Here is a 279,870-nt window from a genome sequence, read left to right as displayed (position 1 = left end):
AAGTCAATTTCCTCTGTATACTGATTTATCTGTATTAATCACCAAGGAAACAGGACTGGGATGCACCATGTTTATTAGACTTATTGACCACCTGCTTCTTACTGAAGAGTAAAGATGATTGAAACTGGCTGTGATGTGATAGCTGTACACTGCACTGCCCGCAGAGACGGTCTTAGTTATTTATTACGCCTCATAAAAGATGAATTTGCATCCGGAACGTGTTTATTTACCTTCTAACTTTAATATCTACTTTGGCTCTTCAAGAAAAAATGTGAGACCCCCTAGAAGTGGGTGCTAAGGGAGAATACCGCTTTCTTAGAATATATTATATTTATTATATATGTCTACAGTTATTTATACACCAGCATTGGGGCCTATTTGTCTAATTTCACACAAGATAATGGGCCTGGCTGATTCAGAGATGGGCGCTGTAACGGCTGCATCTGCTGGCGTCGGCCCCTCTGTGTCTTTACGCCAATGCCGTTACAAACCCTCCTCCCCTCGGTATACAGCCGTGCCTCTGAATGTGCAAGGACTGAGGCGCCTGCTATCAGTGTCCGTAGATGCCGAAATACCGATGTTTACACCGTCGAAACTTGCACCTGCTCTATGACAGGTGCAGGATCTACGCCAGACTATGGCCTCCTGTGTGATTGGTTCAGCGTCTGCGCACGCAATCGCTTTCATCGTGTCGCCCTTGACACTCCCAAAACACGCCCGTAAGACGGACCGATTTGCAGCACCGTTCTGTAAAAAGTGATCTGGGAGAAGTGCGTGAAAAAGTGGGGAACCATCCTTGACCCCCCCCAAAAAAGTGACAGCTGAGATAGCAGGGGAATCGGTATGCAATGCCGCCGGATGTGTTCCCGGCGGACGTAATACCGACACCGGAAGCCCGAACAGTGGAGATCCCGATGTTAAGTACCCTAACACCCCCCTTCCCGAACCATAAACCTAACCGTCCCAGGGGGGCCTAACCCTAACCTCCCCCCAGTGATGCCTAACCCACCCTTCCCTTAGCCTGTTGCTTATCCTCTCTATGGACGTTGGTACTATCTGATTGCGGATCCAAAGAATCTTGTGAATATACCAGGCTCCATTTTCACATACAAGGAGACAACAGTTTCTACATCTATACCCACGACCAGCAATACAGTGTTCTGCTCAGCGGACCTAATCCTGAGGGACCTTCCTTATGGACTAAAGATTAAATACCAGTCTTACCAACAACATCATTGATACCAAATCTTGCAGTTATCTGCTAATTGGACTGCTATCCCGAAGGACTTCAAGCTGGTAATTATTTGTGGCTATTTGAACTATAATAACATTGTCTCCTGACTATGGGCCTGATTCAGACCCACTCGCGAGCGGCTGTCCGCTCGCAAGTGGGTCGATGGTCTGCACTGAGCATGCGCACGACTGAGGGAGCTCCGTCGTGCGCATGCGCCAGACACGACGAGCGAAGGACTTTCCTTCGCTCGTTGTGTCCGATCAAAGGGGGCGTGCTGTCAATGTTGATTGACAGCACGCCCCCTTTGGTGGGCGTGCCGGGGGCGTGCCTCCCTGACGGGGGCGTTCCCACGGGAACGCCTCCCGTCAGAAGCCGGCCCACTGACATCACTAGTGATGTCAGTGGGAGTGATTTTGGCTCTGATAGAGCCAAAATCACTCCGGAGCTTGCGGTTGAAAACCTCAACCGCAGGCTCCGGCTCGCAATTTCGATGGTCGCGATGGTCACGACCATCGCGCCCATCAAAATGCACGCTCGTATAGCCTGTGGGTGGTGACCCACAGCTATACGAGCGTCCAGGAGGACGCTCCATGAAAATGGAGCCCGGCCCTCATTCAGAGCGTGCGCTCTGCTCAGAGCGTACGGCTCTGAATGAGGGCCTATATCATCTGGATACTATCTCAAAGATTCATACCCAGGATGTCCATAGATAGTGAATAATCGTTTGACTCACCATCGATGCTCCACAAATAGTGATTTTACATTGATTTATTTTCTCATTTTATATTTCCTTTCATTGAATATGTCATTTATATGTCTAATTGTTATTAAAATGTGTCTAAATATGTTTTATTAGACTTCCGCTTCCTACTTAATTTTTATTACAGTTTTATTATTCAATATTGATAGCGCCAGTCATTTAAATAATTTTTTCCGTATTGGTGTAGAGGCTGACTACCTCTGGTTGGCTGCTATAGTGACAGCGCACCAAAATACTTTGCCATTCCCAGGCGGTGCCTGACCCCAAGTCCCCCCGAGGGTGCCTAAAACGTAACACCCCCCCTCCCCCCCCCCCCCCGCGGCTAACAGCTAACAGTCCCCGTTTACCTTCATTCAGAATGCCAGCTATCGGGATTTCGCCGTCTGGCTAAAGATAGGCATCAGGATTTAGATGCCTATCTTTAGTACCAGGTTGGACTTCCAGCGTCAGGATTCCAACGGCCGGCATTCCGGGCGGCAGTAAGTTAACCGCATCCCATATCGGGACCATATAGAAGGCTGTCAGTGGCCTTAAGGAAAGCACTGGAAGTGTCAAATGGCTGATTTTTTTACTTTTATTAGTGGTTGAAAAATGATAGTGAGCTAGTGTGTTTTATCAAACTAAAGTCTTTTCAGCATTTTGGTTTTTTTTTCAGTGTTTTATACTAGTATGTAAAAAGTTTGAATGAAAACTCTCTACAAGTTCAAAAGAACCCTCTCCAATCAATACAGCACTTCTACATACCTATCCACATACATGTCCCACATCATTTACACCCCCACATACCTGTCCTGCCTACATCATTTACACCTCCACATACCTGTCCCACATCATTTACACCTCCACATACCTGTCCCACATCATTTACACCTTTACATACCTGTCCCACATCATTACACCCCCACATACCTGTCCTGCCTACATCATTTACACCTCCACATACCTGTCCCACATCATTTACACCTCCACGTACCTGTCCCACATCATTTACACCTTTACATACCTGTCCCACATCATTACACCCCCACATACCTGTCCTACCTACATCATTTACACCTCCACGTACCTGTCCACATCATTACACCCCCACATACCTGTCCTACCTACATCATTTAACCTCCACGTACCTGTCCCACATCAATTAATCCCTTTACATACCTGTCCCACATCATTTACACCTTTACATACCTGTCCCACATCATTACACCCCCACATACCTGTCCTGCCTACATCATTTACACCTCCACATACCTGTCCCACATCATTTACACCTCCACGTACCTGTCCCACATCATTTACACCTTTACATACCTGTCCCACATCATTTACACCTTTACATACCTGTCCCACATCATTACACCCCCACATACCTGTCCTACCTACATCATTTACACCTCCACGTACCTGTCCACATCATTACACCCCCACATACCTGTCCTACCTACATCATTTACACCTCCACGTACCTGTCCACATCATTACACCCCCACATACCTGTCCTACCTACATCATTTACACCTCCACGTACCTGTCCACATCATTACACCCCCACATACTTTTATTAGTGGTTGAAAAATGATAGTGAGCTAGTGTGTTTTATCAAACTAAAGTCTTTCCAGCATTTTGTGTTTTTTTTTCAGTGTTTTATACTAGTATGTAAAAAGTTTGAATGAAAACTCTCTACAAGTTCAAAAGAACCCTCTCCAATCAATACAGCACTTCTACATACCTAAACCCACATCATTTACATTTCTACATACCTGTCCCACATCATTTACACCTCCACATACCTGTCCAACAACATTTACACCTCCACATACTTGTCCCACATCATTTACACCTCCACGTCCCTGTCCCACATCATTTACACCTCCACATACCTGTCCTACATCATTAACACCTCCATATACCTGTCCCACATCATTTACACCTCCACATACCTGTCCCACATCATTTACACCTCCACATACCTGTCCTACATCATTAACACCTCCATATACCTGTCCCACATCATTTACACCTCCACGTACCTGTCCCACATCATTTACACCTCCACGTACCTGTCCCACATCATTTACACCTTTACATACCTGTCCCACGTCATTACACCCCCACATACCTGTCCTACCTACATCATTTACACCTCCACGTACCTGTCCACATCATTTACACCTCCTCATACATGTCCCACATCATGTACACCCAGGGCCGGTTCTCCCGTTACGCATGGTACGCAGCTGCGTAAGGCGCCACATAGTGAAGGGCGCCTCAGCTGCGTACCATGCGGGCCGCGGGCAGACTGTGTCTCTCTGACACAGCTGCACCGCGTGTGTAGCGCTGACCGGACGGAGTTCGGTCAGCGCTACACAGCACAAACACACAGCCGCCGGAGCCGGCAGCTGTGTGTTTGCTTTAGCAGCTGATGAGAGTCAGACAGACTCTCATCGGCTGCTGCTCCCACTGCCAGAGCCGGACATCTTCCAGCTCCCGCAGTGGGTAATGGGAGTGACGTCATGACGTGACGTCACTCCCATAATGCAAAGCGGCGGACGGAGGAGCTGGGATCGGCGGCGGGACCAGGAGCAGGAGCGGGTGTCAGGTAAGTGTTTTTTTTTTAATTTTCATTACGTCTCTACTGCGAGGGCACTACAAGGGGGATTACTAGGGGGGGATACTACTTATGACACTACAGGGGGTAATACTGCTGGGGACCGCTACAAGGGGGGATTACTAGGGGGGGGAATACTACTTATGACACTACAGGGGGTAATACTACTGGGGGGCGCTACAAGGAGGGATTACTAGGGGGGGATACTACTGGGGACACTACAGTGGGTAATACTACTGGGGGGCACTACAAAGGGGGATTACTATGGGGGGAATACTACTTATGACACTACAGGGGGTAATACTACTGGGGGCACTTCAAGGGGGGATTACTATGGGGGGAATACTACTGGGAGCTCTACTACAAGGGGTAATACTACTGGGGGCTCTACTACAGGGGGTAATACTACTGGGGGCACTACAGGGGGTGAATACTACTGGGGACACTACAGGGGGGGAATACTACTGGGGGCACTACAAGGGGGGGATTACTACTGGGGGCACTACAAGGGGGGATTACTACTAGGGGCACTACAAGTGGTGGGGGAACCACTACTGGTGGCACTATATAAAGGGCACTGCATAGTGGGTACCACTACTGGGGCACTGCATAGGGGGACTACTACTGGGGGCACTATATAAGGGGAATACTACTGGGGGCACAAGGGGCACTGCACAGGGGGGACCACTACCGGTGGCACTGTAAAAGGGGCACTGCATAGGGGGGGCACCAAAAAATATACTTGCTTACCAAAAAATTTGGGCTAGGGCCGGCCCTGTGTACACCTCCACATACATGTCCCACATCATTTACATCTCCACATACCTGTCCTACCTACATCATTTACACCACCACATACCTGTCCCACATCATTTACACCTCCACATACCTGTCCTACATCATTTGCACCTTTACATACCTGTCCCACATCATTTACACCTCCACATACCTGTCCCACATCATTTACACCTCCACGTACCTGTCCCACATCATTACACCCCCACATACCTGTCCTACCTACATCATTTACACCTCCACGTACCTGTCCCACATCATTTACACCTCCACGTACCTGTCCCACATCATTTACACCTCCATATACCTGTCCCACATCATTTACACCTCCACGTACCTGTCCCACATCATTTACACCTCCACGTACCTGTCCCACATCATTTACACCTCCACGTACCTGTCCCACATCATTTACACCTCCATGTACCTGTCCCACATCATTTGCACCTCCACATACCTGTCCTACATCATTTGTACCTCTACATACAGTACCTGTCCAACATCATTTACACCTCCACATAATTGTCCCACATCATTTACACCTCCACGTACCTGTCCCACATCATTTACACCTCCACATACCTGTCCTACATCATTAACACCTCCATATACCTGTCCCACATCATTTACAACTCCACATACCTGTCCTTCATCATTTACACCTCCATGTACCTGTCCCACATCATTTGCACCTCCACATACCTGTCCTACATCATTTGTACCTCTACATACAGTACCTGTCCCACATAATTTACACCTCCACATACCTGTCCAACATCATTTACGCCTCTACATACCTGTCCCTCATAATTTACACCTCCACATACCTGTCCCACATCATTTACACCTCCACCTACCAGTCCCACATCATGTACGCAGTTGCTTGGATTTATGTAGCCGCAGGTGGGCGTCTCAATGCATATCCTGGTGGCTGCGACATCTCCATATTCTTACACAGCAGCTGCGTACAAAGACGCAGCAGTGATGTCATTAGCGTACATCTCTGAATCAGATCCTATGCTATTTCCCGACATTTTTACCTTAGTATAACGATTTTCCTGACCTTTTCACCTGCTCAGGGGAGATGCAGCGCGCTCTTTCAATGTATCCTCTCTGTGTAAACGTGTTGGGCACTAGGACCCATCGTCTGCAGGGAGGCTCGACCTACAACCTGATGTGCTACTGCACATGTGACTGCAGCTATCTCCTCTGTGTGCTGTGTAGAGTGACATGGGGGGGAGACAGAAATCTCCAAGTTTGTCCCTATGAGAGACCCAGTTAATAATACCTGTATATAAAGCTGTTCCAGATCCCTGCACTGCTGCCCCTTTGCAGCATACACTCACTGGCTGTGTATCATTGATATATGAGATTATAACAACAAGTATTTATCATAAATTAACCGATATGTACCATACATACCGACTTTCTGGCAGTCCCTTCCGGGAGGGGGCTGCCAGGTCGGTCCAGCGGGGAGGATGTGGGCGGCCTTAATGGGCGGAGCGGGGGCGTGTCCGCGCATTCACATCATCGTGGCCTCCGCCCCCGCTTTCTAATGCCGATATTACCGGCATTACAAAGCAGGGTCGGGGTTACGATGACGCGATTTAGCACGAATCGCGTCATCGTCACCCGAACCGCCCACTTTCACATGCGGTGGCGAGAGAGGGGGCGGCGGACAATGCGGGAGACTTGAATCCTCTTGCGGGGTGTCGGGAGCGGTACCCGATTTTCGGGAGGCTCCCGACAGTCCCGGGAGAGTGGGCAAGTATGGTATGTACAGTACAGCGCTGTGTAACTTTATTAATAAGACATAATAACAATAACTAGTCTAATTTTTTTGCAGGTCAGATTGGGGGCATTGGTGGATGAATCAAGGCGTGGCCTCCAGGATTGGGGACTCAGTTGGGGCGGGTTGGGGTGATTGCTGGGTATGGCTTCAGCAGATCTGGGCTGAAACCAATTTCTCCCCAGCTGCGATCGCATTACCATCCGTCTCCGAATCAGGCCCAAAGTACCAACCAATCAGCTCCTGACGTTGTTCAAACAGCAGTCTGTAAAGTGACAGTTAGGAGCTGATTGGTTGGTACTTTATCGCTCACAATGTTATCTCTCTGCAAGCTTTGATAAATACCCAGGTAAGAAAATAATTGCATTACTTTATATACTTGTTATTTACACTAGAAAAAGTACCACGTGCAGCAGAAGATTGATCATTTGATGTAAAATATTAGAGTTTCAGCTGTCATGTGCGCACTGTTCTGCTTATCTAACCACCGCTATTTACAGACCAAAATTACACTTTATTTGTATAATCTGTTTAAAATGAGTTTACTCTCAGCCTACTCTTCCCGATCTGATCCATTATCTTAAACTGCTGCAAACAAAACATATTTTATTCAAAATGTTGAAATTTCTTTCAGAGTTGAGCTACATGTTAAATGCGCTTTTATAAGACAGCTGTCTGTTTCTGTCGCTTATTCCCAGGGAAATTGAGAGCCACTTTCCAAGGATTTACAGCACTGGGCTGATCAGTTTGGGGTTGGTTTTACATTATTTACGGTTTTTAACACAAAAGACTGCACAGATCATACTGATCGGTGCAGTGCTTGGAGTCTTCTGCTGACTGTCAGCGGATTCAGGCTATGATTTGACAGACAGAGTTTAATGTGAACGGGGCAAATCGACTGATCTCGCACACAACAGAAAGCACTGAGGACCTCATTCAGAGCCGGTCGCACAGAGCGTGCGGTCGGTCTGAATGAGGGGAGGACGTCTTGAATTTTCAAGACGTCCTCCTTTGCGGTGGTAAGGCTGTGGGTTAACGCCCACAGCCTTACCACCGCCTAAGGTGATGGTCGCGATGGTCAAGACCATCGCGACCATCGGGGCTTACGACGAGACCCTAGGGTAGGGTCTCCCTTGTCGTAAGCCCCGGAGAGCTTTCGGCTCTGTCTGAGCCGGAAGCTCTCCACTGACATCACTAGTGATGTCAGTGGGGCCGCCCCCAAACGGTAGGCGTTCCCATGGGAACGCCCCCGTTTGGGCTGCCACCCCCCCGGGCCGCATTCCAAACGGGGCGAGCTGTCAATCAACATCGACAGCTCGCCCCCTTTGGATCGAGACCCGATACGACCGGCGCTGTCGGTCGTAGCGGGTATCACGCATGCGCACGACGGCGCCGTCGTGCGCATGCTCTGTGGGGGGTCATCGACCCGGTCCGAGCGCATCGGCGCTAACGACCGGGTCTGAATGACCCCCTGAGGACCTCATTCAGAGGCGGTCGTTAGATGCAAGCGGTCGCACAAAATCAGGGCGGCCGCTTGCATCCTGAACGGCCGCCTCCTTGTCGATCGTTAAGCTGTGGTTTACCACCCACAGCTTAACGACCGACCAGGTTGATGGTCGCGATGGTGATCACCATCACGACCATCGGGGCTTACGACCAGACCCTAGGGTAGGGTCTGGGCACTCGTAAGCCCCAGGGAGCTTTCTGCTCTGATGGAGCAGGAAACTCCCCACTGACATCACTGATGATGTCAGTGCGGCCGCCCACAAAACGGTAGTCGTTCGTAAAGGAACGCCTCCATTTTGGAAACCACCCCCCCCGGCCCGCCTACCAAACGGGGGCAGCTGTCGATCAACATCGTCAGCCGCGCCTCTGGTAACAAGCTCCAGAGCGACAGAGTTTCTCTGTTGCTCCGGGGCTTGCGCACGCATCGAGTCGGTTACGAGCGCATCGGCGCTCACGACCGACTCTGAATGAGGTCCAGAGTATCATCACCATCTAATGTGAATAGTCAGTCAAATAGGGGACACTATTTGACTGACTATTCACACTATAAATACGTTGATTTGTAAATTTATGTTTTTACTTGTAAAACGTTACAGCGATGTCCAGCGATTAGATTTAGAAGTCTAACACGATTCTTAGTAAATGTACCCCTAAAAGTCTAAGCACACACACACATACACACAATTTTGTCAGAATCCAATTAACCTACCACCATGCTTTTGGATTGTGTGAGGAAATTTGAGCACCCAGAGGCAACCCATACAAACACAAGGAGAACATACAAACTCTGCACTGACTGGCAATTGAACTCATGCTGTGAGGCAGTAATGTTAACCACTATGTCGTCTGCGCTCCCTCCATATAGTAAATATTATATGAAACAAATTTCATTCACCCAACTTGTTACAGTTACAGTGTACTGGTGTCTATAGATAAACTCTTTTATTAGCTTATCTACAAACAGGGGCACCGAGAGGAGGGGGGAAGCGGGTACTACTGTACTTACCCGGGCCTGGTGCGGGTGGAGGGACCCGCCTCATCTGCTGAAGGGGGCAGATCCAGGGGAGGGGCACCTGTAAAACTTCCCGGCAGTTCCGTTTGCGAATCGCACTCATCGCCAGGCTGCCTGTTTCTGCCCCTCCTTAGGTGGACCATGGTCGCAGTGGTAGGGAGGCAGGCAGAGACAGAACGGAAGGGGCCTGGGAGAAAGGTGTACCCCCCTGCCGCCAGGCCTGGACACAAAACAGCCTACAATGTAGAATTGCCAGCGGCCGCTGGGGTCTTCCTACATCTGACGGGGTGTCAATGGAAAGCAGGAAATTGAAGGGAAGATCAATTGCAAAATCACCAGGAGAGTGATAAATGTGTAAATGACCTATTGACACAGCGATAACAATAAATAGCAAAGGAAACTAGATAAAGAAAGCAGAATAACTGAACCTTACCAAGGGCTTCATGTTGTCTACTTACTATAATAATGTGCCTCAAATATATTTGTTTTTACTGTTACTGTCATCATCTTCTTGAAAGGAAAGCGCACATCAAATATTAGTTTTCGTTGATTTTATGTTTCAAATAATCCTTCTCCCTCTCCAGTAGTATTACCACATAGTCCCATGTCCAGGACCAGCTCAGGACCTGATACAGCAGAGGACACAGGAGAAGAAAGCACGCAGATTCCTGATGGTGGGGCGACTGCGCATGCGCTGGACCCATACTGCACATGTGCATGACGGGTCTGCGATTTCGCCAGGAGTTCGGCAGCAGACTATCAGCGATGGAGTGTCCTGCTGCCGTTTCGGGGCAGGGAGGGGGGGGGGTGAAGGCCTCCGTTTCCCAAGACGGAGGCGCGTCGCCGCCAATGGGGAGGAGGAGTGAGGAGGCCAGGATCTCCGTCTGTTGATGGAGATTTTCTGGACTCTTTTGTGCATGTGCAGCGGCCGGCCGGTGTAGCCCATAGGCTTACGCAGATAACGTCATCTGAAGATGTTTTTAGCTGCCGGGCCAAGATACGAGAACGCTTCACAAGTTCACATTCTAGAGCTTGGTAAATCTGACCACTTCACTGCCCCCACTGAGACCTATGGGGTGCTGTGTTCTCCATGGTTGAAGCACTTATGCTTTGTTAGATGGGTCTGTCTTGGGGAACACGGGCCCCTGGGTCCAGGGGGGCCCCGCACCACACACCCTGCACCCATAATGTTACTTACCTCTTCGGAGTCCCATGTCAGCGCATGGGTCAGGCGCTGTAAAACGACTGGAAAATGGCTGCGGCGGCCATTTTCCCATCATTTGAGCATGCGCCGTAAAGAAAAAATGGCCGCCTTGGCCATTTTCCCTGTGACCTGTGCAGGGCCGGCCCTAGCCCAAATTTTTTGGTAAGCGAGTATATTTTTTGGCGCCCCCTATGCAGTGCCCCTTTTACAGTGCCATCGGTAGTGGTCCCCCCTGTGCAGTGCCCCTTGTGCCCCCAGTAGTATTCCCCTTATATAGTGCCCCCAGTAGTAGTCCCCCTATGCAGTGCCCCTAGTATTGGTACCCCCTATGCAGTGCCCCTTTTACAGTGCTCCCGGTAGTGGTCCCCCCTGTGCAGTGCCCCTTGTGCCCCCAGTAGTATTCCCCTTATATAGTGCCCCAGTAGTACTCACCCCCCCTATGCAGTGCCCCCAGTAGTGGTACCCCCTATGCAGTGCCCTTTATATAGTGCCCCCAGTAGTAGTCACCCCCCCTTGTTGTGCCCCTAGTAGTAGCCCCCCTCTTGTAGTGCCCCAGTAGTATTCCCCCCCTTGTAGTGCTCCCAGTAGTATTCCCCCCCTGTAGTGCCCCCAGTATTATTCCCCCCCTGTAGTGCCCCCAGTAGTAATCGCCCCTTGTAGTGCCCCCAGTAGTAGCCCCCCCTTGTAGTGCCCCCAGTAGTAATGCCCCCTTGTAGTGCCCCCAGTAGTAGTCCCCCCTTGTAGTGCCCCCAGTAGTAGCCCCCCCTGTAGTGCTCCCAGTAGTAGCCCCCCCTTGTAGTGCCCGCAGTAGTAGTCCCCCCCCCTTGTAGTGCCCCCCTTGTGGTGCCCCCAGTAGTAATCCCCCGTTGTAGTGCCCCCAGTAGTCCACCTTCCCCCGCCCCCCGCAGTAGAGACGTAATAAAAATAATAAAAGAAAACACTTACCTGAAACCCGCTCCTGCTCCTAGTCCCGCTGCCGCTATCAGCTCCTCCGTCCGCCGCTTTGCATTATGGGAGTGACGTCACATCATGACGTCACTCCCATTACCCACTGCGAGAGCCGGAAGATGTCCGGCCCCGGCAGTGGGAGCAGCAGCCAATGAGAGTCTGTCTGACTCTCATCAGCTGCTAAAGCAAACACACAGCTGCCGGCTCCGGCGGCTGTGTGTTTGTGCTGTGTAGCGCTGACCGAACTCCATCCGGTCATCGCTACACACGCGGTGCAGCTGTGTCAGAGAGGCACAGTCTGCCCGCGGCCCACATGGTACGCAGCTGAGGCGCCCTTCACTATGTGGCACCTTACGCAGCTGCGTACCATGCGTAACGGGAGAACCGGCCCTGGACCTGTGCTTAGACTATAGACTCTGGGCACACTCTAGTGCCCAGAGTCTATAACTCCCGCGCTGGCCGCACACAGCTCAGTGCGCTGCCGGCCGCCAGAAGGAGAGGAGGGGGCCCGTGTCGGAGACTGCATATGGGCCCCCTTACTCTCGAAACGCCCCTGATTGAATGGGCAGCAGGCTCCCGGCTCTCAATGTGCATGCATGTATATAATCCTACAGTAATAAATTCAATTATCAAGACTGTACAGTACATCACCATTGTGATCCCTCTTCGCATCCCCGGAACTATTTCCCGTAGGAAGGAGGGGGGATCCGATAACAAGCGCATTCTGAAGATGGCGAGGTTTGCTGAATATCAGGTGATCCATTTGGGACCCCTGATGATGAATGGCCCAGTAACCTAAATATGCGGGAACTGCATGGTTGCCGGGCCATTTATCATTTGATGAATAGGCCCCACTGAGTGATATTTGTCTCTCTATATACTACAGCATGTGCATATCTCACTATCTGTGGCAGAAACTTGTTTCTTCATCTGACTAAGAACAAAGTGCATTTGAGGAATAAAATTGAATTTCAATTCATTCTAATAAGACGATGGCGGTGACTGACATTTGTGTGGGAGAACCGTTTCCTTGAAAATAATGGCTGGCGAGATGAGAGTTACACCTTTACCAAATGCTCACTTTTTATGATGATCAATCCAAAAAAATTGCTGTGTTGTCATGGTAACCAATTACAGATGGGGAAATAGGGAGCATGTGACCAGAATATGAAAGACAGTCCAGACAGTTTAAAGGAAAAAAAAAAAAAGGAAAAATATGTTATTGTAGGATTTACTGCACATTTCAAAACGTTTTATATTGGGGAACTGGCACGGCATGCCGAAGATGAGGGTGGCATGGCCAGCAAATGGGACACATGGGACCACAGCCATTACTTCACAATGACTGGGATATCTTCTGAACTGATCGGAACTGCGCCACCTATAGCGGAACGCAGAGATCATATTGCCGGAACTTTGTGTGTACCAGCATGCACACACACACACGCCCCGCCCCCCCCCCCCGATGCTTTCATTTACAACTCGGCATAAACTGCAACATCGGCTTTTACCAGATTGATTCAATATTGTTCTGGTGCAGAGATGGCTGGGATCTCAACCACTGCCAATTCTGTGCTCATTACTAGCAGCGGAACTTTACATGCCCAGGTTTCAGCTCATGCGTGCGCACTGCCAGGGAGCCGCAGTGCAGAGGGACTAGAGGGCTCTGAACGGATCCCTACTCCCAGCCCGGACCTCCTTTCCATAGGAAGGAGCGGGTCTCCAGGAACCAACTTTCCGTTTTTGGAGTTTGATGAATGAAAGTGCCCAGGGCCAGATTAACAATGGGGCGTCCACATAAAAATAGGCCCCTCGTCATGGCTGCATGAGAATGACCAGCTGCCTGGCCGGCCACACAGTTGGCCATACATCATAAGCAGTGCTTAAAGTGGTCCTAGAGAAATGGTGTAACTCACCCCCCCCCCTCGGTGACAGTCAACAAAGGGACAGCGCTCTGAAAAAAGTGGCGTGGTCCCAAAAGAAAGGGGCGTGGTCACTGTGATGCCGGGCTGAGGTGGGCCGGAGGAGGCAGAACTGGTTCCGTCTCCAAATAGAAGTGACAGAACGCAGTTCCGCCCGTTCCGAACCACTTTAACCCCTAAGCATAAGTATTAAAACCGTTTTCTAGTTTTCTCACAAAATGATACAATTTTTCTATTTTTATGTATTTAGGGAGACAATGGGGCTGATTGTGTGGGGTGTACACGCCCACCTGGCACTGGCCACACCCACACAGTACTGATCACACCCAGATGGAACTGGCCACATCTACACAGCACTGGTCGCAGTCCCTCCCCTAATCAGTTTACATCCTGGAACATTTTCAGCCCCAGGGCATTTTCGGAGGTTTGACTATATTTCCCCTTTGCACCAATCTCCGTAAGGCGAAACTTTCTGGAGCTTGTACTCCATAGACAAGTAGAGTACTGGATGAAATGGGAAGGTCCCGCACAGGAAATATGTTCTCAGAAACAATAAGGATATAGAATAAAGAAAAGTGTTTTTCACCTTTTTATATTGGCTCCTTGCAAAAATCTTCTGCTACTGCCTATGGGTTTCTTACCGCATTATTCCCCGACAGGGATCCAATAGGATATCTGACAGTGTCCCCCGCGCCTCGTGCATGTGCTGGCTGACGGCCATACACGCGCAGAATGACTCCCAAGACATAAACCCTGAAATCCGTACTCCGTAAAAGACAGTTCTAATTAGAATAGCTGTACAGTACATGCATACAGCATCACTTAACACCATTATGTATTCCATAAGCAGGGGCGTCAGAACGATTTTATGTTGGGGGGCATTAAAATGGTTCCGACGTCCGTCCTTCCCTCCCTCCAACTGACTTTACCTGCGCTGGAGCAGCGGCCGCAGACTGTCAGCTGCTATGCATTATAACAATAGGCTGCACAGCCGCTGCCTTGCACGGAGGAGGAGGAAGAGAAGGTATAATGTGCGGTTTTAGGACCTCATTCAGAGCCGCTCACAAGATGCGATCACTCGCTTGCAAAAAGGGGCCAGTTATGCAAATCAAGCGCTCGCTCTTTATGCTGTAAGGACGCCCTCTATGTCTTAGTGAGCGACGGCAGTTAGCGTACGCTGGACTATAAAACCTCCCACCTGTCACTCACAGCACGCGTCATCTCCGGGAAGTGTCTGATTAATCGTGAACATCGAGGGCCATCGGAGCTGCTCGCAGTGCTTGGGGTTGACCTAAACTACCCCAAGCAGTGCGAGCAGTTCTGGCTAAAAAACAACCAAGTCACGAGTGTAATGACGCTACTTTGCTAATTATGCACACCCAGTAAACGCCGATCTGACGGTCAGACACGCCTGCGTTCGCACATCTACACCCCCGTTTTCAAGCACCTTCCCCTTTTACCACCCACAAACGGCGCTATCTGTCACTCAAAATAATGGCCCGACTGCGGGCTACGGGCGAGCACTTTCCCATCACAATGACTGGTTCGCGCACGCGCATTGCTACTCATACGCATGCGCAGATTGTGAAAAATCGCTCAATACGAGCGAGCGCAGCATAGCGTCCGGGTCTGAATCAGGCCCTCAGTCTCATTCCGCACAAAAATCGGTGAAAATTAATCTCAGTGACAACAAACATTTGGAAAAGTTTATTTAGTTCTTCATCTCCCAGCTATAGCTACTGTATATATGTAATAGGCTGAACACGGCAGCAATTAAAGAACAATTATAAATGATTTGAGACTTACTGTTGAGCCGGCTATTGGTAAATATTTCTGTCCGCATAATGGGCCCCTCTACCCTCTCCTTAGCGCTTTTCATTACTGCAAATGTTTTTCCTGCCGGTGGAACGGTTTAGATTGACATTCAGCCGACGTTTAATGTGCAGGCAATACAGAGCGGGCTGGGAAAGAACGTACATCGATCCATCAAAGCAAATATTTTTATTTATTGATGTAAGAAGCCGTGCGCTTGTCGCATGAATGGAAAGGAGCAGTTTATCCTGCTGTTATATTGCTGGGAAAGTTTAGGGATAATTCCCTCCATCTCCATGGCCACCGAGCAGCTTTTCTGCCTAAACAGCTGTATAATTTTGGAAAATTGTTCATAAACTATGTACTATTATGTACTAATGTCTAAATTTGCTGTAAGTACAAATAGGTTTGTCATACGTGAGGTGCCGCATCCCTTAGGGATAATGTAGAGCATACTGTACGTGTCCTACTTTTGAAAAAGCATTTCAGGGAGATTGTGAAAGCAGCACCTAAGAGCACGTCGGTAATGTCGAAGCTGGATAATTGGCTGAGACAAGATTAGTTTAAAATTGGATCGCAGCGACGCCATCTTGCGACTGGCCACAAGACGCCATCTTGGAAATGAGATCGCAAGACGCCATTTTGCGAATGGCCACCTAAGCGTCATTTTAGATAAACTCACACTTTAGTACATGTGGCGATATTACTATTAGCATCATGCGATTGCATCTTACACCATTTCTCATACACACATTAATATGCACAATAGCGCTGTTAACTAGTCGCATATTAGCGAATGCATAAGATTCTGTATGAAAACGCCAAATATTAGCTTCATGCACACGCGTTTGCCCCAAGTTAACTAGCGTCTTTACATCAAACCCCACATACTCACACATTACATATTCACATACAAGGTTCCATAAGCTTTAAGGTATAAGATTCAAGTATGCACATTTATTATAATTGTTAGGAAATAAAGATTATTTCGTAACTAAGGTTTTATACGTGATAAGTAAGCCATGTTTGGTATTGTACTGATGTGTACTCTCTCAACAGTATTCCGGTAATATCAACGGAGAGATCGCAACATGCATTCTCAACTTATGGACCGCAGAGACTTCAAGCAACAAAATGTACATTATATGGACAACTGTTAGGATTTGCATGAGGCGGGAAACCAGAGACCACCAGTTATTAGAGGCTGGACTGTGTCTATTTGAACCAACCTGTTAAATGCCTTGTAACATATGCCCTCTCCTTTAGGACCAATGGTATTAGCAACAAACTTCTCTATTGTGTTGTTTATTTCTGGGGGGTATAAATATGTGTGCTCTGACCCTGGGTTCCTAGTCTTCGTGCTGAATGCTGATTGACGAGGGGTTTCTTGCTGATGCCTACATCTGGACCAGAGAGCGCTGCGTATGTATAACTGTACTTGGGTCTGTATAATTTCTTTGCGCTAAAATTATATGAGGATCATAGCGTATAACTGCTGTACTTTTACTTGAATAATACTTTATGCTTTGGAACCACAGGCTCTAGGTCTGGAGTCTTTATTTACTGTATGACTGCGTACGCAAAATAGCGTCATACTTAGAGGTTTATAGGAAGGATATTAGAAGGTATAGGCAGGGGTATTTATAAGGTTCAAAGACAGTATCGTTAGTAAAGTGGGCGTGTACTGCTACATCTAAGAGGCGTGTCATACATGTGATGGGTGTGTACTGCTACATCTGAGGGGTGTGTCATACTTCTGATTGGCGTGTACTGCTACATCTGAGAGGCGTGTCTTAAACCTGACTTACATCCAAATGTAAATGAGCCCCAAAGCAGTTAGCAAGATCTACATGTATTGTTTTATAAGTGGTTCCATATAAGTAGCCACGAGAAACCTTATATGAAAAGGTTTGTAGCCATAGGGATCATAGGTCAGGACTTTCCCCCAGTTACCAGACTCCTGCTCCGCTCTGGCAGAGCCGAGAGCAGTCCCCAGTGATCAGCTTTGGGGGCTTTACTCTAAATAGACCACAAGCTGATCTCTATGGGCCATATTCAATATGGGAGCGAAAAGTCCGTGCTGGACTTTTCGCTCCACATCGGAGGTGAGAGTGGGGATAATGTATCAGGTGCGTGCCTGCTTATCCCCGTATTCAATTTAAAAGGAGCAAAAACGGGACCCGGCGAAATTGGATCTACGAAAAGAACGGGAATTTTTGGGAAATGTGTCTGGGACTCCCCTAAAGATTTCCAGACATGGGGGATCACTATGGGTACCCCCATTTTTGCCTGCTGAAGGAAGTCGGGGTTTGTAATAGCCGCAGCAGGTGCATATTTGCGGCTATGAAGAAGTGGTGAAGAATGGAACTTAGATTTGTTTATTTTTTTTAATAACTATTCCTATCAAATTTGGGGTACATGAAAATGGGGGTAAGCATATTTTTTAGTCTCTAAAGTGCATTTTGAAAATTCTTCAAAAATGCACCTGCCGCTACCACCCGCATTCTTTTAAATACCCCCCTGAATTCATTTCGTTATTTAAAAACGTGTTCCCCATATTTTTTTTTTTAACCCCAAAATCGAAATCATTTTTTTGGGGTGTCCCTATTTTTTTTTTATGTTTTTTTGACACAGTTCATTTTTAGGGGGTATTCCCAGGGGTGCAGGCTATTATTTTAAGCCTGCACCCCTAAACCCCAATTCTGATCCCCGTTTTTTTTCAAAGACTTTTCGCACCGGCGAAAAGTCTTTGAAATTGAATGCGGGGATAATTCAAAAATGCAAAAATGACATAATCAGCGATAATTATCGCCGATTCCGCCTTTTCGCAGCCAAATTGGATATGGCCCAATATATATATATATATATATATATATATATATATATATATATATATATATATATATATATATAGTTTAAAAAAAAAAAAAATACTTAACTGCCCGGGACCGACGATCGGTGACCTACTTTGACCGGCGAATCAACTAATGACTGCTGTCAGCTGAGATGCAGGTCGGTGACAGCCGGCACTTTCTCCCGCATTTCAGCTGACTGCAGCATCAGCTGATCCGCCAGTCAGAGGAGACCACCGCTCAGCCCCCGGTGTAGGTAAGTGTGATCTTGTTCTTTTTTTTATACCAGGAACTAGGGCAGCAGACACAAGGGTAGGGCAGAAGGAGGGGGGGCAGCGGCAGCAGAGAATGGGCAGCAGTAAGGGGGGTCAGTAGGGACAGTGCAAATGTTTAGCCGGACAGCAGCAGGGGTCCAGGACAGGCTCAGCTGGAGCATGGGGGGGGCAGAGAGCTGGACTGCAGAACCAGCGAGCCGTGAAAGACAGCAAGGCTCCCACCCGGTATTTTTTCCCGATTCCCCTAAGCGGATCGCATTTCCCACTACAAGTATAGGAAATGCGATTCTGCTTGCTAAATAAATGGGAAGTGAAGGGATTGGAGTAGTTTTTTATGAAAACTGCTCCAAGAGCCCTTTAATACATTTCAGTGAAATTAAAATAATGTGAAACAGGTGTGAAAAGCCTCAAAAGAATGATAAATAGAGTCTACTGGGCGCACACATTTCTCACATAGCGGAACTTGCCCACACGTGGTCCAACATGTTCTGCTGTCTCAATTTTTTCATTAACCATTTATTAACCGTTTCTAAACCTCAAGACATTCCAACGACTTTCCTCATTTTTAAAAATAGTTCCCGGCACCAGTTCAGGAACTGAACAGCGACAGATTTCAGCCTCTCTAGGCCAAGGTGATCACCCAGTTCTGTTCAGTATTCATTCATCATTGTGATGTTCAGCCTGACCGTCAAAGGCTGTATCTGTGTTCAACATGGCAGCATATGTCAGGGAGGCCACGAATGACAGATCTAGCTGTTCAGTGATTCCGCCATATAGTGGTGGCTTGAAGACAACTTCAGTCAGGAAAGATCATAATCTGAATTTTGCACATTTTATATGTAACGTAAAAAAAAAAAAAAAGTTTGACAATAAACAATGATCTGCAAGGAGAGAGTGGGCTGATGGGGGATCCAGTCTTGTCTAGGCTGCTAGAGTTTGACAATAATAAAGAACCAGATTTTAGCCTTGACGGAGACGGCCAGCTAGTGACGCACATCCTGTCCTACTGTAGGTAGCTTTGAAGCTCATGGATGTGTGCTCTGGCTCTTGGAGACCACATGTATGTGCTTTCTGGGGGCTCTGTCTCCACATGTAAAGCATCATCATAAAAATGTGATATGAACAACCTGTAAAAGTGTCAGAAAAGTATCTCATTCTCTTCGACACTAACTGCAACTGCAAAAAAATTCCCTCTGTCCCACTGCTCTGTGGTTGTGTTTATAATATCCTGATAACAACAAGACAGCCGGGGCGATCACCAAGGTTCTGCGTCACCAGTGCCGGGGGGGGGGCGGGGGGCAGGGTTGCCTACCCTCCCGATTTGGGCGGGAGCCTCCCGATAATCGGGTGCAGCTCCCGCCCCCCCGGAAAGGCAGGCAAGCCTCCCGGCGGCCGCCGTTCCCCCTGATATCCCCCGCAATGTACTCCTAACCCCCGCAGCGAGGGCAGCCAGTGACGCGATTTGCGTCATTTTGTCCCCGCCCCCTGCCTCACAATGCCTGTATTATCGGCATTGTGTAGCGAGGGCGGGGCCAAAATGACGCGATCACGTGACCCCGTCCCCGTGATGCCTAAAAATGTCATCACCCGTCCGGACACGCCCCCTTTTTCGGCCACGTCCCCCGCTGCCCTGCCGATCTGGCTGCTCCCTCCCGGAAGGAGCGGCCAGAAAGTCGGCAACTATGGCGGGGGGTTTGCTGTGGCATAATGTGAACTCGGAGCTGTGTGTGGCATAGGGGAAGATGTAGTGTATTCTGTGTGTTCAACACACTTGTGGTGCAGGGAGGGCTGTGGTGCCCGTATAGAATATAATTTTGACAATTGAATTGGCAGGGACCCCCACAAGTTAGTTTCCCTGGGGCCCTCACCAAACCTAAGCCTAGGATATGGCTCCAGTCACTCTGCTGGTTGTGGCTGGTACCCTCCTCATCCCTTACACTAGTGATGGGTGACAGGTGGGCACTCCGAGAATTGCAGTGAGCATTGCAAAGAGGGTTATGTTATAAAGATGATGACATTTAATGGGGTTAATGCAATTTAATGTATTTCGGGCAGAGGATGAACCTAGTGGTTAGTGAAGGCGGCGTTATACAGACTGATTGCAAAAATAAAAAGAGAGAGGACTTAAGGCCTCCATACATCAGCGATAGATTTCCGTAAATCCCCGATCCCCAGATGCCAGGGTTGGGGCATTAGTGAAATCCAACATTGATTGGATTCCTCTGATTTGCCAATCTTAACCAAAATATGGTCCAGGATCTGGATATCGGGGATTTTTAACATGGAGAATTTTCCTGACGCATCATTGACCTGCATTTCCAAATGGTGGATTCTTCGGTTCCAGTTGGATCTGTGACTGGCCCCCTGACGTATGGGGTCCTTTAATTGACCTTAGATGACTTCATTAAAAGTTTGGTAGAGAAAATGGCCTAAAACATGCAACCTATGGCAGTTTCTCCTTCTATGTCAGTGTTTCTCAACCTCAACCCTCCAGTTTTCCCAGCTGATCATGTTTTCAGGATTTCTGTCTGTGGGAGCAGGTGGGATAATTACTGACCCAGCAAAATAGATGATCTCACCTGTGCATGATTAAGGAAATCCACAAAGCTTGTCCTGCTGGTGGTACTTGAGGGCTGGAGTTGATAGCCAATATTCTAGGCCAGTGGTTCTCAAACTCGGTCCTCAGGACCCCACACAGGTCACGTTTTCCAGGTCACCCAGCAGGTGCATTCATTACTCACTGACACATTTTAAAAGACCCCCAAAGGTGCTAATTATTTCACTTGTGAATCTGTGAGGAGACCTGGAAAACATGCACTGTTTGGGGTCCTGAAGACCGAGTTTGAGAACCTGTGTTCTCGGCAAACCCCTACAGATGTGTCCTCTTGTATCTTTGCTGCTTGTGCGGCAAACGTCTTGCTGCGCATACATATGCCATGGTACGCCATGCGTGGCTGCATTCGCACCATGCAGTCCTATGGATCGCAGGTGCGGACGCATCACTCGTACTCAGTCACGGGTGCGCGACTCGTGCCATATGTGGCGTAGGCAGGCTTGCTGACTATTTGGCTGCCTCTTCTGGGAGAGGCAGCCTGCTCGGCACAGCTGGGAGGGGCGTGTCACAGTTTCGAGGCTGGGTCAGGGGCGTGGCCTCGCGATCGTGGCCCCGCCCCTGGCAACATAATACCTGTAATCTCAGCATTGTGTTGCCACAATGACGCGATTTAGCTCAAATCGCGTCATCAGTCCCCGCTGCAGGTATCTATTTTTTCTATTATATCCGGTGGGCGTGGGGAAATTACCGGGACAAGTGCCTACTTTTCCGGTAGGTCGGGAGCTGCACCCGATTTTCGGGAGGCTCCCGGCCAAACCTGGAAAGTAGACACGTATGGGCGTAGGACACATCTGCAGATCTAAATGAATAACATACACGCAAGGTCATAAGCCAATGACCACGTAAGACTGATTTATATGTGCACACAGATACAAGTCTTTACTTCTGACTGGGCCCACTTACACGGGCAACTTCTGTGCATAGTAACTAACTCTTTTGGTCTCATCAAAAAAGGAAAATGAATCTACAAGATGGATAATTACTTGGAGGACATGAAAGCAGATGAAAGGCCATAATGGGAATGAATTCCGCGTCTCCTCAGAACTGGCCGCCATTTCGTTTATTTTTTTATTTTTCTTCTTTCATTTCCATTAGAAATAAAAAAAATAAATAAAAAACCATCCTCACTTTTCTCAGCGCCATCAAAGGTCCTTTGTGCAATTTACCTGAATTATTCAATATGCAATGAGGCTCATGCAGAATACGCACAGCGATATACTAGGAGCCTGATAAACTTTAATTACTGGATAAATGGATAGCACCGTCTTAGAAACAAAGCCCCAATCTAATGGTGCCTTTTTGTCTCCCGTAATCGTCTGATCTTATTCAGCACTTGTTGAATTGAACAGGAGGTTCAATGAGTTTTAAGTGAATTAGCTATTAGTGGTTATGTCATGAAAATGGCAAGTAGAAGACGGGAACAGTTTTGATACGAGGGATAATAAAACCTTACATAATAGCTAAAAACCAAAGGGATATATATATATATATATATATACTGTATATTGTGATAGAAGCACTGGAACAGTTTGGAATGGCTTCTATGTCTGTCCCAGATTCCTGTTATATGTGTTTTAAAACCCCCAGGAGATGTCTGTTTGGAAAAACAGACTAGAAATGTCAGCTTTAGTGAAAAGCCGGAATGGGTCCTGAGGGTGTGGATATGAGGAGAGGGAGGGCTCCATCCACAGGCCACTACAGGTGTTTGGCCTTTCAGCCTGGTAGCAGGCTCGTTAGGGCTTGCACCTGAAAGTGGCTCAGATAAGCTGGGTTTTGTTATAGCTGTCTCATACCTGGGAGGGCAGGCCCGCAGGCTAGTTTGCTCTGAGACAATCACCTGTAATATCACCTGTAAGTACTGTGGACATGAACTTATTTAGTCTTCTGTTAGTGAGGGAACCTGCTATCTAGTTAGAGCCCAGACAGGCTAGGATATTGTTTTATTTATGTGTCCAGTACAATAAAGACTGGCTCCGACCAGCTTGCATGAGAACCCCAGAATTGTGTCCTGTTTCTCCGGCTGCTAAAGAGGTTGTCCATCTACCCAGGAGAGGGACCCCTATCCCAACTGTGTCACAATCACAATATATATATATACTGTATATATGCGGTGCACACGGGCCCCTGGGTCCAGAGGGGCCGACACCACACACCCTGCACCCACAGGTAATTATTCTTACCTCTCCACCGATTCCCAAAGTGGTGCTCCACAGCGCAAAGCAGCAAACACTCACTGTGAAAATGACAGCAGACATTTTCCCAGTGATCTGCACATGCGCAGAAAAGATGTCCCTGGGAAAGTAGGCATGGGTGCCATTTTCCCAGAGACCTGCGCATGAAGCCAGAATCTACAGCTCTTAGTGCCGCTGAGCTGCCGACAGAGAGGAGGGGGCCCAAACGGAGGCTGCACATGGGCCCCCTCCTTTCTTAAAACGCCCCTGCTTGGGGGAACTCCATGCGGTATCGCAGGACCCATTCTGCACATGCACAGAATGGGTCCTGGGCAAGCGCAGACCGCTTACCATCGGAGACGATATGTGCGCTAACCATCAGGACCTCTATTCTGTTATTTAGGAAGTGAACATGCTGGTTTACTTTATCATTGCTTACAGGCGAGTGCATCTACACTAGTGCGGTTCATATATTTACAGGATTACACTAGGGGTCATTGGGTGTGGTACAAAAAGTCCTACATTCTGAATGTATATCCTGCCTTCATATTGATGTATTTAGGCTCTGTAACCAATTAAATGCTGATTGGTGACTGTGGTGCCTATTCATCATACGATAAATGGCCCGGTAACCGTGCAGAGACGCTAGTTTCCTCGTAATTTAGTTACCAGGCCATTCATCATCAGGGATCCCAAATGGACCCCCCGGTACTCTGTGAACAAGCTCCATCTTCAGCAGGCGCTTGCTCTCGTAGCCCCTCTCCTTCCTATGGGAAGGAGTTCCGGGGATGCGAAGAAGGATCTGAGCGGATCCGTCCGCCACCTCCTCACTACCTCCCCGGCGGCTTTTCGCATGCATGACCTCGTAGCCATGCCAACAGGGAGGAGGTAAGTAACGCAGCTACTTCTCTAGCTGCGATACTAACCGAGGGGACAGCTGCTTCTCGGAGCAATCAATGATGAATTGCTCCATTGGAAACTGTCCCCCGTTGCGAGTTGGATACTTAATCATCGGAGGCTGTACAGCAACCAATGATGAATAGGCCTCTGACTCACTAATACACATCCGGGTGAATATTCATTATTTTTATGTTATTACTATTGTGATATATTATATCTGGTTTTCCATCTGTATCCTGTTGGAACTTTGAGAACACCATCACTCAATCAGTTACGCACTCGTGACCCTCAACCAGGTGCGCTGAGAGGGGGGGGGCGGGTACTAATTACCCGGGCCCGGGCTTGCTGGAGGGGCCCGGGTCCGGCACCGCTACCCCCCCTCTTACATCACAGCAGCCCAGCACACGCTGCTATGTGCTGGGCTGCACTGGGAGACTGCTCGCAGCACAGCAGTCTCCTATGCCTATGGGGGGGAGCGATCAAGCTGATCGCACCCCCCCATTGGTTATGCGCCCTTCGCCAACGCTGCAAAACTTGTTTTTTTTAACATAAGGGGGCATGGCCATGCCTCCCACATTTAGGCCATGCCCCCTTTTACCCGGGCCTGCCCTCAGCATGATTTTTGAATGACAGCTCAAAGTGTCCTGTACTTGTATGCTGTTATTATTGGTAAATTTGGAGGTATGGTGTTCCTCTGGTCTAGCTGCGGTCACCAATTGGAGAACATGTTATAAAGTATTTTCTTTTTATGAGGTGGTTCAATAAGTAAGGTAACAAGACCTCTCACCAGTGTAATGTTCTGTATTTCATTCTAATTTCCCATCAGGCCAGAGCAGGTAGATCACTGCTTCCCCTCACGGCCATTACACTGCGCCTCATATCAGTCATACTGTCCCAGCATCAGGTGTAAGATGGCGGGGCTGGCGGAAACATGGTCACACATTGAGGTGCGTAGTGTGATCAGATTTCTGTGTCTAAAGGGCACATCACCAGCCAGTCGAGGTGTACGGTGATAACGTCATGTCACAGAAACAGGTCTGGGTTTGGGCCGCTGCCTTTGATAACATCAGGACAGACATTCAAGATGAGCAGCAATGCAGCCGGCCAAGCGCGTCCCCCACAGATGACAATTTGTGACGCATTGAAGGTCCGATTCAGGAGGACTGACGCCTTAGAGTCAGTGATATTGCTGACAGACTGAGCATCTCAGTGGGTCCTGTGCACAACATCGTTCATGAGCATCTGGGGTACAGGAACAAGCGATCACGCTGGGTACTGAAGCATCTCACAGACGTTCACAAAACCAATAAGATGGGATTGTCTCTCGTGCTCTTGACTCGGAACCATGAGGAGGGAGAGCAGGTCCTGCAACGTATTGCTACAGGCGATGATACATGGGTGCATCATGTGACATCAGAGACAAAGCAAGCATCCATGACATGGCAACGCACATCACACAACACGCATCACACAACACGCATCGTCACCACCTACAAAGAATATAAAACAAGTCCATCAGCAAAGAAGGTCATGGCGACCGTGTTTTGAGATCACAAGGGGCGTGCTACTTGTTGATTTCCTCACCAAGGGAGATACTGTGAATGCTGTCTGTCCGCTATTGTGACACTTTGAGCCGGTTGCGGAGGGAAATTAGTCGCAAACTACCTGGGTTGCTATGAACAGGCGTCTTATTGCTGCACGGTAACGCCAGGCTACACTGAGTCAACCGCACATTGGTTACGGCGCTACCATTGGGAGGTCCTTACAGCAAGAAAGAAAATTAACAAGTCATTTCTGGATCAGGCGCTGCTTAGGGTGGTGTTTCTAAAGCTGCTGTGAAAATTGAGGCTAGTCAACCTCAAGAAAACAATTGATATAAAATATATAAAAACAGCGCTAAATTGTTAGTTAAGTAATTACCTGTAATGGAATGGATTTAAATATAGGTTGTTTTAATGGATAATACTCATATCTTAATAGAGAAAAAAATGGACATGATCTACATAATAAAAACATTGGTAATGAATAATACGCATTTGGGATAGTTTGACAGTGATGAATCGGGAAAAACACCTGTTCCTATTACAGGTTGAGTCTCCCATATCCAAATATTCCGAAATACGGAATATTCCGAAATACGGAATAATTTTGGCATGACTGAGATAATAAAACCTTTGTTTTTTGATGGTTCAATGTACACGAACTTTGTCTAAGGCACAAATTATTAAAAATATGGTATAAAATTACCTTCAGGCTGTGTGTATAGGGTGTAAATGAAACATAAATTTATTTCATGTATGTACACAAACATTGCTTGAGCCACAAAATTATTGAAAATATTGTATAAAATGAGCTGCAGGCTATGTGTATAAGGTGTATATAACACATAAATGCATTCTGTGTGTATATTGGGGTCCCATTCCCAAGATATTTCATTATGGTATGCAATTATTACAAAATACGGAATATTCCGTTATCCAAAATACCCCTGGTCCCAAGCATTTTGGATATGGGAGACTCAACCTGTATAACCTTTTTGGGATGCTGGAGTTGGTGGGAAAAAGAAACTTTAGTGTATAATACAGTCTCGTATATTTACCACTGTGGTCCAAGTGGGGGGAACTTTAGCGGAAATCTCCTGCACGCTGATAGTCCCAGATGGAGATGGACCTTCTTGTGGATGAGATGGCTGAGCAAGTGACAAGAAACCCATCGTGTTGGCATCCAGTTGATGTAAGTTGATGTAAGTCAATCCAGGGCTTGGTCCTGGTGTTTTTACAATAAATGTGGTCCCAGTGCAGAGTAAAAACAAGCACAGATGCTTTCTGACGCGTTTCCCTGTGTGTCCTACGGCTTTTTCAAAGGACAATGATCTGTGCTTGTAGTGGGATTATGGACCTCATTCAGAGTCGATCGCTTGCAGCATGAGGGCGGACGCTTACCACCCACAGCTCTTGCGATCGACCAGGGTGATGGTCGCTATGGTCAAGACCATCGCGACCATCGGGGCTTGTGACGAGACCCTAAGGTTGGGTCTCGTCAACCGCAAGCCCCAGGGAGCTTCCTGCTTGATCCCACTGACATCATTGCTGAAGTCAGTGGGGCCGCCCCCAAATGGCAAGCGTTCCGCCTCCGTTTGGCCGGCCATGCCCCCTGCCCACTTCCCAAACGGGGTGAGCTGTCACTCACCATCGACAGCTCGCCCCCTTTGGTGCGAGACCCGTAGCGACGGAGCGCCCATAGCTAGCCGGGTCTCGCGCATGCGCACATCGGAGCCGGCTCCGACGTGCACATGCCCAGTGGGGAAACATCGACCTGGTTGCGAGAGCTCAGCGCTCAAAAAGTGTAAAATGAGATAAACATTTGTAATTTATAAACATATGTTTCTATAGAAGGCAAAACATAACAAACGACAATTGTATTCATAGTAATCTAGGGTCTAAGTTACATATTGTGTCCTGTAGTAATTAGGACCCTGGCTTACTTCCTGGTCACATGTGGTAAATAAACATGACGGGTTATTTACCACGTGCGTATTATTCATTACCAATGTTTTTATTTTGTATATCATGTCCATTTTTTTTCTCTATTAAGATATGAGTATTATCCATTAAAACAACCTATATTTAAATCCATTCCATTACATGTATTTACTTGTTAACTAACAATTTAGCGCTGTTTTTATATATTTTATATCAGTCATCCTCCCTTCAGCCCTGACCTGGCACCGAGTGATTTCCATCTCTTTGGACCATTGAAGAAGCTCCTGGGTGGAAGGTGATTCGCAACTGACGGTGACGTTCAGCAACCGCCATGTCCTGGCTTCAGGCGCTGGACACAGATTTCTTCTATGTCGGGACAGATGCTGTGGTGTTAGAACAAATGTTTAGACAAGTATGGGGAATATTAATCTGTGCCAAGGCCATGCTATTGATTATACATACAGTCAGGTCCATAAATATTGGGACATTGACAGAACTTTCAGATTTTGGCCTCTATTCACCACCACAATGGTTTTGAAATGAAACAAACAAGATGTGCGTTAACTGCAGACTTTCAGATTTAATTTGAGGGTAATTACATCCAAATCAGGTGAACGGTGTAGGAATTACAACAGTTTCAATATGTGCCTCCCACTTTTTAAGGGGCCAAAAGTAATGGGATTATCAACTCAAAAGCTATTTCATGGACAGGTGTGGGCTATTCCCTCGTTATTTCATTATCAATTAAGCAGGTAAAAGGTCTGGAGTTGATTCTAGGTGTGACATTTGCATTTGGAATCAGTTGCTGTCAACTCTCAATATGAGATCCAAAGAGCTGTCACTATCAGTGAAGCAAGCCATCATTAGGCTGAAAAATGAAAACAAACCCATCAGAGAGATAGCAAAAACATTAGGTGTGGCCAAATCAACTGTTTGGAACATTCTTAAAAAGAGAGAACGCATCGGAGAGCTCAACAACACCAAAAGACCCGGAAGACCACGGAAAACAACTGTGGTGGATGACAGAAGAATTATTTCCCTGGTGAAGAAAAACCCCTTCACAACAGTTGGCCAAATCAAGAACACTCTCCAGGAGGTAGATGTATATGTGTCAAAGTCAACAATCAAGAGAAGACTTCACAAGAGTGAATATAGAGGGTTCACCACAAGATGCAAACCATTGGTGAGCCTCAAAAACAGGAAGACCAGATTAGAGTTTGCCAAACAACATCTAAAAAAGCATTTCCAGTTGGCCCCTTAAAAAGTGGGAGGCACATATAGAAACCGTTGTAATTCCTACACCGTTCGCCCGATTTGGATGTAATTACCCTCAAATGAAATCTGAAAGTCTGCAGTTAAATCACATCTTGTTTGTTTCATTTCAAAGCCATTGTGGTGGTGAATAGAGGACAAAATCAAAAAATTCTGTCAATGTCCCAAAATTTATGGACCTGACTGTATATGTCTAGTTGAAAAAATTTACACAGGGCTATTTTTTTGAAAAAAAATAGGTTAAGGAACTGTGGGTGGAGCTATAGAAAAATAATTTTATATATATATATATCCATATATTATATACACACACATATATATATAGTATTTAGAAAAGAAGGCACTCAAAAGGGGCTCTAAAAGGGGATGCAGTCAGGATACCGGCGGGCGCTATCCCCCCCACCAATATCCCGACACTTACAGCCAGACAGGGGACTAAAGATAGGCATCGAAATCCCAACACCTATCATTAGCCCCACTACAAAATACTGACACCCGGCATATCGAACAAATGTAAGCCGGGTGTCTTAGTGTCTAGCCGCACTGGGGGAGGGTTAGGTTTAGGGACCCCCGGGGGGACTTAGGGTTAGGCACCCCCGGGAAGGGTAGGGAAAGGGGGGGCTAGGGTTGGGAAAGGGGGGGTTAGGCATCACTGGGGGGGGGTTAGGGTTAAGCCAGAGCGGGGATTAAGGTAAGTGGAGTTTTTTTACGTGTTTGTCTTTCTGGGGGAGGCTACTACTGGGGGCACTGCTGGGTGGAGGCTACTACTGGGAGCACTGCTGGGGGGAGGCTACTACTGGGGGCACTGCTGGGGGGAGGCTACTACAGGGAGCACTGCTGGGGGGGAGGCTACTCCTGGGGGCACTGCTGGGGGGGAGGCTACTCCTGGGGGCACTGCTGGGGGGGAGGCTACTACTGGGGGCACTGCTGGGTGGAGGCTACTGCTGGGGGGAGGCTACTATTGTGGGAACTGCTGGTGGGGAGGCTACTACTTGGGGCACTGCTGGTGGGGAGGCTACTACTGGGGACACTGCTGGGTGGAGGGTGCTGCTGGGGGGGAGGCTACTACTGGGGGCACTGCTTGGTGGAATCTACTACTGGGGGCACTGCTGGGGGAGGCTACTACTGGGGGCACTATATACGGGGCACTGCACAGGGGGGGACTACTACTGGGGACATTATATAAGGGGCACTGCATAGGGGGGCCACTACCTGGGGAACTATATAAGGGGGACTACTACGGGGGGCATTATATAAGGGGCACTGCACAGCGGGCCACTACTGGGGGCACTGTATAAGGGGCACTGCTGGGGGCACTGCATAGAGGAGACCACTGCTGGGGGCACTATATAAGGGCTTGTTTAGCTAACCAAGGGGGGGGGAGGCGCAAGGCTGAAGAAATGCCTAGGGTGCCAAGAAACCCTGCACTGACCCTGATTGTAGGGGAGGAAAAATGTTTACATGCTTTAATTCCGCCATATAACAGCAGATAATTACGATGAATGAACTATAAGCCAGTTACATTTTTACCTGGGGGAAACTAAATAACAAAAAATAAATAAAAAAAGAGCTTATGAACATATAGAATCTGCCAGCTGTTGTGTATTTCCGAATATAACATCACAGAAATGTCGCTGTTTATCTAAAATATAGACGTTGGAGGATCTGCCTTGTTTCGGCTGCATGCAAAGGACGTTATCTCATCAATACTAATAGCTGGAACAGAGGCCACGGCAATCAGGCTGGAAGCTGCACAATTTATTGCGACTGAAATGTCAAAGCAAAGCCTAAGTGGCGATAAGTGGCAGGAAACAAAGTTAGATAAAGTTAGATAAATCTGAGAGCGGCTGGTAGGAATCGCACAGCTCAGTCTGCACCTTTATTATTGGGATTCCTATCAGAAATTATTTGGCTCAGTGGTGGTTTATAAAGTTCTGTTTTTTTGTTTTTAATTATTAATATTATTTCAATTTCTTTTATCTCTGCTGTGCAAAGGATTTGAAAGAGGGCGGAGTCTGTATTGTAAAAAGGATTTAAACAATGCACCTACAGCAGAAGTCTCAGGACAGCGGGTGCTATCGGAATGGGATTGAAATGCCGGTGGCAGCGACTGCCCGAAGGGAGGAAATCCCGACAGCGGCACGTAAGTAACCTAACCCTCCCTTCTTCCCCCCATAACCCTCCCTTAGGGGTGCCTAACCCTAACCTCCCCCCGCTAGTGCCTAATCCTAACCTCACCCCAGGGGTGCCTAAACATAACCCCCCTCCCCGCACCCTAAACCTAACACTCCCCTCTACCCCCCCCTAACCCTCCTTTAGGGGTGCCTAACCCTAACCTCCCCCCAAGGGGTGCCTAAACATAACGCCCCTGCCCACACCCTAAACCTAACCCTAACCTCCCCCCAGTAGCGCCTAACCCCAACCCCCTTTTCCCTTAGCCTAACCCCAACCCTCTCTGGGGAGTGCCTAACCTTAAATCCCCCCCCCCCCCCGGGGTGCCCTAAACCTAAAACCCCACGGCTAAGAGAACGGGCGCCCCGGACTTACCTCGTTCGGGCACGCGTCGTCCTGGATTCCGGCGTTGGGATTATGTTAGGGGTCGGTATCTTGACGCCTATCCTGAATCCCTAGTTGGCTATCTGCCGTCGGGATTACATACCAGGCTATCTATATCCTGAGTTTGGGAGGCATTGGAATCCCTGGTGTGGGAATTTGAGCTTCCTGAGGGAAGGGAACAGTGGACAAAAGACTTATATTGACCTAGTGAAGAATTTCCCATAAGGCACTTGCAGGGGGCGGCACTCAGATGCTTGTTTCATTACTGTCAGTCAGGAATGTCCCGGTAGATACAAAGTATTTTCACCGCACCATACAGTATATGTACTTATACTTACTAAGCCTTGGAGAGACATAAAGCACTAATCAGTCAGCTGCTAATTGTCATTTTTCAAACTAAGGTGTCTATGTGCTCTGTGTTTGAAAAATGACAGCTAGGAGCTGATTGGTTGGTACTTTATCCCTCTCCACTTTATCTCTCTACAAGGCTTAGTGAAAAGACCCCCAAAGTACCAACCAGTCAGCTCCTAATTGTCTTTTTTCAACCTGAAAAGTGACAGAAGCTGATTGGTTGGCACTTTTATCTCTCTCCACTTTATTTTGTCGTTAATGAGAAATGGATGGACCAATCAGCGTGCACCTGGGCCTTGGGGCTGGCCAATTAGCTGGGGGGTCCCACAGGTGCCTGCTCAGTCATGTGAGGCATCTCTCTGACTGGGGGGAGATGTATCAAACCTTTGAGAACGTTAAACTGGTTGACCATAAAATAAAACTATCAGCGTCTAAGTGTCATTTCAAAGACTGCGCTAGATTAAGTGAGTTAGAAACGGATTGGGCAACGTCTCCATTTTATCTTTGATACAGCTCCCCCTGGCTTGTAGATGCAACTGGATATGTAACCCATCCACACACCCTACTTGTGATGTGGATGGGTTACATACCCAGCAGAGTGGCAATATTTTATAGTTGCTGGGACATTTCTGACTGTCACCAGTTACCAGCTTGTACCCTTAGTTACCGTCAGTGATACTAAAGCCAGCGTTGCTAAATAGTGAAGCTGAATGAATAAGCCGTTATGATTACGAGGAACTTATTGAAGGATTTTCAGCAAGAAGGAAGCACCTATAAGCTGTCCTGCTTAGTAAATATGTATATAATTCAAAATAGAATGAAGTGTCACAGTTCATGGCTCATTTTATTGTTATTATATATGTTATACTGGCAATAACAGAATCTGAACTTATAACTAACAATGAACATAATAAAATGGCGGTGTGAAGGCAGCCATTAAAATTGCACCTAGTAGCGGCGGCCTGACCACTAAATCGAAATCCGTCCTGGTCTTCGACCGGATCTCTTTATAGCCTAAGAATGTTTGAATTACTACTTTACTGTTAGTATTACATCTTCATCTGCTGAGAGCAGGTTCAATCTCTCTCTGCCTCCGAGCTTTTCCAATATGTGATCCTTTGTTCAATAGCCTGACTAATAATGGGGACAGGGCCAAAACTAGGACTTCTGTCACCCGGGGCAAGGCAGCAATTTGCCCCCCCCCCCCTGTTTTACTGATTGTTTTACCCCCCCCCAAACCCCCTCTCTATATTTATAATAACTGTATATCTGCCCTGGCAGTCCGCCCTGCACTCACGTGTGAAGGGGGGCATGGTTAATGCAAGGGGTTGTGCCGCAAGTCACGGGGGCTGGCCTCGCGGCACGCCCCGTCTCTTCCCGGCCCTGCACAGCCGCCGCTGGCCCATACACGCCTCCACCACTTCCGTCTCCGTGATATCATAATGATTCCGGAGATGTTGGGTGGAGGGCGGGGGGCTCTCCCTTCCTCCCTCCTCGAGATGGTCCTTAGGCCATCGTCCCTTCTGGCATATGCCAGAAGTGCCCATTGGCCAGTCAAGCCCTACTTGCCCATTAATAACAGCGCAGAAAAACCCCCTCACCTGACAGCCCCCCCATGCACAGCAGAAAACGAGTCAGACGCACCGCTAATGATAATTTTGGTGCCAGACCGTACATTAGCACAGCCGCCCGAGGCACGTGACCCTCCAGCCGCCCCCCACCCCCCCTCCCCCCAAGTTGCGGATCTGGTGGGGAATACCCCAATCCTGAGTCTCACTGAAACCCATTATGCACTAACATAGTGTAACCATCCCCACCTTTGATTCCTTTACTGTAAGCGAGCCATATTACACACACAGTCTTTCTTGATACGTTTAATGCTACAGACCGGTCACCAGTGTTGTAGTCGTTCGTTGGACCTATTTTATTTTATCCTGATATTGAGGTCACCAGAACTGAGCGCTGTACTCCAAAGCTGGGGACACACTGCACGATGGTGTCATCCGTACACACTACACAATGGTGTACCCAGCCGACGGGGCGACACGGTGTAATGATACATCGCGCCATCCGCACAAACTGCATGATGTGGTGTACGACGGCGCAATGTATTATTCCATGCTGCAACCAGAGGTAGATCCTGGACTGTAACTCAGGGTGTGCGAGCAAGTTGTAGGGGGCAGGAGCCTGCTGCATCCTTGGTACTTCCTAGTCCCGGCCCCCTCTCCGTGACATTATGACATCACATGTGCAGGGGGAATGCAGTCGATGGTCTAAATACCGGCGCTGAAATCCCGACAGGTCGGGATCCTGGCACCAGTATCCCAACCGTCGGCATCCCAAATGTAAGTATCGGGGTGTTAGGGGGAGGTTAGGGTGCAGGGTTAAGGTTAGGCACTTTGGGGAGGGTTGGGGTTAGGCACCAGGGAGGGAGTGTTAGGTTTAGGGTGCGGAGAGGGGGAGGTTAGGTTTAGTCACTGTGGAGGGGGTTTTAGGATTAAGGTGCGGGGAGGTGGAGGTTAGGTTTAGGCACTAGTGGGGGGGTTAGGGTTAGGCACTAGGGGGGGAGGGTTAGGCAATGTGGAGGGGGTGTTCGGATTAGGGTGGGGGTGGGAAGTTAGGCTTTGGCACTAGGGGGTTAGGCATCGGGGAGGGTTAGGGTAGGGGATAGGGTTAGGAAAACATTCACCGTGCGTTCCTATGGGTGTCGGGATTCTGGCTGTCGGTGTTATTACCAGCGGCATCATGACAGCCGGGATTTCATACCCAGCCCATGCAGGAGGTGGGGTGACATTAGAGCCCAGTTGCGGCACTAGGTAGACCTGGCTTGATAATGCACAGAAAAAACTAGAACAAGAATTTAACCAATGGCGCTGCAAAAAGATCTTCAATCAATATACAAAAATATAAATAAAATAATATAATATTAAAATTGTATCTGCGAAAAATATTAATAAAATATATATACACCATATATTTGTATATATATATATATATATATATGTGTGTATATATATATATATATATATATGTATATATGAAGCAGGTGTACCCCGATGCTGCTGTGGTAGCTAGCCTTGAGAAGAAACAAAAAAGAAGAAATAACAGCGCTGTGGGACACCTGCAACTGAATTGATAATAACTAGATACAATAATGATCAGCTATGCCAAATATAAATGTTGTCTTTTATTTTACTAAAATGTATATTCACATATAAACACACATCATTGGCCAATGAGACACTACTAAAAAATACACATATTAATAATCCACAATGAATGATACTGTAACAAATAAGCACAGAGACTAAGAGGGGTATTCAATATGAAACGTTAACTTCACTGTGGAAGTTAACGTTTCATATCGGAGTTTTTTTCTGCGTTAAAGTATCGGGCGCGCTCCCGCTTATCCCCGTATTCAATATAAAATTAACGAAAACGGGAAACTCCGAAGTTGGATTTGTGTAAAGTTACTAATTTTTCCTTAAAATAATTGTAGGACCCCCCTAAAGTTGTAAAAACATGGGGGAACACTATGGGTACCCCCGTTTTAGCCTTTAATTGAAAGTCGGGGATTTAAATAGCCGCAGCAGGTGTTTTTTTCCCGACATTGAAGAAGTGATGCAGAAGAGCACTTAGGTTATTTTTTTCGTTTTTTAAGTGGTCCCATCAAATTTGGGGTACATGAAAATGGGTACTAGCATATTTTGATGTCCCTAAAGTAAGTTTTTAAAAATTCTGCATTTGTGCACCTGCCGCTATAATTCTATTCTAGAAAACACCTGCCGCTATAAATCTATTCTAGAAAACACCTGCCGCTATAAATCTATTCTAGAAAACACCTGCCGCATACATGCAGAATAGCCCTGAACCTATTTCCCTATTGTTTAACAATTTTTTCCCTTTTTTTTTTTTTTTTACCCAAATTTTTTAATTAATTTTTTGGGGTGTCCCTATTTTTTTTAAAACTTTTTTTGACACAGTTTTTTTTTAAATGTCATTCTCAGGGGTGCAGCCTATTTTTTTTAAGCCTGCACACCTAAACCCCAATTCTGCACTATTTTTCGACACCTATTCAATGGTGAAAAGTTATCACCGTTTTTTATCAAAGATTTTTCAAAACTGCGATAAGTCTTTGAAATTGAATACGGTGTAAAACTAAAACCAGTGATATTAACGCAAAAAAGTTAAAAAATGCGATATTAACGCAAAAAACGATGTTATCGCACCCATATTGAATACCCCTATAAATGTCAAATGGCAGCTGATTACTAATAGGAATCTGCTGTGCAAGCCCGTGCTAAATATCTCATAAGGAATCCAAATGGAAAGAATAAAAAATGCTCAGTGAATAAAATGTTCCTCTTTAGATATCAATCTAATAGATCAACACTGTCCAGATCTCTCTGTTATCCACACGGAAGATTCAGTGGCTCCGTATAATAAAAAATGTGAGCTCTTACCACCGACTTCCCAGTGCTGATTACTGTCTGGCAGGGACCTTCCACTCAAACACAGGGCCTGATTCAGAGCCGGACGCAATTAGCGCTCGCTCGTCCTGAAATAGGGGCGGCTATTCAAATGAACCGTTCGCTGTTTGCAGTCTGTTCACGCCTCTAGGTCTGAACGAGCGAACAAAACCTGCGGTCGTTTTTTGGGAAACTACGCCCCCTGGCCGCTCGCATCCTACGTCATGTCCGCTATTTATTAGATTAATCGAGTACATGAACTGCTCGCTATTCTTGTGGTTGGTTTTTGCTACCACAATTTTGCGAGCAGTTCTGGCTATAAAATAACCCAGTGACGTGGTCAATGACGCTGCTGTTTTAATTATGCACACCCATAAAACGCCCGTTTTGACCTTTAAGCACGCCTGCGATCGGATCTCCACTCCCCGTTTTCAAGCACCTTCCCCTGTTACCACCCACATATGCCTCATTCTGTCACTCATATTTTCAGGCATTCGCTATTTAGCGAGCACATGAATTTCGGCCGCACTGACTGGTTCGCGCATGCGTATAACGATCCGTACGCATGCGCAGTTGGGCAAACATCGCTCGGAGCGAACGAGCGGCCGCTTACGAGTGGCTCTGAATCAGGCCCACAGTCCAGACTAGTGGCACCCGGTAATTCACCTCCTTATGTTTAGTGACCTGGGTGGTGCCTGTGTGGTCCCACAGTGGTGAGAAATAAACCCCAACTCCACTGGCTTTGTGTGTGGTGGTCACGCTCCACACTACAGCTCACCCAATACCACTCAGTGGCGCACTGCTTCTCCGCGTGGTGTACGGGGATGTCCATTGGACTCATTGGCCAATGATGTGTGTTTATATGTGAATATACATTTTAGTAAAATAAAAGACAACATTTATATTTGACATAGCTGATCATTATTGTATCTAGTTATTATCAATTCAGTTGCAGGTGTCCCACAGCGCCATGTTATTTCTTCTTTTTTGTTTCTTCTCAAGATCTGGCTTGATGCTTTCATCACGCAATGCGGAGTTTATCTCAAGCTAATTAAACAGAGATGACACAATTACCATGCTCCACAAAGAGCTTTGTTCTGTTTATAATTTTACATTTGTTAAAGAAGACGTAATACGTAAAATTGCGCATACCCATAACAAGTCACTACCCGAGCACCAAAGCCTCGGGGAATAAAGCCGGACATTTGTCTTTATTTATTGAGAACAAAAACACTCAAGTAGGCTTTCCATGAATAAGCTACACATACATTATTTAGTGCTGCTTTACATGGTTTGTTTGCAATGAAAACCACATAACTAATAATTATAATACTTTGTTTCATAATGAAGGTCGTTATTTTTTAAGTATAAATCTGCTTCCAAAATGATTATTAATTCATAGTCCACACACCAGATCTTCTCTCTATACACTCCAGCTAAGGAGACACATTAGATTTAGGTGCAGTACATGGTAATTTACTATATTACACCAACAATCTGCTCATTACCATGAGGCTAATGACCTAACGGCAGATGCAGGAAGGTCAGGAAATGTACATATTTTCTTCGAGTTATTTATGTTGGATGAGACGTAAATGACACAATTAATTTACTCCGATGCTGGTATGTGAGTCCATTAATTACATCTCCACGCTGTATTCTAGTATAACAGGATCACAAGTAGTCGACTTATTACTCTGTATAAGAAAAATAATAGCAGCCTATCGGGATGGAAATAATTGATGAATTAAAGCAAGGAAACATTTCTTATTTGTTTCTATTTTACATTTTATGTCTACCTATTATTATTATTATTATTATTATTATTATTATTATTATTATTATTATTATTATTATTAGCCATCCTAGTGTGAGTAGTATAGGAGGGAGTAGAGTAGGTGTGAGGGTGTACCAGTGTGAGTAATATAGTTGGGAGTAGGGTAGGTGTGAGGGTGTACCAGTGTGAGTAGTATAGGTAGTAGGGTAGGTGTGAGGGTATACCAGTGTGAGTAGTATAGGTAGGAGTAGGGTAGGGGTGAGGAAGTACCAGTGTGAGTAGTATAGGTTGGAGTAGGGTAGGTGTGAGGGTGTACCAGTGTGAGTAGGATAGGTGGGAGTAGGGTAGGTGTGAGGATGTACCAGTGTGAGTAGTATAGGTAGGAGAAGGGTAGGTGTGAGGATGTACCAGTGTGAGTAGTATAGGTGGGAGTAGGGTAGGTGTGAGGGTGTACCAGTGTGAGTAGTATAGGTGGGAGTAGGGTAGGTGTGAGGGTGTACCAGTGTGAGTAGTATAGGTGGGAGTAGGGTAGGTGTGAGGGTGTACCAGTGTGAGTAGTATAGGTAGGAGTAGGGTAGGTGGGAGGGTGTACCAGTGTGAGTAGTATAGGTGGGAGCAGGGTAGGTGTGAGGGTGTACCAGTGTGAGTAATATAGGTGGGAGTAGGGTAAGTGTGAGGATGTACCAGTGTGAGTAGTATAGGTGGGAGTAGAGTAGGTGTGAGGATGTACCAGTGTGAGTAGTATAGGTGGGAGTAGGGTAGGTGTGAGGGTGTACCAGTGTGAGTAGTATAGGTGGGAGTAGGGTAGGTGTGAGGGTGTACCAGTGTGAGTAGTATAGGTGGGAGTAGGGTAGGTGTGAGGGTGTACCATTGTGAGTAGTATAGGTAGGAGAAGGGTAGGTGTGAGGGTGTACCAGTGTGAGTAGTATAGGTAGTAGGGTAGGTGTGAGGGTATACCAGTGTGAGTAATATAGGTGGGAGTAGGGTAGGAGTGAGGATGTACCAGTGTGAGTAGTATAGGTAGGAGTAGGGTAGGTGTGAGGGTGTACCAGTGTGAGTAGTATAGGTAGTAGGGTAGGTGTGAGGGTGTACCAGTGTGAGTAGTATAGGTCATGCTTCGTTTTATTAAAACTTGCAACAAGTATAATAATAATAAATACATAAAATGTAAGTAAATAATTACATAAAATCAAAAACTTAATAAAAAAGGCAAAAAAAATACATAATATTACTTCATATTATACTTTTCCTATACTAATACAAACACTTATCTACCCTATTACCTATATACAATCCACCACCTGCAAGGGAAAACTAAGCAAGGATTTAGAAACCACCTCAAGTAAAAGGAAACTATCTAATCATACATCAAACCCTAAACTATATTACCCATCACCAACACCTACAGGCAGATGTATGCAAACCTTTCCATAAATAAAACAAAATACTTCAAAAAAACCATCTACAAGGGAGTGAAAAAAGAGAAAAGAAAACCCAAAGCTGGAATTCAGAGAGACTGTTTGCCACCCTCTCAAGGGGGTTTCAACTGGCCCCACCGACGAGACCAGCCGACAGCATCCAACCCCTCCCTATCCAGATCCATCATCCTTCTCACCTCTTGAAGAATCAAACCCACCACATTCCTATAGGGGAGGACCTTTTTCCTTATGGACACCTGACACCGTGCGCTCCACGTGTGAAATCTAACTGCTAAACTAACTAAATAAATCGTGACTAAATTAAAACCACCGTATCTTCTGACTACCCCATAAACCCACTCAGGGTAACTAAGCCCCGAAAGGCACGGAATACCAATGGCTTTTGACACCTCCTCATAAACCTTTACATTAAAGGGACACTCAAGCAGAAAGTGGTCCATCGTCTCCACCACCCCTGGACACTCCTCCCGTGGGCAACCATGATCATTGACACTCTTCCACCTGAGATTCTCCCCAACATAAAGTCTTCTGTGAAAAGAGAGCCAAGCAATGTCTCTAAACTTCTGCGGTATCCTCTGTGAATTTAACAGAGCTAACCCGGCCGAAGCGACATCACTCGGACAGTCCCTCAGGGACAGCTGGTCATGGAAGTGAGTCTGCAAAATTCTTCTCTCCAACTCCCTTCTAGAGAAGTTTTTGACTTCACTCACCACCATGCTAAAACGCCTCATCACCTTCAAACTCTGGATGACGTAGATCGGGAGGTAACCACACCGAATCCGAAAGCTTTTCACCTGGCCACCCTCTAGCCACAACCTGAGGAAGGGGAACATCCAGAATCTAAATCCCTCTACCCACCGAGGGGGAGCATCTAAAATCAAACTCCCAAGATTAAATTTTAAAAAGGCTGTTACAAAAAAGACAACGGGGTTTACCATATTTAAACCCCCATCTTTCCTCGGTCTGTAAGTGATGTTTCTCCTGACAATATTGACCCCGTTTCCCCACAAAAGAAGGAAAAACAAGGAATTCAATCTGGACCACATAGATTGAGGCAAAAAACACACATAACTGACATATAAAAAAATCGGAATCAAGTAAGTCTTACACAAGTCAACCCTTTCCCTCAGAGATAACTTCCATCTCTTCCAACTCTCTACCTTCTTGGTAGCATCTTCCAGCTTCTTATCCCAATTTAGGGAGGCATAGTCACCATGGTCAAATGTTATGCCTAGAATTCTAATCTGCTGACTGGCCCGAGGGAAGCTGTCCGGAAGGCAAAATTCATCACCCTCCTCCCCCATCCAGAAAACTTCACACTTTTCATGGTTTACCCTGGAGCACGAGGCTTCAGAGTATTCACAGATAAGATGTTCCACATCACGGGCCTCTATCCGTGAGGAGAGAACCACCATGACATCATCTGCGTAGGCCACCACCTTTAGCGGAAACTCTGGGCTCAGCTGCACCCCACCCACAGTTCCGCTCTCTACCCTTCTGACGAAGGGGTCAATCGCAAAAACATATAGGAGGGGGCTCAGGGGGCATCCCTGACGAACACCAGAGCCTACCCCAAAAGTGGGACCCACCCAACCATTTACAAGTGGGAAGCTCTCGGCCTGACGATAAATAGCCTGCAGCCAATTCACCACCCGCTCTGGAAGACCATACCTTTTCAGTAGGGCCCAAAGGTACTCATGGTTTACCCGATCAAAAGCCTTAGATTGATCCAATGCCAGTAAATACTTTCCACACTTCTCAGCCCTGCACCGCTCAATGACCTCCCGGACACCTAGGACAGCACTAAAGGTGCTACGGCCCTTCACCGTATAGTGCTGAGAGGGGGAAAGCAACAGCTCAGAAAATTCCGATAGCCTATTGAACAGTACCTTTGCCAAAATCTTCCTGTCTGTATTAAGAAGGGCTATGGGGCACCAGTTCTCAATACGGGACGGATCCTTTCCTTTAGACAGTAGTATAAGGGCAGATAACCTCATGGAAGGAGGGAGGACTCCCTCATCCAGGCTCTCATTAAATACTTCCACAAGGCGAGGAATTAAGAGGTCTGAAAAGGTCTTATAGAATTCAGATGTTAAACCATCCGGTCCTGGAGATTTTTTGGAGTTTAACCCCTCTATCGCTATCTTACCTTCCTCTGCCGTTATATCACTCTCCAAAGATTCATAAGAAACAACCTGAGAACCCAAACCTGGTGTCCTCCTCAGAAATTCCTCCATCCTCTCCCTGATGAGTGAATGCTCAGATAAAAGATCTGAATAATAGGACTCAATCACTTCCAGAATGCCCTTCTTATCAATATGAAGAACACCCTGTCCATCCTTCAGTCCCCTGATCTCTTTGGCATCAACTGACCTCCTACAGCTCTGGTAGGGATCTGGCGAGTGGTATGTTCCATAATCCCTCTCCAGAACTAAGGATGCCAGTCGGTTGTACTGAAACTCCTTCATCCGAGCCTTCACCCGGGAGATTTCCCCACTATCTCCCTCCTCAGAGATCAAGAGATCCAATTTCTTTCTCAGGCTATGGTAGATGTTACGTCTTAACAAGTTTTTTTTGGCAATAGACCCACGGAAAAACTTCCGGATTCTCTTTTTAATCACCTCCCACCACTCAGATCTACTCCAACCCGCCTCCAAAAGTGTCTCCTGAGATTGAAAGAAGACCCTAAAGGATTGTCTAACGCTCTCTTCTTCCAGAAGCTCTGAGTTCAATCGCCACAGGCCCCGCCCTTTCTGAGGGGTTTCTGAGGCATTCAAAGTCACTGAGAGAGAAGCGTGATCGGAAAACTCCACTAACCTCACCCCTAAAGATGAGGTCTTTGAAGATTCCTTAACAAAAAACCTATCTATTCTAGATCTATGACTACCACTAAAAAAGGTGAAACCTGTGAGGTCTGGGAAATGCCGAATATGCACATCTACCAGACCCGCCTGTCTAATCATGCTAACTAAAAAATTGGAGTCATAGCCCAGAGTTTTCTTTGAGCCTCCCCTATCTTTTGGCCTAATTATGGTATTAAAATCACCACCAAAGATAACTTGCTGGGCCGTAAAAAGAAAAGGTTTTATCTCCATGAAGAGACATTTCCTATCCCACTGTGACTGAGGACCATAAATATTGATTAACCTAAGGTCCTGTCCCTTCATGTTGATATCCAAAATCATACATCTACCTGCTTGCAACTCTAAAACCTTGTACACAGTTACCATGTCAGTAAAAAGCACTGCCACCCCACCGTACGGCTCGGCCGCAAGAGACCAGTAAGAAGGACCCCTCCTCCACTCACGCTTCGCTTTGTGGAGGAGATCCAACTTACTAATCCTAGTCTCCTGCAAAAACAAAAAATCAACCTCAACCGTGTTGAAAAAATCAAAGGCCATTATACAAGCACGTTCAGAAACTACGGAAGCCACATTAATCGTGGCACATCGTATGGGTTGGGGATCCATGATGTATAGATTATTAAATGCAAGACCTTGCTTACTTTTACCTTGCACAATTCCCAGCACCAAATCCACCACAAAACTACAAGCTAACCCTACTCAGGCCAGCCTTCTCTTCCATAGCGACAACTGTCACTACCCGTTCCTCCCTTACTCCCTGACAATCCACAGGGACCTTCTCCCCCGTACGAGAAGGCCCAGGATCAGGAGGTTTGGGTACAAACTTGATAACCTGATGCTCAGTACCAGGTACCTGTACCTGACTCGGCCCTACACAGGAGCCTTGGGACACACCTTGAGCAACCCTATCCTCCTCCGTACCCTGGGTCTCCTCTATCACCGTCAATTCCTCTACCACACTCCCTAAACTACACATATTTTCCTCTTCCAGCTGAGTTCCAGCAGGGTCACACTCTAATCCCTCCCCATCACCTTCCTCCTGATCTGGTCTCTTTCTCCTCCTTTTATTCCTTTCCTCCCACCCTTCAATTTTATTAACTTTCTTTGTCACTTTCCTTGCTTGCTTCTTATCCTTCCCTGTTACCAAAATCAATTCACCCCCACTCCTCATTACTTCCTCCTCATCAGAGGAAAATACATCAAATTTATTGCTTCGCACAACTTGCACATCTTCACCTTTCCTCTTTTTCTTATTTCCTCTCCTTACCTCCTGAAAAGGTGCCTCCTCTACCTGTTTCCCTTGCACCTGCTTTACATGTTCATCTACACCTAGTGGTTCTTTTTGTCTCACCACCTCCTCCTCCCTTCTTGGTTCTGGCCTAACCTCCTGCCCACTATTATGGCTGGCCCGAGGACATCTGCTATACGGGTGGCCTTCTTCCCCGCATAAATTACATTTGACCACCCCACATTCTCTGGATACATGGCCGATCTTATTACACAATGAACATTTTATCACGTTACATTCGCTGCTCAGATGTCTAAAATCCCCGCACTTAAAGCAGGTTCTTGGTTGACCCTGGTAGAAGCATTGTACTCGATCCCTGCCAATGTATGCAGCGGACGGTATATGGATGAATCCTCTGTCAGAATGACGCAGCTTTACCAGGGCCTCCCAAGCTCCCCCCCATACCCCCATTGTATATCCAGATTTGCTTAGGTCAGACTGTATATCACAATATCTGGACAACCAGTACGCAATATCTTGGACAGGAATGGACTCATTCCTCACTAGAATATGCACCTTCACTTTATCATGCTTTGTAACCAAATTTACTCTGTACATGTCATATGGTTTTGACATTTTACATGCCTGCCATTTTGTCCAGAACACTTGTAGTCCCTGGTAGGATAAAAAACTCAAATCAAATTCTGCAGATTTGACCGGGTGTATGCAAGCATATAAATCTGAGGGTTTAAACCCCAGACCGAAAATCATTTTTAAGAAAGTCTCCTTTGTAGGAACTTCCCCCTCTCCTGCCCATCGGAACTGGATTAAATTTCTCCTTTTTCCAACCTGGCCTGCTGCACCCGGCATTTGTGGACCAGCATTGCTCACATTCATATTGAAAACATTAGATCTTGTCACCATTTTAGCATACGATATACTTCCAGGAACAGTCTGTTTGTCCGATACGTTTGTTACCACACTCCCCCCGCCCTCTCTCCTTCTTACATCACAAATAATTTTAGCTGCCTCTGCAGCCCTGGCTGGTACAAGCATTTTATCTCCATAAACAGTTTCTATTACTTTAATCTGCTCCTCCGGCAGCCCAGTCTTTTCTAATGCAGGCATTCCTTGTGCAAATCGTCTTTCCTTTATGCGCCCTCCTAAACCAGTACCATGCGGCAACCTCCTTGTACCTATAACCTTCTCGCCCTGCACGTCTCCGAGAACAATCCCCAGAGCCTCCCCAATAACAGGTAATTCACCTGCCACTGCAGATTCACCTGAAGATCCCCCCTCAGTGCCACTTTTCTGTAAAGCTTCCGCCATAACAACCTCCATTTGAGCCTGGAACACCGCGCCCTCTGTGTTCCTGGCTCCGCCATCTGCCATCACTACAGGTATAAACAGTCCATGCCGGGCACTGTCAGGCTCAGCCATCACCGGCCACTTCTTACCTGCCCTACCCCCAGCACCCGGCACACTGTTACTCACCTGCAGGACAGCCGGCTCACCGAAAGCGCCCTTTTCTGCAACATCCTCCACTTCAGGCTCGCAAGACATCTCCACTGTGTCCCCTGCCACGGACTTCTCCTGGGAATCAGCAATCACAGCACCAGACACCTCTGACATAACTTTATCCTCCATATTTACTGCATCTTCAGCTGTATTAGACTCAGCTGCTGCCTCCAGCTGCATACAGTCTGCCTGGACATCAGCTGGTAGGTTTGTTTCACTTTCAGTTGCAGAAACAGGCTGTGGGGTGCTGCTGCAATCACCAGGTACACTGATAACACCTGTCTCCATGGGTGTCGGCCCTGATTGGACCTTTGCATGAACTGGTAACCCTTTCACTGCTGCTTGCATCTGCTTTTCCTTTTTTTCCAAGTGCTTTTCTTGCAATTTATTTTTAACCCTTCCCAGAGTCACAGAAAGGGTCTCAATCACTTCTTTTAACACTGGTTTCTCCCATTTACAGCAGGTATTTCTTTTTTTCTTCTTATCATTAATTCTGGTCTGTATACGCTTTGCCTCTCTTTGTAATTCCTCAATAGAGAAGCTATCAAATGATTCCTCCTCCTCCTCATCTTCCTCTTCATCCCCAGTATCACCAGGGGATCCAGGAACATTCTCCAAGGCATCAAGGGGCTTCACCCCCCCACATACTTCACTACCCCCTGGGCAGACAGTAGCTGCTGTCACTCCACCCTGTGTTACATCACACAGGGGAGCACCCAGGGAGAGTTTGTGGGAATCCGACTGTGGCTCCAGTTTCTTCACTGGGCCCACACCGACAGGGTAGGTAGCTTCCAGCACTGCTCGACCCTTTGTTCCATCACATAGGGGAGCACCCTCAGACATAGGGGGAACAAGCTGTGGTTCCAACTGCACAGAAGCCGGGCTGATGATATAGCCTCCACTGTCACTCATGCTGCTTCCTGATGATCCGGACTGGCCTGCAGCACTAGTTATCCGGACACCACGAGTCTTTGCTTTGGCTTTTGCTTTAGAGCCCGAGCCACGGGCTGAACGTCGGGAGCACTCTCCCCCAGGAGGATCCATCCCCCTGGGGAAGCCAGCAGGGAGTCTCCCTGCAGACACGGGACACACCTGCAGCAGCTAGAGCTCTCCTCCACACAACCTCCTCACAGCTCAGACAGCACACACTGCAGAGTCTCCGCCCCCAGGATAGGTGGGAGTAGGGTAGGTGTGAGGATGTACCAGTGCGAGTAGTATAGGTAGGAGTAGGGTAGGTGTGAGGATGTACCAGTGTGAGTAGTATAGGTGGGAGTAGGGTAGGTGTGAGGGTGTACCAGTGTGAGTAGTATAGGTAGGAGTAGGGTAGGTGTGAGGATGTACCAGTGTGAGTAGTATAGGTGGGAGTAGGGTAGGTGTGAGGATGTACCAGTGTGAGTAGTATAGGTAGGAGTAGGGTAGGTGTGAGGGTGTACCAGTGTGAGTAGTATAGGTAGGAGTAGGGTAGGTGTGAGGGTGTACCAGTGTGAGTAGTATAGGTGGGAGTAGGGTAGGGGTGAGCGTGTACCAATGTGAGTAATATAGGTGGGAGTAGGGTTGGTGTGAGGGTGTACCAGTGTGAGTAGTACAGGTGGGAGTAGGGTAGGTGTGAGGGTGTACCAGTGTGAATAGTACAGGTGGGAGTAGGGTAGGTGTGAGGATGTACCAGTGTGAGTAGTATAGGTAGGAGTAGGGTAGGTGTGAGTAGTATAGGTGGGAGTAGGGTAGGTGTGAGGATGTACCAGTGTGAGTAGTATAGGTGGGAGTAGGGTAGGTGTGAGGGTGTACCAGTGTGAGTAGTATAGGTGGGAGTAGGGTAGGGGTGAGCATGTACCAATGTGAGTAATATAGGTGGGAGTAGGGTAGGTGTGAGGGTACCAGTGTGAGTAGTATAGGTGGGAGTAGAGTAGGTGTGATGGTGTACCAGTGTTAGTAGTATTGGTTATGCTTTGTTTTATTAAATCTTGCAACAAGTATCATAATAATAAATACATAAAATCTAAATAAATAATTACATAAAATCAAAAACTTAACACAAAAGTACACAATATTACTTCATATTATACCTTATTCTAACCTAATACACACACTTAACTACTCTACTACCCATATACAATCCTCCACCTGATTAAGCAAGGATTTAGAAACCGCATCAAGTATAAGGAAACTATCTAAATCATACATCAAACCCTAAACTATATTACCCATCACCACAACACCTACAGGTAGATGTATGCAAACCTTTCCATAAAAAAACAAACAAAATACTTCAAAAAAACATCTACAAGAGTGAAAAAATAGGAAAGAAAACACAAAGCTGGATTTGAGAGAGACAGTCTGCCACCCATTCAAGGGGGTTTCAACTGGCCCCACTGATGAGACCAGCTGTCAGCATCCAACCCCTCCCTGTCAAAATTCATCATCCTACTCACCTCTTGAAGAATCAAACCCACCAAATCTCTACAGGGATGGACCTACTTCCTTATGGACACCTGACACCGTGCGCTCCACGTGTGAAATCTAACTACTAAGCTAACTAAATAAATCGTGACTAAATTAAATCCAATGTATCTTCTGACTACCCCATAAACCCACTCAGGGTAACTAAGCCCTGAAAGGCACGGAATACCAATGTCCACTGTGAATTTATCAGAGCTAACCCGGCCAAAGCGACATCACTCAGACAGTCCCTTAGTGTCAGCTGGTCATGGAAGTGAGTCTGCAAATTCTTCTCTCCAACTCCCTTCTAGAGAAGTTTTTGACTTCACCCACCACCACACCAAAACAGCTCATCACCTTCAAACTCTGGATGATGTAGATCGGGAGGTAACCACACCGAATCCAAAAGCTTTTCACCTGGTCACCCTCTAGCCACAACCTGGGGAAGGGGAACATCCAGAATCTAAATCCCTCTACCCACCGAGGGTGAGCATCTGAAATCAAACTCCCAAGATTAAATTTTAAAAAGGCAGTTACAAAAAAGACAACAGGGTTTACCATATCTAAATCCCTGTCTTTCCTTGGTCTGTAGGTGATGTTTCACTTGACAATATTGACCTTGTTTCCCCATAAAAGAAGAAAAACAAGGAGTTCAATCTGGACCACATATATTTAGGCAAAAAGCACATTTAACTAACATACAAAAAAATTGTAATCAAGTAAGTCTTACACAAGTCAACCCTTTCCCTCAGAGATAACTTCCATCTCTTCCAGCTCTCTACCTTCTTGGTACTGTAGCATCTTCTGGCTTCTTATCCCAATTTAGGGAGGCATAGTTACCATGGTCAAATTTTATGCCTAGAATTTTAATCTGCTGACTGGCCTGAGGGAAGCTGTCCGGAAGGCAAAATTCATCACCCTCCTCCCCCATCCAGAAAACTTCTCACGGTTTATCCTGGAGCACGAGGCTTCAGAATATTCACAGATAAGATGTTCCACATCACGGGCCTCTGCCTGTGAGGACAGAACCACCAAGACATCATCTGCGTAGGCCACCACCCTTAGCGAAAACTCCAGGCACAGCTGCATCCCACCCACAGTTCCGCTCTCTACCCTTCTGACGAAGGGGTCAATCGCAAAAACATATACTAGGGGGCTCAGGGGCATCCCTGAGGAACACCAGAGCCTACCCCAAAAGTGTGAACCCCCCAAACATTTATAAGTGGCAAGCTCTCGGCCTGACAATAAATAGCTTGCAACCAATTCACCACCCGATTTGGAAGACCATATCTTTTCAGTTGAGCCCAAAGGTACTTATGGTTTACCCGATCAAAATCTTTAGATTGATCTAAAGAGAGTAAACAAATAAATGTGCTCTATAACCCCTTTTCTGATGGTATGTGCGAAATGAGAGTACAGAATAGTGGAAACAGTGATTATTGGTTGCTGGGCCGGCTCTAGGGGTGTTCGACCAGTGCGGTTCAACAGGGGTGCCACCCCACCCAATTTCAGTAGGACAGTACTATCCAGCTGTTCCACCCGTGGGCCAAAGTGGCCCGTGAGTGGTAAAATCAGGAGGTTGAGAACCCCCACCACCGCAGCTGTGCGGCGGTGCGGTCTGAATGGACGCTGCGCCTGGCATCCATTCAGTGACGGGAGAGAACTGGGGGGAGCCCAGCTAGTGAGGCTTCTCCCAGCTTGATGTTATTTGGAGGTGTGCCATGCGGGCACGCCTCCAAATGACATCACATAGGGGGTGTGGTCTATGGTAATTAGACCACACACACATTTTTGGTCGCACGCATAGGGTGCTCCAAACCCTGGAGCCAGCCCTGATTGGTTGCTCTTAGTGGATGTCGAATAATTTGCAAAAGTGCTAATTCCGGTATCCTTAAATATGTTCTAGTAGGATTTATAGAGGAAACAGTCTTAAAAGTACAAACAATTCTTTACCAGTTAATATCATGCAAGTGAGCATATTCAACACTAAGAAATAACAGTATAATACAATGGTTATGGCCAGGGGTGTACAATTAAAGTTACAAAAATGACTGTAGTAGAAAAAAGTAAAATGAGAAGATTGCTGCAAAAAGATTAAGGACCAGATTCAGACCGTTGCAGACGATGTTCGCTAATGTGCGCATGTGTGTAGTTCGCAGTGCGCATGCGCAAACTAGTACGAGCAATCGGAATGTGCTCGCTCCCCCTGCCAAGACAGCCCAGTGGAATGAGTGACAGGAGAGGCCGTTTGAGGGTGGTAACAAGGGCAGGGCAGTAGTAACAGTGGAGTGGAGTAGCGGACGCAGGCGTGCCTGAGTGTTTCAGTGCTCAGTGACCTCCCAGACACCTAGGAGAGCACTAAAGGTGCTACGGCCCTTCACCGTACAGTGCTGAGAGGGAGAAAGCAACAGCAATGCTTTCCCCGTGACCCTGTGTCAGTCGTCGGTGCTGGGCAACTGACCTCGCAAGGCCGAAAGGTATAACCCGGGAGGGGGCACCCAGCTGCTGCAGAACCTCTTCCGGGGGGTGGGGCTCAACTGCTGCAGAACCTCTTCCCGCACTGTCGGACCCAGGGGTGGGGTCGAGGCGCCACCGGCCCCTGTCCAGTTTGTTTGTTTTAGCAGCCAATGCTCAGGATGTACTAAGCATCGCATCCGTGTACATACCGTGGTTCATTACCGCGGTATGTACCTAGAATATCGCTGAAGGTGGCGTTACCCATCTGGACGAAGCACCGGCACTTAGTGCATTCGGGGAATGTGGTAAAACCCTTGAAAAATGCATTTTCGGTGGTGTTACTGCATTTTCACCTTCAGACAGACTCTTATTGGCTGCTGCCCCCAGGGCCGGTGCTGGGCTGGAGATCACTCATGAGCTCCGCCTTCAGGCTCCCGCGGTGGGTGAAGGGAGAGACGTCATGGCATCTCCCATAGCGCCGAGATGGAGGAGCGGAGGGCAGCGGGCACAGGAGCAGGGCTTCGGGGTAAGTATAGTTTTGTGTGTGTCTATGTTTTTTATGTGTAAGGGGCACTACTATTGGGGGCACTACTATTGGGGGCACTGTATAAGGGGCACTACTATTGGGGGCACTGTATAATGGGCACTACTATTGGGGCACTGTATAAGGGCATTACTGGGGGCTCTGTATAAGGGGAACTACTGGGAGCATTGCATAAGGGGTACTACTACTGGGGGCACTGCATAAGGGGCACTACTACTGGGGTCTCAGTGGTTACAGGGGGTGGCTCGAGGGGGCAGATGTGTCAGGGGCGCATCAGTGTCAGGGACTGCGTCGGAAGACTCTGCGCCTGATTCAGAGCCGGACGCACTGAAAGAGCGCTCGCTCTGAATCAGGTTGTTTTTTTATTTTTTGTGTGTGGCCTCCTGGCCGCTCGCATAGCTGTGGCACCCACAGCTATTGCGAGCGACCAGATGATGGTCGCGATGGTCTCAACCATCGCGATCATCGGGGCTTGCGACGAGACCCTTGTGGTAGGGTCTCGTTCCCGCAAGCCCCAGTGAGCTTTCGGCTCTATTAGAGCCAGAAGCTCACTCACTGACATCACTCGTGATGTCAGTGGGGCCGCCCTCAAACAGCAGGCATTCCTTCGGGAACGCCTCCGTTTGGCCAGCCACCCCCCCGGCCCACCTCCAAAACGGGGCCAGCTGTCAATCAAAATCGACAGCTGCCCCCTTTTGGTGCAAGACCCGGAGCGATGTAGCGCCCGTCGCTAGCCGGATCACGGGCATGCGCACATCGGAACCGGCTCCGGCATGCGCATGCACAGTGGCCAAACATCGACCCACTCACAAGCGCATAGCGCTCGCGGGTGGGTCTGAATCAGGCCCTCAGTTCCTCTGACCCCCTATGGCCAAATTTCGACAAACATTCTGAACAATAATAGAGTTTTTCAGAAGTCTGATGGTACAGCCAATGTCCACGCGATGGTGCGCCTTTCCGCAGGGGATTAGAGCTGCAGCCAGGGGGCGTCTCAATAGACAGCACATGGGCTTTCAAAATTTTGCAGTAGCGGATGCGACAGAAGGTGCTGGTCCTGCCCAAAGACCCTCACCATTCATCAGTCTTTGCTTCATTGTGGTACTTTTGCCTTTTTGACATAAAGCGTTTTGTATTTTTGCTCAGTTCACCTTATTAAGTCGCTTTTCCATATCGTATTAATGTGCATTTTAGGTTTGGCTGTCCTGTGCCCGTAAATGTTTTCTCAGCTTGTTTCATGACAACGTTTGGATAAAGCACTTCGACGAGACCTATTATACAGCCGTTTATGGGGTGGATCCAAATGCAAATGGCATAAACTCTTTCAATGTAATTGTTAGATGGGAGAGCAGCAGGGGAGAGGAAATCTTTGCCATTTGCCAGCTGTTATATTATAGAAACTGAATATCAAGGAGTACCTGCCCATAAATAGCCCCGAGCCATAGTCATCCGGGAAGTGGTGAAACACCCGTACGGTATTGATCTCCTGTTGCAGAGACAATGTCGGGTTGCTTGGCTCGGGCAGTGATAATATAGTCATGAATTAAATATGTTTGGAGCACAGCTGTGCGAGGCTGAAATCTAACACGCTTGATGCTTTGTTAACCAGCTCGGGTGAAATAAGTCTGCGGCACAGATAAATACGGTCTACGTCGGCTCATCCCCCTCTGTGAGTAGATTAGAATTAGAGAGGGGCAACATTTCAGGACTCTTACACAGAATTATCGCCTCAATCTGTGCCTGGCCTTGGAAATCTGCAGACAAAAATTGGTCTTGATTGTTTTGCGCGGTATTCCAGAATCATTTACGCCTGCTTCCATTTGGCACCATGCGTCGGCGAAATGTGAAACACGGATCACGTTATGAAAGGCTCAGTCAATAATGTCACTCATTCAGGGGTCTATTCATCATCGATAAATGGGCCATTAACCATGCGGAAACGCATATCTAGGATACCGGGGTCCCAAATGGAAAGTTTTCGTTGTTGCTTGCTAGAAAGCGTCATCTTCAGATGGCGCTTGTTCTTGGATTCCCACTTCTTCCTGTGGGAAGGAGCTCCGGGGAAGTAAAGAGGGATCCGAGCAGATCACCCCACCGCCTTCTCACTACCTCCCTGGCAGCTTTGCACATGCATAATCGCGCCGACGGTAGCTGCGATATTTACCGAGGGGACAGCTACTCCGGTGCAATGTTTCCCCCGCAGCAAGATCATTACATAATCATTGGGGGGGCCATACGGCCTCCGATGATGAATAGGCCCCCCAATCTTTTTATTTTCCTCGCGGCTCTCCCGCGCTGAGTGCCAGCTGCTAACATGGCGGAGAAGCATCCAGCAACTTACTAGATATAGCTTCCAACTGCCCCCAGGACAGTGACGATTTAAGGGGTCTGTCCTGCTGCCTCAATTTGGGCAGAAGGTTGGGTGGTGTATGAAAAGCACAGCAGCAATGAACGGGTTTGGGTAGTTGGATGGGAGCGGACGAGAATTTGGGGCAGCCTAGTACATGTGCTCCTGGGGAGACTGGCCATGCCTTACCCTGACACAGACAGGCCCCCATTATAACATAGTTCGTGGTGCAGTGGGATATTTTACTAGCTTCAATCTCACAGTTGCCGTGCCCTGTAAGTATCACTGTATTCGTGGAAGCAGCAGTGTTGCTGGAGGAGGACCTGGCAGGACAATTATATAGCCCGATGCCCTATGCACCAGCCAGTGACTGGATATTTTTGAACTTGAAATTTACTTGAAATGTACTGGGCCTTGGCGCTATAGAGGTAGTAAGTACGGGATGCAGTCAGAATAACGACGCCCGGGAAGCCGCCTGACGGAATCCCAGCATCCCGATTTAGGACTAAAGATAGGTGTCTAAATCCCGACGCCTGTCTTTAGCCCGACGACGGAACCCCGACAGATGGCTTCCCGAACGAAGGTAAGTGGGGACAGGGTTAGCGTTAGCCACCCGGGGGAGTGGAGGGTTAGTTTTAGACTTAGGATTAGGCACCACCCTGGGGGATTTAGGGTTAGGCTAGGAGAAGAGGGGGTTAGGGTTAGGCACCCCCTGGGGGGACTTAGGGCTAGGCTAGGGGAATAGGGGGTTAGGGTTAGGCACCACAGAAGAGGGGGTTAGGTTTAGGCAGCCCTGGGGCTACTTAGGGTTAGGCACCACCCTGGGAGTTTTAGTAAAGGAGGGTTAGGGGGGGAGAGGAGTAGGGATAGGGTACTTACCATAAGTACCTTAGCTACCGCGATTCTACGATTCTACTTCTTCGGGCTTCCGGCAGGATTTCATACCCAACCTGTAAGTACCTGTTGGCACTTTCCAGTGTTCATACTCGTCAGCCTGGACTAATTTTTTGCTAGTTTACATTTTAAAGTTTTGGGGATTTATACAGGTTGATAAACAGCATTATATTATTATTATTATTAGTGGCATTTTTATGGTTTTCTTTTTTCAACTATTAAAATTGATGTACTTTTCATTAACGTTGTGAGCACTACTGTCATCCATCGATCTGTCCTCTGTCTCACAACTTTTTCTGTGGATGGGTGGGATCTCAGCCGCAGTCGAAGTTTAAGGCAGCCCACTCCATGGAAGTCAGTAGATCACAAGGAAGAGGCTATGGGGGTCATTCAGACCCGCTCGCGAGCAAAGGACGCTCGCAAGCGGGTCGATGTTGCCCCACTGCGCATGCGCACGACGGAGGGAGCTCCGTCGTGCGCATGCGCGAGACCCGGATAGCGACGGGCTCTCCGTCACTCCGGGTCTCGCACCAAAGGGGGCGTGCTGTCGATGTTGATTGATAGAGCCAAAATCACTCCTGGGCTTGTGGCAGCGAGACCCTACCGCAGGGTCACGTCGCAAGCCCGATGCTCGCGATGGTCATAGACCATCGTGACCATCTTTTTGGCCGCTCGCATATGCTGTGGGTGGTCACCCACAGCAATGCGAGCGGCCAGGAGGCCGCTCCATTTTCAGGTAGGAGGGCACTGATTCAGAGCGAGCGCTCTGGTCAGAGCGTTCAGCTCTGAATCAGGTCCTATATCCCCTGATCATTTTGGTAGCACCTTAAGAGAATGCATCAAACGCCGCAAAATATTTTTTGAAATACAATGATAAAACCATTTCAGTAATGGAAAATGGATGAAAATAAATGATGTTTCTGAAGATTACATGCAACCTTTTATTGAGGCGAAGTTGAAAAAAGCCATCAAAGTGACTTTCTAAATGCATAATCTTATTTATGCCGCTAGTTTAAATTCTGTTTTGAGATTTATGGCTGATCAGACATTAAAGTCTTTAGAACAACTTGCGAGACAAGATAAACAGTTACAGTATATTGATTGTAAAAACCACGGAGACTGGCCTATAAATCACTCGCATAAACTGTTCCGAAATCCAAGCTTAGATCACAGCTGTAAATTAAACCATTGACCTCTGTTTCTCACAGACACAAACAAGATAAAACTCTTTTATATTGGTCTGAACAAGACTTTTTTTTTTACATATTGCAGCCTAGTGTATTATAATCTTTATAGGTGACCGTTTAGTCGTCTATGCAGCTCGAACAAAATTGAGAATATTTCAGGATTATCCTATTTTGAGACATCGGATGCAGTTGCGATGTCGGATTCAGTGCAGCGATTATATTTCTTCTGAGTGTGCGAGTAAGTTGCACTGTGCATGATTCACCCAGATAGCCTGAGCACAAAGTAGCACGATAGTCAGCTGGATCTTCACTTGCGGCAATATTGGTGTAACTGGATGGCAACAGTGCGTTCGCACTAAGTATATGTTTGCCGAAGGCGTGCATGGAATTGCAGCATATTCAGAGGCAAGAGTCTGTAATGATCTGGCGATTTCACACAGATCTCCTGCAGCCAGGATAAAGGCTGGTGCATCTGCACATTGATAGGGGCAGTGCGGCCTCATAGATCTGGCCGACTCGGAATACAGGTGGATATCCGCAGCTATTTTCAAGAATGCAATGAGGCCTCAGATGCGGCCACTATTGCGGGTCACTCTGAAACGGCCCTTTTTTATTTAATAAATATATATATATATATATATATATAGAACACACAGATGATCCGGCACTCTCCTTCAATAATAAATCAATTTACTTGCTCCGGTGCCCTCCTTACCAGGGATGCTATCCCCGCAATATACTGACCACAGAGGCGGCACTATCAACGTTTCGGGACCTCTCGTCCCTTCCTCAGGATGCGATATTATATGTCGCATCCTGAGGAAGGGACGAGAGGTCCCGAAACGTTGATGGAATAAAATTGGACTTTATACTTTTGGTGTTCCAAGTTCTCTGAGTGACGCCTCTGTGGTCAGTATATATATATATATATATATATATATATATATTAGGGGTGAGCGGGTTCGGTTACAGAATCCGACCCCCCCCCCAGCTCCCCCGATCCGAGGCCGATCTGAGTCAGGCTCGACTTTTCCCGCCTGACTCGGATCTGAAATCGAGGCAAAACGTCATCATCCCGCCTTCCGGGTCTCGCGGGTTTTGGATTCCATATAAGGTACTCGCCTCTGCGCCATTTTCTCACTCGGCTGTGGACAATGAAGAGGGAGGGTGGGAGTTAGGGCTGGCTGGGCTGTGTAGTGTAGTGTAGCGCCAAGCGTGCGCCTGTGTCATAAGTAAAGGGCCGGCTGGCTTGACCGTTAAAGGGTGCTGTAACCACCAAAATGCACTCCAAAAAAAAAAAAAAATTCTTCTTTTTTTTCTGTCTTTGTGAAATGTGTGAGCTGTAGCCGCACCTGCATCCTCAAAGCAGCAGCAACAAGCGTGCGTCTGTCTGTTAAAGGGTGGTGTAACCTCCAAAGTGCGCTCCACAAAAAATAAAAAATTCTTCTTTTTTTCTGTCTTTGTGAAATGTGTGGGCTGTAGCCGCACCTGCATCCTCAAAGCAGCAGCGACAAGCGTGTGTCTGTCTGTTAAAGGGTGGTGTAACCCCCAAAGTGCGCTCCAACCAAAAATAAAATAATCTTTTTTTCTGTGTTTGTGTGTGAAATGTATGCACAGTAGCCGCACCTGCATCCTCAAAGCAGCAGCGACAAGCGTGCGTCTGTCTGTTAAAGGGTGGTGTAACCCTCAAAGTGCGCTCCACAAAAAATAAAATATTCTTCTTTTTTTTTCTGTCTTTGTGAGTTGTGTGGGCTGTAGCCGCACCTGCATCCTCAAAGCAGCAGTGACAAGCATGCGTCTGTCTGTTAAAGGATTACATCGGTGACAGTATCCAAGTAGGCATGTCAGACAGTCCGTACCAGTACTGGCAGGAAAAGGAGGTAATTTGGAGGCCTCTGTACAACCTGGCTCCATTTTACCTGAGTTGCCCCCCCTCCAGTGTGTACTCCGAAAGAGTGTTTAGTGCAGCCGGGAACCTTGTCAGCGAAAGGTGTAGGAGGTTGCTTCCACAAAATGTGGAGAAGATGATGTTCATAAAAATGAATTATCAACTCTTCCAGGGAGACCAGCCTCCAGAACGTACAGAGGGACCTGTGGTGGTGGATTCCAGCTGGGACGAATTAATACTCTGTGAGGATGATGTACACAATGCTGAAGAGGGTGAGGAATCGGTGAATGAGGAGGATGAGGACGACATCTTGCCTCCGTAGAGCCAGTTTGTGCAGGGACAGATTAATTGCCAGCTTGTTTTGTGGGGGCCCAAACGAACCAATCATTTCAGCCACAGTTGTGTGGCAGACCCTGGCGCTGAAATGATTGGTTTGTTAAAGTGTGCATGTCCTGTTTATACAAAATAAGGGTGTGTGGGAGGGCCCAAGGACAATTCCATCTTGCACCTCTTTTTTTTCTTTGCATTATGTACTGTTTGGGGCCTAGTTTTTCAAACTGCCATCCTGTCTGCCACTGCAGTGCCACTCCTAGATGGGCCTCGTGTTTGTGCCGCCCACTCGTGTCGCTTAGCATAGTCATCCAGCTACCTCGGTGCAACCTTTTGGACATAAAAACACTATTGTGAGGTGTGAGGTGTTCAGAATAGACTGGAGATTAGTGGAAATTAAGGTTATTGAGGTTAATAATAGAATAGGAGCAGAAAAACCTACACATTCTGTGATTTTAGCTGTTTTTATGCTTTTTTTCAAAAAAATACAGATCCAAAACACAAAACCCAGAACCCAAAACACGGAAGGGTGGTTTTGGCAAAACCAATCCAGATCCAAAACACGAAGAAAGATCCAGATCCAAAACCAAAACACGAAAAGTGTCCGGTGCACACTCCTAATATCTATATATATATTTATTGTGCTGAGAGGGGTTGTCTCTCACCTAAATTGCTTGCATTCCATGTGGAATCAGCTCCTTACAAGGGAGGCTAGAGTGAAGCCTGTGCATTCTGCAGTAGCAGTGGAGGTGTTCACAGTTGCACAAGCCCAGCTGCAGTTCATCACTGAGAGACAAGAAGGGTTTAAAACTCTCATACACCCAGTCCTCTGGGCACTGATGCTGACAAGCGGCCAGTTAGTAGCCCAAAGTTCTAAAGTGCCAGTGACTGATGATTTTGGCAGAGCATGGCAGACTATGGCTGCAGGCCATTACAGCAGACTAACCTTTAAGCACTAGGAGTGCTGGGACATTTACTTTCACCTGTTTATTTATTTTATGTCCCTGTGTCTCCCGGCCTAAGCCTATGTATGATAAAGTGCAGTGTCTACTGCCATTAAAGACATTGCTTTACCTAATAGCTGCCTGACGTGAGTCCTTATTTCTACACCCGTGTTACAAGATATTATATATATAATAAATTAGGGGTGAGCGGGTTCGGATTTCTGAAATCCGAACCCCCCCGAGCCCCCCCGATCCGAGGCAGATCCGAGTCAGGCTCGACTTTTCCCACCTGACTCGGATCTGAAATCGAGGCAAAACGTCATCATCCCGCCTTCCGAGTCTCGCGGGTTTTGGATCCTATATAAGGTACCCGCGTCGGCGCCATTTTCTCACTCGGCTGTGGACAGTGAAGAGGGAGGGTGGGAGTTAGGGCTGGCTGGGCTGTGTAGTGTAGTGCAGAGTAGTGTTGTGCTGTGCTGTGCTGCGCTGTGCTGCTGTTGTCCACTACTTCAAAGTCCATAGGGGCTGGCTGTGTTGTGCTGTGCTGCTGTTGTTAATAGGGGCAGTGTCCACTACTTCAAAGTCCATAGGGGCTGGCTGGACTGTGTTGTGCAGTCAGTTCTCCATAGGGGCTGTGTCCACTCCAAAGTCCTGTGCAGTGTCCCAGTCCTAAAGGGGTGCTGTAGTGTTGTCCAGGGGGTGCTCTGTCCATCAGGGGTGCTCCCCCCAAGTGCTAAAAAAATAATATTTTTTGTGTGTTTGTGTATTGTGTGCGCAGTAGCCGCACGTGCATCAACAAAGTAGTGCCAAGCGTGCGCCTGTGTCATAAGTAAAGGGCCGGCTGGCTTGACCGTTAAAGGGTGCTGTAACCCCCAAAGTACACTCCAGTCCAAACCAAAAAAATATATATTTTCTGTGTTTGTGAATTGTGTGCGCAGTAGCCGCACGTGCATCAACAAAGTAGTGCCAAGCGTGCGCCTGTGTCATAAGTAAAGGGCCGGCTGGCTTGACTGTTAAAGGGTGCTGTAACCCCCGAAAGTACACTCCAGTCCAAACCAAAAAAAAAAATATTTTCTGTGTTTGTGAATTGTGTGCGCAGTAGCCGCACGTGCATCAACAAAGTAGTGCCAAGCATGCGCCTGTGTCATAAGTAAAGGGCCGGCTGGCTTGACCGTTAAAGGGTGCTGTAACCCCCAAAGTACACTCCAGTCCAAACCCCCAAAAAAATATTTTCTGTGTTTGTGAATTGTGTGCGCAGTAGCCGCACGTGCATCAACAAAGTAGTGCCAAGCGTGCGCCTGTGTCATAAGTAAAGGGCTGGCTGGCTTGACCGTTAAAGGGTGCTGTAACCCCCAAAGTACACTCCAAACCAAAAAAATATATATTTTCTGTGTTTGTGAATTGTGTGCGCAGTAGCCGCACGTGCATCAACAAAGGAGCAGCGCCAAGCGTGCACCTGTGTCCCATAAGTAAAGAGCCGGCTGGCTCATTTCTTAAAGGGTGGTGTAACCCACACAGTGCACTACTCTCCAGCAAAAATAAAAAAATATTTTCTGTGTTTAGCCGCACGTATATATTAAATCGATATAACATAAATGGAGGACCAAACTTTCTTCGATAAAAATAAAATAGAGAAAGATCAAGAACCACTTCCTCCTAGTGCTGAAGCTGCTGCCACTAGTCATGACATAGAAGATAACATGCCATCAACGTCGTCTGCCAAGGCCGATGCCCAATGTCATAGCAGAGGGCACATACAATCCCAAATGACAAAGTTCAGGAAAATGACCTTGAAAAAAACATTTAAATCATCTGAAGAGAAACGTAAACTTGCCAATATGCCATTTACGACACGGAGTGGCAAGGAACGGCTAAGGTCGATCCCTAGTATGTTCATGACTAGTGGTTCAGCTTCACATGACGATGGAAGCCCTCCTCCCACTAAAAAAATCAAAAGAGTTAAGCTGGCAAAAGCACAGCGAAGACCTGTGCTTTCTAAGAAGATATCACAAATCCCCAAGGAGAGTCCAAGTGTGGTGGTGGTTGCGATGCCTGACCTTCCCAGCACTGGACGGGAAGAGGTGGCTCTTTCCACCATTTGCATGCCCCCTGCAAGTGCTGAAAGGAGCACCCACAGTCCACTTGCTGATATGCAAATTGAAGATATCACTGTTGAAGTACAACAGGATGAGGATACTGGTGTAGCTGGCGCTGAGGAGGAAGTTGGCGAGGAGGATTCTGATGGTGATGTGGTTTGTTTAAATCAGGCTCCAGGGGAGACAGTTGTTGTCCGTGGGATGAAAAAGCCCATCACGGTCATGCCTGGGCAGAAGACCAAACATTCCACCTCTTTGGTCTGGCAATATTTCTATCCAAATCCGGACAACAACTGTCTTGCCATATGTACCATATGTAAAGGTGGAATAAGTAGGGGTAGGGACGTTAACCACCTAGGAACATCCTCCCTTATACGGCACCTGCAGCGTGTTCATAATAAGTTACTGTCAAGTTCAGAAACTTTGGCTAAGACCGTAAGCAGTCCAGGGACACCTAAATCCCATTGTCCTGTTGTATCCAAGCGCCTGCAAACCACACCGTCAACTCCCTCCTCGTCAATTTCCTCCTTAGTCAGGATCGGAAGTAGTCCTGCAGGCCATGTCACTGGCATGACTGACTCTCCTATCCGGGATTCCTCCGGAGGATCCTGCATTGCTACGCCTCCTGCTGCCGCTGCTGCTGTTGCTGCTGCTGGGAGTCGTTCATCATCCCAGAGAGGAAGTAGGAACACCACTACTTTTACTAAATAATTGACCCTCCAACAGTCCTTAGTGAGGAGGATGAAGTACTACAGCAGTCATCCTGAAGCAAAACGTATAACTGAGGCCTTGACTGCTATGTTGGTGTTAGACGTGCGTCCGGTATCCGCCATTAGTGCAGTGGGATTTAGACAATTGATGGAGGTAGTGTGTCCCCGGTTCCAAATCCCGTCTAGATTCCACTTCACTAGGCAGGCGATACCGAGACTGTACAGAAACGTCAGAAAAAGTGTCCTCAGTGTCCTGAAAAATGCCGTTGTACCCAATGTCCACTTAACCACGGACATGTGGACAAGTGGAACAGGGCAGACTAAGGACTATATGACTGTGACAGCCCACTGGGTAGATGTATCACCTTACGCAGCAACAGCAGCAGCGTCACCAGTAGCAGCATCTCAGAAATGCCAGCTCGTTCCAAGGCAGGCTACGCTGTGTATCACCGGTTTCAGTAAGAGGCACACCGCCGACAACCTCTTAGAGAAACTGAGGGAAATCATCGCCCAGGGGCTTACCCCACTTAGACTCTCCTGGGGATTTGTGATATCTGACAACACCACCAATATTGTGCGGGCATTACATCTGGGCAAATTCCAGCACGTCCCATGTTTTGCTCACACAATAAACTTGGTGGTGCAGAATTTTCTGAAAAGCGACAGGGGCGTGCAGGAGACGCTTTGGGTGGCCCGAAAAATTTCTGGCCACTTTCGCCATTCAGCGACTGCGTGCCGAAGACTGGAGCGCCAGCAAACACTCTTGAACCTGCCCTGCCATCACCTGAAGCAAGAGGTTGTGACGCGGTGGAACTCAACCCTCTATATGCTTCAGAGGATGGAGGAGCAGCAAAAGGCCATACAAGCCTATACATCCACCTATGACATAGGCAAAGGAGGGGGTATGCACCTGACTCAAGCGCAGTGGAGAATGATTTCCGTGTTGTGCAAGGTTCTCCAGCCCTTCGAACTTGCCACACGTGAAGTCAGTTCAGACACTGCCAGCTTGAGTCAGGTCATTCCCCTCATCAGGCTTTTGCAGAAGCAGCTGGAGAAAGTGAAGGAGGAGCTAAGACGGAGCGATTCTGCTCGGCATGTGAGACTTGTGGATGAAGCCCTTCATTCGCTTTGCCAGGATTCCAGGGTGGTCAATCTGTTGAAATCAGACCACTCCATTTTGGCCACCGTGCTCGATCCTAGGTTTAAAGCCTATGTGGTGTCTCTCTTTCCGGCCGACACAAGCCTGCAGAGGTGCAAAGACCTGCTGGTGAACACACTGTCAGCTGAAGCGGAACGTGACACGTCAACAGCTCCTTCTTCATTTTCTCCCGCAACTGGGGCTGCCAGGAAAAAACTTAGCTATCCTAAGCAACGCGCTGGCGGTGATGCAGGGCAGGCAGGACCAAGTTTGGACATCTGGTCCGGACTGAAGGACCTGGCAACAATTTCTGACATGTCTACTGTCACTGCATATGATACTGTCACCATTGACAGAATGGTGGAGGATTACATCGGTGACAGCATCCAAGTAGGCATGTCAGACAGTCCATACCTGTACTGGCAGGAAAAAGAGGCAATTTGGAGGCCCCTGTACAAACTGGCTCTATTTTACCTGAGTTGCCCCCCCTCCAGTGTGTACTCCGAAAGAGTGTTTAGTGCAGCCGGGAACCTTGCCAGCGAAAGGCGTAGGAGGTTGCTTCCACAGAATGTGGAGAAGATGATGTTCATCAAAATGAATTATCAGCTCTTCCAGGGAGACCAGCCTCCAGAACGTACAGAGGGACCTGTGGTGGTGGATTCCAGTGGGGACGAGTTAATACTCTGTGAGGATGAGGATGTACACAACACTGAAGAGGGTGAGGAATCGGTGGATGAGGATGACATCTTACCTCCGTAGAGCCAGTTTGTGCAGGGACAGATTAATTGCCAGCTTGTTTTGTGGGGGCCCAAACGAACCAATCATTTCAGCCACAGTCGTGTGGCAGACCCTGGCGCTGAAATGATTGGTTTGTTAAAGTGTGCATGTCCTGTTTATACAAAATAAGGGTGGGTGGGAGGGCCCAAGGACAATTCCATCTTGCACCTCTTTTTTTTCTTTGCATTATGTACAGTTTGGGGCCTAGTTTTTCAAACTGCCTTCCTGTCTGCCACTGCAGTGTCACTCCTAGATGGGCCACGTGTTTGTGCCGCCCACTCGTGTCGCTTAGCATAGTCATCCAGCTACCTCGGTGCAACCTTTTGGACATAAAAACACTATTGTGAGGTGTGAGGTGTTCAGAATAGACTGGAAATGAGTGGAAATTAAGGTTATTGAGGTTAATAATAGCACAGGAGCAGAAAAACCTACAAATTCTAGTGGTTTTTATGCTTTTTTTCAAAAAAATACAGATCCAAAACACAAAACCCAGAACCCAAAACACGGAAGGGTGGTTTTGGCAAAACCAATCCAGATCCAAAACACGAAGAAAGATTAAGATCCAAAACCAAAACACAAAACACGAAAAGTGGCCGGTGTACACCCCTATAATAATATATATATATATATATATATATATATATATATATATATACATAATTCTTCTAATGAGCATGTTTATATAAGATGGAAAATAAATTGGTTTCATGGCAGGAAAGTTGGTTTATTTTTAGCCAAATCTCGGACTCTCATCCTTGTACGTAAATGTTTCTTAAAGAATGTTATATTAATGATCTATTATTATATTTCCTGCGAGGAGACACTACAAAGTGACAAAACATGATCAGATAGATCCACGCTGTGACCCCTAGGTGTACAAACAAGCAGCGCTCCTCGGCTGAGAGTCAGAAACATCTAGTGATATTCTCACCGTGTTATTTGCAGAAAGCGCGTCTGCAGAGGTCCAGTGTCACGCTCATTATAAAAACGTGTCCCGCAGGTTAAACAGTGAACCTCATGAATCGCATGGCAAAGTCTCTGCCGAGTGCGGTGTCTTAAAAATAACAAATTAAGCACACAAACACGTTTATTATTCAGTTTACAGCCTGGACGTCATCATCTCATACTAATGAATGGGTTGTCGGTGGTAGCTACTAACTTATATAACATATTAGCGTGCACAATGCTTTGGAGACTTCTATGATTTATGATAAATGAACAATAACGAAAGACCTCAGCATTGTGATAGGTCAGGTTTTGCAGATCAGTATTGTTCCAAGGGGTGAAGTTCAAGTTTCAGCGGGGAGTTTACCTTTATAGCAGTACCGTGATAGTTTCCAGGCCTCATTAACCCCGGGTGCCACTAATGAATCCAAGGTGCATCTGGTTGAGATTGCTGAGCACCCTCATAAAATTAGGCTTCACTGGTCCCTTCAGCAAAAGCCTTTCTCTGGTACTCGCTGTGAGTGCAGGGGGGTCCCTGGCCGTAAGACAACACTACACGCCGTCCAAAGTCCGTCCCATTTTTACAAGCTCCCATGCAAACAGAGGCTGATATAGAGCAGGCTTGCCGACTTTATGGCAATCCTCTCAGGGAGTGGGCAGCCAGGTCGGACAAGCAGGGGGGCGTGGCGCGGTAGAGGAGGCGTGGCCGGAGATACTAACCGGCAATTGGGGCGGAGCGGGGGCGCGTGGACACGGAATTGCGTCATTTTGGCCCTGCCCCCACTATACAATGCCGAGATTTTCGGCATTGGGAAGCAAAGGGCAGGGCCATGATGAGATTCAGCGCAAATGGCATCACCAGTCCCCCCCCGTGGGATGGCCATCAGTGGGGTGTCCATCGATGGAACTAAAAAACTATGGTGCATCCCCTCAGTGGTCACCTCTGCTGTGGGCACGGTGGGCAGGACAATCAAAAAAGGGGCTATGGCTTAGACAGCACCAGGGGTTGGCTAAGATCTGTCCCGCCACAAAAACAAACAAACATCAGCTCCCACTCATCTATCGATCGCAGAGAACCATTGTTTCTCTGCCATTGATGGCAAGACTAGTTAATATCGGCCAGCAACCATCGATGTTTTGAAACACAGATGGTCAATGGCCATCCCTAGGTCAAGCACCTGTGAATTCCACACGTCCTGACAGGTGCATATACATCGGTGTTGTGGTCTGCATGACCTGTATTTACCATGTACATGTCCTGTCCATCCCCCGTTTCCAAGTCGTCACAGCAAAATGGGAACTTATCTACATACAGATGGATACGGGATACGTTGTTCTGCGCATGCAAAGTATTAAAAAAAAACGCAATTTGCGCAAATAATAAACTAGATGTATGTCCAACTGTATATCAGCCCCAGGGTGAGCACCGCACCAAACGCACTAAGGGCCTGATTCAGACTCCCTCGCAAGAGCATAGAGCTTGCAAGCAGGTCTATGGTGGTCCAGTGCACACTGCGTGTGCACGAGCCCCGGAGCGAGCGCAACAAGCACTCGCTCCATGGCTCACTACAAAAGGGGCGGCTGTCGATGTTGATCGACAGCTCGCCCCATTTTGTAGGTATGGCCGGGGGGTGGCTTCACAAACAGAGGCGTTCCCAAGCAAACGCCTGCTGTTTGTGGGCGGCCCCACTGACATCATACTCTATTAGAGCCAGAAGCTCTCTGGGGCTTGTGGCCACGAGACCCTACCACAAGGGTCTCGTCGCAAGCCCGATGGTCGCGATGGTCTTGACCATCGCGACCATCATCCTGGCCGCTCGCTATAGCTGTGGGTGGTCACCCACAGCTATGCGAGCGGCCAGAAGGCCTCACAAAAAAAACAAAACACCCAGATTCAGAGCGTCCGTCTCTGAATCAGGGCCTAAAAGTGCAGACGTCTTATTGACATCTGTGTGTAGAAACCCTCAGAGGAAAAGATGGCAGATTACCGTGGTAGATAGATAACAGATTACCATGGTAAATTACCAAAGTCTGTGAAATTCCATGGCAATATCCTTGAATACTATAGTATTTTCTGAGGGGATGTTTTTAAATGGGAAAGGTAATTATAGCTCTCACTCACGACGAGTCACGACGGAACACTGCAGCTGCTATTTAACTGGTTGTCACTAGCAACCAGACTGTCTTGCACATTGAAGATGCATTCATTTAGGACACATACTGTATGGGCTGTGTAGTGTTGTTGGTCCCCAAGTCCCCTAATCTATGCCCCAGTGAATATTTCACTTCCCGTACCAACATTTTCTCAGGCCTCCACAGCTCAGCGTGTGACAGGCAGATGGTTTTGGGGCAGCAAGCAAAGAACAGGAGCCTGTTACATAATTGTGCCCTGTACATACTAAGGCCTTGGTGGTAATACAGTGCATCCGGAAAGTATTCACATCGCTTCACTTTTTTTCACATTTTGTTATGTTACAGCCTTATACCAAAATGGAATAAATTCATTTTTGTCCTCCAAATTCTACACACAATTTGTGCCTCTAGACAATTCTGTCTCGGAGGTCTACAGACAATTCCTTTGATTTTATGCTTGGTTTGTGCTCTGACATGCACTGTCAAGTGTGGGACCTTATATAGACAGGTGTATGCCTTTCAAAATCATGTCCAATCAACTGAATTTACCACAGGTGGACTCCAATAAAGCTGTAGGAACATCTCAAGGATGATCAGTGGAAACAGGATGCACCTGAGCTCAATTTTGAGCTTCATGGCAAAGGCTGTGAATACTTATGTACATGTGTTTTCTTAGTTTTGTTCTTCCGGCTCTGAATCAGGCCCACAGAGCGGCAGCAGACTGTCAGTGAATGACAGGCTGTTGCTGATTGTGGGCGGAAAGGAGGCGTGGATGTCCTCCGCTTTTCCCAAAATGGATGCGTGTCACTGCCGTTAGGGGGGGTGGGAAGAGGCCAGGATCTCTGCTGACGGAGATTTCCTGGCCTCTTTGTTGTATCTGCAGCGGCCGGCATGCGCGACCCCATGGTCACTCAGCTGGCCGATGTGATTGCAGATTTTCCGATGCTACGTCCTTCCTCGGATAAATAATCCAAACATGGCATCTTCAGTCCTGAAGACCGGCGGTGCCACTCCGCGGAGCGCAGGCTGTATCTGGAGAGGTGACAATGAATTTTATTATTAATAAAAAGGTATAAGTTGCGGATCTGATATACAGAAATCGGGTGTATGATGCTCCTGAACCGCAGGCAGGGAAAAGATGTGGCTGGAAACCTCCAACCCTGCCTAGGCCTCAGTGGCAATGACACACCGTCACTCACATACCTCCCAACATGACCCGCTCCAGGAGGGACACACTGCTCTGGTCCTGGACTTCCCTGGTAATTTATGATTGGTGGCGGCTCCAGGGGCGGGGCTACAGTACAGTCCAAAATTCAAATAGGGGAGTCACACCAACTGCCAGTGAGTCCCAGCCAGTGATGTTTGGCATGGTGTGAATTGAAATGACAGTTGGTGTGACTCCCCTATTTGAATTTTGAACTGCGCTGCAGCCCCGCCTATTACCAGGGAAGTCCAGGACCAGAGTATTGTGTCCCTTCTGGAGCGGGTCATGTTGGGAGGTATGCACTCTACTTTCCTTATGTGAAAACACCTCCTGACAGGGCAGGTACGCAGTCACAAGTGTAGATGTAGTGGAAATACTGTAGGTACAGCTCTGCGTCACCTGTACTTGTGTGAGCTCACTTTTTGTGCATGCACAGTGAAAACAACAAGCAGCCTAATCTCTGCCAGCTGCCATTGCATCCACCTCAGTACGTTTAGCCCAGTTGTAGTCTGTATTAATAAATTGTAAATATAATACCGATACTGAGAATATACACCATAGACATGTACAGGCTCAAGGCAAAGGGGTCATGTACAGCTCCTTGCTGTAATCCTTCCATGCCCCCAGAACATAGGCTAGCCCCCCTCCCACCTATACCTACATCTATTCATATACAGCAATTTCACATTGGCCATCTTGGATTCAGAAAGAGGCTGCCTCTGGCCTAGGAGCCGGTTGAGCAGCAGGCTTCAAGGAGACATACAAGGTTCAATAGTGGCTGGAATAATCACCATCTACACTGATAACTGTTTGACCAGAGGAACTCATCATGTTACGTAAATATATACTACTTTACCGGCAAGGATTATTTGAATTATATGAATATATTATATGAATATTACATATTGACATTTCCATAACTTGATTTTTCGCCGCAGCACAGGTAACAAATCCATCGGATCTGTTACACATGCTGTCTGAGATTGAAAATGTTCAATATATTTGAATTATCTTATTTTAAAATATATATATTTTTTTTTTTATCATAAACATTTCTGCAATTTATGAACGTAACCACTCTCAGACTATAAACTGTTCTGTAATCAGAGACCACCCAGTCTCTATCCGTCAGAAGCTTTATTTTTGTAGTAATGAAATATTCTTATTCAACTAGCACCTAAAGTGTTTTTCTTTCTCTCGGTGATCATGATTATGTAAATTTCCATAACTAATTTGCGTAAAACTCTAAACACCTTTGTCTAAAACCATAATTTATAGCTCACAATATTTGTGCCAACATAACTTACCTGTGGCTACAGTATAGAGAGTGGGCTTATCTGACTTATCTGGCTCAGTGCAGCATCAGTTATTCCTTAGGATGCCCAATGGGACACAAGGTCCCCAGTGCAAAGCACTCAATGCAAACTTGGCTCCCTACATTTCTAAGGATTGAGAGGCTTTTCAAGGGATAGGAGAAGGGCTTTACACACATCAGACAGTTCCACCAGTCTCACAGAGTCAGCAAGTAAAATACACAAATATTGACAATGGTTTGGAGACCTTTGGCAGAAGTAAATCAGGATTGCACACATGTAGCTGTGTGTCAGAACTACACAGATAGCAGACTGTCATGAAGTCTGTATAGCACACTGGTAGCAGAAGGTAATAAACTCATTATTGTACGCAGGGCATGATTCAGTACTGTAAGCAATAGCGATTACGCATGCAGTTCAACTGCAATAGTATGCTAATCCATTGCAGCATAACATAAGGATGCCCACTCACCACACATCCGTAATGTTTAGCAAGACTGCAAAACCATCGGTACAATCGAGCACCATCGCAGCCTCACGCACAGTTACACAAGCCCTGACCTTATTTAGAAATTGCTAACTTCCATGCACGCTATCAGGTTTCAGGCTGCATAGGCCATCACAGTGAATCATTTATGCATGCCCCTGCAACAGTGTTGAAACGCCCTGGCACGCTTGCATTCACCCAATCCCCCCCCCCCGTTACCACCTACAAATGGCATTTCCTGGGTAGCAGAATTGCAGAAACTAAGGATTGCACAGACATAGCAGAGGCTCAGGAACTCAGGATTGCACACCGTTAAGAGAGGTACAAGTGCTCAGGTTTACTGGATTAGGCTACCAGGAATTCAGGAAATCAGGAACAGGATCATGGTCAGTTTTAATCATTATTTCATCAATGATCTGGTTATAGCTGTAAGGAGAACCAGTGATTTACAGACCTATACAGCGAAAGGGTGGGACCACAATGATGTGACGGAATGCAAATCAAGTTCACGAGTCTCCGGAACATTCAGGATGAGTAGGTAGGTACAGTACAAGAAATAGATTTTTTCATAAGGTACAAATATATATATATATATATATATATATATATATATAAAAGGGTTTTTTTATGTACACTTCTAAAACCAAAAACATAATCACAGTTTTTACTGAGCGAAATTAAGGAATTACCACCTACATGGCCTGTCCATATAGAATCGGTATCCCGACACCGGAAGACCGGCACTAGAAGATCCTGACAGGGTAAGTATTTGTACTATCGCTAACCCTCTCCCCCCCTAACCCTCCTTTAGGGGTGCATAACCCTAACCTCCCCCCTAGTGCCTAACCCTAGCCTCCCCCAGGGGTGCCTACACCTAACCCCCCTACCGAGGGGGCGCCTAATTCTAACCGCCCCTTCCCCTAGCTTGACCTTAACCCTCCTGGGGGGTGTGCCTAACCCTAAGTCCCCCCCCCAGGAGCTCTTAACCTAAAACCCCATGGCTGTCCGCACCCGCCGCCTGGCTTACCTTCATTCGGTAAGCCGGGCTTCGAGATCCCGACATAGGGATAATGTTAGGCGACGGGATTTCGACGCCTATCAGTAGTCCCTTGTCGGGATTAGACAGCCGGGAAGCCGGCGGTCAGCATTTCGCCCGGCGGCTTCCTAACTACATACCGTCCATATATATATATTGCATAGGGTGTTATCACTGTGGGGTCATTGGTATCTTCCACCACACACTATAAGTGACCCTCGTGACAACAAACAGGTTTGTTATGCATGTCAGTATAATTGTAGAATGGCTTTCAGAAATAATTGCATTTTTGTATTTAGAAATTCAGTGTTTAATTTTTCTGCTCTTATGAATATGCACGAGAACACTTGATTGATATATATTATTTTTTTTAAATGAATGTTTAATTTACAGGTAGTAGGAAGCGGGCATCTGTAATTATCTTACCATTTACTGTTTTGCTCATTTCTACTTGATATTAATTATACAGAACAATTACCGGTCCTCAGAATGGGGAATTATTCTCTTTGTGTTTGGGCTGCAAAAATGCTTCTAGCAAGAAAACAAAACACACAAACTGGAAATGTGCATTTGAAATTTATATTGCTGGCTACAATGGAAATATATGTGAAAACAATACAATCTAGCACATATATATACAGTCAGGTGCATAAATATTGGGACATTGACAGAATTTTCATATTTTGGCCTCTATTCACCACAATGGCTTTGAAATGAAACATACAAGATGTGCTTTACCTGCAGACTTTCAGATTTAATTTGAGGGTAATTACATCCAAATCTGGTGAACGGTGTAGGAATTACAACGGTTTCTATATGTGCCTCCCACTTTTTAAGGGGCCAAAAGTAATAGGACTATCAACTCAAAAGCTATTTCATGGACAGGTGTGGGCTATTCCCTCGTTATTTCATTATCAATTAAGCAGGTAAAAGGTCTGGAGTTGATTCTAGGTGTGACATTTGCATTTGGAATCAGTTGCTGTCAACTCTCAATATGAGATCCAAAGAGCTGCCATCATTAGGCTGAAAAATCAAAACAAACCCATCAGAGAGATAGCAAAAACATTAGGTGTGGCCAAATCAACTGTTTGGAACATTCTTAAAAAGAAAGAACGCACCGGAGAGCTCAGCAACACCAAAAGACCCGGAAGACCACGGAAAACAACTGTGGTGGATGACAAAAGAATTATTTCCCTGGTGAAGAAAAACCCCTTCACAACAGTTGGCCAAATCAAGAACACTCTCCAGGAGGTAGGTGTATATGTGTCAAAGTCAACAATCAAGAGAAGACTTCACAAGAGTGAATATAGAGGGTTCACCACAAGATGCAAAACATTGGTGAGCCACAAAAACAGGAAGACCAGATTATAGTTTGCAAAACAACATCTAAAAAAGCCATTACAGTTCTGGAACAACATCCTATTGACAGATGAGACAAAGATCAACTTGTACCAGAGTGATGGGAAGAGAAGAGAAGGAAAGGAACTGCTCATGATCCAAAACATACCACCTCATCAGCGAAGCATGATGGTGGTAGTGTCGTGGCGTGGGCATGTATGGCTGCCAATGGAACTGGTTCCCTTGTATTTATTGATGATGTGACTGCTGACAAAAGCAGCAGAATGAATTCTGAAGTGTTTTGGGCAATATTATATGCTCATATTCAGTCAAATGCTTCAGAACTCATTGGACAGCGCTTCACAGTGCAGATGGACAATGACCCGAAGCATACTGCAAAAGCAACCAAAGAGTCTTTTAAGGCTAAAAAGTGGAATGTTATGCAATGGCCAAGTCAATCCCCTGACCTGAATCCGATTGAGCATGCATTTCACTTGATGAAGACAAAACTGAAGGGAAAATGCCCCAAGAACAAGCAGGAACTGAAGACATTTGCAGTAGAGGCCTGGCAGAGCATCACCAGGAATGAAACCCAGCGTCTGGTGATGTCTATGTGTTCCAGACTTCAGGCTGTAATTGCCTGCAAAGGATTTGCAACAAAGTATTAAAAAGTGAAAGTTAGATTTAGGATTGTTTAGTTTGTCCCATTACTTTTGGCCCCTTAAAAAGTGGGATGCACATATAGAAACCGTTGTAATTCCTACACCGTTCACCTGATTTGGATGTAATTACCCTCAAATTAAATCTGAAAGTCTGCAGTTAAATCACATCTTGTTTGTTTCATTTCAAAGCCATTGTGGTGGTGAATAGAGGCCAAAATATGAAAATTCTGTCAATGTCCCAATATTTATGGACCTGACTGTATATATACTGTATGGCAATATTTGATTTCTGATAGATCATGGAGGGAAGGTTATGATGAGAGGTGTGGGGGGCGTGGTTAATGACATCATTGCAACCCTGCCTCCCCCCCCACTGCCTAATGCTTCAGCTGTGCCACTGAGTAGCAGGGGGTGGGGCCACTATTGCGCAATTCACTGCAAACTGGGAGGAATGCAAAAGGCTGTTATACTTTCCTGAGTGTCTGTAGGGGCTCTAACCAAATTCAGTTCAAGGACTTCTACACGCTCAATGCTGCCCGTCACCGCTCCCAAATGCCAACAGCATGTCAATCATGCTGTAACTTTTGGGGCACCGCGAGCGACATCGCAGAAACAAAGCTACACAGGCGCATTGAGGTTCCTGCACAGATTTGCAAACATCCCGACGGTTAGGGTTAGGCACTTACCCCTGACGGAATGGGTTAGGCACCAGGAGGGAGGGTTAGACAAAAGAAGGAACGGTTAGGGTCAGGCACCTACCCCGATGGTTAGGGTTCGGCACCAAGGGGAGAATTAGGGTGAAGATTAGGGTTAGAAAAAAAAAATGTGTCGACCAATTTTGACACTGGCGACCATTTGCCCATGTCGACCTTCTTACATGTCGACCTTTAGTGTGTCAACATTTTGTCCCTGTCGACCTATTGACTGTCTTAACGTCTCGGGCTAAATTAACTAAAATGCGGGTTTTTCAGAAGTGGAGATGTTGCCCATAGCAACCGAACAGATTCTAGCTATTATCTTCTAGATGGTTCTAGTAAAATGTTAAGTAGAATCTGATTGGTTGCTATGGGCAACATCTCCACTTCTAAAAACTCTCACTTTAGTAAATTTACCCCCTTGGTGTCTATCTTGACATTGTCGGACTTTTACTGTCTGTCTTTCAATTCACACCCTTATAATTCACAGCTTCAGTCAGATACCAGCTTTGGCCAATAGACTTGTGCACAGATAATACCTGTTCGGTTGCTATACGTTACAGCACGCTGGCGCTACCTGTACTTGGAATTTCAGATAAATCTCTATGTGTGTCAGTAGATTAAATGCAGTTTTTGTCTCACTATGAACTGGATTATTGTTAAAACTTTAAGCGGTTAATGAGAATAACATCTATATATTTATAGCATAATAAACCATGTTAGACCCTGGTCCCTGGCACAGGCGACACTCTCAGGGCCATTGACAAGAAGAGAAAAGTGATTTGTGAACGTACAAGAGCAACAAACCTGGAACATTCTCTCCGTGAAGCTGCATCTTAATCAGGAATTTAATCAATAGAATGACTACTTCTGAAACAATATTACTAGTTAGTTACTGCCGTATTTAACACAGGTTAAAGCTGAACACAGAGGATTTGAAAAGGAAATGAGGCGTCTTATCTCATCTGCTGAAGAGAGAACAGGATTAAGGGCCTGATTCAGAGCCGGACGCTCTGACCAGAGCGCTCGCTCTGAATCAGGGCCCTCCTCCATTAAAATGGAGCATCCTCCTGGACGCTCGTATAGCTGTGGGTGACCACCAACAGCATATACGAGCTTCCAAAAAGATGGTCGCGATGGTCTTGACCATCGCGACCATCGGACTTGGGACGGAGACCCTGCGGTAGGGTCTCGCTGCCACAAGCCCTGGAGTGATTTTGGCTCTATCAGAGCCAAAATCACTCTCACTGACATCACTAGTGATGTCAGTGGGGCCGGCTTCAGACGGTAGGCGTTCCCATGGGAACGCCTCCGTCTGGCAGGCACGCCCCCGGCACGCCCACCAAAGGGGGCGTGCTGTCAGTCACCATCGACAGCACGCCCCCTTTGGTGCGAGACCCGGAGTGACAGCTTGGCTGTCGCAGCCCGGGTCTCACGCATGCGCACGACGGAGCTCCCTCCGTCGTGCGCATGCGCAGTGGGGAACATCGACCCACTTGCGAGCGTACTGCCGTTTGCGAGTGGGTCTGAATGACCCCCTAAGATCAACCGACCTAAAAAAACGATGCAATATATGATATATATGGTTTATTGCTGAGCAGATGGGGGTGGGGTCTATGGGACTAAGGGCCTGATTCAGACCCGGTCGCTAGCAAGCGTTCGCTCGTTGCTGGCGATGTTTGCTAATCTGCGCATGGGTATGCACCGCAATATGCAAACTAGTCCGAGCGATCGGGAAGCGCTCGCTCGCCCAGCAAAGACAGCCCAGTGGAATGAGTGACAGGAGAGGCCGTTTGTGGGTGGTAACAGGGGCAGGGCAGTAGTAACGGGGGAGTGGAGGTATGAACGCAGGCATGTCTGAGCGTCATAAGCTGGGTACACACTGAACAGTTATATCTGCAGATGATCCACACTGACCGACCATCATCTGTCTCTGTACGCAGGTCCCGCTGGCCGGTGGGGCGTGTCCCGCCCCCCCCTCACCGCGGCCTCTACTGCAAGTGCCGCCCCTAAACACAGAACGATGGACAGATATATCTGCCAGCGGCTGAGCAGCAGAGCTGATACGATACAGTATGTCTGCGAACAACGTCGTTCACAGACATATCGCTGGTACACACTACCTGACGGGCACCAGATATATTAGCTGATCAATTGATCGGCCGATATATCTGCCAGTACGTACCCAGCATTAGGTCACAGTCCTTAAAGACCTGAAATGGGCCTAATGGATGGAGCACGCCCTCAGGAGCCCATAACCAGCTTTTACCAAAGCCCAAAAGCTCTCAGCAAGCCATTTACACAACAACTAACATTTTCTAGAGATGTGCGCTGGCCCCCGTGTTTTTGTTTTGAATCCGGATTCATCTACGTGTTTTGGTTTTGCAAAACCACCTTCAAATGTTTGGGGTTTGGATCTGAATTTTTTTTATTTTATTTTTTTTAAATGAAAACATTTAAAAAAAAAAAAAACAGCTAAAATCATGTAATATATGCAATCCAAACCCCGTAATTCAGATTTAAAATCCGAATTCCGAACTACTTGGAGATCAGAACCGCGACGTGGATATATCCGGATCTACTCAGGAAGTTACAACCGGGAATCAAATTTTTCCAAATTTTCCAAGGGTTTTAATGCAGGTCAGAAACCTGGGACAAATATTCCTGCCCTCAAACACTATTCCAGTGTTCTTGTCACAGTACGAGTATACAGTATATAGCAAAACACTATATATATATATATAATAATTTTATGTGCTCATCCCAGCAGCCAGCTGATTTATTATCACTCCAATAACAGAAAGTGACTTTATGGGTCTTTGTATAGATAAAACCAGACATGCTGTACTATAGGTCTCCATAAATCGCAGCATATAATAGAGTCGGGATAAAACAGCTTAATTAAAATTGTAATAGTTTCACCATAGAGCTGTTTTTGCGGATAACAATATAGTAGAAGCTATGTTTTCATTTGGACAGGGGAAGGACAGTGGGCCTGATTCAGACCCGGTCGCAAGCGCCGAGCGCTCGCAATTGGGTCGATGGTGGCCCAGAGCGCATGCGCACGACGGAGCCGGCTCCGTCGTGCGCATGCGCGAGACCCGGATAGCGACGTCGCTCCGGGTCTCGAACCAAAGGGGGCGTGCTGTCGATGTTGAGTGGGCGGACCGGGGGGGGGGTGGCTGCCCAAACGGAGGCGTTCCCGTGAGAACGTCTACCGTTTGGGGCCGGCCCCACTGATATCACAAGTGATGTCAGTGGAGAGATTCCGGCTCTGTTAGAGCCGAAATCTCTCTGGGGCTTGCGGCAACGAGGCCAGGAGGCCATTCTAAAAAAAAAAAAAGACCGGCCCTGATTCAGAGCGAGCGCTCTGTCAGAGCGTCCGGCTCTGAATCAGGGCCAGTAAACAGAGCTCCCCAGGAATTGTAGTTCTTCTGTATCCTTTGATACATTATTTTATTATATCTTATTATACTGTATCAGTGTTCTATCAGCTACAGATTAATGGACTTTCATCTGCAATTACTTTATCTACTGGTCTCCAACATAATGGCCACTAAGATGCAGACATTGCAGGTGAGGAATTAGTCCTGGTTTGGTTTTGTGCCCAGGACACACCTCACCATTTACTTACAGCCCTGCTTAAACCCATGAGTACTCGTATTTCGGGAAAGTTGTACTTTTGGATGCTACCTGCAACACTTTACGGTCCTGATTCAGAATACCGCGGAATACTGATTTTCGCGGAGGTGAGCGAATGTTTTGCTACTGCACCAGCCCCAAAAATCCCTAAAAACTCATACGACGCATGCGATACACAGTGTGACCGCACAAAGGCCTCAGCCCTTGCACAGTCGGACGCACAGATGTACACCAGGAAAGGGCTGTTGCCACGCCATTTGCATAATGTCGCATATGGGCGAGCGCCAATAGACGCAGGCGCGACCTCGTCCTCCTTTGAATATATGTGTTCAACGCGTAAGGTGTCATCCATTGACCTCCCCGATGGCAAGTACCGGATAACCACGAAATGTGTGACATGCGCACATTCCACGCAGTCAGCGTCACTGGTTCTTGGATTTAAGGTGTTCAAAACATCGCACACCATTCGCCTTCTGCCCTCCGGCACCCTCCGGAACTGTTCTCTATGTCTGTTTTAACAATCCAAATTTGGTTACTGTAGTGCGTTAGCCAAGGGGACCTGATTCAAGGCATTGTTAAAATCATGGAGCTGCCATATGTCAGTACATTTACTGACTTCTATAGCAATCAGCACAAACTACAGGCTGGTGACATAAAACCTTACGGCGGAGTATTACCGGAGAGCCCAGCTTATCTGCCTGTTGCAGAGTCTGTTTTGCTTTAGTTCATTATCTGTACAAGTCATTAGTACATGCCCCAGGCTCTTATCACGCTCCCTCTATGCAAATGTGCTTCTTTATGTGACAGCTTCATAGGTTTTCGATATGATAATTATACACCTGGAGACGAGAATCAATGTACATTTTTTAAACAAATTTATGTGTTTTTCTGCAAACATTTGGCAAAACAAAGACTCCTATTTTATTCTCTATGGGCCTGGTTCAAAGGTGGACAGTGGGCCTGATTCAGAGCCGGACGCTATTTGCGCTCGCTCGTTCAGAAAAAGGGGCCGGCTATTTAAATTGAGCGCTCGCTCTTTGCGGTCTGTTGACGCCTCTATGTCTGAGCGAGCGAATGAAACATGCGCTCACTATTTTGTAAAGACGCTCCCTGGCCGCTCGCATCCTACATCATCTCCGCTATTTATTTGATTAATCGAGTACATCGAAAGGCGTCTGAACTGCTCGCAGTGCTTGTGGTTAGATTTTCCTACCGCAATCATGCGAACAGTTCAGGCTAAGAAACAACCAAGTGACGTGGTCGATGACGCTGCTTTGTTAATTATGCACACCCTTAAAACGCCCGTTTTGACCTTTTGGCACGCCTGCGTTCGGATCTCCACTCCCCGTTTTCAAGCACCTTTCCCTGTTACCACCCACAAACGCCTCATCCTGTCACTCAAATTAGCAGGCGCTCGCAATTTTGCGAGCACACGTTTTCCGACCGCACTGACTGGTTGGCGCATGCGCATTACGACCCATACGCATGCGCAGATGTGCGAACATTGCTGGGAGCGAACGAGCGGCCGCTTACGAGCGGCTCTGAATCAGGCCCAGAGTGTCAAGTTCGCTTTCAAGTGGCCAATGTTTTCAGTCTGCGTTTGCGTCAGAGTTAGACTGCGCATGTGCCGCGGTGGACTTGTAACGGAACTTGTACTGAAGATTGGGAGGCAGAGTGATTGAAGGACAATGACCGTTCGCAGGAGGTAACGGGGGTGTGGCGACTCAAACGTGTCATGACTGTTTGGGGGCGCGTCGAAAACAGTGACTGCATCTTCTTATGCAGAATTTCCGTCCCTGGTGTCTTACTTGTAACGGCCATTCTGAGGTCCAATGGTGCGACTGATGTGGTCCCATGCTGTGTCCCTGCCTGTCAATCTTGTTGCAAATAAAATCTCACTGCATGCTTGCCGATATCCTGGCTGCCCCTGCCGGGAGGGAGCAGCCAGGTCGGCTTAGCAGGGGGGCGGGGCCTGCAAAAGGGGGCGTGACCGGGACATTATGTGCCGTTTAGGGGCGGGAGTAGGGGTGGAGCCTCGTATTCGTGACATTTTGGCCCCGCCCCCGCTAAACAATTCCGATATTTACGGCATTGTGGAGCAGGAGGTGGGGTCATGATGGCGCGATTCAGCGAGAATCACGTCATCAACCCCTCCGCTGCGGGGGTTTGGGTAGGTATTGCGGGGGGGGGACTGGAGGGCCCGGGGGGCATGCCTACTTTTCCGGGTGGCTGGGAGCAGCACACGATTTTCGGGAGGCTCCCGACCAAATCGGGACAGTAGGCATGTATGGCTCACTGCAGGTTATCGCTAATAGCTCAAACTGCATAACCATCGGCTTGCGCCCACAATGCTCCTGCCGTATAACGCCAACAAAGAACAAGTGTTGTTATAGCAAGATGGTGTCAGGGGCGTAACACTCACTCACCAAGCCCCATAGTAAAATAATGGGGGGGGCACAGGAACGAATAGACCAGCAACGCTGGGCCCCCACAAAGACGGGTCCTATAGCAGCCTCTTGAGGTGCTCCGGTGGGTGTTGTAGTTATAAGGAGGGCAACATATTTATGGGGTCTATTTACTAAACAGTGTTATGAGACATAGTGAAAAGTGATAAGGTACCAGCCAATCAGCTCCCAACTGTCATTTTTCAAACACAGCAGTTAGGAGCTGATTGGCTGGTACCTTATCACTTTTCATTATGTTTCCTAACACTGCTTAGTGAATAGACCCCTATGTAACTAATACATTTATTCTGCATACAAAATATATGCAGGTAATCAAAGGTGACTCTATAAGGATGAGCATTACAGCCAAACATCTGCCAGACAAGAGATTGCGCTCGCTCTATACGTCGAAACAATAATTCATTTTAAAATATCAATAGAAACATATTATAGTCAGAAAACAATGATCTGTAAAGCGTCCTATAATTGTATTGTGCTATATAAATACACTTATAATACATAACATATACATAATGTACTTTAACACTAAATTGAGGGCACTGGCTGCGCTCCTTTCGCCTGCCGGTGACGCTCCGCCAGGCCGGTGACAGGTTTGGTGACAAGCTGTGAGAGGTGCATTAACTATCTTGTGTCTGGTTCTCATCCCCGTCAATCAGTGCTTTGCTGATGAGTTGAGGCTACTGTTCGGGGGTCGCTTGTCTTCATGGTAGTTGGGGTTCAGCTGTAAGTCCTGTGCAGCCTGCTCATGGCACCTCAGGAAGATAGCGTTGTGCCTGGAGTTAGGGACGGCAGCCTGGAAAATACACAGCAATTCATTAATTGGTCTCAATGGGCAGCGACACTATATACAGGCGAACTGCAAATTACGGCTCTGCACCATATAATACAGCGCGCTGATTACTGTTATTACGTGGCTGCACAGGAATGGTGTCTAGGTGCCGGACTGCTATTATTTTATTTCTTGCTAACAATTTCCGCTGTGCTGTACAATGAGAGAATATTATTCAGGCACATGAGTTCCGGCCCCAGTGGAGCTTACAATCTAAATTCAATACCACAGATACATTGTGGAGGCCAATTAACCCAGCAGTGGTGCCACACACTGAGGGGGGCCCCTGCAGACAGACTCCATCCCAGGGCCACGTATACGGCAAATTTACTAATCACGGCAGATTCGTCTTTATTTATGAGATGTAGCGTACGCTTTTTAGAGTCCTCTGATGTGTGTCCTACAATACTGCATTGATCAGGATGCATCTGAATAAATCTGTGCCGCGTCTTTTCTTAACTAATTTTACAATCTGACTGAATGCCCAGAGCTGCTGCATGCTGTGGGGAACACAGTGGCACAATGGTTAGCACTGCAGTCTCACATTGCTGGGGCGCTAATGGTGTTTAGTTTGTATGTTCTCCCTGCTTCAGAAGGGGTTTCACCCCAGGATCTCCATTTGGAATTGGTATGTAATACCGACAGTCTGGATGCCTCCTGTCAAAATACCGAAAGCGGCATCCCGGGGTCGGGTAAGTATACTAACCCTCCCCCCTACTCCCCCTAAACCGCCTTTCTTGTAGCCTAACCCTAACCTGCCCCACCCTGCACCCTAACCCCTCCCCATTAGTGCCTAAACCTAAGTCTCCGCCATTCGTGCCTAAACCTAACCCTCTCCCCCTTAGTGCCTAACACCCCCCCCCAGTGGTGCATAACCCTAACCCTCCCCCCTAGGGGTGCCAAAACCTAACACTCACCCCCCCCCCCCCCCTTCGACTAACAGCTAAGACGCACCAGACATACCTTGGCGTCCTTCTGGATTCCGGCGTCGGGAATAAGATAGGCATCGGTATTTCGACGCCTATCTTAAGTCCTGTGTCGGGCTTCCCCCCGTCGGGATTTAGGCCCTGATTCAGAGCCGCTCGCTGCTGGCGAGCGCTCGCTCTGAATCAGGGCGTGTTTTTTTTTTTCTCCAGCCCTCTCACTAAGCTGTGGGTGACCACTCACAACTTGTCGCGACCATCGGGCTTGCGACGAGACCCTGTGGTAGGGTCTTGGCTCCCGCAAGCCCGAGTGGACTTCCTGCTCTAATAGAGCGGGAAGTCCACTACTGACATCACGAGTGATGTCAGTAGGGCCGCCCACAAACGCCAGGCGTTCCTAAGGGAATGCCTGCGTTTGGGCAGCCACCCCCCCCTCCCCGTCTACATAACGGGGCGATCTGTCACTCCCCATCGACAGCCGCCCCGTCTTGTAGCGAGACCAGTAGCGACGGGGCTGCCGTCGCTGAACGGGTCTCGCGCATGCGCACGCCGGAGGTGGCGCCGGAGTGGGGGACTGAATCAGGCCCTTAGACCGGCATCCCAATCGGCTAACTACATCCCCTCCATTTTCCTCCCACAGTACACAGAGACACACTGGTAGATTAATTGGCGGTAGGGAATGTAGACTGTAAGCTCTTACTGTACATATGACAGCAACTGAGCGTGTCCAAGATGGCTGCTTCACCCTCTGCCATAATGTGTATGGTGCAATGAGTCATACTGGGAGAAAACAATATATAAAGAATTATTATTATTACTATTATCTATTCATCACCTCATGGAGGCCCAGAGTCACTTCTGTAGTGGACAAAACATTGAATCTCCCGAGACCAAGATTTGAAGACACTTTCCTGCGCTCTCCCCTAAGAGCAGCTGATCCCGGCCTCAGCGCAGATGGACCAGCTGCTGTCACCGCTGGGTAATTCTTCACGTCCAGAGGGGGCTCTCTTTGGCGCTGGTATATGGCACACACTTAAACATGGCTGCTGAGATAGCTAAATGGCTTTCTAAACTGAATACCAGAGGCCGCGGGGCACAGGTGCCAGCTGTCACCGTACCAAGCTATAACTGCCAGAGTGTTATGGAGCTGGTGCCACAGAAATGACCCCAGATGCGGGCGCTGGAAACCTCCTAATGGCAGAACTAGACACATCACAACTAGCCATAATAACAGATAAACCTGAATGATATCACAGCACAACACAATGTACGCTAACCCGATGACTTTACAAGTGAGCACACACCCCTACCCCATCCCACCACCACCACTGCCACCTCTCCCCACTGTGGAAACGCCCCAGGCTTCCAGTCATTATACTCGGGCCCTGGTTATTATATTCTAATCCAGTGGTCAGGGAACAGGGGTAAATTACCCCACATGGGGTAAAAATGAAATTCCTGGGGGTAATGGACGGACAGCCGGGCATGCATATGAATCATATAGTATAATATAGAATGATTCATATGCATGCCCGGCTGTGCCACCAGGAGGCTCTAAGCCGGACGCCCGCTGAGATGTTATTACCAGATGGCGCCCGGCTCCTTCCCTGCAGCGCCGCGTTAGCCAGAGGCTGGATTTCTCTTCTGAAATCCAGCTTCCGGCTCTCTCCATGCACACTATGACATCTCTCCCATAGTTCCGAGGAGCAGCCGGGCGGAGAGGACGGCGACGGATGCAGGAGCGGGGATTAAGGTAAGTGGTTTGTTTGGGTTTTTTTTTTGTACAAGCGGCACTACAGGGGCATTATATGGGGGCACTACTACAGGGGCACTATATGGGGGGACTACTACAGGGGCATTATATGGGGGCACTACTACAGGGGCACTACTACAGGGGCATTATATGGGGGCGCTACTACAAGGGCACTATATGGGGGTACTACTACAGGGGCATTATATGGGGGCACTACAACAGGGGCACTACATGGGGGTACTACTACAGGGGCATTATATGGGGGCACTACAACAGTGGCACTATATGGGGGCACTACTACAGGGGCATTATATGGGGGCACTACTACAGGGTTATTATATGGGGGCACTACTACAGGGGCATTATATGGGGGCACTACTACAGGGGCACTATATGGGGGGACTACTACAGGGGCATTATATGGGGACACTACTACAGGGGCACTACTACAGGGGCATTATATGGGGGCACTACTACAGGGGCACTATATGGGGGTACTACTACAGGGGCATTATATGGGGGCACTACTACAGGGGCACTACATGGGGTACTACTACAGGGGCATTATATGGGGGCACTACTACAGGGGCACTATATGGGGGCACTACTACAGGGGCATTATATGGGGGCACTACTACAGGGTTATTATATGGGGGCACTACTACAGGGGCACTATATGGGGGGACTACTACAGGGGCATTATATGGGGGCACTACTACAGGGGCATTATATGGGGGCACTACTACAGGGGCACTATATGGGGGTACTACTACAGGGGCATTATATGGGGGCACTACATGGGGGTACTACTACAGGTGCATTATATGTGGGCACTACTACAGGGGCACTATATGGGGGCACTACTACAGGGGCATTATATGGGGGCACTACTACAGGGTTATTATATGGAGGCACTACTACAGGGGCATTATATGGGGGCACTACTACAGGGGCACTATATGGGGGGACTACTACAGGGGCATTATATGGGGGCACTACTACAGGGGCACTACTACAGGGGCATTATATGGGGGCACTACAGGGGCACTATATGGGGGTACTACTACAGGGACATTATATGGGGGCACTACTACAGGGGCACTACATGGGGGTACTACTACAGGGGCATTATATGGGGGCACTACTACAGGGGCACTATATGGGGGCACTACTACAGGGGCATTATATGGGGGCACTACTACAGGGTTATTATATGGGGGCACTACTACAGGGGCATTATATGGGGGCACTACTACAGGGGCACTACATGTGGGTACTACTACAGGGGCATTATATGGGGGCACTACTACAGGGGCACTACATGGGGGTACTACTACAGGGGCATTGTATGGGGGCACTACTACAGGGGTATTATATGGGGGCACTACTACAGGGGCATTATATGGGGGCACTACTACAGGGGCACTATATGGGGGCACTACTACAGGGGCATTATATGGGGGCACTACTACAGGGGCATTATATGGGGGCACTACTATGGGGGCATTATATGGGGGCACTACTACAGGGGCATTATATGAGGGCACTACTACAGAGGCATTATATGGTGGCACTACTACAGGGGCATTATATGGGGGCACTACTACAGAGGCATTATATGGTGGCACTACTACAGGGGCATTATATGGGGGCACTACTACAGAGGCATTATATGGTGGCACTACTACAGGGGCATTATATGGGGGCACTACTACGGGGGCATTATATGGGCGCACTACTATGGGGGCATTATATGGGGGCACTACTACAGGGGCATTATATGAGGGCACTACTACAGAGGCATTATATGGGGCACTACTATATGATATCCTTCCTTTTAAATCAAAGGGGGAACGTCGGCGTATCTAAATATATTTTGGGGTAAAAGGTAAAAAAGTTCCCTGACCCCTGTTCTAATCCATTACACAGAATGCACAGTACCACTTACACTACAGATGGCTACGCAGCATCCAAGACTTTTTCTCTTATTAATAAAGAAAAAAAAATATTTGTGTTTGACCAAATTTATAACCATGAAATGTGAATAACTATTTCTGATTTCTAAAGGCTTCTCCGTATGTATTGGAAAAAAGGAAATCATCCCCTGACTCTTATCCTAAATCTTAATGTGACTGAATCTAGAAGACTGTTCTTTAATAAAAAAAATAAAAAACACTGAATTTATCATATTGTTTATATACATCAGTATTAAAGCACAAATCTATATGAAAGTGAGAATATGTAACAATGAGTCACCGGCCCGTTACATAATCATTACCCATGACTGAGGCCCGGAGTAAATACACACAGCGCAGGTGTTATCATTATGTAAGATAATAAGTGAAACAAATGATGTCATTAAAGACGCTGGAATTATGCACGATGTCTGCGTATCACAGGCTCCTGCTGCTGATACTATTTCATTCTTATCCTTCCAAATTGGCACCAGGCCATAGGGCCTCACTGTTTGGAAACCTCTGACTATCGACAGTTTAATTTGACTGTTAAAAAAAAAATGCACATTTTAATGATACTTTCTCCCTAACCTCCTCAGTGCTACAGAAGTACAACATAAAATCCAAACCTACACATAATGTATTACTGAGAGGAAGGGCCCTGTGCTGGAGGATTAGAGGGACGCTGATGGAGCCATGAAATGTATCAGGTTGCCCATCACGGGTGTAAGAGTGGTCACATGACTACAGAAAACAGGTAATACGGCACTAGTTAGGCCACAGAGTCTTACAATCTGACAACGGTAAAGCTGGGTACACAGCAGGGCCGTAACTAGCTATGGGTGACCGGTGCCACCACACAGGACGCAGCGCTCTGTGGGCGGCACCTCCGACCATCCACGGTCCCTGCAGCCAGAACTGCGGATGCAGTGCCTCTTGGAAGGTGCTCTGGAGGCTCCAAATGGCAGACTGCAGCCATACCAGCCCCCAGGATGCTCTGATGGAGTTTTCGGGTTTAGAGAGTCTGGAAGCCGGCGGTCAGCATTTAGACTGTCGGCTTCCACACTACATCCCATCATTACCACCCTCCTCCCTCTAGTGTGCCCCAGTAAGTACATAATGTGAATGTTCCAATTGATATCCCCACAGAATCCTCTGCCTCCAAACTCCTCACCCTTACATCTTCACTTGGTCTCTCCCAATGGACCTCCTCACCCTCCCATGTGAGTGGCCATATGTTTGATCTGGTCTTCACTCACCGTTGCGATATTTCTGATCACTCCAATTCCCCTTTCCCACTTTCTGACCATCACCTTCTCTCTTTTAACCTGTCCCTCTCTCCTTCCCCTCCTCTACCACCAAAAGCCACCATTGCTAAACGTAACATTGACGCTATCGACACCGTTTCCTTTTCTTCCCTGCTTGACTCGCTTCTCTCCCCTATCCTCTCTCTTTGTTGCCCTGAACAAGCCACTTCCCTATACAATGCCTCCCTTACTTCTGCTCTGGACTCTGTTGCTCCGGCGATCACTACTCACACTCACAGATCTACTCCTCAACCGTGGCATTCCACATGCACCAGATAACTGCAAAAGTGTTCACGAACCGCCGAGCGACAGTGGAGGAGATCACGCTCAACGGCAAATTTTCTCCACTTCAAATTTATGCTCTCATTCTACAGTGCTTCCCTTTCCCTCTCTAAACAGTCCTACTTCAAGAACCTCATCTCCTCCCAGTCCTCAAATCCCCAGTGTCTCTTCACCACTTTTAACTCCCTCCTTCGCCCACCCCCTCCTCGCTCTCTGGCCTTGACTTTACTTCCTACTTTACATCTAAAATTGATTCCATACGTCAGGACATCATATCAAACCAGTCCCCAAGCTCTCCACCTCCTCCTTTCCCAGATAACCCCTCCCCATCAGCTTTACCAACTCTAAAATCCTTCTCCCCCTGAAGCCCTCATCCGGTCCTCCCCCCCTTCCACCTCCCCCCTTGATCCTATCCCCTCCCACTTCCTCTCTACTTCTGCCTGCTCCCATCTTGCCCACCTCATTAACCTCTCCCTCTCATCAGGCACTGTCCCTTCTGCATTCAAACATGCCATTGTCTCCCCCATTCTTAAAAAACCTACCCTTGATCCTAACCTTCTTTCTAACTACCGACTCATCTCTCTCCTCTCTTTTGCCTCCAAACTCCTTGATTGTCTACAAACGCCTTACTGCTTTTCTTTCCTCCCACTCCCTCCTTGACCCTTTTCAGTCCGGCTTCCGTTCTCTCCACTCCACTGAAACTGAAAGTCAGCAACGACCTCCTTGCTGCCAAATCAAAGGGCCACTACTCTCTTCTCATTCTCCTTGATCTCTCTGCTGCTTTCGACACTGTGGACCACCCTTTCCTGCTGCAAATCCTCACTCCCTTGGTCTACGTAACACTACCCTCTCCTGGCTGCAGTGGCGTCACAAGGGGGGTGCGGTGGGTGCGGGCCGCACCGGGTGTCACCCTCCAAGGGGGTGACACCAAAATCCGACTCATCCCCACCCCCCGCTCAGCAGGTCCTGCACTGCAGGGAGACGCCAGGCTGGGGAGGCACTCTCCCTGCAGCAGCTGCTGAGACAGTTTTTGCTTCTGCCGGCTGCCGCTGCGCCTGTCACACTGAGACAGCCAGCGGCAGCCTACTATACAGTAAGTGCGGCTGAGCTCCTCATGCAGTCCCCTCCATGTGGGGCGGGGGTGCGAGTGCTAGAGGCAGGGGGCTGATTACTGATCAGCCTGGCTGAAGCCGCTGGGGTGGATGGATGGCAGCTGAGCTTCTGCTCCTCACTGCTGTCCGGTAGATCGTCACGCTGGGAACAAGCAGGGACAGTCTACAAAACATTTTTCCAGTGTTCAAGTGTATTCAGACACTGTTGATTACACTTGAATACTGACAAGTAGTTTGTACACGGTCCCTGCTTCTTCCCAGCGTGACCCTCTGACCTCCCAGTCAGCGAGGATGAGAAGGAGCTGGGAGACAGCAGCAGCCAGCACAGTGACTATGGTCTAATGTATACAGTATGTGTAATGGGAAGTAACTAATTCAATGAGGGAGGAGGGGGGGGGAGGGGGGGCATTACCCGTCATTGTGTGTGTGTGTTTGTTATGTTAGACCTGTGCCTGCAGGGGCTGTGTTGTTCCTGTCCTTTATTTCCTACTCCATACCCCTAACCATAACCCCTAACCCTCCCTCCCCAATGCCTAAACCTAACCTGCCCCTCCCCGCACCCTAAACCTCCCCCCTAGTGCCTATCCCAAACCCCCCCAGTGCCTAACCCTCCCCCTCTCCATACCCCTAACCCTCCCTCCCCAGTGCCTAAACCTAACCTCCTCCTCCCTGCACCCTAACCCTCCCCTCCTTGTGCCTAACCCTAACCTGCCCCTCCCCACACCCCCTAACACTCTCTCCTAGCGCCTAACCCTAACCCTCTCACCTCTAGTGCATAACCCTAACCCTCCCCTCCTAGTGTCTAACCCTAACCTCCCCCTCCCCACACCTTAATACTCTCCCCCTAGTGCCTATCCCTAATCCTCTCCCCTAGTGGCTAACCCTAACCCTATCGTCTAGTGCCTAACCCTTTCACCTCTAGTGCATAACCCTATCCCTCCCCACCTAGTGCCTAACCCTCCCCCTGGTGCCTAAACCTAACCTCCCCTCCCTAAACCTAATGCCAGGTACACACTAGAAGATATGTACATATCGGGTATATCGGCCAGTGTGTACCCGCTATGTCACTGACGAGGGTTGCTCCCACGTTTCGTCAGCGACATTGCCCATCAGACCTAGGGGGATGATATACTTATTCAATGGGGGAGGGTGTATTTGTTTTTAACTTGGGGAGGTAATACTGTCTATGCTGGGGATGGTGATTAATGTATGTGCATGGGTATAATTATTGTGTTTCTGTGTGTATAAGGGGTGTATTCATATTATGTGTTATATGTGGGTCAATGATGGTCTCTGCATTATCTGGCATTCACTGTGACTCTCTACATTATCTGGCGGTTACTACGACGCTCTCTGTATTATCTGGCGGTCACTGCAATCTACGGGGCACCACTATTGGTGGCATTGTCTAAGTGTGATTGCTGGACTGGTATTTGGGGAGAGTTCGTGGAGCTGCATATCAATTTTTTTTTTTTTGGAGGGGGGGTGTCACCATGAGTTATAGCACCGGGTGACACCAGCCCTAGTGACGCCTCTGCCTGGCTGTCCTCCTATCTCTCTGACCAATCTTTCTCGGTTTCCTCTCATGACTCCTCTTCCCCCCCACAGCCTCTTACAGTAGGTGTTCCCCAAGATTCTGTTCTTGGACCTCTCCTATTCTCCCTCTATACTTCCTCTCTAGGTGAACTCATCAGCTCTTTTGACCTCCATTATCATCTCTATGCTGATGATACTCAGATCTACCTTTCCTTCCCTGATCTCTACCCCTCTCTTCTGACTCGTATCTCCAACTGTCTCTCTGCCATCTCTTCCTGGATGTCCCACTGATTTCTTAAACTTAATATGGCTAAGACAGCGCTGATCGTCTTCCCACCCTCCCCAATAACCTCAACTCCCACTATTTCTTTATCAATTGATGGAATAACTATCTCATGTAGTCAAAAGGTGCGCTGTCTTGGAGCTATCCTTGACTCATCCCTCTCCTTCAAACCACATATCCAGAACCTCTCACAGTCCTGTCATTTCCATCTCAAAAATATTTCTAAGATCAGACCCTATCTCACCCAGGATCCTACTAAAACCCTCATACACTCACTGGTGATCTGCAGATTTGACTACTGTAACCTCCTCCTATCTGGCCTCCCCAAGTCCCATCTCTCTCCTCTCCAGTCTATCCTTAATGCTGCTGCACAGCTTATCTTCCTCTCCAAATGCTCTACATCTGCCTCCCCTCTCCTACAAGCCCTCCACTGGCTCCCCTTCCCTTTTAGAACCCAATTGAAGGTTCTCAAGCTAGCTTGCAAAGCCCTCACCCAGTCTACCCCCATATACATCTCTGATCTCATTTCCCTTCACGCTCCTCTCCGCTCCGCTACTTCCTCCTACTCCCGCCTCCAAGATTTTGCCCGCACTGCTCCCGACCTCTGGAACTCTTTCCCACTCCCCATCAGACTCTCCACCTCTTTGCAATAATTCAAACAGGCTCTCAAGACCCACTACTTCATCAAAGCCTTCCAGCTATCATTCTAACTCCCTGCTACATGCTCCTTCCTCCCCATCTACCCCATCTGTGTCACCCCTGTTTGTCTTCTCCTCCCTTTTAGAATGTAAGCTCTTACGAGCAGGGCTCTCTACCCTCTTGTGCTTCTCCCTACTTTAGTTTCATCTACTTCTTACTCCCCACTAGGGCACCTAACACTTGGTTGCTTATGTTCTGTTGCTTATCTGGGTGTTATGGTCACTAATGTAGCAATATATATTATCCATGTCCTGGTCCTGTATTGTATTGTTCTGTAAGTCGTTTGTCTACAACTTGTTTATGTACTTTGTAAGGCGCTGCAGAACATTTGTGGCACCATATAAATAAATAATAATAATAATAATGTTAGGTAATATTGTTTTACAATTACATGACAGGTGCACTTTAAGACCGCAAAGTCAAACATTCTCACCGGGTTAGACCTGGGCTCCTGCCCAGTAACCTCGTCCGGGGTGATCTGGGAAGATCTGTCGGCTTCCGTGCGATTCCTGAAATAGAAAGGAACAGTTGCTAAGCGCTGTAGGAATCACTCCTGTACCCCGTGCTCGCTCCCCCTGTTTTCGCTATTAATAGTCTGATTTTATTGCCAATGATAATACTTTAATAGATACATTCTTTCAGAGTAGCAGCTGTATTTTAGAACATTTGTATAATATTTGCAAAAATTTCTAAAATAACAAAAAAATCAGAATTTTCACAAATCACTCATAATAAAATTGACAAATCTATAAAAAAATAAAAAAGTGTAGTAATTAAAGGGAGACTAAAACACATGGTAATCTCATATCAGGATAGATCTTCTAACCTCAAGTCTTTGATTGTGACTTTTTGGCTTTACGTAGCTTTTCTTACCGAAAGGCCATGGCTCCTGGGAAGTCCAAGAACGCTTCGACCTGCAGTACATGGAGATATAATAAAGAAAACTGCGGGAGCCATTAACGCGTTTCACCGCTACATTTTATTTCTTTCCTGGGAGGTTTATTACCTGTCTTGTTTGTAAAGAGAAGTATAACAAATAATAACATGCTATTAACCTTTCACTCGCCATTTCAACTGCTTGACTCCTCGGTTTAAAATACTATATAGCGGTGTTATAACGAGTGATCTTGGGCAATATCTGTTTAGCTTTTGTTTCAAGCAATCAAAGCACATTTCTGCTCTAGTATTCATATTAGTACACTTAACCCTTCATTGTACAAGCTGACACCATGTCATTCCATTTTCCAACAAGAAAAAAATAATGCCACTATCTTTAAAAGCTTAGTTCTAAATGGAAATTCCTGCTCAGTCGCCCGAATTGATGACATTACAGCACGCTGATGTCCTGCAGGTGTTAGATATTCTTTCAGATACGAAGATGCAATCTGTATTATTATCAGCGCAGTATATTTACTGTTTAACCAAGGTATAGCCTCGCTATGCTTCTATAAAACACTGCCACCTAGTGTATTATTATGTGAATTACAAATGCTCTCTTCTCATTAACAAGGGACAACTTACTTAACTGCAAGATGTTAAAGAACCTTAAGTAGCTTCAAGTGTCTCTCACTAATCACTTCAATAACATCTGTTAAGGTGATAAGTAAGGTAATAAGGCTCGGGTATTATATAACAACGGGAGGGAGACTGATGAAAGGGGACATAATAACATGGGAGATGAAGGGGTTAAACAAAGGTATGTGGCTGATAAGAGAGATATAAGGATGAGAGAGGAGGGGAAGGGCAAAAATGCCGTATTATTGAGCTATGCGTTAGAACATTAGTATGGAGCAGAGCATCTCTGAGTGCACAGAACATTGCACCATGTACTAGGTAGAATACAGCACCATGTCTTAGCGAGCGGTCAGTGTACGCCCAATCGCACATGCAGAGCCGCCCACCAGCACACGTCATCTCCAGGAAGTGTATTAAAACACTGGTACATCGAGGACAATCGGAAGCGCTTGTGGTTGCCTTACCCTACCACAAGCACTGCGAGGACTTCAGTGTAAAAAACAGGCATGTGATGTGTACTATGACGCTGCATGTTAATTATGCACGCCTCTAAAATGGAGTTGAAACACTCAGGCATGCCTGCGTTCGCATCTCCAACCCTGTTATTAGTGTCCTGCCCCTGTTACCACCTACAAACGGCCTCACCTGTCTCTCATTTCACTGCTCTGTCTTTGCTGGGCGAGCACAGAACGAAGCATGCGCATGTACGTACGTAAACCATTGGCCCGCTAGCGAGCGCACAGCGCTAGCGAGTGACTCTGAATGAGGTCCATAGAGTGTAAGCTCCACTGGGGCAGGGACAGATGTGACTGATATACTCTCTGTGATGCACTGTGCATTATGTGTGCGCTATATAAACAGCTGATAAGATATATAATAAATAATCACAGATATTAATTGGAAAGCCATTGCCTGGTCTGATGAATGACGATTTCTGGTGCGGGCTGGAGACGGTAGGATCGGAATTTGTATTAAAAAAACAAGAATACATAGGACCATGCCGACCACCGGCTTCCCGACTGTCTAATAGCGGCAAGGGTTAAATGACAGGCATCGAAATCTTGACGCCTCTCATTTTACCTACGCTGTCAGCCTGGCTTACCGGTCGAAGGGGAGGGTTAGGGAATACTTGCCGACAATCAGCTCCAGCCTTCAAGGAGGGAGCTGATTGTCGGCTAATAGCAGGGGGTGGGGCCGGCCATTGGGGCGGAGCCGGGGGTGGGTCGGCAATTTGGTGGCACACTGGGGGCGGGGCCGCACGATCGCATCATCGTGACTCCGCCCCCTCTTCACAATGCTGTTATTTTCAGCATTGTGAAGCAGGGGGCGGGGCCACGATGACGCGATTCTGCGCGAATCGTGTCACCGGGCCCCCCGCTGCGGGGGTTTCCGTTTTTTTCAGGGGGGGGGTCGGGAGGGTCTCAAGCTTCCGGGAGGCTTGCCTGCCTTTCCGGGGGGCCGGGAGCGGCACCCGAAAATCGGGAGGCTCCCGGCCAAATCGGGAGGGTAGGCAAGCCTGGCAGGGTTAGGGGGTAGAATAGGGTTAGGAAATACTTACCTTGGACGATCGGGATTTTCACCCCTGCCGAGCAGCCGCTGTCGGGATTTGTAAAATCATACCGAACCCATCCTGAATTGTGTCAATGATTTAATAAACTGTGGCCAGTGGGGGTGTAATGGTCACCATTTTGTAATATCTACTTCCAGCAGGATAACGCGCCATGTCACGCAGCACACGTCATCTCACACCGGTCCCACGTACATGAATATGGGCCTGATTCATTACCGATCGCAACTGCGATTATGCACGCAATCGGCCGATTGTTACGTTGTGGGTTGGTGAAGGGGGTATGGTCGGTGAAATGCAGGCGTGCCAGTGCGTTTGAACGCTGTTACAGGAGCGTGCATAAATTAGCCACTGCGATGCCATACGCTTCAGTGCGTGCGATGAGGTTAGCAATTCCTGAGTAAGGTCAGAGCTTGTGCCAGTGTGCGTGAGGCTGCGATGGTACTCCTCCATGTTACCGATGGTTTCGCAGACTTGCAAAGTATTACGGATGTGTGTAAGGGGACGTGGGCGTCCTTATGTTTGGCTGCGACGGCATAGCGATCGCAATCATTAGCATATTTTCACAGTGAGACCGTGCGTGATCGCAGTTGCGATCGCAATAGCGATCCGTAACGAAACAGGCCCAATGATATCAGTGTAATGTACATTAATCTCAATATAATGCACATACAGCTGACAAATCTGCAGCCGGTGTGCGATGCTATAATGTCACCGTGGAGCAGAATCTCTAAGGAATCTTTCCAGCCCCTTGTGGAATCCATGAAGAATTCTGAGTGTCCTGGAACATTAGTCCCGATATACTGGCTGCCCCCTCCGGAAAGGGGGCAGCCAGGTCAGCCTGACGGGGGTGGGAGGGGCGAGTCACAGCATTGTTGGCTGGTCCGGTAAGCGCGGTGATGTGATTGCATCACCGTGCCCCTACTTCCCAATGCCGGTAATCGCAGCGTTGTGTAGCGGGGTGGGGCCAAGAGGCGGAAGACTTTACTACTCATCCAGGTAGCCGGGAGCTCCACCAGATTTTGGCAAACCTCCCAAACGAACTCGCTGTAGAGTAAGCAAGTATGTTCTAGAACAGGGGTGGGCAATAAGCAGCCCTCCAGCCGTTGTTGTACTACAAATCCCAGCATGCATTGCAACATTTTTAGCATGGCCAAAGAGCAAAACATGCTGGTATGTCCAGAGATGGATGTGCACCCACACGGTCCATGCACAGTATGCGGAAAAAACACTGCGGCCACGTACAAAGTTGCATTTGTCTCAGAATAAGGCCCTTTATCTATCTACATATACATACAGTATAATATATTAGAGAAACAGGTTCACCAAAGGATGCGGTAGTATGATCTGGCCGTGTTACTAACGAGCCTCAGGGTTAGGCGCCTGTGACCTTGCGTTGAGCACAGCGGAGTCTCGAGAACAGCGACTAATGTGTTAGCACTTATATATTATCATCTCATCTGTGCCTCTCCAATGGCCGTGTCTCTCCAGTTCCAGGCAACGCGCCGAAACGCTACATAACAGGGCGCTCGGGGGCCATTACTTATCTTAGAGCATAACCTCTTCATGTTGAGGAGGCTTTAAAGGTATTAACGACCTATTAGGGGCTCCTTAGAACTAGCAATAGTTTGGCGGCATCTGAACATGATTTCTGAGCCAATTACCCCTCAGACATGGATGTACGGTACCATAGTTTTACTCACATCTGCAATATCTACGTTATGGTGACCAAAATAAGACAAAATAATTAGTATTATGTCTCAAATCCTATGCGAATAACACACAGTAATAATGTAATGAGATGCAGCGTGACTGCAAATCCATAAAGTAGTTTTGATGACATTTATGGTAATATAGCTCAGTAGATATAATCTGTAACGTACTTTTCCTTTAGCTTTAACCCATTCTGCGTCCTCCCCATCATCCCCGGGACGCATCCGTGGCCGCAGCTCCTTCGGTTTTTCCTCTTTCTTCCGTCTGCTCTTAGTTCTCTTCTTAAAGGAGGCGCTAAATTGCAATCAGACACCAGGTTACAGCGAGAGGCGAAAGGTTATACACAGATCAGCGGCTGTATACCGCTGGGCAAGGCGCGGGAGCACATCTCGCCGTAGGGCTGGTTTAGAATATATAATTACGGTGTTGTAAGAAATAATCTAATATTGAACCCAAGGTGAAAAAAAGAATTTCCGCGTAGCAGGATCCGCACGACTGTAGCACGCGCTGATTTGCATTCACGCGTTGTATTGCTCGATGACAATAATTCATGTTTTCCAAATGACTTTAATTATGTTTTGTGTTTTAAAGTCATTTTACTAGTGCAGAGATAAACGACTATTACAGTGACAGAACAACAGGACGAGATGGAGGAGCTGATGGCTCGGGGTATTATAATGAAAGTGAGACATTTACAAGGAGAGGATTAATGAGGCAGCTGTGGCGGGCCAGTCTTATCTCTCCCCTAACAGACTGTAGCTTTTGTAGTTAAACTGTCGGTGGTGTATACAGGCCTGGCCAAGTCTGAGACATCCGCCCATATACGCCCTCGCCTGCCGAATGCTCTGAGGACACGTGGATTGTGCCTGGCAGCCCCCGGCCTGTACAATGGGGAGCAGCCCCAGCCTAGCGTTGGGGGGTCCTGTTTCTTGGCGGCCCTGTGCATTTGTACCGGAAGACCAGCACCAGTGAAGATCCCGACAGCTGTAAAGGTAAGTATTAACTAACCTAACCCCCCCTAACCCTAACCCTCCTTTAGGGGTGCCTAACCCTAACCTCCCTCCCTAGTGCCTAACCCTAACCCCCCTCTAAGTGCCTAAACCTAACTTCCCCTTCCCTGCAGCCTAACCCTAAGTCTCCCAGGAGGGTGCCTAACCCTAACCTCCCCCGGGGCTGCCTAACCCTAACCCCACCTTCCCCTAGCCTAAACCTAACCCTCCCGGGGGCTAATTTAGGTAAGTACCTCTAACCCTACCCCCTACCCTAACCCTCCTTTAGGGGTGCCTAACTCTAACCTCCCCCCAAGTGCCTAACCCTAACCCCCCTCTAAGTGCCTAAACCTAAACCCCCCCCCTCCCCGCAGCCTAAATCTGTCTCCCGGGGGGGTGCCTAACCCTAAAACACCTTCCCTTAGCCTAAACCTAACCCTCTTGGGGGTGTGCCTAACCCTGAGTCCCCCCTGGGAGCCCTAAAACCTAACCCTCCCCCCGCGGCTGTCCGCGCCCGGCTTACCTTCGTTCTGTACGCCGGGCGTCGGGCTCCCAGCGTAGGTCTAATGACAAGCGTGAGGATTTTGACGCCTGTCATTAGTACCTTGCCGGGAAGCTGGCGGTCGGCATTTCGACCGTCGGCTCCCTGCCTGCATCCCGCATGTACAAACTGGTTTCACGCAATTCCAACTGCTGTAGTGCTATGTGCTATATGCATACATCAAGGTTACCATTACATTTCTGTTTGTCTCCGCCCACTCCTGGGATGGCGACGACTTACCTATGTCAGTGACACTGTATGAGGGAGACAGACTCAGCAGTCATTAAAGTGATTTAAAAAGAAAGATTTCCGATGGTAATGTGGGGGAAGTCAGACAATCCCTGCGCTTTGGGGCCTGATTCTGGGTCGATGTTGGTTCGTCCGAGTTGCACCGCGCCTACGTCCCGATTTTGTACGTGCAGAGTCGCTGTACAGATTTAGACGCACGTTAGCAGAAATGTGAGGGGCGTTCCTGGGAGTGGGTGGACGGGGGTGACTATATAGACGCACGGAGATGTTGCGGCTTATGGGAATGATGCAGGCGATTCGTTGAAAGACAAAGGGTCTGATTCAGCTTGGGTCGCAGGTGCTGATACGCAATCGGCCGATGGGTCATGCAGAGTCTACAGGCTCCGCGAGTGGGCGTCTCAGTCCTTGCACATTTGGACGCACCAATCTACACCAGGGGAGGGCTTGGTAGCGGCATTAGCATCAAGTCACAAGGACGGTCGCTACTGCGCCCAACCCAGATTACGGCCCCTCCTGTTTATACCAGTCAGATGTATTATTATGTGGGGAGAATAAGGGGTCCTCGGAAAGAACATGCTGCATCTGGAGACGGTAGGCTGGGCTGATCCATGACGGTAACGGGGAATATAGCGCTGCAGTTACAGACATACAGCAGACTTACCTGTGACCGGGAGATGTCTCAGGACCACTGTTATCCTCACTGTCACCCAGGTGTAGATCCACTTTCACCTGTCTCAGGAGCTTTGAGCAGTCGTCCTTCTCCTGGGGAGGAGTAATCAAAAATACCTCTATATATATATATATATATAAACGCCATGGGGATACTGACAGCTAAGTCACACAGGTGAGTGACCTAAGTATTACTAACAGCGATAGTCCCCAACAGTCTGTGATTTACAGGGATAGTCCCCAACAGTCGCTGATTTACAGGGATAGTCCCCAACAGTCGCTGATTTACAGAGATAGTCCTCAACAGTCTCTGATTTACAGGGATAGTCCTCAACAGTCTCTGATTTACAGGGATAGTCCCCAACAGTCTCTGATTTACAGGGATAGTCCCCAACAGTCTCTGATTTACAGGGATAGTCCCTAACAGTCGCTGATTTACAGGGATAGTCCCCAACAGTCGCTGATTTACAGGGATAGTCCCCAAAAGTCTCTGATTTACAGGGATAGTCCCCAACAGTCTCTGATTTACAGGGATAGTCCCCAACAGTCTCTGATTTACAGAGATAGTCCCCAACAGTCTCTGATTTACAGGGATAGTCCCCAACAGTCTCTGATTTACAGGGATAGTCCCCAACAGTTGCTGATTTACAGGGATAGTCCCAGCACCTAAAGCCTTGTTACTGGAAGCCATTATTTCAATGTTCCAATGTTTTTCTTGCTCTGTATAGTGGATGCAATTCTCAGTATTCTTTTTCTCCATTTAGCATCAACTGTACAGTACTACATCCCTTGTTCTGTATAGTGGATGCAATGCTCAGTATTCCTTTTCTCCACGTAGCATTGACTGCGCAGTACTACTTCCTTATCCTGTATAGTGGATGCAATGCTCAGTATTCCTTTTCTCCACGTAGCATTGACTGCGCAGTACTACTTCCTTATCCTGTATAGTGGATGCAATACTCAGTACCTATTTTTCTGCATGTAGCATCAACTGCTCAGTACTACTTCCCTTGTTCTGTATAGGGTGATTCTCTCTATGACAATATTTACATACATTCAAGTACGTGAACTGTTTCTATACCCCCATTTTTATTGTTCTGGTGTCCAAGGGGCTCATTTATTAATGATCACTGGCCCTGATATTACCGCCCATGACCGCGTTGCAAGATGCGATCATAGCTCTGGAATGTATCATCCGGCACCCGCAGGGACAGGGGCTCAGAAAGGATCCCATCCGGGCAATGTGCCTGGAGCACGCTCTGTACCGCTGACTGCACAGGCTCCGCCCCCATTGCCAGGGAGGGTTCCGGGAAACTCTCTGCCGGCTAATTATGCCATGTGTAGCCCACAGGCTACAAGATAACGCCATCTTAAGGTGCGGGGGGCAATCTCAGGAATGCATGGCATTCCCGAAGTTGGTAAATTTGGCAGAGTCGCATCTCCCATAGAAACCTATGAGGGCTGAGGCTGCCAGCGGGAATTGAGAGATCGCAGCAGGGTATCGGTATTATACATGCTGCTGTCCCTCCTTCATACATGGGGGTGATACTAGATGATCGCGGATACCTCCAGAAAACGTGTGCTTTCGGGGAATAAGCCCAAATAATTAATGGTAGATGGCCCCCCAACTCTTAAATACCTTGGGCCGTATTCAATTAGCCACGATAATTTCGGCGCCGTCGGCAGAATCTGCTTTTCGCCGACTTCGCGCGTTTTGGAGGTGGGAACTTTCGTGCGCTGCCCCGCTTTTCGCCCTATTCAATTCCAAAGGACGCAAAAACGGATCCCGGAGAAACGCAAACAGGCGAAAAGTGCTGTCAGATTTGGGGAAATCAGCCTGACACCCCCCAAAAGATGCAATAATGTTGGGGATCATGGTAGATGAATAGCCCTACTGAAGGTATTTGGGGTACTTAAATGCTCTCAATAGCTGCTAATTAGCGTCTTTGCACAAGTGGTGAAGAATAGCATTTTGCAGATTCTTTGGAGAAAATAACTAGTCCCAGCAAATTTGGGGTACATGAATATGGGTGCAAGCATGGTTAAAAATCGCAAAAGTGAAGTTCTAAAAAATAAAAAAACGCACCTTCAGCAAGCACCTGCAATCAAAAAAACACCTCCCCCATACTTGCAGACCCCTCCCCCAAAGCTTATTTCACTAGTTTTTAAGTTTGTACCCCGACTTTGTTTTTTTTTACGCCCCCTTTTTCAAAGTCATTTTTTGGGGTGTTCTTCATTTTGATTTTTTTTTACTTAGTTATGCTTTGGGTGGCTGTCCCAAGGGTGCTGAGTGGTTTCCCGACATTTGCACCCCAAAACCGCAATTCTGCACTTTTTTTCACCACCTATTCATAGGCGAAAAAGCTTCGCATTGCATTTTCGCGTAAAAGTATTTGGAATTGAATACGACGATACATTTCCGCCTGGCAAAATTATGTCATCGCCAAAACTTTTTCGCATCTAACTGAATACGGCCCTTCTCTACGGGGCTCAGAGATCCGTACAATATATCATTCTGATCCGCAGTGGAACGATATAATGTATAGTGTGTACCCAGTTTAACAGTGCATGTTTTCCAGCTCTCCTCACAGAATCACAAGTGAAGTATTTGCCCCACCTGTGAATCTTTATCAGTCAGCAATGACTACACCTGCGCTGAAGTGTATGGGGTATGGAAAACATGCACTGTAAGGGGTTCCCTGTGAACTGGAATGAGAAGCACTGGCCCGATGTTCTCTTTGTCCAGATTAACGCTTAGGGGTAAATTTACTAGAGTGAGTTTTTTTAGACGTGGAGATGTTGCCCATAGCAACCAATCCGATTCTACATCACATTTAAAAAACACCTTCTAGAAGATAATAGCTAGAATCTCATTGGTTGCTATGGGCAACATCTCCACAACTAAAAACTCTCACTTTAGTAAATATACCCCTTAATGTCAGCCGTCTAATCACTAGCGTAAAATAATTAAAAAAATAGGTGTCAGTGTGCTGAAATTCTAAGTTCTCCAGACGATTTCAGCGGTAGAACTGATCAGTAGGCAGGTGCCATTGACAATCTGGGATATGGTCTAGGACTCAGGGGTCTAGTTACTAAGCAGTGTTAGGAGACAGAGGCCCTGATTCAGACCCGCTCGCGAGCGCCGAGTGCTCGCAAGTGGGTCGATGGTGCCCAAGTGCGCATGCACACGACGGAGGCGGCTCCGTCGTGCGCATGCGCGAGACCCGAATAATGACGGCTCCGGGTCTCTCACCAAAGGGGGCGTGCTGTCGATGGTGGTTGACAGCACGCCCCCTTTGGTGGGCGTACCGTGGGCGTGGCTGCCCAGACGTAGGCGTTCCCATGGGAACGCCTACCGTCTGGGTCCGGCCCCACTGACATCACTAGTGATGTCAGTGGGAGTGCTTTTGGCTCTGATAGAGCCAAAAGCACTCCTGGGCTTGCGGCAACGAGACCCTACCGCAAGGGTCTCGTCGCAAGCCAGATGGTCGCGATGGTCTTGACCATCGCGACCATCATTTTGGCTGCTCACTATAGCTGTGGGTGGTCACCCACAGCTATGCGAGCGGCCAGGAGGCCGCTCCAAAAAGGAGCAGGGACGGCCCTGATTCAGAGTGAGCGCTCTGTCAGAGTGTCCGGCTCTGAATCAGGGCCTGAGTGAACAGTGATAAGAAAGTGATAAGGTGCCAGCCAATCAGCTCCCAACTGTAATTTTTCAAACACAGCCTGTGAGATGACAGTTGGGAGCTGATTGGCTGACACCTTATCACTTTTCACTCACACTACTTAGTAACTAGACCCACGGTTACCTAGTACTGCGAGCAGTCTGGGCGGTTTACTCTATACTTTAGGATTAGAGGAGAGTTCTTTAAGCAGTTTTTGCTCTTGAAATATAAAAATATTTCTTGCTGGTGACGTTTCGCTTTTCTCTCCATCAGCGGTTAAATTATAACGCACGGAACCCATGCACAGTAGTACAATTAATCTGCATTGTTCTTGAGATACTAAGTCACATTATGAGGCTTACTCACCTCTGACGACGTATGCGCTGGGCCCGACACGTTGATTTTCCTATCTCCGAGCCCTGAATCAAAGATGAAGAAATTAACTGCAGGGGAGGAGATAATTACAGATGAGGCCAAAGGCAGGAAAAGGCACATTCACATAAATGAATCATATCCTGCTGGAAAGATTACATAGTAAACTGGCTGGCGAGATCGGGCAGAAATACGCGGCGAGAGGCTTTGAAGTCACGACCTAACTGCTACGTTAATGATCTTCCATTGTAGCCCTGAATTAGGGATCTCATTTTACCCGTAATTGTATATGTGAGTTACGCAGATGCTCTTCTCTTTACAAGACAAAAAGTTGTACATTCTGTTCCTAGTCCCGGGGTAACTTGTACAGAACAGCAGTTACATTATCTTCCGTACAAGGATATCTGATAATCTGATCTCAATGGAGTCTCTCAGTAGAGCTCGCTGTCTATGGCGTCAGTTTGCTGAATCGACATACGTTCTGAATAAAGGGCATATGTATTAAAAATAGCAAAAGTGACACTATTTTTCTCAGCTGGGATTATACATTTTGACATAATTATCCCCACTATGTACTAACTGCGCTATGTACTAACAACCGTAGTGATAACTGCTGTCCCTCTAAGTTACAGCCTCAGACAGGGACGTCTTAAGAGAAGAGGGGGCCCATATGCAGCCTCTGGGCCTGATTCAGACCCGCTCGCGAGCGCTGAGCGCTCGCAAGCGGGTCGATCTTGGCCCAGTGCACATGCGCACGATGGAGGCGGCTCCGTCATGCACATGCGCGAGACCCGGATAGCAACGAGCAAGCCGTCGCTCCGGGCCTCGCTACAAAGAGGGCGTGCTGTCGATGTTGAGTGGCTGCACGTCCCCTTTGGTGGGCGTGCCGGGGGTGTGGCTGCTGAGACGGAGGCGTTCCCATGGGAACGCCTACCGTCTGGGGCCGGCCCCACTGACATCACAAGTGATGTCAGTGGGAGTGCTCTTGGCTCTGATAGAGCCAAAAGCACTCCTGGGCTTGCGGCAACGAGACCCTACCACAAGGGTCTCGTCGCAAGCCCGGTGGTCGTGATGGTCTTGACCATCACGACCATCTTCCTAGCCGCTCACTATAGCTGTGGGTGGTCAACCACAGCTATACGAGCGGCCAGGAGGCCGCTCTAATAATGAAGAAGGTCGGCCCTGATTCAGAGCGAGCGCTCTGTCAGAGCGTCCGGCTCTGAATCAGGGCCTCTGTCCGGGGCCCCCCTCCTCGGAAGTGAACATTAGGAGCACTAGTATACTCTAGCGCTGTACCAGAGTCTACTGCGCATGTGCAGGCGATTTTCCTACTGCGCATGCGCAAAATGTTGGAAAAAGGCAGCCAATCCATTTTCGCAGTAATTTGTGTAGTGCTGCTTCTGCCGACGTGGGACTCCAGGGAGGTCGGTATTGAAGAGATGGGTGCAGGGTGTGGAGTGTGGGCCCCCCTGGACCCAGGAGCCTGTGTGCACCGCACTGTCCCCGGGGTGTCGGAGGAGTCTTTAACATCTTAATGTCTATTATTAATTCTTAATATATTTATTGCATACTTTTATCCTGGCCGCTCGCGTAGCTGTGGGTGACCACCCACAGCTACAGCGAGCGGCCATGATGATGGTCGCGGTGGTCAAGACCATCGCGACCATTGGGCTTGCGACGAGACCCTTGTGGTAGGGTCTCGTTGCCGCAAGCCCCAGAGAGATTTTGGCTCTAACACAAGTGATGTCAGTGGGGCCACCCCCAAATGGAGGCGTTCTCATGGGCACGCCTCCGTTTGGGCAGCCACCCCCCCGGCCCGCCCACCAAAGGGGGTGTGCTGTCACTCAACATCGACAGCACGCCCCCTTTGGTGAGAGACCCGGAGCGACGGATTGCCCGTCGCTATCCGGGTCTCGCGCATGCGCACGACGGAGCCGGCTTCGCCGTGCGCATGCGCTGTGGGTCACCATCGACCCAGTTGCGAGCGCTCAGCGCTTGTGACCGGGTCTGAATCAGGCCCAGAGTCACAAGACAAATAATTAGCTTCACCTGTGGATCTTTTAAACTGTGTCAGTGAATAATGAGTACACCTGTGCATCTGCTGGGTGACCTGGAAAACATGACCTGTGTGGGGTCCTGAGGGCCGAGTCTGAGAAACACTGGTACAGGGTCTGCTTCAGAGGTGTACGCTATTTGCCACAGGGGGCTTCTGAAGGAAAAAGACACTTCCTGCCGGCATCTCTGATCCTAAACCTGCGTCCGACGATGCAGGATCGGATCAACATTGTGAACATGCCTAAGCTTACTCAGATTGGCCACCTCCTGCCCGCTTGTGAGGTGAGGAAATCTGCGTCGGAGCACACAGACACTGGCCTCGGCACCCCCAGAAGATGGGACCGACTCTCCCCCCAGTTTTCTGGAAACGCAGGCAGCGCCACCCCATTCCTGCGCCCAAATGGCAGTAGCATGTCAATTATGCTGCGGCTAGAGGCATTGTGGGTGATGATGCGGTCCTCCCGCCATCGGGTTTCCGCTCATCTCTGAATTAGGCCCACGTACGTACACACAAATGCTTGGTTTTTTTTCTTCAATGCTTTTTATTTCTATCAGCAAATCATGAACAGTTCAAAGTGAATTGAGAGGCTACGTTGGGATAAATAATGTGCCACACTGGGGGGGCATTTTAAGGGCAGTTTCCCCCTATACCTGTCCCGTCTGCACCATCTTTCTTAATCTATACTCGGAAAGACGGCCAATGTGCGAAGAGTCTGGAACTGATTCTTTGCAGCTCCTGTGTGGAGCAATCTCTTCCAACATATAACTAGAGGAGTATAGGTAGGCACAGTCAGCAACAGCATAGGCGAAACTAAGGGGTGGGCCAGGGGTGCATCGGGCCACCCATTAGCCAGACTGCCAGAAATTTAAACCAAGGACCTTCCACGCCCGCCGCTGCGGCCCATCCGGTAAGGACTGGGAGGACTAACACTACTTGTTAGAACCTCCCGAGCTCCGCCTCCCCTGCTGCCTCTAATCTATTCAATGGCCCTTTCACGGTGCACTCGCACAACGTGACAAGATGACTCTCTGCGTTCCTGCATGTGAGGAAGTGCAGAGCAGAGGACTGGGAGTGGCACAGCAGGAGGAGAAGCCGAGCAGCAAACAGCAGGAGGTACAGGTAAGTGTATGCTGCGCTGCGCTGCGTTGGGCTGGGCTGATCGCAGGGGAGACACAGGATGAGAAACACAGGGGGAGGCTGGCTGATTGACACAGAAGGAGATTGGCTGATTGACACAGGGGTTGGCTGGCTCATTGACACATGGGGGAGGCTGGCTGATTGACACACGGGGAGGCTGGCTGATTGACACACTGGAAGGCTGGTTGGTTGACACATGGGGGGGGAGTCTGGCTGGTTGGCACGGTGGAGGCTGGCTGATTGCCACACAGGGGGAGGCTGACTGATTGACACACAGTGGGGTGCTGGCTGATTGACACACAGGGGGAGGATGCCTGATTGACACACGGGAGGAGGCTGGCTGAGTGACACACGGGAGGAGGCTGGCTGATTGACACATGGGGAGGCTGGCTGATTGACACAAAAGAAGAGTCTGATTGAAACAGAGGGGAAAGGTGAGGAACACAAACTGAGGGGGAGGCTGAGGGACACAGGGGAGGGATTGAGGTTGAGAGACACAGGAGGCTGGAGTGACGGCGTAGGGGGCAGAAAGCTGGAGAGATGGGACAGGAGGCTGAGAGACACAGGGGGCAGGAGGCTGGAAAGGCAGGAGGCTGGAGTGATGGACAGGGGGCAGGAAGCTGGAGAAATGGGGCAGAAAACGAAGGGATACAGGGGGCAGTAGGTGACACGGGGCACGACTCTGGTTGAACCTCTGTCATATGATGGTGACATTGGTTATATTCCTACACAAACAGGACCATGTCATCTCCTGACTAGTAAATACCAACTGAAGACACCTGCACAAGGGGGGATCAGTTTCGTCAGAGGTTCCACGTTGCAGAGAAACCACCGGAATGGTTATGAAATACCGTCGGCCGACAAGAGCAGAGTTAGAAGCAGCGGAAGCCCGACAGCGCTGGAAATCCCGATCGTGGATAGGTAAGTATCTACTAACCTAACCCCCTAACCCTAACCCTCCTTAGGGGTGCCTAACCCTAACTTCCCCCCCAAGTGCCTAACCCTAACCCCCCCTCTAAGTGCCTAACCCTAACCACCCCCTTCCCCGCTGCCTAAACCTAAGTCCCCCGGGGGGGGTGCCTAACCCTAAGTCCAACCTGGGGGTGCTTAACCCTAACCCTCCCTCCCCCTAGCCTAACCCTCCCGGGGGGTGCCTAACCCTAAGTCCCCCCCGGAGCCCTAAACCTAACCCTCCCCCCCGCGGCTGTCCACTCGCGGCGCCCGGCATCTCTACGATCGGCGTCGGGGAAATGCGGGCGTCTACATCTAGACGCCCGGCATTTCACCCTTGCCGGGATATGACAGTCGGGAAGCCGGCTGCCGGTATTTAGGCAGTCGGCTTCCCGATTGCTTCCCAGATCACCATATAGGTAAGGTGCATTTGGAACGGAATGTAAAGGATGCTGCCATAGTAATAAGAAATGGGTGGAGTGTCATGATGACACTCCCCCATTTTGAATGACCACGCCCCTCATGACACAAGACAACGCCTATTTTTTTTAAGTGCATACTGTAACCGCTCACAAATTTTTTCTACTTGCACCATTGAAGGTAACATAAGTTCTGGCGAAGGGTTACAACTGGGAACACCCATTACTAAATGTCTTGGTTCGCCTATGAGTAACAGCTACGCCCATGATAGATAACGCCACAGCCGCAGTGATGTCGCTGGTTCCCATTCAGCTATGTAGCCAGGATTTGGGTGCGAGCAGCCTGCACAGAAGTGACCGTTACAGAGGAGGTAACAGAATGAATTATGGGGTGTGCAAAAGGCAGGTCCAAGGCTATAAAAAAGTTGTCTATTATCCAGAGCCAATCAGCGCAGTGACTTCTGAATTAAATCTCAAAGCCGTCACGTGGTTTCGATAAATAAGCATTTTGGGGAATAACCCATTTAATGAAACCATTCATACCCCTTTTACACCAGAGCTAAAACCCAGGTTATTGCAGGGTTAACCCGGGTAGCTCCTTGGTGTAAAACGGAACAGGTTTGGATTCATTGGTTGAGTGACCCAGCAATCCAACCCAGGTAACTTGCAGGGTTTAACAGGGGAATAACCCGTGAAACCCTGCAGTGCCAGCCGAATTGGCCGGCTTCAGTGGCGCTTGGAGATGACATCATCTCCAAGCGCCCACTTCCACGCTGGAAGACCCGGCTCCGGTGTGAACGGCGACAACTCGGGTATAGCCTGGGTCGGCGCCGGCTAAATTCCGATGCGGTTTGGAACCCTGTTCCAATTTCCAGGTCAGACCCGGAATTTAGATATAAAAGCAGTATGATTTAAAAAAAAAAAGCAGATGTATCATTTAATAAGTTCTGATTGGCAAAGAAATGACAGTAGAGAAATTGTGCACAGCCCTTTTCCTGCGTCCCGGTGCTTCCCTCATGCTGAAATTAGACAGCGTTACTTCCTATAACTATTGACACAGGAATAATTTGGCTGTAACACCCAGGCGGGGAGCAGCGTCACCTGGATCTCCCAGAGACAAAAACTGTTAATTATGTTTCTCAGAAAACACTGGCAGGTCACATAGACCAATAATAGATCTTAAGCCGCAGCAAATCTCCCCGCTGAGGAAGACTCGAAGACAGGGATTTGGAGCGCAAGCATAAAATATCATGTTGTTTCCTAATTATTTTTTGTTCACAAAAAAAAATACATTCCAACAATTTATTTAATTATTGTTTTCCAATTAACCCGGCTCCTTATAGCGGGATAAGTCAAAGCTGCCGTGTGGAGACAATTATTTAAGGAGAAGATCATTTAAGTCTTGTTCCTAATGGCTTGCGTTTAAACGCCCTATCGGTATATGTAGGATCTAAGACAAACCAGTGTAACTCCTTATAAAAGAGAGGCAGAGCCCTGCTCAACGTTTCACTAAGAAGGACCCAAACTCCACCCCCTACCATGACACCATAATCACCCATAGGCTGACATTACCAGGCAAAATTAACCGTCCACATACTTCCACTGGCCAATAAACTATCCTCTAAATCCCTAGGAGTTTATAAACTGTCTTGCACATAAAGGACCTCATTCAGAGTCTCTCGCTAGATGCGATCGCTCGCCCCCAGCGCATGCAAATTTGTCAAAGTGACGCCACAGGAAGCGATTGCTCGCCTAGGCATAAGAACGCCAACCATGTGTTAGCAAGTGGCCAGCGTATGCCCAATCGCAGAGGCAGAGCCGCCCACCCGCACACGTCATCTCCAGGACGTGTATTAAAACATTGGTACATCGAGGACAATCGGAAGCGATTGCAGCGCTTGTGGTTGCCTTACCCTGCCGCAAGCACTGCGAGGACTTCAGTGTAAAAAACAGGCATGTGACGTGTACTATGACGCTGCGTGTTCATTATGCACGTCTCTAAAACGGCGTGGAAACACTCAGGCACGCCTGCGTTCGCACCTCCACTCCCCCGTTATTAGTATCCTGCCCCTGTTACCACCCACAAACGGCCTCTCCTGTCACTCATTTCACTGGGCTGTCTTTGCTGGGCGAGCGAGTGGCCTGCGGTCGCAGAGTAGTTCGGGCACGTGCAGAACGAAGCGTGCGCATGCACGTACGCAAACCATCGGGCAGCTTGCGAGCACATAGCGCTAGCGAGAGACTCTGAATGAAGTCCAAAGTGCACTCTCACCTCAAATCAGCTATGTCAGGGCGGTGCTAGAAAAGAGGGTTTTAACTAGGAAAAGAAAAACGATAAAGTATTTTCGGGGGCGATGCCGAAACATCAAAGTCGTCCTAGTTTGACAACAATTGAACTTTGGAGCAAGGATGAAACTCAGCACAGAGCTGCGCTGCGAGGCAGCAACGCTAACAGCTACACCAAATGTGCAGTGGCACGGTCCCTATTTGAGGGATCTGTCTCGCCCATAATGGGGATTGAATTGTCCCAATTGCCAGGCGTTCGGGGCTATCCCCGTCCACTGTTGCATATCAGCACACAGCTGCCACTTTTCAGCGTTAGGTGACAGGTAAGTTTTCAACTTGAAAGACCGTGCTATTTTCGGAATTGGTATGAAATACCGTCGGTTCGATTCCCGTCAGCGGCAGCCCGACAGAAGCAGAGTGTGATGCAGCGGAAGCCCGACAGCGCTGGAAATCCTGATCGTGGATAGGTAAGTATCCACTAACCTAACCTAAACCCCCTAATAACCCTAACCCTCCTTGGGGTGCCTAACCCTAACTTCCCCCCCAAGTGCCTAACCCTAATCCCCCCTCTAAGTGCCTAACCCTAACCACCCCCTTCCCCGCTGCCTAAACCTAAGTCCCCCGGGGGGGTGCCTAACCCTAAGTCCCCCCCGGGAGTGCCTAACCCTAACCCTCCCTCCCCTTAGCCTAACCCTAACCCTCCCGGGGGGGTGCCTAACCCTAAGTCCCCCCGGAGCCCTAAACCTAACCCTCCCCCCCCGCGGCTGTCCGCTCGCGACACGCGGCATCACTACGATCGTGATGCCGGGCGCCGGTCTCCCGGCGTCGGGGAAATGCGGGCGTCTACATCTAGACGCCCGGCATTTCACCCATACCGGGATAAGACAGTCGGGAAGCCGGCTGCCGGTATTTAGGCAGTCGGCTTCCCGATTGCCTCCCGTTATTTTCGAACTCTCCTCAACAGTGTAAATATGCACAAACACCTTTAATTGTATAACTATCACTGTACACAATAAAGCTAATTGCTGATTGGCTATATTGTTAATGTGCAGCTTCCCACTAGCGGAATAGGGTGCAATAAAACCTCTGTTATGCATAGACGAATTTAGATCCTATGTACAAATTGTAATATTTAATAATACCCCAGTTAGATTAAGGCCCGCTTCATACGTGCAGTGTCTGTTCAATTGTGTTTCGCAACGAGTCCTCTGATTCTGTGTGATTAATTCCACTCCCACCTGAGAGCGGCCATGATAAACGGCTGCGATCTATCCCGCTCGCTCTTGTCTGGCAGCAGCGCACACATAGATTATTTTGTTTTCATTTTTTTCCCTCTAATCGCCTGTTGACACTAAAACATTCTTCATTTTGGACTGTTCCAGGTCTATACAAAGCTGTGCTCGCAAGATCAATGTCGCCGACCCTGCATTGGTATTCCAGTCATGTGTGTACTGACATTTGTTAATGAGAGGAAAAGAGTGAATGTAGTAAATGTATAAAATATGTCCCTACATTCAGAGCAGGAATAGGTAACCCTTGCTACTCCTGTCATGAAGTGTAGAGGATTGTGGGAGGGGCTGTTTTAAGTCCACCCATAAATTGTGCCTATTAGAGGTGGCCATTTTGTGGGTTGAGCCAACATTTATCATAATGAGGCCTAACAATGCACTAGGATAAGAATTAGTGATATCACTGAGGCGAGAGGCATTTCATTTGGAATCAAGGGGGAGATTTATCAAAGTGGAGTGGAGATATAGTAGCCAGGACCACTCTACACAATGCCTAGTCCACCCATTTTAGGAATTGTTACATCCCTACCGACCACTAAAAATCAGGACTGACCTTATAAAATTCAGTAATATTTGCAGGTCTGTTCCCAGTGAACATATATCCTCAGACTGTATTCCATGTGCATTACACTTCTGAAGAAACCATTAGATATGGTGAAACGCGTTAAGGTTTTGCTACTCTGCTTCGGTGATCCTGACATATATACTGCATATCTCTGCCTTATATTACTGTATCCCTGCACCGCTACCCTCATACATGACCGGCTGGTCCTCTGTATGCTCCGCTCAATGTCTGCACCATCCAATACTACTGCGTGTATATAATAGTGAGTACCGCTGTACAAGAAAACTGCTACACAACAAAAAAAAAAACTTCTGGTTAAGTACTGTGCTCTCTGCTGTATATGGTTTCCACTGGTGTCTACTATTTATAGCCTGTGTTCCACTACAAAATAGTATACACATATCAACAGGCTAAAGGCCCAGGCACCTGAACGCCCTGGACACACCAGACACCAAAGAAATGACTTGTGTCAGAAATGTTAATCAGTGAGCACAGCATGTACACAGGAGCTGCATCCATGATGGTTTTTTATTAAACTTAAAGGTTCAGAGAATTGTACCACATGGAAATTTGCAATGGAAATGCAACTTAAGTGTGAGGGGATGTGGAAAGTTACAATTAACCTAGGTGAGAGTCTAAACCCAGATGATATAGAAAAAGCCATGTCAACAATATGCTTAAATGTTGAACAGGACCTTTATTCATACATGGAAAAGTGTCAGCTAAAGACACGCGGATAGCCCTGCAGTTGGCATGTGAGGATAAGGATCTGATGAGAAGGATTAATCAGAGGCATGTACTGTATAATACCAAGATGAGTGAATGCATAGGTATGAGTTACTACATTGATAATATGATGTCCATATCCCAGAAAAAAACATCTATACAGGTCCAAGTCAATGAGGAGGAGATTGCCATGGCGCTGCTATATAACTTGACACCTGCGATTGATTTCCTAGTAGTAGTGCTGGAAGCTAATACAGCCAAGCTATCTTCTAAGATTGTCAGGATAAAACTGCTGCAGTTTCCAGAATACATGCCAGTTAAGTACTGATAATACTGCATTACATACTAATAGTGAAAAGCTCAGAAAACTCAAGTGCAAGTGTTATGCATGTCATAAGTCAGTACAGAAAATGTCTGAATGCAAACTGTAAAATGTGAATGCTACACAAAGAAAAAAGTGTAACAGCAAAGAAGAGTCAGCTTTAAGTGTCACAGACAGTCACAAAAAAGATTGCTGGTATATTGACTCAGGTGCCACAAGACAATTTAGTTGTAATCAAGAGTGGTTCACTACACTGAGCATGTATGATCCTATAACAATCAGAGCAAGATGAGATGAAGTACTTACAGCTACAGAAGTTGGGACAGTCACTACCCTCTTAAGAATAGGTGCTAAAACCAAAGTCATATAAATCCTAGATATACTATATGTACCAGATATGGGGACAAACCTCAAAGTCGTAAGTATCCTGGAGCAAAGAGCTTAGAAAGCCCAGTTCACAAAAAGCAAGTGCGTTGTGTGTAACAGGAGAAGGACTGTAATATCAACATATTATTTTTGTTTACTCTTTGTATATACTCATCATTGCTATATAGAGCGCCACATAATTCTTTCTAGCTTATTCTATTTGGGGCACTGCACAGCCCTTACTGTTGGAAGCAGGTTTGAGTATAATTATATTTTTTGACAATAGCGCCCATTTATATTTCAATAAAGGTAGCATATGCGCCAGTTTTCTGCAAGGGGAGATCAACAGTATATGTATTTACGCCAGGAGATGTACAGTGCCAGTGTTAGTGTCAGAGTCGGATTAACACCCCATGGGCCCTAGGAGAGATACTAGATCCTGGCACGAACTCAAAATAAAAGTACTAATTACAGTAGGTTCAATGAACTTCAAGCGCCTGTTGTCTTCCCCACTAAGAAAAAAAAAAACAAGTAAATCTGCTTTCCTGCAGCGGTCTGAATGCAAAAATTTCATAATTACTGCAAAAAGATTGTTATAATAATAATAATAATAATAATAATAATATTATTATTATTGTCAGTGGGAGGGATCAAGATGCGTTCAACCAATCAGAAGCGTTTGCTGATTGTATTTAGTAAGAAATAAACAATAAAAAAAAAACTGCTGAAAGGAGAAATAAATTACCTGACACAAACTTTGCCCAGATCTTACTGCACTGTATAATGTCAGCCTGGTCACTGTTGCCCGGGCACAGGTAGGCACCAGCACAGCTGGTTATCATAAGAGGCGTAATATCTACAATTGCTAGAATAAAAGCAGGATCGAGTTTTCAGGGACGATCGTTTTCTTTTTGTCTCCGAGCAGCGGTCTTGTGTCTGAGTACTTGTCACACAGCTATCAGCATGTGATGTGATATCAGCGGCTATGACAGATGCAGTGATCAAAGCCGGGGCCGGCTAACAAAGGCATCGTATATTAATAAAACCTCTGTCATCCATCACAAAAGGAACAGCGTGATTTATGCTACGTGTTTTTGTGCGCTTACACAGCGGCGATTGAGGACCAGAGACCGCAGAACTTTTATCAGAGAGAATGGATGTCTCCCGACTGTTCATGTTCAGCTGGTTGAGAATCTAAATCCACTTTATCTCGAGAGCTTTTCTGAATTGTAGACTGATCTGAACCCCTGTAGCTACCTGTCCTTAGCACAGTGACTGGTGAAGTTTAGTTCGGAGTAAAGAGCACGGCTGAGTCTAGTTGCAAAACTGAGACGCCAGAGACATTTTTTATCACTTACGGGATCGCAGATGCAGGCTATGGCACACCGCGAAAACATTTGCAACGTGCCTGCATTTTTTTTGCCACCACTCACACTGTACCCTCCCCCAAATACTCCCTGACAGTCAATCACCCTGCTAGTAAAAAGTTGCTGCAAGCGACTATGGTAGTGTACTGTGACAAATGCGCAGTGCACCTTAGATGTATGCGCAGTTTACCATTATTAGCTCAGTTATGTAAATATCAGAATTGTGTACGTCTCTGAATCAGAAAAAAATGGTTTTCTGTGTGGCATAATGTGAATTGAGGCACTGTGGCGTATGAACTGTGGCACTGTGTGGCATAATGTGGACTGGGGCACTGTGTGGCATAATGTGAACTGGGGCACTGTGTAGCATAATGTGGACTGGGGCACTGTGTGGTATAATGTGAACTGGGGCACTGTGTGGTATAATGTGAATTGAGGCACTGTGTGTTATAAAGTGAACTGGGGCACTGTGTGGTATAATGTGAACTGGGGAACTGTGTGGTATAATGTGAACTGAGGCACTGTGTGGTATAATGTGAACTGGGGCACTGTGTGGTATAATGTGAATTGAGGCACTGTGTGGTATAATGTGAACTGAGGCACTGTGTGGTATAATGTGAACTGGGGAACTGTGTGGTATAATGTTCATTGAGGCACTGTGTGGTATAATGTGAACTGGGGCACTGTGTGGTATAATGTGAATTGAGGCACTGTGTGGTATAATGTGAACTGAGGCACTGTGTGGTATAATGTGAACTGGGGAACTGTGTGGTATAATGTTAATTGAGGCACTGTGTGGTATAATGTGAATTGAGGCACTGTGTGGTATAATGTGAACTGAGGCACTGTGTGGTATAATGTGAACTGGGGAACTGTGTGGTATAATGTTAATTGAGGCACTGTGTGGTATAATGTGAATTGAGGCACTGTGTGGTATAATGTGAACTGAGGCACTGTGTGGTATAATGTGAACTGGGGAACTGTGTGGTATAATGTTAATTGAGGCACTGTGTGGTATAATGTGAACTGGGCACTGTGTGGTATAATGTGAATTGAGGCACTGTGGTGTATGAACTGTGGCACTGTGTGGTATAATGTGCACTGGGGCACTGTGTGGCATAATGTGAACTGGGGCACTGTGTGACATAATGTGAACTGGGGCACTGTGTGGTATAATGTGAACTGGGGCACTGTGTGGCATAATGTGAACTGGGACACTGTGTGGCATAATGTGAACTGGGGCACTGTGTGGCATAATGTGAACTGGGGCACTGTGTAGTATGAACTGGGGCACTGTGTAGTATGAACTGGGGCACTGTGTGGCATAATGTGAACTGGGGCACTGTGTGGCATAATATGAACTGGGGATTCTGTGTGGCATAATGTGACTTAGGGGCACTGTGTGGTATAATGTGAACTGGGGCACTGTGTGGCATAATGTGAGCTGGGACATTGTGTGGTATAATGTGAACTGGGGAAACTATGATGTGGTATAATGTGAACTGGGGGCACTGTGTAGCATAATCGTACCTAGGGCACTATTATAGGGCATGAAATTAACTAGGGCACTAATATGAGGCATAATAATAACTAGGACTCTACTATGGAACATAAAATGAACAACCACTGCGGAGAAATGTGTCCCTTCAAAATGTTGCTATAGGGTCTGCAAAGTTCTACTCACACCCCTGAAGTCAAGCACTGAAACAATGGAATTGAGCGGGATATTACATGTACCATTAAGTCAAAGTAAAAAAAAAGTAAAACAGACTTGTCAAAACTTCAGACACCAACGACTCTCGCCGCATATGGAGGAGTCAGACGGACATTTTTGGTATATAGGCATGCTGCAAAATCTGGTCAGTTGATGAAGATGGCGATCTGCGTGCTCGCACTGTCGTCAGGTGATCTTTATGACTCCTAGTAGTGATAGACGCTACATCATGGAATTATATGAATAACATATGTAACATAAGACCATAATATAAAGCTAACAAAGAGCATTTCAGACCATTTGTGACTAAATGAACCATTAGACGTATTCAATGAACTTTACTTCTGCACTCGCTGCACAGCAAGAAAGATACAGAAATGTGTTTTATTACCTGAGGAATCGGCATCTTCGGTGACCATTTTCACGAAGCAGATCTTGGCTGGAATCCGGAATTTTGGGGATTTGGTGTCGAACACTTTCATGTGAGCGACGTGTTCAAAGTGGCCGGCACGGTGCCTCTGAAATCACAGCAACATGTGAGCCAGATCATTCATGTGGTCTCACTTATCCATGTATTATCCATGTATTCAACACTCGCCAGCACAGGCTAAAAACACACGGGAACTGCGTCCGATTGTTCAGATGAATCCAGCAGCCCCTCGCAGAGACAGAAACCTTTATAGGAGTTTGCACAGTTAGAATATTTACAAAACATTTGCATAAACTGACCAACTTGTGCCTCTATAGTCAATGTGGGACTACAAATCCCAGCATGTCCCCGAGAGTTGGAGGGAGTATTTTTATTACTAATTCTGCCTTTAGTACATATCCACGCCCCTTATTGTCTTCAAGAGCATACATATCAAAAAATATTTTCAGAATGTCCCCCATTTTTGCAGCTACCTGTAAATAGTCAGCATCGCCTGGATGTATGTACGAGGACAGGAGCCGATATCGGCCATGCTGTATCTGCTGCGATCCCCCATTTTTGGAAGCAAAAGCAGCCCCATAGGTTTTTATGGTGGTTTCTAAAAATGTAAAATGTATTAAGTTCCGGCCTCGGTAGCTAAACCCATCTTGGCATGATGTTAGCCGCTGTAGGAACCCTCCCCGGTAATCCCTGCTCGCACCTGCGCGGTCTAATGACAATAGATACATGGTAGCATGCCGGGTCCTGAATGCAGAAGTGATTGTATTAGTGATCATTTAACTTCTCACATATATCAGAGCCCCTAATGCTGGATGTTATTTTTGTTACATCCTAGCAATACTTAATTTGTTAATAATTAACGGGACTAAGGGCCTGATTCAGAGCCGGACGCAATTAGCGCTCGCTCGTCCAGAAAATAGGACTGGCTATTCAAATCAACCGTTCGCTCTTTGCGGTCTGTTCACGCCTCTAGGTCTGAACGAGCGAACAAAACTTGCGGTCGTTTTTTGGAAAAATACGCCCCCTGGCCACTCGCATCCTACGTCATGTCCGCTATTTATTAGATTAATCGAGTACATCGACCAGGGTATGAACTGCTCGCTATTCTTGTGGTTGGTTTTTGCTACCACAATCTTGCGAGCAGTTCTGGCTATAAAATAACCCAGTGACGTGGTCAATGACGCTGCTGTATTAATTATGCACACCCATAAAACGTCCGTTTTGACCTTTAAGCACGCCTGCGTTCGGATCTCCACTCCCCGTTTTCAAGCACCTTCTCCTGTTACCACCCACATACGCCTCTTTCTGTCACTCAAATTATCAGGCATTCGCCATTTTGCGAGCACATGAATTTCGACCGCACTAACTGGTTCGCGCATGCGTATAACGATCCGTACGCATGCGCAGTTGGGCAAACATCGCTCGGAGCGAACGAGCGGCCGCTAACGAGCGGCTCTGAATCAGGCCCAAATTCCCGATAATTAATAAATATGCCTCTTCGAAATGTTGCATGTGACCATGTAGAGCAGGGGTAGGGAACCTTTTTTCTGCTGAGGATCAATTTGATATATATAACATTATTTGCGGGCCTGGTGCAGGCCACGCCCCCAATGTGTGATGTCACATGGGCGGGGTCACAATCGCCGGTGATTACAGCAATCCCTTGTGCATACTGAGAATGCTCCTGGGAGCTGTAATGGCAGCGGTGTGATCAGGGCCGGCTCCAGGGCTAATAGCCCCCTGTGCCTGACCAAAATTGGGGACGTGGCCTAATTACCATAGGCCATGCCTCCTTATATGGCGTTATCTAAGGGGCGTGCCCACATGGCAGGTCGAATGCCCCTAGAGCCGGCCCTGGGTGTGATCGTCTGAAGCGTCCTAAGGATCCTCCAGGCGGCACCTCTGCATAGATTCTGGCTGCAGGGTGCCCTGCTAGCCAGATGAGGCTAGCAGAAAAAGAGCTCACAGGGCCAGACCAGATGATTCTGCGCTCCTTATATGGCCCCCAGGCCTGAGTTTCCCCATCCCTGATGTAGAGGATATTAAATGAAATTGATTAAAGTTTTCTGAAGTTGCAAATTTTTTTTTTAGAATTGCCAAAACTATAGAGACCTGTCCTAGGAGTTTTTAGGTCACTGAAAATATGCCCACAGTGCAGCAAATTCCAGCCTTGTTTGCCACCTCTTCATCAGGTCTTCAAATAAAAGGTCTAATTCTCCATAATTCAGGCTGTCTGTGCGGCACAAATAGTTATCGCAGCACAAAGTAGGTGAGCTGTAAGATTGCTTTTATCACTTACTGGTTAATTAAAGTTTCAGGACTGAGATAAATAGTCCCTGACGCCTCACCTGCAGAACTAATGGCTAGTTTCATTGGTAGCCGTTGCCAATGGGCAATTCTGGTCACAATGAAATGCATCTCACCCAAGGTTCGTGCAAGACACGGAAATAGACCAGAACACTGTGTTCCCAGAGACACGTTAAGATGAAGCGTGCTTTCCAGAAGCTTAATGCGTGTGAGAATAGGAGGACATAATGAGTTTACTCACTGTGCCCTAACCTTGTCTATACCAATCCCGCTGACAACTATTTTTGTACACTTTCTCCGAAATCTACCGCCCACCTCTCCTCTCATCCGACCTACTTCTCATTTCTTCATATCATCTGTCCTTAGAGAATAAAAATGATCCTAAATGGAGCAGCTGAGGCTTTGTGCAAAGACCGTAACATCACCTGCGTTTTAAGGAGCATTTAGATAATTGCGGTCACGAGCGTTGCAGGCACAGTGGAAGCGTAATGGCTCTGGGGCCATTATCCTGGAATACTGCTGATTATATAGGGGTGGTATTGCTGTTTTGATAAACACATCCCAGTTGCAGAGCGTTTCCCACTGTTTAAATGAGAAATACTTAATTTAGAGTCTGTCGCATCACTCCAAACCTATCAAGTTTGTATTTATTTGTACTTCAACCTGCGAATGTCACTGTTTCCACTGCTGTCAGCGGAGAGATCTAGCCGAAGTATGCCAACCTATATAGATGGACATATGCATATTTTTTACGTATTTCTGTACCACGCTTGCGCATAAAAGTGCTCCACTTACATTCATATGCTCTTACAACTCATTACTCTTTCTGAGGTAGAACCAGGGCCTCCTGGAGGCCAGGAGCAGGTACTGGGGTGGGGGGATGGAATTTGATCCTATGGGGGTGTGGCTTCTGCATCATTGGGGTGTGTTTTTGACTTCCCTGCATTCCTGGGCACCTAGACAGACCCGCACCTGTTTATTTTGTACCGCCCCCTCTCAGCACACCTGGGTGAAACACGGGAGGGAAGGGTGTACAGGCAGAGGACCTGATTCAGACCGTTCGCAAGTGCTATGCGCTCGCAAGCGGGTCGATGGTTGGGCATTGCGCGCACAAGCCCCGTAGCGAGTGAGAAATTCACTCGCTCCAGGGCTCGCTACAAACGGAGCGGCTGTCGATGTTGATCAACAGCTCGCCCCGTTTTGTTGGCTGGACAAACTGAGGCGTTTCTGAAGGAATGTCTGCCGTTTGTGGGCGGCCCTACTGTGATGTCAGTAGTGAGCTTCCGGCTCTATTAGAGCAGGAAGTTCACTGGGGCTTGCCACAAGGGTCTCGTCGCAAGCCCGATGGTCGCGACCATCACCTGGCAGCTCGCAAAAGCTGTGGGTGGTCACCCACAGCTTAGAGAGCGGCCAGGAGGCTGTTTTTTTTCTAAAAAAAAGCGGCCGCCCTGATTCAGAGCGAGCGCTCGCTTTATGCGAGCGGCTCTGAATCAGGGCCAGAATGCAGTAATGGGACGTTGTCGTGTGATGCGACTGAGCCTGTCAGGACGTGTATCTATGGCGGATGCTGGAGCATCGATATAAAATACGCACTAATCATCAAAATCAGCAGAAACATTAGTTAACAGCTTGTCACCGACTGGCTCCTTATTGCTGATTGCCTCTCCAGCTGATGGTACTTCCATTCATTTGCATTGTGGCTATTTGATATTTGTGTGCTCGGATACTTTTAAACATAGCCAGCCCTAGGCAAACTAAGCAAATGCCTAGGGCATTTGGAATATCTAGGGGCATCTGAGCCCGCCTAGGGCTGGCAGAGATTTGGGGCAGGCATGGCTGGGGCACCTGCAGCCGGGTGGGCAGAGCCTCTGGCCGCTGTAACTGCCGCTGTGCAGTCCATGATCGGAGCTCAGCTGACAGCTCTGATCGGGCCCGGCAGCAGCAAACAATGAGAGGGCAGCGGCGGTTCTTCGGGGGCGGGACTTCTGGACGGCAGCTAGTGGTAAACGCCGGGGGTGGCATGCACCGGAATGCGGCCTGCTAGCCGCTGCGCACAAGTAAATTAAGTCTGGAACTGGGAGAGGGCCGGGAGCTGTGGTCCTCACTGCTGGGAGAGGGGTGCTCTGCTGGGATAGGGGTGCTGGGTGAGTGTGGGTGCTGACACCATGCTGTGCTGGGAGAGGGGGGTGCTGTGTTGGGTGAGGGGAGTTGTCATGCTGGGTGAAGGGGGTGCTGTGCAACTGCTGGTATAGGGGTACTGGGTCAGGTGAGTGGTGCTGACACCATGCTGTGCTGGGAGAGGGGGGAGCTGTGCTGGGTGAGGGCCGGTGTGTTGGGTGCTGTGCTGGGAGAGGGGGGAGCTGTGCTGGGCGAGGGCCGGTGTGTTGGGTGCTGTGCTGGGAGAGGGGGGAGCTGTGCTGGGTGAGGGCCGGTGTGTTGGGTGCTGTGCTGGGAGAGGGGGGAGCTGTGCTGGGCGAGGGCCGGTGTGTTGTGTGCTGTGATGGGAGAGGGGGGAGCTGTGCTGGGTGAGGGTGGGTGTGTTGGGTGCTGTGGTGGGAGAGGGGGAAGCTGTGCTGTGTGAGGGTTGGTGTGTTGGGTGCTGTGCTAGGAGAGGGGGGAGCTGTGCTGGGTGAGGGCCGGTGTGTTGGGTGCTGTGATGGGAGAGGGGGAAGCTGTGCTGGGTGAGGGCCGGTGTGCTGGGTGCTGTGATGGGAGAGGGGGGAGCTGTGCTGGGTGAGGGCCGGTGTGTTGGGTGCTGTGCTGGGAGAGGGGGGGAGCTGTGCTGGGCGAGGGCCGGTGTGTTGGGTGCTGTGCTGGGAGAGGGGAAGCTGTGCTGGGTGAGGGTGGGTGTGTTGGGTGCTGTGCTGGGAGAGGGGGGAGCTGTGCTGGGTGAGGGCCGGTGTGTTGGGTGCTGTGCTGGGCGAGGGGGGAGCTGTGCTGGGTCATTGACGGTGTGTTGGGTGCTGTGCTGGGAGAGGGGGGAGCTGTGCTGGGTGAGGGCCGCTGTGTTGGGTGCTGTGCTGGGAGAGGGGGGAGCTGTGCTGGGTGAGGGTCGGTGTGTTGGGTGCTGTGCTGGGAGAGGGGGGAGCTGCGCTGGGTGACGGCCAGTGTATTGGGTGCTGTGCTGGGAGAGGGGGGAGCTGTGCTGGGTGACGGCCAGTGTATTGGGTGCTGTGCTGGGAGAGGGGGGAGCTGTGCTGGGTGACAGTCGGTGTGTTGGGAGCTGTGCTGGGAATGGGGGGAGCTGTGCTGGGTGAGAGCCGGTGTGTTGGGTGCTGTGCTGGGAGAGGGGGGAGCTGTGCTGGGTTAAGGTCGGTGTGTTGTGAGCTGTCCTGGGAGAGGGGGGAGCTGTGCTGGGTGAGAGCCGGTGTGTTGGGTGCTGTGCTGGGAGAGGGGGGAGCTGTGATGGGTGAGGGTGGGTGTGTTGGGTGCTGTGCTGGGAGAGGGGGGAGCTGTGCTGGGTGACAGCCGGTGTGTTGGGTGCTGTGCTGGGAGAGGGGGGAGCTGTGCTGGATGAAGATCGGTGTGTTGGATGCTGTGCTGGGAGAGGGGGGAGCTGTGCTGGGATGAGGTCGGTGTGTTGGATGCTGTGCTGGGAGAGGGGGAGCTGTGCTGGGTGACAGCCGGTGTGTTGGGTGCTGTGCTGGGAGAGGGGGGAGCTGTGCTGGGTGAGGGCCGGTGTGTTGGGTGCTGTGCTGGGAGAGGAGGGACTTCTGCCGGGTGAGGGCCGGTGTGTTGGGTGTTGTGCTGGGAGAGGGGGGAGCTGTGCTGGGTGAGGGCCGGTGTGTTGGGTGCTGTGTTGGGTGAGGGCCGTGGTGTTGGGTGCTGTGCCGGGAGAGGGGGAAGCTGTGCTGTGTGAGGGTCGGTGTGTTGGGTGCTGTGCTGGGAGAGGGGGTACCTGTGCTGGGTGAGGAGCGGTGTGTTATGTGCTGTGCTGGGAGAGGGGGGAACTGTGCTGTGTGATGGTCAGTGTGTTGGGTGCTGTGCTGGGTGAGGGGGAGCTGTGCTGGGTGACAGCCGGTGTGTTGGGTGCTGTGCTGGGAGAGGGGGGAGCTGTGCTGGGTGAGGGCCGGTGTGTTGGGTGCTGTGCTGGGAGAGGGGGGAGCTGTGCAGGGTGAGGGTGGGTGTGTTGGGTGCTGTGCAGGGAGAGGGGGGAGCTGTGCTGGGTGACAGCCGGTGTGTTGGGTGCTGTGCTGGGAGAGGGGGGAGTATGCTGGGATGAGGTCGGTGTGTTGGATGCTGTGCTGGGAGAGGGGGAGCAGTGCTGGGTGACAGCCGGTGTGTTGGGTGCTGTGCTGGGAGAGGGGGGAGCTGTGCTGGGTGAGGGTGGGTGTGTTGGGTGCTGTGCTGGGAGAGGGGGGAGCTGTGCTGGGTGATGGTCGGTGATTCGGGTGCTGTGCTGGGAGAGGGGGGAGCTGTGCTGGGTGAGGGCCGGTGTGTTGGGTGCTGTGCTGGGAGAGGGGGAGCTGTGCTGGGTGACAGCCGGTGTGTTGGGTGCTGTGCTGGGAGAGGGGAGCTGTGCTGGGTGAGGGGCGGTGTTGGGTGCTGTGCTGGGAGATGGGGGAGCTGTGCTGGGTGAGGGTGGGTGTGTTGGGTGCTGTGCTGGGAGAGGGGGGGAGCTGTGCTGGGTGAGGGCCGGTGTGTTGGGTGCTGTGCTGGGAGAGGGGGGAGCTGTGCTGGGTGAGGGCCGGTTTGTTGGGTGCGGTGTTGGGTGAGGGCCGTTGTGTTGGGTGCTGTGCCGGGAGAGGGGGGAGCTGTGCTGGGTGAGGGCCGGTGTGTTGGTGCTGTGCAGGGCGAGGGGGGAGCTGTGCTGGGTCATTGACGGTGTGTTGGGTGCTGTGCTGGGAGAGGGGGGAGCTGTGCTGGGTGAGGGCCGCTGTGTTGGGTGCTGTGCTGGGAGAGGGGGGAGCTGTGCTGGGTGAGGGTCGGTGTGTTGGGTGCTGTGCTGGGAGAGAGAGGAGCTGTGCTGGGTGAGGGTTGGTGTATTGGGTGCTGTGCTGGGAGAGGGGGGAGCTGCGCTGGGTGACGGACAGTGTATTAGGTGCTGTGCTGGGAGAGGGGGGAGCTGTGCTGGGTGACAGTCGGTGTGTTGGGAGCTGTGCTGGGAATGGGGGAGAGCTGTGCTGGGTGAGGGTCGGTGTGTTGGGAGCTGTGCTGGGAATGGGGGAGGGCTGTGCTGGGTGAGGGTCGGTGTGTTGGGTGCTGTGCTGGGAGAGGGGGGTGCTGTGCTGGGTTAAGGTCGGTGTGTTGTGAGCTGTCCTGGGAGAGGGGGGAGCTGTGCTGGGTGAGGGCCGGTGTGTTGGGTGCTGTGCTGGGAGAGGGGGGAGCTGTGCTGGGATGAGGTCGGTGTGTTGGATGCTGTGCTGGGAGAGGGGGAGCTGTGCTGGGTGACAGCCGGTGTGTTGGGTGCTGTGCTGGGAGAGGGGGGAGCTGTGCTGGGTGAGGGCTGGTGTGTTGGGTGCTGTGCTGGGAGAGGGGGGAGCTGTGCTGGGTGACAGTCGGTGTGTTGGGAGCTGTGCTGGGAATGGGGGGAGCTGTGCTGGGTGAGAGCCGGTGTGTTGGGTGCTGTGCTGGGAGAGGGGGGAGCTGTGCTGGGTTAAGGTCGGTGTGTTGTGAGCTGTCCTGGGAGAGGGGGGAGCTGTGCTGGGTGAGAGCCGGTGTGTTGGGTGCTGTGCTGGGAGAGGGGGGAGCTGTGATGGGTGAGGGTGGGTGTGTTGGGTGCTGTGCTGGGAGAGGGGGGAGCTGTGATGGGTGACAGCCGGTGTGTTGGGTGCTGTGCTGGGAGAGGGGGGAGCTGTGCTGGATGAAGATCGGTGTGTTGGATGCTGTGCTGGGAGAGGGGGGAGCTGTGCTGGGATGAGGTCGGTGTGTTGGATGCTGTGCTGGGAGAGGGGGAGCTGTGCTGGGTGACAGCCGGTGTGTTGGGTGCTGTGCTGGGAGAGGGGGGAGCTGTGCTGGGTGAGGGCCGGTGTGTTGGGTGCTGTGCTGGGAGAGGAGGGACTTCTGCCGGGTGAGGGCCGGTGTGTTGGGTGTTGTGCTGGGAGAGGGGGGAGCTGTGCTGGGTGAGGGCCGGTGTGTTGGGTGCTGTGTTGGGTGAGGGCCGTTGTGTTGGGTGCTGTGCCGGGAGAGGGGGAAGCTGTGATGTGTGAGGGTCGGTGTGTTGGGTGCTGTGCTGGGAGAGGGGGTACCTGTGCTGGGTGAGGAGCGGTGTGTTATGTGCTGTGCTGGGAGAGGGGGGAACTGTGCTGTGTGATGGTCAGTGTGTTGGGTGCTGTGCTGGGTGAGGGGGAGCTGTGCTGGGTGACAGCCGGTGTGTTGGGTGCTGTGCTGGGAGAGGGGGGAGCTGTGCTGGGTGAGGGCCGGTGTGTTGGGTGCTGTGCTGGGAGAGGGGGGAGCTGTGCAGGGTGAGGGTGGGTGTGTTGGGTGCTGTGCAGGGAGAGGGGGGAGCTGTGCTGGGTGACAGCCGGTGTGTTGGGTGCTGTGCTGGGAGAGGGGGGAGTATGCTGGGATGAGGTCGGTGTGTTGGATGCTGTGCTGGGAGAGGGGGAGCAGTGCTGGGTGACAGCCGGTGTGTTGGGTGCTGTGCTGAGAGAGGGGGGAGCTGTGCTGGGTGAGGGTGGGTGTGTTGGGTGCTGTGCTGGGAGAGGGGGGAGCTGTGCTGGGTGATGGTCGGTGATTCGGGTGCTGTGCTGGGAGAGGGGGGAGCTGTGCTGGGTGAGGGCCGGTGTGTTGGGTGCTGTGCTGGGAGAGGGGGAGCTGTGCTGGGTGACAGCCGGTGTGTTGGGTGCTGTGCTGGGAGAGGGGAGCTGTGCTGGGTGAGGGGCGGTGTTGGGTGCTGTGCTGGGAGATGGGGGAGCTGTGCTGGGTGAGGGTGGGTGTGTTGGGTGCTGTGCTGGGAGAGGGGGGGAGCTGTGCTGGGTTAGGGCCGGTGTGTTGGGTGCTGTGCTGGGAGAGGGGGGAGCTGTGCTGGGTGAGGGCCGGTTTGTTGGGTGCGGTGTTGGGTGAGGGCCGTTGTGTTGGGTGCTGTGCCGGGAGAGGGGGGAGCTGTGCTGGGTGAGGGCCGGTGTGTTGGTGCTGTGCAGGGCGAGGGGGGAGCTGTGCTGGGTCATTGACGGTGTGTTGGGTGCTGTGCTGGGAGAGGGGGGAGCTGTGCTGGGTGAGGGCCGCTGTGTTGGGTGCTGTGCTGGGAGAGGGGGTAGCTGTGCTGGGTGAGGGTTGGTGTATTGGGTGCTGTGCTGGGAGAGGGGGGAGCTGCGCTGGGTGACGGACAGTGTATTAGGTGCTGTGCTGGGAGAGGGGGGAGCTGTGCTGGGTGACAGTCGGTGTGTTGGGAGCTGTGCTGGGAATGGGGGAGAGCTGTGCTGGGTGAGGGTCGGTGTGTTGGGAGCTGTGCTGGGAATGGGGGAGGGCTGTGCTGGGTGAGGGTCGGTGTGTTGGGTGCTGTGCTGGGAGAGGGGGGTGCTGTGCTGGGTTAAGGTCGGTGTGTTGTGAGCTGTCCTGGGAGAGGGGGGAGCTGTGCTGGGTGAGGGCCAGTGTGTTGGGTGCTGTGCTGGGAGAGGGGGGAGCTGTGATGGGTGAGGGTGGGTGTGTTGGGTGCTGTGTTGGGAGAGGGGGGAGCTGTGCTGGGTGACAGCCGTTGTGTTGGGTGCTGTGCTGGGAGAGGGGGGAGCTGTGCTGGATGAAGGTCGGTGTGTTGGATGCTGTGCTGGGAGAGGGGGGAGCTGTGCTGGGATGAGGTCGGTGTGTTGGATGCTGTGCTGGGAGAGGGGGAGCTGTGCTGGGTGACAGCCGGTGTGTTGGGTGCTGTGCTGGGAGAGGGGGGAGCTGTGCTGGGTGAGGGCTGGTGTGTTGGGTGCTGTGCTGGGAGAGGGGGGAGCTGTGCTGGGTGAGGGCCGGTGTGTTGGGTGCTGTGCTGGGAGAGGGGGGAGCTGTGCTGGGTGAGGGTGGGACTGTTTGGTGCTGTGCTGGGAGAGGGGGGGAGCTGTGCTGGGTGAGGGCCGGTGTGTTGGGTGTTGTGCTGGGAGAGGGGGGAGCTGTGCTGGGTGAGGGCCGGTGTGTTGGGTGCTGTGTTGGGTGAGGGCCGTTGTGTTGGGTGCTGTGCCGGGAGAGGGGGAAGCTGTGCTGTGTGAGGGTCGGTGTGTTGGGTGCTGTGCTGGGAGAGGGGGTACCTGTGCTGGGTGAGGGCCGGTGTGTTATGTGCTGTGCTGGGAGAGGGGGGAACTGTGCTGTGTGATGGTCGGTGTGTTGAGTGCTGTGCTGGGAGAGGGGGGAGCTGTGCTGGGTGAGGGTCGGTGTATTGTGTGCTGTGCAGGGAGAGGGGGAGCTCTGCTGGGTGAGGGTAGGTGTGTTGGGTGCTGTGCTGGGAGAGGGGGAGCTGTGCTGGGTGACAGCCGGTGTGTTGGGTGCTGTGCTGGGAGAGGGGGGAGCTGTGCTGGGTGAGGGCCGGTGTGTTGGGTGCTGTGCTGGGAGAGGGGGGAGCTGTGCAGGGTGAGGGTGGGTGTGTCGGGTGCTGTGCTGGGAGAGGGGGGAGCTGTGCTGCGTGACAGCCGGTGTGTTGGGTGCTGTGCTGGGAGAGGGGGGAGCTGTGCTGGGATGAGGTCGGTGTGTTGGGAGCTGTGCTGGGAATGGGGGAGAGCTGTGCTGGGTGAGGGTCGGTGTGTTGGGAGCTGTGCTGGGAATGGGGGAGGGCTGTGCTGGGTGAGGGTCGGTGTGTTGGGTGCTGTGCTGGGAGAGGGGGGTGCTGTGCTGGATTAAGGTCGGTGTGTTGTGAGCTGTCCTGGGAGAGGGGGGAGCTGTGCTGGGTGAGGGCCGGTGTGTTGGGTGCTGTGCTGGGAGAGGGGGGAGCTGTGATGGGTGAGGGTGGGTGTGTTGGGTGCTGTGTTGGGAGAGGGGGGAGCTGTGCTGGGTGACAGCCGGTGTGTTGGGTGCTGTGCTGGGAGAGGGGGGAGCTGTGCAGGGTGAGGGTGGGTGTGTCGGGTGCTGTGCTGGGAGAGGGGGGAGCTGTGCTGCGTGACAGCCGGTGTGTTGGGTGCTGTGCTGGGAGAGGGGGGAGCTGTGCTGGGATGAGGTCGGTGTGTTGGAAGCTGTGCTGGGAGAGGGGGAGCAGTGCTGGCTGACAGCCGGTGTGTTGGGTGCTGTGTAGGGAGAGGGGGGAGCTGTGCTGGGTGAGGGTGGGTGTGTTGGGTGCTGTGCTGGGAGAGGGGGAGCTGTGCTGGGTGACAGCCGGTGTGTTGGGTGCTGTGCTGGGAGAGGGGAGCTGTGCTGGGTGAGGGCCGGTGTTGGGTGCTGTGCTGGGAGATGGGGGAGCTGTGCTGGGTGAGGGTGGGTGTGTTGGGTGCTGTGCTGGGAGAGGGGGGGAGATGTGCTGGGTGAGGGCCGGTGTGTTGGGTGCTGTGCTGGGAGAGGGGGGAGCTGTGCTGGGTGAGGGCCGGTTTGTTGGGTGCTGTGTTGGGTGAGGGCCTTTGTGTTGGGTGCTGTGCTGGGAGCGGGGGGAGCTGTGCTGTGTGAGGGTCGGTATGTTGGGTGCTGTGCTGGGAGAGGGGGGACCTGTGCTGGATGAGGGCCGGTGTGGTATGTGCTGTGCTGGGAGAGGGGGAGCTGTGCTGGGTGACAGCCGGTGTGTTGGGAGCTGTGCTGTGAGAGGGGGGAGCTGTGCTGGGTGAGGGTGGGTGTGTTGGGTGCTGTGCTGGGAGAGGGGGGAGCTGTGCTGGGTGATGGTCGGTGTTTCAGGTGCTGTGCAGGGAGAGGGGGGAGCTGTGCTGGGTGAGGGCCGGTGTGTTGGGTGCTGTGCTGGGAGAGGGGGAGCTGTGCTGGGTGACAGCCGGTGTGTTGGGTGCTGTGCTGGGAGAGGGGAGCTGTGCTGGGTGAGGGCCGGTGTTGGGTGCTGTGCTGGGAGGTGGGGGAGCTGTGCTGGGTGAGGGTGGGTGTGTTGGGTGCTCTGCTGGGAGAGGGGGGGAGCTGTGCTGGGTGAGGGCCGGTGTGTTGGGTGCTGTGCTGGGAGAGGGGGGAGCTGTGCTGGGTGAGGGCCGGTGTGTTGGGTGCGGTGTTGGGTGAGGGCCGTTGTGTTGGGTGCTGTGCCGGGAGAGGGCGGAGCTGTGCTGTGTGAGGGTCGGTGTGTTGGGTACTGTGCTGGGAGAGGGGGGACCTGTGCTGGGTGAGGGCCGGTGTGGTATGTGCTGTGCAGGGAGAGGGGGGAGCTGTGCTGGGTGAGGGTCGGTGTGTTGGGTGCTGTGCTGGGACAGGGGGGAGCTGTGCTGTGTGAGGGTTGGTGTATTGGGTGCTGTGCTGGGTGAGGGTGGGTGTGTTGGGTGCTCTGCTGGGAGAGGGGGGACCTGTGCTGGATGAGGGCCGGTGTGGTATGTGCTGTGCTGGGAGAGGGGGAGCTGTGCTGGGTGACAGCCGGTGTGTTGGGAGCTGTGCTGTGAGAGGGGGGAGCTGTGCTGGGTGAGGGTGGGTGTGTTGGGTGCTGTGCTGGGAGAGGGGGGAGCTGTGCTGGGTGATGGTCGGTGTTTCAGGTGCTGTGCAGGGAGAGGGGGGAGCTGTGCTGGGTGAGGGCCGGTGTGTTGGGTGCTGTGCTGGGAGAGGGGGAGCTGTGCTGGGTGACAGCCGGTGTGTTGGGTGCTGTGCTGGGAGAGGGGAGCTGTGCTGGGTGAGGGCCGGTGTTGGGTGCTGTGCTGGGAGGTGGGGGAGCTGTGCTGGGTGAGGGTGGGTGTGTTGGGTGCTCTGCTGGGAGAGGGGGGGAGCTGTGCTGGGTGAGGGCCGGTGTGTTGGGTGCTGTGCTGGGAGAGGGGGGAGCTGTGCTGGGTGAGGGCCGGTGTGTTGGGTGCGGTGTTGGGTGAGGGCCGTTGTGTTGGGTGCTGTGCCGGGAGAGGGCGGAGCTGTGCTGTGTGAGGGTCGGTGTGTTGGGTACTGTGCTGGGAGAGGGGGGACCTGTGCTGGGTGAGGGCCGGTGTGGTATGTGCTGTGCAGGGAGAGGGGGGAGCTGTGCTGGGTGAGGGTCGGTGTGTTGGGTGCTGTGCTGGGACAGGGGGGAGCTGTGCTGTGTGAGGGTTGGTGTATTGGGTGCTGTGCTGGGTGAGGGTGGGTGTGTTGGGTGCTCTGCTGGGAGAGGGGGGAGCTGTGCTGTGTGATGGTCGGTGTTTCGGGTGCTGTGCTGGGAAAGGTGGGAGCTGTGCTGGGTGAGGGTTGGTGTATTGTGTGCTGTGCTGGGAGAGGGGGAGCTGTGCTGGGTGACAGCAGGTGTGTTGGGTGCTGTGCTGGGAGAGGGGAGCTGTGCTGGGTGAGGGCCGGTGTGTTGGATGCTGTGCTGGGAGAGGGGGGAGCTGTGCTGGGTGACAGCCGGTGTGTTGGGTGCTGTGCTGTTAGAGGGGGGAGCTGTGCTGGGTGAGGGTGGGTGTGTTGGGTGCTGTGCTGGGAGAGGGGGGGAGCTGTGCTGGGTGAGGGCCGGTGTGTTGGGTGCTGTGCTGGGAGAGGGGGGAGCTGTGCTGGGTGAGGGCCGGTGTGTTGGGTGCTGTGCTGGGTGAGGGCCGGTGTGTTGGGTGCTGTGCTGGGAGAGGGGGGGCCTGTGCTGGGTGAGGGTCGGTGTGTTATGTGCTGTGCTGGGAGAGGGGGGAGCTGTGCTGGGTGAGGGTCGGTGTGTTGGGTGCTGTGCTGGGAGAGGGGGGAGCTGTGCTGGGCGAGGGCCGGTGTATTGGGTGCTGTGCTGGGAGCACGGGAGCTGTGCTGTCTGAGGGTTGGTGTGTTGGGTACTGTGCTGGGAGAGGGGGAGCTGTACTGGGTGAGGGCCGGTGTGTTGGGTGCTGTGCTGGGAGAGGGGGGAGCTGTGCTGGGTGAGGGCCGGTGTGTTGTGTGCTGTGCTGGGAGAGGGGGGAGCTGTGCTGGGTGACAACCGGTGTTTTGGGTGCTGTGCAGGGAGAGGGGGGAGCTGTGCTGGGTGAGGGTCGGTGAGTTGGGTGCTGTGCTGGCAGAGGGGGAGCTGTGCTGGGTGAGGGTTGGTGTGTTGGGTGCTGTGCTGGGAGAGGGGGGAGCTGTGCAGGGTGAGGGGATCGGTGTATTGTGTGCTGTGCTGGGAGAGGGGGAGCTGTGCTGGGTGACAGCCGGTGTGTTGGGTGCTGTGCTGGGAGAGGGGGGGAGCTGTGCTGGGTGAGGGCCGGTGTGTTGGGTGCTGTGCTGGGAGAGGGGGGAGCTGTGCTGGGTGAGGGCCGGTGTGTTGGGTGCGGTGTTGGGTGAGGGCCGTTGTGTTGGGTGCTGTGCCGGGAGAGGGGGGAGCTGTGCTGTATGAGGGTCGGTGTGTTGGGTGCTGTGCTGGGAGAGGGGGGACCTGTGCTGGGTGAGGGCCGGTGTGGTATGTGCTGTGCTGGGAGAGGGGGGAGCTGTGCTGGGTGAGGGTCGGTGTGTTGGGTGCTGTGCTGGGACAGGGGGGAGCTGTGCTGTGTGTGGGTTGGTGTATTGGGTGCTGTGCTGGGTGAGGGTGGGTGTGTTGGGTGCTCTGCTGGGAGAGGGGGAGCTGTGCTGGGTGATGGTCGGTGTTTCGGGTGCTGTGCTGGGAGAGGTGGGAGCTGTGCTGGGTGAGGGTCGGTGTATTGTGTGCTGTGCTGGGAGAGGGGGAGCTGTGCTGGGTGACAGCAGGTGTGTTGGATGCTGTGCTGGGAGAGGGGAGCTGTGCTGGGTGAGGGCCGGTGTGTTGGATGCTGTGCTGGGAGAGGGGGAGCTGTGCTGGGTGACATCCGGTGTGTTGGGAGCTGTGCTGGGAGAGGGGGGAGCTGTGCTGGGTGAGGGTGGGTGTGTTAGGTGCTGTGCTGGGAGAGGGGGGGAGCTGTGCTGGGTGAGGGCCGGTGTGTTGGGTGCTGTGCTGGGAGAGGGGGGAGCTGTGCTGGGTGAGGGCCGGTGTGTTGGGTGCTGTGCTGGGTGAGGGCCGGTGTGTTGGGTGCTGTGCTGGGAGAGGGGGGGCCTGTGCTGGGTGAGGGCCGGTGTGTTATGTGCTGTGCTGGGAGAGGGGGTAGCTGTGCTGGGTGAGGGTCGGTGTGTTGGGTGCTGTGCAGGGAGAGGGGGGAGCTGTGCTGGGTGACAGCCGGTGTGTTGGGTGCTGTGCTGGGAGAGGGGGGAGTATGCTGGGATGAGGTCGGTGTGTTGGATGCTGTGCTGGGAGAGGGGGAGCAGTGCTGGGTGACAGCCGGTGTGTTGGGTGCTGTGCTGGGAGAGGGGGGAGCTGTGCTGGGTGAGGGTGGGTGTGTTGGGTGCTGTGCTGGGAGAGGGGGGAGCTGTGCTGGGTGATGGTCGGTGTTTCGGGTGCTGTGCTGGGAGAGGGGGGAGCTGTGCTGGGTGAGGGCCGGTGTGTTGGGTGCTGTGCTGGGAGAGGGGGAGCTGTGCTGGGTGACAGCCGGTGTGTTGGGTGCTGTGCTGGGTGAGGGGTGGTGTTGGGTGCTGTGCTGGGAGATGGGGGAGCTGTGCTGGGTGAGGGTGGGTGTCTTGGGTGCTGTGCTGGGAGAGGGGGGGAGCTGTGCTGGGTGAGGGCCGGTGTGTTAGGTGCTGTGCTGGGAGAGGGGGGAGCTGTGCTGGGTGAGGGCCGGTTTGTTGGGTGCTGTGTTGGGTGAGGGCCGTTGTGTTGGGTGCTGTGCTGGGAGAGGGGGGAGCTGTGCTGTGTGAGGGTCGGTGTGTTGGGTGCTGTGCTGGGAGAGGGGGGACCTGTGCTGGGTGAGCGCCGGTGTGGTATGTGCTGTGCTGGGAGAGGGGGAGCTGTGCTGGGTGACAGCCGGTGTGTTGGGAGCTGTGCTGCGAGAGGGGGGAGCTGTGCTGGGTGAGGGTGGGTGTGTTGGGTGCTGTGCTGGGAGAGGGGGGAGCTGTGCTGGGTGATGGTCGGTGTTTCAGGTGCTGTGCTGGGAGAGGGGGGAGCTGTGCTGGGTGAGGGCCGGTGTGTTGGGTGCTGTGCTGGGAGAGGGGGAGCTGTGCTGGGTGACAGCCGGTGTGTTGGGTGCTGTGCTGGGAGAGGGGAGCTGTGCTGGGTGAGGGGTGGTGTTGGGTGCTGTGCTGGGAGATGGGGGAGCTGTGCTGGGTGAGGGTGGGTGTCTTGGGTGCTGTGCTGGGAGAGGGGGGGAGCTGTGCTGGGTGAGGGCCGGTGTGTTAGGTGCTGTGCTGGGAGAGGGGGGAGCTGTGCTGGGTGAGGGCCGGTTTGTTGGGTGCTGTGTTGGGTGAGGGCCGTTGTGTTGGGTGCTGTGCTGGGAGAGGGGGGAGCTGTGCTGTGTGAGGGTCGGTGTGTTGGGTGCTGTGCTGGGAGAGGGGGGACCTGTGCTGGGTGAGGGCCGGTGTGGTATGTGCTGTGCTGGGAGAGGGGGAGCTGTGCTGGGTGACAGCCGGTGTGTTGGGAGCTGTGCTGCGAGAGGGGGGAGCTGTGCTGGGTGAGGGTGGGTGTGTTGGGTGCTGTGCTGGGAGAGGGGGGAGCTGTGCTGGGTGATGGTCGGTGTTTCAGGTGCTGTGCTGGGAGATGGGGGAGCTGTGCTGGGTGAGGGCCGGTGTGTTGGGTGCTGTGCTGGGAGAGGGGGAGCTGTGCTGGGTGACAGCCGGTGTGTTGGGTGCTGTGCTGGGAGAGGGGAGCTGTGCTGGGTGAGGGCCGGTGTTGGGTGCTGTGCTGGGAGATGGGGGAGCTGTGCTGGGTGAGGGTGGGTGTGTTGGGTGCTCTGCTGGGAGAGGGGGGGAGCTGTGCTGGGTGAGGGCCGGTGTGTTGTGTGCTGTGCTGGGAGAGGGGGGAGCTGTGCTGGGTGAGGGCCGGTGTGTTGGGTGCGGTGTTGGGAGAGGGCCGTTGTGTTGGGTGCTGTGCCGGGAGAGGGCGGAGCTGTGCTGTGTGAGGGTCGGTGTGTTGGGTACTGTGCTGGGAGAGGGGGGACCTGTGCTGGGTGAGGGCCGGTGTGGTATGTGCTGTGCAGGGAGAGGGGGGAGCTGTGCTGGGTGAGGGTCGGTGTATTGGGTGCTGTGCTGGGACAGGGGGGAGCTGTGCTGTGTGAGGGTTGGTGTATTGAGTGCTGTGCTGGGTGAGGGTGGGTGTGTTGGGTGCTCTGCTGGGAGAGGAGGGAGCTGTGCTGGGTGATGGTCGGTGTTTCGGGTGCTGTGCTGGGAGAGGTGGGAGCTGTGCTGGGTGAGGGTCGGTGTATTGTGTGCTGTGCTGGGAGAGGGGGAGCTGTGCTGGGTGACAGCAGGTGTGTTGGGTACTGTGCTGGGAGAGGGGAGCTGTGCTGGGTGAGGGCCGGTGTGTTGGATGCTGTGCTGGGAGAGGGGGGAGCTGTGCTGGGTGACAGCCGGTGTGTTGGGTGCTGTGCTGGGAGAGGGGGGAGCTGTGCTGGGTGAGGGTGGGTGTGTTGGGTGCTGTGCTGGGAGAGGGGGGAGCTGTGCTGGGTGAGGGCCGGTGTGTTGGGTGCTCTGCTGGGTGAGGGCCGGTGTGTTGGGTGCTGTGCTGGGAGAGGGGGGGCCTGTGCTGGGTGAGGGCCGGTGTGTTATGTGCTGTGCTGGGAGAGGGGGGAGCTGTGCTGGGTGAGGGTCGGTGTGTTGGGTGCTGTGCTGGGTGAGGGCCGGTGTATTGGGTGCTGTGCTGGGAGCACGGGAGCTGTGCTGTCTGAGGGTTGGTGTGTTGGGTGCTGTGCTGGGAGAGGGGGAGCTGTACTGGGTGAGGACCGGTGTGTTGGTTGCTGTGCTGGGAGAGGGGGGAGCTGTGCTGGGTGAGGGCCGGTGTGTTGTGTGCTGTGCTGGGAGAGGGGGGAGCTGTGCTGGGTGACAACCGGTGTTTTGGGTGCTGTGCAGGGAGAGGGGGGAGCTGTGCTGGGTGAGGGTCGGTGAGTTGGGTGCTGTGCTGGCAGAGGGGGAGCTGTGCTGGGTGAGGGTCGGTGTGTTGGGTGCTGTGCTGGGAGAGGGGGGAGCTGTGCAGGGTGAGGGGATCGGTGTATTGTGTGCTGTGCTGGGAGAGGGGGAGCTGTGCTGGGTGACAGCCGGTGTGTTGGGTGCTGTGCTGGGAGAGGGGGGGAGCTGTGCTGGGTGAGGGCCGGTGTGTTGGGTGCTGTGCTGGGAGAGGGGGGAGCTGTGCTGGGTGAGGGCCGGTGTGTTGGGTGAGGTGTTGGGTGAGGGCCGTTGTGTTGGGTGCTCTGCAGGGAGAGGGGGGAGCTGTGCTGTGTGAGGGTCGGTGTGTTGGGTGCTGTGCTGGGAGAGGGGGGACCTGTGCTGGGTGAGGGCCGGTGTGGTATGTGCTGTGCTGGGAGAGGGGGGAGCTGTGCTGGGTGAGGGTCGGTGTGTTGGGTACTGTGCTGGGATAGGGGGGAGCTGTGCTGTGTGTGGGTTGGTGTATTGGGTGCTGTGCTGGGTGAGGGTGGGTGTGTTGGGTGCTCTGCTGGGAGAGGGGGGAGCTGTGCTGGGTGATGGTCGGTGTTTCGGGTGCTGTGCTGGGAGAGGTGGGAGCTGTGCTGGGTGAGGGTCGGTGTATTGTGTGCTGTGCTGGGAGAGGGAGAGCTGTGCTGGGTGACAGCAGGTGTGTTGGATGCTGTGCTGGGAGAGGGGAGCTGTGCTGGGTGAGGGCAGGTGTGTTGGATGCTGTGCTGGGAGAGGGGGGAGCTGTGCTGGGTGACAGCCGGTGTGTTGGGTGCTGTGCTGGGAGAGGGGGGACCTGTGCTGGGTGAGGGCCGGTGTGTTATGTGCTGTGCTGGGAGAGGGGGGAGCTGTGCTGGGTGAGGGTCGGTGTGTTGGGTGCTGTGCTGGGAGAGGGGGGAGCTGTGCTGTGTGAGGGTTGGTGTATTGGGTGCTGTGCTGGGAGAGGGGGGAGTTGTGCTGGGTGAGGGTGGGTGTGTTGGGTGCTCTGCTGGGAGAGGGGGGAGCTGTGCTGGGTGATGGTCGGTGTTTCGGGTGCTGTGCTGAGAGAGGTGGGAGCTGTGCAGGGTGAGGTTCGGTGTATTGTGTGCTGTGCTGCGAGAGGGGGAGCTGTGCTGGGTGACAGCCGGTGTGTTGGGTGCTGTGCTGGGAGAGGGGGGGAGCTGTGCTGGGTGAGGGCCGCTGTGTTGGGTGCTGTGCTGGGAGAGGGGGGAGCTGTGCTGGGTGAGGGTCGGTGTATTGGGTGCTGTGCTGGGAGAGGGGGGAGCCGCGCTGGGTGATGGCCGGTGTATTGGGTGCTGTGCTGGGAGAGGGGGGAGCTGTGCTGGGTGACAGTCGGTGTGTTGGGAGCTGTGCTGGGAATGGGGGGAGCTGTGCTGGGTGAGGGTCGGTGTGTTGGGTACTGTGCTGGGAGAGGGGGGAGCTGTGCTGGGTTAAGGTCGGTGTGTTGTGTGCTGTCCTGGGAGAGGGGGGAGCTGTGCTGGGTGAGGGCCGGTGTGTTGGGTGCTGTGCTGGGAGAGGGGGGAGCTGTGGTGGATGACAGCCTGTGTGTTGGGTGCTGTGCTGGGAGAGGGGGGAGCTGTGCTGGGTGAGGGTCGGTGTGTTGGGTGCTGTGCTGGAAGAGGGTGGAGCTGTGCTGGGTGACAGCCGGTGTGTTGTGTGCTGTGCTGGGAGAGGGGGGAGCTGTGCTGGGTGAGGGCGGTGTGTTGGGTGCTGTGCTGGGAGCGGGGGGAGCTGTGCTGGGTGACAGCCGGTGTGTTGGGTGCTGTGCTGGGAGAGGGGGGGACCTGTGCTGGGTGAGGGCCGGTGTGTTATGTGCTGTGCTGGGAGAGGGGGGAGCTGTGCTGGGTGAGGGTCGGTGTGTTGAGTGCTGTGCTGTGTGAGGGTTGGTGTATTGGGTGCTGTGCTGGGAGATGGGGGAGTTGTGCTGGGTGAGGGTGGGTGTGTTGGGTGCTCTGCTGGGAGAGGGGGGAGCTGTGCTGGGTGATGGTCGGTGTTTCGGGTGCTGTGCTGGGAGAGGTGGGAGCTGTGCTGGGTGAGGGCCGGTGTGTTGTGTGCTGTGCTGGGAGAGGGGGGAGCTGTGCTGGGTGACAACCGGTGTTTTGGGTGCTGTGCTGGGAGAGGGGGGAGCTGTGCTGGGTGAGGGTCGGTGAGTTGGGTGCTGTGCTGGGAGAGGGGGAGCTGTGCTGGGTGATGGTCGGTGTGTTGGGTGCTGTGCTGGGAGAGGGGGAAGCTGTGCAGGGTGAGGGTCGGTGTATTATGTGCTGTGCTGGGAGAGGGGGAGCTGTGCTGGGTGACAGCTGGTGTGTTGGGTGCTGTGCTGGGAGAGGGGAGCTGTGCTGGGTGAGGGCCAGTGTGTTGGATACTGTGCTGGGAGAGGGGGGAGCTGTGCTGGGTGACAGCCGGTGTGTTGGGTGCTGTGCTGGGAGAGGGGGGAGCTGTGCTGGGTGAGGGTGGGTGTGTTGGTTGCTGTGCTGGGAGAGGGGGGGAGCTGTGCTGGGTGAGGGCCGGTGTATTGGGTGCTGTGCTGGGGGAGGGGGGAGCTGTGCTGGGTGAGGGCCGGTGTGTTGAGTGCTGTGCTGGGTGAGGGCAGGTGTGTTGGGTGCTGAGTTGGGAGAAGGGGGACCTGTGCTGTGTGAGGGCCGGTGTGTTATGTGCTGTGCTGGGAGAGGGGGGAGCTGTGCTGGGTGAGGGTCGGTGTGTTGGGTGCTGTGCTGGTAGAGGGGGGAGCTGTGCTTTGTGAGGGTTGGTGTATTGGGTGCTGTTCTGGCAGCAGGGGAGCTGTGCTGTCTGAGGGTTGGTGTGTTGGGTGCTGTGCTGGGAGAGGGGGGAGTTGTGCTGGGTGAGGGCCTGTGTGTTGGGTGCTGTGCTGGTAGAGGGGGGAGCTGTGCTGGGTGAGGGTCGGTGTGTTGGGTGCTGTGCTGGGGGAGGGGGGAGCTGTGCTGGGTGAGGGCCGGTGTGTTGGGTGCTGTGCTGGGTGAGGGCTGGTGTGTTGGGTGCTGAGCTGGGGGAAAGGGGGACCTGTGCTGAGTGAGGGCCGGTGTGTTATGTGCTGTGCTGGGAGAGGGGGGAGCTGTGCTGGGTGAGGGTCGGTGTGTTGGATGCTGTGCTGGGAGAGGGGGAAGCTGTGCTGGGTGAGAGCGGGTGTGTTGGGTGCTGTGCTGGGCGAGGGGGAGCTGTGCTGGGTGAGGGCCGGTGTGTTGGGTGTTGTGCTGGGAGAGGGGGGAGCTGTGCTGGGTGAGGGCCGGTGTGTTGTGTGCTGTGCTGGGAGAGGGGGGAGCTGTGCTGGGTGACAACCGGTGTTTTGGGTGCTGTGCTGGGAGAGGGGGGAGCTGTGCTGGGTGAGGGTCGGTGAGTTGGGTGCTGTGCTGGGAGAGGGGGAGCTGTGCTGGGTGAGGGTCGGTGTGGTGGGTGCTGTGCTGGGAGAGGGGGGAGCTGTGCTGGGTGCTGTGCTGGGAAAAGGGGGAGCTGTGCTGGGTGAGGGCAGGTGTGTTGGGTGCTGTGCTGGGAGAGGGGGGAGCAGTGCTCGGTGAGGGTCAGTGTGTTGGGTGCTGTGCTGGGAGAGGGGGGAGCTGTGCTGAGTGAGGGTCAGTGTATTGGGTGCTGTGCTGGGAGAGGGGGGAGCTGCGCTGGGTGACGGCCGGTGTATTGGGTGCTGTGCTGGGAGAGGGGGAAGATGTGCTGGGTGAGAGCCGGTGTGTTGGGTGCTGTGCTGGGAAAGGGGGAAGCTGTGCTGGGTGAGGTTCGGTGTGTTGGGTGCTGTGCTGGGAGAGGGGGGAGCTGTGCTGGCTTAAGGTCGGTGTGTTGTGTGCTGTGCTGGGAGAGGAGGGAGCTGTGCTGGGTGAGGGTCGGTGTGTTGGGTGCTGTGCTGGGAGAGGGAGGAGCTGTGCTGGGTGAGGGCCGGTGTGTTGAGTGCTGTGCTGGGAGAGGGGGTAGCTGTGCTGGGTGAGGGTCGGTGAGTTGGGTGCTGTGCTGGGAGAGGGGGGAGCTGTGCCGGGTGAGGGCTGGTGCGTTGCGTGCTGTGCTGGGAGAGGGGGGGAGCTGTGCTGGGTGAGGGCCGCTGTGTTCGGTGCTGTGCTAGGAGAGGGAGGAGCTGTGCTGGGTGAGGGTCGGTGTGTTGGGTGCTGTGCTGGGAGAGGGGGGAGCTGTGCTGGGTGAGGGTCGGTGTATTGTGTGCTGTGCTGGGAGAGGGGGAGCTGTGCTGGGTGACAGCCGGTGTGTTGGGTGCTGTGCTGGGAAAGGGGAGCTGTGCTGGGTGAGGGCCAGTGTGTTGGATGCTGTGCTGGGAGAGGGGGGAGCTGTGCTGGGTGACAGCCGGTGTGTTGGGTGCTGTGCTGGGAGAGGGGGGAGCTGTGCTGGGTGAGGGTGGGTGTGTTGGGTGCTGTGCTGGGAGAGGGGGGGAGCTGTGCTGGGTGAGGGCCGGTGTATTGGGTGCTGTGCTGGGGGAGGGGGGAGCTGTGCTGGGTGAGGGCCGGTGTGTTGGGTGCTGTGCTGGGTGAGGGCCGGTGTGTTGGGTGCTGAGCTGGGAGAAGGGGGACCGTGCTGTGTGAGGTCCGGTGTGTTATGTGCTGTGCTGGGAGAGGGGGGAGCTGTGCTGGGAGAGGGTCGGTGTGTTGGGTGCTGTGCTGGTAGAGGGGGGAGCTGTGCTGTGTGAGGGTTGGTGTATTGGGTGCTGTTCTTGCAGCAGGGGAGCTGTGGTGTCTGAGGGTTGGTGTGTTGGGTGCTGTGCTGGGAGAGGGGGGAGTTGTGCTGGGTGAGGGCCTGTGTGTTGGATGCTGTGCTGGGAGAGGGGGGAGCTGTGCTGGGTGACAGCGGGTGTGTTGGTTGCTGTGTTGGGTGAGGGGGAGCTGTGCTGGGTGAGGGCCGGTGTGTTGGGTGCTGTACTGGGAGAGGAGGGACCTGTGCTGGGTGAGGGCCGGTGTGTTATGTGCTGTGCTGGGAGAGGGGGGAGCTGTGCTGGGTGAGGGTCGGTGTGTTGAGTGCTGTGCTGTGTGAGGGTTGGTGTATTGGGTGCTGTGCTGGGAGAGGGGGGAGTTGTGCTGGGTGAGGGTGGGTGTGTTGGGTGCTCTGCTGGGAGAGGGGGGAGCTGTGCTGGGTGATGGTCGGTGTTTCGGGTGCTGTGCTGGGAGAGGTGGGAGCTGTGCTGGGTGAGGGCCGGTGTGTTGTGTGCTGTGCTGGGAGAGGGGGGAGCTGTGCTGGGTGACAACCGGTGTTTTGGGTGCTGTGCTGGGAGAGGGGGGAGCTGTGCTGGGTGAGGGTCGGTGAGTTGGGTGCTGTGCTGGGAGAGGGGGAGCTGTGCTGGGTGATGGTCGGTGTGTTGGGTGCTGTGCTGGGAGAGGGGGAAGCTGTGCAGGGTGAGGGTCGGTGTATTGTGTGCTGTGCTGGGAGAGGGGGAGCTGTGCTGGGTGACAGCTGGTGTGTTGGGTGCTGTGCTGGGAGAGGGGAGCTGTGCTGGGTGAGGGCCAGTGTGTTGGATACTGTGCTGGGAGAGGGGGGAGCTGTGCTGGGTGACAGCCGGTGTGTTGGGTGCTGTGCTGGGAGAGGGGGGAGCTGTGCTGGGTGAGGGTGGGTGTGTTGGGTGCTGTGCTGGGAGAGGGGGGAGCTGTGCTGGGTGAGGGCCGGTGTGTTGGGTGCTCTGCTGGGTGAGGGCCGGTGTGTTGGGTGCTGTGCTGGGAGAGGGGGGGCCTGTGCTGGGTGAGGGCCGGTGTGTTATGTGCTGTGCTGGGAGAGGGGGGAGCTGTGCTGGGTGAGGGTCGGTGTGTTGGGTGCTGTGCTGGGTGAGGGCCGGTGTATTGGGTGCTGTGCTGGGAGCACGGGAGCTGTGCTGTCTGAGGGTTGGTGTGTTGGGTGCTGTGCTGGGAGAGGGGGAGCTGTACTGGGTGAGGACCGGTGTGTTGGTTGCTGTGCTGGGAGAGGGGGGAGCTGTGCTGGGTGAGGGCCGGTGTGTTGTGTGCTGTGCTGGGAGAGGGGGGAGCTGTGCTGGGTGACAACCGGTGTTTTGGGTGCTGTGCAGGGAGAGGGGGGAGCTGTGCTGGGTGAGGGTCGGTGAGTTGGGTGCTGTGCTGGCAGAGGGGGAGCTGTGCTGGGTGAGGGTCGGTGTGTTGGGTGCTGTGCTGGGAGAGGGGGGAGCTGTGCAGGGTGAGGGGATCGGTGTATTGTGTGCTGTGCTGGGAGAGGGGGAGCTGTGCTGGGTGACAGCCGGTGTGTTGGGTGCTGTGCTGGGAGAGGGGGGGAGCTGTGCTGGGTGAGGGCCGGTGTGTTGGGTGCTGTGCTGGGAGAGGGGGGAGCTGTGCTGGGTGAGGGCCGGTGTGTTGGGTGAGGTGTTGGGTGAGGGCCGTTGTGTTGGGTGCTCTGCAGGGAGAGGGGGGAGCTGTGCTGTGTGAGGGTCGGTGTGTTGGGTGCTGTGCTGGGAGAGGGGGGACCTGTGCTGGGTGAGGGCCGGTGTGGTATGTGCTGTGCTGGGAGAGGGGGGAGCTGTGCTGGGTGAGGGTCGGTGTGTTGGGTACTGTGCTGGGATAGGGGGGAGCTGTGCTGTGTGTGGGTTGGTGTATTGGGTGCTGTGCTGGGTGAGGGTGGGTGTGTTGGGTGCTCTGCTGGGAGAGGGGGGAGCTGTGCTGGGTGATGGTCGGTGTTTCGGGTGCTGTGCTGGGAGAGGTGGGAGCTGTGCTGGGTGAGGGTCGGTGTATTGTGTGCTGTGCTGGGAGAGGGAGAGCTGTGCTGGGTGACAGCAGGTGTGTTGGATGCTGTGCTGGGAGAGGGGAGCTGTGCTGGGTGAGGGCAGGTGTGTTGGATGCTGTGCTGGGAGAGGGGGGAGCTGTGCTGGGTGACAGCCGGTGTGTTGGGTGCTGTGCTGGGAGAGGGGGGACCTGTGCTGGGTGAGGGCCGGTGTGTTATGTGCTGTGCTGGGAGAGGGGGGAGCTGTGCTGGGTGAGGGTCGGTGTGTTGGGTGCTGTGCTGGGAGAGGGGGGAGCTGTGCTGTGTGAGGGTTGGTGTATTGGGTGCTGTGCTGGGAGAGGGGGGAGTTGTGCTGGGTGAGGGTGGGTGTGTTGGGTGCTCTGCTGGGAGAGGGGGGAGCTGTGCTGGGTGATGGTCGGTGTTTCGGGTGCTGTGCTGAGAGAGGTGGGAGCTGTGCAGGGTGAGGTTCGGTGTATTGTGTGCTGTGCTGCGAGAGGGGGAGCTGTGCTGGGTGACAGCCGGTGTGTTGGGTGCTGTGCTGGGAGAGGGGGGGAGCTGTGCTGGGTGAGGGCCGCTGTGTTGGGTGCTGTGCTGGGAGAGGGGGGAGCTGTGCTGGGTGAGGGTCGGTGTATTGGGTGCTGTGCTGGGAGAGGGGGGAGCCGCGCTGGGTGATGGCCGGTGTATTGGGTGCTGTGCTGGGAGAGGGGGGAGCTGTGCTGGGTGACAGTCGGTGTGTTGGGAGCTGTGCTGGGAATGGGGGGAGCTGTGCTGGGTGAGGGTCGGTGTGTTGGGTACTGTGCTGGGAGAGGGGGGAGCTGTGCTGGGTTAAGGTCGGTGTGTTGTGTGCTGTCCTGGGAGAGGGGGGAGCTGTGCTGGGTGAGGGCCGGTGTGTTGGGTGCTGTGCTGGGAGAGGGGGGAGCTGTGGTGGATGACAGCCTGTGTGTTGGGTGCTGTGCTGGGAGAGGGGGGAGCTGTGCTGGGTGAGGGTCGGTGTGTTGGGTGCTGTGCTGGAAGAGGGTGGAGCTGTGCTGGGTGACAGCCGGTGTGTTGTGTGCTGTGCTGGGAGAGGGGGGAGCTGTGCTGGGTGAGGGCGGTGTGTTGGGTGCTGTGCTGGGAGCGGGGGGAGCTGTGCTGGGTGACAGCCGGTGTGTTGGGTGCTGTGCTGGGAGAGGGGGGGACCTGTGCTGGGTGAGGGCCGGTGTGTTATGTGCTGTGCTGGGAGAGGGGGGAGCTGTGCTGGGTGAGGGTCGGTGTGTTGAGTGCTGTGCTGTGTGAGGGTTGGTGTATTGGGTGCTGTGCTGGGAGATGGGGGAGTTGTGCTGGGTGAGGGTGGGTGTGTTGGGTGCTCTGCTGGGAGAGGGGGGAGCTGTGCTGGGTGATGGTCGGTGTTTCGGGTGCTGTGCTGGGAGAGGTGGGAGCTGTGCTGGGTGAGGGCCGGTGTGTTGTGTGCTGTGCTGGGAGAGGGGGGAGCTGTGCTGGGTGACAACCGGTGTTTTGGGTGCTGTGCTGGGAGAGGGGGGAGCTGTGCTGGGTGAGGGTCGGTGAGTTGGGTGCTGTGCTGGGAGAGGGGGAGCTGTGCTGGGTGATGGTCGGTGTGTTGGGTGCTGTGCTGGGAGAGGGGGAAGCTGTGCAGGGTGAGGGTCGGTGTATTATGTGCTGTGCTGGGAGAGGGGGAGCTGTGCTGGGTGACAGCTGGTGTGTTGGGTGCTGTGCTGGGAGAGGGGAGCTGTGCTGGGTGAGGGCCAGTGTGTTGGATACTGTGCTGGGAGAGGGGGGAGCTGTGCTGGGTGACAGCCGGTGTGTTGGGTGCTGTGCTGGGAGAGGGGGGAGCTGTGCTGGGTGAGGGTGGGTGTGTTGGTTGCTGTGCTGGGAGAGGGGGGGAGCTGTGCTGGGTGAGGGCCGGTGTATTGGGTGCTGTGCTGGGGGAGGGGGGAGCTGTGCTGGGTGAGGGCCGGTGTGTTGAGTGCTGTGCTGGGTGAGGGCAGGTGTGTTGGGTGCTGAGTTGGGAGAAGGGGGACCTGTGCTGTGTGAGGGCCGGTGTGTTATGTGCTGTGCTGGGAGAGGGGGGAGCTGTGCTGGGTGAGGGTCGGTGTGTTGGGTGCTGTGCTGGTAGAGGGGGGAGCTGTGCTTTGTGAGGGTTGGTGTATTGGGTGCTGTTCTGGCAGCAGGGGAGCTGTGCTGTCTGAGGGTTGGTGTGTTGGGTGCTGTGCTGGGAGAGGGGGGAGTTGTGCTGGGTGAGGGCCTGTGTGTTGGGTGCTGTGCTGGTAGAGGGGGGAGCTGTGCTGGGTGAGGGTCGGTGTGTTGGGTGCTGTGCTGGGGGAGGGGGGAGCTGTGCTGGGTGAGGGCCGGTGTGTTGGGTGCTGTGCTGGGTGAGGGCTGGTGTGTTGGGTGCTGAGCTGGGGGAAAGGGGGACCTGTGCTGAGTGAGGGCCGGTGTGTTATGTGCTGTGCTGGGAGAGGGGGGAGCTGTGCTGGGTGAGGGTCGGTGTGTTGGATGCTGTGCTGGGAGAGGGGGAAGCTGTGCTGGGTGAGAGCGGGTGTGTTGGGTGCTGTGCTGGGCGAGGGGGAGCTGTGCTGGGTGAGGGCCGGTGTGTTGGGTGTTGTGCTGGGAGAGGGGGGAGCTGTGCTGGGTGAGGGCCGGTGTGTTGTGTGCTGTGCTGGGAGAGGGGGGAGCTGTGCTGGGTGACAACCGGTGTTTTGGGTGCTGTGCTGGGAGAGGGGGGAGCTGTGCTGGGTGAGGGTCGGTGAGTTGGGTGCTGTGCTGGGAGAGGGGGAGCTGTGCTGGGTGAGGGTCGGTGTGGTGGGTGCTGTGCTGGGAGAGGGGGGAGCTGTGCTGGGTGCTGTGCTGGGAAAAGGGGGAGCTGTGCTGGGTGAGGGCAGGTGTGTTGGGTGCTGTGCTGGGAGAGGGGGGAGCAGTGCTCGGTGAGGGTCAGTGTGTTGGGTGCTGTGCTGGGAGAGGGGGGAGCTGTGCTGAGTGAGGGTCAGTGTATTGGGTGCTGTGCTGGGAGAGGGGGGAGCTGCGCTGGGTGACGGCCGGTGTATTGGGTGCTGTGCTGGGAGAGGGGGAAGATGTGCTGGGTGAGAGCCGGTGTGTTGGGTGCTGTGCTGGGAAAGGGGGAAGCTGTGCTGGGTGAGGTTCGGTGTGTTGGGTGCTGTGCTGGGAGAGGGGGGAGCTGTGCTGGCTTAAGGTCGGTGTGTTGTGTGCTGTGCTGGGAGAGGAGGGAGCTGTGCTGGGTGAGGGTCGGTGTGTTGGGTGCTGTGCTGGGAGAGGGAGGAGCTGTGCTGGGTGAGGGCCGGTGTGTTGAGTGCTGTGCTGGGAGAGGGGGTAGCTGTGCTGGGTGAGGGTCGGTGAGTTGGGTGCTGTGCTGGGAGAGGGGGGAGCTGTGCCGGGTGAGGGCTGGTGCGTTGCGTGCTGTGCTGGGAGAGGGGGGGAGCTGTGCTGGGTGAGGGCCGCTGTGTTCGGTGCTGTGCTAGGAGAGGGAGGAGCTGTGCTGGGTGAGGGTCGGTGTGTTGGGTGCTGTGCTGGGAGAGGGGGGAGCTGTGCTGGGTGAGGGTCGGTGTATTGTGTGCTGTGCTGGGAGAGGGGGAGCTGTGCTGGGTGACAGCCGGTGTGTTGGGTGCTGTGCTGGGAAAGGGGAGCTGTGCTGGGTGAGGGCCAGTGTGTTGGATGCTGTGCTGGGAGAGGGGGGAGCTGTGCTGGGTGACAGCCGGTGTGTTGGGTGCTGTGCTGGGAGAGGGGGGAGCTGTGCTGGGTGAGGGTGGGTGTGTTGGGTGCTGTGCTGGGAGAGGGGGGGAGCTGTGCTGGGTGAGGGCCGGTGTATTGGGTGCTGTGCTGGGGGAGGGGGGAGCTGTGCTGGGTGAGGGCCGGTGTGTTGGGTGCTGTGCTGGGTGAGGGCCGGTGTGTTGGGTGCTGAGCTGGGAGAAGGGGGACCGTGCTGTGTGAGGTCCGGTGTGTTATGTGCTGTGCTGGGAGAGGGGGGAGCTGTGCTGGGAGAGGGTCGGTGTGTTGGGTGCTGTGCTGGTAGAGGGGGGAGCTGTGCTGTGTGAGGGTTGGTGTATTGGGTGCTGTTCTTGCAGCAGGGGAGCTGTGGTGTCTGAGGGTTGGTGTGTTGGGTGCTGTGCTGGGAGAGGGGGGAGTTGTGCTGGGTGAGGGCCTGTGTGTTGGATGCTGTGCTGGGAGAGGGGGGAGCTGTGCTGGGTGACAGCGGGTGTGTTGGTTGCTGTGTTGGGTGAGGGGGAGCTGTGCTGGGTGAGGGCCGGTGTGTTGGGTGCTGTACTGGGAGAGGAGGGACCTGTGCTGGGTGAGGGCCGGTGTGTTATGTGCTGTGCTGGGAGAGGGGGGAGCTGTGCTGGGTGAGGGTCGGTGTGTTGAGTGCTGTGCTGTGTGAGGGTTGGTGTATTGGGTGCTGTGCTGGGAGAGGGGGGAGTTGTGCTGGGTGAGGGTGGGTGTGTTGGGTGCTCTGCTGGGAGAGGGGGGAGCTGTGCTGGGTGATGGTCGGTGTTTCGGGTGCTGTGCTGGGAGAGGTGGGAGCTGTGCTGGGTGAGGGCCGGTGTGTTGTGTGCTGTGCTGGGAGAGGGGGGAGCTGTGCTGGGTGACAACCGGTGTTTTGGGTGCTGTGCTGGGAGAGGGGGGAGCTGTGCTGGGTGAGGGTCGGTGAGTTGGGTGCTGTGCTGGGAGAGGGGGAGCTGTGCTGGGTGATGGTCGGTGTGTTGGGTGCTGTGCTGGGAGAGGGGGAAGCTGTGCAGGGTGAGGGTCGGTGTATTGTGTGCTGTGCTGGGAGAGGGGGAGCTGTGCTGGGTGACAGCTGGTGTGTTGGGTGCTGTGCTGGGAGAGGGGAGCTGTGCTGGGTGAGGGCCAGTGTGTTGGATACTGTGCTGGGAGAGGGGGGAGCTGTGCTGGGTGACAGCCGGTGTGTTGGGTGCTGTGCTGGGAGAGGGGGGAGCTGTGCTGGGTGAGGGTGGGTGTGTTGGGTGCTGTGCTGGGAGAGGGGGGGAGCTGTGCTGGGTGAGGGCCGGTGTATTGGGTGCTGTGCTGGGGGAGGGGGGAGCTGTGCTGGGTGAGGGCCGGTGTGTTGGGTGCTGTGCTGGGTGAGGGCAGGTGTGTTGGGTGCTGAGCTGGGAGAAGGGGAACCTGTGCTGTGTGAGGGCCGGTGTGTTATGTGCTGTGCTGGGAGAGGGGGAAGCTCTGCTGGGTGAGGGTCGGTGTGTTGGGTGCTGTGCTGGAAGAGGGGGGAGCTGTGCTTTGTGAGGGTTGGTGTATTGGGTGCTGTTCTGGCAGCAGGGGAGCTGTGCTGTCTGAGAGTTGGTGTGTTGGGTGCTGTGCTGGGAGAGGGGGGAGTTGTGCTGGGTGAGGGCCTGTGTGTTGGGTGCTGTGCTGGTAGAGGGGGGAGCTGTGCTGGGTGAGGGTCGGTGTGTTGGGTGCTGTGCTGGGGGAGGGGGGAGATGTGCTGGGTGAGGGCCGGTGTGTTGGGTGCTGTGCTGGGTGAGGGCTGGTGTGTTGGGTGCTGAGCTGGGAGAAGGGGGACCTGTGCTGTGTGAGGGTCGGTGTGTTGGATGCTGTGCTGGGAGAGGGGGAAGCTGTGCTGGGTGAGAGCGGGTGTGTTGGGTGCTGTGCTGGGCGAGGGGGAGCTGTGCTGGGTGAGGGCCGGTGTGTTGGGTGTTGTGCTGGGAGAGGGGGAGCTGTTCTGGGTGAGGGCCGGTGTGTTGTGTGCTGTGCTGGGAGAGGGGGGAGCTGTGCTGGGTGACAACCGGTGTTTTGGGTGCTGTGCTGGGAGAGGGGGGAGCTGTGCTGGGTGAGGGTCGGTGAGTTGGGTGCTGTGCTGGGAGAGGGGGAGCTGTGCTGGGTGAGGGTCGGTGTGGTGGGTGCTGTGCTGGGAGAGGGGGGAGCTGTGCTGGGTGCTGTGCTGGGAAAAGGGGGAGCTGTGCTGGGTGAGGGCAGGTGTGTTGGGTGCTGTGCTGGGAGAGGGGGGAGCAGTGCTCGGTGAGGGTCAGTGTGTTGGGTGCTGTGCTGGGAGAGTGGGGAGTTGTGCTGAGTGAGGGTCGGTGTATTGGGTGCTGTGCTGGGAGAGGGGGGAGCTGCGCTGGGTGACGGCCGGTGTATTGGGTGCTGTGCTGGGAGAGGGGGAAGATGTGCTGGGTGAGAGCCGGTGTGTTGGGTGCTGTGCTGGGAAAGGGGGAAGCTGTGCTGGGTGAGGTTCGGTGTGTTGGGTGCTGTGCTGGGAGAGGGGGGAGCTGTGCTGGCTTAAGGTCGGTGTGTTGTGTGCTGTGCTGGGAGAGGAGGGAGCTGTGCTGGGTGAGGGTCGGTGTGTTGGGTGCTGTGCTGGGAGAGGGAGGAGCTGTGCTGGGTGAGGGCCGGTGTGTTGGGTGCTGTGCTGGGAGAGGGGGTAGCTGTGCTGGGTGAGGGTCGGTGAGTTGGGTGCTGTGCTGGGAGAGGGGGGAGCTGTGCCGGGTGAGGGATGGTGCGTTGCGTGCTGTGCTGGGAGAGGGGGGGAGCTGTGCTGGGTGAGGGCCGCTGTTGGGTGCTGTGCTAGGAGAGGGGTGAGCTGTGCTGGGTGAGGGTCGGTGTATTGTGTGCTGTGCTGGGAGAGGGGGGAGCTGCGCTGGGTGATGGCCGGTGTATTGGGTGCTGTGCTGGGAGAGGCGAGAGCTGTGCTGGGTGACAGTCGGTGTGTTGGGTGCTGTGCTGGGAATGGGGGGAGCTGTGCTGGGTGAGGGTCGGTGTGTTGGGTGCTGTGCTGGGAGAGGGAGGAGCTGTGCTGGGTTAAGGTCGGTGTGTTGGGTGCTGTGCCGGGAGAGGGGGGAGCTGTGCTGTGTGAGGGTCGGTGTGTTGGGTGCTGTGCTGGGAGAGGGGGTACCTGTGCTGGGTGAGGGCCGGTGTGTTATGTGCTGTGCTGGTAGAGTGGGGAACTGTGCTGTGTGATGGTCGGTGTGTTGAGTGCTGTGCTGGGAGAGGGGGGAGCTGTGCTGGGTGATGGTCGGTGTATTGTGTGCTGTGCTGGGAGAGGGGGAGCTGTGCTGGGTGACAGCCTGTGTGTTGGGTGCTGTGCTGGGAGAGGGGGGAGCTGTGCTGGGTGAGGGTCGGTGAGTTGGGTGCTGTGCTGGGAGAGGGGGAGCTGTGCTGGGTGATGGTCGGTGTGTTGGGTGCTGTGCTGGGAGAGGGGGAAGCTGTGCAGGGTGAGGGTCGGTGTATTGTGTGCTGTGCTTGGAGAGGGGGAGCTGTGCTGGGTGACAGCCGGTGTGTTGGGTGCTGTGCTGGGAAAGGGGAGCTGTGCTGGGTGAGGGCCAGTGTGTTGGATGCTGTGCTGGGAGAGGGGGGAGCTGTGCTGGGTGACAGCCGGTGTGTTGGGTGCTGGTCTGGGAGAGGGGGGAGCTGTGCTGGGTGAGGGTGGGTGTGTTGGGTGCTGTGCTGGGAGAGGGGGGGAGCTGTGCTGGGTGAGGGCCGGTGTATTGGGTGCTGTGCTGGGGGAGGGGGGAGCTGTGCTGGGTGAGGGCCGGTGTGTTGGGTGCTGTGCTGGGTGAGGGCCGGTGTGTTGGGTGCTGAGCTGGGAGAAGGGGGACCGTGCTGTGTGAGGGCCGGTGTGTTATGTGCTGTGCTGGGAGAGGGGGGAGCTGTGCTGGGTGAGGGTCGGTGTGTTGGGTGCTGTGCTGGTAGAGGGGGGAGCTGTGCTGTGTGAGGGTTGGTGTATTGGGTGCTGTTCTGGCAGCAGGGGAGCTGTGCTGTCTGAGGGTTGGTGTGTTGGGTGCTGTGCTGGGAGAGGGGGGAGTTGTGCTGGGTGAGGGCCTGTGTGCTGGATGCTGTGCTGGGAGAGGGGGGAGCTGTGCTGGGTGACAGCGGGTGTGTTGGTTGCTGTGTTGGGCGAGGGGGAAGATGTGCTGGGTGAGAGCCGGTGTGTTGGGTGCTGTGCTGGGAAAGGGGGAAGCTGTGCTGGGTGAGGTTCGGTGTGTTGGGTGCTGTGCTGGGAGAGGGGGGAGCTGTGCTGGCTTAAGGTCGGTGTGTTGTGTGCTGTGCTGGGAGAGGAGGGAGCTGTGCTGGGTGAGGGTCGGTGTGTTGGGTGCTGTGCTGGGAGAGGGAGGAGCTGTGCTGGGTGAGGGCCGGTGTGTTGGGTGCTGTGCTGGGAGAGGGGGTAGCTGTGCTGGGTGAGGGTCGGTGAGTTGGGTGCTGTGCTGGGAGAGGGGGGAGCTGTGCCGGGTGAGGGCTGGTGCGTTGCGTGCTGTGCTGGGAGAGGGGGGGAGCTGTGCTGGGTGAGGGCCGCTGTGTTGGGTGCTGTGCTAGGAAAGGGGGGAGCTGTGCTGGGTGAGGGTCGGTGTGTTGGGTGCTGTGCTGGGAGAGGGGGGAGCTGTGCTGGGTGAGGGTCGGTGTATTGTGTGCTGTGCTGGGAGAGGGGGGAGCTGCGCTGGGTGATGGCCGGTGTATTGGGTGCTGTGCTGGAAGAGGCGAGAGCTGTGCTGGGTGACAGTCGGTGTGTTGGGTGCTGTGCTGGGAATGGGGGGAGCTGTGCTGGGTGAGGGTCGGTGTGTTGGGTGCTGTGCTGGGAGAGGGAGGAGCTGTGCTGGGTTAAGGTCGGTGTGTTGGGTGCTGTGCCGGGAGAGGGGGGAGCTGTGCTGTGTGAGGGTCGGTGTGTTGGGTGCTGTGCTGGGAGAGGGGGTACCTGTGCTGGGTGAGGGCCAGTGTGTTATGTGCTGTGCTGGTAGAGTGGGGAACTGTGCTGTGTGATGGTCGGTGTGTTGAGTGCTGTGCTGGGAGAGGGGGGAGCTGTGCTGGGTGATGGTCGGTGTATTGTGTGCTGTGCTGGGAGAGGGGGAGCTGTGCTGGGTGACAGCCTGTGTGTTGGGTGCTGTGCTGGGAGAGGGGGGAGCTGTGCTGGGTGAGGGCCGGTGTGTTGTGTGCTATGCTGGGAGAGGGGGGAGCTGTGCTGGGTGACAACCGGTGTTTTGGGTGCTGTGCTGGGAGAGGGGGGAGCTGTGCTGGGTGAGGGTCGGTGAGTTGGGTGCTGTGCTGGGAGAGGGGGAGCTGTGCTGGGTGATGGGCGGTGTGTTGGGTGCTGTGCTGGGAGAGGGGGAAGCTGTGCAGGGTGAGGGTCGGTGTATTGTGTGCTGTGCTGGGAGAGGGGGAGCTGTGCTGGGTGACAGCCGGTGTGTTGGGTGCTGTGCTGGGAGAGGGGGGAGCTGTGCTGGGTGAGGGTCGGTGTGTTGGGTGCTGTGCTGGTAGAGGGGGGAGCTGTGCTGTGTGAGGGTTGGTGTATTGGGTGCTGTTCTTGCAGCAGGGGAGCTGTGCTGTCTGAGGGTTGGTGTGTTGGGTGCTGTGCTGGGAGAGGGGGGAGTTGTGCTGGGTGAGGGCCTGTGTGTTGGATGCTGTGCTGGGAGAGGGGGGAGCTTTGCTGGGTGACAGCGGGTGTGTTGGTTGCTGTGTTGGGTGAGGGGGAGCTGTGCTGGGTGAGGGCCGGTGTGTTGGGTGCTGTGCTGGGAGAGGGGGGAGCTGTGCTGGGTGAGGGCCAGTGTGTTGGGTGCTGTGCTGGGAGAGGGGGGAGCTGTGCTGGGTGAGGGTGGGTGTGTTGGGTGCTGTGCTGGGAGAGGGGGGAGCTGTGCTGGGTGAGGGCCGGTGTGTTGTGTGCTGTGCTGGGAGAGGGGGGAGCTGTGCTGGGTGACAACCGGTGTTTTGGGTGCTGTGCTGGGAGAGGGGGGAGCTGTGCTGGGTGAGGGTCGGTGAGTTGGGTGCTGTGCTGGGAGAGGGGGAGCTGTGCTGGGTGACAGCCGGTGTGTTGGGTGCTGTGCTGGGAAAGGGGAGCTGTGCTGGGTGAGGGCCAGTGTGTTGGATGCTGTGCTGGGAGAGGGGGGAGCTGTGCTGGGTGACAGCCGGTGTGTTGGGTGCTGTGCTGGGAGAGGGGGGAGCTGTGCTGGGTGAGGGTGGGTGTGTTGGGTGCTGTACTGGGAGAGGGGGGAGCTGTGCTGGGTGAGGGCCGGTGTGTTGGGTGCTGTGCTGGGTGAGGGCCGGTGTGTTGGGTGCTGAGCTGGGAGAAGGGGGACCGTGCTGTGTGAGGGCCGGTGTGTTATGTGCTGTGCTGGGAGAGGGGGGAGCTGTGCTGGGTGAGGGTCGGTGTGTTGGGTGCTGTGCTGGTAGAGGGGGGAGCTGTGCTGTGTGAGGGTTGGTGTATTGGGTGCTGTTCTGGCAGCAGGGGAGCTGTGCTGTCTGAGGGTTGGTGTGTTGGGTGCTGTGCTGGGAGAGGGGGGAGTTGTGCTGGGTGAGGGCCTGTGTGTTGGATGCTGTGCTGGGAGAGGGGGGAGCTGTGCTGGGTGACAGTGGGTGTGTTGGTTGCTGTGTTGGGCGAGGGGGAGCTGTGCTGGGTGAGGGCCGGTGTGTTGGGTGCTGTGCTGGGAGAGGGGGGAGCTGTGCTGGGTGAGGGCCGGTGTGTTGTGTGCTGTGCTGGGAGAGGGGGGAGCTGTGCTGGGTGACAACCGGTGTTTTGGGTGCTGTGCTGGGAGAGGGGGGAGCTGTGCTGGGTGAGGGTCGGTGAGTTGGGTGCTGTGCTGGGAGAGGGGGAGCTGTGCTGGGTGAGGGTCGGTGTGGTGGGTGCTGTGCTGGGAGAGGGGGGAGCTGTCTGGGTGCTGTGCTGGGAAAAGGGGGAGCTGTGCTGCGTGAGGGCCGGTGTGTTGGGTGCTGTGCTGGGAGAGGGGGGAGCAGTGCTGGGTGAGGGTCAGTGTGTTGGGTGCTGTGCTGGGAGAGGGGGGAGCTGTGCTGGGTGAGGGTCGGTGTATTGGGTGCTGTGCTGGGAGAGGGGGGAGCTGCGCTAGGTGACGGCCGGTGTATTGGGTGCTGTGCTGGGAGAGGGGGAAGATGTGCTGGGTGAGAGCCGGTGTGTTGGGTGCTGTGCTGGGAAAGGGGGAAGCTGTGCTGGGTGAGGGTCGGTGTGTTGGGTGCTGTGCTGGGAGAGGGGGGAGCTGTGCTGGCTTAAGGTCGGTGTGTTGTGTGCTGTGCTGGGAGAGGGGGGAGCTGTGCTGGGTGAGGGTCGGTGTGTTGGGTGCTGTGCTGGGAGAGGGAGGAGCTGTGCTGGGTGAGGGCCGGTGTGTTGGGTGCTGTGCTGGGAGAGGGGGTAGCTGTGCTGGGTGAGGGTGGGTGTGTTGGGTGCTGTGCTGGGAGAGGGGGGAGCTGTGCTGGGTGATGGTCGGTGTTTCGGGTGCTGTGCTGGGAGAGGGGGGAGCTGTGCTGGGTGAGGGTCGGTGTGTTGGGTGCTGTGCTGGGAGTTGGAGGAGCTGTGCTGGGTGAGGGCAGGTGTGTTGGGTGCTGTGCTGGGAGAGGGGGTAGCTGTGCTGGGTGAGGGTCGGTGAGTTGGGTGCTGTGCTGGGAGAGGGGGGAGCTGTGCTGGGTGAGGGTCGGTGTACTGGTTGCTGTGCTGGGAGAGGGGGGAGCTGCGCTGGGTGACGGCCGGTGTATTGGGTGCTGTGCTGGGAGAGGGGGAAGCTGTGCTGGGTGACAGCTGGTGTGTTGGGTGCTGTGCTGGGAATGGGGGAAGCTGTGCTGGGTGAGGGTCGGTGTGTTAGGTGCTGTGCTGGGAGAGGGCGGAGCTGTGCTGGGTTAGGGTCGGTGTGTTGTGTGCTGTGCTGGGAGAGGGGGGAGCTGTGCTGGGTGAGGGTCGGTGTGTTGGGTGCTGTGCTGGGAGAGGGAGGAGCAGTGCTGTGCTGGGAGAGGGGGGAGCTGTGCTGTGTGAGGAATGGTGTATTGGGTGCTGTGCTGGCAGCAGGGGAGCTGTGCTGTCTGAGGGTTGGTGCTGTTGGGTGCTGTGCTGGGCGAGGGGGAGCTGTACTGGGTGACAACTGGTGTTATGGGTGCTGTGCTGGGAGAAGGGGGAGGTGTGCTGGGTGACAACCGGTGTTTTGGGTGCTGTGCTGGTAGAGGGGGGAGCTGTGCTGGGTGACAATCGGTGTTTTGGGTGCTGTGCTGGGAGAGGGGGAGCTGTGCTGGGTGAGGGTCGGTGAGTTGGGTGCTGTGCTGGGAGAGGGAGAGCTGTGCTGGGTGAGGGTAGGTGTGTTGGGTGCTGTGCTGGGAGAGGGGGGAGCTGTGCTGGGTGAGGGTAGTTGTGTTGGGTGCTGTGCTGGGAAAAGGGGGAGCTGTGCTGGGTGACAACCGGTGTTTTCGGTGCTATACTGGGAGAGGGGGGAGCTGTGCTGGGTGAGGGTCGGTGTGTTGGGTGCTCTGCTGGGAGAGGGGGGAGCTGTCCTGTGTGAGGGTTGGTGTATTGGGTGCTGTGCTGGGAGCAGGCGAGCTGTGCTGTCTGAGGGTTGGTGTGTTAGGTGCTGTGCTGGGAGAGGGGGGAGTTGTGCTGGGTGAGGGCCGGTGTGCTGGATGCTGTGCTGGGAGAGGGCGGAGCTGTGCTGGGTGAGAGCGGGTGTGTTGGGTGCTGTGCTGGGCGAGGGGGAGCTGTGCTGGGTGAGGGCCGGTGTGTTGGGTGCTGTGCTGGGAAAGGGGGGAGCTGTACTGGGTGAGGGCCGGTGTGTTGTGTGCTGTGCTGGGAGAGGGGGGAGCTGTGCTGGGTGACAACCAGTGTTTTGGGTGCTGTGCTGGGAGAGGGGGGAGCTGTGCTGGGTGAGGGTCGGTGTGTTGGGTGCTCTGCTGGGAGAGGGGGGAGCTGTCCTGTGTGAGGGTTGGTGTATTGGGTGCTGTGCTGGGAGCAGGCGAGCTGTGCTGTCTGAGGGTTGGTGTATTGGGTGCTGTGCTGGGAGCAGGCGAGCTGTGCTGTCTGAGGGTTGGTGTGTTAGGTGCTGTGCTGGGAGAGGGGGGAGTTGTGCTGGGTGAGGGCCGGTGTGCTGGATGCTGTGCTGGGAGAGGGGGAGCTGTGCTGGGTGAGGGTCGGTGTGCTGGATGCTGTGCTGGGAGAGGGGGGAGCTGTGCTGGATGAGGGTAGGTGTGTTGGGTGCTGTGCTGGGAGAGGGGGGAGCTGCGCTGGGTGACGGACAGTGTATTAGGTGCTGTGCTGGGAGAGGGGGGAGCTGTGCTGGGTGACAGTCGGTGTGTTGGGAGCTGTGCTGGGAATGGGGGAGAGCTGTGCTGGGTGAGGGTCGGTGTTTTGGGAGCTGTGCTGGGAATGGGGGAGGGCTGTGCTGGGTGAGGGTCGGTGTGTTGGGTGCTGTGCTGGGAGAGGGGGGTGCTGTGCTGGGTTAAGGACGGTGTGTTGTGAGCTGTCCTGGGAGAGGGGGGGAGCTGTGCTGGGTGAGGGCCAGTGTGTTGGGTGCTGTGCTGGGAGAGGGGGAGCTGTGATGGGTGAGGGTGGGTGTGTTGGGTGCTGTGTTGGGAGAGGGGGGAGCTGTGCTGGGTGACAGCCGGTGTGTTGGGTGCTGTGCTGGGAGAGGGGGGAGCTGTGCTGGATGAAGGTCGGTGTGTTGGATGCTGTGCTGGGAGAGGGGGGAGCTGTGCTGGGATGAGGTCGGTGTGTTGGATGCTGTGCTGGGAGAGGGGGAGCTGTGCTGGGTGACAGCCGGTGTGTTGGGTGCTGTGCTGGGAGAGGGGGGAGCTGTGCTGGGTGAGGGCTGGTGTGTTGGGTGCTGTGCTGGGAGAGGGGGGGAGCTGTGCTGGGTGAGGGCCGGTGTGTTGGGTGCTGTGCTGGGAGAGGGGGGAGCTGTGCTGGGTGAGGGTGGGACTGTTTGGTGCTGTGCTGGGAGAGGGGGGGAGCTGTGCTGGGTGAGGGCCGGTGTGTTGGGTGTTGTGCTGGGAGAGGGGGGAGCTGTGCTGGGTGAGGGCCGGTGTGTTGGGTGCTGTGTTGGGTGAGGGCCGTTGTGTTGGGTGCTGTGCCGGGAGAGGGGGAAGCTGTGCTGTGTGAGGGTCGGTGTGTTGGGTGCTGTGCTGGGAGAGGGGGTACCTGTGCTGGGGTGAGGGCCGGTGTGTTATGTGCTGTGCTGGGAGAGGGGGGAACTGTGCTGTGTGATGGTCGGTGTGTTGAGTGCTGTGCTGGGAGAGGGGGGAGCTGTGCTGGGTGAGGGTCGGTGTATTGTGTGCTGTGCAGGGAGAGGGGGAGCTCTGCTGGGTGAGGGTAGGTGTGTTGGGTGCTGTGCTGGGAGAGGGGGAGCTGTGCTGGGTGACAGCCGGTGTGTTGGGTGCTGTGCTGGGAGAGGGGGGAGCTGTGCTGGGTGAGGGCCGGTGTGTTGGGTGCTGTGCTGGGAGAGGGGGGAGCTGTGCAGGGTGAGGGTGGGTGTGTCGGGTGCTGTGCTGGGAGAGGGGGGAGCTGTGCTGCGTGACAGCCGGTGTGTTGGGTGCTGTGCTGGGAGAGGGGGGAGCTGTGCTGGGATGAGGTCGGTGTGTTGGGAGCTGTGCTGGGAATGGGGGAGAGCTGTGCTGGGTGAGGGTCGGTGTGTTGGGAGCTGTGCTGGGAATGGGGGAGGGCTGTGCTGGGTGAGGGTCGGTGTGTTGGGTGCTGTGCTGGGAGAGGGGGGTGCTGTGCTGGGTTAAGGTCGGTGTGTTGTGAGCTGTCCTGGGAGAGGGGGGAGCTGTGCTGGGTGAGGGCCGGTGTGTTGGGTGCTGTGCTGGGAGAGGGGGGAGCTGTGATGGGTGAGGGTGGGTGTGTTGGGTGCTGTGTTGGGAGAGGGGGGAGCTGTGCTGGGTGACAGCCGGTGTGTTGGGTGCTGTGCTGGGAGAGGGGGGAGCTGTGCTGGATGAAGGTCGGTGTGTTGGATGCTGTGCTGGGAGAGGGGGGAGCTGTGCTGGGATGAGGTCGGTGTGTTGGATGCTGTGCTGGGAGAGGGGGAGCTGTGCTGGGTGACAGCCGGTGTGTTGGGTGCTGTGCTGGGAGAGGGGGGAGCTGTGCTGGGTGAGGGCTGGTGTGTTGGGTGCTGTGCTGGGAGAGGGGGGAGCTGTGCTGGGTGAGGGCCGGTGTGTTGGGTGCTGTGCTGGGAGAGGGGGGAGCTGTGCTGGGTGAGGGTGGGACTGTTTGGTGCTGTGCTGGGAGAGGGGGGGAGCTGTGCTGGGTGAGGGCCGTGTGTTGGGTGTTGTGCTGGGAGAGGGGGGAGCTGTGCTGGGTGAGGGCCGGTGTGTTGGGTGCTGTGTTGGGTGAGGGCCGTTGTGTTGGGTGCTGTGCCGGGAGAGGGGGAAGCTGTGCTGTGTGAGGGTCGGTGTGTTGGGTGCTGTGCTGGGAGAGGGGGTACCTGTGCTGGGTGAGGGCCGGTGTGTTATGTGCTGTGCTGGGAGAGGGGGGAACTGTGCTGTGTGATGGTCGGTGTGTTGAGTGCTGTGCTGGGAGAGGGGGGAGCTGTGCTGGGTGAGGGTCGGTGTATTGTGTGCTGTGCAGGGAGAGGGGGAGCTCTGCTGGGTGAGGGTAGGTGTGTTGGGTGCTGTGCTGGGAGAGGGGGAGCTGTGCTGGGTGACAGCCGGTGTGTTGGGTGCTGTGCTGGGAGAGGGGGGAGCTGTGCTGGGTGAGGGCCGGTGTGTTGGGTGCTGTGCTGGGAGAGGGGGGGAGCTGTGCAGGGTGAGGGTGGGTGTGTCGGGTGCTGTGCTGGGAGAGGGGGGAGCTGTGCTGCGTGACAGCCGGTGTGTTGGGTGCTGTGCTGGAGAGGGGGGGAGCTGTGCTGGGATGAGGTCGGTGTGTTGGAAGCTGTGCTGGGAGAGGGGGAGCAGTGCTGGCTGACAGCCGGTGTGTTGGGTGCTGTGCAGGGAGAGGGGGGAGCTGTGCTGGGTGAGGGTGGGTGTGTTGGGTGCTGTGCTGGGAGAGGGGGAGCTGTGCTGGGTGACAGCCGGTGTGTTGGGTGCTGTGCTGGGAGAGGGGAGCTGTGCTGGGTGAGGGCCGGTGTTGGGTGCTGTGCTGGGAGATGGGGGAGCTGTGCTGGGTGAGGGTGGGTGTGTTGGGTGCTGTGCTGGGAGAGGGGGGGAGATGTGCTGGGTGAGGGCCGGTGTGTTGGGTGCTGTGCTGGGAGAGGGGGGAGCTGTGCTGGGTGAGGGCCGGTTTGTTGGGTGCTGTGTTGGGTGAGGGCCTTTGTGTTGGGTGCTGTGCTGGGAGCGGGGGGAGCTGTGCTGTGTGAGGGTCGGTATGTTGGGTGCTGTGCTGGGAGAGGGGGGACCTGTGCTGGATGAGGGCCGGTGTGGTATGTGCTGTGCTGGGAGAGGGGGAGCTGTGCTGGGTGACAGCCGGTGTGTTGGGAGCTGTGCTGTGAGAGGGGGGAGCTGTGCTGGGTGAGGGTGGGTGTGTTGGGTGCTGTGCTGGGAGAGGGGGGAGCTGTGCTGGGTGATGGTCGGTGTTTCAGGTGCTGTGCAGGGAGAGGGGGGAGCTGTGCTGGGTGAGGGCCGGTGTGTTGGGTGCTGTGCTGGGAGAGGGGGAGCTGTGCTGGGTGACAGCCGGTGTGTTGGGTGCTGTGCTGGGAGAGGGGAGCTGTGCTGGGTGAGGGCCGGTGTTGGGTGCTGTGCTGGGAGGTGGGGGAGCTGTGCTGGGTGAGGGTGGGTGTGTTGGGTGCTCTGCTGGGAGAGGGGGGGAGCTGTGCTGGGTGAGGGCCGGTGTGTTGGGTGCTGTGCTGGGAGAGGGGGGAGCTGTGCTGGGTGAGGGCCGGTGTGTTGGGTGCGGTGTTGGGTGAGGGCCGTTGTGTTGGGTGCTGTGCCGGGAGAGGGCGGAGCTGTGCTGTGTGAGGGTCGGTGTGTTGGGTACTGTGCTGGGAGAGGGGGGACCTGTGCTGGGTGAGGGCCGGTGTGGTATGTGCTGTGCAGGGAGAGGGGGGAGCTGTGCTGGGTGAGGGTCGGTGTGTTGGGTGCTGTGCTGGGACAGGGGGGAGCTGTGCTGTGTGAGGGTTGGTGTATTGGGTGCTGTGCTGGGTGAGGGTGGGTGTGTTGGGTGCTCTGCTGGGAGAGGGGGGAGCTGTGCTGTGTGATGGTCGGTGTTTCGGGTGCTGTGCTGGGAAAGGTGGGAGCTGTGCTGGGTGAGGGTTGGTGTATTGTGTGCTGTGCTGGGAGAGGGGGAGCTGTGCTGGGTGACAGCAGGTGTGTTGGGTGCTGTGCTGGGAGAGGGGAGCTGTGCTGGGTGAGGGCCGGTGTGTTGGATGCTGTGCTGGGAGAGGGGGGAGCTGTGCTGGGTGACAGCCGGTGTGTTGGGTGCTGTGCTGTTAGAGGGGGGAGCTGTGCTGGGTGAGGGTGGGTGTGTTGGGTGCTGTGCTGGGAGAGGGGGGGAGCTGTGCTGGGTGAGGGCCGGTGTGTTGGGTGCTGTGCTGGGAGAGGGGGGAGCTGTGCTGGGTGAGGGCCGGTGTGTTGGGTGCTGTGCTGGGTGAGGGCCGGTGTGTTGGGTGCTGTGCTGGGAGAGGGGGGGCCTGTGCTGGGTGAGGGTCGGTGTGTTATGTGCTGTGCTGGGAGAGGGGGGAGCTGTGCTGGGTGAGGGTCGGTGTGTTGGGTGCTGTGCTGGGAGAGGGGGGAGCTGTGCTGGGCGAGGGCCGGTGTATTGGGTGCTGTGCTGGGAGCACGGGAGCTGTGCTGTCTGAGGGTTGGTGTGTTGGGTGCTGTGCTGGGAGAGGGGGAGCTGTACTGAGTGAGGGCCGGTGTGTTGGGTGCTGTGCTGGGAGAGGGGGGAGCTGTGCTGGGTGAGGGCCGGTGTGTTGTGTGCTGTGATGGGAGAGGGGGGAGCTGTGCTGGGTGACAACCGGTGTTTTGGGTGCTGTGCAGGGAGAGGGGGGAGCTGTGCTGGGTGAGGGTCGGTGAGTTGGGTGCTGTGCTGGCAGAGGGGGAGCTGTGCTGGGTGAGGGTCGGTGTGTTGGGTGCTGTGCTGGGAGAGGGGGGAGCTGTGCAGGGTGAGGAGATTGGTGTATTGTGTGCTGTGCTGGGAGAGGGGGAGCTGTGCTGGGTGACAGCCGGTGTGTTGGGTGCTGTGCTGGGAGAGGGGGGGAGCTGTGCTGGGTGAGGGCCGGTGTGTTGGGTGCTGTGCTGGGAGAGGGGGGAGCTGTGCTGGGTGAGGGCCGGTGTGTTGGGTGCGGTGTTGGGTGAGGGCCGTTGTGTTGGGTGCTGTGCCGGGAGAGGGGGGAGCTGTGCTGTATGAGGGTCGGTGTGTTGGGTGCTGTGCTGGGAGAGGGGGGACCTGTGCTGGGTGAGGGCCGGTGTGGTATGTGCTGTGCTGGGAGAGGGGGGAGCTGTGCTGGGTGAGGGTCGGTGTGTTGGGTGCTGTGCTGGGACAGGGGGGAGCTGTGCTGTGTGTGGGTTGGTGTATTGGGTGCTGTGCTGGGTGAGGGTGGGTGTGTTGGGTGCTCTGCTGGGAGAGGGGGAGCTGTGCTGGGTGATGGTCGGTGTTTCGGGTGCTGTGCTGGGAGAGGTGGGAGCTGTGCTGGGTGAGGGTCGGTGTATTGTGTGCTGTGCTGGGAGAGGGGGAGCTGTGCTGGGTGACAGCAGGTGTGTTGGATGCTGTGCTGGGAGAGGGGAGCTGTGCTGGGTGAGGGCCGGTGTGTTGGATGCTGTGCTGGGAGAGGGGGAGCTGTGCTGGGTGACAGCCGGTGTGTTGGGAGCTGTGCTGGGAGAGGGGGGAGCTGTGCTGGGTGAGGGTGGGTGTGTTGGGTGCTGTGCTGGGAGAGGGGGGGAGCTGTGCTGGGTGAGGGCCGGTGTGTTGGGTGCTGTGCTGGGAGAGGGGGGAGCTGTGCTGGGTGAGGGCCGGTGTGTTGGGTGCTGTGCTGGGTGAGGGCCGGTGTGTTGGGTGCTGTGCTGGGAGAGGGGGGGCCTGTGCTGGGTGAGGGCCGGTGTGTTATGTGCTGTGCTGGGAGAGGGGGTAGCTGTGCTGGGTGAGGGTCGGTGTGTTGGGTGCTGTGCAGGGAGAGGGGGGAGCTGTGCTGGGTGACAGCCGGTGTGTTGGGTGCTGTGCTGGGAGAGGGGGGAGTATGCTGGGATGAGGTCGGTGTGTTGGATGCTGTGCTGGGAGAGGGGGAGCAGTGCTGGGTGACAGCCGGTGTGTTGGGTGCTGTGCTGGGAGAGGGGGGAGCTGTGCTGGGTGAGGGTGGGTGTGTTGGGTGCTGTGCTGGGAGAGGGGGGAGCTGTGCTGGGTGATGGTCGGTGTTTCGGGCGCTGTGCTGGGAGAGGGGGGAGCTGTGCTGGGTGAGGGCCGGTGTGTTGGGTGCTGTGCTGGGAGAGGGGGAGCTGTGCTGGGTGACAGCCGGTGTGTTGGGTGCTGTGCTGGGTGAGGGGTGGTGTTGGGTGCTGTGCTGGGAGATGGGGGAGCTGTGCTGGGTGAGGGTGGGTGTCTTGGGTGCTGTGCTGGGAGAGGGGGGGAGCTGTGCTGGGTGAGGGCCGGTGTGTTAGGTGCTGTGCTGGGAGAGGGGGGAGCTGTGCTGGGTGAGGGCCGGTTTGTTGGGTGCTGTGTTGGGTGAGGGCCGTTGTGTTGGGTGCTGTGCTGGGAGAGGGGGGAGCTGTGCTGTGTGAGGGTCGGTGTGTTGGGTGCTGTGCTGGGAGAGGGGGGGACCTGTGCTGGGTGAGCGCCGGTGTGGTATGTGCTGTGCTGGGAGAGGGGGAGCTGTGCTGGGTGACAGCCGGTGTGTTGGGAGCTGTGCTGCGAGAGGGGGGAGCTGTGCTGGGTGAGGGTGGGTGTGTTGGGTGCTGTGCTGGGAGAGGGGGGAGCTGTGCTGGGTGATGGTCGGTGTTTCAGGTGCTGTGCTGGGAGAGGGGGGAGCTGTGCTGGGTGAGGGCCGGTGTGTTGGGTGCTGTGCTGGGAGAGGGGGAGCTGTGCTGGGTGACAGCCGGTGTGTTGGGTGCTGTGCTGGGAGAGGGGAGCTGTGCTGGGTGAGGGGTGGTGTTGGGTGCTGTGCTGGGAGATGGGGGAGCTGTGCTGGGTGAGGGTGGGTGTCTTGGGTGCTGTGCTGGGAGAGGGGGGGAGCTGTGCTGGGTGAGGGCCGGTGTGTTAGGTGCTGTGCTGGGAGAGGGGGGAGCTGTGCTGGGTGAGGGCCGGTTTGTTGGGTGCTGTGTTGGGTGAGGGCCGTTGTGTTGGGTGCTGTGCTGGGAGAGGGGGGAGCTGTGCTGTGTGAGGGTCGGTGTGTTGGGTGCTGTGCTGGGAGAGGGGGGACCTGTGCTGGGTGAGGGCCGGTGTGGTATGTGCTGTGCTGGGAGAGGGGGAGCTGTGCTGGGTGACAGCCGGTGTGTTGGGAGCTGTGCTGCGAGAGGGGGGAGCTGTGCTGGGTGAGGGTGGGTGTGTTGGGTGCTGTGCTGGGAGAGGGGGGAGCTGTGCTGGGTGATGGTCGGTGTTTCAGGTGCTGTGCTGGGAGAGGGGGGAGCTGTGCTGGGTGAGGGCCGGTGTGTTGGGTGCTGTGCTGGGAGAGGGGGAGCTGTGCTGGGTGACAGCCGGTGTGTTGGGTGCTGTGCTGGGAGAGGGGAGCTGTGCTGGGTGAGGGCCGGTGTTGGGTGCTGTGCTGGGAGATGGGGGAGCTGTGCTGGGTGAGGGTGGGTGTGTTGGGTGCTCTGCTGGGAGAGGGGGGGAGCTGTGCTGGGTGAGGGCCGGTGTGTTGTGTGCTGTGCTGGGAGAGGGGGGAGCTGTGCTGGGTGAGGGCCGGTGTGTTGGGTGCGGTGTTGGGAGAGGGCCGTTGTGTTGGGTGCTGTGCTGGGAGAGGGGGGAGCTGTGCTGGGTGACAGCCGGTGTGTTGGGTGCTGTGCTGGGAGAGGGGGGAGCTGTGCTGGGTGAGGGTGGGTGTGTTGGGTGCTGTACTGGGAGAGGGGGGAGCTGTGCTGGGTGAGGGCCGGTGTGTTGGGTGCTGTGCTGGGTGAGGGCCGGTGTGTTGGGTGCTGAGCTGGGAGAAGGGGGACCGTGCTGTGTGAGGGCCGGTGTGTTATGTGCTGTGCTGGGAGAGGGGGGAGCTGTGCTGGGTGAGGGTCGGTGTGTTGGGTGCTGTGCTGGTAGAGGGGGGAGCTGTGCTGTGTGAGGGTTGGTGTATTGGGTGCTGTTCTGGCAGCAGGGGAGCTGTGCTGTCTGAGGGTTGGTGTGTTGGGTGCTGTGCTGGGAGAGGGGGGAGTTGTGCTGGGTGAGGGCCTGTGTGTTGGATGCTGTGCTGGGAGAGGGGGGAGCTGTGCTGGGTGACAGTGGGTGTGTTGGTTGCTGTGTTGGGCGAGGGGGAGCTGTGCTGGGTGAGGGCCGGTGTGTTGGGTGCTGTGCTGGGAGAGGGGGGAGCTGTGCTGGGTGAGGGCCGGTGTGTTGTGTGCTGTGCTGGGAGAGGGGGGAGCTGTGCTGGGTGACAACCGGTGTTTTGGGTGCTGTGCTGGGAGAGGGGGGAGCTGTGCTGGGTGAGGGTCGGTGAGTTGGGTGCTGTGCTGGGAGAGGGGGAGCTGTGCTGGGTGAGGGTCGGTGTGGTGGGTGCTGTGCTGGGAGAGGGGGGAGCTGTCTGGGTGCTGTGCTGGGAAAAGGGGGAGCTGTGCTGCGTGAGGGCCGGTGTGTTGGGTGCTGTGCTGGGAGAGGGGGGAGCAGTGCTGGGTGAGGGTCAGTGTGTTGGGTGCTGTGCTGGGAGAGGGGGGAGCTGTGCTGGGTGAGGGTCGGTGTATTGGGTGCTGTGCTGGGAGAGGGGGGAGCTGCGCTGGGTGACGGCCGGTGTATTGGGTGCTGTGCTGGGAGAGGGGGAAGATGTGCTGGGTGAGAGCCGGTGTGTTGGGTGCTGTGCTGGGAAAGGGGGAAGCTGTGCTGGGTGAGGGTCGGTGTGTTGGGTGCTGTGCTGGGAGAGGGGGGAGCTGTGCTGGCTTAAGGTCGGTGTGTTGTGTGCTGTGCTGGGAGAGGGGGGAGCTGTGCTGGGTGAGGGTCGGTGTGTTGGGTGCTGTGCTGGGAGAGGGAGGAGCTGTGCTGGGTGAGGGCCGGTGTGTTGGGTGCTGTGCTGGGAGAGGGGGTAGCTGTGCTGGGTGAGGGTGGGTGTGTTGGGTGCTGTGCTGGGAGAGGGGGGAGCTGTGCTGGGTGATGGTCGGTGTTTCGGGTGCTGTGCTGGGAGAGGGGGGAGCTGTGCTGGGTGAGGGTCGGTGTGTTGGGTGCTGTGCTGGGAGTTGGAGGAGCTGTGCTGGGTGAGGGCAGGTGTGTTGGGTGCTGTGCTGGGAGAGGGGGTAGCTGTGCTGGGTGAGGGTCGGTGAGTTGGGTGCTGTGCTGGGAGAGGGGGGAGCTGTGCTGGGTGAGGGTCGGTGTACTGGTTGCTGTGCTGGGAGAGGGGGGAGCTGCGCTGGGTGACGGCCGGTGTATTGGGTGCTGTGCTGGGAGAGGGGGAAGCTGTGCTGGGTGACAGCTGGTGTGTTGGGTGCTGTGCTGGGAATGGGGGAAGCTGTGCTGGGTGAGGGTCGGTGTGTTAGGTGCTGTGCTGGGAGAGGGCGGAGCTGTGCTGGGTTAGGGTCGGTGTGTTGTGTGCTGTGCTGGGAGAGGGGGGAGCTGTGCTGGGTGAGGGTCGGTGTGTTGGGTGCTGTGCTGGGAGAGGGAGGAGCAGTGCTGTGCTGGGAGAGGGGGGAGCTGTGCTGTGTGAGGAATGGTGTATTGGGTGCTGTGCTGGCAGCAGGGGAGCTGTGCTGTCTGAGGGTTGGTGTGTTGGGTGCTGTGCTGGGCGAGGGGGAGCTGTACTGGGTGACAACTGGTGTTATGGGTGCTGTGCTGGGAGAAGGGGGAGGTGTGCTGGGTGACAACCGGTGTTTTGGGTGCTGTGCTGGTAGAGGGGGGAGCTGTGCTGGGTGACAATCGGTGTTTTGGGTGCTGTGCTGGGAGAGGGGGGAGCTGTGCTGGGTGAGGGTCGGTGAGTTGGGTGCTGTGCTGGGAGAGGGAGAGCTGTGCTGGGTGAGGGTAGGTGTGTTGGGTGCTGTGCTGGGAGAGGGGGGAGCTGTGCTGGGTGAGGGTAGTTGTGTTGGGTGCTGTGCTGGGAAAAGGGGGAGCTGTGCTGGGTGACAACCGGTGTTTTCGGTGCTATACTGGGAGAGGGGGGAGCTGTGCTGGGTGAGGGTCGGTGTGTTGGGTGCTCTGCTGGGAGAGGGGGGAGCTGTCCTGTGTGAGGGTTGGTGTATTGGGTGCTGTGCTGGGAGCAGGCGAGCTGTGCTGTCTGAGGGTTGGTGTGTTAGGTGCTGTGCTGGGAGAGGGGGGAGTTGTGCTGGGTGAGGGCCGGTGTGCTGGATGCTGTGCTGGGAGAGGGCGGAGCTGTGCTGGGTGAGAGCGGGTGTGTTGGGTGCTGTGCTGGGCGAGGGGGAGCTGTGCTGGGTGAGGGCCGGTGTGTTGGGTGCTGTGCTGGGAAAGGGGGGAGCTGTACTGGGTGAGGGCCGGTGTGTTGTGTGCTGTGCTGGGAGAGGGGGGAGCTGTGCTGGGTGACAACCAGTGTTTTGGGTGCTGTGCTGGGAGAGGGGGGAGCTGTGCTGGGTGAGGGTCGGTGTGTTGGGTGCTCTGCTGGGAGAGGGGGGAGCTGTCCTGTGTGAGGGTTGGTGTATTGGGTGCTGTGCTGGGAGCAGGCGAGCTGTGCTGTCTGAGGGTTGGTGTATTGGGTGCTGTGCTGGGAGCAGGCGAGCTGTGCTGTCTGAGGGTTGGTGTGTTAGGTGCTGTGCTGGGAGAGGGGGGAGTTGTGCTGGGTGAGGGCCGGTGTGCTGGATGCTGTGCTGGGAGAGGGGGAGCTGTGCTGGGTGAGGGTCGGTGTGTTGGGTGCTGTGCTGGGAGAGGGGGGAGCTGTGCTGGATGAGGGTAGGTGTGTTGGGTGCTGTGCTGGGAAAAGGGGGAGCTGTGCTGGGTGAGGGCCGGTGTGTTGGGTGCTGTGCAGGGAGAGGGGGGAGCAGTGCTGGGTGAGGGTCAGTGTGTTGGGTGCTGTGCTGGGAGAGGGGGGAGCTGTGCTTGGTGAGGGCCGGTGTATTGAGTGCTGTGCTGGGAGAGGGGGGAGCTGCGCTGGGTGACGGCCGGTGTATTGGGTGCTGTGCTGGGAGAGGGGGGAGCTGTGCTGGGTGACAGCCGGTGTGTTGGGTGCTGTGCTGGGAATGGGGGGAGCTGTGCTGGGTGAGGGTCGGTGTGTTGGGTGCTGTGCTGGGAGAGGGGGGAGCTGTGCTGTGTGAGGGTTGGTGTATTGGGTGCTGTGCTGGGAGCAGGGGAGCTGTGCTGTCTGAGGGTTGGTGTGTTGGGTGCTGTGCTGGGAGAGGGGGGAGTTGTGCTGGGTGAGGGCCGGTGTGTTGGATGCTGTGCTGGGAGAGGGGGGAGCTGTGCTGGGTGAGGGTAGGTGTGTTGGGTGCTGTGCTGGGAAAAGGGGGAGCTGTGCTGGGTGAAGGCCGGTGTGTTGGGTGCTGTGCAGGGAGAGGGGGGAGCAGTGCTGGGTGAGGGTCTGTGTGTTGGGTGCTGTGCTGGGAGAGGGGGGAGCTGTGCTTGGTGAGGGTCGGTGTATTGGGTGCTGTGCTGGGAGAGGGGGGAGCTGCGCTGGGTGACGGCCGGTGTATTGGGTGCTGTGCTGGGAGAGGTGGGAGCTGTGCTGGGTGACAGCCGGTGTGTTGTGTGCTGTGCTGGGAGAGGGGGGAGCTGTGCTGGGTGAGGGCAGTGTGTTGGGTGCTGTGCTGGGAGAGGGCGGAGCTGTGCTGGGAGAGGGTCGGTGTGTTGGGTGCTGTGCTGGGAGAGGGGGGAGCTGTGCTGGGTGACAGCCGGTGTGTTGTGTGCTGTGCTGGGAGAGGGGGGAGCTGTGCTGGGTGAGGGCAGTGTGTTGGGTGCTGTGCTGGGAGCGGGAGGAGCTGTGCTGGGTGACAGCCGGTGTGTTGGGTGCTGTGCTGGGAGAGGGGGGACCTGTGCTGGGTGAGGGCCGGTGTGTTATGTGCTGTGCTGGGAGAGGGGGGAGCTGTGCTGGGTGAGGGTCGGTGTGTTGGGTGCTGTGCTGGGAGAGGGGGGAGCTGTGCTGTGTGAGGGTTGGTGTATTGGGTGCTGTGCTGGGAGAGGGGGGAGTTGTGCTGGGTGAGGGTGGGTGTGTTGGGTGCTCTGCTGGGAGAGGGGGGAGCTGTGCTGGGTGATGGTCGGTGTTTCGGGTGCTGTGCTGGGAGAGGTGGGAGCTGTGCTGGGTGAGGTTCGGTGTATTGTGTGCTGTGCTGCGAGAGGGGGAGCTGTGCTGGGTGACAGCCGGTGTGGTGGGTGCTGTGCTGGGAGAGGGGGGGAGCTGTGCTGGGTGAGGGCCGCTGTGTTGGGTGCTGTGCTGGGAGAGGGGGGAGCTATGCTGGGTGAGGGTCGGTGTATTGGGTGCTGTGCTGGGAGAGGGGGGAGCTGCGCTGGGTGACGGCCGGTGTATTGGGTGCTGTGCTGGGAGAGGGGGGAGCTGTGCTGGGAGACAGTCGGTGTGTAGGGAGCTGTGCTGGGAATGGGGGGAGCTGTGCTGGGTGAGGGTCGGTGTGTTGGGTACTGTGCTGGGAGAGGGGGGAGCTGTGCTGGGTTAAGGTCGGTGTGTTGTGTGCTGTCCTGGGAGAGGGGGGAGCTGTGCTGGGTGAGGGCCGTGTGTTGGGTGCTGTGCTGGGAGAGGGGGGAGCTGTGCTGGGTGACAGCCTGTGTGTTGGGTGCTGTGCTGGGAGAGGGGGGAGCTGTGCTGGGTGAGGGTCGGTGTGTTGGGTGCTGTGCTGGAAGAGGGGGGAGCTGTGCTGGGTGACAGCCGGTGTGTTGTGTGCTGTGCTGGGAGAGGGGGGAGCTGTGCTGGGTGAGGGCGGTGTGTTGGGTGCTGTGCTGGGAGCGGGGGGAGCTGTGCTGGGTGAGAGCCGGTGTATTGGGTGCTGTGCTGGGGGAGGGGGGAGCTGTGCTGGGTGAGGGCCGGTGTGTTGGGTGCTGTGCTGGGTGAGGGCCGGTGTGTTGGGTGCTGAGCTGGGAGAAGGGGGACCGTGCTGTGTGAGGGCCGGTGTGTTATGTGCTGTGCTGGGAGAGGGGGGAGCTGTGCTGGGTGAGGGTCGGTGTGTTGGGTGCTGTGCTGGTAGAGGGGGGAGCTGTGCTGTGTGAGGGTTGGTGTATTGGGTGCTGTTCTGGCAGCAGGGGAGCTGTGCTGTCTGAGGGTTGGTGTGTTGGGTGCTGTGCTGGGAGAGGGGGGAGTTGTGCTGGGTGAGGGCCTGTGTGTTGGATGCTGTGCTGGGAGAGGGGGGAGCTGTGCTGGGTGACAGTGGGTGTGTTGGTTGCTGTGTTGGGCGAGGGGGAGCTGTGCTGGGTGAGGGACGGTGTGTTGGGTGCTGTTCTGGGAGAGGGGGGAGCTGTGCTGGGTGAGGGCCGGTGTGTTGTGTGCTGTGCTGGGAGAGGGGGGAGCTGTGCTGGGTGACAACCGGTGTTTTGGGTGCTGTGCTGGGAGAGGGGGGAGCTGTGCTGGGTGAGGGTCGGTGAGTTGGGTGCTGTGCTGGGAGAGGGGGAGCTGTGCTGGGTGAGGGTCGGTGTGGTGGGTGCTGTGCTGGGAGAGGGGGGAGCTGTCTGGGTGCTGTGCTGGGAAAAGGGGGAGCTGTGCTGCGTGAGGGCCGGTGTGTTGGGTGCTGTGCTGGAAGAGGGGGGAGCAGTGCTGGGTGAGGGTCGGTGTGTTGGGTGCTGTGCTGGGAGAGGGGGGAGCTGTGCTGGCTTAAGGTCGGTGTGTTGTGTGCTGTGCTGGGAGAGGGGGGAGCTGTGCTGGGTGAGGGTCGGTGTGTTGGGTGCTGTGCTGGGAGAGGGAGGAGCTGTGCTGGGTGAGGGCCGGTGTGTTGGGTGCTGTGCTGGGAGAGGGGGTAGCTGTGCTGGGTGAGGGTGGGTGTGTTGGGTGCTGTGCTGGGAGAGGGGGGAGCTGTGCTGGGTGATGGTCGGTGTTTCGGGTGCTGTGCTGGGAGAGGGGGGAGCTGTGCTGGGTTAAGGTCGGTGTGTTGTGTGCTGTGCTGGGAGAGGGGGGAGCTGTGCTGGGTGAGGGTCGGTGTGTTGGGTGCTGTGCTGGGAGTTGGAGGAGCTGTGCTGGGTGAGGGCAGGTGTGTTGGGTGCTGTGCTGGGAGAGGGGGTAGCTGTGCTGGGTGAGGGTCGGTGAGTTGGGTGCTGTGCTGGGAGAGGGGGGAGCTGTGCTGGGTGAGGGTCGGTGTACTGGTTGCTGTGCTGGGAGAGGGGGGAGCTGCGCTGGGTGACGGCCGGTGTATTGGGTGCTGTGCTGGGAGAGGGGGAAGCTGTGCTGGGTGACAGCTGGTGTGTTGGGTGCTGTGCTGGGAATGGTGGAAGCTGTGCTGGGTGAGGGTCGGTGTGTTAGGTGCTGTGCTGGGTGAGGGGGGAGCTGTGCTGGGTTAGGGTCGGTGTGTTGTGTGCTGTGCTGGGAGAGGGGGGAGCTGTGCTGGGTGAGGGTCGGTGTGTTGGGTGCTGTGCTGGGAGAGGGAGGAGCTGTGCTGTGCTGGGAGAAGGGGGAGCTGTGCTGGGTGACAACCGGTGTTTTGGCTGCTGTGCTGGGAGAGGGGTGAGCTGTGCTGGGTGACAACCGGGGTGTTGGGTGCTGTGCTGGGAGAGGGGGGAGCTGTGCTGGGTTAGGGTCAGTGTGTTGGGTGCTGTGCCGGGAGAGGGGGGAGCTGTGCTGTGTGAGGAATGGTGTATTGGGTGCTGTGCTGGCAGCCAGGGAGCTGTGCTGTCTGAGGGTTGGTGTGTTGGGTGCTGTGCTGGGCGAGGGGGAGCTGCGCTGGGTGACAACTGGTGTTATGGGTGCTGTGCTGGGAGAAGGGTGAGGTGTGCTGGGTGACAACCGGTGTTTTGGGTGCTGTGCTGGTAGAGGGGGGAGCTGTGCTGGGTGACAATCGGTGTTTTGGGTGCTGTGCTGGGAGAGGGGGGAGCTGTGCTGGGTGAGGGTCGGTGAGTTGGGTGCTGTGCTGGGAGAGGGAGAGCTGTGCTGGGTGAGGGTAGGTGTGTTGGGTGCTGTGCTGGGAGAGGGGGGAGCTGTGCTGGGTGAGGGTAGTTGTGTTGGGTGCTGTGCTGGGAAAAGGGGGAGCTGTGCTGGGTGACAACCGGTGTTTTCGGTGCTATACTGGGAGAGGGGGGAGCTGTGCTGGGTGAGGGTCGGTGTGTTGGGTGCTCTGCTGGGAGAGGGGGGAGCTGTCCTGTGTGAGGGTTGGTGTATTGGGTGCTGTGCTGGGAGCAGGCGAGCTGTGCTGTCTGAGGGTTGGTGTGTTAGGTGTTGTGCTGGGAGAGGGGGGAGTTGTGCTGGGTGAGGGCCGGTGTGCTGGATGCTGTGCTGGGAGAGGGCGGAGCTGTGCTGGGTGAGAGCCGGTGTGTTGGGTGCTGTGCTGGGCGAGGGGGAGCTGTGCTGGGTGAGGGCCGGTGTGTTGGGTGCTGTGCTGGGAAAGGGGGGAGCTGTACTGGGTGAGGGCCGGTGTGTTGTGTGCTGTGCTGGGAGAGGGGGGAGCTGTGCTGGGTGACAACCAGTGTTTTGGGTGCTGTGCTGGGAGAGAGGGGAGCTGTGCTGGGTGAGGGTCGGTGAGTTGGGTGCTGTGCTGGGAGAGGGGGAGCTGTGCTGGGTGAGGGTCGGTGTGTTGGGTGCTGTGCTGGGAGAGGGGGGAGCTGTGCTGGATGAGGGTAGGTGTGTTGGGTGCTGTGCTGGGAAAAGGGGGAGCTGTGCTGGGTGAGGGCCGGTGTGTTGGGTGCTGTGCAGGGAGAGGGGGGAGCAGTGCTGGGTGAGGGTCAGTGTGTTGGGTGCTGTGCTGGGAGAGGGGGGAGCTGTGCTTGGTGAGGGCCGGTGTATTGGGTGCTGTGCTGGGAGAGGGGGGAGCTGCGCTGGGTGACGGCCGGTGTATTGGGTGCTGTGCTGGGAGAGGGGGGAGCTGTGCTGGGTGACAGCCGGTGTGTTGGGTGCTGTGCTGGGAATGGGGGGAACTGTGCTGGGTGAGGGTCGGTGTGTTGGGTGCTGTGCTGGGAGAGGGGGGAGCTGTGCTGTGTGAGGGTTGGTGTATTGGGTGCTGTGCTAGGAGCAGGGGAGCTGTGCTGTCTGAGGGTTGGTGTGTTGGGTGCTGTGCTGGGAGAGGGGGGAGTTGTGCTGGGTGAGGGCCGGTGTGTTGGATGCTGTGCTGGGAGAGGGGGGAGCTGTGCTGGGTGAGGGTCGGTGAGTTGGGTGCTGTGCTGGGAGAGGGGGAGCTGTGCTGGGTGAGGGTCGGTGTGTTGGGTGCTGTGCTGGGAGAGGGGGGAACTGTGCTGGGTGAGGGTAGGTGTGTTGGGTGCTGTGCTGGGAAAAGGGGGAGCTGTGCTGGGTGAAGGCCGGTGTGTTGGGTGCTGTGCAGGGAGAGGGGGGAGCAGTGCTGGGTGAGGGTCTGTGTGTTGGGTGCTGTGCTGGGAGAGGGGGGAGCTGTGCTTGGTGAGGGTCGGTGTATTGGGTGCTGTGCTGGGAGAGGGGGGAGCTGCGCTGGGTGACGGCCGTTGTATTGGGTGCTGTGCTGGGAGAGGTGGGAGCTGTGCTCGGTGACAGCCGGTGTGTTGGGTGCTGTGCTGGGAATGGGGGGAGCTGTGCTGGGTGAGGGTCGGTGTGTTGGGTGCTGTGCTGGGAGAGGGGGGAGCTGTGCTGGGTTAAGGCCGGTGTGTTGTGTGCTGTGCTGGGAGAGGGGGGAGCTGTGCTGGGTGAGGGTCGGTGTGTTGGGTGCTGTGCTGGGAGAGGTAGGAGCTGAGCTGGGTGAGGGCCGGTGTGTTGGGTGCTGTGCTGGGAGAGGGGGTGAGCTGTGCTGGGTGAGGGTCGGTGTGTTGGGTGCTGTGCTGGGAGAGGGGGGAGCTGTGCCGGGTGAGAGCTGGTGTTTTGCGTGCTGTGCTGGGAGAGGGGGGGAGCTGTGCTGGGTGAGGGCCGGTGTGTTGGGTGCTGTGCTGGGAGAGGGGGGGAGCTGTGCTGGGTGAGGGTCGGTGTGTTGGGTGCTGTGCTGGGAGAGGGGGGAGCTGTGCTGGGTGAGGGTCGGTGTATTGGGTGCTGTGCTGGGAGAGGGGGGAGCTGCGCTGGGTTACGGCCGGTGTATTGGGTGCTGTGCTGGGAGAGGGGGGAGCTGTGCTGGGTGACAGTCGGTGTGTTGGGAGCTGTGCTGGGAATGGGGGGAGCTGTGCTGGGTGAGGGTCGGTGTGTTGGGTGCTGTGCTGGGAGAGGGGGGAGCTGTGCTGGGTTAAGGTCGGTGTGTTGTGTGCTGTCCTGGGAGAGGGGGGAGCTGTGCTGGGTGAGGACCGGTGTGTTGGGTGCTGTGCTGGGATAGGGCGGAGCTGTGCTGGGAGAGGGTCGGTGTGTTGGGTGCTGTGCTGGGAGATGGGGGAAGCTGTGCTGGGTGACAGCCGGTGTGTTGTGTGCTGTGCTGGGAGAGGGGGGAGCTGTGCTGGGTGAGGGCAGTGTGTTGGGTGCTGTGCTGGGAGCGGGAGGAGCTGTGCTGGGTGACAGCCGGTGTGTTGGGTGCTGTGCTGGGAGAGGGGGGACCTGTGCTGGGTGAGGGCCGGTGTGTTATGTGCTGTGCTGGGAGAGGGGGGAGCTGTGCTGGGTGAGAGTCGGTGTGTTGGGTGCTGTGCTGGGAGAGGGGGGAGCTGTGCTGTGTGAGGGTTGGTGTATTGGGTGCTGTGCTGGGAGAGGGGGGAGTTGTGCTGGGTGAGGGTGGGTGTGTTGGGTGCTCTGCTGGGAGAGGGGGGAGCTGTGCTGGGTGATGGTCGGTGTTTCGGGTGCTGTGCTGGGAGAGGTGGGAGCTGTGCTGGGTGAGGTTCGGTGTATTGTGTGCTGTGCTGCGAGAGGGGGAGCTGTGCTGGGTGACAGCCGGTGTGGTGGGTGCTGTGCTGGGAGAGGGGGGGAGCTGTGCTGGGTGAGGGCCGCTGTGTTGGGTGCTGTGCTGGGAGAGGGGGGAGCTATGCTGGGTGAGGGTCGGTGTATTGGGTGCTGTGCTGGGAGAGGGGGGAGCTGCGCTGGGTGACGTCCGGTGTATTGGGTGCTGTGCTGGGAGAGGGGGGAGCTGTGCTGGGAGACAGTCGGTGTGTAGGGAGCTGTGCTGGGAAAGGGGGGAGCTGTGCTGGGTGAGGGTCGGTGTGTTGGGTGCTGTGCTGGGAGAGGGGGGAGCTGTGCCGGGTGAGAGCTGGTGTTTTGCGTGCTGTGCTGGGAGAGGGGGGGAGCTGTGCTGGGTGAGGGCCGGTGTGTTGGGTGCTGTGCTGGGAGAGGGGGGGAGCTGTGCTGGGTGAGGGTCGGTGTGTTGGGTGCTGTGCTGGGAGAGGGGGGAGCTGTGCTGGGTGAGGGTCGGTGTATTGGGTGCTGTGCTGGGAGAGGGGGGAGCTGCGCTGGGTTACGGCCGGTGTATTGGTGCTGTGCTGGGAGAGGGGGGAGCTGTGCTGGGTGACAGTCGGTGTGTTGGGAGCTGTGCTGGGAATGGGGGGAGCTGTGCTGGGTGAGGGTCGGTGTGTTGGGTGCTGTGCTGGGAGAGGGGGGAGCTGTGCTGGTTAAGGTCGGTGTGTTGTGTGCTGTCCTGGGAGAGGGGGGAGCTGTGCTGGGTGAGGACCGGTGTGTTGGGTGCTGTGCTGGGATAGGGCGGAGCTGTGCTGGGAGAGGGTCGGTGTGTTGGGTGCTGTGCTGGGAGATGGGGGAAGCTGTGCTGGGTGACAGCCGGTGTGTTGTGTGCTGTGCTGGAGAGGGGGGAGCTGTGCTGGGTGAGGGCAGTGTGTTGGGTGCTGTGCTGGGAGCGGGAGGAGCTGTGCTGGGTGACAGCCGGTGTGTTGGGTGCTGTGCTGGGAGAGGGGGGACCTGTGCTGGGTGAGGGCCGGTGTGTTATGTGCTGTGCTGGGAGAGGGGGGAGCTGTGCTGGGTGAGAGTCGGTGTGTTGGGTGCTGTGCTGGGAGAGGGGGGAGCTGTGCTGTGTGAGGGTTGGTGTATTGGGTGCTGTGCTGGAGAGGGGGGAGTTGTGCTGGGTGAGGGTGGGTGTGTTGGGTGCTCTGCTGGGAGAGGGGGGAGCTGTGCTGGGTGATGGTCGGTGTTTCGGGTGCTGTGCTGGGAGAGGTGGAGCTGTGCTGGGTGAGGTTCGGTGTATTGTGTGCTGTGCTGCGAGAGGGGGAGCTGTGCTGGGTGACAGCCGGTGTGGTGGGTGCTGTGCTGGGAGAGGGGGGGAGCTGTGCTGGGTGAGGGCCGCTGTGTTGGGTGCTGTGCTGGGAGAGGGGGGAGCTATGCTGGGTGAGGGTCGGTGTATTGGGTGCTGTGCTGGGAGAGGGGGGAGCTGCGCTGGGTGACGTCCGGTGTATTGGGTGCTGTGCTGGGAGAGGGGGGAGCTGTGCTGGGAGACAGTCGGTGTGTAGGGAGCTGTGCTGGGAAAGGGGGGAGCTGTGCTGGGTGAGGGTCGGTGTGTTGGGTACTGTGCTGGGAGAGGGGGGAGCTGTGCTGGGTTAAGGTCGGTGTGTTGTGTGCTGTCCTGGGAGAGGGGGGAGCTGTGCTGGGTGAGGGCCGTGTGTTGGGTGCTGTGCTGGGAGAGGGGGGAGCTGTGCTGGGTGACAGCCTGTGTGTTGGGTGCTGTGCTGGGAGAGGGGGGAGCTGTGCTGGGTGAGGGTCGGTGTGTTGGGTGCTGTGCTGGAAGAGGGGGGAGCTGTGCTGGGTGACAGCCGGTGTGTTGTGTGCTGTGCTGGGAGAGGGGGGAGCTGTGCTGGGTGAGGGCGGTGTGTTGGGTGCTGTGCTGGGAGCGGGGGGAGCTGTGCTGGGTGACAGCCGGTGTGTTGGGTGCTGTGCTGGGAGAGGGGGGACCTGTGCTGGGTGAGGGCCGGTGTGTTATGTGCTGTGCTGGGAGAGGGGGGAGCTGTGCTGGGTGAGGGTCGGTGTGTTGGGTGCTGTGCTGGGAGAGGGGGGGAGCTGTGCTGGGTGAGGGTCGGTGTGTTGGGTGCTGTGCTGGGAGAGGGGGGAGCTGTGCTGGGTGAGGGTCGGTGTATTGGGTGCTGTGCTGGGAGAGGGGGGAGCTGCGCTGGGTTACGGCCGGTGTATTGGGTGCTGTGCTGGGAGAGGGGGGAGCTGTGCTGGGTGACAGTCGGTGTGTTGGGAGCTGTGCTGGGAATGGGGGGAGCTGTGCTGGGTGAGGGTCGGTGTGTTGGGTGCTGTGCTGGGAGAGGGGGGAGCTGTGCTGGGTTAAGGTCGGTGTGTGTCGGTGTGTTGTGTGCTGTCCTGGGAGAGGGGGGAGCTGTGCTGGGTGAGGGACCGGTGTGTTGGGTGCTGTGCTCGGAGAGGGCGGAGCTGTGCTGGGAGAGGGTCGGTGTGTTGGGTGCTGTGCTGGGAGAGGGGGGAGCTGTGCTGGGTGACAGCCGGTGTGTTGTGTGCTGTGCTGGGAGAGGGGGGAGCTGTGCTGGGTGAGGGCAGTGTGTTGGGTGCTGTGCTGGGAGCGGGAGGAGCTGTGCTGGGTGACAGCCGGTGTGTTGGGTGCTGTGCTGGGAAAGGGGACCTGTGCTGGGTGAGGGCCGGTGTGTTATGTGCTGTGCTGGGAGAGGGGGGAGCTGTGCTGGGTGAGGTTCGGTGTGTTGGGTGCTGTGCTGGGAGAGGGGGGAGCTGTGCTGTGTGAGGGTTGGTGTATTGGGTGCTGTGCTGGGAGAGGGGGGGAGTTGTGCTGGGTGAGGGTGGGTCTGTTGGGTGCTCTGCTGGGAGAGGGGGGAGCTGTGCTGGGTGATGGTCGGTGTTTCGGGTGCTGTGCTGGGAGAGGTGGGAGCTGTGCTGGGTGAGGTTTGGTGTATTGTGTGCTGTGCTGCGAGAGGGGGAGCTGTGCTGGGTGACAGCCGGTGTGGTGGGTGCTGTGCTGGGAGAGGGGGGGAGCTGTGCTGGGTGAGGGCCGCTGTGTTGGGTGCTGTGCTGGGAGAGGGGGGAGCTGTGCTGGGTGAGGGTCGGTGTATTGGGTGCTGTGCTGGGAGAGGGGGGAGCTGCGCTGGGTGACGGCTGGTGTATTGGGTGCTGTGCTGGGAGAGGGGGGGAGCTGTGCTGGGTGACAGTCGGTGTGTAGGGAGCTGTGCTGGGAATGGGGGGAGCTGTGCTGGGTGAGGGTCGGTGTGTTGGGTACTGTGCTGGGAGAGGGGGGAGCTGTGCTGGGTTAAGGTCGGTGTGTTGTGTGCTGTCCTGGGAGAGGGGGGAGCTGTGCTGGGTGAGGGCCGTGTGTTGGGTGCTGTGCTGGGAGAGGGGGGAGCTGTGCTGGGTGACAGCCTGTGTGTTGGGTGCTGTGCTGGGAGAGGGGGGAGCTGTGCTGGGTGAGGGTCGGTGTGTTGGGTGCTGTGCTGGAAGAGGGGGGAGCTGTGCTAGGTGACAGCCGGTGTGTTGTGTGCTGTGCTGGGAGAGGGGGGAGCTGTGCTGGGTGAGGGCGGTGTGTTGGGTGCTGTGCTGGGAGCGGGGGGAGCTGTGCTGGGTGACAGCCGGTGTGTTGGGTGCTGTGCTGGGAGAGGGGGGACCTGTGCTGGGTGAGGGCCGGTGTGTTATGTGCTGTGCTGGGAGAGGGGGGAGCTGTGCTGGGTGAGGGTCGGTGTGTTGGGTGCTGTGCTGTGTGAGGGTTGGTGTATTGGGTGCTGTGCTGGGAGAGGGGGGAGTTGTGCTGGGTGAGGGTGGGTGTGTTGGGTGCTCTGCTGGGAGAGGGGAGAGCTGTGCTGGGTGATGGTCGGTGTTTCGGGTGCTGTGCTGGGAGAGGTGGGAGCTGTGCTGGGTGAGGGCCGGTGTGTTGTGTGCTGTGCTGGGAGAGGGGGGAGCTGTGCTGGGTGACAACCGGTGTTTTGGGTGCTATGCTGGGAGAGGGGGGAGCTGTGCTGGGTGAGGCTCGGTGAGTTTGGTGCTGTGCTGGGAGAGGGGGAGCTGTGCTGGGTGATGGTCGCTGTGTTGGGTGCTGTGCTGGGAGAGGGGGAAGCTGTGCAGGGTGAGGGTCGGTGTATTGTGTGCTGTGCTGGGAGAGGGGGAGCTGTGCTGGGTGACAGCCGGTGTGTTGGGTGCTGTGCTGGGAGAGGGGAGCTGTGCTGGGTGAGGGCCAGTGTGTTGGGTGCTTTGCTGGGAGAGGGGGGATCTGTGCTGGGTGACAGCCGGTGTGTTGGGTGCTGTGCTGGGAGAGGGGGGAGCTGTGCTGGGTGAGGGAGGGTGTGTTGGGTGCTGTGCTGGGAGAGGGGGGGAGCTGTGCTGGGTGAGGGCCGGTGTATGGGGTGCTGTGCTGGGGGAGGGGGGAGCTGTGCTGGGTGAGGGCCGGTGTGTTGGGTGCTGAGCTGGGAGAAGGGGGACCTGTGCTGTGTGAGGGCCGGTGTGTTATGTGCTGTGCTGGGAGAGGGGGGAGCGGTGCTGTGTGAGGGTTGGTGTATTGGGTGCTGTTCTGGCAGCAGGGGAGCTGTGCTGTCTGAGGGTTGGTGTGTTGGGTGCTGTGCTGGGAGAGGGGGGAGTTGTGCTGGGTGAGGGCCTGTGTGTTGGATGCTGTGCTGGGAGAGGGGGGAGCTGTGCTGGGTGAGAGCGGGTGTGTTGGGTGCTGTGCTGGGCGAGGGGGAGCTGTGCTGGGTGAGGGCCGGTGTGTTGGGTGCTCTGCTGGGAGAGGGGGGAGCTGTGCTGGGTGAGGGCCGGTGTGTTGTGTGCTGTGCTGGGAGAGGGGGGAGCTGTGCTGGGTGACAACCGGTGTTTTGGGTGCTGTGCTGGGAGAGGGGGGAGCTGTGCTGGGTGAGGGTCGGTGAGTTGGGTGCTGTGCTGGGAATGGGGGAGCTGTGCTGTGTGAGGGTCGGTGTGGTGGGTGCTGTGCTGGGAGAGGGGGGAGCTGTGCTGGGTGCTGTGCTGGGAAAAGAGGGAGCTGTGCTGGGTGAGGGCCGGTGTGTTGGGTGCTGTGCTAAGAGAGGGGGGAGCAGTGCTGGGTGAGGGTCAGTGTGTTGGGTGCTGTGCTGGGAGAGGGGGGAGCTGTGCTGGGTGAGGGTCGGTGTGTTGGGTGCTGTGCTGTGTGAGGGTTGGTGTATTGGGTGCTGTGCTGGGAGAGGGGGGAGTTGTGCTGGGTGAGGGTGGGTGTGTTGGGTGCTCTGCTGGGAGAGGGGAGAGCTGTGCTGGGTGATGGTCGGTGTTTCGGGTGCTGTGCTGGGAGAGGTGGGAGCTGTGCCGGGTGAGGGCCGGTGTGTTGTGTGCTGTGCTGGGAGAGGGGGGAGCTGTGCTGGGTGACAACCGGTGTTTTGGGTGCTGTGCTGGGAGAGGGGGGAGCTGTGCTGGGTGAGGGTCGGTGAGTTTGGTGCTGTGCTGGGAGACGGGAAGCTGTGCTGGGTGATGGTCGCTCTGTTGGGTGCTGTGCTGGGAGAGGGGGAAGCTGTGCAGGGTGAGGGTCGGTGTATTGTGTGCTGTGCTGGGAGAGGGGGAGCTGTGCTGGGTGACAGCCGGTGTGTTGGTTGCTGTGCTGGGAGAGGGGAGCTGTGCTGGGTGAGGGCCAGTGTGTTGGATGCTGTGCTGGGAGAGGGGGGAGCTGTGCTGGGTGACAGCCGGTGTGTTGGGTGCTGTGCTGGGAGAGGGGGGAGCTGTGCTGGGTGAGGGAAGGTGTGTTGGGTGCTGTGCTGGGAGAGGGGGGGAGCTGTGCTGGGTGAGTGCCGGTGTATTGGGTGCTGTGCTGGGGGAGGGGGGAGCTGTGCTGGGTGAGGGCCGGTGTGTTGGGTGCTGTGCTGGGTGAGGGCCGGTGTGTTGGGTGCTGAGCTGGGAGAAGGGGGACCTGTGCTGTGTGAGGGCCGGTGTGTTATGTGCTGTGCTGGGAGAGGGGGGAGCTGTGCTGGGTGAGGGTCGGTGTGTTGGGTGCTGTGCTGGTAGAGGGGGGAGCTGTGCTGGGTGACAGCCGGTGTGTTGGGTGCTGTGCTGGGAGAGGGGGGACCTGTGCTGGGTGAGGGCCGGTGTGTTTTGTGCTGTGCTGGGAGAGGGGGGAGCTGTGCTGGGTGAGGGTCGGTGTGTTGGGTGCTGTGCTGTGTGAGGGTTGGTGTATTGGGTGCTGTGCTGGGAGAGGGGGGAGTTGTGCTGGGTGAGGGTGGGTGTGTTGGGTGCTCTGCTGGGAGAGCTGTGCTGGGTGATGGTCGGTGTTTCGGGTGCTGTGCTGGGAGAGGTGGGAGCTGTGCTGGGTGAGGGCCAGTGTGTTGTGTGCTGTGCTGGGAGAGGGGGGAGCTGTGCTGGGTGACAACCGGTGTTTTGGGTGCTGTGCTGGGAGAGGGGGGAGCTGTGCTGTGTGAGGGTCGGTGAGTTGGGTGCTGTGCTGGGAGAGGGGGAGCTGTGCTGGGTGATGGTCGCTGTGTTGGGTGCTGTGCTGGGAGAGGGGGGAGCTGTGCTGGGTGACAACCGGTGTTTTGGGTGCTGTGCTGGGAGAGGGGGGAGCTGTGCTGGGTGAGGGTCGGTGAGTTGGGTGCTGTGCTGGGAGAGGGGGAGCTGTGCTGGGTGATGGTCGCTGTGTTGGGTGCTGTGCTGGGAGAGGGGGAAGCTGTGCAGGGTGAGGGTCGGTGTATTGTGTGCTGTGCTGGGAGAGGGGGAGCTGTGCTGGATGACAGCCGGTGTGTTGGGTGCTGTGCTGGGAGAGGGGAGCTGTGCTGGGTGAGGGCCAGTGTGTTGGATGCTGTGCTGGGAGAGGGGGGAGCTGTGCTGGGTGACAGCCGGTGTGTTGGGTGCTGTGCTGGGAGAGGGGGGAGCTGTGCTGGGTGAGGGAGGGTGTGTTGGGTGCTGTGCTGGGAGAGGGGGGGAGCTGTGCTGGGTCAGGGCCGGTGTATTGGGTGCTGTGCTGGGGGAGGGGGGAGCTGTGCTGGGTGAGGGCCGGTGTGTTGGGTGCTGTGCTGGGTGAGGGCCGGTGTGTTGGGTGCTGAGCTGGGAGAAGGGGGACCTGTGCTGTGTGAGGGCCGGTGTGTTATGTGCTGTGCTGGGAGAGAGGGGAGCTGTGCTGGGTGAGGGTCGGTGTGTTGGGGGCTGTGCTGGTAGAGGGGGGAGCTGTGCTGTGTGAGGGTTGGTGTATTGGGTGCTGTTCTGGCAGCAGGGGAGCTGTGCTGTCTGAGGGTTGGTGTGTTGGGTGCTGTGCTGGGAGAGGGGGGAGTTGTGCTGGGTGAGGGCCTGTGTGTTGGATGCTGTGCTGGGAGAGGGGGGAGCTGTGCTGGGTGAGAGCGGGTGTGTTGGGTGCTGTGCTGGGCGAGGGGGAGCTGTGCTGGGTGAGGGCCGGTGTGTTGGGTGCTCTGCTGGGAGAGGGGGGAGCTGTGCTGGGTGAGGGCCGGTGTGTTGTGTGCTGTGCTGGGAGAGGGGGGAGCTGTGCTGGGTGACAACCGGTGTTTTGGGTGCTGTGCTGGGAGAGGGGGGAGCTGTGCTGGGTGAGGGTCGTTGAGTTGGGTGCTGTGCTGGGAATGGGGGAGCTGTGCTGTGTGAGGGTCGGTGTGGTGGGTGCTGTGCTGGGAGAGGGGGGAGCTGTGCTGGGTGCTGTGCTGGGAAAAGGGGGAGCTGTGCTGGGTGAGGGCCGGTGTGTTGGGTGCTGTGCTGGGAGAGGGGGGAGCAGTGCTGGGTGAGGGTCAGTGTGTTGGGTGCTGTGCTGGGAGAGGGGGGAGCAGTGCTGGGTGAGGGTCAGTGTGTTGGGTGCTGTGCTGGGAGAGGGGTGAGCTGTGCTGTGTGAGGGTCGGTGTGGTGGGTGCTGTGCTGGGAGAGGGGGGAGCTGTGCTGGGTGCTGTGCTGGGAAAAGAGGGAGCTGTGCTGGGTGAGGGCCGGTGTGTTGGGTGCTGTGCTGGGAGAGGGGGGAGCAGTGCTGGGTGAGGGTCAGTGTGTTGGGTGCTGTGCTGGGAGAGGGGGGAGCTGTGCTGGGTGAGGGTCGGTGTGTTGGGTGCTGTGCTGTGTGAGGGTTGGTGTATTGGGTGCTGTGCTGGGAGAGGGGGGAGTTGTGCTGGGTGAGGGTGGGTGTGTTGGGTGCTCTGCTGGGAGAGGGGAGAGCTGTGCTGGGTGATGGTCGGTGTTTCGGGTGCTGTGCTGGGAGAGGTGGGAGCTGTGCTGGGTGAGGGCCGGTGTGTTGTGTGCTGTGCTGGGAGAGGGGGGAGCTGTGCTGGGTGACAACCGGTGTTTTGGGTGCTGTGCTGGGAGAGGGGGGAGCTGTGCTGGGTGAGGGTCGGTGAGTTTGGTGCTGTGCTGGGAGACGGGGAGCTGTGCTGGGTGATGGTCGCTCTGTTGGGTGCTGTGCTGGGAGAGGGGGAAGCTGTGCAGGGTGAGGGTCGGTGTATTGTGTGCTGTGCTGGGAGAGGGGGAGCTGTGCTGGGTGACAGCCGGTGTGTTGGTTGCTGTGCTGGGAGAGGGGAGCTGTGCTGGGTGAGGGCCAGTGTGTTGGATGCTGTGCTGGGAGAGGGGGGAGCTGTGCTGGGTGACAGCCGGTGTGTTGGGTGCTGTGCTGGGAGAGGGGGGAGCTGTGCTGGGTGAGGGAGGGTGTGTTGGGTGCTGTGCTGGGAGAGGGGGGGAGCTGTGCTGGGTGAGTGCCGGTGTATTGGGTGCTGTGCTGGGGGAGGGGGGAGCTGTGCTGGGTGAGGGCCGGTGTGTTGGGTGCTGTGCTGGGTGAGGGCCGGTGTGTTGGGTGCTGAGCTGGGAGAAGGGGGACCTGTGCTGTGTGAGGGCCGGTGTGTTATGTGCTGTGCTGGGAGAGGGGGGAGCTGTGCTGGGTGAGGGTCGGTGTGTTGGGTGCTGTGCTGGTAGAGGGGGGAGCTGTGTTGGGTGACAGCCGGTGTGTTGGGTGCTGTGCTGGGAGAGGGGGGACCTGTGCTGGGTGAGGGCCGGTGTGTTTTGTGCTGTGCTGGGAGAGGGGGGAGCTGTGCTGGGTGAGGGTCGGTGTGTTGGGTGCTGTGCTGTGTGAGGGTTGGTGTATTGGGTGCTGTGCTGGGAGAGGGGGGAGTTGTGCTGGGTGAGGGTGGGTGTGTTGGGTGCTCTGCTGGGAGAGCTGTGCTGGGTGATGGTCGGTGTTTCGGGTGCTGTGCTGGGAGAGGTGGGAGCTGTGCTGGGTGAGGGCCGGTGTGTTGTGTGCTGTGCTGGGAGAGGGGGGAGCTGTGCTGGGTGACAACCGGTGTTTTGGGTGCTGTGCTGGGAGAGGGGGGAGCTGTGCTGGGTGAGGGTCGGTGAGTTGGGTGCTGTGCTGGGAGAGGGGGAGCTGTGCTGGGTGATGGTCGCTGTGTTGGGTGCTGTGCTGGGAGAGGGGGGAGCTGTGCTGGGTGACAACCGGTGTTTTGGGTGCTGTGCTGGGAGAGGGGGGAGCTGTGCTGGGTGAGGGTCGGTGAGTTGGGTGCTGTGCTGGGAGAGGGGGAGCTGTGCTGGGTGATGGTCGCTGTGTTGGGTGCTGTGCTGGGAGAGGGGGAAGCTGTGCAGGGTGAGGGTCGGTGTATTGTGTGCTGTGCTGGGAGAGGGGGAGCTGTGCTGGATGACAGCCGGTGTGTTGGGTGCTGTGCTGGGAGAGGGGAGCTGTGCTGGGTGAGGGCCAGTGTGTTGGATGCTGTGCTGGGAGAGGGGGGAGCTGTGCTGGGTGACAGCCGGTGTGTTGGGTGCTGTGCTGGGAGAGGGGGGAGCTGTGCTGGGTGAGGGAGGGTGTGTTGGGTGCTGTGCTGGGAGAGGGGGGGAGCTGTGCTGGGTCAGGGCCGGTGTATTGGGTGCTGTGCTGGGGGAGGGGGGAGCTGTGCTGGGTGAGGGCCGGTGTGTTGGGTGCTGTGCTGGGTGAGGGCCGGTGTGTTGGGTGCTGAGCTGGGAGAAGGGGGACCTGTGCTGTGTGAGGGCCGGTGTGTTATGTGCTGTGCTGGGAGAGAGGGGAGCTGTGCTGGGTGAGGGTCGGTGTGTTGGGGGCTGTGCTGGTAGAGGGGGGAGCTGTGCTGTGTGAGGGTTGGTGTATTGGGTGCTGTTCTGGCAGCAGGGGAGCTGTGCTGTCTGAGGGTTGGTGTGTTGGGTGCTGTGCTGGGAGAGGGGGGAGTTGTGCTGGGTGAGGGCCTGTGTGTTGGATGCTGTGCTGGGAGAGGGGGGAGCTGTGCTGGGTGAGAGCGGGTGTGTTGGGTGCTGTGCTGGGCGAGGGGGAGCTGTGCTGGGTGAGGGCCGGTGTGTTGGGTGCTCTGCTGGGAGAGGGGGGAGCTGTGCTGGGTGAGGGCCGGTGTGTTGTGTGCTGTGCTGGGAGAGGGGGGAGCTGTGCTGGGTGACAACCGGTGTTTTGGGTGCTGTGCTGGGAGAGGGGGGAGCTGTGCTGGGTGAGGGTCGTTGAGTTGGGTGCTGTGCTGGGAATGGGGGAGCTGTGCTGTGTGAGGGTCGGTGTGGTGGGTGCTGTGCTGGGAGAGGGGGGAGCTGTGCTGGGTGCTGTGCTGGGAAAAGGGGGAGCTGTGCTGGGTGAGGGCCGGTGTGTTGGGTGCTGTGCTCGGAGAGGGGGGAGCAGTGCTGGGTGAGGGTCAGTGTGTTGGGTGCTGTGCTGGGAGAGGGGGGAGCAGTGCTGGGTGAGGGTCAGTGTGTTGGGTGCTGTGCTGGGAGAGGGGTGAGCTGTGCTGGGTGAGGGTCGGTGTATTGGGTGCTGTGCTGGGAGAGGGGGGAGCTGCGCTGGGTGACAGCGGGTGTATTGGGTGCTGTGCTGGGAGAGGGGGAAGATGTGCTTGGTGAGAGCCGGTGTGTTGGGTGCTGTGCTGGGAAAGGGGGAAGCTGTGCTGGGTGAGGGTCGGTGTGTTGGGTGCTGTGCTGGGAGAGGGGGGAGCTGTGCTGGGTTAAGATCGGTGTGTTGTGTGCTGTGCTGGGAGAGGGGGGAGCTGTGCTGGGTGAGGGTCGGTGTGTTGGGTGTTGTGCTGGGAGAGGGAGGAGCTGTGCTGGGTGAGGGCCGGTGTGTTGGGTGCTGTGCTGGGAGAGGGGGTAGCTGTGCTGGGTGAGAGTCGGTGAGTTGGGTGCTGTGCTGGGAGAGGGGGGAGCTGTGCCGGGTGAGGGCTGGTGCGTTGCGTGCTGTGCTGGGAGAGGGGGGGAGCTGTGCTGGGTGAGGGCCGCTGTGTTGGGTGCTGTGCTAGGAGAGGGGGGAGCTGTGCTGGGTGAGGGTCGGTGTGTTGGGTGCTGTGCTGGGAGAGGGGGGAGCTGTGCTGGGTGAGGGTCGGTGTATTGTGTGCTGTGCTGGGAGAGGGGGGAGCTGCACTGGGTGATGGCCGGTGTATTGGGTGCTGTGCTGGGAGAGGGTAGAGCTGTGCTGGGTGACAGTCGGTGTGTTGGGTGCTGTGCTGGGAATGGGGGGAGCTGTGCTGGGTGAGGGTTGGTGTGTTGGGTGCTGTGCTGGGAGAGGGAGGAGCTGTGCTGGTTTAAGGTCGGTGTGTTGTGTGCTGTGCTGGGAGAGGGGTGAGCTGTGCTGGGTGAGGGTCGGTGTGTTGGGTGCTGTGCTGGGCGAGGGGGGAGCTGTGCTGGGTTAAGGTCGGTGTGTTATGTGATGTGCTGGGAGAGGGGGGAGCTGTGCTGGGTGAGGGTCGGTGAGTTGGGTGCTGTGCTGGGAGAGGGGGGAGCTGTGCCGGGTGAGGGATGGTGCGTTGCGTGCTGTGCTGGGAGAGGGGGGAGCTGTGCTGGGTGAGGGTCGGTGTGTTGGGTGCTGTGCTGGGCGAGCTGTGCTGGGTTAAGGTCGGTGTGTTGTGTGCTGTGCTGGGAGAGGGGGGAGCTGTGCTGGGTGAGGGTCGGTGAGTTGGGTGCTGTGCTGGGAGAGGGGGGAGCTGTGCCGGGTGAGGGCTGTTGCTTTGCCTGCTGTGCTGGGAGAGGGGGGGAGCTGTGCTGGGTGAGGGCCGCTGTGCTGGGTGCTGTGCTAGGAGAGGGGGGAGCTGTGCTGGGTGAGGGTCGATGTGTTGGGTGCTGTGCTGGGAGAGGGGAGAGCTGCGCTGGGTGATGGCCGGTGTATTGGGTGCTGTGCTGGGAGAGGGGAGAGCTGTGCTGGGTGACAGTCGGTGTGTTGGGTGCTGTGCTGGGAATGGGGGGAGCTGTGCTGGGTGAGGGTAGGTGTGTTGGGTGCTGTGCTGGGAGAGGGAGGAGCTGTGCTGGGTTAAGGTGGGTGTGTTGTGTGCTGTGCTGGGAGAGGGCCGGTGTGTTGGGTGCTGTGCTGGGAGAGGGGGGAGCTGTGCTGGGTGAGGGCCGGTGTGTTGGGTGCTGTGCTGGGAGAGGGGGGAGCTATGCTGGGTGAGGGTGGGTGTGTTGGGTGCTGTGCTGGGAGAGGGGGGGAGCTGTGCTGGGTGAGGGTCGGTGTTGGGTGCTGTGCCGGGAGAGGGGGGAGCTGTGCTGTGTGAGGGTCGGTGTGTTGGGTGCTGTGCTGGGAGAGGGGGTACCTGTGCTTGGTGAGGGCCGGTGTGTTATGTGCTGTGCTGGGAGAGTGGGGAACTGTGCTGTGTGATGGTCGGTGTGTTGAGTGCTGTGCTGGGAGAGGGGGGAGCTGTGCTGGGTGAGGGTCGGTGTATTGTGTGCTGTGCTGGGAGAGGGGGAGCTGTGCTGGGTGACAGCCGGTGTGTTGGGTGCTGTGCTGGGAGGGGGGGGAGCTGTGCAGGGTGAGGGCCGGTGTGTTGGGTGCTGTGCTGGGAGAGGGGGGAGCTGTGCTGGGTGAGGGTGGGTATGTTGGGTGCTGTGCTGTGAGAGGGGGGAGCTTTGCTGGGTGACAGCCGGTGTGTTGGGTGCTGTGCTGGGAGAGGGGGGAGCTGTGCTGGGATGAGGTCGGTGTGTTGGATGCTGTGCTGGGAGAGGTGGAGCTGTGCTGGGTGACAGCCGGTGTGTTGGGTGCTGTGCTGGGAGAGGGGGGAGCTGTGCAGGTGGAGGGCCGGTGTGTTGGGTGCTGTGCTGGAAGAGGGGGGAGCTGTGCTGCGTGAGGGTGGGTGTGTTGGGTGCTGTGCTGGGAGGGGGGAGCTGTGCTGGGTGATGGTCGGTGTTTCGGGAGCTGTGCTGGGAGAGGGGGGAGCTGTGCTGGGTTAAGGTCGGTGTGTTGTGTGCTGTGCTGGGAGAGGGGGAGCTGTGCTGGGTGAGGGTCGGTGTGTTGGGTGCTGTGCTGGGAGTTGGAGGAGCTGTGCTGGGTGAGGGTCGGTGTGTTGGTTGCTCTACTGGGAGAGGGGGGAGCTGTGCCGGGTGAGGGCCGGTGTGTTGCGTGCTGTGCTGGGAGAGGGGGGGAGCTGTGCTGGGTGAGGGCCAGTGTGTTGGGTGCTGTGCTGGGAGAGGGGGGGAGCTGTGCTGGGTGAGGGTCGGTGTTGGGTGCTGTGCTGGGAGAGGGGGGAGCTGTGCTGGGTGAGGGTCGGTGTATTGGGTGCTGTGCTGGGAGAGGGGGGAGCTGCGCTGGGTGACGGCCGGTGTATTGGGTGCTGTGCTGGGAGAGGGGGGAGCTGTGCTGGGTGACAGTCGGTGTGTTGGGAGCTGTGCTGGGAATGGGGGGAGCTGTGCTGGGTGAGGGTCGGTGTGTTGGTTGCTGTGCTGGGAGAGGGGGGAGCTGTGCTGGGTTAAGGTCGGTGTGTTGTGTGCTGTGCTGGGAGAGGGGGAGCTGTGCTGGGTGACAGCCGGTGTGTTGGGTGCTGTGCTGGGAGAGGGGGGAGCTGTGCTGGGTGAGGGTCGGTGTTTCGGGTGCTGTGCTGGGAGAGGTGGGAGCTGTGCTGGGTGAGGGCCGGTGTGTTGTGTGCTGTGCTGGGAGAGGGGGGAGCTGTGCTGGGTGACAACCAGTGTTTTGGGTGCTGTACTGGGAGAGGGGGGAGCTGTGCTGTGTGAGGGTCGGTGAGTTGGGTGCTGTGCTGGGAGAGGGGGAGCTGTGCTGGGTGATGATCGGTGTGTTGGGTGCTGTGCTGGGAGATGAGGAAGCTGTGCAGGGTGAGGGTCGGTGTATTGTGTGCTGTGCTGGGAGAAGGGGAGCTGTGCTGGGTGACAGCCGGTGTGTTGGGTGCTGTGCTGGGAGAGGGGAGCTGTGCTGGGAGAGGGCCAGTGTGTTGGATGCTGTGCTGGGAGAGGGGGGAGCTGTGCTGGGTGACAGCCGGTGTGTTGGGTGCTGTGCTGGGAGAGGGGGGAGCTGTGCTGGGTGAGGGAGGGTGTGTTGGGTGCTGTGCTGGGAGAGGGGGGGAGCTGTGCTGGGTGAGGGCCGGTGTATTGGGTGCTGTGCTGGGGGAGGGGGGAGCTGTGCTGGGTGAGGGCCGGTGTGTTGGGTGCTGTGCTGGGTGAGGGCCGGTGTGTTGGGTGCTGAGCTGGGAGAAGGGGGACCTGTGCTGTGTGAGGGCCGGTGTGTTATGTGCTGTGCTGGGAGAGGGGGGAGCTGTGCTGGGTGAGGGTCGGTGTGTTGGGTGCTGTGCTGGTAGAGGGGGGAGCTGTGCTGTGTGAGGGTTGGTGTATTGGGTGCTGTTCTGGCAGCAGGGGAGCTGTGCTGTCTGAGGGTTGGTGTGTTGGGTGCTGTGCTGGGAGAGGGGGGAGTTGTGCTGGGTGAGGGCCTGTGTGTTGGATGCTGTGCTGGGAGAGGGGGGAGCTGTGCTGGGTGAGAGCTGGTGTGTTGGGTGCTGTGCTGGGCGAGGGGGAGCTGTGCTGGGTGAGGGCCGGTGTATTGGGTGCTGTGCTGGGAGAGGGGGATGATGTGCTGGGTGAGAGCCGGTGTGTTGGGTGCTGTGCTGGGAGAGGGGGGAGCTGTGCTGGGTGAGGGCCGGTGTGTTGTGTGCTGTGCTGGGAGAGGGGGGAGCTGTGCTGGGTGACAACCGGTGTTTTGGGTGCTGTTCTGGGAGAGGGGGGAGCTGTGCTGGGTGAGGGTCGGTGAGTTGGGTGCTGTGCTGGGAGAGGGGGAGCTGTGCTGGGTGAGGGTCGGTGTGTTGGGTGCTGTGCTGGGAGAGGGGGGAGCTGTGCTGGGTGCTGTGCTGGGAAAAGGGGGAGCTGTGCTGGGTGAGGGCCGGTGTGTTGGGTGCTGTGCTGGGAGAGGGGGGAGCAGTGCTTGGGGAGGGTCGGTGTATTGGGTGCTGTGCTGGGAGAGGGGGGAGCTGCGCTGGGTGACGGCCGGTGTATTGGGTGCTGTGCTGGGAGAGGGGGATGATGTGCTGGGTGAGAGCCGGTGTGTTGTGTGCTGTGCTGGGAGAGGGGGGAGCTGTGCTGGGTTAAGGTCGGTGTGTTGTGTGCTGTGCTGGGAGAGGGGGGAGCTGTGCTGGGTGAGGGTCGGTGTTTTGTGTGCTGTGCTGGGAGAGGGGGAGCTGTGCTGGGTGACAGCCGGTGTTTTGGGTGCTGTGCTGGGAGAGGGGGGAGCTGTGCTGGGTGAGGGTCGGTGTATTGGGAGCTGTGCTGGGAGAGGGGGGAGCTGCGCTGGGTGACGGCCGGTGTATTGGGTGCTGTGCTGGGAGAGGGGGAAGATGTGCTGGGTGAGAGCCGGTGTGTTGGGTGCTGTGCTGGGAAAGGGGGAAGCTGTGCTGGGTGAGGGTCGGTGTGTTGGGTGCTGTGCTGGGAGAGGGGGGAGCTGTGCTGGGTGAGGGTCGGTGTATTGTGTGTTGTGCTGGGAGAAGGGGGAGCTGTGCTGGGTGACAACCGGTGTTTTGGCTGCTGTGCTGGGAGAGGGGTGAGCTGTGCTGGGTGACAACCGGTGTGTTGGGTGCTGTGCTGGGAGAGGGGGGAGCTGTGCTGGGTTAGGGTCAGTGTGTTGAGTGCTGTGCTGGGAGAGGGGGGAGCTGTGCTGTGTGAGGAATGGTGTATTGGGTGCTGTGCTGGCAGCAGGGGAGCTGTGCTGTCTGAGGGTTGGTGTGTTGGGTGCTGTGCTGGGCGAGGGGGAGCTGTGCTGGGTGACAACCGGTGTTATGGGTGCTGTGCTGGGAGAAGGTGGAGCTGTGCTGGGTGACAACCGGTGTTTTGGGTGCTGTGCTGGTAGAGGGGGGAGCTGTGCAGGGTGACAACCGGTGTTTTGTGTGCTGTGCTGGGAGAGGGGGGAGCTGTGCTGGATAACAACTGTTGTTTTGGGTGCTGTTCTGGGGGAGGGGGGAGCTGTGCTTGGTGACAACCGGTGTTTTGGGCGCTGTGCTGGGAGAGGGGGGAGCTGTGCTGGGTGACAACCGGTGTTTTGGGTGCTGTGCTGGGAGAGGGGGGAGCTGTGCTGGGTGAGGGTCGGTGAGTTGGGTGCTGTGCTGGGAGAGGGGGAGCTGTGCTGGGTGAGGGTAGGTGTGTTGGGTGCTGTGCTGGGAGAGGGGGGAGCTGTGCTGGGTGAGGGTAGTTGTGTTGGGTGCTGTGCTGGGAAAAGGGGGAGCTGTGCTGGGTGACAACCGGTGTTTTCGGTGCTATGCTGGGAGAGGGGGGAGCTGTGCTGAGTGAGGGTCGGTGTGTTGGGTGCTGTGCTGGGAGAGGGGGGAGCTGTCCTGTGTGAGGGTTGGTGTATTGGGTGCTGTGCTAGGAGCAGGCAAGCTGTGCTGTCTGAGGGTTGGTGTGTTAGGTGCTGTGCTGGGAGAGGGGGGAGTTGTGCTGGGTGAGGGCCGGTGTGTTGGATGCTGTGCTGGGAGAGGGCGGAGCTGTGCTGGGTGAGAGCGGGTGTGTTGGGTGCTGTGCTGGGCGAGGGGGAGCTGTGCTGGGTGAGGGCCGGTGTGTTATGTGCTGTGCTGGGAGAGGGGGGAGCTGTGCTGGGTGACAACCAGTGTTTTGGGTGCTGTGCTGGGAGAGGGGGGAGCTGTGCTGGGTGAGGGTCGGTGAGTTGGGTGCTGTGCTGGGAGAGGGGGAGCTGTGCTGGGTGAGGGTCGGTGTGTTGGGTGCTGTACTGGGAGAGGGGGGAGCTGTGCTGGGTGAGGGTAGGTGTGTTGGGTGCTGTGCTGGGAAAAGGGGGAGCTGTGCTGGGTGAGGGCCGGTGTGTTGGGTGCTGTGCAGGGAGAGGGGGGAGCAGTGCTGGGTGAGGGTCAGTGTGTTGGGTGCTGTGCTGGGAGAGGGGGGAGCTGTGCTTGGTGAGGGTCGGTGTATTGGGTGCTGTGCTGGGAGAGGGGGGAGCTGCGCTGGGTGACAGCCGGTGTGTTGGGTGCTGTGCTGGGAGAGGGGGGAGCTGTGGTGGGTGAGGGTGGGTATGTTGGGTGCTGTGCTGTGAGAGGGGGGAGCTTTGCTGGGTGACAGCCGGTGTGTTGGGTGCTGTGCTGGGAGAGGGGGGAGCTGTGCTGGGATGAGGTCGGTGTGTTGGATGCTGTGCTGGGAGAGGTGGAGCTGTGCTGGGTGACAGCCGGTGTGTTGGGTGCTGTGCTGGGAGAGGGGGGAGCTGTGCAGGTGGAGGGCCGGTGTGTTGGGTGCTGTGCTGGAAGAGGGGGGAGCTGTGCTGCGTGAGGGTGGGTGTGTTGGGTGCTGTGCTGGGAGAGGGGGGAGCTGTGCTGGGTGATGGTCGGTGTTTCGGGAGCTGTGCTGGGAGAGGGGGGAGCTGTGCTGGGTTAAGGTCGGTGTGTTGTGTGCTGTGCTGGGAGAGGGGGAGCTGTGCTGGGTGAGGGTCGGTGTGTTGGGTGCTGTGCTGGGAGTTGGAGGAGCTGTGCTGGGTGAGGGCCGGTGTGTTGTGTGCTGTGCTGGGAGAGGGGGGGAGCTGTGCTGGGTGAGGGTCGGTGTGTTGGGTGCTGTGCTGGGAGAGGGGGGAGCTGTGCCGGGTGAGGGCCGTTGTGTTGCGTGCTGTGCTGGGAGAGGGGTGGAGCTGTGCTGGGTGAGAGCCAGTGTGTTGGGTGCTGTGCTGGGAGAGGGGGGGAGCTGTTCCTGGGTGAGGGTCGGTGTTGGGTGCTGTGCTGGGAGAGGGGGGAGCTGTGCTGGGTTAAGGTCGGTGTGTTGTGTGCTGTGTTGGGAGAGGGGGAGCTGTGCTGGGTGACAGCCGGTGTGTTGGGTGCTGTGCTGGGAGAGGGGGGAGCTGTGCTGGGTGAGGGTCGGTGTTTCGGGTGCTGTGCTGGGAGAGGTGGGAGCTGTGCTGGGTGAGGGCCGGTGTGTTGTGTGCTGTGCTGGGAGAGGGGGGAGCTGTGCTGGGAGACAACCGGTGTTTTGGGTGCTGTACTGGGAGAGGGGGGAGCTGTGCTGTGTGAGGGTCGGTGAGTTGGGTGCTGTGCTGGGAGAGGGGGAGCTGTGCTGGGTGATGATCGGTGTGTTGGGTGCTGTGCTGGGAGATGAGGAAGCTGTGCAGGGTGAGGGTCGGTGTATTGTGTGCTGTGCTGGGAGAAGGGGAGCTGTGCTGGGTGACAGCCGGTGTGTTGGGTGCTGTGCTGGGAGAGGGGAGCTGTGCTGGGAGAGGGCCAGTGTGTTGGATGCTGTGCTGGGAGAGGGGGGAGCTGTGCTGGGTGACAGCCGGTGTGTTGGGTGCTGTGCTGGGAGAGGGGGGAGCTGTGCTGGGTGAGGGAGGATGTGTTGGGTGCTGTGCTGGGAGAGGGGGGGAGCTGTGCTGGGTGAGGGCCGGTGTATTGGGTGCTGTGCTGGGGGAGGGGGGAGCTGTGCTGGGTGAGGGCCGGTGTGTTGGGTGCTGTGCTGGGTGAGGGCCGGTGTGTTGGGTGCTGAGCTGGGAGAAGGGGGACCTGTGCTATGTGAGGGCCGGTGTGTTATGTGCTGTGCTGGGAGAGGGGGGAGCTGTGCTGGGTGAGGGTCGGTGTGTTGGGTGCTGTGCTGGTAGAGGGGGGAGCTGTGCTGTGTGAGGGTTGGTGTATTGGGTGCTGTTCTGGCAGCAGGGGAGCTGTGCTGTCTGAGGGTTGGTGTGTTGGGTGCTGTGCTGGGAGAGGGGGGAGTTGTGCTGGGTGAGGGCCTGTGTGTTGGATGCTGTGCTGGGTGAGAGCTGGTGTGTTGGGTGCTGTGCTGGGCGAGGGGGAGCTGTGCTGGGTGAGGGCCGGTGTATTGGGTGCTGTGCTGGGAGAGGGGGATGATGTGCTGGGTGAGAGCCGGTGTGTTGGGTGCTGTGCTGGGAGAGGGGGGAGCTGTGCTGGGTGAGGGCCGGTGTGTTGGATGCTGTGCTGGGAGAGGGGGGAGCTGTGCTGGGTGAGAGCTGGTGTGTTGGGTGCTGTGCTGGGAGAGGGGGGAGCTGTGCTGGGTGACAACCGGTGTTTTGGGTGCTGTGCTGGGAGAGGGGGGAGCTGTGCTGGGTGAGGGTCGGTGAGTTGGGTGCTGTGCTGGGAGAGGGGGAGCTGTGCTGGGTGAGGGTCGGTGTGTTGGGTGCTGTGCTGGGAGAGGGGGGAGCTGTGCTGGGTGCTGTGCTGGGAAAAGGGGGAGCTGTGCTGGGTGAGGGCCGGTGTGTTGGGTGCTGTGCTGGGAGAGGGGGGAGCAGTGCTTGGGGAGGGTCCGTGTGTTGGGTGCTGTGCTGGGAGAGGGGGGAGCTGTGCTGGGTGAGGGTCGGTGTATTGGGTGCTGTGCTGGGAGAGGGGGGAGCTGCGCTGGGTGACGGCCGGTGTATTGGGTGCTGTGCTGGGAGAGGGGGATGATGTGCTGGGTGAGAGCCGGTGTGTTCGGTGCTGTGCTGGGAAAGGGGGAAGCTGTGCTGGGTGAGGGTTGGTGTGTTGGGTGCTGTGCTGGGAGAGGGGGGAGCTGTGCTGGGTTAAGGTCGGTGTGTTGTGTGCTGTGCTGGGAGAGGGGGGAGCTGTGCTGGGTGAGGGTCGGTGTTTCGGGTGCTGTGCTAGGACAGGTGGGAGCTGTGCTGGGTGGGGGTCGGTGTATTGTGTGTTGTGCTGGGAGAAGGGGGAGCTGTGCTGGGTGGGGGTCGGTGTATTGTGTGTTGTGCTGGGAGAAGGGGGAGCTGTGCTGGGTGACAACCGGTGTTTTGGCTGCTGTGCTGGGAGAGGGGTGAGCTGTGCTGGGTGACAACCGGTGTGTTGGGTGCTGTGCTGGGAGAGGGGGGAGCTGTGCTGGGTTAGGGTCAGTGTGTTGGGTGCTGTGCTGGGAGAGGGGGTAGCTGTGCTGTGTGAGGAATGGTGTATTGGGTGCTGTGCTGGCAGCAGGGGAGCTGTGCTGTCTGAGGGTTGGTGTGTTGGGTGCTGTGCTGGGCGAGGGGGAGCTGTGCTGGGTGACAACCGGTGTTATGGGTGCTGTGCTGGGAGAAGGGGGAGCTGTGCTGGGTGACAACCGGTGTTTTGGGTGCTGTGCTGGTAGAGGGGGGAGCTGTGCTGGGTGACAACCGGTGTTATGGGTGCTGTGCTGGGAGAAGGGGGAGCTGTGCTGGGTGACAACCGGTGAGTTGGGTGCTATGCTGGGAGAGGGGGGAGCTGTGCTGGGTGAGGGTCGGTGTGTTGGGTGCTGTGCTGGGAGAGGGGGGAGCTGTCCTGTGTGAGGGTTGGTGTATTGGGTGCTGTGCTGGGAGCAGGCGAGCTGTGCTGTCTGAGGGTTGGTGTGTTAGGTGCTGTGCTGGGAGAGGGGGGAGTTGTGCTGGGTGAGGGCCGGTGTGTTGGATGCTGTGCTGGGAGAGGGCGGAGCTGTGCTGGGTGAGAGCGGGTGTGTTGGGTGCTGTGCTGGGCGAGGGGGAGCTGTGCTGGGTGAGGGCCGGTGTGTTATGTGCTGTGCTGGGAGAGGGGGGAGCTGTGCTGGGTGACAACCAGTGTTTTGGGTGCTGTGCTGGGAGAGGGGGGAGCTGTGCTGGGTGACAGTCGGTGTGTTGGGAGCTGTGCTGTGAATGGGGGGAGCTGTGCTGGGTGATGGTCGGTGTGTTGGGTGCTGTGCTGGGAGAGGGGGGAGCTGTGCTGGGTTAAGGTCGGTGTGTTGTGTGCTGTCCTGGGAGAGGGGGGAGCTGTGCTGGGTGAGGGCCGGTGTGTTGGGTGCTGTGCTGGGAGAGGGCGGAGCTGTGCTGGGAGAGGGTCGGTGTGTTGGGTGCTGTGCTGGGAGAGGGGGGAGCTGTGCTGGGTGACAGCCGGTGTGTTGTGTGCTGTGCTGGGAGAGGGGGGAGCTGTGCTGTGTGAGGGCAGTGTGTTGGGTGCTGTGCTGGGAGCGGGGGGAGCTGTGCTGGGTGACAGCCGGTGTGTTGGGTGCTGTGCTGGGAGAGGGGGGACCTGTGCTGGGTGAGGGCCGGTGTGTTATGTGCTGTGCTGGGAGAGGGGGGAGCTGTGCTGGGTGAGGGTCGGTGTGTTGGGTGCTGTGCTGGGAGTGGGGGGAGCTGTGCTGTGTGAGGGTTGGTGTATTGGGTGCTGTGCTGGGAGAGGGGGGAGTTGTGCTGGGTGAGGGTGGGTGTGTTGGGTGCTCTGCTGGGAGAGGGGGGAGCTGTGCTGGGTGATGGTCGGTGTTTCGGGTGCTGTGCTGTGAGAGGTGGGAGCTGTGCTGGGTGAGGTTCGGTGTATTGTGTGCTGTGCTGCGAGAGGGGGAGCTGTGCTGGGTGACAGCCAGTGTGTTGGGTGCTGTGCTGGGAGAGGGGGGGAGCTGTGCTGGGTGAGGGCCGCTGTGTTGGGTGCTGTGCTGGGAGAGGGGGGAGCTGTGCTGGGTGAGGGTCGGTGTATTGGGTGCTGTGTTGGGAGAGGGGGGAGCTGCGCTGGGTGACGGCCGGTGTATTGGGTGCTGTGCTGGGAGAGGGGGGAGCTGTGCTGGGTGACAGTCGGTGTGTAGGGAGCTGTGCTGGGAATGGGGAGACTTGTGCTGGGTGAGGGTCGGTGTGTTGGGTACTGTGCTGGGAGAGGGGGGAGCTGTGCTGGGTTAAGGTTGGTGTGTTGTGTGCTGTCCTGGGAGAGGGGGGAGCTGTGCTGGGTGAGGGCCGGTGTGTTGGGTGCTGTGCTGGGAGAGGGGGGAGCTGTGCTGGGTGACAGCCTGTGTGTTGGGTGCTGTGCTGGGAGAGGGGGGAGCTGTGCTGGGTGAGGGTCGGTGTGTTGGGTGCTGTGCTGGAAGAGGGGGGAGCTGTGCTGGGTGACAGCCGGTGTGTTGTGTGCTGTGCTGGGAGAGGGGGGACATGTGCTGGGTGAGGGCCGGTGTGTTATGTGCTGTGCTGGGAGAGGGGGGAGCTGTGCTGGGTGAGGGTCGGTGTGTTGGGTGCTGTGCTGTGTGAGGGTTGGTGTATTGGGTGCTGTGCTGGGAGAGGGGGGAGTTGTGCTGGGTGAGGGTGGGTGTGTTGGGTGCTCTGCTGGGAGAGGGGAGAGCTGTGCTGGGTGATGGTCGGTGTTTCGGGTGCTGTGCTGGGAGAGGTGGGAGCTGTGCTGGGTGAGGGCCGGTGTGTTGTGTGCTGTGCTGGGAGAGGGGGGAGCTGTGCTGGGTGACAACCGGTGTTTTGGGTGCTGTGCTGGGAGAGGGTGGAGCTGTGCTGGGTGAGGGTCGGTGAGTTGGGTGCTGTGCTGGGAGAGGGGGAGCTGTGCTGGGTGATGGTCGGTGTGTTGGGTGCTGTGCTGGGAGAGGGGGAAGCTGTGCAGGGTGAGGGTCGGTGTATTGTGTGCTGTGCTGGGAGAGGGGGAGCTGTGCTGGGTGACAGCCGGTGTGTTGGGTGCTGTGCTGGGAGAGGGGAGCTGTGCTTGGTGAGGGCCAGTGTGTTGGATGCTGTGCTGGGAGAGGGGGGAGCTGTGCTGGGTGACAGCCGGTGTGTTGGGTGCTGTGCTGGGAGAGGGGGGAGCTGTGCTGGGTGAGGGAGGGTGTGTTGGGTGCTGTGCTGGGAGAGGGGGGGAGCTGTGCTGGGTGAGGGCCGGTGTATTGGGTGCTGTGCTGGGGGAGGGGGGAGCTGTGTTGGGTGAGGGCCGGTGTGTTGGGTGCTGTGCTGGGTGAGGGCCGGTGTGTTGGGTGCTGAGCTGGGAGAAGGGGGACCTGTGCTGTGTGAGGGCCGGTGTGTTATGTGCTGTGCTGGGAGAGGGGGGAGCTGTGCTGGGTGAGGGTCGGTGTGTTGGGTGCTGTGCTGGTAGAGGGGGGAGCTGTGCTGTGTGAGGGTTGGTGTATTGGGTGCTGTTCTGGCAGCAGGGGAGCTGTGCTGTCTGAGGGTTGGTGTGTTGGGTGCTGTGCTGGGAGATGGGGGAGTTGTGCTGGGTGAGGGCCTGTGTGTTGGATGCTGTGCTGGGAGAGGGGGGAGCTGTGCTGGGTGAGAGCGGGTGTGTTGGGTGCTGTGCTGGGCGAGGGGGAGCTGTGCTGGGTGAGGGCCGGTGTGTTGGGTGCTGTGCTGGGAGAGGGGGGAGCTGTGCTGGGTGAGGGCCGGTGTGTTGTGTGCTGTGCTGGGAGAGGGGGGAGCTGTGCTGGGTGACAACTGGTGTTTTGGGTGCTGTGCTGGGAGAGGGGGGAGCTGTGCTGGGTGAGGGTCGGTGAGTTGGGTGCTGTGCTGGGAATGGGGGAGCTGTGCTGTGTGAGGGTCGGTGTGGTGGGTGCTGTGCTGGGAGAGGGGGGAGCTGTGCTGGGTGCTGTGCTGGGAAAAGGGGGAGCCGTGCTGGGTGAGGGCCGGTGTGTTGGGTGCTGTGCTGGGAGAGGGGGGAGCTGTGCTGGGTGAGGGTCAGTGTGTTGGGTGCTGTGCTGGGAGAGGGGGGAGCTGTGCTGGGTGAGGGTCGGTGTATTGGGTGCTGTGCTGGGAGAGGGGGGAGCTGCGCTGGGTGACAGCCGGTGTATTGGGTGCTGTGCTGGGAGAGGGGGAAGATGTGCTGGGTGAGAGCCGGTGTGTTGGGTGCTGTGCTGGGAAAGGGGGAAGCTGTGCTGGGTGAGGGTCGGTGTGTTGGGTGCTGTGCTGGGAGAGGGGGGAGCTGTGCTGGGTTAAGGTTGGTGTGTTGTGTGCTGTGCTGGGAGAGGAGGGAGCTGTGCTGGGTGAGGGTCGGTGTGTTGGGTGCTGTGCTGGGAGAGGGAGGAGCTCTGCTGGGTGAGGGCCGGTGTGTTGGGTGCTGTGCTGGGAGAGGGGGTAGCTGTGCTGGGTGAGGGTCGATGAGTTGGGTGCTGTGCTGGGAGAGGGGGGAGCTGTGCCGGGTGAGGGCTGGTGCGTTGCGTGCTGTGCTGGGAGAGGGGGGGAGCTGTGCTGGGTGAGGGCCGCTGTGTTGAGTGCTGTGCTAGGAGAGGGGGGAGCTGTGCTGGGTGAGGGTCGGTGTGTTGGGTGCTGTGCTGGGAGAGGGGGGAGCTGTGCTGGGTGAGGGTCGGTGTATTGTGTGCTGTGCTGGGAGAGGGGGGAGCTGCGCTGGGTGATGGCCGGTGTATTGGGTGCTGTGCTGGGAGAGGGGAGAGCTGTGCTGGGTGACAGTCGGTGTGTTGGGTGCTGTGCTGGGAGAGGGAGGAGCTGTGCTGGGTTAAGTTCGGTGTGTTGTGTGCTGTGCTGGGAGAGGGGGGAGCTGTGCTGGGTGAGGGCCGGTGTGTTGGGTGCTGTGCTGGGAGAGGGGGGAGCTGTGCTGGGTGAGGGCCGGTGTGTTGGGTGCTGTGCTGGGAGAGGGGGGAGCTGTGCTGGGTGAGGGTGGGTGTGTTGGGTGCTGTACTGGGAGAGGAGGGGAGCTGTGCTGGGTGAGGGCCGGTGTGTTGGGTGTTGTGCTGGGAGAGGGGGGAGCTGTGCTGGGTGAGGGTCGGTGTATTGGGTGCTGTGTTGGGTGAGGGCCGTTGTGTTGGGTGCTGTGCCGGGAGAGGGGGGAGCTGTGCTGTGTGAGGGTCGGTGTGTTGGGTGCTGTGCTGGGAGAGGGGGTACCTATGCTTGGTGAGGGCCGGCGTGTTATGTGCTGTGCTGGGAGAGTGGGGAACTGTGCTGTGTGATGGTCGGTGTGTTGAGTGCTGTGCTGGGAGAGGGGGGAGCTGTGCTGGGTGAGGGTCGGTGTATTGTGTGCTGTGCTGGGAGAGGGGGAGCTGTGCTGGGTGACAGCCGGTGTGTTGGGTGCTGTGCTGGGAGAGGGGGGAGCTGTGCTGGGTGAGGGCCGGTGTGTTGGGTGCTGTGCTGGGAGAGGGGGGAGCTGTGCTGGGTGAGGGTGGGTGTGTTGGGTGCTGTGCTGTGAGAGGGGGGAGCTTTGCGGGGTGACAGCCGGTGTGTTGGGTGCTGTGCTGGGAGAGGGGGGAGCTGTGCTGGGATGAGGTCGGTGTGTTGGATGCTGTGCTGGGAGAGGTGGAGCTGTGCTGGGTGACAGCCGGTGTGTTGGGTGCTGTGCTGGGAGAGGGGGGAGCTGTGCAGGTGGAGGGCCGGTGTGTTGGGTGCTGTGCTGGGAGAGGGGGGAGCTGTGCTGCGTGAGGGTGGGTGTGTTGGGTGCTGTGCTGGGAGAGGGGGGAGCTGTGCTGGGTGATGGTCGGTGTTTCGGGTGCTGTGCTGGGAGAGGGAGGAGCTGTGCTGGGTTAAGGTCGGTGTGTTGTGTGCTGGGCTGGGAGAGGGGGGAGCTGTGCTGGGTGAGGGTCGGTGTGTTGGGTGCTGTGCTGGGAGTTGGAGGAGCTGTGCTGGGTGAGGGCCGGTGTGTTGGGTGCTGTGCTGGGAGAGGGGGTAGCTGTGCTGGGTGAGGGTCGGTGAGTTGGGTGCTGTGCTGGGAGAGGGGGGAGCTGTGCTGGGTGAGGGTCGGTGTATTGGGTGCTGTGCTGGGAGAGGGGGGAGCTGCGCTGGGTGACAGCCGGTGTATTGGGTGCTGTGCTGGGAGAGGGGGAAGCTGTGCTGCGTGAGGGTGGGTGTGTTGGGTGCTGTGCTGGGAGAGGGGGGAGCTGTGCTGGGTGATGGTCGGTGTTTCGGGTGCTGTGCTGGGAGAGGGAGGAGCTGTGCTGGGTTAAGTTCGGTGTGTTGTGTGCTGGGCTGGGAGAGGGGGGAGCTGTGCTGGGTGAGGGTCGGTGTGTTGGGTGCTGTGCTGGGAGTTAGAGGAGCTGTGCTGGGTGAGGGTCGGTGTGTTGGGTGCTGTGCTGGGAGAGGGGGGAGCTGTGCTGTGTGAGGGTTGGTGTATTGGGTGCTGTGCTGGGAGAGGGGGGAGTTGTGCTGGGTGAGGGTGGGTGTGTTGGGTGCTCTGCTGGGAGAGGGGGGAGCTGTGCTGGGTGATGGTCGGTGTTTCGGGTGCTGTGCTGGGAGAGATGGGAGCTGTGCTGGGTGAGGTTCGGTGTATTGTGTGCTGTGCTGCGAGAGGGGGAGCTGTGGTGGGTGACAGCCGGTGTGTTGGGTGCTGTGCTGAGAGAGGGGGGGGAGCTGTGCTGGGTGAGGGCTGCTGTGTTGGGTGCTGTGCAGGGAGAGGGGGGAGCTGTGCTGGGTGAGGGTCGGTGTATTGGGTGCTGTGCTGGGAGAGGGGGGAGCTGCGCTGGGTGACGGCCGGTGTATTGGGTGCTGTGCTGGGAGAGGGGGGAGCTGTGCTGGGTGACAGTCGGTGTGTTGGGAGCTGTGCTGGGTGAGGGTCGGTGTGTTGGGTACTGTGCTGGGAGAGGGGGGAGCTGAGCTGGGTTAAGGTCGGTGTGTTGTGTGCTGTCCTGGGAGAGGGGGGAGCTGTGCTGGGTGAGGGCCGGTGTGTTGGGTGCTGTGCTGGGAGAGGGGGAGCTGTGCAGGGTGACAGCCTGTGTGTTGGGTGCTGTGCTGGGAGAGCTGTGCTGGGTGAGGTTCGGTGTGTTGGGTGCTGTGCTGGAAGAGGGGGGAGCTGTGCTGGGTGACAGCCGGTGTGTTGTGTGCTGTGCTGGGAAAGGGGGGAGCTGTGCTGGGTGAGGGTCGGTGTGTTGGGTGCTGTGCTGGGAGCGGGGGGAGCTGTGCTGGGTGACAGCCGGTGTGTTGGGTGCTGTGCTGGGAGAGGGGGGACCTGTGCTGGGTGAGGGCCGGTGTGTTATGTGCTGTGCTGGGACAGGGGGGAGCTGTGCTGGGTGAGGGTCGGTGTGTTGGGTGCTGTGCTATGTGAGGGTTGGTGTATTGGGTGCTCTGCTGGGAAAGGGGGGAGCTTTGCTGGGTGATGGTCGGTGTTTCGGGTGCTGTGCTGGGAGAGGGGGGAGCTGTGCAGGGTGAGGGTCAGTGTGTTGGGTGCAGTGCTGGGAGAGGGGGGAGCTGTGCTGGGTGAGGGTCGGTGTATTGTGTGCTGTGCTGGGAGAAGGGGGAGCAGCGCTGGGTGACGTCCGGTGTATTGGGTGCTGTGCTGGGAGAGGGGGGAGCTGTGCTGGGTGACTGTCGGTGTGTTGGGTGCTGTGCTGGGAATGGGGGGAGCTGTGCTGGGTGAGGGTCGGTGTGTTGGGTGCTGTGCTGGGAGAGGGGGGAGCTGTGCTGGGTTAAGGTCGGTGTGTTGTGTGCTGTGCTGGGAGAGGGGGGAGCTGTGCTGGGTGAGGGCCAGTGTGTTGGGTGCTGTGCTGGGAGAGGGGGGAGCTGTGCTGGGTGAGGGCCGGTGTGTTGTGTGCTGTGCTGGGAGAGGGGGGAGCTTTGCTGGGTGACAACCGGTGTATTGGGTGCTGTGCTGGGAGAGGGGGGAGCTGTGCTGGGTGAGGGTCGGTGAGTTGGGTGCTGTGCTGGGAGAGGGGGAGCTGTGCTGGGTGATGGTCGGTGTGTTGGGTGCTGTGCTGGGAGAGGGGGGAGCTGTGCAGGGTGAGGGTCGGTGTATTGTGTGCTGTGCTGGGAGAGGGGGAGCTGTGCTGGGTGACAGCCAGTGTGTTGGGTGCTGTGCTGGGAGAGGGGAGCTGTGCTGGGTGAGGGCCAGTGTGTTGATGCTGTGCTGGGAGAGGGGGGAGCTGTGCTGGGTGACAGCCGGTGTGTTGGGTGCTGTGCTGGGAGAGGGGGGAGCTGTGCTGGGTGAGGGTGGGTGTGTTGGGTGCTGTGCTGGGAGAGGGGGGGAGCTGTGCTGGGTGAGGGCCGGTGTGTTGGGTGCTGTGCTGGGTGAGGGCCGGTGTGTTGGGTGCTGTGCTGGGTGAGGGCCGGTGTGTTGGGTGCTGAGCTGGGAGAGGGGGGACCTGTGCTGTGTGAGGACCGGTGTGTGATGTGCTCTGCTGGGAGAGGGGGGAGCTGTGCTGGGTGAGGTTCGGTGTGTTGGGTGCTGTGCTGGGAGAGGGGGGAGCTGTGCTGTGTGAGGGTTGGTGTATTGGGTGCTGTGCTGGGAGCAGGGGAGCTGTGCTGTCTGAGGGTTGGTGTGTTGGGTGCTGTGCTGGGAGAAGGGGGAGTTGTGCTGGGTGAGGGCCGGTGTGTTGGATGCTGTGCTGGGAGAGGGGGGAGCTGTGCTGGGTGAGAGCGGGTGTGTTGGGTGCTGTGCTGGGCGAGGGGGAGCTGTGCTGGGTGAGGGCCGGTGTGTCGGGTGCTGTGCTGGGAGAGGGGGGAGCTGTGCTGGGTGAGGGCCAGTGTGTTGTGTGCTGTGCTGGGAGAGGGGGGAGCTGTGCTGGGTGACAACCGGTGTTTAGGGTGCTGTGCTGGGAGAGGGGGGAGCTGTGCTGGGTGAGGGTCGTTGAGTTGGGTGCTGTGCTGGGAGAGGGGTAGCTGTGCTGGGTGAGGGTCGGTGTGTTGGGTGCTGTGCTGGGAGAGGGGGGAGCTGTGCTGGGTGAGGGTTGGTGTGTTGGGTGCAGTGCTGGGAAAGGGGGGAGCTGTGCTGGGTGAGGGCCGGTGTGTTGGGTGCTGTGCTGGGAGAGGGGGGAGCAGTGCTGGGTGAGGGTCAGTGTGTTGGGTGCTGTGCTGGGAGAGGGGGGAGCTGTAATGGGTGAGGGTTGGTGTATTGGGTTCTGTGCTGGGAGAGGGGGGAGCTGCGCTGGGTGACGGCCGGTGTATTGGGTGCTGTGCTGGGAGAGGGGGAAGCTGTGCTGGGTGAGGGCCGGTGTGTTATGTGCTGTGCTGGGAGAGGGGGGAGCTGTGCTGGGTGAGGGTCGGTGTGTTGGGTGCTGTGCTGGTAGAGGGGGGAGCTGTGCTGTGTGAGGGTTGGTGTATTGGGTGCTGTTCTGGCAGCAGGGGAGCTGTGCTGTCTGAGGGTTGGTGTGTTGGGTGCTGTGCTGGGAGATGGGGGAGTTGTGCTGGGTGAGGGCCTGTGTGTTGGATGCTGTGCTGGGAGAGGGGGGAGCTGTGCTGGGTGAGAGCGGGTGTGTTGGGTGCTGTGCTGGGCGAGGGGGAGCTGTGCTGGGTGAGGTCCGGTGTGTTGGGTGCTGTGCTGGGAGAGGGGGGAGCTGTGCTGGGTGAGGGCCGGTGTGTTGTGTGCTGTGCTGGGAGAGGGGGGAGCTGTGCTGGGTGACAACTGGTGTTTTGGGTGCTGTGCTGGGAGAGGGGGGAGCTGTGCTGGGTGAGGGTCGGTGAGTTGGGTGCTGTGCTGGGAATGGGGGAGCTGTGCTGTGTGAGGGTCGGTGTGGTGGGTGCTGTGCTGGGAGAGGGGGGAGCTGTGCTGGGTGCTGTGCTGGGAAAAGGGGGAGCTGTGCTGGGTGAGGGCCGGTGTGTTGGGTGCTGTGCTGGGAGAGGGGGGAGCCGTGCTGGGTGAGGGTCAGTGTGTTGGGTGCTGTGCTGGGAGAGGGCGGAGCTGTGCTGGGTGAGGGTCGGTGTATTGGGTGCTGTGCTGGGAGAGGGGGGAGCTGCGCTGGGTGACAGCCGGTGTATTGGGTGCTGTGCTGGGAGAGGGGGAAGATGTGCTGGGTGAGAGCCGGTGTGTTGGGTGCTGTGCTGGGAAAGGGGGAAGCTGTGCTGGTTGAGGGTCGGTGTGTTGGGTGCTGTGCTGGGAGAGGGGGGAGCTGTGCTGGGTTAAGGTTGGTGTGTTGTGTGCTGTGCTGGGAGAGGAGGGAGCTGTGCTGGGTGAGGGTCGGTGTGTTGGGTGCTGTGCTGGGAGAGGGAGGAGCTCTGCTGGGTGAGGGCCGGTGTGTTGGGTGCTGTGCTGGGAGAGGGGGTAGCTGTGCTGGGTGAGGGTCGGTGAGTTGGGTGCTGTGCTGGGAGAGGGGGGAGCTGTGCCGGGTGAGGGCTGGTGCGTTGCGTGCTGTGCTGGGAGAGGGGGGGAGCTGTGCTGGGTGAGGGCCGCTGTGTTGAGTGCTGTGCTAGGAGAGGGGGGAGCTGTGCTGGGTGAGGGTCGGTGTGTTGGGTGCTGTGCTGGGAGAGGGGGGAGCTGTGCTGGGTGAGGGTCGGTGTATTGTGTGCTGTGCTGGGAGAGGGGGGAGCTGCGCTGGGTGATGGCCGGTGTATTGGGTGCTGTGCTGGGAGAGGGGAGAGCTGTGCTGGGTGACAGTCGGTGTGTTGGGTGCTGTGCTGGGAGAGGGAGGAGCTGTGCTGGGTTAAGGTCGGTGTGTTGTGTGCTGTGCTGGGAGAGGGGGGAGCTGTGCTGGGTGAGGGCCGGTGTGTTGGGTGCTGTGCTGGGAGAGGGGGGAGCTGTGCTGGGTGAGGGCCGGTGTGTTGGGTGCTGTGCTGGGAGAGGGGGAGCTGTGCTGGGTGAGGGTGGGTGTGTTGGGTGCTGTGCTGGGAGAGGAGGGGAGCTGTGCTGGGTGAGGGCCGGTGTGTTGGGTGTTGTGCTGGGAGAGGGGGGAGCTGTGCTGGGTGAGGGCCGGTGTATTGGGTGCTGTGTTGGGTGAGGGCCGTTGTGTTGGGTGCTGTGCCGGGAGAGGGGGGAGCTGTGCTGTGTGAGGGTCGGTGTGTTGGGTGCTGTGCTGGGAGAGGGGGTACCTATGCTTGGTGAGGGCCGGTGTGTTATGTGCTGTGCTGGGAGAGTGGGGAACTGTGCTGTGTGATGGTCGGTGTGTTGAGTGCTGTGCTGGGAGAGGGGGGAGCTGTGCTGGGTGAGGGTCGGTGTATTGTGTGCTGTGCTGGGAGAGGGTGAGCTGTGCTGGGTGACAGCCGGTGTGTTGGGTGCTGTGCTGGGAGAGGGGGGAGCTGTGCTGGGTGAGGGCCGGTGTGTTGGGTGCTGTGCTGGGAGAGGGGGGAGCTGTGCTGGGTGAGGGTGGGTGTGTTGGGTGCTGTGCTGTGAGAGGGGGGAGCTTTGCGGGGTGACAGCCGGTGTGTTGGGTGCTGTGCTGGGAGAGGGGGGAGCTGTGCTGGGATGAGGTCGGTGTGTTGGATGCTGTGCTGGGAGAGGTGGAGCTGTGCTGGGTGACAGCCGGTGTGTTGGGTGCTGTGCTGGGAGAGGGGGGAGCTGTGCAGGTGGAGGGCCGGTGTGTTGGGTGCTGTGCTGGGAGAGGGGGGAGCTGTGCTGCGTGAGGGTGGGTGTGTTGGGTGCTGTGCTGGGAGAGGGGGGAGCTGTGCTGGGTGATGGTCGGTGTTTCGGGTGCTGTGCTGGGAGAGGGAGGAGCTGTGCTGGGTTAAGGTCGGTGTGTTGTGTGCTGGGCTGGGAGAGGGGGGAGCTGTGCTGGGTGAGGGTCAGTGTGTTGGGTGCTGTGCTGGGAGTTGGAGGAGCTGTGCTGGGTGAGGGCCGGTGTGTTGGGTGCTGTGCTGGGAGAGGGGGTAGCTGTGCTGGGTGAGGGTCGGTGAGTTGGGTGCTGTGCTGGGAGAGGGGGGAGCTGTGCTGGGTGAGGGTCGGTGTATTGGGTGCTGTGCTGGGAGAGGGGGGAGCTGCGCTGGGTGACAGCCGGTGTATTGGGTGCTGTGCTGGGAGAGGGGGAAGCTGTGCTGCGTGAGGGTGGGTGTGTTGGGTGCTGTGCTGGGAGAGGGGGGAGCTGTGCTGGGTGATGGTCGGTGTTTCGGGTGCTGTGCTGGGAGAGGGAGGAGCTGTGCTGGGTTAAGGTCGGTGTGTTGTGTGCTGGGCTGGGAGAGGGGGGAGCTGTGCTGGGTGAGGGTCGGTGTGTTGGGTGCTGTGCTGGGAGTTGGAGGAGCTGTGCTGGGTGAGGGTCGGTGTGTTGGGTGCTGTGCTGGGAGAGGGGGGAGCTGTGCTGTGTGAGGGTTGGTGTATTGGGTGCTGTGCTGGGAGAGGGGGGAGTTGTGCTGGGTGAGGGTGGGTGTGTTGGGTGCTCTGCTGGGAGAGGGGGGAAATGTGCTGGGTGATGGTCGGTGTTTCGGGTGCTGTGCTGGGAGAGATGGGAGCTGTGCTGGGTGAGGTTCGGTGTATTGTGTGCTGTGCTGCGAGAGGGGGAGCTGTGGTGGGTGACAGCCGGTGTGTTGGGTGCTGTGCTGGGAGAGGGGGGGAGCTGTGCTGGGTGAGGGCCGCTGTGTTGGGTGCTGTGCAGGGAGAGGGGGTGCTGTGCTGGGTGAGGGTCGGTGTATTGGGTGCTGTGCTGGGAGAGGGGGGAGCTGCGCTGGGTGACGGCCGGTGTATTGGGTGCTGTGCTGGGAGAGGGGGGAGCTGTGCTGGGTGACAGTCGGTGTGTTGGGAGCTGTGCTGGGTGAGGGTCGGTGTGTTGGGTACTGTGCTGGAAGAGGGGGGAGCTGTGCTGGGTTAAGGTCGGTGTGTTTTGTGCTGTCCTGGGAGAGGGGGGAGCTGTGCTGGGTGAGGGCCGGTGTGTTGGGTGCTGTGCTGGGAGAGGGGGAGCTGTGCAGGGTGACAGCCTGTGTGTTGGGTGCTGTGCTGGGAGAGCTGTGCTGGGTGAGGTTCGGTGTGTTGGGTGCTGTGCTGGAAGAGGGGGGAGCTGTGCTGGGTGACAGCCGGTGTGTTGTGTGCTGTGCTGGGAAAGGGGGGAGCTGTGCTGGGTGAGGGTCGGTGTGTTGGGTGCTGTGCTGGGAGCGGGGGGAGCTGTGCTGGGTGACAGCCGGTGTGTTGGGTGCTGTGCTGGGAGAGGGGGGACCTGTGCTGGGTGAGGGCCGGTGTGTTATGTGCTGTGCTGGGAGAGGGGGGAGCTGTGCTGGGTGAGGGTCGGTGTGTTGGGTGCTGTGCTATGTGAGGGTTGGTGTATTGGGTGCTCTGCTGGGAAAGGGGGGAGCTTTGCTGGGTGATGGTCGGTGTTTCGGGTGCTGTGCTGGGAGAGGGGGGAGCTGTGCAGGGTGAGGGTCAGTGTGTTGGGTGCAGTGCTGGGAGAGGGGGGAGCTGTGCTGGGTGAGGGTCGGTGTATTGTGTGCTGTGCTGGGAGAAGGGGGAGCAGCGCTGGGTGACGTCCGGTGTATTGGGTGCTGTGCTGGGAGAGGGGGGAGCTGTGCTGGGTGACTGTCGGTGTGTTGGGTGCTGTGCTGGGAATGGGGGGAGCTGTGCTGGGTGAGGGTCGGTGTGTTGGGTGCTGTGCTGGGAGAGGGGGGAGCTGTGCTGGGTTAAGGTCGGTGTGTTGTGTGCTGTGCTGGGAGAGGGGGGAGCTGTGCTGGGTGAGGGCCAGCGTGTTGGATGCTGTGCTGGGAGAGGGGGGAGCTGTGCTGGGTGAGGGCCGGTGTGTTGTGTGCTGTGCTGGGAGAGGGGGGAGCTTTGCTGGGTGACAACCGGTGTATTGGGTGCTGTGCTGGGAGAGGGGGGAGCTGTGCTGGGTGAGGGTCGGTGAGTTGGGTGCTGTGCTGGGAGAGGGGGAGCTGTGCTGGGTGATGGTCGGTGTGTTGGGTGCTGTGCTGGGAGAGGGGGGAGCTGTGCAGGGTGAGGGTCGGTGTATTGTGTGCTGTGCTGGGAGAGGGGGAGCTGTGCTGGGTGACAGCCAGTGTGTTGGGTGCTGTGCTGGGAGAGGGGAGCTGTGCTGGGTGAGGGCCAGTGTGTTGATGCTGTGCTGGGAGAGGGGGGACCTGTGCTGGGTGACAGCCGGTGTGTTGGGTGCTGTGCTGGGAGAGGGGGGAGCTGCGCTGGGTGAGGGTGGGTGTGTTGGGTGCTGTGCTGGGAGAGGGGGGGAGCTGTGCTGGGTGAGGGCCGGTGTGTTGGGTGCTGTGCTGGGGGAGGGGGGAGCTGTGCTGGGTGAGGGCCGGTGTGTTGGGTGCTGTGCTGGGTGAGGGCCGGTGTGTTGGGTGCTGAGCTGGGAGAGGGGGGACCTGTGCTGTGTGAGGACCGGTGTGTGATGTGCTCTGCTGGGAGAGGGGGGAGCTGTGCTGGGTGAGGTTCGGTGTGTTGGGTGCTGTGCTGGGAGAGGGGGGAGCTGTGCTGTGTGAGGGTTGGTGTATTGGGTGCTGTGCTGGGAGCAGGGGAGCTGTGCTGTCTGAGGGTTGGTGTGTTGGGTGCTGTGCTGGGAGAAGGGGGAGTTGTGCTGGGTGAGGGCCGGTGTGTTGGATGCTGTGCTGGGAGAGGGGGGAGCTGTGCTGGGTGAGAGCGGGTGTGTTGGGTGCTGTGCTGGGCGAGGGGGAGCTGTGCTGGGTGAGGGCCGGTGTGTCGGGTGCTGTGCTGGGAGAGGGGGGAGCTGTGCTGGGTGAGGGCCAGTGTGTTGTGTGCTGTGCTGGGAGAGGGGGGAGCTGTGCTGGGTGACAACCGGTGTTTAGGGTGCTGTGCTGGGAGAGGGGGGAGCTGTGCTGGGTGAGGGTCGTTGAGTTGGGTGCTGTGCTGGGAGAGGGGGAGCTGTGCTGGGTGAGGGTCGGTGTGTTGGGTGCTGTGCTGGGAGAGGGGGGAGCTGTGCTGGGTGAGGGTTGGTGTGTTGGGTGCAGTGCTGGGAAAGGGGGGAGCTGTGCTGGGTGAGGGCCGGGTGTTGGGTGCTGTGCTGGGAGAGGGGGGAGCAGTGCTGGGTGAGGGTCAGTGTGTTGGGTGCTGTGCTGGGAGAGGGGGGAGCTGTAATGGGTGAGGGTTGGTGTATTGGGTTCTGTGCTGGGAGAGGGGGGAGCTGTGCTGGGTGACGGCCGGTGTATTGGGTGCTGTGCTGGGAGAGAGGGAAGCTGTGCTGAGTGACAGCCGGTGTGTTGGGTGCTGTGATGGGAATGGGGGAAGCTGTGCTGGGTGAGGGTCGGTGTGTTGGGTGCTGTGCTGGGAGAGGGGGGAGCTGTGCTGGGTTAAGGTCAGTGTGTTGTGTGCTGTGCTGGGAGAGGGGGGAGCTGTGCTGGGTGAGGGTCGGTGTGATGGGTGCTGTGCTGGGAGAGGGAGGAGCTGTGCTGGGTGAGGGCCGGTGTGTTGGGTGCTGTGCTGGGAGAGGGGGTAGCTGTGCTGGGTGAGGTTCGGTGTGTTGGGTGCTGTGCTGGTAGAGGGGGGAGCTGTGCCGGGTGAGGGCTGGTGTATTGCGTGCTGTGCTGGGAGAGGGGGGGAGCTGTGCTGGGTGAGGGCCGCTGTGTTGGGTGCTGTGCTGGGAGAGGGGGGAGCTGTGCTGGGTGAGGGTCGGTGTGTTGGGTGCAGTGCTGGGAGAGGGGGGAGCTGTGCTGGGTGAGGGTCGGTGTATTGTGTGCTGTGCTGGGAGAAGGGGGAGCTGCGCTGGGTGACGGCCGGTGTATTGGGTGCTGTGCTGGGAGAGGGGGGAGCTGTGCTGGGTGACAGTCGGTGTGTTGGGTGCTGTGCTGGGAATGGGGGGAGCTGGGCTGGGTGAGGGTCGGTGTGTTGGGTGCTGTGCTGGGAGAGGGGGGAGCTGTGCTGGGTTAAGGTCGGTGTGTTGTGTCCTGTGCTGGGAGAGGGGGGAGCTGTGCTGGGTGAGGGCCGGTGTGTTGGGTGCTGTGCTGGGAGAGGGGGGAGCTGTGCTGGGTGAGGGCCGGTGTGTTGTGTGCTGTGCTGGGAGAGGGGGGAGCTTTGCTGGGTGACAACCGGTGTATTGGGTGCTGTGCTGGGAGAGGGGGGAGCTGTGCTGGGTGAGGGTCGGTGAGTTGGGTGCTGTGCTGGGAGAGGGGGAGCTGTGCTGGGTGATGGTCGGTGTGTTGGGTGCTGTGCTGGGAGAGGGGGGAGCTGTGCAGGGTGAGGGTCGGTGTATTGTGTGCTGTGCTGGGAGAGGGGGAGCTGTGCTGGGTGACAGCCAGTGTGTTGGGTGCTGTGCTGGGAGAGGGGAGCTGTGCTGGGTGAGGGCCAGTGTGTTGGATGCTGTGCTGGGAGAGGGGGGAGCTGTGCTGGGTGACAGCCGGTGTGTTGGGTGCTGTGCTGGGAGAGGGGGGAGCTGTGCTGGGTGAGGGTGGGTGTGTTGGGTGCTGTGCTGGGAGAGGGGGGGAGCTGTGCTGGGTGAGGGCCGGTGTGTTGGGTGCTGTCCTGGGGGAGGGGGGAGCTGTGCTGGGTGAGGGCCGGTGTGTTGGGTGCTGTGCTGGGTGAGGGCCGGTGTGTTGGGTGCTGAGCTGGGAGAGGGGGGACCTGTGCTGTGTGAGGGCCGGTGTGTTATGTGCTCTGCTGGGAGAGGGGGGAGCTGTGCTGGGAGAAGGTCGGTGTGTTGGGTGCTGTGCTGGGAGAGGGGGGAGCTGTGCTGTGTGAGGGTTGGTGTATTGGGTGCTGTGCTGGGAGCAGGGGAGCTGTGCTGTCTGAGGGTTGGTGTGTTGGGTGCTGTGCTGGGAGAAGGGGGAGTTGTGCTGGGTGAGGGCCGGTGTGTTGGATGCTGTGCTGGGAGACGGGGGAGCTGTGCTGGGTGAGAGCGGGTGTGTTGGGTGCTGTGCTGGGCGAGTGGGAGCTGTGCTGGGTTAGGGCCGGTGTGTCGGGTGCTGTGCTGGGAGAGGGGGGAGCTGTGCTGGGTGAGGGCCGGTGTGTTGTGTGCTGTGCTGGGAGAGGGGGGAGCTGTGCTGGGTGACAACCGGTGTTTTGGGTGCTGTGCTGGGAGAGGGGGGAGCTGTGCTGGGTGAGGGTCAGTGAGTTGGGTACTGTGCTGGAAGAGGGGGAGCTGTGCTGGGTGAGGGTCGGTGTGTTGGGTGCTGTGCTGGGAGAGGGGGGAGCTGTGCTGGGTGAGGGTAGGTGTGATGGGTGCAGTGCTGGGAAAAGGGGGAGCTGTGCTGGGTGAGGGCCGGTGTGTTGGGTGCTGTGCTGGGAGAGGGGGGAGCAGTGCTGGGTGAGGGTCAGTGTGTTGGGTGCTGTGCTGGGAGAGGGGGGAGCTGTGCTGGGTGAGGGTCGGTGTATTGGGTTCTGTGCTGGGAGAGGGGGGAGCAGCGCTGGGTGACGGCCGGTGTATTGGGTGCTGTGCTGGGAGAGGGGGAAGCTGTGCTGGGTGACAGCCGGTGTGTTGGGTGCTGTGCTGGGAATGGGGGAAGCTGTGCTGGGTGAGGGTCGGTGTGTTGGGTGCTGTGCTGGGAGAGGGGGGAGCTGTGCTGGGTTAAGGTCGGTGTGTTGTGTGCTGTGCTGGGAGAGGGGGGAGCTGTGCTGGGTGAGGGTCGGTGTGATGGGTGCTGTGCTGGGAGAGGGAGGAGCTGTGCTGGGTGACAGTCGGTGTGTTGGGTGCTGTGCTGGGAGAGGGGGGAGCTGTGCTGGGTGAGGGTCGGTGAGTTGGGTGCTGTGCTGGGAGAGGGCAGAGCTGTGCCGGGTGAGGGCTGGTGTGTTGCATGCTGTGCTGGGAGAGGGGGGGAGCTGTGCTGGGTGAGGGCCGCTGTGTTGGGTGCTGTGCTGGGAGAGGGGGGAGCTGTGCTGGGTGAGGGTCGGTGTATTGTGTGCTGTGCTGGGAGAAGGGGGAGCTGCGCTGGGTGACGGCCGGTGTATTGGGTGCTGTGCTGGGAGAGGGGGGAGCTGTGCTGGGTGACAGTCGGTGTGTTGGGTGCTGTGCTGGGAGAGGCGGGAGCTGTGCTGTGTGAGGGTTGGTGTATTGGGTGCTGTGCTGGGAGCAGGGGAGCTGTCCTGTCTGAGGGTTGGTGTGTTGGGTGCTGAGCTGGGAGAGGGGGGAGTTGTGCTGGGTCAGGGCCGGTGTGTTGGATGCTGTGCTGGGAGAGGGGGGAGCTGTGCTGGGTGAGGGAGGGTGTGTTGGGTGCTGTGCTGGGCGAGGGGGAGCTGTGCTGGGTGAGGGTCGGTGTGTTGGGTGCTGTGCTGGGAGATGGGGGAGCTGTGCAGGGTGAGGGTCAGTGTATTGTGTGCTGTGCTGGGAGAGGGGGAGCTGTGCTGGGTGACAGCCGGTGTGTTGGGTGCTGTGCTGGGAGAGGGGAGCTGTGCTGGGTGAGGGCCAGTGTGTTGGATGCTGTGCTGGGAGAGGAAGGAGCTGTGCTGGGTGACAGCCGGTGTATTGGGTGCTGTGCTGGGAGAGGGGGTAGCTGTTCTGGGTGAGGGTGGGTGTGTTGGGTGCTGTGCAGGGAGAGGGGGGGAGCTGTACTGGGTGAGGGGCAGTGTGTTGGGAGCTGAGCTGGGAGAAGGGGGACCTGTGCTGTGTGAGGGCCGGTGTGTTATGTGCTGTGCTGCGAGAGGGGGGAGCTGTGATGGGTGAGGGTGGGTGTGTTGGGTGCTGTGCTGGAGAGGGGGGAGCTGTGCTGGGTTAAGGTCGGTGTGTTGTGTGCTGTGCTGTGAGAGGGGGGAGCTGTGCTGGGTGAGGGTCGGTGTGTTGGGTGCTGTGCTGGGAGAGGCGGGAGCTGTGCTGTGTGAGGGTTGGTGTATTGGGTGCTGTGCTGGGAGCAGGGGAGCTGTCCTGTCTGAGGGTTGGTGTGTTGGGTGCTGTGCTGGGAGAGGGGAGCTGTGCTGGGTGAGGGCCAGTGTGTTGGGTGCTGTGCTGGGTGAGGGCCGGTGTGTTGGGTGCTGAGCTGGGAGAAGGGGGACCTGTGCTGTGTGAGGGCCGGTGTGTTATGTGCTGTGCTGGGAGAGGGGGAGCTGTGCTGGGTGAGGGTCGGTGTGTTGGGTGCTGTGCTGGTAGAGGGGGGAGCTGTGCTGTGAGGGTTGGTGTATTGGGTGCTGTTCTGGCAGCAGGGGAGCTGTGCTGTCTGAGGGTTGGTGTGTTGGGTGCTGTGCTGGGAGAGGGGGGAGTTGTGCTGGGTGAGGGCCTGTGTGTTGGATGCTGTGCTGGGAGAGGGGGGAGCTGTGCTGGGTGAGAGCTGGTGTGTTGGGTGCTGTGCTGGGCGAGGGGGAGCTGTGCTGGGTGAGGGCCGGTGTGTTGGGTTCTGTGCTGGGAGAGGGATGAGCTGTGCTGGGTGAGGGCCGATGTGTTGTGTGCTGTGCTGGGAGAGGGGGGAGATGTGCTGGGTGACAACCGGTGTTTTGGGTGCTGTGCTGGGAGAGGGGGGAGCTGTGCTGGGTGAGGGTCGGTGAGTTGGGTGCTGTGCTGGGAGAGGGGGAGCTGTGCTGGGTGAGGGTCGGTGTGGTGGGTGCTGTGCTGGGAGAGGGGGGAGCTGTGCTGGGTGCTGTGCTGGGAAAAGGGGGAGCTGTGCTGGGTGAGCGCCGGTGTGTTGGGTGCTGTGCTGGGAGAGGGGGGAGCAGTGCTGGGGGAGGGTCAGTGTGTTGGGTGCTGTGCTGGGAGAGGGGGGAGCTGTGCTGGGTGAGGGTCGGTGTATTGGGTGCTGTGCTGGGAGAGGGGGGAGCTGCGCTGGGTGACGGCCGGTGTATTGGGTGCTGTGCTGGGAGAGGGGGAAGATGTGCTGGGTGAGGGTCGGTGTGTTGGGTGCTGTGCTGGGAGAGGGGGGAGCTGTGCTGGGTTAAGGTCGGTGTGTTGTGTGCTGTGCTGGGAGAGGGGGGAGCTGTGCTGGGTGAGGGTCGGTGTGTTGGGTGCTGTGCTGGGAGAGGGAGGAGCTGTGCTGGGTGAGGGCCGGTGTGTTGGGTGCTGTGCTGGGAGAGGGGGTAGCTGTGCTGGGTGAGGGTCGGTGTGTTGGGTGCTGTGCTGGGAAAGGGGGGAGCTGTGCTGGGTGAGGGCCGGTGTGTTGGGTGCTGTCCTGGGAGAGGGGGAAGCTGTGCTGGGTGAGGGCCGGTGTGTTGGGTGCTGTGCTGGTAGAGGGCGGAGCTGTGCTGGGTGAGGGTCGGTGTGTTGGGTGCTGTGCTGGGAAAGGGGGGAGCTGTGCTGGGTGAGGGCCGGTGTGTTGGGTGCTGTGCTGGGAGAGGGGGGAGCTGTGCTGGGTGAGGGTGGGTGTGTTGGGTGCTGTGCTGGGAGAGAGGGGGAGCTGTGCTAGGTGAGGGCCGGTGTGTTCGGTGTTGTGCTGGGAGAGGGGGGAGCTGTGCTGGGTGAGGGCCGGTGTGTTGGGTGCTGTGTTGGGTGAGGGCCGTTGTGTTGGGTGCTGTGCCGGGAGAAGGGGGAGCTGTGCTGTGTGAGGGTCGGTGTGTTGGGTGCTGTGCTGGGAGAGGGGGTACCTGTGCTGGGTGAGAGCCGGTGTGTTATGTGCTGTGCTGGGAGAGGGGGGAACTGTGCTGCGTGATGGTCGGTGTGTTGAGTGCTGTGCTGGGAGAGGGGGGAGCTGTGCTGGGTGAGGGTCGGTGTATTGTGTGCTGGGAGCAGTGGAGCTGTCCTGTCTGAGGGTTGGTGTGTTGGGTGCTGTGGTGGGAGAGGGGGGAGTTGTGCTGGGTCAGGGCCGGTGTGTTGGATGCTGTGCTGGGAGAGGGGGGAGCTGTGCTGGGAGAGGGCGGGTGTGTTGGGTGCTGTGCTGGGCGAGGGGGAGCTGTGCTGGGTGAGGGCCGGTGTGTTGGGTGCTGTGCTGGGAGAGGGGGGAGCAGTGCTGGGTGACAACCGGTGTTTTGGCTGCTGTGCTGGGAGAGGGGGGAGCTGTGCTGGGTGAGGGTCGGTGAGTTGGGTGCTGTGCTCGGAGAGGGGGAGCTGTGCTGGGTGAGGGTCGGTGTGTTGGGTGCTGTGCTGGGAGAGGGGGGAGCTGTGCAGGGTGAGGGTCGGTGAATTGTGTGCTGTGCTGGGAGAGGGGAGCTGTGCTGGGTGAGGGCCAGTGTGATGGATGCTGTGCTGGGAGAGGGGGTAGCTGTGCTGGGTGAGGGTGGGTGTGTTGGGTGCTGTGCTGGGAGAGGGGGTAGCTGTGCTGTGTGAGGGTCGGTGTGTTGGGTGCTGTGCTGGGAGAGGGGGGAGCTGTGCTGGGTGAGGGTCGGTGTATTGGAGTTGTGCTGGGTGAGGGCCGGTGTGGTGTGTGCTGTGCTGGGAGAGGGGGGATCTGTTCTGGGTGAGGGCCGGTGTGTTGGGTGCTGTGCTGGGAGAGGGGGTAGCTGTGCTGGGTGAGGGCCGGAGTTGTGTGCTGTGCTGGGAGAGGGGGGATCTGTGCTGGGTGAGGGTCGGTGTGTTGGGTGCTGTGCTGGGAGAAGGGGGAGCTGTGCTGGGTGAGGGCCGGTGTGTTGGGTGCTGTGCTGGGCGAGGGGGAGCTGTGCTGGGTGAGGGCCGGTGTGTCGGGTGCTGTGCTGGGAGAGGGGGGAGCTGTGCTGGGTGAGGGCCGGTGTGTTGTGTGCTGTGCTGGGAGAGGGGGGAGCTGTGCTGGGTGACAACCGGTGTTTTGGGTGCTGTGCTGGGAGAGGGGGGAGCTGTGCTGGGTGAGGGTCAGTGAGTTGGGTACTGTGCTGGAAGAGGTGGAGCTGTGCTGGGTGAGGGTCGGTGTGTTGGGTGCTGTGCTGGGAGAGGGGGGAGCTGTGCTGGGTGAGGGTAGGTGTGATGGGTGCAGTGCTGGGAAAAGGGGGAGCTGTGCTGGGTGAGGGCCGGTGTGTTGGGTGCTGTGCTGGGAGAGGGGGGAGCAGTGCTGGGTGAGGGTCAGTGTGTTGGGTGCTGTGCTGGGAGAGGGGGGAGCTGTGCTGGGTGAGGGTTGGTGTATTGGGTTCTGTGCTGGGAGAGGGGGGAGCAGCGCTGGGTGACGGCCGGTGTATTGGGTGCTGTGCTGGGAGAGGGGGAAGCTGTGCTGGGTGACAGCCGTTGTGTTGGGTGCTGTGCTGGGAATGGGGGAAGCTGTGCTGGGTGAGGGTCGGTGTGTTGGGTGCTGTGCTGGTAGAGGGGGGAGCTGTGCTGGGTTAAGGTCGATGTGTTGTGTGCTGTGCTGGGAGAGGGGGGAGCTGTGCTGGGTGAGGGTCGGTGTGATGGGTGCTGTGCTGGGAGAGGGAGGAGCTGTGCTGGGTGACAGTCGGTGTGTTGGGTGCTGTGCTGGGAGAGGGGGTAGCTGTGCTGGGTGAGGGTCGGTGAGTTGGGTGCTGTGCTGGGAGAGGGCAGAGCTGTGCCGGGTGAGGGCTGGTGTGTTGCGTGCTGTGCTGGGAGAGGGGGGGAGCTGTGCTGGGTGAGGGCCGCTGTGTTGGGTGCTGTGCTGGGAGAGGGGGGAGCTGTGCTGGGTGAGGGTCGGTGTATTGTGTGCTGTGCTGGGAGAAGGGGGAGCTGCGCTGGGTGACGGCCGGTGTATTGGGTGCTGTGCTGGGAGAGGGGGGAGCTGTGCTGGGTGACAGTCGGTGTGTTGGGTGCTGTGCTGGGAGAGGCGGGAGCTGTGCTGTGAGGGTTGGTGTATTGGGTGCTGTGCTGGGAGCAGGGGAGCTGTCCTGTCTGAGGGTTGGTGTGTTGGGTGCTGAGCTGGGAGAGGGGGGAGTTGTGCTGGGTCAGGGCCGGTGTGTTGGATGCTGTGCTGGGAGGGGGGAGCTGTGCTGGGTGAGGGCGGGTGTGTTGGGTGCTGTGCTGGGCGAGGGGGAGCTGTGCTGGGTGAGGGTCGGTGTGTTGGGTGCTGTGCTGGGAGATGGGGGAGCTGTGCAGGGTGAGGGTCAGTGTATTGTGTGCTGTGCTGGGAGAGGGGGAGCTGTGCTGGGTGACAGCCGGTGTGTTGGGTGCTGTGCTGGGAGAGGGGAGCTGTGCTGGGTGAGGGCCAGTGTGTTGGATGCTGTGCTGGGAGAGGAAGGAGCTGTGCTGGGTGACAGCCGGTGTATTGGGTGCTGTGCTGGGAGAGGGGGTAGCTGTGCTGGGTGAGGGTGGGTGTGTTGGGTGCTGTGCAGGGAGAGGGGGGGAGCTGTACTGGGTGAGGGGCAGTGTGTTGGGTGCTGTGCTGGGGGAGGGGGGAGCTGTGCTGGGTGAGGGCCGGTGTGTTGGGTGCTGTGCTGGGTGAGGGCCGGTGTGTTGGGAGCTGAGCTGGGAGAAGGGGGACCTGTGCTGTGTGAGGGCCGGTGTGTTATGTGCTGTGCTGCGAGAGGGGGGAGCTGTGATGGGTGAGGGTGGGTGTGTTGGGTGCTGTGCTGGGAGAGGGGGGAGCTGTGCTGGGTTAAGGTCGGTGTGTTGTGTGCTGTGCTGGGAGAGGGGGGAGCTGTGCTGGGTGAGGGGTCGGTGTGTTGGGTGCTGTGCTGGGAGAGGGAGGAGCTGTGCTGGGTGAGGGCCGGTGTGTTGGGTGCTGTGCTGGGAGAGGGGGTAGCTGTGCTGGGTGAGGGTCGGTGAGTTGGGTGCTCTGCTGGGAGAGGGGGGGAGCTGTGCCGGGTGAGGGCTGGTGCGTTGCGTGCTCTGCTGGGAGAGGGGGGGAGCTGTGCTGGGTGAGGGCCGCTGTGTTGGGTGCTGTGCTAGAGAGAGGGGGGAGCTGTGCTGGGTGAGGGTCGGTGTGTTGGGTGCTGTGCTGGGAGAGGGGGAAGCTGTGCTGGGAGAGGGTCGGTGTATTGTGTGCTGTGCTGGGAGAGGGGGGAGCTGTGCTGGGTGAGGGCGGGTGTGTTGGGTGCTGTGCTGGGCGAGGGGGAGCTGTGCTGGGTGAGGGCCGGTGTGTTGGGTGCTGTGCTGGGAGAGGGGGGAGCTGTGCTGGGTGAGGGCCGGTGTGTTGTGTGCTGTGCTGGGAGAGGGGGGAGCTGTGCCGGGTGACAACCAGTGTTTTCGGTGCTGTGCTGGGAGAGGGGGGAGCTGTGCTGGGTGAGGGTCAGTGAGTTGGGTGCTGTGCTGGGAAAAAGGGGAGCTGTGCTGGGTGAGGGCCGGTGTGTTGGGTGCTGTGCTGGGAGAGGGGGGAGCTGTGCTGGGTGAGGGTCAATGTGTTGGGTGCTGTGCTGGGAGAGGGGGGAGCAGTGCTGGGTGAGGGTCAGTGTGTTGGGTGCTGTGCTGGGAGAGGGGGGAGCTGTGCTGGGTGAGGGTCGGTGTGTTGGGTGCTGTGCTGGGAGAGGGGGGAGCTGTGCAGGGTGAGTGTTAGTGTGTTGGGTGCTGTGCTGGGAGAGGGGGGAGCTGTGCTGCGTGAGGGTCGGTGTATTGGCTGCTGTGCTGGGAGAGGGGGGAGCTGCGCTGGGTGACGGCCGGTGTATTGGGTCCTGTGCTGGGAGAGGGGGGAGCTGTGCTGGGTGACAGGCAGTGTGTTAGGTGCTGTGCTGGGAATGGGGGGAGCTGTGCTGGGTGAGGGTCGGAGTGTTGGGTGCTGTGCTGGGAGAGGGGGGAGCTGTGCTGGGTGAGGGTCGGTGTGTTGGGTGCTGTGCTGGGAGAGGTAGGAGCTGTGCTGGGTGAGGACCGGTGTGTTGGGTGCTGTGCTGGGAGAGGGGGGGAGCTGTGCTGGGTGAGGGTCGGTGTGTTGGGTGCTGTGCTGGGACAGGGGGGAGCTGTGCCGGGTGAGGGCAGGTGTGTTGCATGCTGTGCTGGGAGAGGCGGGGAGCTGTGCTGGGTGAGGGCCGCTATGTTGGGTGCTGTGCTGGGAGACGGGGGACCTGTGCTGGGTGAGGGTCGGTGTATTGGGTGCTGTGCTGGGAGAGGGGCGAGCTGCACTGGGTGACGGCCGGTGTATTGGGTGCTGTGCTGGGAGAGGGGGGAGCTGTGCTGGGTGAGGGTCGGTGTGTTGGGAGCTGTGCTGGGAATGGGGGGAGCTGTGCTGGGTGAGGGTCGGTGTATTGGGAGCTGTGCTGGGAGAGGGGGGAGCTGTGCTGGGTGACAGTCGGTGTGTTGGGAGCTGTGCTGGGAATGGGGGGAGCTGTGCTGGGTGAGGGTCGGTGTGTTGGGTGCTGTGCTGGGAGAGGGGGGAGCAGTGCTGGGATGAGGTCGGTGTGTTGGATGCTGTGCTGGGAGAGGGGGAGCTGTGCTGGATGACAGCCAGTGTGTTGGGTGCTGTGCTGGGAGAGGGGGGAGCTGTGCAGGTTGAGGGCTGGTGCGTTGCGTGCTGTGCTGGGAGAGGGGGGGAGCTGTGCTGGGTGAGGGCCGCTGTGTTGGGTGCTGTGCTGGGAGAGGGGGGAGCTGTGCTGGGTGAGGGTCGGTGTGTTGGGTGCTGTGCTGGGAGAGGGGGGAGCTGTGCTGGGTGAGGGTCGGTGTATTGGACCTGTGCTGGGTGAGGGCCGGTGTGGTGTGTGCTGTCCTGGGAGAGGGGGAAGCTGTGCTGGGTGAGGGCCGGTGTGTTGGGTGCTGTGCTGGGAGAGGGCGGAGCTGTGCTGGGTGAGGGTCGGTGTGTTGGGTGCTGTGCTGGGAAAGGGGGGAGCTGTGCTGGGTGAGGGCCGGTGTGTTGGGTGCTGTGCTGGGAGAGGGGGGAGCTGTGCTGGGTGAGGGTGGGTGTGTTGGGTGCTGTGCTGGGAGAGAGGGGGAGCTGTGCTAGGTGAGGGCCGGTGTGTTCGGTGTTGTGCTGGGAGAGGGGGGAGCTGTGCTGGGTGAGGGCCGGTGTGTTGGGTGCTGTGTTGGGTGAGGGCCGTTGTGTTGGGTGCTGTTCCGGGAGAAGGGGGAGCTGTGCTGTGTGAGGGTCGGTGTGTTGTGGTGCTGTGCTGGGAGAGGGGGGTACCTGTGCTGGGTGAGAGCCGGTGTGTTATGTGCTGTGCTGGGAGAGGGGGGAACTGTGCTGCGTGATGGTCGGTGTGTTGAGTGCTGTGCTGGGAGAGGGGGGAGCTGTGCTGGGTGAGGGTCGGTGTATTGTGTGCTGTGCTGGGAGCAGTGGAGCTGTCCTGTCTGAGGGTTGGTGTGTTGGGTGCTGTGGTGGGAGAGGGGGGAGTTGTGCTGGGTCAGGGCCGGTGTGTTGGATGCTGTGCTGGGAGAGGGGGGAGCTGTGCTGGGAGAGGGCGGGTGTGTTGGGTGCTGTGCTGGGCGAGGGGGAGCTGTGCTGGGTGAGGGCCGGTGTGTTGGGTGCTGTGCTGGGAGAGGGGGGAGCAGTGCTGGGTGACAACCGGTGTTTTGGCTGCTGTGCTGGGAGAGGGGGGAGCTGTGCTGGGTGAGGGTCGGTGAGTTGGGTGCTGTGCTCGGAGAGGGGGAGCTGTGCTGGGTGAGGGTCGGTGTGTTGGGTGCTGTGCTGGGAGAGGGGGGAGCTGTGCAGGGTGAGGGTCGGTGAATTGTGTGCTGTGCTGGGAGAGGGGAGCTGTGCTGGGTGAGGGCCAGTGTGATGGATGCTGTGCTGGGAGAGGGGGTAGCTGTGCTGGGTGAGGGTGGGTGTGTTGGGTGCTGTGCTGGGAGAGGGGGTAGCTGTGCTGTGTGAGGGTCGGTGTGTTGGGTGCTGTGCTGGGAGAGGGGGGAGCTGTGCTGGGTGAGGGTCGGTGTATTGGAGTTGTGCTGGGTGAGGGCCGGTGTGGTGTGTGCTGTGCTGGGAGAGGGGGGATCTGTTCTGGGTGAGGGCCGGTGTGGTTGGGTGCTGTGCTGGGAGAGGGGGTAGCTGTGCTGGGTGAGGGCCGGTGTTGTGTGCTGTGCTGGGAGAGGGGGGATCTGTGCTGGGTGAGGGTCGGTGTGTTGGGTGCTGTGCTGGGAGAAGGGGGAGCTGTGCTGGGTGAGGGTCGGTAGGTGTTGGGTGCCTGTGCTGGGCGAGGGGGGAGCTGTGCTGGGTGAGGGCCGGTGTGTCGGGTGCTGTGCTGGGAGAGGGGGGAACTGTGCTGGGTGAGGGCCGGTGTGTTGTGTGCTGTGCTGGGAGAGGGGGGAGCTGTGCTGGGTGACAACCGGTGTTTTGGGTGCTGTGCTGGGAGAGGGGGGAGCTGTGCTGGGTGAGGGTCAGTGAGTTGGGTACTGTGCTGGAAGAGGTGGAGCTGTGCTGGGTGAGGGCCGGTGTGTTGGGTGCTGTGCTGGGAGAGAGGGGAGCAGTGCTGGGTGAGGGTCAGTGTGTTGGGTGCTGTGCTGGGAGAGGGGGGAGCTGTGCTGGGTGAGGGTCGGTGTATTGGGTTCTGTGCTGGGAGAGGGGGGAGCAGCGCTGGGTGACGGCCGGTGTATTGGGTGCTGTGCTGCGAGAGGGGGGGAAGCTGTGTTGGGTGACAGCCGGTGTGTTGGGTGCTGTGCTGGGAATGGGGAAGCTGTGCTGGGTGAGGGTCGGTGTGTTGGGGTGCTGTGCTGGGAGAGGGGGGGAGCTGTGCTGGGTTAAGGTCGGTGTGTTTGTGTGCTGTGCTGGGAGAGGGGGGAGCTGTGCTGGGTGAGGGTCGGTGTGATGGGTGCTGTGCTGGGAGAGGGAGGAGCTGTGCTGGGGTGACAGTCGGTTGTGTTGGGTGCTGTGCTGGGAGAGGGGGTAGCTGTGCTGGGTGAGGGTCGGTGAGTTGGGTGCTGTGCTGGGAGAGGGCAGAGCTGTGCCGGGTGAGGGCTGGTGTGTTGCGTGCTGTGCTGGGAGAGGGGGGGGAGCTGTGCTGGGTGAGGGCCGCTGTGTTGGGTGCTGTGCTGGGAGAGGGGGGAGCTGTGCTGGGTGAGGGTCGGTGTATTGTGTGCTGTGCTGGGAGAAGGGGGAGCTGCGCTGGGTGACGGCCGGTGTATTGGGTGCTGTGCTGGGAGAGGGGGGAGCTGTGCTGGGTGACAGTCGGTGTGTTGGGTGCTGTGCTGGGAGAGGCGGGAGCTGTGCTGTGTGAGGGTTGGTGTATTGGGTGCTGTGCTGGGAGCAGGGGAGCTGTCCTGTCTGAGGGTTGGTGTGTTGGGTGCTGAGCTGGGAGAGGGGGGAGTTGTGCTGGGTCAGGGCCGGTGTGTTGGATGCTGTGCTGGGAGAGGGGGGAGCTGTGCTGGGTGAGGGCGGGTGTGTTGGGTGCTGTGCTGGGCGAGGGGGAGCTGTGCTGGGTGAGGGTCGGTGTGTTGGGTGCTGTGCTGGGAGATGGGGGAGCTGTGCAGGGTGAGGGTCAGTGTATTGTGTGCTGTGCTGGGAGAGGGGAGCTGTGCTGGGTGACAGCCGGTGTGTTGGGTGCTGTGCTGGGAGAGGGGAGCTGTGCTGGGTGAGGGCCAGTGTGTTGGATGCTGTGCTGGGAGAGGAAGGAGCTGTGCTGGGTGACAGCCGGTGTATTGGGTGCTGTGCTGGGAGAGGGGGGTAGCTGTGCTGGGGTGAGGTGGGTGTGTTGGGTGCTGTGCAGGGAGAGGGGGGGAGCTGTACTGGGTGAGGGGCAGTGTGTTGGGTGCTGTGCTGGGGAAGGGGGGAGCTGTGCTGGGTGAGGGCCGGTGTGTTGGGTGCTGTGCTGGGTGAGGCCGGTGTGTTGGGAGCTGAGCTGGGAGAAGGGGGACCTGTGCTGTGTGAGGGCCGGTGTGTTATGTGCTGTGCTGCGAGAGGGGGGAGCTGTGATGGGTGAGGGTGGGTGTGTTGGGTGCTGTGCTGGGAGAGGGGGGAGCTGTGCTGGGTTAAGGTCGGTGTGTTGTGTGCTGTGCTGTGAGAGGGGGGAGCTGTGCTGGGTGAGGGTCGGTGTGTTGGGGTGCTGTGCTGGGAGAGGCGGGAGCTGTGCTGTGTGAGGGTTGGTGTATTGGGTGCTGTGCTGGGAGCAGGGGAGCTGTCCTGTCTGAGGGTTGGTGTTGGGTGCTGTGCTGGGAGAGGGGAGCTGTGCTGGGTGAGGGCCAGTGTGTTGGGTGCTGTGCTGGGTGAGGGCCGGTGTGTTGGGTGCTGAGCTGGGAGAAGGGGGACCTGTGCTGTGTGAGGGCCGGTGTGTTATGTGCTGTGCTGGGAGAGGGGGGAGCTGTGCTGGGTGAGGGTCGGTGTGTTGGGTGCTGTGCTGGTAGAGGGGGGAGCTGTGCTGTGTGAGGGTTGGTGTATTGGGTGCTGTTCTGGCAGCAGGGGAGCTGTGCTGTCTGAGGGTTGGTGTGTTGGGTGCTGTGCTGGGAGAGGGGGGGAGTTGTGCTGGGTGAGGGCCTGTGTGTTGGATGCTGTGCTGGAGAGGGGGGAGCTGTGCTGGGTGAGAGCTGGTGTGTTGGGTGCTGTGCTGGGCGAGGGGGGAGCTGTGCTGGGTGAGGGGCCGGTGTGTTGGGTTCTGTGCTGGGAGAGGGATGAGCTGTGCTGGGTGAGGGCCGGTGTGTTGTGTGCTGTGCTGGGAGAGGGGGGAGCTGTGCTGGGTGACAACCGGTGTTTTGGGTGCTGTGCTGGGAGAGGGGGAGCTGTGCTGGGTGAGGGTCGGTGAGTTGGGTGCTGTGCTGGGAGAGGGGGAGCTGTGCTGGGTGAGGGTCGGTGTGGTGGGTGCTGTGCTGGGAGAGGGGGGAGCTGTGCTGGGTGCTGTGCTGGGAAAAGGGGGAGCTGTGCTGGGTGAGGGCCGGTGTGTTGGGTGCTGTGCTGGGAGAGGGGGGAGCAGTGCTAGGGGAGGGTCAGTGTGTTGGGTGCTGTGCTGGGAGAGGGGGGAGCTGTGCTGGGTGAGGGTCGGTGTATTGGGTGCTGTGCTGGGAGAGGGGGGAGCTGCGCTGGGTGACGGCCGGTGTATTGGGTGCTGTGCTGGGAGAGGGGAAAGATGTGCTGGGTGAGGGTCGGTGTGTTGGGTGCTGTGCTGGGAGAGGGGGGAGCTGTGCTGGGTTAAGGTCGGTGTGTTGTGTGCTGTGCTGGGAGAGGGGGGAGCTGTGCTGGGTGAGGGTCGGTGTGTTGGGGTGCTGTGCTGGGAGAGGGAGGAGCTGTGCTGGGTGAGGGCCGGTGTGTTGGGTGCTGTGCTGGAAGAGGGGGTAGCTGTGCTGGGTGAGGGTCGGTGAGTTGGGTGCTCTGCTGGGAGAGGGGGGAGCTGTGCCGGGTGAGGGGCTGGTCTGGGAGAGGGGGGGGAGCTGTGCTGGGTGAGGGCCGCTGTGTTGGGTGCTGTGCTAGGAGAGGGGGGAGCTGTGCTGGGTGAGGGTCAGTGTGTTGGGTGCTGTGCTGGGAGAGGGGGAAGCTGTGCTGGGAGAGGGTCGGTGTATTGTGTGCTGTGCTGGGAGAGGGGGGAGCTGTGCTGGGTGAGGGCGGGTGTGTTGGGTGCTGTGCTGGGCGAGGGGGAGCTGTGCTGGGTGAGGGCCGGTGTGTTGGGTGCTGTGCTGGGAGAGGGGGGAGCTGTGCTGGGTGAGGGCCGGTGTGTTGTGTGCTGTGCTGGGAGAGGGGGGAGCTGTGCTGGGTGACAACCAGTGTTTTCGGTGCTGTGCTGGGAGAGGGGGGAGCTGTGCTGGGTGAGGGTCGGTGAGTAGGGTGCTGTGCTGGGAAAAAGGGGAGCTGTGCTGGGTGATGGCCGGTGTGTTGGGTGCTGTGCTGGGAGAGGGGGGAGCTGTGCTGGGTGAGGGTCAGTGTGTTGGGTGCTGTGCTGGGAGAGGGGGGAGCAGTGCTGGGTGAGGGTCAGTGTGTTGGGTGCTGTGCTGGGAGAGGGGGGAGCTGTGCTGGGTGAGGGTCGGTGTGTTGGGTGCTGTGCTGGGAGAGGGGGGAGCTGTGCAGGGTGAGTGTTAGTGTGTTGGGTGCTGTGCTGGGAGAGGGGGGAGCTGTGCTGGGTGAGGGTCGGTGTATTGGCTGCTGTGCTGGGAGAGGGGGGAGCTGCGCTGGGTGACGGCCGATGTATTGGGTCCTGTGCTGGGAGAGGGGGGAGCTGTGCTGGGTGACAGGCAGTGTGTTAGGTGCTGTGCTGGGAATGGGGGGAGCTGTGCTGGGTGAGGGTCGGAGTGTTGGGTGCTGTGCTGGGAGAGGGGGGAGCTGTGCTGGGTGAGGGTCGGTGTGTTGGGTGCTGTGCTGGGAGAGGTAGGAGCTGTGCTGGGTGAGGGCCGGTGTGTTGGGTGCTGTGCTGGGAGAGGGGGGAGCTGTGCCGGGTGAGGGCATGTGTGTTGCATGCTGTGCTGGGAGAGGCGGGGAGCTGTGCTGGGTGAGGGCCGCTATGTTGGGTGCTGTGCTGGGAGAGGGGGGAGCTGTGCTGGGTGAGGGTCGGTGTGTTGGGTGCTGTGCTGGGAGACGGGGGACCTGTGCTGGGTGAGGGTCGGTGTATTGGGTGCTGTGCTGGGAGAGGGGCGAGCTGCACTGGATGACGGCCGGTGTATTGGGTGCTGTGCTGGGAGAGGGGGGAGCTGTGCTGGGTGAGGGTCGGTGTGTTGGGTGTTGTGCTGGGAGAGGGGGGAGCTGTGCTGGGTGAGGGCCGGTGTGTTGGGTGCTGTGTTGGGTGAGGGCCGTTGTATTGGGAGCTGTGCTGGGAGAGGGGGGAGCTGTGCTGGGTGACAGTCGGTGTGTTGGGAGCTGTGCTGGGAATGGGGGGAGCTGTGCTGGGTGAGGGTCGGTGTGTTGGGTGCTGTGCTGGGAGAGGGGGGAGCAGTGCTGGGATGAGGTCGGTGTGTTGGATGCTGTGCTGGGAGAGGGGGAGCTGTGCTGGATGACAGCCAGTGTGTTGGGTGCTGTGCTGGGAGAGGGGGGAGCTGTGCAGGTTGAGCGCCGGTGTGTTGGGTGTTGTGCTGGGAGAGGGGGGGAGCTGTGCTGGGTGAGGGTCGGTGTGTTGGTTGCTGTGCTGGGAGAGGGGGGAGCTGTGCCGGGTGAGGGCTGGTGCGTTGCGTGCTGTGCTGGGAGAGGGGGGGAGCTGTGCTGGGTGAGGGCCGCTGTGTTGGGTGCTGTGCTGGGAGAGGGGGGAGCTGTGCTGGGTGAGGGTCGGTGTGTTGGGTGCTGTGCTGGGAGAGGGGGGAGCTGTGCTGGGTGAGGGTCGGTGTATTGGACCTGTGCTGGGTGAGGGCCGGTGTGGTGTGTGCTGTCCTGGGAGAGGGGGAAGCTGTGCTGGGTGAGGGCCGGTGTGTTGGGTGCTGTGCTGGGAGAGGGCGGAGCTGTGCTGGGTGAGGGTCGGTGTGTTGGGTGCTGTGCTGGAAAGGGGGGAGCTGTGCTGGGTGAGGGCCGGTGTGTTGGGTGCTGTGCTGGGAGAGGGGGGAGCTGTGCTGGGTGAGGGTGGGTGTGTTGGGTGCTGTGCTGGGAGAGAGGGGGAGCTGTGCTAGGTGAGGGCCGGTGTGTTCGGTGTTGTGCTGGGAGAGGGGGGAGCTGTGCTGGGTGAGGGCCGGTGTGTTGGGTGCTGTGTTGGGTGAGGGCCGTTGTGTTGGGTGCTGTGCCGGGAGAAGGGGGAGCTGTGCTGTGTGAGGGTCGGTGTGTTGGGTGCTGTGCTGGGAGAGGGGGTACCTGTGCTGGGTGAGAGCCGGTGTGTTATGTGCTGTGCTGGGAGAGGGGGGAACTGTGCTGCGTGATGGTCGGTGTGTTGAGTGCTGTGCTGGGAGAGGGGGGAGCTGTGCTGGGTGAGGGTCGGTGTATTGTGTGCTGTGCTAGTAGCAGTGGAGCTGTCCTGGAGCTGTCCTGTCTGAGGGTTGGTGTGTTGGGTGCTGTGGTGGGAGAGGGGGGAGTTGTGCTGGGTCAGGGCCGGTGTGTTGGATGCTGTGCTGGGAGAGGGGGGAGCTGTGCTGGGAGAGGGCGGGTGTGTTGGGTGCTGTGCTGGGCGAGGGGGAGCTGTGCTGGGTGAGGGCCGGTGTGTTGGGTGCTGTGCTGGGAGAGGGGGGAGCAGTGCTGGGTGACAACCGGTGTTTTGGCTGCTGTGCTGGGAGAGGGGGGAGCTGTGCTGGGTGAGGGTCGGTGAGTTGGGTGCTGTGCTCGGAGAGGGGGAGCTGTGCTGGGTGAGGGTCGGTGTGTTGGGTGCTGTGCTGGGAGAGGGGGGAGCTGTGCAGGGTGAGGGTCGGTGAATTGTGTGCTGTGCTGGGAGAGGGGAGCTGTGCTGGGTGAGGGCCAGTGTGATGGATGCTGTGCTGGGAGAGGGGGTAGCTGTGCTGGGTGAGGGTGGGTGTGTTGGGTGCTGTGCTGGGAGAGGGGGTAGCTGTGCTGTGTGAGGGTCGGTGTGTTGGGTGCTGTGCTGGGAGAGGGGGGAGCTGTGCTGGGTGAGGGTCGGTGTATTGGAGTTGTGCTGGGTGAGGGCCGGTGTGGTGTGTGCTGTGCTGGGAGAGGGGGGATCTGTTCTGGGTGAGGGCCGGTGTGTTGGGTGCTGTGCTGGGAGAGGGGGTAGCTGTGCTGGGTGAGGGCCGGTGTTGTGTGCTGTGCTGGGAGAGGGGGGATCTGTGCTGGGTGAGGGTCGGTGTGTTGGGTGCTGTGCTGGGAGAAGGGGGAGCTGTGCTGGGTGAGGGCCGGTGTGTTGGGTGCTGTGCTGGGAGAGGGGGGAGCTGTGCTGGGTGAGGGCCGGTGTGTTGTGTGCTGTGCTGGGAGAGGGGGGAGCTGTGCTGGGTGAGGGTCGGTGTGTTGGGTGCTGTGCTGGGAGAGGGGCGAGCTGTGCTGGGTGACAGCCGGTGTGTTGGGTGCTGTGCTGGCAGAGGGGGGAGCTGTGCTGTGTGACGGTTGGTGTATTGGGTGCTGTGCTGGGAGAGGGAGGAGCTGCGCTGGGTGACGGCCGGTGTATTGGGTGCTGTGCTGGGAGAGGGGGGAGCTGTGCTGGGAGACAGCCGGTGTGTTGGGTGCTGTGCTGGGAGAGGGGGGAGCTGTGCTGGGTGAGGGTTGGTGTGTTGGGTGCTGTGCTGGGAGAGGGGGGAGCTGTGCTGTGTGAGGGTCGGTGTGTTGGGTGCTGTGCTGGGAGAGGGGGGAGCTGTGCTGGGTGAGGGTCGGTGTATAGGAGCTGTGCTGGGTGAGGGCCGGTGTGGTGTGTGCTGTCCTGGGAGAGGGGGGAGCTGTGCTGGGTGAGGGCCGGTGTGTTGGGTGCTGTGCAGGGAGAGGGGGACCTGTGCTGGGTGAGGGTCGGTGTGTTGGGTGCTGTGCTGGGAGAGGGGAGAGCTGTGCTGGGTCACAGCCGGTGTGTTGTGTGCTGTGCTTGGAGAGGGGGGAGCTGTGCTGGGAGAGGGTCGGTGTGTTGGGTGCTGTGCTGGGAGAGGGGGGAGCTGTGCTGGGTGGGGGTCGGTGTGTTTGGTGATGTGCTGGGAGAGGGGGGAGCTGTGCTGTGTGAGGGTCGGTGTGTTGGGTACTGTGCTGGGTGAGGGTCGGTGTATTGGAGTTGTGCTGGGTGAGGTCCGGTGTGGTCTGTGCTGTGCTGGGAGAGGGGGGATCTGTTCTGGGTGAGGGCCGGTGTGTTGGGTGCTGTGCTGGGAGAGGGGGTAGCTGTGCTGGGTGAGGGCCGGTGTTGTGTGCTGTGCTGGGAGAGGGGGGGATCTGTGCTGGGTGAGGGTCGGTGTGTTGGGTGCTGTGCTGGGAGAAGGGGGAGCTGTGCTGGGTGAGGGCCGGTGTTTTGGGTGCTGTGCTGGGAGAGGGGGAGCTGTGCTGGGTGAGGGCCGGTGTGTTGTGTGCTGTGCTGGGAGAGGGGGGAGCTGTGCTGGGTGAGGGTCAGTGTGTTGGGTGCTGTGCTGGGAGACGGGCGAGCTGTGCTGGGTGACAGCCGGTGTGTTGGGTGCTGTGCTGGGAGAGGGGGAAGCTGTGCTGGGTGAGGGCGGTATATTGGGTGCTTTGCTGGGAGAGGTGGGAGCTGTGCTGGGAGACAGCCGGTGTGTTGGGTGCTGTGCTGGGAGAGGGGGGAGCTGTGCTGGGTGAGGGTCGGTGTGTTGGGTGCTGTGCTGGAAGAGGGGGGAGCTGTGCTGTGTGAGGGTCGGTGTGCTGGGTGCTGTGCTGGGAGAGGGGGGAGCTGCGCTGGGTGAGGGTCGGTGTATTGGAGCTGTGCTGGGTGAGGGTGGAGCTGTGCTGGCTGAGGGTCGGTGTGTTGGGTGCTGTGCTGGGAGAGGGGGGAGCTGTGCTGGGTGACAGCCGGTGTGTTGGGTGCTGTGCTGGGAGAGGGGGAGCTGTGCTGGGTGAGGGTCGGTGTGTTGGGTGCTGTGCTGGGAGAGGGTGGAGCTGTGCTGGGTGAGGGCCGGTGTGTTGTGTGCTGTGCTGGGAGAGGGGGGAGCTGTGCTGGGTATGGGTAGGTGTGTTGGGTGCTGTGCTGGGAAAAGGGGGAGCGGTGCTGGGTGAGGGCCGGTGTGTTGGGTGCTGTGCTGGGAGAGGGGGAGCTGTGCTGAGTGAGGGTCAGTGTGTTGGGTGCTGTGCTGGGAGAGGGGGGAGCAGTGCTGGGTGAGGGTCAGTGTGTTGGGTGCTGTGCTGGGAGAGGGGGAAGCTGTGCTGGGTGAGGGTCGGTGTGTTGGGTGCTGTGCTGGGAGAGGGGGGAGCTGTGCTGGGTGACAGCCGGTGTGTTGGGTGCTGTGCTGGGAGAGGGGGGAGCTGTGCTGGGTGAGGGTCGGTGTGTTGGGTGATGTGCTGGGAGAGGGGAGAGCTGTGCTGTGTGAGGGTTGGTGTATTGGGTGCTGTGCTGGGAGTAGGGGAGCTGTGCTGTCTGAGGGTTGGTGTGTTGGGTGCTGTGCTGGGAGAGGGGGGAGTTGTGCTGGATGAGGGCCGGTGTGTTGGATGCTGTGCTGGGAGAGGAGGGAGCTGTGCTGGGTGAGAGCGGGTGTGTTGGGTGCTGTGCTGGGCGAGGGGGAGCTGTGCTGGGTGAGGGCCGTTGTGTTGGGTGCTGTGCTGGGAGAGGGGGGAGCTGTGCTGGGTGAGGGCCGGTGTATTGTGTGCTGTGCTGGGAGAGGGAGGAGCTGTGCTGAGTGACAACCGGTGTTTTGGGTGCTGTGCTGGGAGAGGGGGGAGCTGTGCTGGGTGAGGCTCGTTGAGTTGGGTGCTGTGCTGGGAGAGGGGGAGCTGTGCTGGGTGAGGGTTGGTGTGTTGGGTGCTGTGCTGGGAGAGGGGGGAGCTGTGCTGGGTGAGGGTAGGTGTGTTGGGTGCTGTGATGGGAAAAGGGGGAGCTGTGCTGGGTGAGGGCCGGTGTGTTGGGTGCTGTGCTGGGAGAGGGGGGAGCAGTGCTGGGAGAGGGTCAGTGTGTTGGGTGCTGTGCTGGGAGAGGGGGGAGCTGTGCTGGGTGACGGTTGGTGTATTGGGTGCTGTGCTGGGAGAGGGAGGAGCTGCGCTGGGTGACGGCCGGTGTATTGGGTGCTGTGCTGGGAGAGGGGGGAGCTGTGCTGGGAGACAGCCGGTGTGTTGGGTGCTGTGCTGGGAGAGGGGGAAGCTGTGCTGGGTGAGGGTTGGTGTGTTGGGTGCTGTGCTGGGAGAGGGGGGAGCTGTGCTGTATGAGGGTCGGTGTGTTGGGTGCTGTGCTGGGAGAGGGGGGAGCTGTGCTGGGTGAGGGTCGGTGTATTGGAGCTGTGCTGGGTGAGGGCCGGTGTGGTGTGTGCTGTCCTGGCAGAGGGGGGAGCTGTGCTGGGTGAGGGCCGGTGTGTTGGGTGCTGTGCTGGGAGAGGGCGGAGCTGTGCTGGGTGAGGGTCGGTGTGTTGGGTGCTGTGCTGGGAGAGGGGGGAGCTGTGCTGGGTGACAGCCGGTGTGTTGGGTGCTGTGCTGAGAGAGGGGGACCTGTGCTGGGTGAGGGTCGGTGTGTTGGGTGCTGTGCTGGGAGAGGGGGGAGCTGTGCTGGGTGACAGCCGGTGTGTTGTGTGCTGTGCTTGGAGAGGGGGGAGCTGTGCTGGGAGAGGGTCGGTGTGTTGGGTGCTGTGCTGGGAGAGAGGGGAGCTGTGCTGGGTGAGGGTCGGTGTGTTGGGTGCTGTGCTGGGAGAAGGGGGAGCTGTGCTGTGTGAGGGTCGGTGTGTTGGGTGCTGTGCTGGGAGAGGGGGGAGCTGTGCTGGGAGAGGGTCGGTGTATTGGAGTTGTGCTGGGTGAGGGCCGGTGTGGTGTGTGCTGTGCTGGGAGAGGGGGGATCTGTTCTGGGTGAGGGCCGGTGTGTTGGGTGCTGTGCTGGGAGAGGGCGGAGCTGTGCTGGGTGAGGGCCGTTGTTGTGTGCTGTGCTGGGAGAGGGGGGATCTGTGCTGGGTGAGGGTCAGTGTGTTGGGTGCTGTGCTGGAGAAGGGGGAGCTGTGCTGGGTGAGGGCCGGTGTGTTGGTTGCTGTGCTGGGAGAGGGGGGAGCTGTGCTGGGTGAGGGCCGGTGTGTTGTGTGCTGTGCTGGGGGAGGGGGGAGCTGTGCTGGGTGAGGGTCGGTGTGTTGGGTGCTGTGCTGGGAGAGGGGCGAGCTGTGCTGGGTGACAGCCGGTGTGTTGGGTGCTGTGCTGGGAGAGGGGGGAGCTGTGCTGGGTGACGGTTGGTGTGTTGGGTGCTGTGCTGGGAGAGGGAGGAGCTGCGCTGGGTGACGGCCGGTGTATTGGGTGCTGTGCTGGGAGAGGGGGGAGCTGTGCTGGGAGACAGCCGGTGTGTTGGGTGCTGTGCTGGAAGAGGGGGGAGCTGTGCTGGGTGAGGGTTGGTGTGTTGGGTGCTGTGCTGGGAGAGGGGGGAGCTGTGCTGGGTGACAGCCGGTGTGTTGTGTGCTGTGCTTGGAGAGGGGGGAGCTGTGCTGGGAGAGGGTCGGTGTGTTGGGTGCTGTGCTGGGAGAGGGAGGAGCTGTGCTGGGTGAGGGTCGGTGTGTTGGGTGCTGTGCTGGGAGAGGGGGGAGCTGTGCTGTGTGAGGGTCGGTGTGTTGGGTGCTGTGCTGGGAGAGGGGGGAGCTGTGCTGGGTGAGGGTCGGTGTATTGGAGTTGTGCTGGGTGAGGGCCGGTGTGGTGTGTGCTGTGCTGGGAGAGGGGGGATCTGTTCTGGGTGAGGGCCGGTGTGTTGGGTGCTGTGCTGGGAGAGGGGGTAGCTGTGCTGGGTGAGGGCCGGTGTTGTGTGCTGTGCTGGGAGAGGGGGGATCTGTGCTGGGTGAGGGTCGGTGTGTTGGGTGCTGTGCTGGGAGAAGGGGGAGCTGTGCTGGGTGAGGGCCGGTGTGTTGGGTGCTGTGCTGGGAGAGGGGGGAGCTGTGCTGGGTGAGGGCCGGTGTGTTGTGTGCTGTGCTGGGAGAGGGGGGAGCTGTGCTGGGTGAGGGTCGGTGTGTTGGGTGCTGTGCTGGGAGAGGGGCGAGCTGTGCTGGGTGACAGCCGGCGTGTTGGGTGCTGTGCTGGGAGAGGGGGGAGCTGTGCTGGGTGACGGTTGGTGTGTTGGGTGCTGTGCTGGGAGAGGGAGGAGCTGCGCTGGGTGACGGCCGGTGTATTGGGTGCTGTGCTGGGAGAGGGGGGAGCTGTGCTGGGAGACAGCCGGTGTGTTGGGTGCTGTGCTGGAAGAGGGGGGAGCTGTGCTGGGTGAGGGTTGGTGTGTTGGGTGCTGTGCTGGGAGAGGGGGGGAGCTGTGCTGGGTGACAGCCGGTGTGTTGTGTGCTGTGCTTGGAGAGGGGGCAGCTGTGCTGGGAGAGGGTCGGTGTGTTGGGTGCTGTGCTGGGAGAGGGGGGAGCTGTGCTGGGTGAGGGTCGGTGTGTTGGGTGCTGTGCTGGGAGAGGGGGGAGCTGTGCTGTGTGAGGGTCGGTGTGTTGGGTGCTGTGCTGGGAGAGGGGGGAGCTGTGCTGGGTGAGGGTCGGTGTATTGGAGTTGTGCTGGGTGAGGGCCGGTGTGGTGTGTGCTGTGCTGGGAGAGGGGGGATCTGTTCTGGGTGAGGGCCGGTGTGTTGGGTGCTGTGCTGGGAGAGGGGGTAGCTGTGCTGGGTGAGGGCCGGTGTTGTGTGCTGTGCTGGGAGAGGGGGGATCTGTGCTGGTTGAGGGTCGGTGTGTTGGGTGCTGTGCTGGGAGAAGGGGGAGCTGTGCTGGGTGAGGGCCGGTGTGTTGGGTGCTGTGCTGGGAGAGGGGGGAGCTGTGCTGGGTGAGGGCCGGTGTGTTGTGTGCTGTGCTGGGAGAGGGGGGAGCTGTGCTGGGTGAGGGTCGGTGTGTTGGGTGCTGTGCTGGGAGAGGGGCGAGCTGTGCTGGGTGACAGCCGGTGTGTTGGGTGCTGTGCTGGGAGAGGGGGGAGCTGTGCTGGGTGACGGTTGGTGTATTGGGTGCTGTGCTGGGAGAGGGAGGAGCTGCGCTGGGTGACGGACGGTGTATTGGGTGCTGTGCTGGGAGAGGGGGGAGCTGTGCTGGGAGACAGCCGGTGTGTTGGGTGCTGTGCTGGGAGTGGGGGGAGCTGTGCTGGGTGAGGGTTGGTGTGTTGGGTGCTGTGGTGGGAGAGGGGGGAGCTGTGCTGTGTGAGGGTCGGTGTGTTGGGTACTGTGCTGGCAGAGGGGGGGGAGCTGTGCTGGGTGAGGGTCGGTGTATTGGAGTTGTGCTGGGTGAGGGCCGGTGTGGTCTGTGCTGTGCTGGGAGAGGGGGGATCTGTTCTGGGTGAGGGTTGGTGTGTTGGGTGCTGTGGTGGGAGAGGGGGGAGCTGTGCTGTGTGAGGGTCGGTGTGTTGGGTGCTGTGCTGGGAGAGGGGGGAGCTGTGCTGGGTGAGGGTCGGTGTATTGGAGCTGTGCTGGGTGAGGGCCGGTGTGGTGTGTGCTGTCCTGGGAGAGGGGGGAGCTGTGCTGGGTGAGGGCCGGTGTGTTGGGTGCTGTGCTAGGAGAGGGCGGAGCTGTGCTGCGTGAGGGTCGGTGTGTTGGGTGCTGTGCTGGGAGAGGGGGGAGCTGTGCTGGGTGACAGCCGGTGTGATGGGTGCAGTGCTGGGAGAGGGGGACCTGTGCTGGGTGAGGGTCGGTGTGTTGGGTGCTGTGCTGGGAGAGGGGAGAGCTGTGCTGGGTCACAGCCGGTGTGTTGTGTGCTGTGCTTGGAGAGGGGGGAGCTGTGCTGGGAGAGGGTCGGTGTGTTGGGTGCTGTGCTGGGAGAGGGGGGAGCTGTGCTGGGTGGGGGTCGGTGTGTTTGGTGATGTGCTGGGAGAGGGGGGAGCTGTGCTGTGTGAGGGTCGGTGTGTTGGGTACTGTGCTGGCAGAGGGGGGGAGCTGTGCTGGGTGAGGGTCGGTGTATTGGAGTTGTGCTGGGTGAGGGCCGGTGTGGTCTGTGCTGTGCTGGGAGAGGGGGGATCTGTTCTGGGTGAGGGCCGGTGTGTTGGGTGCTGTGCTGGGAGAGGGGGTAGCTGTGCTGGGTGAGGGCCGGTGTTGTGTGCTGTGCTGGGAGAGGGGGGATCTGTGCTGGGTGAGGGTCGGTGTGTTGGGTGCTGTGCTGGGAGAAGGGGGAGCTGTGCTGGGTGAGGGCCGGTGTGTTGGGTGCTGTGCTGGGAGAGGGGGGAGCTGTGCTGGGTGAGGGCCGGTGTGTTGTGTGCTGTGCTGGGAGAGGGGGGAGCTGTGCTGGGTGAGGGTCAGTGTGTTGGGTGCTGTGCTGGGAGACGGGCGAGCTGTGCTGGGTGACAGCCGGTGTGTTGGGTGCTGTGCTGGGAGAGGGGGAAGCTGAGCTGGGTGAGGGCGGTATATTGGGTGCTTTGCTGGGAGAGGCGGGAGTTGTGCTGGGAGACAGCCGGTGTGTTGGGTGCTGTGCTGGGAGAGGGGGGAGCTGTGCTGGGTGAGGGTCGGTGTGTTGGGTGCTGTGCTGGAAGAGGGGGGAGCTGTGCTGTGTGAGGGTCGGTGTGTTGGGTGCTGTGCTGGGAGAGGGGGGAGCTGCGCTGGGTGAGGGTCGGTGTATTGGAGCTGTGCTGGGTGAGGGTGGAGCTGTGCTGGGTGAGGGTCGGTGTGTTGGGTGCTGTGCTGGGAGAGGGGGGAGCTGTGCTGGGTGACAGCCGGTGTGTTGGGTGCTGTGCTGGGAGAGGGGGAGCTGTGCTGGGTGAGGGTCGGTGTGTTGGGTGCTGTGCTGGGAGAGGGGGGAGCTGTGCTGGGTGACAGCCGGTGTGTTGTGTGCTGTGCTTGGAGAGGGCGGAGCTGTGCTGGGTGAGGGCCGGTGTGTTGGGTGCTGTGCTGGGAGAGGGGAGAGCTGTGCTGGGTGAGGGTCAGTGTGTTGGGTGCTGTGCTGGGAGAGGGGGGAGCTGTGCTGGGTGAGGGCCGGTGTGTTGGGTTCTGTGCTGGGAGAGGGTGGAGCTGTGCTGGGTGAGGGCCGGTGTGTTGTGTGCTGTGCTGGGAGAGGGGGGAGCTGTGCTTGGTGAGGGTCGGTGTGTTGGGTGCTGTGCTGGGAGAGGGGGGAGCTGTGCTGGGTGACAGCCTGTGTGTTGGGTGCTGTGCTGGGAGAGGGGGGAGCTGTGCTGGGTGAGGGTCGGTGTATTGGGTGCTGTGCTGGGAGAGGGGGGAGCTGCGCTGGGTGACGGCCGGTGTATTGGGTGCTGTGCTGGGAGAGGGGGGAGCTGTGCTGGGTGACAGTCGGTGTGTTGGGTGCTGTGCTGTGCTGGGAATGGGGGGAGCTGTGCTGGGTGAGGGTCGGTGTGTTGGGTGCTGTGCTGGGAGAGGGGGGAGCTGTGCTGGGCTAAGGTCGGTGTGTTGTGTGCTGTGCTGGAAGAGGGCAGAGCTGTGCTAGGTGAGGGTCGGTGTGTTGGGTGCTTTGCTGGGAGAGGGGGGAGCTGTGCTGGGTGAGGGTCGGTGTATTGGGTGCTGTGCTGGGAGAGGGGGGAGCTGCGCTGGGTGATGGCCGGTGTATTGGGTGCTGTGCTGGGAGAGGGGGGAGCTGTGCTGGGAATGGGGGGAGCTGTGCTGGGTGAGGGTCGGTGTGTTGTGTGCTGTGCTGGGAGAGGGGGGAGCTGTGCTGGGTTAAGGTCTGAGTGTTGTGTGCTGTCCTGGGAGAGGGAAGAGCTGTGCTGGGTGAGGGTCGGTGTGTTGGGTGCTGTGCTCGGAGAGGGGGGAGCTGTGCTGGGTGAGGGCCGGTGTGTTGGGTGCTGTGCTGGGAGAGGGGGGGAGCAGTGCTGGGTGTGGGCCGATGTGTTGTGTGCTGTGCTGGGGGAGGGGGGACCTGTCCTGGGTGAGGGCAGTGTGTTGGGTGCTGTGCTGGGAGCGGGGGGAGCTGTGCTGGGTGACAACCGGTGTTTTGGGTGCTGTGCTGGGAGAGGGGGGAGCTGTGCTGGGTGAGGGTCGGTGAGTTGGGTGCTGTGCTGGGAGAGGGGGAGCTGTGCTGGGTGAGGGTCAGTGTGTTGGGTGCTGTGCTGGGAGAGGGGGGAGCTGTGCTGGGTGAGGGTAGGTGTGTTGGGTGCTGTGCTGGGAAAAGGGGGAGCTGTGCTGGGTGAGGGCCGGTGTGTTGGGTGCTGTGCTGGGAGAGGGGGAGCTGTGCTGGGTGAGGGTCAGTGTGTTGGGTGCTGTGCTGGGAGAGGGGGGAGCAGTGCTGGGTGAGGGTCAGTGTGTTGGGTGCTGTGCTGGGAGAGGGGGGAGCTGTGCTGGGTGAGGGTCGGTGTGTTGGGTGCTGTGCTGGGAGAGGGGGGAGCTGTGCTGGGTGACAGCCGGTGTGTTGGGTGCTGTGCTGGGAGAGGGGGGAGCTGTGCTGGGTGAGGGTCGGTGTGTTGGGTGATGTGCTGGGAGAGGGGGGAGCTGTGCTGTGTGAGGGTTGGTGTATTGGGTGCTATGCTGGGAGCAGGGGAGCTGTGCTGTCTGAGGGTTGGTGTGTTGGGTGCTGTGCTGGGAGAGGGGGGAGTTGTGCTGGGTGAGGGCCGGTGTGTTGGATGCTGTGCTGGGAGAGGGGGGAGCTGTGCTGGGTGAGAGCGGGTGTGTTGTGTGCTGTGCTGGGCGAGGGGGAGCTGTGCTGGGTGAGGGCCGGTGTGTTGGGTGCTGTGCTGGGAGAGGGGAGAGCTGTGCTGGGTGAGGGCCGGTGTATTGTGTGCTGTGCTGGGAGAGGGAGGAGCTGTGCTGGGTGACAACCAGTGTCGGGAGGAGCTGTGCTGGGAGAGGGGGGAGCTGTGCTGGGTGAGGCTCGTTGAGTTGGGTGCTGTGCTGGGAGAGGGGGAGCTGTGCTGGGTGAGGGTTGGTGTGTTGGGTGCTGTGCTGGGAGAGGGGGGAGCTGTGCTGGGTGAGGTTAGGTGTGTTGGGTGCTGTGATGGGAAAAGGGGGAGCTGTGCTGGGTGAGGGCCGGTGTGTTGGGTGCTGTGCTGGGAGAGGGGGGGAGCAGTGCTGGGTGTGGGCGGATGTGTTGTGTGCTGTGCTGGGGGAGGGGGGACCTGTGCTGGGTGAGGGCAGTGTGTTGGGTGCTGTGCTGGGAGCGGGGGGAGCTGTGCTGGGTGACAACCGGTGTTTTGGGTGCTGTGCTGGGAGAGGGGGGAGCTGTGCTGGGTGAGGGTCGGTGAGTTGGGTGCTGTGCTGGGAGAGGGGGAGCTGTGCTGGGTGAGGGTCGGTGTGTTGGGTGCTGTGCTGGGAGAGGGGGGAGCTGTGCTGGGTGAGGGTAGGTGTGTTGGGTGCTGTGCTGGGAAAAGGGGGAGCTGTGCTGGGTGAGGGCCGGTGTGTTGGGTGCTGTGCTGGGAGAGGGGGAGCTGTGCTGGGTGAGGGTCAGTGTGTTGGGTGCTGTGCTGGGAGAGGGGGGAGCAGTGCTGGGTGAGGGTCAGTGTGTTGGGTGCTGTGCTGGGAGAGGGGGGAGCTGTGCTGGGTGAGGGTCGGTGTGTTGGGTGCTGTGCTGGGAGAGGGGGGAGCTGTGCTGCGTGACAGCTGGTGTGTTGGGTGCTGTGCTGGGAGAGGGGGGAGCTGTGCTGGGTGAGGGTCGGTGTGTTGGGTGATGTGCTGGGAGAGGGGGGAGCTGTGCTGTGTGAGGGTTGGTGTATTGGGTGCTGTGCTGGGAGCAGGGGAGCTGTGCTGTCTGAGGGTTGGTGTGTTGGGTGCTGTGCTGGGAGAGGGGGGAGTTGTGCTGGGTGAGGGCCGGTGTGTTGGGTGCTGTGCTGGGAGAGGGGGGAGCTGTGCTGGGTGAGAGCGGGTGTGTTGGGTGCTGTGCTGGGAGAGGGGGAGCTGTGCTGGGTGAGGGCCGGTGTTGTGTGCTGTGCTGGGAGAGGGGGGATCTGTGCTGGGTGAGGGTCGGTGTGTTGGGTGCTGTGCTGGGAGAAGGGGGAGCTGTGCTGGGTGAGGGCCGGTGTGTTGGGTGCTGTGCTGGGAGAGGGGGGAGCTGTGCTGGGTGAGGGCCGGTGTGTTGTGTGCTGTGCTGGGAGAGGGGGGAGCTGTGCTGGGTGAGGGTCGGTGTGTTGGGTGCTGTGCTGGGAGAGGGGCGAGCTGTGCTGGGTGACAGCCGGTGTGTTGGGTGCTGTGCTGGGTGACGGTTGGTGTATTGGGTGCTGTGCTGGGAGAGGGAGGAGCTGCGCTGGGTGACGGCCGGTGTATTGGGTGCTGTGCTGGGAGAGGGGGGAGCTGTGCTGGGAGACAGCCGGTGTGTTGGGTGCTGTGCTGGGAGAGGGGGGAGCTGTGCTGGGTGAGGGTTGGTGTGTTGGGTGCTGTGCTGGGAGAGGGGGGAGCTGTGCTGTGTGAGGGTCGGTGTGTTGGGTGCTGTGCTGGGAGAGGGGGGAGCTGTGCTGGGTGAGGGTCGGTGTATTGGAGCTGTGCTGGGTGAGGGCCGGTGTGGTGTGTGCTGTCCTGGGAGAGGGGGGAGCTGTGCTGGGTGAGGGCCGGTGTGTTGGGTGCTGTGCTGGGAGAGGGCGGAGCTGTGCTGCGTGAGGGTCGGTGTGTTGGGTGCTGTGCTGGGAGAGGGGGGAGCTGTGCTGGGTGACAGCCGGTGTGATGGGTGCTGTGCTGGGAGAGGGGGACCTGTGCTGGGTGAGGGTCGGTGTGTTGGGTGCTGTGCTGGGAGAGGGGGGAGCTGTGCTGGGTCACAGCCGGTGTGTTGTGTGCTGTGCTTGGAGAGGGGGGAGCTGTGCTGGGAGAGGGTCGGTGTGTTGGGTGCTGTGCTGGGAGAGGGGGGAGCTGTGCTGGGTGGGGGTCGGTGTGTTTGGTGATGTGCTGGGAGAGGGGGGAGCTGTGCTGTGTGAGGGTCGGTGTGTTGGGTACTGTGCTGGGAGAGGGGGGAGCTGTGCTGGGTGAGGGTCGGTGTATTGGAGTTGTGCTGGGTGAGGGCCGGTGTGGTCTGTGCTGTGCTGGGAGAGGGGGGATCTGTTCTGGGTGAGGGCCGGTGTGTTGGGTGCTGTGCTGGGAGAGGGGGTAGCCGTGCTGGGTGAGGGCCGGTGTTGTGTGCTGTGCTGGGAGAGGGGGGATCTGTGCTGGGTGAGGGTCGGTGTGTTGGGTGCTGTGCTGGGAGAAGGGGGAGCTGTGCTAGGTGAGGGCCGGTGTGTTGGGTGCTGTGCTGGGAGAGGGGGGAGCTGTGCTGGGTGAGGGCCGGTGTGTTGTGTGCTGTGCTGGGAGAGGGGGGAGCTGTGCTGGGTGAGGGTCAGTGTGTTGGGTGCTGTGCTGGGAGAGGGGCGAGCTGTGCTGGGTGACAGCCGGTGTGTTGGGTGCTGTGCTGGGAGAGGGGGAAGCTGTGCTGGGTGAGGGCGGTATATTGGGTGCTTTGCTGGGAGAGGTGGGAGCTGTGCTGGGAGACAGCCGGTGTGTTGGGTGCTGTGCTGGGAGAGGGGGGAGCTGTGCTGGGTGAGGGTCGGTGTGTTGGGTGCTGTGCTGGAAGAGGGGGGAGCTGTGCTGTGTGAGGGTTGGTGTGTTGGGTGCTGTGCTGGGAGAGGGGGGAGCTGCGCTGGGTGAGGGTCGGTGTTTTGGAGCTGTGCTGGGTGAGGGTGGAGCTCTGCTGGGTGAGGGTCGGTGTGTTGGGTGCTGTGCTGGGAGAGGGGGGAGCTGTGCTGGGTGACAGCCGGTGTGTTGGGTGCTGTGCTGGGAGAGGGGGAGCTGTGCTGGGTGAGGGTCGGTGTGTTGGGTGCTGTGCTGGGAGAGGGGGGAGCTGTGCTGGGTGACAGCCGGTGTGTTGTGTGCTGTGCTTGGAGAGGGCGGAGCTGTGCTGGGTGAGGGCCGGTGTGTTGGGTGCTGTGCTGGGAGAGGGAAGAGCTGTGCTGGGTGAGGGTCGGTGTTTTGGGTGCTGTGCTGGGAGAGGGGGAGCTGTGCTGGGTGAGGGCCGGTGTGTTGGGTGCTGTGCTGGGAGAGGGTGGAGCTGTGCTGGGTGAGGGTCGGTGTGTTGGGTGCTGTGCTGGGAGAGGGGGGAGCTGTGCTGGGTGACAGCCTGTGTGTTGGGTGCTGTGCTGGGAGAGGGGGGAGCTGTGCTGGGTGAGGGTCGGTGTATTGGGTGCTGTGCTGGGAGAGGGGGGAGCTGCGCTGGGTGACGGCCGGTGTATTGGGTGCTGTGCTGGGAGAGGGGGGAGCTGTGCTGGGTGACAGTCGGTGTGTTGGGTGCTGTGCTGTGCTGGGAATGGGGGGAGCTGTGCTGGGTGAGGGTCGGTGTGTTAGGTGCTGTGCTGGGAGAGGGGGGAGCTGTGCTGGGTTAAGGTCGGTGTGTTGTGTGCTGTGCTGGGAGAGGGCAGAGCTGTGCTAGGTGAGGGTCGGTGTGTTGGGTGCTTTGCTGGGAGAGGGGGGAGCTGTGCTGGGTGAGGGTCGGTGTATTGGGTGCTGTGCTGGGAGAGGGGGGAGCTGCGCTGGGTGACGGCCGGTGTATTGGGTGCTGTGCTGGGAGAGGGGGGAGCTGTGCTGGGAATGGGGGGAGCTGTGCTGGGTGAGGGTCGGTGTGTTGTGTGCTGTGCTGGGAGAGGGGGGAGCTGTGCTGGGTTAAGGTCTGTGTGTTGTGTGCTGTCCTGGGAGAGGGGGGAGCTGTGCTGGGTGAGGGTCGGTGTGTTGGGTGCTGTGCTCGGAGAGGGGGGAGCTGTGCTGGGTGAGGGCCGGTGTGTTGGGTGCTGTGCTGGGAGAGGGGGGGAGCAGTGCTGGGTGTGGGCCGATGTGTTGTGTGCTGTGCTGGGGGAGGGGGGACCTGTGCTGGGTGAGGGCAGTGTGTTGGGTGCTGTGCTGGGAGCGGGGGGAGCTGTGCTGGGTGGCAACCGGTGTTTTGGATGCTGTGCTGGGAGAGGGGGGAGCTGTGCTGGGTGAGGGTCGGTGAGTTGGGTGCTGTGCTGGGAGAGGGGGAGCTGTGCTGGGTGAGGGTCGGTGTGTTGGGTGCTGTGCTGGGAGAGGGGGGAGCTGTGCTGGGTGAGGGTAGGTGTGTTGGGTGCTGTGCTGGGAAAAGGGGGAGCTGTGCTGGGTGAGGGCCGGTGTGTTGGGTGCTGTGCTGGGAGAGGGGGAGCTGTGCTGGGTGAGGGTCAGTGTGTTGGGTGCTGTGCTGGGAGAGGGGGGAGCAGTGCTGGGTGAGGGTCAGTGTGTTGGGTGCTGTGCTGGGAGAGGGAGAGCTGTGCTGGGTGAGGGTCAGTGTGTTGGGTGCTGTGCTGGGAGAGGGGGGAGCAGTGCTGGGTGAGGGTCAGTGTGTTGGGTGCTGTGCTGGGAGAGGGGGGAGCTGTGCTGGGTGAGGGTCGGTGTGTTGGGTGATGTGCTGGGAGAGGGGGGAGCTGTGCTGTGTGAGGGTTGGTGTATTGGGTGCTGTGCTGGGAGCAGGGGAGCTGTGCTGTCTGAGGGTTGGTGTGTTGGGTGCTGTGCTGGGAGTGGGGGGAGTTGTGCTGGGTGAGGGCCGGTGTGTTGGATGCTGTGCTGGGAGAGGGGGGAGCTGTGCTGGGTGAGAGCGGGTGTGTTGGGTGCTGTGCTGGGAGAGGGGGAGCTGTGCTGGGTGAGGGCCGGTGTTGTGTGCTGTGCTGGGAGAGGGGGGATCTGTGCTGGGTGAGGGTCGGTGTGTTGGGTGCTGTGCTGGGAGAAGGGGGAGCTGTGCTGGGTGAGGGCCGGTGTGTTGGGTGCTGTGCTGGGAGAGGGGGGAGCTGTGCTGGGTGAGGGCCGGTGTGTTGTGTGCTGTGCTGGGAGAGGGGGGAGCTGTGCTGTGTGAGGGTTGGTGTATTGGGTGCTGTGCTGGGAGCAGGGGAGCTGTGCTGTCTGAGGGTTGGTGTGTTGGGTGCTGTGCTGGGAGTGGGGGGAGTTGTGCTGGGTGAGGGCCGGTGTGTTGGATGCTGTGCTGGGAGAGGGGGGAGCTGTGCTGGGTGAGAGCGGGTGTGTTGGGTGCTGTGCTGGGAGAGGGGGAGCTGTGCTGGGTGAGGGCCGGTGTTGTGTGCTGTGCTGGGAGAGGGGGGATCTGTGCTGGGTGAGGGTCGGTGTGTTGGGTGCTGTGCTGGGAGAAGGGGGAGCTGTGCTGGGTGAGGGCCGGTGTGTTGGGTGCTGTGCTGGGAGAGGGGGGAGCTGTGCTGGGTGAGGGCCGGTGTGTTGTGTGCTGTGCTGGGAGAGGGGGGAGCTGTGCTGGGTGAGGGTCGGTGTGTTGGGTGCTGTGCTGGGAGAGGGGCGAGCTGTGCTGGGTGACAGCCGGTGTGTTGGGTGCTGTGCTGGGTGACGGTTGGTGTATTGGGTGCTGTGCTGGGAGAGGGAGGAGCTGCGCTGGGTGACGGCCGGTGTATTGGGTGCTGTGCTGGGAGAGGGGGGAGCTGTGCTGGGAGACAGCCGGTGTTGGGTGCTGTGCTGGGAGAGGGGGGAGCTGTGCTGGGTGAGGGTTGGTGTGTTGGGTGCTGTGCTGGGAGAGGGGGGAGCTGTGCTGTGTGAGGGTCGGTGTGTTGGGTGCTGTGCTGGGAGAGGGGGGAGCTGTGCTGGGTGAGGGTCGGTGTATTGGAGCTGTGCTGGGTGAGGGCCGGTGTGGTGTGTGCTGTCCTGGGAGAGGGGGGAGCTGTGCTGGGTGAGGGCCGGTGTGTTGGGAGAGGGCGGAGCTGTGCTGCGTGAGGGTCGGTGTGTTGGGTGCTGTGCTGGGAGAGGGGGGAGCTGTGCTGGGTGACAGCCGGTGTGATGGGTGCTGTGCTGGGAGAGGGGGACCTGTGCTGGGTGAGGGTCGGTGTGTTGGGTGCTGTGCTGGGAGAGGGGGGAGCTGTGCTGGGTCACAGCCGGTGTGTTGTGTGCTGTGCTTGGAGAGGGGGGAGCTGTGCTGGGAGAGGGTCGGTGTGTTGGGTGCTGTGCTGGGAGAGGGGGGAGCTGTGCTGGGTGGGGGTCGGTGTGTTTGGTGATGTGCTGGGAGAGGGGGGAGCTGTGCTGTGTGAGGGTCGGTGTGTTGGGTACTGTGCTGGGAGAGGGGGGAGCTGTGCTGGGTGAGGGTCGGTGTATTGGAGTTGTGCTGGGTGAGGGCCGGTGTGGTCTGTGCTGTGCTGGGAGAGGGGGGATCTGTTCTGGGTGAGGGCCGGTGTGTTGGGTGCTGTGCTGGGAGAGGGGGTAGCCGTGCTGGGTGAGGGCCGGTGTTGTGTGCTGTGCTGGGAGAGGGGGGATCTGTGCTGGGTGAGGGTCGGTGTGTTGGGTGCTGTGCTGGGAGAAGGGGGAGCTGTGCTGGGTGAGGGTCAGTGTGTTGGGTGCTGTGCTGGGAGAGGGGCGAGCTGTGCTGGGTGACAGCCGGTGTGTTGGGTGCTGTGCTGGGAGAGGGGGAAGCTGTGCTGGGTGAGGGCGGTATATTGGGTGCTTTGCTGGGAGAGGTGGGAGCTGTGCTGGGAGACAGCCGGTGTGTTGGGTGCTGTGCTGGGAGAGGGGGGAGCTGTGCTGGGTGAGGGTCGGTGTGTTGGGTGCTGTGCTGGAAGAGGGGGGAGCTGTGCTGTGTGAGGGTTGGTGTGTTGGGTGCTGTGCTGGGAGAGGGGGGAGCTGCGCTGGGTGAGGGTCGGTGTATTGGAGCTGTGCTGGGTGAGGGTGGAGCTCTGCTGGGTGAGGGTCGGTGTGTTGGGTGCTGTGCTGGGAGAGGGGGGAGCTGTGCTGGGTGACAGCCGGTGTGTTGGGTGCTGTGCTGGGAGATGGGGAGCTGTGCTGGGTGAGGGTCGGTGTGTTGGGTGCTGTGCTGGGAGAGGGGGGAGCTGTGCTGGGTGACAGCCGGTGTGTTGTGTGCTGTGCTTGGAGAGGGCGGAGCTGTGCTGGGTGAGGGCCGGTGTGTTGGGTGCTGTGCTGGGAGAGGGAAGAGCTGTGCTGGGTGAGGGTCGGTGTTTTGGGTGCTGTGCTGGGAGAGGGGGGAGCTGTGCTGGGTGAGGGCCGGTGTGTTGGGTGCTGTGCTGGGAGAGGGTGGAGCTGTGCTGGGTGAGGGCCGGTGTGTTGTGTTCTGTGCTGGGAGAGGGGGGAGCTGTGCTTGGTGAGGGTCGGTGTGTTGGGTGCTGTGCTGGGAGAGGGGGAGCTGTGCTGGGTGACAGCCTGTGTGTTGGGTGCTGTGCTGGGAGAGGGGGGAGCTGTGCTGGGTGAGGGTCGGTGTATTGGGTGCTGTGCTGGGAGAGGGGGGAGCTGCGCTGGGTGACGGCCGGTGTATTGGGTGCTGTGCTGGGAGAGGGGGGAGCTGTGCTGGGTGACAGTCGGTGTGTTGGGTGCTGTGCTGGGAATGGGGGGAGCTGTGCTGGGTGAGGGTCGGTGTGTTAGGTGCTGTGCTGGGAGAGGGGGGAGCTGTGCTGGGTTAAGGTCGGTGTGTTGTGTGCTGTGCTGGGAGAGGGCAGAGCTGTGCTAGGTGAGGGTCGGTGTGTTGGGTGCTTTGCTGGGAGAGGGGGGAGCTGTGCTGGGTGAGGGTCGGTGTATTGGGTGCTGTGCTGGGAGAGGGGGGAGCTGCGCTGGGTGACGGCCGGTGTATTGGGTGCTGTGCTGGGAGAGGGGGGAGCTGTGCTGGGAATGGGGGGAGCTGTGCTGGGTGAGGGTCGGTGTGTTGTGTGCTGTGCTGGGAGAGGGGGGAGCTGTGCTGGGTTAAGGTCTGTGTGTTGTGTGCTGTCCTGGGAGAGGGGGGAGCTGTGCTGGGTGAGGGTCGGTGTGTTGGGTGCTGTGCTCGGAGAGGGGGGAGCTGTGCTGGGTGAGGGCCGGTGTGTTGGGTGCTGTGCTGGGAGAGGGGGGGAGCAGTGCTGGGTGTGGGCCGATGTGTTGTGTGCTGTGCTGGGGGAGGGGGGACCTGTGCTGGGTGAGGGCAGTGTGTTGGGTGCTGTGCTGGGAGCGGGGGGAGCTGTGCTGGGTGACAACCGGTGTTTTGGATGCTGTGCTGGGAGAGGGGGGAGCTGTGCTGGGTGAGGGTCGGTGAGTTGGGTGCTGTGCTGGGAGAGGGGGAGCTGTGCTGGGTGAGGGTCGGTGTGTTGGGTGCTGTGCTGGGAGAGGGGGGAGCTGTGCTGGGTGAGGGTAGGTGTGTTGGGTGCTGTGCTGGGAAAAGGGGGAGCTGTGCTGGGTGAGGGCCGGTGTGTTGGGTGCTGTGCTGGGAGAGGGGGAGCTGTGCTGGGTGAGGGTCAGTGTGTTGGGTGCTGTGCTGGGAGAGGGGGGAGCAGTGCTGGGTGAGGGTCAGTGTGTTGGGTGCTGTGCTGGGAGAGGGGGGAGCTGTGCTGGGTGAGGGTCGGTGTGTTGGGTGCTGTGCTGGGAGAGGGGGGAGCTGTGCTGGGTGACAGCCGATGTGTTGGGTGCTGTGCTGGGAGAGGGGGGAGCTGTGCTGGGTGAGGGTCGGTGTGTTGGGTGATGTGCTGGGAGAGGGGGGAGCTGTGCTGTGTGAGGGTTGGTGTATTGGGTGCTGTGCTGGGAGCAGGGGAGCTGTGCTGTCTGAGGGTTGGTGTGTTGGGTGCTGTGCTGGGAGAGGGGGGAGTTGTGCTGGGTGAGGGCCGGTGTGTTGGATGCTGTGCTGGGAGAGGGGGGAGCTGTGCTGGGTGAGAGCGGGTGTGTTGGGTGCTGTGCTGGGCGAGGGGGAGCTGTGCTGGGTGAGGGCCGGTGTGTTGGGTGCTGTGCTGGGAGAGGGGGGAGCTGTGCTGGGTGAGGGCCGGTGTATTGTGTGCTGTGCTGGGAGAGGGAGGAGCTGTGCTGGGTGACAACCAGTGTCGGGAGGAGCTGTGCTGGGAGAGGGGGGAGCTGTGCTGGGTGAGGCTCGTTGAGTTGGGTGCTGTGCTGGGAGAGGGGGAGCTGTGCTGGGTGAGGGTTGGTGTGTTGGGTGCTGTGCTGGGAGAGGGGGGAGCTGTGCTGGGTGAGGGTAGGTGTGTTGGGTGCTGTGATGGGAAAAGGGGGAGCTGTGCTGGGTGAGGGCCGGTGTGTTGGGTGCTGTGCTAGGAGAGGGGGGGAGCAGTGCTGGGTGTGGGCCGATGTGTTGTGTGCTGTGCTGGGGGAGGGGGGACCTGTGCTGGGTGAGGGCAGTGTGTTGGGTGCTGTGCTGGGAGCGGGGGGAGCTGTGCTGGGTGACAACCTGTGTTTTGGGTGCTGTGCTGGGAGAGGGGGGAGCTGTGCTGGGTGAGGATCGGTGAGTTGGGTGCTGTGCTGGGAGAGGGGGAGCTGTGCTGGGTGAGGGTCGGTGTGTTGGGTGCTGTGCTGGGAGAGGGGGGAGCTGTGCTGGGTGAGGGTAGGTGTGTTGGGTGCTGTGCTGGGAAAAGGGGGAGCTGTGCTGGGTGAGGGCCGGTGTGTTGGGTGCTGTGCTGGGAGAGGGGGAGCTGTGCTGGGTGAGGGTCAGTGTGTTGGGTGCTGTGCTGGGAGAGGGGGGAGCAGTGCTGGGTGAGGGTCAGTGTGTTGGGTGCTGTGCTGGGAGAGGGGGGAGCTGTGCTGGGTGAGGGTCGTTGTGTTGGGTGCTGTGCTGGGAGAGGGGGGAGCTGTGCTGGGTGACAGCCGGTGTGTTGGGTGCTGTGCTGGGAGAGGGGGGAGCTGTGCTGGGTGAGGGTAGGTGTGTTGGGTGCTGTGCTGGGAAAAGGGGGAGCTGTGCTGGGTGAGGGCCGGTGTGTTGGGTGCTGTGCTGGGAGAGGGGGAGCTGTGCTGGGTGAGGGTCAGTGTGTTGGGTGCTGTGCTGGGAGAGGGGGGAGCAGTGCTGGGTGAGGGTCAGTGTGTTGGGTGCTGTGCTGGGAGAGGGGGGAGCTGTGCTGGGTGAGGGTCGGTGTGTTGGGTGCTGTGCTGGGAGAGGGGGGAGCTGTGCTGGGTGACAGCCGATGTGTTGGGTGCTGTGCTGGGAGAGGGGGGAGCTGTGCTGGGTGAGGGTCGGTGTGTTGGGTGATGTGCTGGGAGAGGGGGGAGCTGTGCTGTGTGAGGGTTGGTGTATTGGGTGCTGTGCTGGGAGCAGGGGAGCTGTGCTGTCTGAGGGTTGGTGTGTTGGGTGCTGTGCTGGGAGAGGGGGGAGTTGTGCTGGGTGAGGGCCGGTGTGTTGGATGCTGTGCTGGGAGAGGGGGGAGCTGTGCTGGGTGAGAGCGGGTGTGTTGGGTGCTGTGCTGGGCGAGGGGGAGCTGTGCTGGGTGAGGGCCGGTGTGTTGGGTGCTGTGCTGGGAGAGGGGGGAGCTGTGCTGGGTGAGGGCCGGTGTATTGTGTGCTGTGCTGGGAGAGGGAGGAGCTGTGCTGGGTGACAACCAGTGTCGGGAGGAGCTGTGCTGGGAGAGGGGGGAGCTGTGCTGGGTGAGGCTCGTTGAGTTGGGTGCTGTGCTGGGAGAGGGGGAGCTGTGCTGGGTGAGGGTTGGTGTGTTGGGTGCTGTGCTGGGAGAGGGGGGAGCTGTGCTGGGTGAGGGTAGGTGTGTTGGGTGCTGTGATGGGAAAAGGGGGAGCTGTGCTGGGTGAGGGCCGGTGTGTTGGGTGCTGTGCTAGGAGAGGGGGGGAGCAGTGCTGGGTGTGGGCCGATGTGTTGTGTGCTGTGCTGGGGGAGGGGGGACCTGTGCTGGGTGAGGGCAGTGTGTTGGGTGCTGTGCTGGGAGCGGGGGGAGCTGTGCTGGGTGACAACCTGTGTTTTGGGTGCTGTGCTGGGAGAGGGGGGAGCTGTGCTGGGTGAGGATCGGTGAGTTGGGTGCTGTGCTGGGAGAGGGGGAGCTGTGCTGGGTGAGGGTCGGTGTGTTGGGTGCTGTGCTGGGAGAGGGGGGAGCTGTGCTGGGTGAGGGTAGGTGTGTTGGGTGCTGTGCTGGGAAAAGGGGGAGCTGTGCTGGGTGAGGGCCGGTGTGTTGGGTGCTGTGCTGGGAGAGGGGGAGCTGTGCTGGGTGAGGGTCAGTGTGTTGGGTGCTGTGCTGGGAGAGGGGGGAGCAGTGCTGGGTGAGGGTCAGTGTGTTGGGTGCTGTGCTGGGAGAGGGGGGAGCTGTGCTGGGTGAGGGTCGTTGTGTTGGGTGCTGTGCTGGGAGAGGGGGGAGCTGTGCTGGGTGACAGCCGGTGTGTTGGGTGCTGTGCTGGGAGAGGGGGGAGCTGTGCTGGGTGAGGGTCGGTGTGTTGGGTGATGTGCTGGGAGAGGGGGGAGCTGTGCTCTGTGAGGGTTGGTGTATTGGGTGATGTGCTGGGAGCAGGGGAGCTGTGCTGTCTGAGGGTTGGTGTGTTGGGTGCTGTGCTGGGAGAGGGGGGAGTTGTGCTGGGTGAGGGCCTGTGTGTTGGATGCTGTGCTGGGAGAGGGGGGAGCTGTGCTGGGTGAGAGCGGGTGTGTTGGGTGCTGTGCTGGGCGAGGGGGAGCTGTGCTGGGTGAGGGCCGGTGTGTTGGGTGCTGTGCTGGGAGAGGGGGGAGCTGTGCTGGGTGAGGGCCGGTGTATTGTGTGCTGTGCTGGGAGAGGGAGGAGCTGTGCTGGGTGACAACCAGTGTTTTGGGTGCTGTGCTGGGAGAGGGGGGAGCTGTGCTGGGTGAGGCTCGTTGAGTTGGGTGCTGTGCTGGGAGAGGGGGAGCTGTGCTGGGTGAGGGTTGGTGTGTTGGGTGCTGTGCTGGGAGAGGGGGGAGCTGTGCTGGGTGAGGGTAGGTGTGTTGGGTGCTGTGATGGGAAAAGGGGGAGCTGTGCTGGCTGAGGGCCGGTGTGTTGGGTGCTGTGCTGGGAGAGGGGGGAGCAGTGCTGGGTGAGGGTCAGTGTGTTGGGTGCTGTGCTGGGAGAGTGGGGAGCTGTGCTGGGTGAGGGTTGGTGTGTTGGGTGCTGTGCTGGGAGAGGGAGGAGCTGCGCTGGGTGACGGCTGGTGTATTGGGTGCTGTGCTGGGAGAGGGGGGAGCTGTGCTGGGAGACAGCCGGTGTGTTGGGTGCTGTGCTGGGAGAGGGGGGAGCTGTGCTGGGTGAGGGTTGGTGTGTTGGATGCTGTGCTGGGAGAGGGGGGAGCTGTGCTGTGTGAGGGTCGGTGTGTTGGGTGCTGTGCTGGGAGAGGGGAGAGCTGTGCTGGGTGAGGGTCAGTGTGTTGGGTGCTGTGCTGGGCGAGGGGGGAGCTGTGCTGGGTCATTGACGGTGTGTTGGGTGCTGTGCTGGGTGAGGGCCGGTGTATTGTGTGCTGTGCTGGGAGAGGGGGGAGCTGTGCTGGGTGACAGCCGGTGTGTTAGGTGCTGTGGTGGGAGAGGGGGGAGCTGTGCTGGGTGAGGGTCGGTGTGTTGGGTGCTGTGCTGGGAGAGGGGGGAGCTGTGCTGGGTGAGGGCCGGTGTGTTGGGTGCTGTGCTGATAGAGGGGGGAGCTGTGCTGGGTGAGGGACGGTGTGTTGGGTGCTGTGGTGGGAGAGGGGGGAGCTGTGCTGGGTGAGGGACTGTGTGTGGGGTGCTGTGCTGGGAGAGGGGGGGAGCTGTGGGCCGGTGTGTTGGGTGCTGTGCTGGGAGAGGGGGGAGCTGTGCTGGGTGAGGGCCGATGTGTTGGGTGCTGTGCTGGGAGGGGGGGGGGGGAGCTGTGCTGGGTCAGGGCCTGTGTGTTGGGTGCTGTGCTGGGAGAGGGGGGAGCTGTGCTGGGTCAGGGACGGTGTGTTGGGTGCTGTGCTGGGCAAGGGGGGAGGTGTGTTGGGTCAGGGCCGGTGTGTTGGGTGCTGTGCTGGGAGAGGGGTGATAGATGCTGTGATCTGAGCTGTGCTGAGAGAGGGGTGAAGGGTACTGTGCTGGGAGAGAGGTGATGGGCGTTGTTATCTGTGCTGTTTTGGAAGAGGGGTGCTATGCTGGGTGGTGGGTGCTGTGCTGGGACAGGGGTGCTGGGAGCACACCACAGTGGGAGAAGGGGCCACAGCACAATGAGACCACACCACTTATTAGAGGCCACACTCCTTTTCAGGATCCCGGGGGAGGGATCAAACACAGGCTGTAACATGACAGTTGGGAGCTGATTGGCTGGTGATTTATCACTCTCCACTTTATCACTTTTCAGAGCTTAGTACATCTCCTTTATAAGAACGCTGCAGTCAGACTTAGGTGTGGCTGGATACGGCTCCTATTAACACAAAAAGGAGGTCTGCACTTAACATCCAGGAATCATTTGGTGAGATACCAATTGGATTGATTGTTATAACAAACATTGGGGGAGATGTACGAAGCCCAGAAGCGGTATCAGCGCCGTTATGTGCGCTGATACCGGCTCCAGGCTGCATGCGGGGATCTCGCGATACTGGCGAGATCCCGCGCATGCTCAGTAGAGCTGGCCGGTACAGAGACACAGCGCATCAGCACTAGGCTGATGCGCTGCTGTCTCTAACAGGTAGTGCCAGAGAAGGGAGTTATCGCTCCCCCTCTCCGGCCGATGAGATGTTCTTACATCTCATCGGTAGTGCTTCCTGCTTTGCCTCGGTAAAGAGGCGAAGCAGGAAGCGGTATAGCGGCACGTTAAGTACCGCTATAATACATCTACCCCATTGTTTCCTAGTGGACACATGAAATTGAACTTATGTCATATATATCATAATAAGATACTATACATTGGTTAATTGGGATCCAACCTTTTGTAGAGATTAAGTGATGAATAGACCCCTGAGGGTGGGGTGTATCACGTATTGCATTCTGAATGCGATACATTCCGCCACTTCCTGCACGCATAGTGGCATTTGGTAACGCCATATGCTTCTACAATTGCGATTAAAACCGCAAAGGACCGTTCGATAAGACTTCCCGGGTTTATGACAACGCATGTGCTAGCCACCGGGGACCCTGGGAGGCATCCATCTCGGGGAGTGCTCCAAAAATAAGCCCATCGACTTCTAATAGCAGGGCCACTGCCATCTTCTCCATTTGCCAGGCGCACGCTGAGATTCTGTTACCAGCGCCCACCAGGCGGCTTCTTCCCTGCAGCCAGAGGCCAGAGCTCACTGCTGAGCCCCGCCGCCTGCCTCACAGCGTGTGTAGGGAGAGACATCATGGATTAATAATATACTGTAACTAAAATATATACTGTAGGGGGCGTGTCCTGGCAGGCAGACAGAGCAGACGTGTCTCTCTGGGGCTCCGTGCTTGCACCCTTTTTAGAACCTGGTACGGTTCTGCCCGCTCCTCAATCAGCCCAGCACGAAGACTGCCCTGTGTCCCTAGACGCATCAGAGGGGGTGCTCGCGGAATCGGGAAGTGCTTTTAAGCACTTTTGCGGATTGCTGCCTACCTCTCCCTTGGAAGCCGGGGACTCGATTTGGAGGCGAGCCCGTTCTGTGTGTGCCTCCCGCCGACTGACCTCTCTCCCGCCGGTGCTCCCTTTCCTCTCACTCTGGGCGGGCTGAACTCCCTGGTGCCCTTCTTGACCGCGGAGAGGGCTGATCTAGACGGAGACGGGGACCTGAGGACGCCGGCTGTCTCCCTCGCGGCGGCCATCTTTAATCTCCCAAGTGTGAGTCATGCACATCATACAATCTGCTCCTTACACAGGCCATACGGGAAGCTCACCTGCATAAGAGGTTTCATTAACCTGGGCTACATAGCTCTTACCCTCCTAAGTGCTGTACTTTTCATGAGACCCACTTACTATCTAGTCCAGGGGGCTAACTCTGGGCCAACCCAGTACCATTCACCACTATATATTATCCCTACATTTAAGTGTGCCATTTGGGTCTGTATTTTGGCAGGCTAGAGATGTAGGCTTCTTCTTAATGAACGGAGAAACTACTTTCTATACCATCTCATCTGGCGCCCCATACTAAGCCAAAGATATACGATCTCATGATGTCAGTGATTTAATGTGACAGCTTCCTGCCTGCCATGTAGATTCTTATATAGAGTGATGGGTCCCTAGCCTTCCTTCCTCTCCACATGCCGACTAACCACATACCACCTCTATCTACGATTTACTAATGGGCAAGAACAGAAGGGATACTCAAAAGAGAGACCCCCGGACGCCTAAGAAAACTCTGTCTCAGGCTAGCCTTCGCTCGTATCTTTCTATACCACATACTGCGAGCTCCCCGGCAAGTGACTCACCTGTTGCTCCGATTGACTCTCCCAACATGGCCCTGTCCCCCTCCCCAGGAGATCTCCCAGCTCAGTTGTCTCAATTACGGGGAGAAATGACCGAAATTTTGACACACGTCCGTTCTCTCCCATCTAAATTGGACATGCAGGCGCTTGAGTCTCGTATCCAAGAATCCCTCCAATCCCAGATCTCCCTGGTCCAAACTGATGTTAAGCATTTGGGCTCACGGGTCCTCACATTAGAAGAGAAGGACTCTGTAGATGAACAGCTCTCCCAATTACGCAATCTATTCTCGCAACACACCACAGACATGAGGGCTATACAGCATAGAGTGGATGACCTGGACAACAGGGGTCGCAGGAACAATTTACGGATACGTGGGCTTCCGGAGGATGTCCCTCCGTCGGGCCTACACAATGCCCTTAACAAGATCATCGGTGAAATCCTGGAATTAGATCCCAATGACTCTGTAGAAATGGATCGGGTACACAGAGCTCTCCGTCCGAGGGGCCTTGCAACGGACTGCCCTAGAGATGTTATATGCCGTCTCCATTACTTCTCCCAGAAAGTAGACATTGTTAGACGGATTCGTAATCTGGAGGACGTGGAGTTTAATGGCGCGCGTATACAAATTTTCCAAGATCTCTCTTGGCGTACTTTACATCAAAGAAGGTTGTTAAAGCCTCTGACGGATTCTCTATGCAAGCGAGATATTAAATACAGATGGGGTTTCCCATTCTCTCTACAAGTTTCACACGCTGGTAAACATCTGTCCCTTCAGTAGCCGGAGGACATACCCTCCTTCTGTCTGGGACTTGATTTGGAACCCATTTCTCTTCCAGATTGGCAAGCCTTCACGCTTCCTTCTTTGCCGCCTCCGATTCGCCAGAGGAGAGATACGTGGCAACAAGCTAAACATCAAAATAAAAAATCTAGAGACGCTGTGTCCCCAAAACCCTCGGATCCTACCTGAAATGTCAGACATATTACACTAGGCCTTATTGAGGATAAATATATATTTTTTTTTTCTTAAATGTATGTATGTATGTATACCTTTATGAATATATGTATACATATATATATGTCTAATACTGGTAGTTACTATTATTGGAAGTCCCGATCTCTACTTTTTCCCTTTTTTACTATTTACAATTTTTGTATTCTGTTCACTATCCCATTTTCTATTTTATAGGTATGTGGTATAGATATATAACGTTTTTATTGTAGCAATGTTTATACTGATTTATATGTTGGCTATCTTAATATATGTTTAATAAGGTTGGCGGGGTCACCATTTTCCTATATGGCCCCTACCACTATTTTTTTTCTTTTCTGAGCCATGGGTACCCTGGAGTCCCCTTATGGCCCAGTAGCGGTTTCTCGTTCTCAGTGTCAATTTTGTATGCTATTCTGTTGTGTTTTTTGCGCTTTGTTTGTCTCTCCTTACCTCCCTCATGTGGCTTCCTTTTCCTTTTTTTCCTTTTACCTCTGGCTCCTTCTGGTTGTTCCTATCCTTTTGTACCGAAGTGATATTTATTGTGGGTTTCTCTCTTTACCTTATTTATGGCTGCCTCACTCCATATAATATCGGTAAATGCTAGGGGGTTAAATATTCCCGAAAAAAGGACTCAGGCTCTACAGTCTTTTTATAAAGAAGGAGCGGATGTGGTCTTAGTCTAAGAAACCCATTTTCGACAATCCCCTTCAGCTCCGAAACTTAACAATCAAGCATACCCCATAGCTTATTACAGTAATTTTTCCCATTCAAAATCTAAAGGTGTAGCTATTTTATTTGCCAAACATCTTCCAATTTTGAAACCTGAGGTCCACGTGTTGGAAGAGGGACGGGTTTTACTTATTAAATGCTCAATTTTTAACCATCTTTATACGTTTGTTAATATATATGCTTCGAATCAGGGTCAACCGGCTTTCCTTGAGGAAGTCTTGGACAGGGTTGATCAGCTCCAGCAAGGTATTGTGATAGTAGGGGGGGACTTAAATTGGGCCCTAGACCACTTCCAGGATACTTCATCTGGTGCCTCGTTGGCTTCTTACCACTCTATGAGAAAGGTAAGACGCTTACTCCACACCCACCAATTATATGACATTTGGCGTATACTACACCCTACAGATAGAGATTACTCATATTACTCAACCCCTCATCGATCTTATTCTAGAATCGATTACATATTAATTGGACACAGACATTTGCATTTGGTCTCGGCAGCCTCCATTGATGTAATGACCTGGTCTGACCATGCTCCAGTCAGTCTAGATCTGAAAATAGGACTTACAGCCTCGGTTCCTCGATCCTGGAGATTTAACGAATCTTTACTGTTGGACCAACATTGTAAAACCCAATTAGATGAGGCTATTACTGATTACTTGCATTGTAACATCACCCCTGATCTATCGGCCCTCACTATATGGGAAGCCCACAAATGTGTACTTAGGGGGAAATGTATCCAATTAGGCTCATACATGAAAAAACAGATAGATATTTTAGTCCAAAAAATTCAGACTCTGGAGATTGCACATAAGGCTTCCCTTTCCTCCGATCTTTATGTAGAACTGACCTGGAGCCGGGCTGAACTCAATAAGCTTCTCTTGGATAAGGTTGGGTTTTCTTTTAGGAAATGTCACAGTCGATATTACCGCTGGGGAAATAAACCGGGCAAAATGCTCGCCAGGGCCTTACGCATTAAAAGAACCCACTCCTTTATATCGTCTATTAGAGATAGGGAGGGCCGGGTTCTCCATGATACCAGCGAGATCGCGGAATCTTTCCGTTCCTATTACTCATCACTGTACAACCTTCCTGCTCCTTCAGCTTTTTCTGACCCTACAAAGAAGAGTCAAGCCATATTGTCATATCTATCTAAGATTGAATATCCCAAACTTGAAGATGTTGATCGGGAGGAGTTGGAGGGACCATTTACTTTACAGGAATTGGAGGAGGCCGTCAAATCTGCCCCCTCTGGGAAAAGCCCAGGACCTGAAGGCTTTACAATTAATTACTTTAAGGCCTTTCAGGATAAGTTACTTCCCATTCTTCTAAAAGCTTACAACACTATTTCGGCAGAGACCCCCTTCTCTAGGCATTCCCTAGAAGCACATATAACTATAATCCCTAAAGAAGGTAAAGATCCTTCTCTTTGCCAGAGTTATCGCCCAATCTCACTACTCAACGTAGATGTTAAGCTATATGCAAAGCTCCTCGCTAACAGATTGAAACTTCTATTGCCTTCATTGATCCATGATGATCAGGTGGGTTTTGTACCGGGCCGTGAAGCAAAGGAAAATACCTCTAAGATTTTAGCCTTGCTTCACCAAATTACGGAATCGGATGTTCCTGCTATATTGTTGTCAACTGATGCGGAAAAGGCATTCAATAGAGTTGACTGGAGTTTTATGTCTGGGGTCTTGAGATATATGGGATTGGGACCGGTTTGCCTCCAAAGGATATCAGCACTCTATCACTCCCCCATTGCTCGTCTCCGTATAAATGGCACTCTCTCTGACTCTTTCTCGATCAAGAATGGGACTAGGCAGGGCTGTCCCCTGTCTCCTCTCATCTTCGTCTTATGTATGGAGGCTTTAGCTCGATCAATTAGAGCAAACCCTGATATAGCGGGTTTTAGGTTGCGCAGTGATGAGTATAAGTTAGCACTTTTTGCAGACGATTTACTCGTTACGATTACTAATCCGATTGTATCTTTGCCAAACTTGATAGACGAATTCAGGATCTTCGGAGAACTATCTAATTTCAAAGTTAATTATTCTAAGTCGACTGCTTTAAATATTACAACTCCCCCACAGATGGTTGTAGATCTAAAAATGGCATTCCCCTTCAAGTGGCACTCCTCTCAGTTAAGATATCTAGGGGTCGTAATTACTAGGGATCTTTCCCGCCTTTTTGAGACAAATTTTGCCCCACTCTTACTCAAATTAAAGTCAGACCTGCAGTCGTGGAGATCTAAGCCTTTCTCCTGGTTTGGAAGATTGGGGGTTCTCAAGATGAATTTCCTACCTAGGATCCTATATCTACTACAAACGCTCCCAATTCAGCTTCCTCCTAGCTGGTTTTCAGAGGTCCAGGCTTTGATAAGAGACTTTATATGGGGAGGATGCAGACCCCGACTGAAATTAGAATTAATGTATCAACATAAAAATGCTGGGGGACTGCGTCTCCCAAACATTAAAAATGATTATCTAACATGTATGTTATGTAGAATTCTACAGTGGTCTAGGGAAGACTCTCCTAAACAATGGGTGCGTATTGAAACCAGGCTTCGAAAACTCCTCTTGCAATAGCTCCCTGGCTTCCCAACCCTCCCGTCATGATTCATCCAACAATAGGTCCAACCCTTAAATGTTGGAAATCCATCCGAAAATCTCCCTCAATTTCCTCTCTCCATTCTCCTCTTATGCCCTTTCTCTTTAATGAAAAATTCCCTCCGGGACTAATACCTAATGCTTTATCAGCCTGGTTGTCTGCTGGTCTCTTTAGGATTAGTCAGCTGAGTGGAGATGGGAAGATAATGTCCTTTGCAGAGGTACAGGAGCGCTGGAACTTCGCCTCTAGGGAACATTGGAAATATCTCCAGGTCCGTCATTTTATTCAGACCCTTGATTTCCCTAGGTCCCATGACCCGGTCCTTACACCTTTCGAGAGTATATGTGTTGGTCCTTCAATTCCCCACCATGCTATTTCTCTGATTTACAATCTGCTGTCATCAGATTCTAATAGCGCTCTACCCGGCTTCACGAAAGCATGGGACCGGGAATTAGGCAGTAGTTTGGGTGATAAGAGATGGGAGAAAATATTCTGTCTGACACATGCTTGTTCCCCTAGTACAAGTGTGATTGAGACTCAATACAAATTACTCTCCAGGTGGTACAGATGTCCAGATATTCTTTCTAAAATGGGGGTGGGTGTTCCAAACATATGTTGGCATTGCTTGAATGCTCCTGGTAACCCTCTCCATATTTGGTGGCAATGCCCAGCTCTCCAGCATTTCTGGAAAGAAGTTATAGATATATCTGCAAAAATTCTGGGTGACAATGTCCCATCAGACCCTATTTTTTGGCTGTTCCACCTTTCGTCTAGACCCATATCGAAATACAAAAAATCCCTACTATGTAAACTAAACAACGCGGCTAAAGCAGTTATTCTGGTTAAGTGGAGATCCTTCTCTCCCCCTTCGGTGATGGACTGGTTTATTAGAATAGACCAATATATGGAAATGGAAGACATAATGTCTTCGGTTGAGACAAGCAGTGAGTCTTTTAGGGATACTTGGTCTCTTTGGCTGCAATTTAAAGATTCTCCGCTCTATAAACAAATCATTGCCTCCTCTCGCCCTCGTTCAAACGCCTAAGGGAGTAATGGGAGGATGGAGAAGGTACTATGGCCCTGATTCAGAGCCGGACGCAAGTGGTTGCTCGTTCGCTCCGAGCGATGTTTGCCCAACTGCGCATGCGTACGGATCGTAATACGCATGCGCGAACCACTCAGTGCGGCCGAAAATCGTGTGCTCGCAAAATAGCGAATGCCTGCTATTTTGAGTGACAGAATGAGGCGTATGTGGGTGGTAACAGGGGAAGGTGCTTGAAAACGGGGAGTGGAGATCCGATCGCAGGCGTGCTTAAAGGTCAAAACGGGCGTTTTATGGGTGTGCATAATTAAAACTTCAGTGTCATTGACAACGTCACGGGGTTTTTTTTTGCCAGAACTGCTCGCAAAATTGTGGTAGCAAAAACCAACCACAGGAATAGCGAGCAACTCATACCCTGTTCGATGTACTCAATTAATCTAATAAATAGTGGACATGATGTAGGATGCGAGCGGCCAGGGGGCGTAGTTTCCCAAAAAACGACCGCAAGTTTTGTATGCTCGTTCAGACCTAGAGGCGTGAACAGACCGCAAACAGCGAACGGTTCATTTGAATAGCCACCCCTATTTTCTTGACGAGCGAGCGCTAATTGCATCCGGCTCTGAATCAGGCCCTATATGTGTAGGTAACGCTTAGTTCTTTTTCTTTCTTGGTACTATGTGGATTCTATTGCACATTTTATTAACCCTGGAGCTACGGGTAACACTTATTCCCCCCCCTTTTAATTTTTTTTTTTTATTATCTGTATCCCCTCCCGATCCCCCTACCCAATCTTTTGTATCTTGTCCCAGTTTTTAACAATTTTGACTGTTATTCTTTATGTAGCTATAATGATGCTCAGATATTGATACTGTAGCTGGTATATGCGATTATCTTGTTTGATTATGTATTGTTATATGTATAAGATTTATATACGGCTTTTGTATAGTTTTTCTTTGTTATGAAAATCAATAAAACACTATTTGCACTAAAAATATATACTGTAGTTGCTAATTTGCATAGATTAAAATCTAACTTTCCCCAAAGTAAATACAGATTATATAGGGGCATGCAGGGCCGTAACTAGGGTGTGTGCACGGTGCCATCGCACAGGGAGCAGGGCCCGAGGATGGCACCATTGCTTGCAGGGCGAATGCAAAGGGACATGCCGCCGGTAGCACTGCTGCAGAGAGTAGGACGCTCCGGACAGTGAGCTGCAGACAGATGGACTCTCCGGACAGTGAGCTGCAGAGAGATGGACGCTCCGGACAGTGAGCTGCAGAGAGATGGACGCTCCGCACAGTGAGCTGCAGAGAGATGGACGCTCCGGACAGTGAGCTGCAGAGAGATGGACGCTCCAGACAGTGAGCTGCAGAGAGATGGACGCTCCGGACAGTGAGCTGCAGAGAGATGGGCGCTGACACAGTGAGCTGCAGAGAGATGGACGCTCCGGACAGTGAGCTGCAGAGAGATGGACGCTCCGGACAGTGAGCTGCAGAGAGATGGACGCTCCGGACAGTGAGCTGCAGAGAGATGGACGCTCCGGACAGTGAGCTGCAGAGAGATGGACGCTCCGCACAGTGAGCTGCAGAGAGATGGACGCTCCGGACAGTGAGCTGCAGAGAGATGGGCGCTCCGGACAGTGAGCTGCAGAGAGATGGACGCTCCGGACAGTGAGCTGCAGAGAGATGGGCGCTGACACAGTGAGCTGCAGAGAGATGGGCGCTCCGGACAGTGAGCTGCAGAGAGATGGACGCTCCGGACAGTGAGCTGCAGAGAGCAGGACGCTCCAGACAGTGAGCTGCAGAGAGATGGACTCTCCGCACAGTGAGCTGCAGAGAGATGGACGCTCCGGACAGTGAGCTGCAGAGAGATGGACGCTCCGGACAGTGAGCTGCAGACAGATGGACGCTCCGGACAGTGAGCTGCAGACAGATGGACGCTCCGGACAGTGAGCTGCAGAGAGATGGACGCTCCGGACAGTGAGCTGCAGAGAGATGGACGCTCCGGACAGTGAGCTGCAGAGAGATGGACGCTCCGGACAGTGAGCTGCAGAGAGATGGACGCTCCGGACAGTTAGCTGCAGAGAGATGGACGCTCCGGACAGTGAGCTGCAGAGAGATGGACGCTCCGGACAGTGAGCTGCAGAGAGATGGACGCTCCGGACAGTGAGCTGCAGAGAGATGGACGCTCCGGACAGTGAGCTGCAGAGAGATGGGCGCTCCGGACAATGAGCTGCAGAGAGATGGACGCTCCTGACAGTGAGCTGCAGAGAGATGGACGGTCCGCACAGTGAGCTGCAGAGAGATGGACGCTCCGGACAGTGAGCTGCAGAGAGATGGACGCTCCAGACAGTGAGCTGCAGAGAGATGGACGCTCCGGACAGTGAGCTGCAGAGAGATGGGCGCTGACACAGTGAGCTGCAGAGAGATGGACGCTCCGGACAGTGAGCTGCAGAGAGATGGGCGCTGACACAGTGAGCTGCAGAGAGATGGACGCTCCGGACAGTGAGCTGCAGAGAGATGGGCGCTGACACAGTGAGCTGCAGAGAGATGGACGCTCCGGACAGTGAGCTGCAGAGAGATGGACGCTCCGGACAGTGAGCTGCAGAGAGATGGACGCTCCGGACAGTGAGCTGCAGAGAGATGGACGCCCCGGACAGTGAGCTGCAGAGAGATGGACGCTCCGCACAGTGAGCTGCAGAGAGATGGACGCTCCGGACAGTGAGCTGCAGAGAGATGGGCGCTCCGGACAGTGAGCTGCAGAGAGATGGACGCTCCGGACAGTGAGCTGCAGAGAGATGGGCGCTGACACAGTGAGCTGCAGAGAGATGGGCGCTCCGGACAGTGAGCTGCAGAGAGATGGACGCTCCGGACAGTGAGCTGCAGAGAGCAGGACGCTCCAGACAATGAGCTGCAGAGAGATGGACTCTCCGCACAGTGAGCTGCAGAGAGATGGACGCTCCGGACAGTGAGCTGCAGAGAGATGGACGCTCCGGACAGTGAGCTGCAGACAGATGGACGCTCCGGACAGTGAGCTGCAGACAGATGGACGCTCCGGACAGTGAGCTGCAGAGAGATGGACGCTCCGGACAGTGAGCTGCAGAGAGATGGATGCATCGGACAGTGAGCTGCAGAGAGATGGACGCTCCGGACAGTGAGCTGCAGAGAGATGGACGCTCCAGACAGTTAGCTGCAGAGAGATGGACGCTCCGGACAGTGAGCTGCAGAGAGATGGACGCTCCGGACAGTGAGCTGCAGAGAGATGGACGCTCCGGACAGTGAGCTGCAGAGAGATGGACGCTCCGGACAGTGAGCTGCAGAGAGATGGGCGCTCCGGACAATGAGCTGCAGAGAGATGGACGCTCCTGACAGTGAGCTGCAGAGAGATGGACGCTCCGGACAGTGAGCTGCAGAGAGATGGACGCTCCGGACAGTGAGCTGCAGAGAGATGGACGGTCCGGACAGTGAGCTGCAGAGAGATGGACGGTCCGGACAGTGAGCTGCAGAGAGATGGAAGCTCCGCACAGTGAGCTGCAGAGAGATGGAAGCTCCGCACAGTGAGCTGCAGAGAGATGGAAGCTCCGCACAGTGAGCTGCAGAGAGATGGAAGCTCCGCACAGTGAGCTGCAGAGAGATGGAAGCTCCACACAGTGAGCTGCAGAGAGATGGAAGCTCCACACAGTGAGCTGCAGAGAGATGGACGCTCCGGACAGTGAGCTGCAGAGAGATGGAAGCTCCGCACAGTGAGCTGCAGAGAGATGGAAGCTCCGCACAGTGAGCTGCAGAGAGATGGACGCTCCAGACAGTGAGCTGCAGAAAGATGGACGCTCCAGACAGTGAGCTGCAGAGAGCAGGACGCTCCGGACAGTGAGCTGCAGAGAGATGGACGCTCCGGACAGTGAGCTGCAGACAGATGGACGCTCCGGACAGTGAGCTGCAGAGAGATGGACGCTCCGGACAGTGAGCTGCAGAGAGATGGACGCTCCGGACAGTGAGCTGCAGAGAGATGGACGCTCCGGACAGTGAGCTGCAGAGAGATGGACGCTCCGGACAGTGAGCTGCAGAGAGATGGACGCTCCGGACAGTGAGCTGCAGAGAGATGGACGCTCCGGACAGTGAGCTGCAGAGAGATGGACGCTCCGGACAGTGAGCTGCAGAGAGATGGACGCTCCGGACAGTGAGCTGCAGAGAGATGGACGCTCCGGACAGTGAGCTGCAGAGAGATGGACGCTCCGGACAGTGAGCTGCAGAGAGATGGATGCTCAGGACAGTGAGCTGTAGAGAGATGGATGCTCCGGACAGTGAGCTGCAGAGAGATGGACGCTCCGGACAGTGAGCTGCAGAGAGATGGACGCTCCGGACAGTGAGCTGCAGAGAGATGGACGGTCCGGACAGTGAGCTGCAGAGAGATGGACGCTCCGCACAGTGAGCTGCAGAGAGATGGGCGCTCAGAACAGTGAGCTGCAGAGAGACGGACGCTCCGCACAGTGAGCTGCAGAGAGATGGGCGCTCAGAACAGTGAGCTGCAGAGAGATGGACGCTCCGGGCAGTGAGCTGCAGAGACATGGACGCTCCGGACAGTGAGCTGCAGAGAGATGGACGCTTCGGACAGTGAGCTGCAGAGAGATGGACGCTCCGGACAGTGAGCTGCAGAGAGATGGACGCTCCGGACAGTGAGCTGCAGAGAGATGGACGCTCCGGGCAGTTCTTCCTAGAGTCACATGTTATGGGGCAGTGCCAGCACAGGGCAGCATAGAACCCTGTTCCGGCCCTGGTGGTAAGGGTGGATCTGTCTAGTGAGACCTTACACTGGTATCTTGCATAGGGCCCCATGGCGTCTTAATCCAGCTCTGCTATATGGTAAACATTTGACTTCTAGCTGAAGGTATGTAATAAAAATATACTGTATGTTCGGCCCTGCGGACCACTTGTGGCGCCCTATAAATAAAATGTAATAATAATAATAATAAAAATATAGGGCCTGATTCAGTATGGATCGCTATTGCGATGCCAGCTTCGATTACGCACGCAGTTCTGCTGCGAAAATAAGCTAATGACTGTAACTGCTTAGCCCACTACCGCCACCTCACATCCGTAATACCTCGCAGTCCTGCGCACACATCAGTAACATTGGACCAATTATAGCAGCTCTGACCTGTCTCAGTGAGTACAGAAAGCTGCGTACGCCATCGCATTGTATAAATTATGTGCACTAATGCAACGGCGATCACACGGACACGCACGTCTACATATCTCCGACCACTCCCCCATCACCATCCCCAGTAGCTGATGTTCTGTCACTCACAGTGGCGTAATTATGGCATTTGGAGCCCAGCCAGGGCAAGATGAAAAATGGAGCCCCACCCCATGTATGTGTGCGTGTTGAAAAACTGGGCATGGCCACATGTCACAAGGGGGCATGGACACTGAAAAATGGGGGCGTGCCAACATGACATACCACCGTTTCTCCTCACTCTGGTATCATTCCTTTACATCCCATATTGAACCTTAATGCCCCCAGAAGTAGTGCCCGTTATGCAATGCCCCCAGAAGTAGTGCCCCTTATGCAATGTCCCAGGTAGCAGTGCCCCTTATTCAGGGGCAATGCCCCAAGTAGTAGTGCCCCTTATGCAATGCCCCCTGTTGTAGTGTACAGTGCCCCCTGTAGTAGTGCCCCTTATGCAATGCCCCCTGTTGTAGTGCCCATTATTCAGTGCCCCCATTAATGTCTCTTAAGCAGTGCCCCCAGTAGAGCCCCTTATGCAGTGGCAATTATATAGTGCCCCAGTAGTGCCTCTTATACAGCACCCTCAGTAGTGCCCCTTATGCAGTTCCCAATATATAGTGCCCCCAGTAGTGCCCAATATACAGTGCCCCCAGTAATGCCCCTTATACAGTGACTCCAGTATTTGTGCCCCTTATGCAATGCCCCCTGTTGTAGTGCCCATTATTCAGTGCCCCCATTGTCTCTTAAGCAGTGCCCCCAGTAGTGCCCCTTATGCAGTGCAAAATATATAGTGCCCCAGTAGTGCCTCTTATACAGCGCCCCCAGTAGTGCCCCTTATGCAGTGCTCAATATATAGTGCCCCCAGTAGTGCCCCTTATACAGTGACTCCAGTATTTGTGCCCCTTATGCAATGGCCCCTGTTTTAGTGCCCATTATGCAGTGCCAAATATATAGTGCCCCCAGTAGTGCCCAATATACAGTGCCCCTTATACAGTGCCTCAGTAGTGCCCCTTATGCAGTGCCCAATATACAGTGCCCCCAGTAGTGCCCCTTATGCAGTGCCCCCAGTATTTGTGCCCTTTATGCAATGGCCCCTGTTTTAGTGCCCATTATGCAATGGCCCCTGTTTTAGTACCCATTATGCAGTGCCCCCAGTAGTGCCCATTATGCAGTGCCCCCAGTAGTGCCCCTTATACAGTGCCCCCAGTAATGCGATCAGTGATGTATCAGGCCCACAGTGCAGAAGGGGGAGTACATGGGTAATTATTACAGACATAGGGCTTCATTCAGAGGCGGCCGAACAGTCTACGACCGCACGGACGCCTCGAGGTTTGTCCAGTGTGCATGCGCACGAGGGAGCCGGCTCCTTCGTGCGCATGCGTGAGACCCGCTACGACCGTCTCTTTCCAAAGGGGGCGAGCTGTCGATGTTGATTGACAGCTCGCCCCGTTTGGAAGGCGGGCCGGGGGGGGGGCAGCCCAAATGGAGGCGTTCCCATGGGAACGCCTGCCATTTGGGGGAGATGTCAGTGGAGAGCTTCCGGCTCTGACAGAGCCAGAAGCTCTCCGGGGCTTACGACAAGTGAGACCCTACCCTAGGGTCTCGTCGTGATCCCGATGGTCGTGATGGTCTATGACCATCGCGACCATCACCCTAGCGGTCGTTAGAGCTGTGGGTGTAAACCCACAGCCTAACGACCGAAACAGAGGCGGTCAGTCAGGATGCAAGCAGCCGCCCAGTTTCTGAGCGACCGCTTGCATCCTCCGACTGCCTCTGAATGAGGGCCATAATGGGGTAAATGATAGACAGTTTATGGTTTTTTTTGGAATTGATAGTAAATTATCTAAACACACACACACAAATTGTAATTCAACATGTTTTTAAAAGGATATCAGGAATCAGCTACTTTTCAATTTCTTAATAAAAAATATAATGTACAATATAATTATAGGAAGTGTTTTACCTCTGGGAAATCTCCCGTGTCTTTAATAACTGCAGGGTATTCAACCTGGGGAGAGGACATTCCTGTATCTGCCAGCGCCATCTGCTGGAGAAAAGGGGGAACGTCACATAACTATCTGTCATGTGCAAGTTGTTATAAGAACCAAACAATTCAATGTTATGATAAAAAAAAATGTTTCTCTTTATTTAAGCAAATGTGGACTTTATTTCAGTATGGCAGAAATATACATTCAGCAGAACGTCAGACTTGGTATCTTTGTTCGGCTGGTACCGAGAGTCTGACCTGAGGGTCGCTGTACTGTGTTTGACCGGTGAGATTACTGGTATGAAAAACCCTTGAACACTGAAAACATATTTATGCAGAGAAAATGTTTTTTTCCATTATCTTCATCTGTTTTCACCATCCCTAGATGCCCATAACAGAGCAGGTATTGCCGCAGTGCAAGTAGTGCTTCCCCGTGCCAAGGCCACCATCAACACCGCCTAGTGGTAGCACCAACCCTGATTATCACCAGTGCTATCACAATGGATTACACCATTAGTTCCTTTAGCAGTGCTCCCTGTCTATACCAGCAGTGCTCCCTATTTATACCAGCAGTGCTCCCTATCTATACCAGAAGTGCTCCCTATCTATACCAGAAGTGCTCCCTGTCTGCAGTGCTCCCTGTCTATACCGGCAGTGCTCCCTGTCTATACCAGCAGTGCTCCCTGCCTATACCAACAGTGCTCCCTGTCTATACCAGCAGTGCGTCCTGTCTATACCAGAAGTGCCCCCTATCTATACCAGAAGTGCTCCCTGTCAATACCAGCAGTGCGTCCTGTCTATACCAGAAGTGTGTCCTGTCTATACCAGAAGTGCGTCCTGTCTATACCAGCAGTGCTCCCTGTCTATACCAGCAGTGTCTCCCTGTCTATACCAGCAGTGCTCCCTGTCTATACCAGCAGTGCTCCCTGTCTATACCAGCAGTGCTCCCTGTCTATACCAGCAGTGCGTCCTGTCTATACCAGCAGTGCTCCCTGTCTATACCAGCAGTGCTCCCTGTCTATACCAGCAGTGCGTCCTGTCTATACCAGAAGTGTGTCCTGTCTATACCAGAAGTGCTTCCTGTCTATACCAGCAGTGTCTCCCTGTCTATACCAGCAGTGCTCCCTGTCTATACCAGCAGTGCTCCCTGTCTATAACAGCAGTGCTCCCTGTCTATAACAGCAGTGCTCCCTGTCTATACCAGCAGTGCTCCCTGTCTATACCAGCAGTGCTCCCTATCTATACCAGCAGTGCTCCCTATCTATACCAGCAGTGCTCCCTGTCTATACCAACAGTGCCCCCTGTCTATACCAGCAGTGTTCCCTGTCTATACCAGCAGTGCTCCCTGTCTATACCAGCAGTGCTCCCTGTCTATACCAGCAGTGCTCCATATCTATACCAGCAGTGCTCCCTATCTATACCAGCAGTGCTCCCTGTCTATACCAACAGTGCCCCCTGTCTATACCAGCAGTGTTCCCTATCTACACCAGCAGTGTTCCCTATCTACACCAGCAGTGCTCCCTGTCTACACCAGCAGTGCTCCCTATCTATACCGGCAGTGCTCCCTATCTATACCGGCAGTGCTCCCTGTCTATACCAGCAGTGCTCCCTGTCTATACCAGCAGTGCTCCCTGTCTATACCAGCAGTGTTCCCTATCTATACCAGCAGTGCTCCCTGTCTATACCAGCAGTGCTCCCTGTCTATACCAGCAGTGCTCCCTGTCTATACCAGCAGTGTTCCCTATCTATACCAGCAGTGCTCCCTGTCTATACCAGCAGTGCTCCCACACTTGGTTATACCAGAACTGCGCTCAGCTGCCTGTATTGCAGTACTGTAACCACTGCGGGGGAATCAGGGTTCTCCCCCTTTTCCCACTACACTGAGAGGTCAGACGTCCGAGAGGCAGACAGAGAGTCCTGCAAATCCATTGTGTTTTATACATATCAGGGAAGCCACCCCTGTCTGCTTCTCTTTCACAGCAACACATTGCGTGGCCACAGAAGGAGTGCACAGTGCCACCCATATACGGTAAGCTGCCAGGCCACAGAAGCACTACACAGTGCACCCATATACGGTAAGCTGCCAGGCCACAGAAGCACTGCACAGTGCCACCCATATACGGTAAGCTGCCAGGCCACAGAAGCGCTGCACAGTGCACCCATATACGGTAAGCTGCCAGGCCACAGAAGCACTACACAGTGCACCCATATACGGTAAGCTGCCAGGCCACAGAAGCACTGCACAGTGCCACCCATATACGGTAAGCTGCCAGGCCACAGAAGCGCTGCACAGTGCACCCATATATGGTAAGCTGCCAGGCCACAGAAGCACTGCACAGTGCCGCCCATATATGGTAAGCTGCCAGGCCACAGAAGCACTGCACAGTGCCGCCCATATATGGTAAGCTGCCAGGCCACAGAAGCACTGCACAGTGCCGCCCATATACGGTAAGCTGCCAGGCCACAGAAGCACTACAGTGCACCCATATACGGTAAGCTGCCAGGCCGCAGAAGCACTACACAGTGCACCCATATACGGTAAGCTGCCAGGCCACAGAAGGAGTGCACAGTGCCACCCATATACGGTAAGCTGCCAGGCCACAGAAGCACTGCACAGTGCCGCCCATATACGGTAAGCTGCCAGGCCACAGAAGCACTGCACAGTGCCACCCATATACGGTAAGCTGCCAGGCCACAGAAGCACTACACAGTGCACCCATATACGGTAAGCTGCCAGGCCACAGAAGGAGTGCACAGTGCCACCCATATACGGTAAGCTGCCAGGCCACAGAAGCACTGCACAGTGCCATCCATATACGGTAAGCTGCCAGGCCGCAGAAGCGCTGCACAGTGCACCCATATACGGTAAGCTGCCAGGCCGCAGAAGCACTACACAGTGCCACCCATATACAGTAAGCTGCCAGGCCACAGTAGCACTGCACAGTGCCACCCATATAAGCTGCCAGGCCATAGAAGCACTGCACAGTGCCACCCATATAAGCTGCCAGGCCACAGAAGCACTACACAGTGCCACCCATATACGGTAAGCTGCCAGGCCACAGTAGCACTGCACAATGCCACCCATATAAGCTGCCAGGCCACAGATGCACTGCACAGTGCCACCCATATAAGCTGCCAGGCCACAGATGCACTGTACAGTGCCACACATATAAGCTGCCAGGCCATAGAAGCACTGCACAGTACCACCCATATAAGCTGCCAGGCCACAGATGCACTGCACAGTGCCACCCATATAAGCTGCCAGGCCATAGAAGCACTGTACAGTGCCACACATATAAGCTGCCAGGCCATAGAAGCACTGCACAGTACCACCCATATAAGCTGCCAGGCCACAGATGCACTGCACAGTGCCACCCATATAAGCTGCCAGGCCACAGATGCACTGTACAGTGCCACACATATAAGCTGCCAGGCCATAGAAGCACTGCACAGTACCACCCATATAAGCTGCCAGGCCACAGATGCACTGCACAGTGCCACCCATATAAGCTGCCAGGCCATAGAAGCACTGCACAGTACCACCCATATAAGCTGCCAGGCCATAGAAGCACTGCACAGTACCACCCATATAAGCTGCCAGGCCATAGAAGCACTGCACAGTGCCACCCATATAAGCTGCCAGGCCATAGAAGCACTGCACAGTGCCACCCATATAAGCTGTCAGGCCATAGAAGCACTACACAGTGCCACCCATATAAGCTGCCAGGCCCCCTGACACTCTCTGTACAGATGATGTTTGCCCTGACTGAATGCACAGTTATATGACCACCATAAGGCACTGAGGGGAGATGTTGCTCACAGTTATCAGGTTCTAATTATCATTTTATAGACTGTACTATGGTAACTGATAGCGAGAATCTGTTTGGTTGCTGTGGGCAACGTCTCTAATTGTCCTCTTTAGAATGTTCGATACATTCCCCCTAAGTCCCCATCAGGAGCAGCGGGTTAAGAAAGATATAAACAAGGAAGAGAAGATTTAAGACGCCATCGGCTTTTTCGTGCGGCGAGTGCGACTTATTAGTAAATAAATAATATACTCAATATTCCCTAACAAGCCGGTTATGTCCTCCATCTTACTGGTCTTTAGTAGGCTCCTGAGAACCGTGTATCTGACACCAATGGCTGCGGTATATACTTATTGCTGGACATATTGCCCCTGTTAGTACACAGGCGTAATAACACGTCTCACCCCAGAGATTGGCGATACAGTGGAAATGACCAAATATGCTGCAATCTGTAAAGCATCAGTGAGAGAATATGGTGACTGCAGCCCAAATCCTATGTTACATAGGGTCCAATTACAGTTCTCCAGTCACCTGGGCACTGCGGCTTCCTGCCAGGAGCTCTCATTGTACTATATAATAACTAATCTGCTGGCGAGTCAATGCAATGATTTATATCAATATTTACCTCCCTCCTCCCCTTTCTGTGCAGCAGCGTTATCAGGACAGGAGCAGGGACGGGCGCAGCTACAGGACCTGGGCAATCTCCTCATGTCAACAAACTGGTTGTCACAGCAATGGCAGCCGGGCCTGGAGGATTGCTGCTGCTTCCTGGAGACCTGAGAACACAATGGAGCACAAGTCTCTAATAAGCAGGGTATTGTCACTAAGACATGTCTGTGGCCTCTGTAGTTCTGGAATGGGCTCAGTACTGCAGGAGATTTGCCCCGGGCTGTTCACAAACCAATCTGATCTACATTGTGAGCAGACACCGGCTCAACCGGATCTGACATTGACTATTGGTCTAAATTTACCTGGGCTCAGGTCATTAGATCACATCAAGCAGTCTTTTTAAATCAATTACATTACACTAACCATTACACTGGGCAGCACGGATGGTGTGATGGTCAGCATTACTGCTTCACAGCACTGAGGTCTTGAGTTTGATTCCCACCATGGCCCTTACTGTGTGGTAGAGGCGTATCTATATTGGATGCAGGGTGTGCGGTGCACACAGACCCCTGGGTCCAGGGGGGCCCACACCACACAACCTTCCATAGAGTTCTATACTTACCTATCCGTAGTGCTGCCGTGCAGCGCCGAGCCGGCACTGCGGAGCAGAAAAGATCACTGGGAAAATGGTGGCAGCCATTTTCCCCATGACTCGCGGATGCGCCATAGATTCTGGCACTAAGCCAAAATCTGCTGCCCACATTGAGTCTGCACATGGGCCCCCTCCTCTCTTGAAACGCCCCTGATGTGTGGAGTTTGTATGTTCTCCCCATGCCTGTGTAACACCCCTACTTTACTGCTATTGTGACAATGCTCACTGGGTGGTTTTCTAGGACAACCAGGAGGATCCCAAACCAGTATGATTCTTCAGACGTCTCCTTTCTTGGCAGGTTAACCGCAAGTTTCTCAGCACAAAATATCAACCAATTGGTGCCAAACAGTATTACCGTTTATTGCAATAACAGGGTTAGATAAGATTATGCAAAAACATTAGTAATAAACGCTTGCTTTGTATATTTCACACATTTACATGCAAATAACAATTTGTTCACTACAGTAAAAGGACACAGGTCCACGAATAATTTATTTAACTGGAAACAGGAAGCCTCCACGGCCGCTCCCCTGCAAAGTAAGCTGGTTAACTCAGTGCAGTGGACAATTGGCAACTCACATGCAATAAACGTGTTAATTCAAGTAAATCAACGATAACAAAGTATTTAAAAAGTACTTTATAAATGGCTGATCAGCTAACAATACCGGTGGTGCACAGTTGCTGCTGCAGATATCCTAATGTTCTCCCTGTGGCTTTTTCATGCAAATAAAGAGCCTGATGAAACTGTGTTGTATTATCCTGATCCTGAGCTGATGACTTTAATAGGGGGCTCTGCAATATCTCTTAGTGCAGTATTTAACAGTTTTAGAGTGTTTGAACAAGCCCCTACCAGCTTTTTAATCAATGCTGTTTGTAATCCAGGGTGCAAAGACTGAAGCTAGTGCTGCCGGGTGGAGAGTGCTGCTGTCAGTCTAAGGGCTCTATTTATTAACATTATTTTTACTAAAATAAAGTGATAAAGGCTGTTTTGTGTTTTCACACCCTTTTCACATTATTTTAGTTTCACCTGTAGTTATTACAGGGCAATTGGAGTAGAATTAGTAAAATTCTACTCCAACCCCCAGTATCACTTATTTTTAGTAAAGCAGATCGCATTTCCCATAATTGTAATGGGAAATGTGATCTGACCATAGTTACTAAAAATAAATTGTAAAAAAAATACCGGGGGAAGCCCTGTGATAATAACGCCACCTGGAGGTGGCGTTATCCAGGGTCTTCCCCGGTTACCGGGCTCCCACTCTGCTCTAACGGGGAGAGCAGAGGCGGGAGCCGGTACCAGTAATCAGCTGTGTGGTCTAAGCAGACCGCAAGCTGATTGCTGTAAAAAAAAGAAAAAAAACATGAAAGATTTTTTTTTTTCCTTACCTGAATCCAGGGACCGGTGATCGGGCCTCCGGTGATGACTCCTCTCCGGTCAGCTGGTCTCCCACAGTGCACTGCTGCCCGGTCATCAGGTGATCGGGCCCCAGTGCAGTATGGGAGATCACCTGATCGGGAAGCCCGGAGAAGATCACCGGAGGCCAGGAGGTGCAGGTAAGTGTAATGAAGGGAGGGGGGGGGGGGTCGCGGGGGTCCGCGATCGCTGGGGGCGGGGCTTAGCGTCGGAGGGGTAGTAGCGGTGGTCGGTCGGCGCATGCGCGGGCTCTTAGTCGCGGTATTTTTTCCGAAAATACCGCGACTAGAGTGCGGATGGGATCCGCAGGGACAGAGCTTTATCGCAAGCTCTGTCCCTGCAAGGGATTTATAGTAAATCCCTGTGATATTGCCTGAATTCGCAATGCGAATTCACTTGGTAATATCACACTACAATCCGCATTCAATATGCGGATTGTAGTAAATAGAGCCCTATAACTCACTTGTAATGGTCGCTTAAGCAGGCTTGGCTACTATGTATCTGATTATGCTACTATAATTTAGTCTCCCTACTGTCCTGCTGCAGCTTTATTTAGAAATAATAGGCACCGATGTAATGGTGTGGGGAGATGTTGAATCTCTAGACTTGTGTAGCTAGCTAAGAGTTATGTTTGCAATGCTGATTACAGAGTGACACAGTAATGCGGAGGTGGTGCTTACTGTATTTACAGACCTCCTGTATGAGTTCTCAGCTGGTGATGGGAGTTACTCCTCCAACCAAGGTTGGTCCCTGCTCGTCTGCTCCTCCTTCCTCCTCCGCCTCCGGACCTCGTCACCGCCAGCAGCCCGCCTCCAGAGTTAGGCAAGCCCGCCTTTCTCCCCAGCCCGCATCGGGCTTTCCAGCCACAAGGGGGAGGTTACAGTCTGACACAGCCCAGCCTCCTTCACGACCAGCGTCCGCTGTTTCCCTCGTTCGCCTGTGGGAGCTGAGCGGTAAGTACGCAGGTCCCGCTCTCACACGATCACCTCAGGGCTCACTCAGCAGTCCGTTGGGCAGCCTCTTTTATGTCCTCCATCCGGGGCTCCCACACGCGCCGGTTCTTCTCCCGCCGGAGTCGCGTGCCGCGGCTCATAGCCTCTATAGCAGTCAGCCAGCCCTATCTCAACATACAGGGCTTCCCCCTACAGTTCTGTGGGGAAGTCCTGCCTCATGTCCCCCCCACGGCAACAGCGTGAGCCATGGGGAATATTCCATTACCCTTTGGGAAATAGGGCATAATGCTCTTACAGCCAATAAGGCAGGTTAATACCAGGCAAAGTACAAGCATTCAATATAAACAGTAACAAGGTGTATACAATACATCATGACCATCACTTCTCACAAGACAGTGTCATTTTAACACCAGGGATCCGACAAAGCAGTACTCCCGCAGCTTGGGGGTGCCACACCTGCGTGTACATGTTGTAGGGAATATAGATTGTAAGCTCCACTGGGGGATGGCTGAATATTATCTGTAAAGCGCTGCGGAATATCTGCGCGCAATATACATAACTGGTAATAATCAATGAATAGAGGGCCTGATTCAGACCCACTCGCGAGCGGCTGTCCGCTCGCAAGTGGGTCGATGTTGCGCATGCGCGAGACGCGACGAGCGAAGGACTTTCCTTTGCTCGTTGTGTCTGATCAAAGGGGGCGTGCTGTCGATGTTGATTGACAGCACGCCCCCTTTGGTGGGCGTGCTGGGGGCGTGCCTCCCAGACGGGGGCGTTCCCAAGGGAACGCCTACCGTCTGAAGCCGGCCCCACTGACATCACTAGTGATGTCAGTGGGAGTGATTTTGGCTCTGATAGAGCCAAAATCACTCCTGGCCTTGCGGTTGAGAAACTCAACCGCAGGCTTCTGCTCGCACTGGTGATGGTCGCGATGGTCAAGACCATCGCGACCATCATCCTGCACGCTCGTATAGGCTGTGGGTGGTGACCCACAGCTATACGAGCGTCCAGGAGGACGCTCCATAATTATGGAGGTGGGCCTTGATTCAGAGCGAGCGCTCTGGTCAGAGCGTTGGCTCTGAATCAGGGCCAGAGTCCAGGTTAATACAGTAAGGTCAGGGCTAGTTTTCTGGAAAAATAGGTTCAGGAACTGTGGGTGGAGCTACTGGGGGAGGAGCTACAGAAAAACAATTATATGTATATTATATAATCATATATTATACAGTATATAAACATATATATAGTATATAGAAAAGAAGGCACTCAAAAGGGCCTTTAAAATAAAACTTATGTTATGGAAAATACATTTTGGCCCAGGACATTACGCATACTTACTGACATTTTGGCAGCCCCCTCCGGTCGGTGCAGAAGGGAGGGTGGGGGAGCGGGGGCATGCTGATATATAATGCTGATATTACCGGCATTATAAAGCAGGGGGCAGGGCTACAATGAAGCGATTCAGCGCAAATCACGTCATGGCCCCTCGTACCACCCACTTTCACGTGCGGGTGTGTCGACCATTCCGGGGGACTTGCTTACTCTTGCAGGGTGCCGAGAGTGGCACGTGATTTCCGGGAGGCTCCCGGCAGTCCCGGGAGAGTAGGTGAGTATGCATGACGTCATAGTTAATGTGAGGTTCAGGAACTGAGGGGCCTATTCATCACATGATAATTGGCCCGGTAGCCATGCGGAAACGCTAGTTTCAGCATATTGTAGTTACCGGGCCATTCATCATTAGGGGTCGCACAGGACCCCCTGATATTCAGCAAACTCCCAAAACTGAAAGTTTTGGGAGTTTGCTTCTGAGAACAAGCGCCATCTTCAGACGGCGCTTGTTCCCGTATCCCCGCTCCCTCCTATGGGAAAGAGTTACGGGGATACGAAGAGGGCGGCTGTGCCCATGCGTGACCTCGGGTCATGAATGCGTAGACTGGCCGAGAGGTGAGTAACGCAGCTACTTCTGCAGTTTAATGGCAGAGTTTATTAAAGGGTGAGGGGCCATATGGCGGCAATAGGGATGGCAGTCTCTTCACCCTATCCATCAGAGGGGTTGCTAACTCCAATAAACCCCGCTGCTAAGCTTCCACCGTACATTAGTATCGAGGACCTGATGCACAGATGCGTGCTAGCCCATTTTGCTGACCGATATTTAGCAATGGTACCTGCTGCGGAGGCAGGCACACACAGGTACGGGCGTTCCAGCATCATAAGCATCTCAGTCAGCTGAGTCAACATAGGGCATTGGCATGTGAGCTAAGGGGGTCATTCAGACCCGCTCGCGAGCGCAGGACGCTCGCAAGCAGGTTGATGTTCCCCCACTGCGCATGCGCACGACGGAGGGAGCTCCGTCGTGCGCATGCGCGAGACCCGGTGAGCGACGGGCTCTCCATCGCTCCGGGTCTCGCACCAAAGGGGGCGTGCTGTCGATGTTGATTGACAGCAGGCCCCCTTTGGTGGGTGTGCCAGGGGCGTGCCTGCCAGACGGAGGCGTTCCCATGGGAACGCCTACCGTCTGAAGCCGGCCCCACTGACATCACTAGTGATGTCAGTGGGAGTGATTTTGGCTTTATCCAGGGCTTGCGGAAGCGAGAACCTACCGCAGGGTCTCCGTCGCAAGCCCGATGGTCGCGATGGTCAAGACCATCGCAACCATCATCATGGACGCTCGCATATGCTGTGGGTGGTCACCCACAGCTTTGCGAGCGGCCAGGAGTCTGCTCCATTTTCATGGAGGAGGGCACTGATTCAGAGCGAGCGCTCTGGTCAGCGCGTTCGGCTCTGAATCAGGCCCTAAGTTCATATTGTCCTACATGGGAGAAAAGACGCACCTCTCCCATCCTGAGCAGGCGCAGCGTAATGCGTGGGTCAGGAGCATTTTAAGAGAGGAGGGGGCGCGTGTGCACTCCTCGTGCGGGGCCCCTCCTCTCTCCCCGGTGGCCGGCAGCCGACTGACGCAGCTAGCCAGCCACCGGAGCCTTAGTAGACACCGGGCATTAGAGTGTGCCCGGAGTCTACTGCGCATGTGCAGAACGCCGGAAAATGGCCGAGGCGGCCATTTTCCGGTGTTCTGAGCAGCGCAGACACCCGATGTGGGACCACAGACAGGTAAGTTTAAAATAATATGGGTGCAGGGTGTGCGGTGTGGGGCCCCCCTGGACCAGGGGGCCCGTGTGCCCCGCACACACTGCACCCATTATAGATACGCCACTGGCGTGGGTATAATAAAGTCTGCTTGGTCCCATCTGCCTCTGGCAGTAACATATTGGACGCGATGCATCCCGCCAATCATCGCACGTATACCTGCGCTTAGTGACGCCATATGCACGATGATGTAAGCAAAGGATTGCTCTCCCGATAAGAGCTGTCATTAGCAATGTGGGGGCCTCCGGGTTCATGTCCCAGGAGTCCCTCTGCGCATCCGCGAGCCGCGGGGGAACCCTGGGAGTGATCCTATTGGTTCCCTCCCGGGGAAGTCTCCGTAAAGAAGTCCATAGACTTCTATTTATTAGCTCCATCTATAGATGGCGTTGCCAATCGGGTCCAAGCTCCGAAAAGCTCTCTAGCGTTGATGCACCCCGCCCATAGAATGGCAGAACACATACATTTTACACAGGAACACAACACAACTGTACAAGCAATGAGACATTGTCCATGATTCAGACCTGCTCGCTAGCAAGCGATCGCTCATCGCTGGCGATGTTTGCTAATGTGTGCATGCGTATATTTCGAAGTGCGCGTGCGCAAACTAGTACGAGCGATCGGGATGCGCTCGCTCCCCCTGCAAAGACAGCCCAGTGAAATGAGTGACAGGAGACGCCGTTTGTGGATGATGACAGGGGCAGGGCACTGGAAACGGGGGAGTGGAGTTGGCGAACGCAGGCGTGCCTGAGCATCTTAACGCCGTTTCAGAGGCGTGCATAATTAACAGGCAGCGTCATAGTACACGTCACCTGGTTGAATTATACACTGAAGTGCTCACGGTGCTTGCGGTGGGGTAGTGTCTATCGCAAGTGGTGCGGTTTGTTCCGATGGACCCCGATGTACCAATGGTTGCGTACACTTCCTGGAGATGATGTGCGCAAGTGGGCGTCTTAAGATAGGCTGGTGGGCATCTGCATACACAAAGCGATTGCTCGCCAAGACATAGTGGGCGTGCTTATGCCTTGCCGTGCGATCCCCTTCTTTGACGTCACTTAGCTGAATTTGCAAACGCTGGGAGCGAGCGGCCGCATCTAGCGAGCAGATCTGAATCAGGCCCAATGTCCCCTTAGGATCTGGGGAACATCAGAAGGATAGAATAACATCAGCTCCACACTACTCACGTTGGAGCCGATTCATAAATGTGCATCTTCCCCGGTGCGCAGAGTTAGCGGCACGGTTGTCACCGCCGCAGCGCCCCTATGCATCCGCATGTGAAACCAGCCATCATCCCTGACAACATGCATTTTGCGGAGGCTGCAAACCTGGTGCCAAAGATCCGTACGCTGGATCTCTGCGTACATTCGCCTCTGAATGGCTGGCGTATACCCCTCTGCATGCCCAGTTACGCCTACTCCGCCATGACATGGGCGAGATGCCTGTGACTCTGAATCTCCTGTAGGTGCTCAGAGTTATTCGTGCTCAGCGTCACAGCATGCGCAGTGCGACAAATAGCGAGTCAGCCCCGTTAGTGAGAAACACGCTACAGTTCGACAAAACCATGAAGGAAAGAAGGAAAACCCATTGCCCACCACAAAGAATAATGGGCGAGATGTACTAAGCATTGCAGCCACTATACCGTAGATGCCGCCCATTCAGTAGCGCACACAGGGGGGTTCACTTCTGAGTACCCAGAAATCCTACCTGAGAGAGGGGAGAGCTAGCACCACCATGTTAATCCCGCACCCTCATGGCAAAATGTCGCAATTCGCGGGTCAATGGGGAGGAGGCGGAGCCAATATGATGCAATATAATTAGAATTGCATCATTTGGCTCCACCCACTACCAATTGACTCGCGAATCGCGGCATTTTGCCACGAGGGGGCGGGGCTTATCGACATGGTGCCTGGTCCCGTCTCCTTGCAGCTGCTGCATGTTAACTGTGTGTATGACGTGTGTGTAATGTACGTGTGACATATATGTGTGTGTGTACAGTATATATGTGTGTGTATATAAATATATATATATATATATACATACTAGAAACCCCCCCTTAAAAATCCTGTGTTTGTCCCTGCGCCCATTATCAGGTACATACTGGCGATATAAAGGAATATACCGGGCAAGGCGGTGATAAACCGATACATCGGCTCCTAGACCTCAGTCACATTTTTTTCGGCGCTTTTTCTCCATTGCTAAAAAAAGAAAATGCTAAATATAATATAATTTAATTTTAGCAGACTACTGACTTGTGCTCCTTTATTGCAGTAAGAGCAAAGCGACGTGTTGACTTAATATTTAATTAGTTAGGAATAAACCCCAGCAGTCTCATCCGTCTATTTGATTAAATTGCAGATGTCATTTGGCACAATATCTCACTTCTTAGTCACAATCCCCCAGCGGCAGATAGGGTTCAAGCATTAATAAGCGCCTGGCTCCATCTCAAGTGCAGGGCTTGATTAGGCACAGAAGTAATTAGGTGTTGGCACCCAACCGAGCGACGCATCCGCCATTGGCTACCTACTCGTACAGCAGCAGAGAAGTCAACGCTCTGCCGACATACTCTATTTATCAACATGCTGGAGGGATTATTTGCATGTTTTCCTCGCAGTTGTTCTAAGTTTAGTGCTTAAAGGAAAAGGTGCTAATTAACTTCAATGCAATACAGTAGATAAAAGTAAAAAGGCAAATGTATAGAAATATTGCTGTTCATGTTGTCCTGGAAAGTACACAAGTCTAGGACATAATGAAACATAGCATTCACCATAGATAGACAGTGAGACCAACACTTGTAGTCTCCCCCAGACATATGCAATTGGTACGCTCCAGATGTTCAGCTCACTATCTGTGTTCTCATAAGGTCTGTCCCTTATCCGCTCTCTCCTGTAAGCCATTAGCCCTCTCATCCCAGCAAGCCGATCAATACATGTCATCTCTGGGCAATCTGAAGGAGGTCCCGGAGCGACCCTCATCCAACAACCCCCCCCCAATGGTGTTGTACGTCTCCCCCTTGTCTGCTACCAAGGGGGAAGATATTGGGGAACAGTAATTTGTCAAAATCTCATAATTTTTGCGATTTTTTTGCAGCAGGATTTAAAGAAGGGGATTTTATTTTTGAAAAAGGCAAAAATAGTAGGGATGTGCGCCAGACCATTTTTGCCGGATTTGGATATGGTTCTCATTCGTCCTCCGGCTTTGGATTTGGATTTGGATTTTTTTTTACAAAAATTGACAAAAAAAGCTAAAATCACATAAATTGGTCTTTTTTTTCTTCTTAGAGTATTATTAACCTCAATAACATTAATTTCCAGTCAATTTCCAGTCAATTTAGACCACCTCACAGCTTATAATATTGTTTTCAACATTATTGGCCAAAGGCTGCAGTGAGCTGACTGGTTACTAGGTGACAAAGCAGCGGCACAACGACACAGACACCACAGTATAAAGCGCATCTATGACACATTGCCACACAGCAGTGGCAGAAATGAAAAGTAGTGCACCCACCCAGTGGGGTACGGCCAGCAGAGTCACAGTACTTGTTTAAAAAGTGTGCTACGGCCCAAGGAGTCACAGTGCACAATCTTATTCACATTACACCACACATTGTGCCCCTGATTCACATTACACCATAAAGTAGTGTCTCTTATTTATGTTACGACACACAGTAGTATCCCTTTTACACAATGCCCACAGTAGTGCCCCTTTTACACAATGCCCACAGTAGTGCCCCTTTTACACAATGCCCACAGTAGTGACCCTTATACACAAAGCAAACAGTAGTAATGCCCCTTATACAATGCCCACAGTAGTAATGCCTCTTATACAATGCCCACAGTAGTAGTGCCACTTATACAATGCCCCCAGCAGTGGTGTCCCTTACACAATGCCCCCAGTAGTGGTGCCTCCTATGCAGTGCCCCCAGTAGTAGTATGCCCCCATTAGCATGCCCCCAGTAGTATGCCCCCCAGTAGTAGTGCCCCCATTAGCAGGCCTCCAGTATTAGTGCCCCAGTAGCAGTGCCCCCAGTAGTAGTGCCCCAGTAGTAGTGCCCCAGTAGTAGTGCCCCCATTAACATGCCCCAAGTAGTATGCCCCCATTAAGGCCCCCAGAAGTGGTATGCCCCCCATTAGCAGGCCCCCAGTAGTAGTATGCCCCCCCTTAGCAGGCCCCCAGTAGTAGTATGCTCCCCTTAGCAGGCCCCCAGTAGTGGTATGCCCCCCCTTAGCAGGCCCCCAGTAGTAGTATGCTCCCCTTACCAGGCCCCCAGTAGTAGTATGCCCCCCCTTAGCAGGCCCCCAGTAGTAGTATGCCCCCCTTAGCAGGCCCCCAGTAGTAGTATTCCCCCCTTAGCAGGCCCCCAGTAGTAGTATGCCCCCCCTTAGAAGGCCCCCAGTAGTAGTATGCTCCCCTTAACAGGCCCCCAGTAGTAGTATGCCCCCCCTTAGAAGGCCCCCAGTAGTAGTATGCTCCCCTTAGCAGGCCCCCAGTAGTAGTATGCCCCCCCTTAGCAGGCCCCCAGTAGTAGTATTCCCCCCCTTAGCAGGCCCCCAGTAGTAGTATGCTCCCCTTAGCAGGCCCCCAGTAGTAGTATGCCCCCCCCTTAGCAGGCCCCCAGTAGTAGTATGCCCCCCTTAGCAGGCCCCCAGTAGTAGTATGCTCCCCTTAGCAGGCCCCCAGTAGTAGTATGCCCCCCCTTAGCAGGCCCCCAGTAGTAGTATGCTCCCCTTAGCAGGCCCCCAGTAGTAGTATGCCCCCCATTAACAGGCCCCCAGTAGTAGTATGCCCCCCCTTAGCAGGCCCCCAGTAGTAGTATACCCCCCTTTGCAGGCCCCCAGTTGTAGTATGCCCCCCATTAACAGGCCCCCAGTAGTAGTATGCCCCCCATTAACAGGCCCCCAGTAGTAGTATGCCCCCCATTAACAGGCCCCCAGTAGTAGTATGCCCCCCCTTAGCAGGCCCCCGTAGTAGTATGCCCCCCAGTAATGCCCCCTTACGCACACACACACATAAAAAAAAAAACTTACCTGAATCCCCGCTCCCGCCGCCGTCCGCTCTGCTTTGCTGTATAACGCGCAGAGGGAGCCGGAAGACGGAGCTCATGAGTGAGCTCCAACCGGCTCCCTCCGTGCAGCAGCCATGAGAGTCTGTGTGACTCTCATTGGCTGCTATAGCAAACACACAGCTGCCGCTGGCGGCTGAGTGTTTGATCTGTGTAGGGCAGACCGCTCTGCCCTACACTAGAGGAGCCCTGACGTCGGATTCTCTCGCGAGAATCCGACATCAGGAGGCTGCGGCTCGGCCTCGAACGGGGATCCGAGTCAGGCAGTGAACACCCGAACAGCGTTCAGGTGCACTCAGATCCCCCGCTCATCTCTAAAAAATAGTCATTAATATATTTGCCTATTATCCCCTTTTGTTAGCATGTCTTTTTCCAGGCCACATGCCAACAAAAAAAAAATGTAGTTGGAAATGACCCATTTCAAAATCCATACTCTATTATATATAGCTTATTAACTGACCAGGTAAGCATTCTGAAATGCGCTGTGATAGTGTGGCCACTAGAGGCGCTGTTGCCTTTGTCTAATGGGCAGACTCAACTAAACTGGAGGAAAGCCTCTCGTTCATCACTCACACCTCTAAGAACTTCAAAGCTAACTGGTATAGCCCCATGGCTGACGTTCCACTTTGTATTAACTAGGAGAACCGAATAGCAGGACCTATTCATATTAGCCAAATTAACATATATATATATATATATATACATATATATATATATTAATATTATGTATATATATATATTATAATTATATATCTCATCCACAAGTATTACTTGTTCTCATTCATGGTTGTTACAGGACTTCTTTTCAGGCTGCACTCACTCTGTGGAATGCCCTCCCATGCACAATAAGACTTTCCGCTAGTCACCAAACCTTTAAGCGTTCCCTGAAAACTCACCTCTTCAGACAAGCCTATCAGATTCCAGAACCGCCCACATAACCTTCATAGCTTCCCTACCTAACTACATCCCTTCTTACAGTCCACACATAACCTCATATTTGATGGGCCAATTTGCAATATATAGCACCTATCCTTGTGTGTCAACACCTATTTCAGGCTCGCCTACCCCGGCAGCCAGCAACCCTCCCGATCTCACTCCAGAATAAACTAGATACCCCCGCAGCAGGGGGGGGCGGGCGGTGACGCAATTTGCGCTGAATCGCGTCATCGTGGCCCCACCCCCTGCTTCACAATGCTGAAAATAATGGCATTGTGAAGAGATGGCGGGGCCACGATGACGCGATCGCGCGGCCACGCCCCCAATGTGACATCATTGACCGGGCATACCCCCTGCTGTTAGCCGACAATCAGCTACCTCCCGGATGGTGGGAGCTGATTGTCGGCAAGTATGCACCTATTTCCCTATAGATTCTAAGCTTACGCGCAGGGCCCTCTTACCTTTATGTTTGTTCTATTAATGTTGTTTACAACTGTAAAGCGCAATGGAATATGTGAACACATAATTCCACTATGAATGTTGTATACACCAGGGGACCTCTCTCAGTGGACAGCGCCAGGGAAGGTGCGCCTTGTTTTCTGGAACTGAAGCCTGGTAACCTGACATTCGTTCCAAGAAATGAATAAAATGACCTTTAGATGATTTCTATTCATATCCCATAACCATTAGCGACGGCATAAACTGAGTTATAGAGCGAGGAAGATCCCCCACTGACAGACCCGCCAGGAGCGAACGGGAGACCACAACCACAAGGCGTTAAAAATCAAGAGAGGGGAAAAAAAAGACCCATAATTGCAGAATGGCAAAATCATTAACATTTAATGCCGACGCTCCCAACCTATTCATCATACACATGTGAGTGATCGCTGTAAATGGAGATGAATCCAGCGGCTTCTTCTAGCATCTCATTACTCTAATTGGTGTTTACAGTCATGTCTGAATTGATTAATAATGATACATATTTTACATGAAGTAATGATGGAGTGACTCTCAGGATAGGGATAGGGATTTTCGGTAACGTTATGGGCACGTAAGGATTGGGGCTTCAGATTCACATTCCGGACAAATGGTTTCCTGGGATTCCTCTTGTTGTTCCTCCTGACCAGGGAAGACCTAGCAGCAGCTGATTAAAGGGTTTAGGAGATAAAGTGAACAGTGATAAGGTACCCAGGGCCGTTGAGAGCTGGCCGGGCCCGGGTAATGGAGGGGACGTGGCCTAAGCGTGGGAGGCGTGGTCACGCCCCCTTGAAAAAAAATAAAATAAACATCACTTTTTCGCTGCGCCCCGGGGAGGGTGGCGCTGTAAGCCCCCCAGCCCAGTGCTAAGCAGGAGGGGGGCGCGATCAGTGTGATCGCTCCCCCCCACAGCCATAGGAGACTGCTCTGACTGCTGCAGCAGCCGCGAGCAGTCTCACACAGCAGCCCAGCACAAGCTGTGTGCTGAGCTGCTGTGAGGGAGGGGGGGGGCGACGCTGGGCCCCTCTAGCAAGCCCGGGCCTGGGTAAACTGTACCCGCTCCCCCCCCCCTCTCGGCGCCCATAAAGGTACCAGTCAATCAGCTCCTAACTGCCATTTTTCAAACACAGCCTGTGACATGGCAGTTAGGAGTTGATTGGCTGGTACCTTGTCACCATCCACTTTATCTCCTAACACAGCTTAGTAAATAGACCCCTGTATCTCCTAGCTCTGGTGACTGCTCCCAGTATTTGTGTAACCCTATAGAATGAGCCCCTTTTCTCATAAGGCAGCTATTTTCTTCCCGATAGAGCGCAATGTGATCACCGGTACTCGGTTGCCCCCTGGATTTATAAAAGCAATATTATGGTTGTGGTAGAAAATGTCGACTACATGCCAATAGTATAATCTGCAGAGCGAATTACCGGCGAATCGCATCCTCTGCTGTCAGACCGCCCGCTTCATCCTGTAAGTAGACAGCTGGGGGAAGGGTGGCGGCCGGGCTCTGGGAGACTTGCCCACTTTTCCGGGTGGCAGGGAGCACCACTTGATTTTCAGGAACCTCCCAGCCTCTGCGGGAGAGTAGTCAAGTATGCATCCTACCGGGAAGGATATGGGGAGATTCAATAAAGTGGAGGGTCGTTCCAGGCACCCTGCAAGCCAAAAGCACGTGCCATGGGTCAGCGGCGGTGGCACCCCAAGGGCCCTGCTCGCAAACCCCTAGTTACTGCCCCTGATGAATGTTGCAGGGTGTGCGGTGCACGCGGGCCCCTGGGTCCAGTGGGGTCCATACTGCAGGCACTGCACCCATTCAATATGCCCACCAACTGCATGCACCGGTACGAGGAGGAGGGGTGCTGGGACACTGCACTCAAGACCCCTCCCCTTATAAGATGCCCCTGTGAGCAGCGCTGTATTGTATTGTATTGCTTAAGGCAGGTCAGACCTCACTCAGGAATTGCTAACTTTAGCGCACGCTATGAGGCCTCAGGCGGTGTACGGCATCACAGTGGATAATTTATGCACGCCCCTGCAACGCCATCCCAACGCACTGGCACGCCTGCGATCGCATGAGCACTAAATCACCAACCACAAATGGCACTTCCTGTCAATCACTGTGCAATGGGTCTGCTTATCCTCTGCGATCACAGTCCCGATTGCAATAGCCATTTCCCGCATGCGCGCTGCGATGCATAGGCATGCGCAGTACGCAACAATCGGCCGATTGTGTGCGTATAAGAGACTGCGATCCTCGCTTAATCAGGCCCTTGGATTGGACAAATATTGTTTTATGTGTAAAACAGTGTAATAGCACCACCCAGTGGCCACATCAGGATTTGACTTTTAAACAAAGTATAACGAAGGGCCTGATTGAGAGGTCTAAGATCGCTGATGCCATCGCAACTGCGATCCCGCGCGCAGCTGCGGTGCAAAAATATGCTAATGCTGCAGATGGCGAGGATTATATTAAGACTCCCCCCTGCGGCTTTGCAAATCCAAACCTATGTGTACAAAGTCGCAGATCATTATAGCAGTACTGAGTAACACTATGGCTCCTCAGAATGCGCGCAGGAAACGAGACGCAGGAGCCTCTGCGCACGGGATCACAGGCGCGGGATGTGACACACCCCGAAAGCCACTCTTCGCTACCTCACACCAATGCTCCCTGACTGTCAATCACACCGCGAATAAAAAGTCGCTTGTGAGCGAATGTACCTTGATGCATGCGCAGTGCGTCCTAGACGCATGCGCCATTTACCGACAATCACCCAACGGCGTAAATATATCGGCATTGCGTACATCTCTGCATCGAGCCGGATATATTTGGAAAATACTTATTCCTTCACGGAATCGGTATGAAATCCCGGCTGCCGCATGGCCGGGAGTTCGATTCCCGGCAGCCCGACAAAACAGCAGAGCCCGGCAGCGGAAGCCCGACAGCGCTGGAAATCCTGATCGTCCTAAAGGTAAGTATTAACTAACCTAACCCTCCTTTAGGGTGCCTAACCCTAACCTCCCCCCCAAGTGCCTAACCCTAACCTCACATCTAAGTGCCTAACCCTAACCCCCCCTTCCCAGCTGCCTAAACCTAAGTCCCCCGGGGGGATGCCTAACCCTAACCCTCCCTCCCCTAGCCTAATCCTAACCCTCCCAGGGGGGG

At 55.9% G+C, this 279,870-nt stretch overlaps 1 protein-coding gene across 1 annotated transcript; it reads right to left on the bottom strand.

The window, feature by feature from the left end:
• Positions 1–79,483: 79,483 nt before the first annotated feature.
• LOC148479189 (uncharacterized) lies at positions 79,484–266,178 on the bottom strand. The gene is made up of 9 exons (XM_088454850.1): positions 266,120–266,178; positions 259,643–259,723; positions 114,572–114,698; positions 100,977–101,053; positions 96,938–97,038; positions 94,668–94,791; positions 90,576–90,616; positions 90,136–90,211; positions 79,484–79,816 (listed from the first exon to the last, which is right to left on the bottom strand). The coding sequence occupies exons 2-9, from the start codon at positions 259,721–259,723 to the stop codon at positions 79,676–79,678; spliced, it is 768 nt and encodes a 255-aa protein (XP_088310976.1). The 5' UTR covers positions 266,120–266,178; the 3' UTR covers positions 79,484–79,675.
• Positions 266,179–279,870: the final 13,692 nt, after the last annotated feature.

This window comes from Taudactylus pleione, unplaced genomic scaffold (assembly GCF_031769625.1).
Source record: "Taudactylus pleione unplaced genomic scaffold, aTauple2 ptg000634l, whole genome shotgun sequence".
NCBI classification, from domain to species: Eukaryota; Metazoa; Chordata; class Amphibia; order Anura; family Myobatrachidae; genus Taudactylus; species Taudactylus pleione.
The sequence above is the reverse complement of the archived record's forward strand: the minus strand, read 5'-3'. Positions and strand labels throughout refer to the sequence as shown.

Coding starts and splice junctions, on each gene's coding strand:
- LOC148479189 (XM_088454850.1), bottom strand. CDS start 259,723: ATGGCGCTGGCAGATACAGGAATGTCCTCTCCCCAGGTTGAATACCCT. Junction 90,617..94,667: donor GGGTTAAAGCTAAAGGAAAA/GTACGTTACAGA, acceptor CATGTACTGCAG/GTCGAAGCGTTCTTGGACTT. Junction 90,212..90,575: donor CCAGGAGCCATGGCCTTTCG/GTAAGAAAAGCT, acceptor TTTCTATTTCAG/GAATCGCACGGAAGCCGACA.